At 45.8% G+C, this 288,358-nt stretch overlaps 1 protein-coding gene across 5 annotated transcripts; it reads right to left on the bottom strand.

Annotated features, from left to right (window-relative positions):
• Positions 1-36,629: 36,629 nt before the first annotated feature.
• On the bottom strand, positions 36,630-172,743 carry GALE (UDP-galactose-4-epimerase). Of its 5 annotated transcripts, none has more exons than XM_078680814.1 (12): positions 172,613-172,703; positions 169,522-169,617; positions 108,245-108,367; positions 107,770-107,885; positions 98,781-98,894; positions 73,692-73,868; positions 73,144-73,257; positions 71,974-72,040; positions 59,252-59,337; positions 58,992-59,069; positions 42,442-42,556; positions 36,630-40,134 (listed from the first exon to the last, which is right to left on the bottom strand). In XM_078680814.1, the coding sequence occupies exons 3-12, from the start codon at positions 108,363-108,365 to the stop codon at positions 40,070-40,072; spliced, it is 1,053 nt and encodes a 350-aa protein (XP_078536940.1). In that variant the 5' UTR covers positions 108,366-108,367; positions 169,522-169,617; positions 172,613-172,703; the 3' UTR covers positions 36,630-40,069. The 5 variants fall into 5 exon arrangements, with proteins under 5 accessions (XP_078536940.1, XP_078536941.1, XP_078536938.1 ...); XM_078680815.1 differs by having other exon boundaries at positions 172,557-172,680; XM_078680812.1 differs by lacking the exon at positions 169,522-169,617 and having other exon boundaries at positions 172,613-172,743.
• Positions 172,744-288,358: the final 115,615 nt, after the last annotated feature.

Genomic DNA, 288,358 nt, shown 5'->3' on the forward strand with positions numbered 1-288,358 from the left:
CAGACGGGGCCGTAAGCTGAGAGAGTAGTGTAAGAGTGGAGGGGACAGAAAGCGAAGAGGGCAGTGTGTGAAGATAATGGACAGTAACCAGAGAGAGCAGTGAGTGTTCACTGAACAGCTTCGGGGGTACAGGGGCCACGTGTGATCAGGAGGCAAAAAAGGGCAGGGTGCCTGCAGAGGGAAGCAGAGCAGAGAAATTTGGCTATGTGGTGAAAGGCCCTATTCAGTCTTAGATTGGATATATTTAACACGTAACTAAGCCTGCCGATATCCAGTACCAACTGCAGTTCTTCCTAAATTATATGCAGAATTGTGCTCTTGTAAGAGGAGATGAGTTGTTCGTATTTCAATTGCTTTGCACTCAGCCAAGTCATTTTCTAGCCATGGTTTGCAGTTCTTTTGTGCTTCATTAACTTCTCACACAGTCATAACAAGCATTTGGAATTGGGTTCAATGAGCCCCTGGAGGCGTCAAAGATGGCATTTTGAGCCAAGACCATAGCTAGGGCCACTTTAATGTTGGGATTCTGTGGCAACTGCTTTTTCCGCATAATTTCGAAATTCTGCATTTGCTACATAACCGATTATCTGAAGCATAATCAGCAGATTTTAATATAATTTTTCTAGGACTATTGGATAAAAAGTTACTAAAAACTATGCTGCAATGCAAACGTCTGCACAATCCTTGTTACAGATTGACTGGTCACCTTTCAGTTGCTTATTGGTGTATTTGGATGTGGAACTGATACTAATGAAGAGAAGATTTTGCCCAGACATTACTAGCGTGTACAAAATAAATGGATTAAAAAAAAATACAATTACAAAATAATCCGCATTAAACCACTTAATGTATTTCCTGATCACATAATTAGTCAGCCCTACCACATAATTTGGTCATCCCCTCCCGCATAATTCTAGTGGCCCAGCCCATAGGTGTTCATTGCCTGTGTAGTTGTACTGAGAAAGGCCAGTCTGAGCCAACTGTACTTTGGGGGCGAAGGAGTTGTTGCTTCAAACATATTGTAGGTAGGGTGAGAAAGCACTGTTATCCCCGCAAAGGGTGCCTCCCTGAACGTGGGTCACAGCATATCACTCTCCTGAACAATATTAATGAATTCGGACACTGTTTATGCTTGTGAAATATCTTTCTGCAAGATGTGATGTTCGTGATCACTCTGTGATTCAGAGAACACAATTGCCTGGCATTGATCTAATGCCATGATTGCAGCTGAATCCATAAAACTGTCACTAGCGATAAACAATTGGCACAGCCTAACAGAGAATTCTATTCTTTTTTTAAATTTTAATTTTAAACAGTTCTTTATTAAGGTATTTACAGTATTTGAGCCGGCCCGGCCCCCCTCCCCCACAAGGCATTTTCATACAGTATATACATATATTGCCAGGTGTAAACATATTGGAAGACATATGTAATATTAAATCAATCATATTAATAATACCAGTGCGTTCAGACATTTCTTAGTCATTTCTTTCTATCCACCGTTTAAGGGGATCCCAAATTTCTAGTCCTTTCTTTTTCTTAATCCTTCCATTCCTGCTATAGATAGCTATCTCTAAACTATATGTTGCTAGAAGTCGTGCCCGCCATTGCTGGAATGTTGGAGAGAGTGGGTCAAGCCAAACTGAGGCCAGGCAGATTCTAAACACTGCCATTGAAACAAACAAAAGTCCTTTCACTTTAGCCAGTCGAGTATCTCTGTCTACCCCCAATATAATTTCTGACGTCGAGATCTCTATTTTAGATGCAAAGATTTCTGAAAAATAGATAGAGATTGCCTGTCTAATAGGATTGAGTGTATTGCATGTCACAAATATGTGTATTAGGTCTGCTTCTGGCAGCGCACATCGTGGACATTGCGCCCCTTTACCCGTACTCCATTTGGCTATTCTCTTTGGGGTATAGTACAGTTGGAAATAGGTTTTATAGTACTGAGCTTGCAATTTGGTTGACATTAATAGAGATTGGGAGAGTTCGAACGCCCTCTGTATTGAGACTTCCGATATATCTAATTTGTTTTGCCATTTACGGATGTGTTTATGCATGTCATCAGGAAGGCAGGTAATTAAATTATTATATATTTCCCCAATTTTAACTCTAGTATTTCCAACAATTGAATCGATTGTCTGGGTTCTCTGAAATGCAACTCCGCTCCCCCTTTTTCATTATAAAATCTCTTATTTGTAGATATTTGAAGAAATCCCTAGATTCTAGACCAAATTTGTTTTTTAGCTCTTCAAATGAGCTAAAGCAAAGTGAATTATAAAAGGATCCAAATTGAGTAATGCCTGATCTGACCCAACGCATCATGCATGTGTCCGTAAAGATCTCTGGGAGGTTGTTGTTTCTATGCAGTGTTGTATAATAAGAAAACCTTCTGATCCCCAGGAGTTTTCATATATTATTCCATGCACTGTAGATTCCTTTTAGGGTTTTGAACCGAACTTTTTTAAAGTGGCAATCATATGTTAATCTCCAGAGATGTTCCCCTGTTTCATTACCTAGGATAAGTTCCTGTGGAGTTGGAACTCCCCTCTCGCGATCGGGCTCCCAGTTTGGAATTAGGAGTGCCCGGCTATATTTAAGTATTGTGGCCCACCAGTAAGCTTTAAAGTTAGGCAAGGCGAGACCTCCTCGTTCCTTCGGTAGGGTAATGTATCTATGGGCTCTTCGTGACCTACTATACCCCCAAAGGAAGCGAAAAAAAATATTATCAATTTCTTTGAAAATCTATACTTCAAAGTTTAAGCAAATTGTTCTAAAAAAATATACAAGTTTTGGAAAAAATAACATTTTGATTAAATTGCATCTGCCAATGATTGTTAGGTGTAAATTGTGCAGCCTACTTAGGCTCTTTTCTGTTTCTTTTATAAGTGGGTTTAAATTTAGTTTAACCAGGTCATTTAAGTTCGAAGTAATATTAACTCCTAAGTATAAAGCATTGTCTACTATCCGGGCGTCATTATATTGGCTTTGGTTGTCGGTTATTATTTGGGTTTTATTTTGATTCAGTTTGTAGCCAGAGATTTCCCCAAAACTACTTACTCCTTCTTCCATTGAGTTAACTGCTTCTTCTGGGTTGGGTGTGACTATTGCTATGTCATTCGCATATGCCAGGGTCTTAGTTTCTCCGTTTGGAGTCCTCATTGGCGCTATAGCTAAGTTTGTTTCTAGCCTACGGATGAACGGATCTATAAATATAGCAAATAGTAGAGGGGAACACGGGCAACCCTGTCTAGTCCCTCTGGTCACTTTTATATTGTTTGAGAGCCCCCATTGATCATAACCACAGCTTCCGGATTGACATACAACATGCGAACCACATTAATAAATTGTTCCCCAATTCCACTCCTTCACATAGCAGTCCATAAGTATTGCCAGGACACCCTATCAAACGCGTTTTCAGCATCTAGCAATACAAGCGCCATAGTGTATCCTGCCATCTCTGCTATGTCAAAGAGTGTTATCACCCTCTGGATATGATCAGTGGGCGATCTACCCGGTACGAATCCGTGTTGTCTGACTGAGATGATTTTATGGATCACTGGGGCTAGTCTGCTAGCTAGCAATTTTGAATAAATTTGAGAATCACTATTTATTAGTGTGATTGGGCGATAGGCCCCTACATCTGTGGGTCTTTGTTCTTTTTGGGGAATATAACGATCTTAGCGCGAGCCCAAGATTCTGGTGGGCGCCCACCTTGGTAAACATGAGTCATTAGTTTCGTTAAGATCACTTTCAACTGTTTGTGGTATCTACAATAAAATTCCGTAGGGGTCCCGTCTAGACCGGCCGCTTTTCCAGGTGACAGACTGTTTATTGAGAGAAGGGTTTCTTTATCGGTTTGCGGGAGCTGTATCCCCATAACTGAGTCCAGATATTCCTCCATTTTAGATTGGTTTTTGTGTGTCTCAGTATATAGTTGCTCATAGTAGCTATGGAATGCTTTCCTAATCTCTCGCGAGTCTTATGTCAGGCCATTAATGGGATCCCTGATCTCTTTAATCATATTTTCCGAGCTTTGCTGTCCTGTTCGGACTGCTAGCTGATGTCCTACCTGCTCGCTTAGTTCATAGATGTTCTCTTTATTCACGTTGGCTTTATGTACTGCTTTAACTGTAAAGATCTCTGTTATTTTATTCTTTGCGATGGCTACAGCTCTTACTGCACCCTCAATGTCTGTGCCCCCCTGAACTGCTCTTATAAGATATTCCTCCTTTGATACCAAATTCTCCTGTAGGTTTTTAAGGTTTTGTTTTGCCTCTCGGTTGCTTTTGATTGAGAATCTAAGAGTTTCCCCCCTGATTCATGCCTTGAGTGTGTCCCAAACTGTTGGTAATAGGTTTAATTTAACAATAATGCCCTTTTGAATGTCCAACTACTGCGATTGTGTTGTAACTTTCCTGTATCAATGCTTACAATTAGAGGATTATGATCTGATAGTACCCGGGGTAATCATTCTATTGAGCACTTAGTTATAATGGTGTAGGAGGCAAATATGTAATCTAGCCTGACAAATTTAGAGTGTGGGTAAGAAAAAAAGGTAAAGCCGGGATTATTTGGAAATTTCGACTGCCAACAGTCCGAGATCCCATGTGTCTCGCATAGTACCTCTAGGGCTCTGAATACTTTTGGTTTCCTACCTTGATAAACAAAATTGTGCCTCGCCGACCAGTCAGATGGTAGATTTAGGTTAAAATCTCCACATACGTTCATTGGGGCTGGCCAATGTATTAATTTATTAGACATAAATTCCAAGAGGTCTGGATCATCTGTAACACACCCATTTACTGAACAGATAGTTATTTTTTGTCCTGCTCCATATAGACACTCCGTAATTGCCCACCTTCCCAGTTTGTCGGCAGCTGATTGTTTAAATTGGAGACCCCCTCCTCCTGCCAAAATAGCTACCCCTCGTGTATTATTTGTCTGAGATGTTGCGGTGACCAATCTGTATCCCAGGGTTTTCAAAAGATGCATTTGGGATCCTTCCACATGTGTCTCTTGAAGACAAACAATATCTGCCCCAATTGATTTGAGTCCTATTGCAGTTCTCTGTCTTTTTTTTGGATAGTTGAGCCCACAGATATTTATCGTTAATATTTTTAATTTAGCCATTCGTGTAATTAGATTCTACCTTGCCTAATTTTGAAGTTTTGCCTCTTCTAGTTGACGTTCTATTTTTGCGAATCTTATCTGTTATGAGTTTAAATTCCAGGACATTGGTCTTAATATCCCTGACCATGATTACTGTTATAATTCCATGCCTGTAAGCCCTCCCCTTCTCCCCTCCCCTGCCCACCCCCTATGTAGCCCTAAACCCCCTCCCCAAAGCTCAACCCCCGCCCATTACCATCCATTGAGGCTTCCTGGATCTGGAGGAACCCAGGTGTGGGCGTCAGGATAGTCAGCACGCCTCAGCTCGCCCCGCGCCCTGATCCCTGTGTCCGCAGAGGAAGGAGATCTACTTTGATAGTAGTTCCCCAATACATTTGCAAATAACCATATATTAAGTCATATAATGATTGTTTTTCAGTCTTTGCTTCCCCCTCCTCTTCCATGCACGACCCCATCCTTTTCTTGTTCTTCTGATATTATCGCTGGTGGTTTATGATGTAGTAGTTATGTTTTCTTATTACTCTGAGTATTTTGAGTATTTTTATATTTGCCCTTTCCTGAGTCTGAGATTTCTTTTAGATATGCCTGTGCCTGAATTTCGCTAGTAAAGCTTTGTGTCGCTCAATTGAAGATTATCTTTAGTTGTGCCGGGTTCTGTAGAAAGACTGTAGCGCCGATTTGCTCGAAGGGAGTAAATAGTTGTCTCCACCTTCGTTCCAACGTGGCATGGGCATAATCTGGTCGAGTAAAAAACATGAAGCCTTTATGCTCCCTTTTACGAGTAGGCCGAGCAAGATCGAAAATAGCTTCGTGCAAGAGAAAGTTTCCAAAATATACCAGCATTGCCCTTGGATATTGTTGCTGGTGTGTGAGGTCGCTTTGGGAGGGTTAAGGGAAAACAGTGAGCGCGCTGTACTTCTCTGTCCATTTCCCAAGATTGCAGTTCTGGGAAAGCTTCTTTAAGCAGGGAAGTCATGAAGCCCCTTGGGTTATTCCCCTCTGCTCCTTCGGGAATTCCAAGAAAGCGTAGGTTTTTTCGCCTAGCTCTATTTTCTTGATCTTCGACCTTCAGCATCAGATCTTTTACAATTCCCTCCTGCTCTTTTCCCTGAGTTTGGAAGCGGAGACATCTTTCTCCAGGTTCTAGGTACGTAATTCCACCGAAGCCATTCGGTCTGAGATCTCCATACAGGTGTGACCCACTTTTTTAATCGCTCCTTGAAGTTTTTGGATGGCGACATGGTTCCTCTTGTTGTCCAGTTTAACGTCTTCATGAAAGTTCTTAATAGAGCTTAGTACATCACTCAGGGAGGGTTCTACTTACTTTCCAGTGCAACCGACATTGACATATTGCTTATGACCGATCCCTTTGGTATCTCCCGAAAGGCATAGATTATAGTCTGATTCGGTCATGAGATTTGAAGCCAGGTTCTTCCGAGTATAATTGATCTGATCTGTATTGCTCCCCTGATCTGTAGTATCTTCATACATTAGTTTATTTTGTCTTTTTTGTCTTCTTCTCTTTTTTTCCAGCTTCTTTCTTGGGGTGTTATCTTGCACAGACTCGTTCGTTTTCCTTACATTTTGATCTGGGGAGTCTAATGACTCAGCACTTGATTGCTCTAGTCTCTGTGCTTCACTTGCCTCACTTGAGGTAGAGATGCCTATTTCGTATATTTCTGAGTCTGATTCATCGGAAGTAACTTGGGGTTGAGATTGTGATCTCTTACCGAGAGAAAGCGTTTTTGTTGAGGGAGAGGAGTAGAGTTTGACTTGAGTACATGTGCTCCCCTGAACCTTGTGGTAGATTCATGTCTGAAGTTAACTCCAAAGTTATCTCTGCAGCTTCTGTTATTGTACCCCCCTTTTGTACCGCTTTGGCCGCCACAAGTGTGGCAAGGTATGCTCAGACGTGAGTCCCTTGCTCACTTTGCCACTGGATTCAAGCAAGCCGGGCTGAAGACGGCTGTAATGCCAGAAACCGGTCCTCGGAAGCTTGTTTCCGGTCCAGGGAAGGCATGGCTTGGCAGTTCGGGCTGGACTGTTCCCATGAGGCACAGGGTCAGACTGATTTGCATATAGCCATGTCTGAACTGGGGTGGCATAGTGGGCTAAAGAACGGTGATGGATCAAACCCAGATCTTTTGACTGGGTGTGAGTGTTTGATTGGTTCAGATGCTCCGTCCATCACCACCCCCTTTTGTACCGCCCTGGATCGTGTTCGGGGCCTAGATCATGACCTATAACTGTCTCAGTGAAGACTGCTATTGTATCCGCAATATTTTTTCCCTCACTGGGAGTTGAAATTAGGATTCCTGGGTCCACAGCCGGTCCTATCGCCAACTCCGATTCTGATGCTGGTGCTGTGAATTCAGTTGTTCCGCTGGCTTTAGTTATTTGGGTTGCCGAATTATCCAGCAGAGCCCTCCGTTTTTCGGATTTAGTAGAAATATTCATCCCTTCCCTAGACAGAGGCTGAAGATATTGGAAATCCTTGGTTGAGACTCTAATGTTTGCCCGCTAGTTTTGGCAGCCGACTTCAAGTTTTTAATTCAATTCTCATTGTTCAATAAGGAAGCCAATCAGATTAAAATATAACAGCAATCTCTTTGGTACTCTATCAGACAATCACTATGGTTTCTCTGTTATGGCCATCTTAAATGGTTTTTCAAATACTATTTTACCACCCTAATATAGAAGTGATTTGAATATGTGCCTTACTTCTCATTCCTATGACTGTCTGATAATGATAAAATAATGACAATAACAAAATGTGACTGACAAAAAGAAATATACATAAACTAAAACCACTCATCAAGTAACCAGTTCCTTTCATGTTGAAGAGCAGTCATAACCTCAGGAACACTGCTACTGCATAGAATAAAGGAGTCATGTGAGGATCCTGGAAACTTTGCATTGCAGTGTGTGATGATGAGGTCAGCAGTACAAGTCATTTGAACATTGATGGAATAGTACAGCTTTCGATTCCTGAACCTCTGTTCTTGAGCACGAGGTGGAACAATGCGAATGTGTGTACAATCAATGGCTCCAACAACGTTTGGGAACCCAGTAATACCATAGAATGCACTTTTTACTTTGGTTAGCGCACATGCAGTTTTAGGAAAGATGATAAAACACTGCATACTTTTCAACATAGCACTGAGTACTTGCTGCAATATCTTACTGAAGGTAGACTGAGAGAGTCCAGAAGCCATGGCAACAATTCCTTGAAAAGAACCAGTTGCACAGAAGTGCAACACTGACAACAATTGGTGGGACAGCAGTTCTAATATTACTATTGGGCTCTAGATCACACTTTATAAGGTCAAGTAGGAATAATAGTGTGTGAGAATCAAGTCTGTAATTCTGTAAAATGTGTTCATGGACATTGCAAAAAGATCAACTCTACATCTGTAGATGCGCTGCTTGTACCTTCTTCTAGTTTGTAGTGCATTATGGTATGCCACATCCTGTCGAGGGCCAACAGCAGACTGAAAAGGCACTTGTCTCTGCAAAAGATGTAAAACGTTTTTTCACAAAGCTTCTCCTACAGCTGCCATTTTGAGTAAAGTGTATTCAGTGATATAATACACAAATGATAAAGATATAACTAATTTCCAGATATGAAATTACCGCAAATCTTGTCAGTGAAGTAAAATGAAGTTGGTAACTCCAGCTTCTCCCTGGAGGAAAATACCTCAAAAAATAACACTAGAAAACTGTAGATAAGTGGGATCAAAATTAGCTGCATTATAACTCATTTGGGGTAAAATCCAACAGTAGTGGTAACCATGGAAGGGTCTCCAAAATGAAGTTTCTAACTCCAGCTTCTCCCTGGCGGAAAATACCTCCAAAAATAACACTAGAAACCTGTAGATAAATTGGATCAAAATTAGCTGCATTATAACTCATTTGGGGTAAAATCCAACAGTAGTGGTAACCATGGAAGGATCTCCAGATTTTTGGAAATAAACTGTCGGTGGAGGAAATGTAATTACCTCCAATATTTTTGGAGTAATCGGCAGGTTAAAGACACTTTTCTAAGGAACAAAATAGCATGCAAATAGAGATTCTGGAGGAAATACTTCATCCTCCAAAAATGGATTTTACTCCACATTAACACACACATCAAAATCAGCACCTAAGGCCCCGTGGCATAGCGGCTCCCCGACTGGAAGCCAGTAGAAGGGTAGGTGTGCGCGACGGACACCACGGGCGGTGGAGCGGGAGGCGAACTACGAGGCCTGCCCTCTCCACTCCTCAATTACTGCATAAGGCAGGGACAGCAACTGAAGCCAGCCATGGTTGAGGCAGCACCCAACTACCGTACACCAGGAGGGAATAGACCAGCTCTGAAGCTAGCAGTCTCGGAGGCGAAGAGCAGGTGAGTCAGACCCCCGGGAGGAAGAGCAGAGGAGGCGAGGGCCCAAACTTCTCCTTTGGGAGTGGAGGAGACCGCGAATCCCTGACTCTCCGGAGGGTGGGCCTGAAAATAAGCTGTGAGGGTGGCAGCCTCCCTATTGAGCTGCTGGGAGCCGAACATGGCTGCTGATAAGGCCGGTGGCTCCAAGAGGACCAGAGGAGTGGCTGGACCCCAGAGGTACCATACAGAGGTTGGGCCCTGCCAGATCGGAGGGTCCCCTGGGACCAATTAAGGAAATAGGACTCTGGCACCTGGGGTCAGAGACATGAGCGCCTCGCGGCGCTATAAAGAGCCACAGAGGATTCACACAGGAGGACTGGAGACCAATGGGAGCCTGATTGAGCACCCTATGAAGAGACCCCGGGCATAAAGAAGAGGGGTGCAGGAAAGTGAGAGAACACTGCAGAAGGCAGCCTGGCTTAAGGGGGTGGACCCCGAGCAGCGAGGATAGTTTCCATCTAGCTGCACACAGGAATAGAGAACAATGGCACACGGTGGGCAGTGTAGCACTGCGAGGAATAAGGCTGACCCTGAGCCAGAGAGAACAGAAGCAGAGGGGGGCAAGGATGGCCCAAGAGGGAACCCAACACCCAAGAGGAGAACAAGGAGTAGAAGATCACAACTAGACGGAGGGGGACAGAGGGCGGAGGACCTAATTAATCAAGGCCCAGAACCGAGACCCCAGGAGGGGGGACCAAATAGGACTGGGGGAGTGCTGCTCCCGAAGGAGAGAAGAGGGAAACCAGAAATGCTCCGGCCCTCTCTGACACAGGGGTGCCCCCTGGGGCACTCCGCACTGATAACAAATACCCCAGAGAGGCGACGCACGCTGCAGACACAGTGACCCTAGCCCCAACACCATCCTGGGCTGTGGGATGGGACGACAGGATGAGAAGAGGTAGCAGAATCAATCTGAGGGTACCACTCGCATGCAGCGCAGTCACCACGGGGAAGGTGCCCAAAACAAAATACCTGGATCAGCAGGAGCAGCTGATTGATGACCGCAGAGGCACCAAACAAAGAGCGGACAGTCGGGGAGTCACCCCAAATGGTCATACCCTCCAGGATATACTCCAGGCCATCGAGACCTCAAGGGTGGCGGTGAAGACGAAAATTGACACCCTTAGGGAAGACCTGGGACTGCTCAGAGCAGACCACAGGCGGCTGGCGGAACGTGTCACAACAACCAAAAGTGATATCCAGGAAATGAAACCTACGCTGGTAACATCGACAAAACGACTCTCGGATATGGAAAAAAGGATACACACGCTAGAACTCAGAGCGGAGGATTCCGAAAACAGGGCGAGACGCAACAACCTGCGAATCATTGGCCTACCTGACAAAATAAGGGGGGCCAACATGACCACATACCTGGAGGGCTGGCTACGCACTTGGTGGCGGAAGAATGACTCTCTCCCTACTTTGCCTTAGAGCAGGCACATAGAATGCTGGCGAGGGCCCCCCTCCTGGGGGACCCCCAAGACCTGTAGTGGCACGCCTGCTATTCTACAAGGACAGAGATCACGTGCTAGGCCAAGCTCAACTGAAGGTGGAGAATAACACAGTCCGAATATTCCCGGACTTCTCGCTGGATGTCCAGAAGCAGAGAGCATCATATGTGGCTTCTAAAAGGAAACAGCACCAGCTGGGCATGCAATACTCTATGATATTTCCAGCTGAACTGAGAGTGACAACGGTCAATGGGACAGAATTCTTAAACACACACCACAGGAGGTGTGGGACTGGAATGACCAACAGGCACCACAGGAACTTGGCACTCTCAGACAAGAGAAAAGGGAAAGGGGACAAGACCACCAAAAATAGAGAGGAACGAAGACAGGGGCCAACCCATCGGAAGCAGAGACACAACGGGAAGGTGGCGGCGATTGCGTCCCTCAGCACGTCTGGAAGACGAGAAACTGCCTCGCCATCAGGGGATGACTCCAGAGACTAGCAAACCCCGAATAGACAGTGGAACCTTCTTAGTGTTAGCACCTAACCTAAAATTACTCCATTAATAAATTCTCTACTATCACTTAGGGGTATGTGTGCACACCGGATAGCACCCACTATCACAGTGCTAGTTCCAACGGGAACTCAACAATTCAAACATTATCACAGGTGCACCGCAAAATACAAAAGATAAATTAAAAACAAGTCCAAATGATAACGAATGCAAGGCTCCTCAATTTTGAGCTCTTTATTCCTTTGTGTGGTAGAGAGAAACAGTACAGCCGACGCGTTTCGTCCCAGTATGGGACTTCTTCAGGGCAATATGTAAGTGATTCCTTGTGTCTCCATGAGTGGCAGAAACTAAACAGAACGTGCACCGTAACAGGACCTGGAATCGCCCATAAAGATATGTCAATGAAGATAAGGTGTCCTCTAATATCGGATCACAAATGATGGCACTCGTAGTAGTTGTCTAACTTCATAGAAGTTTGTTACAGCATAACTTCCTGTGAGATCTGTAGAGATATTGGTCCTAATATTTCAGAGCGAAAATGGATAGGCGTCCAATTTGGACTGCCAGATGGTTCCAGTAACTGTGTGACCGGAACCCCAAAATTATTAGAACATGGAGACCGCGTATAGTGATTGATTCAGATTCAAACTAAAACATTTTGCGCCTTAGACACCTTATCTCTAGAAGAGAGGGCCCCATCAGACAAGGTCAATAGGCTCGCAATATATTAGTCACGGCCGAGAAACGCGGCCACCACGGGCGCCACTGCTCCAGAAACTCTTCCAGCAACAGAGGTTGAACTGTTCCGTGAGTAAATAAAATATTCTCTCACCTTACCCGACAGGGGGTACATATCGCCCTACTTCAGGAAACCCACACCTTGGACCCAGAAAGGGCAGCGCTACACCGCAGGCGGAGAGGACAGGTACACTACACTTCATACTCGGCATTCACCAGAGGAGTACTGATTTGGATTAAGTCGGGAGTTCCATTTCACTACACGGGGCACAGGGCCAACCCGTAGGGGCGTTATGCAATACTCACGGGACGCCTGGATGTAACAATAATTAACATACATGGACCGAACTCCAAGCACATTGCCTTTCTGGACAAGATGTCTGGCATTCTGGTGCCCTATGTGATTGGCTCCATCATTAAGGGAGGCGATTGTAACTGTGTAGTGGACCCTGCCTTGGACTGCTCCCATCCTCTGCTCAGGGATTTCCCATCGCATAGAGCAGCAAAGGCCTTTAGAGAGTGGCAGACCCAATGGGGATTGGTGGATACTTGGAGGAGCACGACCCACTTGACAAAGACTACTCTCACTTCTCACACACCCACAAACTGCACCTACGCCTTGATACCTTCCTATGCTCTCCCGACATGCATGCTCTGACGCATGAGGTGGAATATCTAACACATACAATTTCAGACCCCAAGCCAGCCCTGATGAGGATACACTGGGGATTGAAACACCAGACCATACCTACCTGGCGTCTCAAACTTGAAGCACTGAAGGACCAGGTCTTCCTACAGGGAACTAGGGAACACGTAACTTCATACTTTAATGATAGTGCCGGGTCCAGATTGAAAAAGTAGGAAGCCTTTAAGGTCGTAATTAGGGGTAAGTGCATGGGGACATCTATTGGGGTCTGTAGGACACTACAGGCACTACAGAGTACTGAGGGACATTGAGACACGACGATTTGAACGCCCGGAGCTCCGCCAGGAGGTCCTGGACACAAAGGAGGCAGTGGCAGTTCAAGATAAACAACTGCAATGTTTTGACTACAAAACTTACATGGACCGCATCCATGCGGAGAGGAATGAGGCGGGTAGACTCCTGGCTTGGCTGGCCAACCCGGCCCATAGGGGAAACAACATAATGGAAATAGCCGACCAATTGGTACACTCTCTATATAGGCAGAGTGACATCAATGGCAGATTTCTTGAATTTTATAAGTGCCTGTACAAAAGCTCTGGGGATCGTGAGAGAGGTGGGATAAGGGAGTTCTTGGCTCCGCTCCCTCTCCCCACCCTGACCAACCATGACGCGGAACAGCTGGGGGCAGAAATCTCGGAGCCCAGGTTAGCGCAGCCATTAAGGACTGGCCAGGGAATTGATGGGCGACCCACAGATTTCTATGCCACATATGTAGAGGAACTGGCCCCCAAGCTTGTGGAGATGTATACAGCAGCCAGGGAGGAGGGCCTCCTTCCAAAGAGCACACGAGAATCACTAGTGAATCCCCAACTAAAGCCGGACAAACACCCCCCTGGAATGCGCAGCCTATAGGCCATTGTCGATGATCAATCTGGACTTCAAAATATTAAGCAAACTTCTACTGGAGGCGGGGGGCCACAAGGAACGGGGGGAGCGATCTTCGCCATAGATATGGAGAAGGCGTTCGACAGCCTGAAGTGGGGGTTCCTTCATGCTGTCCTAGAACGGATGGGAGTGGGGCAGGGCTTCATAAGGTGGGTTCACCTGCTATACTCGGAACCACTGGCCAGGATGTGCACAGGCCATACGATATTAGAACAATACACAGTGGAAAGGGGCACGTGCTAGAGATGCCTCCTCTCTCCTCTGCTATTTGCCCTGGACATGGAACCCCTGGCGTGCTTGGTCCGAATGGGCAATAGATACCAAGGCCTGTGTCTGGGAGGACAGGTGCAACATGTCACACTGTACGCCAATGATCTCCTATTATTCTTGAAGGATCCAGAGGGGGAACTGCGAGAGGACAGGGACATGCTGGTGGAATTTGGGGCCCTATCGGGACTCAAGGTCAACTGGCCGAAGGCGCACCTCTACCCAATGATAGCTGATGGACCCCCGCTAGAGGGATTGGGGGACCTACTGTGGTAGCCCCACTGCTTTAGATAGCTTGGGGTTAATATATACCACTCACAGCTAGACCTACAGCAAGGAAACATTGGGGGTGGGTGGGCACTGCGCTTCTACTCGCGCTTCTCTTCGCGTCTTACGCGCTTTGTTTACCTGGCTTTGCCACGTAGTTTGTCTTTGTGGCTCGTATTTAATTGCTGCTTTGTTTATTTAGCCACTTCTGCGTGCGTTTCTCCTCGGGAGCATGGGAGCACCTCCCTTTTGACCAGGTGCTTGTTGCCCGCGTCTTGTTGTGGAGTTGTGGAGTGGGAGACCGGGGTTTAGGAGGCTTGCGCGCTGGGTGCGCGAGCTCTTCTTCTTTAGTCCCGAGGCGGCTGATACCACGCATGCGCGGCGGCCATTTTCCGGCTTCGTTTGTGTGTTTACACAACGCCGGGAGCCCAGAAGGTCGTTTTACACATCAGTGCCCACTGCCTCAGGGAATTAACCCCATACTACGCCTTTTGCTGTGAGATTGGCATTGGGCTACATAACGAGCATAGGCTTTGCCTAGAGTGCATTTTTTGGTTGACAGCAAGCCCTCCCTCCACATTTTAATATTACTGTGTGCAGGTTTTTGCCTGTGCTGCTGGCTTGCTGTGGGGTTTTCGTCACTCCCCCTGCATTGTGCCTTTGGCCACGTTTAATTTCCGTCATCTAGTAGGCAATACTTTTACACGCTGTGTACACATGGAGGAATATTATGATGACGAGGACTATTATTATGAGTAGGATGCCTCTGGCTCTTTGGAGCATGATTTAGTGGAAGCTTTAGATCAGGGTGTGCAACACTCAGTGAATAAGGCACTTGTGCATGCCATTAACCCTTTGAAGCGCCATTTGACCCAGTATGCGCAGCAGCAAGGTCGGTTGCCTGCTTCACGTAAGTCCTCTAAGTCTCCTGTCAATCCTCACAAGTCTGACTTCCAAAAGTTAGCTAAAAGTTTGGCATCTGATCAATCCAAGTCTGCTGTTGGTGCGTCGTCGGCCGCTCCTCCTCCTACTGACACTGACGACACCAATTCTTCTACTTCTTCAGATCATGATGATCCTCCCCCTAGAAAGAAGGCGTGTAAAGAACATTTTGTGGATGCCCCCACGCATCCTCCTGTGTTAACATTTGATCCTTCGGATATTGTTCATCCTCACTCTACTTCCTGGCTTCCCTCCCCTGCTGTGGCAGAGTATGTCCAGCCGCACATACGCCAACCCTTTGAAAAGGATGTCAGGGCTCGGCTTTGGTCCGAATGCCCTCGACCGGATCTCGCTGACCACCTGGCGGAGACTCCAGAGGTTGACCCCACGATGGTCACCTACCTCAAGAAGTACGCCAAAGATCCGAAGAAGTGTCTGGACAGATCTTGGCGTTCTTGTCAGGACAAACTTCTTGATTTATTGGGTCCTCTCACCAAAATCCTGGATCTTGGATTTTTAGCCAAGGAGTCGTCGGCCCTTGTGGACCCGGATGAACTTATTTAATGGGCACAGCGGGCTCTTTGCCAGTTGGGTAATACCAACTGTGCAATTTCGTGTGAGAGACGCCGTTCCATTCTTCTAAAACTTGATCCAAAAATGGCTGAACTCTCCTCCTCAGAATCTGGTCCTGCGGCTCAAGGTCTTCTGTTTGGACAACCCTTCTTAAAAGAACTCACAAAATGTGTGGCCACCTTCAGTGGCTTGAATAAAGCTCAGGCTTTGCTGCGGCGAGCTTTTCGTCCGGTTTTTGCCCGGGCCGGACGACATAGGGGACGCTCGTTCGGCCGTGGCTCTCAACAACAATCCCAGAGGGGGTTCCAGTCCCAAAGAGGCGGTGGTCAAGATACTAGCTACAATACCCGATCCAATTTCTATCCCTCTCGCAAAGGGAGAGGGCACTATAAAAAAGGACGTTCCGGCGGAATCCAAGGTGGATATCAGGATTCCAACACTTCAGGTGAGCCTGATTCCTGCTTGCGGTGTGGTTCTGGTGGGCAGGATACGATTTTTTTCTAAACAATTGGCGTCTGATCTCCAACGATGCTTGGGTGCTGGAGACTGTTCAAGGTTACAGAATAGAGTTTTACCAACCCCAGCATCAGACCCACCCTCCCACTCCTCTGTGTTTTTCCCTTCAAGATCGGGAATTCATTTCTGCAGAAATAGACGCACTCCTCCACAAGGGGGCTATAATTCCGACTGTCCATCATCCCAGTGGGTTCGTGAGCACGGTGTTTCTAGTCAAGAAAAAAGGAGGCGGATCCCGCCTAGTTCTCAATCTGAAGGAATTCAACGGAGGGGTAGTTTACCGGCATTTCAAGATGGAGGGGATCCATCTGTTGCGAGATCTTCTGCGAGAAGGGGACTGGATGGTTCGCCTCGATCTCAAAGACGCGTACTTGTCAATCCCCATCTTCGGTCCTCATCGTCGGTTCCTTCAGTTCCATTGGCAGGGGACTTGGTTCGAGTACCAAGTTCTCCCGTTCGGCCTCTCGTCAGCACCTTGGTGCTTCACAAAACTTCTGAGGCCTGTCGTGGAAAGCTTACGCGCTCGGGGTGTTCAGCTTAATTATTTACTTGGACGACATTCTGATTATGGCAGACTGTCCGCTCACACTCCTGACTCATCTGGAGTGGTCCATCGACCTTTTACAATCTCTGGGGTTTCTGGTGAACGTTCAGAAATCAGTCTTGACTCCGACACAAGTGACAGAATTTCTGGGCTTCAAGGTCAATTCACTTTTGTGTCAACTTCTCTTACCCAATCAAAAGATTCGGTATATCAAGAGGGAATTGACTTCGGTTATTTCCAAACAGACTGTGTCATTGAGATCGTTAGCACGAGTTGTAGGTCTGTTGGCGTCCTCTATTCAAGTGATCTTCCCGGGTCCTCTGCATTACACGGCTCTTCAACGTTTGAAGATCCGTCATCTCCAGAAAGCCCTTCTATATTCAGATCTGATTCCTCTTTCGGAGGAAGCGAGGTGGGAGATGCAATGGTGGTTGGACCACATGGATGCTTGGAATGGACGAGCCCTGTTTGGTGCCTCGCTGGAACTAGTGATAGAGTCCGATGCCAGCCGGTGGGGTTGGGAAGTCCGGTGCGGTCCTGTCTCGACGGGGGGTCGGTGGTCCTCCCAGGAGTTGTCTCTCCACATCAATTGCCTAGAACTCCTAGCAGGGTCCTTCGCGATCCGATGTTTCACTCCCCTTCAGTCCAATTGCTGCATACTTCTCCACATGGACAACGTTTCGGCAGTCCTCTATGTCAACAAGTTGGGCGGAACGAAATCCAGGATATTGGCGGAGATAGCCAAGGATTTCTGGCATTTTTGTCTGCAGCAAAAGATCACTGTTATTGCAGAGTATCTTCCCGGCCGCAACAATCAGATTGCGGACTGGAATTCACGCCACCTGCGGGACTTCAGCGATTGGAAGCTTCATCCTCGCGTTTTCCGATCCCTTCTCAGGGTCTGGGTCCAGTGTCAGATCGACCTGTTTGCCTCTCGCCTCAACACTCAGCTCCCGCTGTTCTTCAGTTGGAGGCCGGATCCAGAATCCCTGGCCACGGATGCCTTTCTACAGACTTGGCCGTCGAGTCTGTGCTATGCCTTTCCCCAGTTCATGATGATTCCAAGAGTCTTGGCTTGCACGAAACGTTATCAGTCAGAGTTGATTCTGATTGCGCCTCTGTGGAGGGCTCAAGCGTGGTTCCCGGATCTCCTGGAAATGTGTTGTGCAGTGCCGCTCCTTCTTCCCCAGAAGTGGAATCTCTTGCTGGATCCTCTTGCCAATCCGCATACCCTGATTCTATCAGGCTATCTCCATCTGATGCCATTGCGAATTTCGGGGATCGCTGGTCGGTCCCAGGCCTTTCTCGAGACGCTTCCAGATTCATTAGTGAAGCCTGGTCACCCAACACTCACAAACGCTACAAGGGATCTTGGAAGCAATGGTGTGACTGGTGTGTTCAATGGGAGGTTGATCCCACTTCAGCGGATGTCTCTATGATCATTAATTTTTTGGCCTCTCTTGCTTCCTCCAGTTTGGCATATTGGACGGTAAACAATTTCCGCTCTGCCATTTCAGCGGGCCATATTCATATTGTTGGTAAACCTGCGGGTGAGCATCTCCCGATTGCCAAGTTGCTTAAAGGTATCCGTCTGGCGAAACCTCCATGTCCTAAGTACGTCTCTTTATGGGATGTTTCCATTGTTTTAAGGTTATTGGAGGCTTGGCCTCCCAATTCTTTATTATCCCGTAAACAGCTGTTGGCCAAATTGACTATGTTGTTATGCCTTGTTTCCTGTAAACGGGTATCTGATGTTCGGGCTTTGGACTTGGCAGGTCGCAGTTTTACACCTGAAGGTGTTCAATTTCTCCTTTCCAGGCGTACCAAAACGAATACTACTTCAATTACTTATCCTTCCTTTCCCCTTCATCCCAACCTGTGCGTTGTTCAATGTGTCAAGGATTATGAAGTAAGTACTGCTCCTTTACGTTCAGATATGCAAGGTCAATTATTAATTGCTTTGCAGAAGCCTTTTCGCCCCGTTACCCCAGCTACTTTAGCTCGCTGGGTACGATGGCTCATGTCAGAGGCTGGCATTGATGTTTCTGTGTTTGGTGCACATTCAGCACGAGGGGCGATGGCTTCTAAAGCATTCTCAATGGGTGTCACTCTGTTTGACTTTATAAAGGCCGCAGATTGGTCTTCCGATTCAATGTTCAAAACGTTTTATTTTAAACCTATTGAGCATATTGCTTCTGTAGTGGTGGATCAGCTTTAAACAAGCATAATCAGAGCCTCCTGTCCTGACATAGAATTCAAAATTTGCGAACATACGTGACAAGAATTTTCAATTCTATTAAGGACAAGGAGGCGAGGATTATCCCACCCTTTGGTATTGTTATTGTTTCTCTGCATATATTGCTACTGTGACCATGTTTAATATTTGCATATGCATTTCTGCAAATCCCTTGTTTTTTCTACCCCCCCTGATTTCTGCTTACAACATATGCACTGGCTGTGTATTACGGCTATATGTCTCTTTTCAGGTTCTGACCCGAAGTAGAGGTTTTCTGTTACACCTGGTTTCGCTTCCTTGTCATGGACTTCTGGTTCCGGTGTTCTTCAGTTGCCTGCATCCTTGTTCTGCTTGGACGTCTGCTGGGATCGTCGACTTCTTTCCCTGATGTTCTGCGTTTGGATTTCCTGTTTTGATTTGAACTGTTTTTTCCTCACCAAAGAAAGAGGAAGAGAGACTATCTACATGGCCTTTTATACTATAGTCTCTATGGTTGTTACCCTGGTGTTCATGGGTACTGTAGTTTTTTACTGTTTTATTGGCTGCTGAGCATTTCTAATAAAGAAATGAGAAAGCATAATCCTCGCCTCCTTGTCCTTAATAAAATTGAAAATTCTTGTCACGTATGTTCGCAAATTTTTTCTATTGTCTTCCCAGGTTTACCTGGAGCAGGGCAAGAGGGAAGTTTCCACAGAATCAGAGCAGAATGTGGAGTAAATATCTCAGATATGAATCTTTCACCCACCGAAATAGGAGTTTTGAACATAGGGCTTTGATTTATATTTACCTCAGCACATGAATTTTTCACCATCCAAGTAAATTTGTCAAAATAAAAGCACCTTTATTTTTTATAAAAAGAATTGAGACAATCTCCCAACCTCTGAAACTATGACTTGCGATGGTGATCTACAGAAGAAATTCATCTTCATGCTGCCTCCACACGTCATTTCACTAGAAGTTTATTAAAAACACAGTCATGGAAGTATCGGAGAGCATGGAGATGCACAACAGGAAATCCTTTAACTTTACCTCTATGTCCCGCGTTATGTTCAACTCTCTGAGACCAGAAACAAGAGGAATGCTTAAACATAACCCAACCCACCCTTGACTGAGTGTTATATTAAGCATATTATCCCCCAGATATTCCTATTTTGTTTCTTGTCTCGGGGGACAACGACAAGAGTGCTGAGGTGGTAGCCAAACGGTGACCTTCGTTGTATAGGTAGAGAGGCGCTAGCTACGCTGTTAGTATTGCCTGTCTCCTTAATGTTTTTAACATTGATGTTTCTTCTGCCACATCTTTAATGTCTATTCAATTTTGAAATAGCACTTGCGTATTGCACATATGATTTATTAGCAAACCATTTTAAAACTTACCTCGCGCTACATTTTCCAGCTGGTCACTGCCCCGTTCCATCATGGCCTGTGCCGTTTGTTGTGGAGGGCGTTGCTGACCAATAGCTGTAACTCCCCAGAGAGCTACGCACTTCCGGGGACGGCAGAGGCGGGTCTTACTTTGCAAGAGTACTTTAGGAAGGCTGGCTCGGACGCGAAGCGGACGTGCCGCTGGTGTGCCGAAGGCGCACCAGGGTCAAGGCCGTCTGCGCCTGGCCTGGGCCGAGGGCCCGAAACCCTGATTCTATGCTGATTAGCTGCATTCAAGACCTGCCTGTTACAGATAAACATGAAATCTATCCTGCTAGCAAGATGAAACCCCCTATACTCAGGTACAAACCGGAGCAGCTGCGAGCCCTGTATCTCCCTTCTTCCCCGAAGTGTGTCAAATTGCACATGGAGATTATGACCGCATCTTGTCCAAACTGTGGCCTTACATTTGTTCCAAACCCCGATTTTAATATGGAAAAAACAAAGGGGCATATTATCAAGGGGGTTTATCTCTGCTTTTTTGGCTTTAAAAGCCAAGAAAGCGTAGATAAAATTATCTCCCTATTACCTTAGCGACAGCTACTAGGAGATAGCGACCATCTTGGGCCCCGCTTTGCATGTCAGTGATATTTATCACTAATGACATGCAAAGTGGGCGTGCCAAGATGTTAGCGACTGTAAACAGTCGCTAACATCGCTATCTCCTATTACCAACTTTTGGAGATATTCGCGCTAAGCGCGAATATCTCCAAAAGCTAACACCTGCCCCATAGCAGTTTCTAGCCATGTTATCCAATGGTAGGTGGATAACATGGCTAAGAGCATTAGCTCGGTAATGCATGAATATCGCTGACTTTTCAGCGATATTCATGCATTTCGGCCGATTTTTATCGCTTAGGAGATATACCTTGATAATAGCAAGGTTCCTAAGCGATAAAAATCGCCGCAGCTCGGCGATGAAAATATCGCCGCTAAACCAACATAGCGATAATTATCGCTAGTTGTTGGTAATATGCCCCAAAAAGCTTTAATTCTCAGCCAAATAATGTACAGAATAAAACTTTCTCCTTTCTCAGTTTAAATTGCAGGTCTTTACCCAAGCATGCATTTGACGTTTTCATCATATTAATCAATAACAAACCCAACGCAATTTTTCTCACTGAAACCTGGCTCCATAAGAGCTCAGGTCCTGACATTGCGGTTGCTGTTCCTGACAACTACGCAATAGAAAGGATCGATCGCACAAATAAAATAGGAGGTGGTATCACCATCATTTTAAAAAAAGATTATAAGTGCGATTTCACTCACCTGCCACTCTCCAACTGTGAAGCAGCAACGTTTAAATTGTTTCTTACTCCTAATGTTACGTTTTCTGGAGTACTTGTTTGCCGCCCCCCTGGCCCTGTTTCATCTTGGGCATCTGTTTTTCCTATACTCATTAGCCCCTTGATCATGAAAGCAGCAAATTTCTCCCTCCTAGGGGATTTAAATATGCACCTAGCTTGTAAAACAATCTGAGTTTATTTCTGATTTTGCTGCTTTAAATGTAAATTTGCTTAACTCTGGATATACACATGAAGCGGGTCATTTACTTGATCCCATTTTTTCCAATCTTGATGAAATTACATGCTCACCTGCGCTGCCAATATGCTGGTCTGATCATTATTTGATTGGATTTGCCCTCCAAGTTGCAACATATGAGGTTAAATCCCCTTTTGATCAAGCTGCGCAATTTAGAAACTGGAAAAAACTTGATATTAATACCTTGAACAATTTTTTTAAATACTCACCTTCCTTGCTCAAAAAAATCAGTTCACTCACTATCCACTTCGGTACAAAAATGGCTCCTTACTGCAATAGATACTTGTCTACCACTTACTAACAAAAAAGTTAATAGTCATCGACCCCCAGCTCCCTGGTTCACAGAACCATTGAAAAAACAAAAATCAGAATGTAAAGCATCAGAGTGAAGATGGAGAAAAAACTATACATCTGAAGCTAAAAATGCTTACAAAATCAAGCAAAAAAATTACCATACCCTTTGTAGAAAGGCTTGAGCTGATTATGTGTCCTCCACTATCTTGGATGCGCTAAATTGTTCCAAAGCACTATTTAAGATGGTGAAGGAACTTGCGGGCTCCAAAACGACAGCCATGCCACCGGACCTAAATGAGCAGCAATGCGAAACATTGGCTACTTTCTTTACACATAAGGTAGATAAAATCTATCAAGATATTATTTTGGCTCAAGAAAAAGATCTCCCTGTTTCTATCGAATCCTCGAATTCTCTTATTGCCAATAATAAATGCCTTAATGGTACTGAGCTTACTGAGACCTCCAAGAGTTTTATTGATAGTTGGCCTAGATTGAACTCAGACACCTTAATAAATCTCCTTAACAAAATTAAATCTGGATCCCCTAAAGATCCTTTGCCTATCTCGGTACTCAAGCAGCTTGACTCTCAGTCACTGGATGTTATCACTGATCTCATTAACACTTCTTTACAGGAAGAAATTGTTCCATCTGATTGGAAGCATGCAATGATAAATCCACTCTTGAAAAAAAGCTGGTGCCGATCCTGATCAACCTTCAAACTATCGGCCCATCTCCTTACTACCAGTATTCTCAAACATTTTAGAAAAACATGTTCATTTGAATCTAGCCCAATTTGTAACCACTCAAAATCTACTACCTCCCAGTCAATCAGGCTTCACAGCGGGTTTCTCTACGGAAACCACCTTGTTAGGAGTTACTGAAAACATACGCTGCCAATTGGACAATGGAGATACAGTGGCACTTATCCTGCTGGATTTAAGTGCCGCCTTTGATACGGTATCCCACACTGTATTAATAAACACTCTAAACTCCCTGGGCATCCGTGGCTCAGCTCTAAACTGACTTATTTCGTTTTTGACTAAACGCACATTTCAAGTTTTCTCTCCAACAGCTTGCTCTGATACGCATGTTTTTGCCAATGGAGTACCACAGAGATCCGTACTCAGTCCCCTATTGTTTAATCTTTATATGAGTCCGTTAGCCAAAGTGGTTGAAAATTCAGGATTGTCGATGTATTCCTATGCTGACGATTCCCAACGTATCTTTTCTCTTTCTTCTGAGAATACAAATGCTTCCTCTCCAATTAAAGCTGGTTTAATTAATATAGCATCACGGATGCAGAAAAACTTTCTTAAATTAAATGGTGGAAAAACCAAAGTGGTTATATTTGGGAAAAATAAAAATCTATGGGGTCCCCAGCATTGGGCATGCGAAATGGGCTCTCTCCCTTTACCTTCCTCCCAGGCACGTAACCTGGGTATTATCATTGATGAATCCCGCAATATGCACCTGCAAGGAGTAAAAACCTCTGCCACGTGTTTCGTCATTCTTAAATGGCTAAAAAAGATCTGTTGGATGTTGCCTGACCCCACTAAGAAAACCGTAATCAATGCCTTGATTACCTCTAGGCTTGACTATGGGAACGTGCTTTATTTGGGTTCAAATAAAGCCACAACACGTAAACTGCAGGTGGTACAAAACTCGGTTCTAGGGATCTTACATAGTTACCTGGCAGCCACTTCAACTTCCAAATATCTTCGCGATTTACACTGGCTCAAGATTGAAAACCGAGTTAAATTTAAAACACTCTGCTTTATGCACAAAATAAAAGCTGGTCGGGCTCCGAAATATTTACAATCCCTTTCAGCCTCTATTCTCCTTCTCGTATTCTTCGTTCCTCCAAGTTAGAGAAATTTGTTGTCCCTAAAATCAAGCTTTCCTGCATGGGCGGAAGATCTTTTTCCTACCTTGGTCCCTCTCTGTGGAACTCACTGCCTTTTCCACTTCGAAACGAGACAGATTATATCACATTTCGTAAAGCCTTAAAAACATGGTTATTCAACATCTAGTTAGTGACATCTACTCATTCCTCTCTCCGCATGTCTGCAAACTGCGCCGGGAACCCCTTTTTGGGTAGCTGCTGCACATTATAAATGCAAATAAATGAATAAATAAAATAAAAATCACAGGAACACTATGCTTTATGCACAAAATAAAAGCTGGTCGGGCTCCGAAATATTTACAATCCCTTGTCAGCCTCTATTCTCCTTCTTGTATTCTTCGTTCCTCCAAGTTAGAGAAATTTGTTGTCCTAAAATCAAGCTTTCACGGATGGGCGGAAGATCTTTTTCCTACCTTGGTCCCTCTCTGTGGAACTCACTGCCTTTTCCACTTCGAAACGAGACAGATTATATCAAATTTTGTAAGGCCTTAAAAACATGGTAATTCAACATCTAGTTAGTGACATCTACTCATTCCTCTCTCCGCATGTCTGCAAACTGCGCCGGGAACCCCTTTTTGGGTAGCTGCTGCGCATTATAAATGCAAATAAATAAATAAATAAAATAAAAATCACAGGAAGATTATGGAATGGATTCCTAGCTCTCAATATGGATTAGTGTATGGTTGGTCATGCTCATCAGTGATCTGGTTGCCGAAATGTGTTTTTTTTTGTTTGTAGCTCTGCTTTGGTAGAACGCAGCTACCTGCATTCTGAGCAGGTGTGGGAAAGTAGTAAGTTGATCTTCCTTCATGAGTGTTTATTAAACAGGTTATTTCCCTTCTTCTTATTATTATTATTCTTATTATTCTGTTTATTAAACAGGTTATTTCATTCTTTCTGGTAGAGACTCCTGCTAACTGCCTATTTCCTCACCTTTTGAATACTTCCCCAGACTTCAGACATGATCTGGAAACTTTTGAGCATCATCTCTGCATAACGCCATGTGGGTGTTTCATTCTGGAAATCTTGTGCGGAGCCAAGATAGGTGCTGGATGCCACTGCCGCATGCTAACATTAGTTACTTTTGAGCCTGTTAGCCCACCTTGACACAGAGCCCCAGCAGCAAATTGGCATAACCAGTGTGCAGATTCGCAGACTTGTAATAGGCAAAGTCCAGTTCACAGAGCTGAAGGACAGGAGGGTCAGTGAGGTATCTGTGGTTAAGCATTACCAGAAAGAACATTACCAAAGTTAAGTAACTTGATCTTTTGACAGAGGGTTCTATCAGCAGATTTCTCACCTTTTAAATAAATACCAGATCAATAACTATTTGAATTCGGGTCTGTGAATTGGCTCAAACCAGAAAGTCCTGGTGGACCTAGCTGGTGAAATGCCCCTCTCTGCGAACCTGGCTGTCCAGACAGTAGTGCTTCGTGAATGTATGGAAGGACACCCACATAGACGCATGACAAATATCCAGGACAGAAATGTTCCCATGCAGTAGTTATAGACTTGCTCTGGTGGAATGAGACCTTCACTTTTCCAGGTCTGCTTCTTGGCCGATGCGTAGCAGAACTTGATACAGAGCACGATCCACTGAGAGATGGCTCTTTTCAGCACGCCTTTGCCCTTTTTCGCTCCCACAAACCCCATAAAAAGTTTATTGTCCACTCTGTATTCTCTGGTACGGTCGATATAAAAGCTCTGCGCTCTATTGAGGGCTAGGTAATGGGATCTCTCCTCCTTAGAGGGGTGATGCAAAGCATAAAACACCAGTATATTGATGGTTTGACTGATGTGGAATGGCGTTACAACTTTTACAGGAAAGGCTGCCCAAGTTCGCAGAACACGTTTGTCTGGGAAGAAGGAGGCATATAGCAGGTTGACACAAAAAGCTTGAAGCTCACTCATGCTCTATCCTAATGTTCTGGCAATGAGGAACACTGTCTTGAGGGAGAGAAGCAGCAAAGGACAGCTATGCAGCAGTTCAAAGAGAAGTGCACATTAATGATATACAGACAAGGTTAAGATCCCTCTGAGGCATAACAAAGAGAGAAAGAAGAAACAAATGCTGGAGTCCTTAACCCGTTGGCTGCTTCCGCGATTTCGCGGCAGTGCGTGCCATTTTAAAAAACGGGCGCGGCGGCGTCGGCCATTGGTCGACGGCAGCACCAGCGAGGTAGCGCTGCCGTCGGCTAATTGCCGACGGCAGCATGGAAGGGGTTAAAAAAACAACAAATTATTTAAATAATAAGGGCTGGTCTGGCATCTGTCAGAAGGCTCAACGAGGTAAAACAACCTTTAATCATCCCCAAAGCAAATCCTTGCAGGGCAAGAGAGAGAAAAAATAACAAAACATCAGATAACTTTGCCTGGAGGGGGAAATCAATGTGGTGTGTGCTGCAATTAACCACAAATTAATCCCGACGACAGGCACATACAGATTTCGTCAAGGGAGGCCTGGCTGCTAAGGTGACCAACCATCTCTGAAGGAAGATCAAAGGTGTTCATGTGTGCTCACTCTCCAACTATGAAGGGGGAGAGACTGTGGAGGCCTGTGTGTAACATCTTAGGCTCTTGCTTTGACAGCAGATCCTCCTGGAGGGGCAGCCTGATCAGAGGACAGATACTTGTGCTCAGGAGCTCTGGATACCACACTTCCCATGCCATATCTGGAGCCACTAGAATGACTTGGGTCCGGTCAGTCATGAGCTTCTTCAGAACTCTTGGCAGGAGAGGTATCAGTCAGAAGGCATACACAAGTCCAGAATTATACCGTAAGCAGAGCGGGTCTTCTAACAAGAGATGCCTTGGAAACTCCAACGCACAGAATTACTGACTTTGCAAGATCAGTGGAAAAAGATCGAGCCAAGTTTCTCCCCATTCAAGGAAGAGAGCTTGCACCACATGCCAGTGTAACTGGCATCGATGGCCGAGTTCCTCCACCCAAGCTTTCAAAGATCCTGCCAGGTGGTTCACTACCAGGAAAATTCGTCATGGGCAGTCATTTCCAAAGGGGTAGAGCCTTTGCCACATGGTCCACAACCCCACTCCGCCCTGCTTATTGGACTACCATGTGGTGGTTTTGTCCTTAAGCACCTGCACCAGCCTCTCCTTGATGGAAAGGATAGCTGAATGTGTCCAGAATGGCTCAGATGAAAGGGAGTGTCTACAAAGGAGTTTGATGTGACTTCAGCATGTTGATCGTAAACCCCAAGCATGTGAGGAGGTGCGCCTTAGTCTGGAGATGAGGAGTGCCTTGGCAAGCCCGCATTCAGCAGCCAATCATTGAGGTAAGGGAAGACTGCGACCCCTGACCTCTGAAGATGTGCTGCCACCATTTGCATCACTTTTATGAACACCTGAGGGGTGCTGATGAGACCAAAGGGGAGCCCAGCAAACTGAAAATGCTTCTGTCCCACCACAAGCCACAGGTAGCGCCGGTCGAACCACAGGATGGGAATATGGAAATATGCATCCTGCAGGTTCAACAGCACCATGCAGTCTCCAGGGTTGGAGGCAGAGAAGACCTGGGCCAGGGTGAGCATCTATAATGTATCCTTGTGGAGGAAATGTTTAAGATGGCACAGTTCTAAAATAGGATAGAGGCCTCCATCCTTCTTTGGCACCAGGAAGTAGCAGGAGTAACAGCCACAACCCACTTTTGATGCAGGCACCCACCCCATAGCCCCTCTGGCCATAAGGACTTTTGCTTCCGGCCATAAAATAGACAGATGGTCCTTTGTCAGTTGTTTGGCAGATGGTTGAAGGTATCGCACAGCAACCAGGATTTACAATCACTTATGGCAATCCATATCAATGGTTTGGAATAATCAGGGGCTAATAAACTCAACAGGGCATTCTCATCTCCTCAGAACATTGCTTTGTCCAAATTAAGATTCCAGAAGATTTGCAGGAGGTATGACACCTCCTTCATGGAGCCCTTTCCTCCAGAACCAACTCTCTTCTTTCAAGATTCTGCTTCAGTATCCAGAATAGGGAGCATGGGGCTAGATGATCTCCTTTTGAAATGTTCAATGAGGTTGTTGTATGCCACCCACCAGTTTCCTCTGATACAGAGATTACTGTTGAAAATTCAGGAAAAAGCAGTAGTGGTGGTACCCTTTTGGCCAAGGCTCATGGTTCTTACTTCTCAAGACAATGGATGTCCAACCTCCATGGTTACTTCCTTAATCTCCAGCTCCTCTAAAACCTGTCAACCTGTTTCTTCCTATCAAACTTTCCCTATCAGTAAGGAGTTGAAATGGCTATGTTTTTTGAAGAAAGGTCTTCCTCTTCACTTGACTTAAGCAATGCAGGTTTCAAAGAGATCTTTAATTAACTCAAATCATATGGGGGACATTGGCCTAACGTTTATTACTTGGTGTTTTTCTCATAGCACCTCCTGTTTCTTGTTCCATAGCATTTTTCAGTTTCAACTAGATGGGTTTCCCAATAATCTATTTCTTTCCACACACAAAAGCATAATTATTTGCAATCCAAGCATTTTTGATTCTGACAAATGTCTTCAGGGAGCAGATGATCTTCTGACAAGATAGTGCAAGAATTTTTCAATTTTAAGATCTCTTATTAAGATCTTCTGTTACTCCCTCCTTGTGATCTTTATCTTATTCTAAAATCTCTCCAATCTTTTCCTTTTGAACGTCTTCCATTCACTGGGCTACTGTGAAGATTTTGTCATTCAAGGTGACTTTTCTGATGGCAGACATATCAGCGTATATAACAGGGGAACTGCCTGCTCCTTTTTGCCATCCACAGATTTCTGGATGATGCAGTTTTTCTTAAACTCCACCCTTCTTTAGTACCCAAAGTTTGTTCCACGTGTCATTCCGTTCAAGAAGTCATTTGTCCATCTTTCTTTCATTCACCTTCTGAACAAGGAACGTAGTTGTATTTGCTGGATGTAAAATATGCATTGTCTGTTTATCGTAACAGATTCAATGAATATATGGCTTGGTTGGTTTACGGTAAAAAGGCATCTAAAATGACAAAGGTGGTGGATTAAGAGTGATTATTTTGTTGCATATTCAAATCAGCAACAATCTGTTTCAGGAAATTTTCAAGGATGATCAACTAGATGAGTTACAGTTTCAAGGCTGAACTACAGGGTGTGCCCTTAACAAGATTTGTAGTCCAGGAACTTGGCCCTCTCAGCACACCTTATTAGACATAATTATTTGCAGAGCATTCTTAATAGGGATGAGTGTACTGGTTCCGGAGTATTGAATACTGAACTAACTGATCTGATTGACTTTTTGACTGCTTTGCATTATTTTGATGTCTATTTTCGGTTTATTGGGTTCAATATTAAGCAATTAAATAAAGCGGGTATTGCACCATATATGTGTAAGTATTGTTGATGTTGCTTTGGTATATCTTGAAGTAAAAACTGGGACAAGGGACAAAGAGATAATGACCTTATTAGTTATTAGTAATCTTCATTACTATCATCCTTGTCTCATGCAATACAAATCCTACCATCCTAACTGGAACCAGGGCTATGACAGAGCCTAGAATCACATAAATTGCTGGGGAATACTATGCTTACTATACTGCTGGGAGTGGGAGGGTTATGTTTAAGAATTCCTATTTTGTTTTCTGTATCTGAGAGGTTGGATTAAACTCATGTAATGAGGAGGAGAGTTGGACTAAAATTAATGAAGTTTACAGGTAAATAGCTGACCCAATCTCACAGGGCTGGATAGCTGTACTGCCCCATAAGGAATATGCTACTTACCAGTATGCATCTGTTCTTGGCATGTAGGGCTGCTGATATTCATATCTTGTGCATAGATCGCCGCCTAGTGTTGGGTCCGGATGATTGCAAATTGTTGTCCTGGAAGAGTCTTCGAAGTATCACGAGATAGGTGGCTCCTCCCCCGGACTACAGTGCGCATGGGCATCCTCTCCATCCTCAGATTGTTTTTCGCCATTGTGGCGGGGATGGAGTATGATACAGTAAGTGATGTCCATGCTAGAGATTAATTCTGAGTGCTACAGCTGCGACAGGTACCGGGGAGGAGGGAGGGCGATATGAATATCAGCAGCCCTACATGCCAAGAACAGATGCATACTGGTAAGTAGCATATTCCGTTCGAGGCATGTGGGCTGCTGAATTCATATCTTGTGCATAGAATGTATAGCAGTCTCCCCCTAGCGGCGGTTGCCCGTGCCAGCTGCAGCAGTCTGAAAAAGAGTCTGGAGTACAGCCTGCCCTACAGCTGCTTGCTGTTTGGAGTGTACATCTACGCAGTAGTGTTTGGTAAATGTATGTATGGTAGTCCATGTGGCTGCCTTACATATGTCTTCTAGAGGAATGTTTCCTAGGAAAGCCATGGATGCCCCTAACTTGCGTGTTGAATGCGCTCTTGGGGGAACTGTTAATGTGCGTTTAGCTTTTTGATAACAAATTTGTATGCACTTAACAATTCATCTGGCTATACCTAATTTGGAAATGGGGTTGCCTTTGTGCTGTGGGGAAAAGGCAACAAACAGTTGCTTAGTTTTTCTGAAAAGTTTTGTTCTGTCTATATAGTACAGGAGAGCTCTTTTAACGTCTAGGGTATGTAGAGCTCTTTCTGCCACGGAATCTGGATTTGGGAAGAATACTGGCAGTTCTATAGCTTGATTGATGTGAAACTGGGATACCACCTTTGGCATAAATTTAGGGTTTGTTCGCAGCACTACCCTATTTGCGTGAATTTGTATGAATGGCTCCTGAATAGTTAGGGCTTGCAGCTCACTAACTCTTCTAAGTGATGTAATCGCCACTAGAAAAGCCACTTTCCACGTTAGGAATTGTATCTCACACGAGTGTAGAGGTTCAAAAGGTGGTCCCATTAGTCTGGTTAGAGCCACGTTTAGGTTCCAGACAGGTGAAGGTGGGTGTTTTGGAGGAATGATTTGTTTGAATCCCTCTAGGAAAGCTTTGATAGCAGGTACTCTGAAGAGAGAAAGGTGCTGCCTGTTCTGAAGATAAGCTGCCACCGCAGCTAAATGTATACGTATGGAAATGTAAGCCAGATTGCATCTGTGTAAATGTAACAGGTAACCTATGATGTTTTTAGTAGATGCATCTAGCGGATTTATGTCATTATTGTTACAATAGATGACAAATCGTTTCCACTTCGCCGCATAGCATGCTCTGGTTGTAGGTCTTCTTGCCTCTTTGATAATATTCATACAGTCAGGAGGCAAGTTCAGGTAACCAAACTCTATGACTTCAGGAGCCAGATCGCAAGGTTCAACTGTTGTGGATCTGGGTGCTGAATGTCGCCATGGCTCTGCGTTAAAAGACTGGGTGTTAATCGCAGCATTTGATGAGGAACCACGGAAAGTTCTAGGAACGGGGTGTACCATGGTTGCCGCGCCCACGTTGGAGCAACTAGGATGAGTGTCATTGAGTGTTGTCGCAGTTTGCGTGCCACTAGTGGTATGAGCGGGGCTGGGGGAAAAGCGTACGCAAACTTGCCTGACCAGTTCATCCATATCGCATTGCCCTGAGACTGCGGATGTGGAAACCTGGCGGCGAAGCTTTGGCATTTTGCGTTTTCCCTTGTGGCGAACAGGTCTATATCTGGGTGACCCCACTGCTGGAAGTACGGTTGCAGCACTGAGGGATGTATCTCCCACTTGTGCATTTGGTGGCTGTGCCTGCTGAGCAGATCCGCCATCTGGTTGTCCCTCCCTGGGAGGTGTTCCGCCATGAAGAAGATGTTTCTCTGAATGGCCCACTTCCACATGCTTTGCGCTAGATGGGACAACTGTGGAGAGTGTGTCCCTCCCTGCTTCTGTATGTAGTACATGGCAGTCATGTTGTCCGTCCAGATCAACACGACTTTGTTGCACAAATGTACTTTGAACGCCTTCATTGCCATAAAGATTGCCATCAGTTCCAGCAGGTTGATGTGCATCCCTTTTTGCTGTGTCGTCCCTAGACCCTGCACGGTGTAATGGAGGACATGCGCTCCCCATTGTAGGAGAGATGCGTCCGTCGTCAGCACTATTTGTGGTACAGGCTCTTGGAACGGTCGTCCCCTGCAAAGGTTTTGTGGGTTCCACCAATGCAGAGAGCTGTATGCGCGACCGGTCACCAACACTAGGTCCTTCAATTGTCCCTGAGCCTGGTTCCACTGCCGTGCTAAGCACTCCTGAAGCGGACGCATGTGTAGTCTCGCGTGAGGGACTATGAAGATGCAGGAGGCCATCATGCCTATCAACTGCATAAACACCCTTGCTGTGAGCAAGTGGTGGGGTCTGAATTTCTGAATCAGTAATAGAATGCTGTTGATTCTTGCTGAGTTTGGCTGCGCCTTTGCCGCCAGAGTGTCTATTGTTGCTCCCAGGTACTGTTGTACGTGGGCGGGCTGAAGATGAGACTTTGGGTAGTTTAATGAGAATCCTAGGCTGTGTAGGAGGTGAATAGTGCGGGACACGTGGCTGGCACATTGCTGGGCTGACTTTGCTTGGATGAGCCAGTCGTCCAGATAGGGGTAGACGTGAATATGGTGTCTCGGTAGGTGCGCCGCTACTGTCGCTAGGCACTTGGTAAATACCCTGGGGGCTGTTGTCACCCCGAAAGGAAGTACCTTGAACTGGTAGTGCTGATTTTGGATGGTAAACCTGAGATACTTCCTGTGTGCTGGATGTATTGGTATGTGGAAATACGCATCCTTTAGGTCTAGTGTTGCGAGGAAGTCTCCCTGACTGAGTAATGGTAGAACTTGCTGTAAAGTGAGCATGTGAAAGTTTTCTGACAAGATGTATTGGTTTAGGGGCCTGAGGTCCAGTATTGGCCTGAGAGACCTGTCCTTTTTGGGGATTAAGAAGTACAGCGAGTACACCCCTGTACCCTGTTGCTGTATAGGGACGAGTTCTATGGCCCCTTTTTGCAGCATGCTGATTACTTCTTGCTGCAATAAGTCTATGTGCTCTGCGGACATAGGAGTGTGTCTTGGGGGTATGTTGGGTGGAGTGGAGGTTAGCTCTAGACAATAGCCGTACTGAATAAGTTGTCTCACCCACCTGTCTGTGGTAATGCTTTCCCAGACTGGCAGGAACTGTTGTAATCTGCCCCCGACCGGTGTTACATGGTCCGGGGGCAGTGACCAGGCGTCACTGTTTAGTATTGGCGGAGGATCTGGTGTTGTTATTCCCTCGTCCTCTGCCTTTACTGCTGTTGCCACGGTATCCACCTCTGTTTGTTTTATTATAGGTGGTTTGCGTGCTCCCTTTATTGTATTGAGTCTGCTGGGATGCCTGGCCTCTTGTAGCTCCTCTTGTTACCGGAGCGACGAAAGGAGCCTCCTCTGAATTGTTGTGACTGCAAGGCACCCATAGATTTGGCTGTCTCTTTGTCTTTTTTAATCTTCTCTAAGATTGTGTCCACATCAGGACCAAATAAAAAATCAGGGTTCACAGGCTGATTTAATAATGTAGTTTGAATCTCAGGTTTGAACCCAGAGATGCGCAACCAAGCATGCCTTCTGAGCATGACACTTGTGTTGATGGCCCTGGCTGCGGTGTCTACTGTGTCCAGCGCACATTTAATGGATGCGTTGGATATCAGTTTCCCTTCTTGTATGAGTGTTTCAGCTCCCTCCTTGTAGGCATCAGGCAAATGTTGTAGCAGTTGCTCTAATGTGTCATAATGCGCCTCTATCGTATCTGGCTAATAGGGCCTATGTGTTGGAAATCCTCCAGATATTAGCCGCTTGAGCAGCTACCCTTTTCCCAGAAGCTTCTAATACTTTAGACTCCTTGTCTGGAGGAGGAGCATCACCAGTAGTTTGTGAGTTGGCACGTTTACGAGCATTTGATACCACCAAAGAGTCCAACGGCAGCTGTCCCTTTATGTATGTAGGGTCCACAGGCGCCGGTCTGTATTTTCTTTCAATTCTGGGGTTAACCACCCTTGCTCTTGTGGTTTCCTTGAAAATGTCTTTCGCGTGTTTGAGGACACCGTTTAACATTAGCAATGTTTTAACTGATTTCTCAGAAGTGGAGAAAGTGTCAAACAAGAAGTCCTCTTCAATTGGGTCAGCATGCATTTCCACATCATGATTTTGTGCTGCCCTTTCTATTAATGCGTTAAACGCAGCTGTATCTTCTGTTGGCGAAGTTTTGACAGGATAAGAAGGAGTATCAGGAATAGTTTGTGACTCCCCCGGGTCAATAGGGTCTGTCCAGACTTGAGTCTGGTCATCCTGAGCAGTGTCCGCAGGGTAAGAATATTGTTCATCATAGTCATACCCCATATCCTCATTAGAGCGTGTGGGTGAGTATGCAGAAGTGTCCTGGCCATGGTACCTCACAGTCACAAAAAGGACAGGCGATGTAGAAGAATCCTTTTTCTTTTTGATTGGAATTTTATATGATTCCAGAGGATTTTCCGACCTGATCTTTCTTTGATAAACAGTAAGTCTGCCCGATTCGGAGTCGATATGTAGCTTTGACTGATCATCATAGGAGGGCTCCTGGTACATAACGTCCTCTTCCAGAGGATGACTCCTTTTTCAAATTGACACTTTCTTGGGTGCTTCGACCCCGGCTTTCGGATCGAGCGCCTTAGGGCGTGCAGTTGGGGGCAGCCCGAATTTTATCAGTGGCATAGCGTCTTTAGACAGACTGATCTTTTTCGGGGCCGGTGTCGATATAGGTCCGACCGATTTCACCCTTTCGTCTATATGCTTTTGGCCTTGCGTAGACTTTGGTGCTTGTTGCATCGGAGGCGCGCTCTTTTGCCTCGATTCGACTTGGTCCTTCGAGGCGCCTTTGGGTTTTGGCTCGAGGGCTTTGACTAGCTGTGGTCTGTCGACTCGTTGCTTCGGATCGAGAACCTTCCGAGACTCGAGTCCCTTGTTTGTGTCGCTGTCCATCGACGTCGACCACGTCGGTTCGACGTGCTTGGCTTTAGTGATGGCCTTTAGCGCACCAATCTTCGGCTTGACACCCTTTAGTTTTGACCCCGCAGGGTCGTCCACACTTTATTCCTTCGTCGAATCCGATGTGTTCGAACTCTTCGATCCGAAGACTGTCTTCAGCAGTTTCGGTTTCGTTTTTGACTCGATGGCTTTCGGTTTCGCTTTCAGTAGTTCCACCGATGGCTCGTGTGATATATTCTTAGCCGGGCCGAGACGCGGGGCTATAGAATGTTTGTCATGATCTTGGCTAAGGCCTTTTGGCGATGCCGCGACCTGAGCCTTTGCGAGTCTGTCAGTGTCTTTTTTGGGCCCTGTACCCACTGCTGGGCCTGGTTCATCGCTCGAGTCGTCATCGACGGCTCCGATGGGGGATGCGTCGTCCCTTACCTCGTCGACGTTTTCATCATAGCCGTTTTCTTCATCGTCTTCATAATAGTTGGAGTCGTGCTCCGATCCTGGATCCGACGTCTGTTCTGGATCCTCAGTCTCGACGACCTCATCGTCGTCTTCATCGAAGATATTCACCGGGTCGGGTGCTGGCTTCGACATTGTCTGTCTCGCTGCACGTCGGAGCCTAAGCGTCTTCTTTGACCGGAATCGAGCACAAGCTAGACAGTTGTCCTCATTGTGGTCTGGTGATAAGCACTTGTTGCACACTGGGTGCACATCGATGTGCGGGTATTTAGAGTTACAAAGGGGGCATCGTTTGAACGGGCTCCGTTCCATCGACAATCGGGCCTCTGGTGCCAAAAAGGCCACGCGGCTCTCTTCGACGTCCTGCTCGAAAAGAACTGGAACAAGAACTCGGCACCGATCGAAATAACAATACCGACGACCCCGAAGGCCTTTTGGCCTTTTAGAAAAGTTTACGAACTTGAGTAAAGAAAAGTACATCCGAACCCAATGGCGGAAAAAAACAATCTGAGGATGGAGAGGATGCCCATGCGCACTGTAGTCCGGGGGAGGAGCCACCTATCTCGTGATACTTCGAAGACTCTTCCAGGACAACAATGTGCAATCATCCGGACCCAACACTTGGCGGCGATCTATGCACAAGATATGAATTCAGCAGCCCACATGCCTCGAACATTCAGTAACTGGTTAAAAATGCCCTGTGCAGAAAACTACTGCCACTTGGTCTTCTCGAATTCTTTTTTACATAAGTGGTTGAAAATCTGTTCCCATCCTGAAATACAATCTGATTTGGACACCCACTTGTTTGCATTACATATGCAATAATGAAAGATGTTCTAAAACGTACATTAACCACAAAGTGACACATTGTCCAACTGTTGGCACCCAACACAAAAAGCAAAAGAAACATTTAAATGCCAAAATAATTTATTGTTAAAAATGAAGCCCTAAGTTAATTCTTACTTTCGAGATGGAATTTCATCTACATAAAAATGTGTACAGAAGGAAGAAAAACTAGATATCTTTGCTAGCATCACGTGATGGTTTTACAAAAATGTCCTAGTATGTAAACATGTACATTTATTATGAAAGAACTTACAAATATTACATTCACCAAATACAAAACAAAGAAATCCATTTAATCATTCTATCTACCAAAGCATGAATTAAAGGCAACGGTGACGAGACCAGAGGAACAAACCTTTGCAGATAGCCTCATCACCCACCCGCCAAAAGAACGGGTTACTGCATAGATTATAATATGATAAAACATCCTGGGATGAACCTTGGGGGTAGGGAGTATTGTGCCCAGAAAGAAACAGAGTATTTTTTTTTGTCATTACTGTTAGAAAAAGGCAACAGGATAGCATTGAAAACTGAGGTCTTCATCACCCATCAAAAGCGGTAGTACAACATTCTTGTCTCCATCATGGGATCTAAATGGGCCCTCTATGAGGACAAATGGGTGGGGTCCAGTTTCAAAAACCCTCGCTAGCCATGCAGGAAAAATCACCACGTGGAAAAGATGTTTTACCATGGCCAATAGGAATAAACCTTGGTGTCCAGTATTTTGAGATGGGGAAGACGAATGGAGGTGATACAGCAATGTTACTGCACCATGTATGTTCAATCCCTCTGGAGTTTACAGACCCTCTATAAAGGGGTTAGGTAGTGGGCAGCAAAAGTATTATTTTTTTTATTGCCAGCAGAACTGAATTTAGATGCGGCCCAGCTGTAGTCGCACACGAAGTTTCTACTAACTTTGGTCATTATTTTTGGCTAAATTGATCGATTCCCTGCTCTTTAAACTGACCATCATCTCTTCTCTCACTCACATTTGTGTTAGTGCCATGAAACCTTCTGGTGTACGTGCACTCTATCAACAGAAATAGCAAAACAGGAATACAGGGAGGTGGTGGCAGTGAAGTCACGTGGTGGCACCAACATACCTGATTTGAAGGGAGATCGAGGTATGAGCGCCAGAAAGCTACTGTTCAAAGGTAATGGGTGAAGGGTTGCCTTAGCCCTACAGTAAGCAGAAAGGTTAGTAGGGAGAGCGTTGTCAATGGAATGACAGGGACATAGGGTTGAATAGAACTCTCAAAGTCAGCTGAGCTATCAGGGACTACATCCCAGTGTAAAACCTTCGACAGCAATGAAGCCTTGTGGCAGGATTACTTAGGTGCATGATTACCCCACCGGATTAATTTAAGTCCATTTCAAATATATTTAAGGGGGGGCAAACTTGAGATACCTTACTAGTCTAAGGCTCCAGCTATGTGGGTGTGAGGCATAAACTCCGCTATTGGGCTAGAACATGGAGTTGGGAGGTGGTGGGTAGCCCGAGTGGCATCCTGCCCGCATTCCAGTAGAAGCAAAATCATTAAGCTGACTGAATGGAGGGATCTGTCCGAGGACGGCGGAGCCAGACCGATGACGCCTGCAGAGGGAGATGTGGGGTGGTAAAGTGTTGCACTGGCATGGACAAGCAGGCTGGTGAGCTGCAAAAGGAACAATAACGAAAGTGGTACTGTTGAGGCGAGTAAAGCGGATTGAAGGTCAGCTTAATGCGCTACCAGTGAACAGGGAGTTGGACTGGTTAGCAGCCAGTAGAGTGGTTTGGACTGGTAACTGGTCAACAAAATAAATACTTCATAGACCTAAATATCCTTTTTATTGTGTTGACTAAGATGTCCCCCCGGGGTTTGTTATCTCCTCATCCATATGCACACATTAGACCAACATGTAAAGACAGGACTCGCTCCTCACTACGTACAATAAATAATTTCACCAGGTCGTAAACTGATACATATGAATAGTTAACCTGAATGTACACTTTAAACATATTCTAACAGTGTAGACTTAGTTACCAAAGGAATGCGGTTCATAAGGCAAAGTTGTCAAAACTAAATACGGTTGCTGGTGATTTAGGCTAACTGCATCGAGCTCATTTCATAATCTCTCGAATACAACAGGAGCTCCAATGGCTCAATCAAGCAAAGTGGCTTAACACCATTTAGTAATTATGGTGCAGGGCAATGCACCACTGGAACGTCGTAAAAAGTGAAGTTTCGGTAGCCCAATCCCCTAGTAAATATGCTCCAGAGTTCTTGTAAAAAAAGAGAATTTGTGAGCTGCACTCAGGATCCACCTATTCTTGCAACAGTGAGTAAATCTGTGAGAGTTGGGCTGAGTAAACAAGGACTCTCACTAAGTGAAGCAAATCTTTGAAAGCAACTCTAAGAAACCAATCATTCCCATGAAAGTGAGGGAGACTGCAAGGGCTGCACAGAAAAGAAGATGGACAAATGTATCAGCTGGTCTCAGCGAACCAGGGGAAGCAGCGATGACCCATGGAGTTCAGATGTGTAAGGTGGGGGCTGTAAAGAGAGGAGCTCTGAATTCCCAGGACCATGAGGTAGATTACTGAAATACTTTGCTAGAAACAAGGGGGTTAAAGTGGAACTAAAAGCCTGGTGGAATAGTTATTGTTATTTTGGATAAAAAGTATCCCCGTTTTGGAATCAATTATGGTTTCTTAAAAACAAAAAAGACGAAGGGAGTCTGACACCCCCAACCTCTATCCCCTATCCTGTATCTTGATCTCTGCCTCTCAAGAGAGCAACTACTACATTAAACAACCATTTTCGTGGCCATAATTTAACATGTTAAAAAGGTAGCAAACATTCATCTGAAATCTAGTCCTGGAACACGTGATGCCGAAGACATGAATCTGCAACAGTTGAGCCTGGGAGACTCATGTACAACATATATCCAGAGAAACATCCACAATATTTAATAAACAATGACAAGCAACCCTAAGACTGCTCGTACCTCAAGCCTTCTTAAAAACAAAACACTAATTACAAAGCATCACATAAGAGTGGCCTAGAAGAGCTGCCTGTGGTGATTTTCAACCCTCTAAAAGGGCCCCATAAGCGACATTCAGTCTTGAATCATTCCAACAAACCATGATTCTCAAATAGCTGCCACATTCTCTCGACAAATGGGCCGAGACCTTATTCAGTCTGTCATTCTCCTAAAATTTGATACGCATTGAAATGTATAAAGCAGGGGTCCAGGGTAATTATTTTTTTGTTGAAAAAAAGAAAATAGAGGAAATTATCAATTGCTTTTCCAATACAGCAACCCTGCACAAGTCCAGCATACTGAGAAACGGGCAATCATACGAAGGTAGAGTAGCGCAATCAGCAATGTCCATGACTGGGAATCTGTCAGGGATTCCGAAAAAAGGGAGCACAGTGTTCCAGAGTGAGCGAATGGAGAGTTTGCAAATAAGCGTAGGAAGGCTGACAAATTGGAACTTTGGAACTTGAATGTCTTGGATGCTATACATCTGCCCCTTTGCTGAATCCTGTGGGGTTCTGGGACTGCCATCGCCACAAATCTTCACCTGAAACAAAAAACATGCACCTTTTTACTTAGGCTTTTACACTAATTATTTAATATGCACCATTATGTTTTGAAAATGTTTAAAATCCATGATCACTAAAGTATGACAACTAATGTTACCCAGGAAATTCCAGGAAAATGCAATGGAGAACTCTAAAATGAGAGCAGATTTGCACCCTCCCACACTATGAAGTGAATCCATCCTGTCTCTGGGTCTGGGTATGGGGAATACATTAAACGCAGTAGTGCTGACACCGTGAAGTGGTTACTTCACATTACAAGAAAGAAATGTTCTAATACAGTCACTGGTTCACTGAGTCATCACTTGTCTACAAGTGCTGAAAGAGAAGACCAGTAAGATAGTTTGTATTTGTAGTAATGAGCTAACAAAATGTATGTGTAATGTGTTCACTGGTAGAAACATGGCACGGTACAACAATGGCCGCTTGGCTCTGCACTCAACTCTCCTTCACCAACCGTCAAAGAAACGCTTCACAGTAAGATTCTACATTGACCTCATAAAGTCCCCCCACGTCATGCTGCTTGCCATGTCCTGTGCAACTACATACATGTGCTCTAAATACATGAATATACTATCCAACACAACACAACACAATTTGTCGTATTTGTATAGCGCAATCCTAGCAGAAAGGTAGTGGAACACTGTACAAGGTCAAAGGCTAAGATACAGCCAAGGGGCAATTGAAAGGGCAGATAGGTTCTGGGAGCGGAAGTGGCAGTCAATGAGTTATGAATTGATGTAGTGCTCTTTAAAGAGGTGTGTATACTTTTCTAAAGTGGAGCAGGCTTCATATATATAGGGATGTTGTTCCCGATCCTGTGCATGCGAAAGTTAGAGTATGCAACGGCTCCAACAAAGGAACTATTTCGCACAAGGCCATGGAAGAGTGAAAGCGAAGAGATGGCCCACTGCTGCCTAGCTACAGAGTTTTTTTTGGGGGGGGTGGTCTTATTATTTTCAGATTTTCTCAAGGACAGTCTTATCAGAATTGCAATAATGGGAGTGAGTCGAGTGGAGAGCTTATGGAGAGCCTAACCAGGTCGGCTTTGTGGAACCGGCAAGGAAACTCTCGTACAATTAATATGCATTTGCCTGAGACTTTTGCCTACACGGAGGTTACATTTACGCCCCATATTTAATAATGCCAAAATAAAAACAGCTACAGAGGCTATAAGTTATTGTTTTAGGCTCAAAGGGGAAAGTGCAATCTGAAGAATGGTAGTTTTTAGAGCATGCTTATAAAATATTACTCGACTAGAAGTTTTTTATTGGATCTGTATATAGATGCAAACACAGGTATCACGACCTATGAATATCTTTTCTTTTACGATACTACGCATGGTAAATACGTGATTGTTTTATTCTACTTTTATGCCTGCTTATTTTCTATTTATTGTAATCAAATAATTAATGCAATAAAATATTTTTACAACTACCCAGATTCAGACAATGCATCATGAAGAGGACTCACCATTAAGAACAAAAGACAATCTGAGGAAATAGCTGGCCCCAGAATCAGACATTACAATACAAGCACCGGTTCTGAATCTAGAATCAAAGAATGCAGTTGTGGGGGATTAAATAAACTCTGCATTCTGAAGAGATTGCTACTGTTAATTAGCAACCTGTTACCATATATATTGATATTGGGTTGTTTTTATTGTTTAAGCGTTACGCTTCTTTTAAAATCCCTATGAACTTTCTTGTTATTAATATATTATAATTAACTGGTGTTGGATGAATGCTAATTTGTATATTCTCTCTGATTATTGTGTTTATGAGATGTGGAATGTTTTTATTCTTCACAGTTGTTATGGTTCTATTAGGAACCGAAATAAAAGTGACTTCACTAGCATTTGCATAGGGCCAAGTCTGCCTTTAGTACTGTATTGCAGCACATTTACCATCCTTTGGGTATATTGGATATGTTGAGTATTCTCCCTTCATTCCATGTGTGTGATGCTGCCTTGCCCTGCTGTACTTCGACCCATTTAGAGTTTATTGCCCCCAGCTTTGGACTGAATGCAGGCAAAGCTGTTTTCTAAACTGCAGAGAGAATCCATTCATACCCAGGTCCTTATGAGACATACACTCCTTCCTTACCCAGAAGAGACGTTTAGCCAATAGTCATATCTGGAAGAGATTGGTAGTCCTTGCTTGGAAGAGAGGAGATTCATAGTTAGAAAAGAGACAGTTGGTTGTACCCAACTGAGAGACAAGTCACTCCAAGCCCCGAAGAGATGGGCAACTGATTCTTGGCCAGAGAGATGCTCAGTTCCTACTTACACATTCTGTCCAGCCCAAATTCAGCCTTCCAGCCAAGTTCATTTGCTGCCAGAGCTGGGTCGGCATAGCAGGATGCAATGTCTCCTTCACGTCTCGGAGCAATTTTATACCGGATCTGCAATAAGAGCAGCACAAACAAGGACAGAGTTCAAAATACAATGTCTATCTGCGATAAGAACCTAGAAACAGTATGAAGAGGAACTCGGAACTATAAACGATTAAAGATCGTAAATTCATTAGAGATTAAAAAGACTTTAAAGAGGCGTGTTTTTGTGTTCTAAAAAATTGCTTGAACAAATAGAAGATCCCAGGGCATACCAACCAAATAAATAAATAACAGCATAATCAAGCATACAATAACCCTCAATTGGGATTCAGGGATTCATCAGAAAATGAGCACCACAAGATATTAGGATCGGCACAAGGTTTACTTCTGACAAAGAAGGTCATTGGCCTGCTGTCAGTGTTACTACCCTCACTACGATGTCTACTGCCCTCTTAAATTCAAGGCCATAGGCTGCTCAGCTGGCAAATTAAATCCTATGAGAGAAATGGAGTGTAACAATTGAATCTTCTAATGAAGATCAGTATGTGGACATACACCTCGAAAATCTGTTTGCTACGGCATCAAAGGCCGTACCAGCATGGTAAGCCCACACCACCTCCTGGTGGTCAGAACTGCAGTTCATTGAGGCTCCCAAAACCCCCAACAAATCAGTTGTCCAAAGCCTATGCACTCAGCCCACGTCACAAGACGGTGCACCCAACAAGATATGCAAACTGTCACAATGCATCTGCACTAGTATGACTGGTAGATGGTTGGGGCCGTGGACTACTTCCACACCTTGGTTTCACCCCTCCACTACAGAATAAATGGCGCTCAATGAAATTTGTACAGACTAAACTGCAAGTTACTTTCATAGATATTTTGCACAATTGTGTACCTCCAGAACCTACTACATTAGTTATCCGTACCCTGCAAATGTGTGCCTGCTGAATTGTGCTGCGCAATTCAGCAGGTAGCTGACTCTATGCCTGCTCTGTGTTACTCAATATTGATTTTAGGCGACTTTACACCTCCCTCACAGAATCCCCATTACCTCACATTTATAGGTACAATTTTATTTGTTTTTGTTTTTAACTGAACTGCAATACCACCAACCAGAAAGACATCTGTGCTTTGTACAATTTCCAACTGATGTGCTTCCCTCCACCTTCCAATAACATTTGAGTTTTCGTTCCTTGGACCATTGTTCAATTGTATCCTCTCCACACTGATATTTCATGTGATTATTACAGTGAGAGTTGTACCTTCTGAACAGTACTCGACATTCCTGAACAACCAGATGGCTCCGCCTTCTTACATTCTTGGCTGTTTCTAAGGATTAACAATCAGCACACTTCTCGACCACCATACAAAGCCTCCTCTGCTCATCCCTATCCAGGGTTACCAGCCTCCAAGGCCACTCCCAATTACCTACATCTCATCTTGTTATTCCAGATATTGGCATATTAGAAAACCTCACATCCACTAGGCCGATAGCCCTCCACAGATGCCCCAGTAAGCTACCTACCTCAAGCATCATCAACCCTCCCCGATCAAACACTCAGACACTTATTATCAATAACCTTGTACGCAATATTTTGTACTGCACATTGCACGCTTGATCTATAGTCAACAAGATTAACATCATCAGCAACTAATTTGGTTCTCACCCTCGCTCTTAGGCTTCACTTCCATGCTGAAAATGAAACTTGTATTAACACCCAAGACACTTCAAGCTGGTCCCACTCTCCACAGAGACCACCTGCACATACCCCAGCAATCGCCAACCAAAGTTGGGCTTGGTCCTTTCCCAAAATCCTGGACCCATGCCCCCAGTTCCCTGAACAACCCAACGATCACAGTCCATCCACCGTGTTCGCTATACATTGTTGTGTACACAGAAACTAGAGTATCCTCCTATGTATATTTAGATACAGTGCTGAACTCACTGCCCTCCCCCTTTCTGGTCCGCAGCTACCAATCTCACGGTGATGAAACTCAAACAAGGTATTTTCTCGGACCGCTAGAAGCTTCCTACTCCTCTGTTCTATCTGGAAGAGCCTACACTTTCTTCCTTTTGAATCGGAAAAAACATTTATTCAGTGCCCTGCGCTTCCTAGGTTGGATTATTGGATTACCTCGATTTGTGCTTCACCATCTCAGGATCATCCTAAATGCTGCTGATCTGTAGGTATTGGGACCGAACAAGAAATGTAAATCCCAACCCAACTGTGCTCCCCTCATTTGCTCCCTGTGAGACAGTTGAAAACCAGCACTGCCTCTGTGGGATAGTGGCCCTTTACTTTCAAGCTATACATTCTGCCCATGCTATTTTCAAACCTGCTTCTAGAATTACTGCACCCAGTCTCCTTCGCTCCTCGCGTTTTCAAGGAACTATTAGGCCAGGAAGAGTGGCAGAGCATTTGTTTACCCAATGGATGCAGAGTGGAATTCTTTGCCTTAACATATTTGTTCGTCTGACTCTTTATTAGTTATCTTTAGGCTTACTTTTGGCACCTAGCTGGCTAGCAATAGAGCACTATACAGGGGAAGGCTCCAGTGGGGATTCGTGTGGAGGGGCGGGAATGGCAGAAGGCAAAGGTAGAACTATTGAAATAGTGTGCACAGAAGATGTGAAGTTTCAGTTTCTTCAAGAATTGTAGGAGAGTCGGTTCTGTTCTCATTTGGGAAGGCATGTTGTTTTAGAACTTGGGGATGTTAGCTGAAAAGACTTGTTTTCTCCTTATTCCAGTGTTTGGCTCTAATCTGGTAATGCTGAAGCTGCTCGTCTAGCAGTGACCTTTCACCGTCAGATACTGTTTGTTTGTTAGCTCGGTAAAAAGGCGTCTTGGTGTAGATGGTCTTGTAAGTGATGCAACTAATCTGGAGGATCATCCTGGCTTGCAGGCAGAACCAGTGTAGATCCTTTAGTACATGGGTGAGCCATCAGATTTCTAAACCCCTTAACTGCTGGGCCCTCCAGACCCCCCCCCCCATGCCCCGCCCTGAGGTCCCCAAAAATCCCCAACATGTTTTGGAGCCCTCTGCTCCTTGGTCACAGTTTGAGCAGACTGGTCCTAAACGCGTTGGAGATTTTTGGTTGCTAGCGTTTTAATAAACACGCTTAACATACTGGAGCAGCGGTACTGTGGTTTTGTTTTGGCTGAAGGGTATTACGATTTTGCCGCACTTACAGATTTGGAAGGTTGTATGGGGCTTGCTACCTCACCGCAAACCTCACGGTGGAAGAGGCTTGGGCATGATGCATAACTGGATGGAATATATACATTATATATATATATATATATTTTTTTTTCCACCAAACACCCTTGCGCTCAAGTGGGCACACGAAGCTGTCCTCACCTTGCAGTAGTGTTTGCCTCATGCAGCTCGCTCTCCTTCAGTCCAAGACTGCTTCCATGCTCGACGCGTTTCGAGGCACCACGCCTCTTAGTCATGAGCTTGAATCACAAAGGCACAGACAACAACACCTGTTTGTTTCCTTGATTTATTTATTGGAACCGCCTTTAGTGGGCGTGCCGGATAATAGATGTCCTCTAGCATCCTAGTTGTCGTAGTTCATCAGGTGAGTATTAGTAATTACATATAGTAGGCTCCGTGCCTCTGTGACCGTTTTAAAAGCTTTAATGTCCTTTAGTAGGGAGGGACTTCTTTAGTGCGGGCTTATTGTTTCCATTAGGACAGCCTGCTTCACATAGAGGGAACATTCCCCTCCACAGCCTTTCCAAACTTCGGAAATTGTGCTCCTCTTTTTTCCGAGGCTCGGGCAGCCGCATTACAATGTTTTCCACCAAACACCCTTGCGCTCAAGTGGGCACACAAAGCTGTCCTCACCTTGCGGTAGTGTTTGCCTCATGCAGCTCGCTCTCCTTCAGTCCAAGACTGCTTCCATGCTCGACGCGTTTCGAGGCACCACAACTCTTAGTCATGAGGTTGAATCACAAAGGCACAGACAACAACACCGGTTTGTTTCCTTGATTTATTTAATGGAACCGCCTTTAGTGGGCGTGCCAGATAATAGATGTCCTCTAGCATCCTGGTTGTCGTAGTTCATCAGGTGAGTATAAGTAATTACCTATAGTAGGCTCCGTGCCTCTGTGACAGTTTTAAAAGCTTTAATGTCCTTTAGTAGGGAGGGACTTCTTTAGTACGGGCTTATTGTTTGCATATATATATATATATATATTATATTATATATATATATATATATATATATAATATAATATATATATATATATACACACTTACACTATGATTCTAACATTTACATAGATTTAATCAAATGAATTTGTATAGTGTATCCATTTCTCACCAACAAATGAATTTTTTGAAGATTTGATGAATATTATGGAATGTAATTTTGTGCCATAAAACAAAACGAACTATTCTTGATATTTAAATAATTCATGGCATGTCAGCATCACCAGTTACATTTGTGTATAGTTACCATTGTTAGGCAAAGTCTTTCTTCAGTGGTAATGGTTGTTACGACTCATGTGACCGGAAGTATCCAATGTTTTTAAAGCAAGGCTGTGAAACAAACGCTTGATGTGTGATCAAGGCAAGTAATGCTGAAACGTGTTACAGTGGAATAAAACCCAAGCGCAAAATCAAAAGGAGTGGTGTGGTGTCTTTCCTGGTGTGGATCTCTGATTCAGATGAGGAATTGGAACTGGCAGTATATATATATCAATAAACCGACATTTGAGCTGAGCAGATTTGGACTGTGGGGGGTATAGCTGTCCTGCAGAAAACTGTTGCTTCCAACAGCATATTGGTACTTCATCAAGGGTTCAAGCCCCCGTGTCGATTGGTGGACCAAATTCTTTACAGGAAAAAGAGGCAATCCAGGAAGTGTATAGTGAAAACGCTTTTATTTGCCACACGTTCTAGCTTGGCATGGATGGCACTGTGCTAATCTTATGCTTAAAAACTCGGTTAGAAAAATAGACATTTGAGGTGAGGAGACCCAGCGACTGGTCCTGGAGCAGAACACCTACCAAGAACACTGGTGGGTTCCAACCAAGAACACTGGTGGGCTGCCAGCACTTCACAAATTGCCAGCAATCTCTCTTGGAGTAGAGGAGATACCCCCCTGCAGTTCGCAGGCACCGCAATGAAAAGTCTGGTCTAACGAGTTGCCGCTCCCCGGCCAACCTGACATAGCACCACCCCAAGAAGAGGACTATGTGCTCCTAAATGTCAGATCTGTCCCCCCACCAAGTGAGAGGACACCAGGACCAACCGGAGCTGCACAGGACCAATGCCTGGGGCACAGGTCCCCTGGCAACAAGCAAAGACCGTGAGAGTCCAGTCAGGACTTCCACGACTCCAAGACAAAGCAGTCGTTGAGGGACATCAGCAGCGGAGGGACCCACTTCTGGAGTGACCGAGCAGTCCTGATTTTTGCCCCCTCAACCAGCAAGACCTAGGACTGCAAGAGGCTAGGATGCACAGACCCCAGTCGACCTTCCCGCTCTGCACCAGAACTTCCCAGCCTGGGTTCCCACAAACCAAATGTGCTCTCTTGTCCCTCGGACTATAGTGACCCGAGCCACCTGTTGGGAGCTCCTGGACTTGTCCTCAAGTCCCCCTCTGCAGCCTGTTTCTAGGTGCCCCCCCCTTCTCCTTACCAGCATAGCGCACACGCTATTAACACAACCAGCATCTCTACACCCGGACGCCCCAGGGCAGGTAATGAGAAACTGCTAGAAGTACTTTGGACATTGGCCTCCTACGATCCTAAGTCCCGACGGAGACCCCCTGAAACCAAACGCACATAACTGTATGCTATACGTGCCTTTTCTCCCATAGATGAATCTTCACGCATAATGCTTTCCTAAGTAAACATTTTACTTACCTGCTAAAATCAGTATTCTAAACAGTACTTGCCTACTACTGAGGTTCTTGTTATCAAGATGTATATCAAAATACGACTTATTTTTCTAAATTGGTCTTGGATTTATTCATGAGTGCCAGTCTCATTTATTGCCGGTGTGTGTGTGTCAACAAATGCATAGCACTACCCTTTGATACCCCTAACTGCTCTCCCATACTACCACAAAAGCGAGCATTTGGGATATAATTTGTGCCTCTGTCAACCAATCGAGGTTTGCTAGGACTCTTTACACAGTGTACCTGATTTTAGTCTATTATATAAAGAGCCAGCTTCCTACATTGGTGGTTCAGCGATGGCAAATAAGACTTTACATTTACCACTTGGTCAATGGGTGATTCTACTAAGTAAATCCACAATTGACATTAGTTAAAATAGATTTGTTTAGTTTTGTCGATTTTTTCAAAATCTTTAAAACGTGAACAGTTAGGGCCTTCGTTAAGTCCCCAGTCCATTTGTAGTAGATGTGTAAAAACTTGCATAGACAGTTAGGCCTTCCAAAAGTATAGTTTGCTAAATTTTGTCTAACTTTCTAAACAGGTCACAACTGATCTAATACCATGTCTGAGACAGAGAGTAATACCCAGGTGCTCAATCTAAGTCCATACAGAAAACTTAAGTTAGCTTAACTTAAGGGCCTCTGCACAGCATGGGACCTTGCCATGGGGACTAGACCTACAAAGAGCCATCTCCATTACCTACTTGCTGAGCATGATAGAGCCATGACAATGTAAGGAAATGTAAGGAAATACAAATGACACAGGATGCAGGGGCCAGTGATAACAAGTCTGTGGTCTCACCCTCTGACAGCACCTCTACTGGAAGTACTACTAGTAGTACCCCAGATGAAGTCGAGGATGAGGATCCTGAACTTCAGACACTGGCCAGGAGACTGGCTTTAGAAACCAAAATCTTAGCTATAGAAAAAGAGAGAGCTGATATGAGCCTAGGACCCATCTCTTGTAGCAGCACAATTATAACTAGGGAGAAAGACTAAGCTTTGGACCCTAAAATCAAATCCCCAGAGGAATTGTCTACAAATATGCAGAAGGTGATGATATCAGCAAATGGTCTACAGCCTTTGAGAGGGCTTGTCAAATGAAGAAACTCAGTCAGAAGTATTGGGGCGCTATACACTGGAAGCTGTTCTTGCGAATGTGTAGGGATAGACTCCCGACACAAAAAGAGGCAGATGCTGAGTCCTATGACCTCATGAAAGACATTGAGATTGAGAGCTTTAGACTCACCGCTGAAGAGTACAGGATCAGGTTCAGGGAAACTCGTAAAACCTGTAAATCAGATTTGGGTAGATTTTGTAGACTTCTCAGTCGAAACACTAGGTGGCTAGTTAAAAGGTAACAAGGTGCAAAACAATGTTGAGCTTGATAATCTTATTATGAAAGAACATCTATAAAGTAACTGTGATTCCAAAAAGTTGCCTCAGCACTTGGTGAACTTAGGCCCAGCCTCTCCCCAGGAATTAAGAAAGAAGTCGAGCCACTGGGACAAGACTAGGGTAACTGTGAGACGCTGGCTCACCATATACTATACCAAAAAGAGGTATGGTGTGTAGTGGGTCCAGTGGATCTCCAGTAGTTGTACAGAGGCTAAATAGATAACGCTAAAGCTCTTTTTTGTGGTAGTGTGGGCGAGCGGTAAGGGTTGTGTTAATGCATTTGTTGTATACACAGTGGCAATAAATGAGACACTCAATGAATAAATCTGAGATCAATTTATAAAAATAGTACTTTGGTACATTTATTTACGCAGACCACAAAAATATAAAATACATTTTTAAATAAAAATACTTTTAAGTTTCAAAAGTGGACACTTAGGGCAATTTTCAGTCTTTGCAATCTTAACATATGGAGGAAAACAATAATGAATATGCTACTTACCAGTATGCATCTGTTCTTGGCATGTAGGGCTGCTAACATTCATATCTAGTGCATAGATCGCCGCCTAGTGTTGGGTCCGGATGATTGCACATTGTTGTCCTGGAAGAGTCTTCGAAGTATCACGAGATAGGTGGCTCCTCCCCTGGACTACAGTGTGCATGGGCATCGGCTCCATCCCCAGATTGTTTTTAGCCATTGTGGCAGAGATGGAGTGAAATAGTGTAAAGGATGTCCATGCTAATGATGAATGCAAGATAGTGTCTGCAGCCGCTACGGGCACCGGGGAGGAGGGAGGGCGATATGAATGTTAGCAGCCCTACATGCCAAGAACAGATGCATACTGGTAAGTAGCATATTCAGTTCGAGGCATGTGGGCTGCTAAATTCATATCTAGTGCATAGAATACATAGCAGTCCCTCCATTAAGGGCGGTTGCCCGTGCCAGCTGCAGAAGCTTGAAAAAGTGTCTTGAGAACAGCCTGCCCTACAGCTGCTTGCTGCTTGGAATGCACGTCCACACAGTAATGTTTGGTAAATGTGTGCGGTGTGACCCATGTGGCTGCTCTGCAAATGTCCTCTAAAGGAATGTTCCCCAGGAAAGCCATGGACGCCCCCAACTTGCGTGTGGAGTGCGCCCTTGGGGGTATTGTTAAAGTGCGCTTAGCTTTTTGATAACAGATTTGGATGCACTTAACAATCCATCTGGCTATTCCCGCTTTGGAAATGGGGTTGCCTTTGTGCTGTGCTGAGAAGGCAACAAAAAGTTGTTGTGTTTTCCTGAAGTGTTGTGTTCTGTCAATGTAGTACATCAACGCCCTCCTAACGTCCAGTGTATGGAGCATTCGTTCAGCTACCGTTTGCGGGTTTTGAAAGAATGCGGGTAGGTCAATAGTTTGATTGATATGAAACTGTGACACCACCTTAGGAAGGAATTTGGGGTTAGTGCGTAGCACCACCCTGTTTGAATGTATTTGGATGAATGGCTCTTGGATTGTGAGCGCTTGCAGCTCGCTAACACGTCTGAGCGATGTGATAGCAATGAGGAAAGCCACTTTCCATGTTAGAAATTGAATTTCGCAGGAGTGCAGTGGCTCGAAGGGTGGACCCATCAGCCTCGTGAGGACCACATTGAGGTTCCACACTGGAGCTGGTGGTGTTCTCGGAGGAATGACTCGCTTCAGTCCCTCCAGGAAGGCTTTCATGGCAGGCACCCTGAAAACAGAGAGGTGCTGCCTATTTTGGAGATAAGCCGCTATGGCGGATAAATGTATCCGAATGGAAGCGTACGCCAGATTGCATTTGTAAAGATGTAACAAATAGCAGATGATGTTAGGAATGGATGCATCTAGCGGGTTGATATTGTTGTCAGTACAGTAGATGACAAACCGCTTCCATTTCGCCGCATAGCAAGCTCTGGTCGTGGGCTTTCTTGCCTCCCGAATGATGTCCATGCATTCTGGAGGCAGGTTGAGGTAGCCAAACTCTAAGACCTCAGGAGCCAGATCGCCAGATTGAGCTGTTGCGGATCTGGATGCTGAATGTCGCCATGGTTCTGCGTCAAGAGCCTGGATGTGAGATGTAGCCTTTGATGCGGTACCACGGAAAGTTCTAGAAACGTGGTGTACCATGGTTGGCGTGCCCATGTTGGAGCAACCAGGATGAGAGTCATCGAGTGTTGCTTTAGCTTTCTTGCCACCAGCGGAATGAGAGGCGCTGGGGGAAAAGCGTACGCAAATTTGCCTGACCAGTTCATCCATATCGCATTCCCTTGCGATTCCGGGTGAGGGAACCTGGCGGCAAAGCGTTTTCCCTTGTGGCAAACAGGTCTATCTCTGGATGACCCCACTGCTGGAAGTACGGGTGGAGTACTGATGGATGTATCTCCCACTCGTGCATTTGATGGCTGTACCTGCTGAGCAGATCCGCCATCTGATTGTCCTTGCCCGGGAGGTGTTCTGCCATGAGGAAGATGTTCCTTTGAATGGCCCACTTCCACATGCTCTGAGCCAGATGAGACAGCTGTGGCGAGTGAGTACCTCCCTGCTTTTGGATGTAGTACATGGCTGTCATGTTGTCCGTCCGGATCAACACAACCTTGTTGCACAAATGTACTTTGAAGGACTTGAGCGCCATGAAGATTGCCATCAATTCCAGGTAGTTGATGTGCAATCGTTGTTGCTGGGTTGACCACAGTCCCTGCACCGTGTAGTGGAGCACATGCGCTCCCCACCCCTGGAGAGATGCGTCCGTTGTTAGGACAATCTGTGGCACAGGCTCTTGGAACGGTCGTCCCTTGCAAAGGTTGTGTGGATTCCACCAATGCAGAGAGTTGTATGCTCGACCGGTCACCAACACTAGGTCTGTCAGTTGTCCCTGAGCTTGTGTCCATTGATTTGCCAGGCATTCTTGGAGGGGGCGCATGTGCAACCTTGCGTGCGGGACTATGAAGATGCAGGAGGCCCTCATGCCTATCAACTGCATGAACACTCTCGCTGGCAGGGAGTGTTGTGGTCTGAATCTTTGGATCATTGACTGAATGCTGTTGATTCTGACTGTGTTTGGCTGAGCCATAGCCGTCAGGGTGTTTATTGTCGCGCCCAGATACTGCCGCACATGGGCTGGTTGAAGGTGCGACTTTGGGTAATTCAGAGAGAACCCCAGACTGTGAAGGAGTTGAATAGTGTGGGACATGTGTGAGGCGCACTGTCTTTCCGACTTTGCTTGCATGAGCCAGTCGTCGAGGTACGGGTAGACATGTATGTTCTGTCTCCTGAGGTGCGCCGCCACCGCCGCCAGACACTTCGTAAACACTCTGGGGGCAGTAGTCACTCCGAAGGGTAGCACTTTGAACTGATAGTGCTTGTTGTGAATGGTAAACCTGAGGTATTTTCTGTGGGACGGGTGGAGTGGGATGTGGAAGTAGGCATCCTTGAGGTCTAAGGTTGCCAGGAAGTCCCCTTGGTTTAGAAGGGGAAGTATCTGTTGCAGTGTCAGCATGTGGAAATGTTCTGACAGTATATACATGTTGAGAGGGCGTAGATCCAGAATGGGTCTGAGGGATCCGTCCTTTTTTGGGATGAGGAAGTACAGGGAATAGACCCCTGTTCCTTCCTCCTCCACTGGCACGAGTTCGATTGCTCCTTTTTGCAGCATTACTAGCACTTCCTGCTGCAATAAGTGCAAGTGCTCTGCCGACATAGGACAGGTGTCTTGGGGGAATGTTGGGAGGAGTGGATGTTAACTCCAAACAATACCCGTACTGGATTAGTTTTCTCACCCACCTGTCCGTGGTGATGGACGACCAGACTGGTAGGAACTGCTGGAGTCTTCCCCCGACAGGTGTTGGATGGTCGGGGGGCAGTGACAGGGAGTCACTGTTTGTTTGCGGCAGAGGAACAGGAGTTGTTGTTCCCTCTGCCCCTGCCTTTGGCACTGTTACCTCGGTAACCCCCTCTACCTTGCTTGGGGTACGAGGATTGCGCACCACCTTTTGTGAATTGTGTTTGTTGTCCCATGTGTCCTCTGGTAACACTACGCGCTCCTGAGCGACGAAAAGTGTTGCTCCTGAACTGTTCTGATTGAAGTGCCCCCATGGACTTAGCAGTCTCGTTGTCCTTCTTAATCTTTTCAAGTGTGGTGTCTACATCTGGGCCAAACAGTCTGTCAGGATTGACGGGCTGGTTGAGGATTGTAGTTTGGATGTCAGGCTTAAATCCAGATATACGAAGCCAGGCTTGACGCCTTAGCATGACGCTAGTGTTAATTCCTCTCGCCGCTGTGTCCGCTACATCAAGTGCGCACTTTATTGCAGCGTTTGATATAAGCTTTCCCTCTTGTATGAGCATTTCGCCTGCTTCTTTATACTCATCAGGTAGATGTTGAAGGAGCTGTTCTAGGGTGTCGTAATGCGCCCTATCGTAACGCGCCAACAGTGCTTGTGTGTTTGCGATACGCCATACATTAGCAGCCTGCGCAGCCACCCTCTTGCCAGATGCCTCAAGCACCTTCGACTCCTTGTCTGGGGAGGAGCTTCACCAGTTGTTTGGGAGTTTGCCCTTTTGCGGGCATTTGCGACCACCAACGAATCCAGAGTCAACTGTCCCCGAATATAGGCAGGGTCCCCAGGTGCAGGTCTGTATTTTTTCTCTATACGTGGGTTTACCACTCTTGCCCTTGTAGGTTCTTTAAAGATCTCTGGCGCATGTGTAAGGACACCTTTCAACATAGGAAGTGTTTTGACTGTTCTTTCGGAGACAGAGAAAGTGTCAAACAGGAAATCCTCTTCCACCGGGTCAGCATGCATATCTACATTATGATTTGCAGCTGCCCTCTCAATTAAAGCATTGAAAGCTGCTGAATCCTCAGTTGGTGATGTACGTGCCCCAAAACCTTGTGGGTCCTGCACCACCTGATGACTTCCCTGGTCCCCAGCGTCGTCATATGGGTCCTGATTCACATCAGGGTCATTGCCAGTAGGGAAGTTGTATTGTTCATCTTGGTCATCATCCTCACCCCCTGATTGGTTGGGGGAAGGGGTTGGACTCCTCCTTGGGGGAGTTTGCAGAGGTTCAACAAGGGCAGGTATGTCCTGTGTTTGGCTTTTCTTTTTCAGTGGAATTACAAATGACTCCAGTGGCTGGGAAGTGATCTTTCTCTTATAAAGTGTAATTTTCCCTGTGTGGGCATCGATATAATGCTCACATTCGTCCTCAGATGCTGTTTGTCGAGGCAAAATAGCACTGGACGTGGAATGTTCCGAAGTCCCTGAGGTCTTTGGCACCGTTTGGGGTGCAAACGCCTTTGGTGGCACCTTTGGTGGTAGTGTGTAGATAAGTTTCGTCGACTTCTTGGCAGGCGGCTCCATCGGTTTCGGATCCGATGGCGCAGTCTTTGCCGACGGCAGTGTTTTCTCCCGAATCTTCTTGAGCGACTCGGTGACCTGTTTTGTAAATGAAGCCGAGGGTTTGACGACCGATGCTTCATGTTCGTCCGCCTGGGAGGACTTCGGCGTGGCAGAAGTAGGCATCGATGGATCCTTGACTCCAACGGTTCGCTGCCCTGCAGCTGTCTTAGGCGCCGACGCCGTCGATGCAGATCCGGTGTCTTTGTGCCGAGGAGTAGTGGCTCCGGCTTTCGGATCTTGGCCTTTAGTGGTCTTTGCCTCGACCGTCTGTTTGGAGGTCGACGCCGCAGCCGTCGAGACGTGATGGACTACCTTCTTCGAGGACGTGTCCTTGGCCACCACGTGTGGCGCCGGTGACTCAACGGCCTTCTTCGGCTTTGTAGGGCCTAAGGGCGACGGAGTCGAAGACAGAGCCGGCTTAGTAATTTTGGACGGGACGTCGGCCATTTTAGATGTCGTCGAAGCCGTTTGTTTCGGTTTCGATTTCGACGTGTCTTCGGCCATCTTAGATGTTGTCGAGGCCGTAGGTTTCGGTTTCGGTTTAGGCGTGACGTCGGCCATCTTAGATGTTGTCGACTGTACTGGTTGCGGTTTCAGTTTCGATACGCGCAACAACGGCTCCTCCGGTGTATCCGTGGCCGGGCCCGAAGGCGGGGCTGGGGATATCGGTGCAGGGTCGTGGGTAAGGCCGAGTGGCGATCCCGTGACCTGAGCCTGAGTCGAGTAACTTTCGGGGCATAGCTCTTCCTCTGAGCTATCTTCCGCGGCCCCATAGACTTCTTTGTCGTCCCCTACCTCATCGACGTATTCAAGGTCTTGGCTCTGTCCTTCGATGTATTCCTCCGGATCGGCCTCGACCTCCGTCGATGGTGGTGAAATTTGAAGATGATGGCTTAGGCCTTCTTCTGCGGGGTCGTCGAATATGTCGTCGGGTGCCGGTGCTGCGTGCAAGGCCTCGAGGCGCGCCGCGCGCCGATGCTTGAGTGTCTGCTTTGACCTGAATTTGGAGCAGGCCATGCAGTTGTCCTCGTCGTGATCCGGCGAGAGACATTTATTACAAACTGGATGCACGTCGATGTGTGGGTACTTAGACCCACACACGGGGCAGCGCTTGAACGGACTCCGTTCCATGATGATTCCGTCGGTGTCTTGCTGCGAGTACAGGGCCTCGATGTCCGAAGAGTAGCAACTCCCCAGAATTCCGACACGAAGAGTCGGACGATGCTCGGGACCGTTCGCAAACAATACCGACGCGAGTATCGAAGGCCTTTTGGCCTTAAGGAAGTAAGTTTTCGATTCCGACAAGGAGGCGTCGAAATCACATCCGAACCCAATGGCAGAAAAAAACAATCTGGGGATGGAGCCGATGCCCATGCGCACTGTAGTCCAGGGGAGGAGCCACCTATCTCGTGATACTTCGAAGACTCTTCCAGGACAACAATGTGCAATCATCCGGACCCAACACTAGGCGGCGATCTATGCACTAGATATGAATTTAGCAGCCCACATGCCTTGAACTGCATGTTACAGGTAAGTATGCAAATTAAAATTTCAGTCTTCGGGCTTCAGGGTCAGCAGAGGGCAAGGTTAAGGTAAGCACAAACACTGCACCACCAGCGGCACAGGGGCGGTCGTGTGCAGAGGTCAAATCTGGAGGTTGGGTGCAATGTAACCCAATGGAAACTGGGGTGCTTGCAGGTAAGTTAAGGGTCTGCAGGGCTCAAGCTTCTGAGGTTTAGGCAAGCACAGGGGGCCACAAGGGAGCACCAAACATATAGCACCAGAGGCACAGGGGTGGTCGGGTGCAGGGTGCAAACATGGGGTTATGCGCCCAACAAAACTGAATGGAGAAACTTGGTTTTGAAAACAGACTGCAGGTGTCTAACCGGAGGCTGCATGACGAACACCAGTGACAGCAGAGGTAAGCTGGGATGCTGTAGGTCACAGGGACACAGTCAAAGAACTCTCCAGGGGCTTCGAGTGCAGGGGTGTCCTTTGACGTCGGGTTACTCTTCTTGGAGCTGGTTGGGGGAGCCTTTGGATTGACACTGCAGGTGTCATCATGGAGTTCAGGATGGGTCAGTCACCACTGAACTTGGACTCAGGATTGCTGGGGAACCTTTTGTGGACTAGTGGGCCACGTGGACTCGGGCTGAAGGCGTCGGGTGCAGTGTGGTCAGGGATCACGGATCTGGAAGGCACCAGAGTCCTTTGTCTTCTTGGGGACAGGTCCCTTGGAGTTCTGGTCTTTGTCGAAGGAAGGCAGTCATCCCAGGGTTTTGGAGGTCACTGGCTGCAGGACAGGCGTTGTCTTCAGTCTTCTCTGCAAGGCGTCTTCTTTGTCCTTTCTTCTTAGGTCAGCAGGAACTAACTTCAGGTTCCGGGGAAGCCACCTAAATACTGGATTTAGTGGTGTTACGGGGGTAGCAGGTAGGGGCCAATGGGTTCCTTACCAGAGATGTCTACACCCACTATTATACCACCTTCTGTGGGAGGGGGCATAGCCCTAGCTCGGATTGGATAAGTCCCACCACCATCATCAAGATGGTGGGCACTGGAAAGCATGCTTTACTTTGCCTCTTCCACCTGTGGGGTGGAGTTGGTAAAGGAGGGTGCACCTCCTATGCTTACAAAGTTTTTCCATCGGTTCTCCCACCAAAAGTGGGGGTTTGAACTGGGGGCTGCCATTTGTTGCTAGCAGAAAAGGCTGGGGGTCGCATTACAAAGGCGGCAGGCCCCTGAAGTTTCCCTTTCGAGCACTGTGCCACCTCTGCCCAGTATGTGCTTTGTTTCTGCCCTCAGAGAGCGGGGGCTCTTGACCCAGAGGTCCAGAAACATGTCTGGTGGTGGCAGACTGCCTAAAGCTAGTCTGAGACCACACCAGGTTTGGTAGGTTTTCAGAGGGCACCTCTGAGGTGCACTCTGAATACATATTTCAATAAATCCCACACTGGCATCAGTGTGGGTTTATTGACAGGAGCACTTTGGTACCAAACACTCTTGTGTTGAGTGAAGCCATCATGGTGCTGTTGAACTCGATTTGCCGAGTTTCTAGCCCATGTACTCTCAATGGCTTCCCGGGCACTTCCAATATTAAGGAATAGACCTAAATATTGCTCATGCAGATAAGCCTACATCTTAGATATAGTGCACCCTGCCATGGGCTTGTAAGGCCTGTTAAAGGGGTGACTTACCTATACCTTAGGCAGTGCTGGCTGGCAAGATACACAGGCAGTGTACCATGTCGACTTTGTCGTTTTTGTCTGAAACAGGGCATGCATGCGGCAGTGGCAGTCTGCATGACCTAGGTGACCCTCTTCAGTCCCAATGCCCTAGGTACACAGGTACTAGTTAATAAGGACTTACAGGAGGCCTGAAGGGCCAATTGTTGAACGGTTTTAAGGAAGAAACACTGGCACAGGGAACCTGGTTGGCAGGGACCCAGCGCACTGCAGTCTAAACCATATAATTTTCCGGGCTAAAAAAGTGGGGTGCTAACCATGTCCACTAATAAAGAGCCAGCTTCCTACAGTGAGTCTGTGCACAGAAGTCGCAGATACCTGTATACATGATTTGAAACTGTACACAGAGGCAGCAGTGACAACAACAGTAAAAGCTAAACATGGAAGTTGCACATGCCCATCACACAGCATTCGGGTGATACTGTCGTAATTTACCAGCATAAAACACCTTCCTCATACAATTGACCACATCTGCAACACAGTACTCTTCTTAAAGCTCAATACTGAAAGTATATTTTCAATGCTAGCAACTTCTCATTCTTTACCTGTTTCCCAGAAGCTTTTTCCATAGCCTTTACCATCTGGAGCACAGAATAGCCAGTGCCTGTCCCCAAGTTGTAGATCTGCAATGATAGATCAGTGAAGTGAAGTGAGATTCAGTGCATGTCCTGGAACACTGTATCGGAGAGCACATGGTTCTGAGGGATCACTAGGGTGTCGGGGGAAGGGTCACGCACTTAAACTGAATTGATTTAATATAACAGGACAGAGAAGAACAATGAACCAAATCACAACCACAACTTACTTTGCAGCCGCAGTTTTCCTCCAGCTTCTTCAGAGTAGCAACATGACCTTTCGCCAGATCCACAATGTGTATGTAGTCACGGACACCTATGTAAAGAGGAAGCACAAGATGAGAGAGGTCTGGGAAAACTACATCATGCGCAATAGGTCCGTGGAGCAGTAGTAGGTAACACTTCACTGCCTCCCAAAAGCAGCACAGACATTGACATTACAAACATAGCATGATGGCCTGCAACAATGCCACTCATGAAGCAGCAGAGTTCATAGTGGTGGCAGCAGAAGTGCACAAACTATGTACTTTGACAACACTTTGTTTATGTTTAAAATGTTTTTTAAATGTGAACACTGCACTGTGCAAAAGAAACATCCAAATAAGAAAAGAATATTAATTTCAAGATATCATGAGTAATTTTTCTGGAATTTATAAGTAATATATGTCAAACCTCAGACATTTAGCCAAGAAGAATGCTCAGGAAGGGTCTAAAATGTGGCTGCCTCTCCCAATATTAAGAAACACAGGCTCATGAACTATCATGTCACAGCTGATAGCTGACCTGCTCACCCGTTTGGCTCCATGGGACAGGATATGCCATCCTATCCCAATCAACAAACAAACTGGCAACTGGCAGCACTAATCTTATACAACATCTCAAATAATATAGAAAGACAACTTTTCTGAAACATCCAATTTAAGAAAGTAATGTGAACCTGCACAGATCAGCAGGTGAATGTCCATGCTACACATCTTGTGTGGAGTTGCATGGGGTAAATTCCATGTCTGGGGCAACAAACCTACCACACTGTTCTGACTTGGAGTACTTGGATCTACTACTCAGTTCGATGCTCTTCATGTGTTAGACCAATCAGAGATGGATGAGAAGGTATCCGACTTTGTATTAGAAACATTTACTACACGGGGAATCAACCAAATGAGTGAAAATACTCTGTGCAAAATAAAATAATAATTTAAATAATTAAAATAATAATAATAAATTGGCAGGGGATAGCTGTTACAAAAACTAAGATGATCCAGTCCTAGTATGCATGCAACTTTGAAACAATATTTAGAAATGTCAACCAATGTAGTAGGTATTTCTCCACTGGCTACACTAGTGGTTTTAACCCTATGGACTTCAGCAGAGACAACTGAATGACAACCGGGAAGCCAGGGACCACAACACGAATTATACAATTTGTACTGCAACAATAATACACAAAAAATGCACAGGCACCCACTGAGATCAGCTTCTGCAGCTTTGCACACAATGGAGAATTTGGCCATTACTTGGGACTGAAAATCAATTGGTCCAAAACTAGGCTTTTCCCCTTTTGTTCCTCAGACAGATATAGGTCTTGGGTTGAGGTCGCTGGGATTCTGGTGAAAACATGAAGTATTAGATATGTTGGCATCCAACTTTCTCATGTAGAAGAGATAGCACAAACTGACAACATATCCCCTGTTGCTGGAGAACCATAAAATTGGATGTCTATGCCATTATCAATGTTCGGTAGAATTGCGCTACTGAAAATGGGAAGGGATCTTCAATGTATTTCAGGTGACACTAAAACAACAATTACACTGGAGCCCAAACCTTGCTTTACTAAACATACTAAAAGACTAGGGCTTCATGAACTGGAAGAAGCCAACACCCCAGAATTTGGTTAAATCGGGACGTGCCATAGGCAGATGCTGAATACTCAAGCTCCACATATATGAGGCCAGGTGCTCTCCCCATAAACATAACACTGGGTCAGATGTGAAGGATTGTGGACGGATGAAGTAGACGACCGATGTCACTCACATTAAAAATAATACAGGTTGGGATGATGCCATGACGAACGCTGATCCGTATAACCCCGATCTGCTTCAGGAGTGACGATGATGATATATGTGATGCATGCTAATTATGCTTTGAGAAATGTGTATGCCTGTGCAATTGGTGCCACACATTTAGGGTTGTGGTCATTGAAAAATATAAAACTTAAACTTAGATGTATTTAAACAATGTCACACTATATCTACTTTCTTCAGCAACTACATTTTTAAATATGAGAGCAACTACACAATAGTAAAAGACCTAGGCCATATTCACAATCAATAAGTAATCAAGTGAAATAAGAGCCATATTCACAATCAATAAGTAATCAAGTGAAATAAGAGCTCCCAGCAGAAGTGGTGGGCCAGACGTAGTAACTTATATTGGCACTAGCCTCAGACAGATAAATGGCAGTAATCGAGCTTAGTATGTTCAAAAGGTGATGAAGACAGTGTTTGCATAGAAGCTAGAAAACCATTGGAAGTACTTCAGCCATGTTCAAAAGTGCAAGCTGCCCATTTTCAATACAAGAAGTTTCGGTGCTTGGAGTCTGTAAGTATCTGCTCATGTATAGCTGTTGATGGGAGGATCAAGAAGGTCCGATTGGGCAGTCTGTCTGTGTATACATATGTTAGAACTGGCACTCCTGGTTGGCAGAGGTATGCACCCAGGCCAGGTAGGAATCACCTCTGTAGTCAGGGTAATCTAAGTACACACTAAGCCTGTGCTCACCCTCTGTAAGCTTGGCACAGAGCAGTCAGACTTATCTAACGAGGCAATGTGTAAAGTATTTTTGCAATACACACACATACACACAGTAACACAATGAATACACCACAAAAAGACTCCACACAAGTTTAGAAAAATAGATTATTATGTTCTGAACAAAACAAGACCAAAACAACAAAAAGTCGAAATATTTAATTTCAAAAGAAAAAGCCAAAAATAGCATTTAAAAGCAAATAGAGCTTTAGGGGTCACTTGAGGTCATGCTGGACTGGGGCAATGTCAAAGTTCAGGCCGGCAAGCTATTGGACCCACGCAGGTCCATGTGAACAAAGTAACTTTCCTGGCCGGAACAGCGAGATGTGTTGTGTGATGCATCATTGCGGCTTCCGCAAGTCGAGAATGCATCGAATTTTTCCACACATTAATGGTGATAGGTCGGTTCCGTAGATGGGTGCTGGAGTTGAGAGGCGTCGAGCAATGAGCCGGATTTCTCTAAGCAGTCAAGGGGATGCCTTGATCTCTTCAAGCTGCAGGAGTGGCAATACACTGTCTGATGCATCAATCTCAGAAGGAAAAGCGCGGGTTCAGATGCACTGCGCCACTTTTATTCCTGCATCCGGGTCGAAGCCCGGTTCTGCTACACGCAGACAGGAGATGTGTCAAAGTCCATGTTGCAAGTATCTGGGCTATTTCCAGTGAGCCAGGCACAGGAGCAGGAGTATAGGCTTTGAAATCCCAGAGTCTCAAGCACCAGAAGGCAAACCAAAGTACACTTGGAGTGAAGGCAGAGTCCAGCTCTCCATCAGCAAAGTTAGAGAGCAACAGGCAGAAGGGTAACCAGCAGAAAAGCAGGCCTTCCAGATCAGCAGTCCAGCAGTGTCCTTGAAGCTGCAAAGCAGTTCTTCTGGCAGAGCTTCAGTTACAAGCCCAGTACTGTCTGATTTTAGGGGGTCAGAGACCCAGTTTACTAAAAGTGCCTTTGATGTGGGCGGTAACTTCAAAGCAGCTCCTGGTAGTACACAGGTACTCCTTTCAATCCACCCTTGCCTGCCAGGCTTTCTATGGGGTGGGCTGTATATTAGCCCTTTGTGTGGGGACAGGACCTTACCTATTCAAAGAAGTGTTAGCATCTCCCTCCCATCCTGCCCAGGCAGGGTCATTAGAAAGCAGATGTATGAAGATGGGTACTCGGACACATCTATCCTTTCTGTGTTTGTTTCTATTTAGAGGCAATGCACAAAACTTAGCGTTCACCCACCCAAGACGTATATTGGAAACAGGCTGCAAGGCACACAGAGCAGTAAGTGCAGAGAAACGCCCGCTTCCTAAACATGGCATTTATAAAACAGTAATGTGAAATCCAGCTGCACCAGTAAGCAGGGTGTATCATTACCATTCCAAAGATATAAAACATGAAGTAGCTACTCCTTTGTGATTAGGAATTATACAAGTGTATAATGGAATTTCCAATGTTAACCTATGAGAGGAGTAGGCCTCACAGAAGTGAAAAACTAAAATTAGCTGTTTGTCACTACCATGACATGCCACACATAAAAGTACATGTCCTACCTTTTACTTACACAGCACCCTGCCCTTAGGGCTAACTAGGGCCTATCTTAGGTGTGGATTATGTGAAAGAAAAGGGGAGTTAAAGGCTTGGCAAGTAATTCTAAATGCAAAGTCGAAGTGGCAGTACACTGCAAACATAGGCACTGCAGTGGCAGACCTAAGACAGGCTTGAAAGGCTACTTCTGTGGGTGGCACCATCAATACTGCAAGCCCACTAATAGATTTTAATTTACGGGCCCTAGGTATGGCCCTGGGAATATGGTATACCACTTTAACAGGCACTCGTAGGTAAATTAAATATGCCAATCAGGTATACACCATTTACACACATGGTTAGGTAAGAAGCACATGCACGTTAGCACTGATCAGCAGTGGTAAAGTGCTCAGAGTCTTTTCTACACAACTGTTAATTGAAAAGCTACATTGAAAAAAAATATTTTGTCGGAAAATCAAGCTGTATCCATCAATGTTTGTTGATATTCTGTTATTTATGACATAAGCTTCACCAGTTAAGATAGTGATCAATCCCCCTTGCGTCCCTGGCTGTTCTGTGAGAATATTTCACTTTATCAACTCCGGACTATGGAACAGCTGCTAATGAATCTGGACGCATCCCCAAAACTGGCATGCCTGACATTTTGAGTGCCATAAAAAGGGATGTTCCTCTGCTGTTTTCTGCAATCTTTTCTGTTACACAATCGTCAGAATTATGTCCATAACTGTACTAAAATGTATGGAATAAACTTCCAGAAATGGTAAAGCAAATATTCAACAGACAATTCCATTACCTTCTAAACCACTAAATCTAGGCCACACATTAAGATGATAAGGGCTGTGACACCTGAGCATCTTCAAGGTGGTCAACATCTCAGATTTGTGACCTAGAAATGCTGAGGTGGCTGGTCTGTGAAAAGTGCCAATGAATGTTAGGAAGAGGCTTAGATAGTATGTCTCTGACACCATAAATAAGCTTGAGTACTGCCCACCATTTCAGTTTGCAGAGATGCGGTTTTATCAACAATGGTTTTTGCTCCGAGGAGCCAAGACGTTGTCCAAAATGGCTGCTTAGGAGCCCGGCTCTGCCGGTCGCCCTCTCCCTCCCTAGCATCCTGACACTAATCCTGCGTCTGAACCATACCCCCGCACAGCGAAGGTGAAGCGGTGCCCGACCGTGTAATCCCGAGTTTGTGATCACCTCGGATGACCGAGAAACGCCGTCGCGAAGTTTGTGGCCTGGTCCAGCGGTAATCCGGGACCTTGAGCCGAGAGGAGGCCGGAGTGGAGTTGAACAACAGCGGCCGCGACTGGGTAGAGAGGGCCGGTGGACCCCGACGGAAGTCACAGCTTGCGCGATTTTGCAGGCGGACACGAGCGGAGTACGCTGCAAATGCCCCGAGCCCCACAGCACGCATTTGGCTGAATTTCACAGCACTGGAGGACCCGGGACTGAACGACATATCGGTCTTCTTTGGTGGGCTGCCCGGGGCGACCCGGCCCTCAGTGTGGTCGTCCGCCGGCCGTGGCCAGTGTCAGGACTTCTCCCAGCCACGGTGTGTAGGGGATCGGTAACGCTGCACTACTGAGGGTTCTAAATGGCTTTGCACCAACCCCAACATAGACTACCAGGTATCAATGGGGCCCCGGATGCCTGATATGATGTCTATTCTCTTGCCTGGGGAGTCCTCAGAGATGAGGAGCATTGCAACCGCCGAGAGCAGAGGAAGGGAGTACACATTAAGAGACGTTCTTTTGGCCGTCGATGATTTTTACTCCTCCCTGAGCCGTGGATTGATGGCCCTCCATGTCTCCTTGGCGTCTATTATCCCTGAAGTGGTGCCTGGAGGCGCAGCCGGGTGTACGATGGGTTGGATGCCCGTCTATGCTCAGTCATTGGTCACCGAGGACTCCCTGGGACGCAGGGTACTGGATTTTTGGAACAGTGAGCTTACCGGTCGGATTTGCACGATTGACACTCATCTTAACCTTCAGACTTATGTATTCGCCATCAAACAGCAACGCCGGGCCCACACTCTATTTGAAAGTGACTATTGCCGAAGCGGTCTTCTCGCTGTTTCGCTGCCCCCGCTGAGCACTTGGGTGCCTCCTAAGCAGCGAGTTTGGTCGCCAGGCTCGTCGGCCTGTGGAACTGTTGGTTGGAAAGTTTGCTTACTCTTGCTCGAACTGGTCAAGGATGAGTTTTGCCTGACTGTCCTACTGTATGGGTGATTCCGGTGATGATGTGGGACCTGGCTCGTTATTGTGACTGTGTGGGGGGTGGAATGGACACATGATGATGGCAGCCTCCTTTTAGGGAGCTTACATTCTTTTCTGGGATGCAATGGGGTGGGGGTGGGGGGGTGGGGCAGGGGGCGGGTGTTGGGGCCCTCCTCCCTTCTTCTCGTAAATAGGGTTTCAGTTGTTGGGGCGACAGGCATGCCTATAGGGGGGGGTGGGCCGTAGCCTTCTGCTGGTATGCAGGGTGGGGGGTTGAGGGGTGGGGTTTGTTTTCGTTTTTCTTTGTTTCTATGGCCTCTTTTCTTTTTCTTTTTTTCTTTTATTTTCTCTTTATGTCTCTTATATACTTTCCCTAAGATGGGGGGGTCGAGTCCTGTTTCTTTTTGGGATAGAATCTTGCAATGTGCATTCATGTGTTTTTATATTATTTGTTGACCTTACCGGTAGGACACCGAGTTAGCGCGTAGTTATTGTATGCCGCATATTCTGATCTATACGCTTTTCCGGCAGCTTGCTAATCGCGCTTGTACTGACTACGAATATCCTGTTGCGCGACGTGCTTCGAGTAAGACTTTGCTTGATTGTATGTCATAGGATCCTTTTTCCCATATTATAAAATGGAATCCTCTTTCATCCTGTTATTTTGTGGACCAGCCTACGTATAAATCCTGCTCCTCTGATTTGCCATGACTCCGACTCGGAGACGCCGTGCTGACCTTATTTTTGCTTCTCGAGGTTTTGAAATTATCTAGCGGACGGCCCGAAGGGTTGTAGGCCCATGCCTGTGTTGAACTGTAATGTCGTATATGAGGTTTCCAAATAAAAATTATATATAAAAAAAAAAAACAATGGTTTTTGCATTCTGCAGTCAAAGTTCTCAAGCTGCTCCCTCTCTGTATATTTGTACACTGCGTATTTGAACAACCATGTGGTTACACACAGTGGAGCTAGTGGACTTGTAACTACAATCACTCACGTTTATTTTTTGAACACTTGTGCCAGTTTTCTAGCGATACCCCATCAAAGATTCACAGCTCTAATTAGCATCAGGTGGATTGTGTCTGGGGAATATCCTCTGTTCTCCTTTCAATGTGTTGGTAGTTGCAATGTCCCACCCAAGTCCAAATGGGGCTGCATGGGCTGTATCTGCAGTGAAGTTGGGTGTGAATTGGGCCCAGGTCTTAGCGGATTTGGGTCAGAGTCAGAAAGGATAATCAGTTCTCCCTCCGGCGTTTATGCACATGGAACTGGTGAGGATTTTGCAGCCGAGAAGGTGAGAAATCAGGATAGGCACTGGCCTCTGTCTCAGGGCGGGCCCATGAAGGAGGATCAAAAGGCACAGCTGAGGTCAGGGTGGATCCTATTGCGGTAATCCAACTGGAGGTCTTGTTAGGTTCTTGGGGCCTGTAGGCCTGCCAGAAGGAAGCCGTAGTGTGGCAAATATATGCAACGTGGCCTAATTAAAGACTCTGAACTTCTGCAGTGTCGCTGAAGGACCCAGGAATTTTCATTTGCTCATAATGAGCTGAAGGATCAGCTCTGCAGTGGGGGACCAGGTCCTAGATCCGGAGTCACCCTGGCGTTTGGGCAACTCCTCTTGAAAAGAGGGGCGGAAAGAAGGGGAATCACGTTTAGACTTCTTATATTTCTTCTTGGACTTCGACATACCTGATGACTTGGAGTGGGAAGAGGGCAACTCTCTAGAAGGAGAAAGAGTCTGCACCCTCGATTTGAGTGAGACCGGATACTACGCACGTTATGACAGGTGCTCAGCAACATAGAGCTTGGCCTCGCTGTCTTGTGTGGCCTTCAGGTTTATCCCGGCATAGTAGTTGCACTAATTTGAGTCATGTGGGGAACAGACACCAGAGATATACCAGGTCCTTCACCAACATTTGTTTAAGGCAGGCAGTCTTTGCAGAGTTTGAAGTCTAGTTGTATGGGGTGACATGTCCATTGCACACTGCAAAAAATTTGATAAAAATAAGTTTTGCCAAAAAGTTGTTTTTTTAAAAGAGGGAGTATGGTCTGAATCTGCTACTGGAGGCATGGAATTGAAGTAACTGACATTAGCACTGTGTCTCTATGTGGTTCCAGATACAGCTGCATGGCGGCTCTATGTGATTCCAACACCACCTACTGGCACGCGAGAGAATTGTTGAGAAAAATCTCCAGATCCAGTCTGGCACTTGGGGCTATTCACAAGTTAAGGAATTTGCAGTCAGAAGTATTCATCAGAAATTAGGTGCACCTAACACCCAGTAGGTACAACATATTTTGCTCCTGAGACCATATTCTGGCAAATTCATCTATACTTGTGACGGCATGCTTAGTACAGGGTGGAAAATTGCATGTCTGATGGTAATACTGTATTATTTACTTCAGCTCTTAGCTGTTATCTCATAGCTACATTTCCATTACATGATGTACTTTTTAGTCTGAATGCTGTTTTTAGCTTAGAGACTTAAGAGTGTGAATCTGGCTGCAGTGTGTTCAACGACATGGGAATGCTTGGTAAGGTCAGAAGAGATGACAACGTAGAGAGCACTGCTGTAGTCTAGTTTGCTTGTTATCAGGGCTTGGGTGACTGTTCTCCGGGTGGGACCCACTTGTAGGACTTCTTGAGGAGTTTGAGGTTGTGGAAGCAGGAGGACGCCATGTTATCTTTGTTGGTCATCATGAGTTTATCCACCATTATACTGATGGTACTGGCCTGGCTTGATCGGTGGAGTTGGGTGCTTTACCAAGTTCAGCTAACCACCAGGCTGAATTCCAGAGAGTGATGTCCTTTCCGAAGAGTAGAGCCTCTGTTTAGTCAAAGTTGCGCTTGAGAAAACTGACCTTCATCCAGTTGGCAACTTTGGACATTAAGATGGTTGAGGAACGGGACGTGTAGAAGAGGGAGAGGATGAGTAGGGTGTTTGTGCGTAAGAGATTATGGTGATACCATGGGAACTGATGATGCCAGCGAGAAGAGTCATGTGTATGTTGAAGAGGGTATGACTAATCCTAGATCTCTATGAGACTCCGCAAACCAGGTTGGTGGCCTTGAAGGTGTGAGGTGACAGGCTGATCGACTGTATGCGCCCAGTGAGGAAGAAGCAGATGCACTGGAGCACAGGTCCTCTATTTTCGGAGTAGCAGATGCGTTGAATGAGGATGTGATGTGAGTATGTGTCGAAAGCACCAGAGAGGTCGAACAGGCAAGTATCTTCTTTGGCAGCAATGAGGATTTTTAGCTGGGTAGGGAAGCATGGAGAAAGATTAGTAGTGAGCCTGTATCTTTGCGTCTGCCTATGGTTTCTTCAGGAAGGGATGAATGGTGGCGTGTTCTCAGGTTTCTGGGAAGGTGGCAGAGGTGAAGGGAGTGGAGGGTCAGGTCAGTGCAGTTCAGAGAGGGTTGAGTTCTCTGGTGAAGATTAAGGGCGGGCAGGGGTCCGAAGGGTCGCCAAAGTGCATGGATCACATGGCTACGCCTGCATCCATTGTGGAGATCACAGGCCAGCATGTCAGGCTGGTTCCAGGGTGAATACTCTCATCGGTTGTAGAGCAATGAGGGAGGATGGACCCAGTTGGCAGGTAAAGTTGTTGTATTTATTGCTGATTTTGTCGTTCACAAAGTAGTAGATCTAGTTGCAGAGGTCATATGAAGGGGTTATGGTGGTGAAATTTGGTGAAATTGGCAGCAGGGGAGGTGAAGTATTTTACAAATGTGATGCGATTCCATCTGGAAGCTGTGTGGTCAGAAGTGAGTTGGGAGAGAGACTGTGGAATTGTGGGGTTAACAGGTGGTTGTTAAATTTTGTTCTGTACATCATTGAAGGGTGTAGTGTATTTTCTTTGGCAGGCTATTTCAGGGATATGAGACTGCCATCAAGTACACAACGTGGACACTCACCTACTAAAAAACTGTAGATGTGTTCTTGGAAAGCCCTTAAATGTTTACGTTATCTCTTTTCAAGTTTCTTTGCTGCTCGTTGCAGTGGATTCTCAGGGAAGGTAATGAGAGTCTAAACTTCGTCCCGAGTCAATTGCTTGCATGGTACATCACCCTCAAATCTGCAGTACCATAAAACTTCTTTATCTGAACTACCTCTCACTCCCTCAGTTTTTTCCTTCTTACTTATACCAGAAGATCATTCATGGTAATCAGGCAATACATATATACCTTAAAATTACAAAGAACACAGTAGACTTCCCTTTAAACAGGAGACCGGTGCAGCACACTCCAATGCTGTTAATAAATTATATGATAGCCTGTTTTTGCTTGCAGTCACATTAAAATGAATTGCACAAGTCTTGAATCTTGCAACTGTCTCCCGTTGCTAAAACAGCTTTCTGTAGGTATATTTGTAAGCTCCAGAGTAAAGTGAAATAGCAACCTCTTCACAATGTGTTACACAGAATAGTTTATCTAGCTGGATTCCACTCAGAACCAACTAAAAATAATTAACTCTCCACACGTTTTAATTCCTATTCATGGAGGTGAAGTGGAGTGAGGCCTGTGAATGAGGATGTTTGTATTCACAGGCCTCTGGTGGGTGCAATCAAGTTCTCCAGTAGCAAATATGCTACTGTAATGGCCACATCACTCAGCGCCTCCAGAATCCAGGACCCTGCTCAGGAATCAATCCCTAGTTTAACAAGCTCTCTCGTCACTGGTGTCATACCCTGGCAACCGGTTTTGTGCTTTGTCTCCTATCTTGCGCTTCTAAATTTCTGTTGTTAGTTACAGAACCCACAGGAGCCCAGATAACTCATCAGGCAGGGTTTATGCCTACCCAAAAAACAAATTACTTTTACCGCTTTGTTCTGGGAGATGACACAGGGTGAAAAGAGTTTCTTTTCATTCCTTTCTATAATGCAAGAAGTCAAATACTGTCAAGTAAAGCGAGTCAACAAGCAGTGTCACAGTACACTTCCTAAAATGAATGTGTGTCAATGGACATATATCTAGAAGAGGTCGTATCGTTCTTATGCTACCCCCGCAGTCCGGTTTCCGAGCAAACCACAGCACCGAGACCGCCCTCATTGCAGCTACCGACGACATCAGGTCCCTGCTCGAAAACGGGGAAACAGCTGCCTCATCCTCCTGGACCTCTCAGCAGCCTTCGACACCGTTTGCCACCGCACCCTGATACAGCGCCTCAGCAACATCGGAATCCAAGGAAAGGCCTTGGAGTGGATCATCTCGTTCCTCGCCGGTAGAACCCAGAGTGTCCGCCTCCCCCCGTTCCGGTCCGCGGCCACCAAAGTCATCTGCGGCGTCTCACAAGGATCCTCTTCAATGTCTACATGAGCCCCCGCGCAGCCATCGCACACCAACACAACCTAAACATCATCTCCTACGCAGACGACACCCAGCTAATCCTTTCCCTCACCAACGACCCCGCCACCGCCAGAGCCAGCCTCCAGGAAGGTATAAAAGACGTCGTAGAATGGATGAAGCTCAGCCGGCTGAAACTGAACTCAGACAAGACGCAAGTCCTCATCCTGGGAACATCCCCCTCCACCTGGGACGACTCCTGGTGCCCCCCTGCCTTGGGCACCGCCGCCCAAGCCAACGGACCATGCACGCAACCTGGGCTTTATCCTGGACTCCTCCCTCACGATGATCAAGCAAGTCAACGCCGTCTCGCCATCCTGTTTCAACACCCTGCGCATGCTCCGAAAGATCTTCCGGTGGATCACCACCGACACCAGAAAGACGGTCACCCAGGCCCTCGTCACCAGCCGACTAGACTACGGGAACACCCTCTACGCTGGAACCACAGCCAACCTTCAGAAAAGACTCCAGCGCATACAGAACGCCTCTGCACGACTTATCCTGGACATCCCCTGCCACATCTCTCCCCAGCTGAGAGACCTGCACTGGCTCCCCTTCAGCAAGAGGATCACGTTCAGACTCTTCACCCACGCACACAAGGCTCTCCACAATATGGGACCCAAATACCTCAACAACCGTCTCACATTCTACACACCCACCCTCCAGCTCCGCTCCGCCAGCCTCGCCCTCGCCACCGTCCCACGCATTCGCAGAGCCACCGCCGGAGGAAGATCCTTCTCCTACCTGGCGGCCAAGACTTGGAACTCCCTCCCCACCTACCTACGACGGACCCAGGACCATCTCGCCTTCAGGAAACAGCTCAAGACATGGCTCTTCGAGCAGTAGCGGCTCCCCCCCCCCCTCCCAGCGCCTTGAGACCCTACGGGGGAGTAGCGCGCTTTACAAATTTCCAGATAGATAGATAGACATCACCCTTCAAATATACAAAGATGACATTTAAGTATGCACACACTAAGAAGCAGTGCCATAAAGTAAGTGTTTGCACAACAGGTTTTACCATAAAGAAGAACCTTGCACCATATTTACCTGTTCCATCACATGTGTTGTAATCATTGCCAAACACACTAAGGTACTCCCGGCGTCCAATGGCCACCTGCAGATCAAGAAACAAACACACGTGGTTAATAGTGGTAGTGGATGACCTACATCTACCAACCGTGGCATTTAACTGACCATAACACCAAAAAAAATGGTTAGAAAAACACAAAGAACCCAAAGGCTTGGCCACTCAGAATTGACCACATGGTGCTGTAAGCAGGAAGACTAAGATGGTATATATAGGTTGGCACAATCAGGTCATGTGAGTGACCAAACTTTGTTGCTTTCCAGAGCCAATATCTGCAGCCGCCATGTACCAGCCTCTATGGCAGCCCAAGGCAAGATTTGCAGCCACCAAGAGCCAACACTTGCAAGACCCCAAGGTGTATCTCAATTTAAGGAGGGCCTGGAAACAAGGTCAGGAATGTCACCTATACCACCGGAGTCTTCAAACTAACAACATCATTCCCAACTACTAGGTAACAGTAAATGCGGCACAAAACCACAGCCCAGCTTTACATCACAAAATAAACTACAAATAGAGGATTTAACACGGGGGATCCCATCCTTGATGAAAGCGATCATAGGGGAGAGACCTAAACACTGATGCAGTAGTATATTAAGATAATAAAAGAGACAAATCTCACGAAGTTAGATACAGAGAGGTTTCTTTGTTGCTGAAATGTCAATTGTACTGTTGAATATTTTGTAATACTAAATGTATTAGTACCACATATCTAGTTATTCGTGGAATATCTGCATTAAGTAACAACCAAAACAAATGATATTCTTTGGAAAACCTTTAAACACATAATTATAATAAATATTTTGCTGCATCCTTTGAATTGCTCCAGATTGTTTTTATTAGAATACTACTGAATTTCGAGTAGTACTTTTTGAAGCAGTGACATGCAAATCAACCGGAATAACGTAGAAAGCATTACTAAACATATTATACCTCACAAATTACAAAAGTGCATGTAAGAAATAAAAGTACACAATAGCATCACAAAAGCATCAGAGAATGTCTGCTGACATTTGGTTTGGGCCACGTGTAATATTTTTAGCACCAATAAGGATGTTGGATCTATTTCTAGATATAAACAAAATTCTCGATACAAACAACTGAAAGTATTTTAAAAAATTGATATAAGATACCTGAGCGACATACGGCATCAGATTGTTTGGGATTCCTTGAGGGTCTTCTCCAATCTTTCCAGAAATGTGAGCTCCAATCGGATTAAAATATCGTAAAAGGATTGCATTCCAGTCCTAAAAGTCCAATCAGTAAAACAAATCCACGGTTAATATAAGACAAAACCTGGTTTGGGCAACATAAAAACAAACATGCATCAATTTGAAACACTGAAAGATTAAGTGTACTTAAGTAAGTAAAAGATCAAACTGACTTCTAAGCCAAGGACAAAGGAAGGAAGGAAAGACAAGAAGAGAAACAGGAGAGAGACATTTAGAGGAAAACACACAATAATGACGCATATAAGGGACCTGAGTGGTTTTGCTAGCTATGCTTTGAAGCTAGACCAGGCTTACAATGAGTTATCTGTACACTTGTGGATGCAGGCCAGGCAACCTCTTGCTGGTACCTTGAGCAGCGCTTTCTTCATGGGTTTGTGAGCAGAGATCTCTTGCTTGGTGTTTCATGCAGACACAGAGCAATCTCGGGCTACATCTTTCTTCATGTTTACCTTTTCAGCCTTGCAGAGGTCCTGGATCATCTCCTCAATAAAGTACTTGGTTTTCCCATAAGGATTGGTACAGCCACCCACGGGGTGCTTCTCGTCGATGGGCAGATACGCAGGGTCCCCATAAACGGTGGCAGAGCTGCTGAACACAATGTTCTTCACTCCATGAGCACTCATTACCTAAAGGGGAGCAGGTTTAGAAGCAAGACAACAAACAGTGCTTGATGATAGAGAATGAATGGGTCGAAACATGACACAAAGCTCCACGGTCTGCAAATTTTTTTTATTTATTCACCCTGCATATACCCACGCACAACTACTATTACTTATGTGAAGTAGGACCCATGTCATCCTCGACAGTTTCAGCCAGTCTTGGCTTTTTAGTCAAAACTACTTTGCATTCTAGATATACTGTTTCTGAGACCCCATTGTAAGGTAGACAACGTTTACAACGAAACTTTTACCACGCACTACCATTACAACGCAGGTATTACAACGCATACCATTACAACGCATTGCGCTGGGGGGCGCTCTAGGATAGGGAATAAGTTTAATTTTCTATCCAACACCTTCCCTAGTGTCCACGGGGACTGGAGTTGGAATAGAAAATTATACTTACCACTATCCAGCACCTCTAAGCGCTATGCGTTGTAAAGGTTTGCGATGTAAAAACCACGTTGAAAAGGTATGCGTGGTAAAAGTATGCGTTGTAACGTCATACATCCCATTGTAAGCATGGCTAGGATTCTTTTATACTAAGCACTGTTTTCTAAACAGAAGAGTGACAGAAGATGTTTATCAAAAGGGGATCTAAGCAGCTACATGTTAAGAGGCAACGCCTGCTTTGCCTACTATCAGGCGCGTGTAGGTCTAGAATGCTGATGATTGTCACCTGAGACACCAGTCCACATCTACCTCTTTAGATCCTTGTTACAGTCAGACTAATATCAACTAGAAGCAATATCCCAAACTACTGTCATATCTTGTGCTCCTCGGTCCCCAAATACCATTTGACCATGCAGTCACAGTAGAGTGCTCGCCTCACACTAACAAGGGCTTCAGTAATCATAGCTACTGTTATGGTTTGGCGCTTGCGCTTGTTGCTCCCAGAAGTGATGGTGAACTCTTCCATACTCAGAGAGTTGGGGTGTAGGTCCATAGACCTCCCTGATGATAGTGAATGACAGCCTCACGCTCCATGTATGCTTGGAAAAAGAAGACCGCATCCCAACATTCCATTTATTCGGAGGGGTAAAGCCAATCGCTGACAACTCCTAAGTCCTACAGAGAAAAGATATGAATAGATTTCCTGGCAAATACTATGGAACCCGTTCCACTAGTATTTGAGGTGTTCTTTCATGATGCAGCAGGCATGGGTGGCTTCGCCTGCTATTTACACTTTGCAGGTGCTTCATCAATTTCTATTTGTCCCCAAATTGAGACATTTTTATTTATTCATTAGGAGTTGTCTATCATGGGTTTGATAGTAAGCATGACACAATCCCTCAGCAACTAAGATTACACCACAATCGTTCATGGACATGGCTGGGAGAGACTGAGCAGGATTTTGTCAGAACCTTAAGAAGAAAGGGCTCGAATTACTGTTCTCTCCCAGATTACAGTACGTGACTTGCTCCTAGTAATCAGGCGACAGTCGCCAGATCAGAGCTCACCAGCCTAGTAGCTCACAAACCACCATAAGGAAACATTCATTAGGTGAGGGTCGAATTTACAAATCCCCTTGCCCAAAGTTGAATGAAAGACAGAATCCAAATCTAAAGCCAGAAAAAAAGAATTCACAATACATCACGTTTCCCAGTCCTAACAGTTAGCAGTGTTGACCAATGCCACATCTATCTGTGTGAAGATGCATGCAAGTGGCAACCACCCTCTAATAAACAGTTTCAGTGAATATATAGCAAACTACAAATATATACGATAGCAGTGTTTCAGTACGATATCCCAGGCAGGCTACAAGTTCACAGGCGACTGACCAGGGACCCATGATGGGCATGTGGAGTTGACAAGTGTCACCGTAGAACAGAAAGTTTTAACCAAGGCATTTGTTGGTGTGCTTTGATCCCAAACAGATTATTATATGTTTGAGGAGTTTTTCTGAGGACCCGGTCACGTGTGGAAGTATTCATGTTAACAAAGCCAGTCTCCCCATCTACCTCCTCTCTGTAGAGTATCAGTCAGTTCTTTCAGAATAACTGGGCATCCACCTCCCCAAATCGACCTATTTCCTCATTTGTTCAGAACTTTCTTTTGCTGTTCATCGATCCTTTCGTAATATCGTTCCTGTTAAAACCTCTATCACCCAGTACCTTTCTCTTTATTTCCTGTCCTATCACCATTCTCCTTTCGTCACCAGACACCTACTTTTCCATCAGTTTTTGATGCTCGCAAGTCGAGCCCAACAGAGGTCCTATCATATTATGGTCTGTACGTGAACCAAGCGCAGTCCTCACTTATTATCTACACTACGTCCACAATGCAGTGTAACACCCAGTGCCCACTGCAGCTCTTTCAAGAAGGTGGGTCATGCACCAAAGCACCAAGATGCCCCATCCGAATAATACAGACAATAAATATAGCATAGCGTAATAATAATTTTTTTTATCATTATAAATTTAAATGTTTCAAACATTATGCTGGCATATGACTTTCTACGTGCTAGTTGACTTCATCTTCTCCAACTACAAAAGTTGGCCCTCAAGGATGAGGCTTATTTTTTTAAAATCTTTTTTATGTCCTTATTTTGCCGGATATCTTGCTGGGTTATACTCTAGTCACTCTAGGTCATACTATGGGGAACCGGACCGTAGACCATAGCAGAAGACCAAAAGAGGAGTTCCCACAAGTATACAACTGTTTCCAATTCCATCTCCTTTACTAACTGAGCCTGCCGGAGAATAGGACATAATATGGCCAACAGAGTAGGTGGCATAATCATGGGACTCACGTTTCCTTTTCTCTCCACTTTTATCAACGGAGCCCACACTTTCTCTCTGCTTTTTTGGTCACATGCCATATCGGATTCACTAACATATATAATACTCCTGAGGTACTCAGAGTAAAATCGGATGATTCCCAGAATTCCATAATTTACAAATCTATTGTCTTGCCAACAGAACTACATAAAACTAAAATTTGGATTTGACAGCAGTTATTTACGCTTCTTGATCCAAACTTAGACTGAAGAAAATTAAGCATATTGTTACTTTTAGTTGTAGCCCAATGGTCTCTCCCAAAAAACCACTTATTGAATCCCAAAAAGGGACAATTTTTTAACATGACAAACATATGTGTATCGTCCGCCGCTGCTTGCATACACCAGGGAACGGTATAAAAGTTACCTGTGACTTGAGTTTTAAGGGGGACCAACAAACTCTATACGTGGTGAACAGGTGATTCCGTTTAAGTGGTGCTGATTTTACTACTTTTCGTAGTGTAGTATATGAGTTGCTCCACATTTGCATCAAGTCTCGATTATCGAACTCTTCACCCCACAATTTAAAAATGTCATTCTCAATCTTTCCACCCGTCTCCACGAAGGCCCAATACCAAAACGATGTTTCCTTTCTCCACTGACCAGTTCTCATTACTTGGTCGATTTTAGAATCCTCGATCTCTACCCAGTCTTGCGTTGCCCACCAGGAACTCTGTTGATAGTATTTGAACCTTACAGTAAATACCAACAAGAGAGGAAGGGCATGAGTAGGCACTCCTGTACCCCAATCAATTATGAATTAACAACAGAGGAGTGACTGTGTGAAAAAAGGTGCTATCAAAATTAAATAATGAGATCTGATTTTATTTCGCTCTGTACTGCAAATGTGATCAATACTCACACACGTGCATGTACAAGGTGAATTCTCTATCCCTATGAATACCCAACAGGTTATCATCAAAGGACGAAACCTGACGGGTATCGTGATCACCCAATGTTAGAGGGAGGAAAACCTTACTTTTTGAAGGACCCTCACTCACCACTAATTGGTGTCATGCTTCATCATTGGGTCCCCGCTGGGGTGACCGAATGTCCCCCCAGCGTGCTACAACACCTGATTACAGCGGAGCAGGATGTGGTGAGTGTAACAGTGCCCAAATTAGAAGGGGACTATAAATGAGTGTATAAGTGTTTTAAAAAATGCAAAGGTTGTACCCGGAAGACAGCAGCCGAGAGAGCAGGTATACCGCGGGGAGCGGCGATGGTTGAAATAGACATCGCGTGAAGGGGACCCGCGCTGTCTTAACCGAAGGGGCGCGGTCATGCCTCTTGTGAAGTTTTTGACATATCCCTACAAATTGTAGCGGGTAAATACGGAAACTATCCGGTATTCTCACTTATGATATATATTTTTCACATTTTGAGCCTCTCGGGAGGGTACGCCTTAGCGCGCGCACACCACCTGAGGACTTTTGTGTAGGTCCTGACGAATGCTGAGCAAATTGCAATATAAGCAGCAGAAACATGTTGACCAACTTTCAATACTTTTTAGGACTCCGGTTCCTTAACCTAGAACCTTGGGTAGTCCGTCCACATTGCTTTTATCCAATGCAGGTTGGCCATTATTAAAGACTTTTGTAAAGGTACAACCTTTGCATTTTTTAACACACTTATACACTCATTTATAGTCACCTTCTAATTTGGGCACTGTTACACTCACCACATCCTGCTCCGCTGTAATCAGGCGTTGTAGCACGCTTGGGGGACATTCGGTCACCCCAGCGGGGACCCAATGATGAAGCATGTCACCAATTAGTGGTGAGTGAGGGTCCTTCAAAAAGTAAGGTTTTCCTCCCTCTAACATTGGGTGATCACGATACCCGTCAGGTTTCGTCCTTTGATGATAACCTGTTGGGTATTCATAGGGAGATAGAGAGAATTCACCTTGTACATGCACGTGTGTGAGTATTGATCACATTTGCAGTACAGAGCGAAATAAAATCAGTTCTCATTATTTAATTTTGATAGCACCTTTTTTCACACAGTCACTCCTCTGTTGTTAATTCAGTATTTGAACCTGGTCAGCAGACCATTGGTACAGTTTCTCAATGCTTCCCAACGCGTCAAATTTATACCGACCTTAAGGTCTGCCCAGTAGCAAATACCTCCTGTTTTCGAAGGCTGACTTAGTTGATCCCTCAAGCATTCCGGCGTACCTGTAGAGTACCCAATTGGAACCCATGATGAAAAATATGGGACTCTTAGAGTTTTTCGCACATACATCCACATATTCAGTGCTGTTTTTAAAATCTTAAGCCTCACCTTTAAAAAAAATTTAGGATCACCCTATTTGAAAAGAAATGTAATTTGACCTTGTGGTACATCTGTCAGTAATGCTGCAAAAAGTACACCTATCGTTGAATTGTCACCTTTGTTGGCCAATATGCGAACATTCTTAAACTGAAAAGCGTAACAGTATGCAAGTATGTCTGGTAATGCCAGTCCTCCAATTTCAGGCCGTCTATGTAGTTTTAAGGAATGAGACTTCTTGTGCAAGAGGCAGGATCTGCCAGTTAATCTACTACCAAAGTTCCTATGGCTTCCTCAGACTGATTAGAGCCCTGCCATAAAGGAGACGGTGATAAGGAACACGCCACCTGCAACACAGCTTTGCAGGGTGTGCGCTTAGTATAGAACAACAACAGTACACCGCACTCCAGCACTATACCATCCTTGAACAGCACTTTACCAACCTTGGCATCATATTCAGTGGCTCAGTAAGCTTTATGTCAGCCATCAGAACATACTATGCATAAAAACACAAAATGCTAAATAGTACCTCATGGAAGCCTTTAGTTAATGCTTTTCAACTGTGTCATTAAGTCAATTGTATTGTACTGCTGTAAAAGCTGAGGAACTGGAAAAGCTAGGACCAATGCAAGTGTGAGTCAACTCCTACAAAGAAGATGAACCGAAATGAGAGGCACAAATGCCTATGAGTTCATAACCACTGAGCCCCACAAGATGAAGGAAACATGCATCATATAGCAAATGTTGAAAACCCAGAAAATGATAGTTGTACATAAGTCATCAAGACAGGCATGCCTAAGGTGCTGCTAGCAATGCAGTACAAGATGATAGTTACAGGCTACTGAAGAGTGAGTACAGCTTTGTAGCATTAGTAACAGTAAAAAGACATTAAATAGAAAAAAAGAATTCATGAAATACTAAGTCCGCACACACATACAGGAAACAGAGAGGGATAGCGGACTGTGAAAGCCAGAGGAATTGTATTTATTTTTGCATTTTTATATAGTGCGAAAATTACCTGAAGATGCCAGCGCACTTTAAAGTAGATATAAGTCATTAAATGAATAGTTACAGAGGGTTAAATAATTACCAAATGTAGTTACACGAGCTCTAAAAGTTACAACATTCAGAAGGAAGCCATCTATACAGGTAGTAGCTATATACAGCAGTGACACAGTTGATATGCATGGCAGTGAAACATTTGTAAGCACTTGATCCAGTGGGTGTAGTATAGTTCTGTGCCAAGAGGCGAGTGAGCATGTTCTCAATGGAGGGGAATTTACTGCAATGTCTTAGCTAAAGTATAGTTGTAGGGGGAGGGCTTTCTATTTCATTTTGAAGGTAATCAGCGAGGTAGTAGTGCAAAGGTTTGGAAGTACTGAGTTCCAAATTCTGGTTGCGCAATCCGAGAAGGATTGTGCCAGGAATCATTCCATTTTAAAGGTTGGGGTTCTAGCACCAATGCAATTCATGAAGGTCTAGAATCTCCTGAAAGCTTGAGCTTCCACCAGGTAACGGGGAGTGGATGAGTCTAGATCCTTAGGGGTGAAAGCACTCTTGTATACGGCCCTGGCGTCAATGGGCAACCAACTGAGAGAGAGACCAGCCCAGGGGTCATGTGGTCGTGCCTTTTGGCCCCGTAGACAAAACGGCGTGCTACTGAGTGTAGAATCGATCTCAGGGAGGCGAGATGGGTTTTGGTGCGGCAGAGTGAGTTACAATAGTCGATTCGGGATGTATGAACAGGAGATTTCAGATCCTAATCTAGAATGTAGTGGCACATTCATCAGGAAAGATGCAGTTGTTAGCGTGTGTTTCTGTCTATGGTGCAGATTTGGGACTGCAAGTTGAGCTTCTTGCCTTGAAGGACTTCTAGGAATTGGCACTGTCAATGATGGTGGGTTTACAGTTGCGGATGTGGAATCCATCCAGGATTGTAATGGAAATGTTAATTTTGAAGGAGAGATGAGGAATAATTCAGTTTTGGAAGGGTTCAGTTTCAGGTGATGAGAAGTCATCCAGTTATGAACAGAGTTTAGAGCGATCTGCCCATGGGGAATGATTTAAACCATTTAAGGACCATACCATCAATGCCCAATTAATATTTTAGGGTGTCCTCGAGCGTGTGGTGGTTGACCATGTTGAAAGCTGATGTTAGGTTATCTAGCACCTGGTAAGCGGTAGATTGCGTCTAATCTGAGCATGGAGGTCCAAAGTGAGGGATTATTTTGGTTATCTCCTGCACTGCAGTGAGTCTCTGAAGATTGCTGCAAATCCCTCCTGACTCTGCTTACCTGGTCGTTCCTGATGATAGTGTTATGGTATGTGTCACTGAACCAGGTATCAGTATAATTAAAAGATAGAGGTTGTAGTGTGTAATGGTGTCTAAAATTTAGATCGGCAGTGTGGAGCAAGCAGCGTAAAGTGAACTGATTTGTGTGAGGGGTATCAGGGGTTTCAGGAATGATAGGAATAATGTTCCTGGTAGCTGGTGACTGCTTTGGGTGGGTAAGGTGCTTTGGACGAGTCAGGGATATGGTCTGAATTATGTGCTGAATGGAGGCGTTTACAGAGGTGGTGGCAGTGGGACTAGAGGTGGAGGAGGCTGGGGGTATCGAAGTGCTGTAACCTGCAAGTAGGTCGAAAATGTCAGCTTGAGAGAGAGTGGGTTTGAGTTTTTAGGGGCGAGGGACACTGCTACTCCTCAGTATTGGACGCCAGGGATAGAGAGGCTTTAGGAAGAGGTGTGGCGCCGCGGCTAGGGCGACTGACTCCGAAATCTGGGGATCACGGTTCGATCCCCGGGACCGGCGGCAGATTAGCCCAGCACCATGTGACTCTGGGCAGTAGCTTGCTTAATCTTCCCGACAGCCCCCAGCGCCTAGAGACCCTTATGGGTGATTGTGCGCTTTAAAAAACAAATAAAAAATAGCTAGGGCTGTAGAGAGTCTATGAGAGAAGATAAGTCTACAGCTTAGATGAGATACAGTGTCATCCAGCTGGGAGAATTTCCGGAAGAAGATATCTCATTTGCGTTCTAGGCAGATGGTTATGGAGATGAAGGGAAGGGGTGGAGTTCAAAGGGGGGGCGGGAAGAACTATGGTGTGTAGAAGTATGGTGTGTAGCATTGTTGTGTGATGAAGAGGACATTGTGCGGGGTGTGAGGTGCGAAGGAGTGTAAGGTGCGGTGCATTAGAGCAAAATGAGGTGATGTGTGACGGGTGTCCTTAGTGGGGCTGAGGACGAAGGCCTTTGTGGTGGTGGTTGGATGAAGTGGAGACGGCTAGCAGTTGCTGTGTGTCAGTGTCCTGAGGGGAGAAGGAGTAAACTGAGCGACAGACAAGGAATTGTAGGTTAGGTGAAAAAATGTGTGCATAGTCCGAGCAGGGTAGCTGTAGGCAAGATTAATCATTCAGGTGTGCGGGTGTCGGGGCGATGACGAGGGAGTATATACAAGTGGGGATTCAGTGAGAGTGGGGTCGTGGTGTACTAGATCAAGGGGGGGTGCAAGGTGGGGTAGGAAGGGGGGGTGCAAGGTGGGGTAGGAAGGGGCCATTACATAAGGTGGTGTGTAGTGAGAGATCAGAGGGAATGCTGCTGGGTGGGAGGGGCGGGGGTGGCGCTGGGAGGACTCATCAGGGGCAGGTTGGTGATGAGTGTAGGTGTTTGTATTGTGGAGGAAATATCCTCATCTACTTCAGGAACTGGAGGTAAAAAATGGGGAGACGCTGCGCTGTTTCTGCTGACACTCGCCATACCGGACCTGCGAGTAGCAAGGGACTCTAAGCCCCAGAGAGCTGTGGGCCGTCAGGAGACCGCCCGCCCATCCCACCAGCACCGGTGGTATTTTAGGAAACACTGACCTCCGCTGCGCCGTCGCGCGCCGGGTGAAGCCCGGGCCAAGGGAGGGCCCGTTTAAGCCCGTTAGAGCCCGGTAGAAGACGGGACGGGGCCTCCCTCTTACATCTGCAAAATTAAGGTCAGTGCATCTAAATATTACCCAGCATTTCGTTGGACTGGTAACCTTACTGGTAACCATCTAGAAAGTCACTTTCTCTCAAGACTCCGCTATGGCAAGTAATAAAGAATTGATGGGGAGAAAGTCTAATATTGGTGGCTCCCTCGTGGGCACCTTGGATCGTTTTATTACTAGGGCATCATCTGCGCTGTCTCGCGAAATAGGACTAACTGAAAAAAGACTGTCACTGGACCCAGCTTTTGATAAACGCTCATCTTTGGGGCCATTGTCGTATGTAGTGTCCCCAAGCCATCAACCTGGGACTGGTACTGGCCTAATAAGAGCGAGTAGTGAGGTGGGAAATCTACTACAAGGCAGTGAAGTTCTGGGCACCTCACTAGACAGCTTGAACATTGCACCAGCCAGTACAAGTACGCTTGACCTCAATTACGAAGAACCAGGTCCACCAAATTTAAGGCCAAAAACGAGATCTATACAGAATTCTAAAACTGAGGCCACAAAGGTGGTAGTAGATCCGGTGGTGAAAAGGAAGCGTGGTGGTGCCCCTCTAACAAATAAAAAAGTGAAGATTCCAAAAAGGAATAATAAGGGCGAGGGACCAAGTACAAGACCCTCAAACACCCCAGCCACAAGCCCACAGACTTCTCAATTAGCTATTGCTGCAACGAATTTCAGTGATGTGGACCGTGCAGAGCTGGAAACTGCATTTTGGGCGAAATTAGAACTTATCTTCACAAAGACCTGTCTTCCCATGTATGATAGACTCACCCTGATTGAAAATAGACTTTTGTATTTAGAGTCACGGCTTGATCCTGCCCAGGTACGGGCAGATCCACAAGCTATAGGGGGTGATGGTTCCTGTGACGGGGAGAAGCAATATGGAAACGGTGAAGGCAAATCCAACAATCCGCCCATTAGCAATAACATACTTGCTGCACCTCTTCAGGTGGTAAATTACAATCCTCCCCCTAATACTGTTTTACCACCATTAAGGGAAAGAAATGTAGAAAATAGTAACGCTTTACCTAGAATGGGGGCGTCTGGGGGGGTGACCATATGTGGTGGTGCTTGCAGGGGTTCCAGCGTTAAGCCAGGGGAAAAATGAGGAGTACACTGAACTCAAAAATAAATGTATACATTGGCTCAATCTTAACAGGCCTCTTCCCTCACAGGTCTCCAGTGAAATAATGTTTGCAAGACGAGTTGACTCGGTAGGGATAAGGCCAAAAACCATTGCAGGAAATTGTGTAATAATTAATTTCAGGAACATCTGTGCTGTGGAGTACATCTGTAATGGGGCCCCAGTTTGGTCTAAAACACAAATTCTACCCTTACATTTATCCTATTTTATCCTGCTTCTCAGTTGGGTCCTAAACGAAATAGAGGTGGGCAGTCCTGGGTGGCTCAGAACATGCCATTCCATAGAGATCAAGAGGGGGCAATAAACTGGAAGGTTCCTCAACCACCTACCGCTCTACTTTCATTTTTTCCCCAAAGTAACAGGTTTAGCATTTTAGACCAAGTGGACTGACGCCTAGAGAGTCAGCTGGCCCCACCCTTAACAGCCAGCGAATTAGGCCCCCACTTAGAGAGCGCGGGGAGTAATGATGATGCTAATACTCTCTATGCCCCAATTATTACCCAACAAGAGGGTGCGGGGGTAGGGTGGTAATAGGGATTAACGTGGGACAGATTATGGGGAGGGACCACGTTGCAGTAGATTGTGGTGTTCTATCTTCCGAGACACAGGTGGAGGCATGTGGCCCTATTGCTGAGCTGTTAATGGGTGAGGCAAAAGAAAGAAGGCAAGTGATTGAGAGGCCAATGTGTCCTAGTGGGGTAGAAACTTCTGAATATAGCCCAGTGAAAGATTTACGCCCTACTAGCACCGGGACAATTGATGGTAGTATTAAAGTCCTGTCCTGGAACCTGGCAGGGATGAGAAATAAATTATCCTTGCCTGAGTGGGGCCTTTTTATAGGAAAACATGATATCTGCTTGATGCAGGAGACGCGGGCGTTGGAAGAGACCGTGAGGGCTGGTTTCGCCACTTTTAATATCTTGGCCACAACTCGGGGTAGGGGGAGACCCTCGGGAGGCCTGTCGACATGGGTGGGTACGCACTTGGGTGCTAAAGCAGCACATATTCCAACCAACTCACCCGACGTTCAATGTGTTCTTATAACGCTCCCAGATTCCACTCAGGTTGCCTTACTTAACATCTATTCTAGGCCTATGCAGAATGGGCAAAAATCTGGTACTATCGACACATTAAGGCAGTTTATTCTATCCCTTGACCCAACAGTAGCCCTATTAGTTGGAGAAGATTTGAATTTCCAGTTTGAACCTCTTACCTGCTCAGATATGGGAGAATTAGATGATGAGGACCAGTATTTGCGCATCCCTGAGCCGCAGATACCCCCTGTCAGAGCATGGACTCCGCTGGTTCTACAAATCAAATCGTTTTCCCTTACAGCGTCTCTGCGGGCGTGTAATGGGAGGGTGGAACCGGATAGACCGGGCTCATCTACCTTCAATAGATTAGGGCATAATTCCATTATGATTATATAATGGTTGAAGCCAGACATTGGGATAGGGTTCTGGATTTTAGGGTGTATCCGAAGAACGATAGTGACCATAATGCCCTGGTCCTGACATTGAAACCCGGGAGCTTCGGGCTGTCCAATCCTGCCCGAGTCTAATGCTGCTCAACCGCCCCTCCTGCTATCTAACAACAGGCGGAGAATCAAATGATCTCATTTCCAGGGCTCCCCGACTAAACTTGCAGGAATATACCAGCTGGCATTACCGCAGCTGATAAAAATGGGGGAGACGGGAGAAAAGGATTTTGATCGAGACTCTCAGACCAGGACTTTGGAAATTCACAAGCAGTTGGTTGCCAAACTCTCTGATGTGTTTTACCCTCATGGTAGAAAGAAGGTTAGTCCAGCTCTAACCCATCCCTGGTATGATGCATCCTGTCGGAAAGCAATAAAAGATTTGCTAACCGCAATAAAAGAAAAGGATAGGACCAGCATTAAGCAGTGCCGGCTTACGTATAAACAGGTTATTATTAGGGAAAAGAAAGACTGGGAGAGAACAGATGGGAAGAGCTAAGATCAGCACTTTCACGCAAGGATTACAAGTCATTTTGGGCCATTGTTAGCTCTGGGATGCGTGGTGGTGGATTAGCACCCATATCGAATATAGCGCCTGTAGTTTGGGAAGCCCACTTTGGAGCACTCTATGCTAATCCTGCTGAAGAGACCTCTTTGCTCCCTACCCTCAGACCCCTCCAGGAGTATAGATTGGAGGGGCCGATTGATCCTGTGATGGGAGAGGTTGAAGAGATCCCCTTGCTCTTTACCCCAGGACCCCTTCATGAGCATCGATTGAAGGGGCCCTTGGATACTGAGTTGGGCTAGGTTGTAGTGGCCCCCCTGTGTGAGTATTGACCGGGTGGGCTTCTGGACATCACACTTACTGAGGTTGAGACCGCAATAGCTAAACTTCTACCTAACAAGGCCCCTGGCTTGGATAAGTTGCGTGGGGATCTATTCTGGTCTCAACCAAAAATATGCGCACCATATTTGGTTGTTCTATTTAATGCAATACTCAAGGGGAATTACCCGCCAGATACCTGGCTCGGAGCAAAGATTGTCCCAGTCCATAAACAAGCATTCACAATGCAATGGTTTCGCCTTTGGAAAAGTTAGAGCTATTGGCATTGTAAATGACAAACTTTGTATTTATGTGTTGGTTTTGTCATTTACATTGCCATTAGCTTAATCTCTCGCAATGTGAGACCTATTGTACCCTACGGACGAGCTCAGCAGACAGCAATTACTACCACACACACACACACCCCGAGCCACACACACACCCAGACACACACACACACCCAGAGACACACACACACCCAGACACACACACACCCAGAGACACACACACACCCACCCAGAGCCCCCCCGCACACACCCACCCAGAGCCACACACACACACACCCAGAGCCCCACACACACACACCCACCCAGAGCCCCACACACACACACCCACCCAGAGGCAGGGCAGCCCACATCTCACTTCTTGCTGTTTGAACAATATATTTGGGGACTAAGAGTGTATTGCTACGTTCTCCCTACCTCTTCACAGAAAAATCTAGGACTAACACAAAAACACACAAAATCTTTGACTCTGAGGAAAGGCAAGTAACCATATACATTGCTAATCCACGGTTTCTGAGGAAAAAGCAACGTCCAGCCACCCCGTTATTGTCATCTACCACGCACTGAAAAATACTTAGCCAACAATTGCTTTTCCATCAAAACCTGAACAGGAATGAGACTCATAGGCAAAGACACAGAAACTCGATCCATAAAGAATGGAAGAATACCTTGGCTGGCACCATTTTCTTGCAGGAAAATCAGTGATTACACAGAGAATACAAGGGTGTGGAAATGCAGGAAGCTTTGGGTGGTGTGACCTATTTACAATCAAGGATAAGGGGGAAGGTAAGCACATTGTAGATGGTCCCTAAAACCTCAATTTGATCTACAGACTGTGGGACAAATAGATGCTGCAATCCACATGCGAGGAAAAGACAGCCTGGTTTCTGACCTATCCACCAGACAACATTGCAGTTCACATTTTTTTTCTATCAAAGGGCAGCGCAAATTTACATTGTCTGCTAGCTGCAGTTACATCATGCTGCTGGCTTCACGACAGCTTAGCCCAACAAGAGGCGCAAGTTTGGCAAACTGTATTTAAAACTTTGTTCTAAATGTCATACACTGCTTACTGCAAGGCACCGCATTAGGGAAAGGGGTACTACTTTTTATTAGCCTATGCAGAGCATGTGCTCTACTTTTAAACATCTAGGGGTATACCCAAATCACCCTACAACACCTGGGCTTCGAACATTCAAAATACAAACATGCTATCCTGTCGGGATCAATCGCATAATAAACGTTAGCCACAGTGAAATATTCACTTTGACGCGGGGTTGATGGGGCTGCCGGGATTCAGCTCTCCGTGGTTCGCAGGGACGGTGGCCGCGGGGTGGGGGGGGGGGGGCTGGGGGTGGGGGGGCTGGGGGTGGGGGGCAGTGTCGCGGGCGGCACACCAACGGGGGGTGGGGGGGCGGGAACGAGCAAACGGACAGGAAGGGCCACATCACATGAGCAAACTGTGCACAGTGAAATGGTTCACAAATGAGAAAACGGTGAGGGTACAGAATTGGGCACCGACAAAAACCAAATTCATACAATTAGTGCTCGTCAATATATTTTCCAGATGATGTCAGCTCAATACCTCAAAAGGATCCACCGAAACGATCCAGTAAAGTCCAAACTTGAATTCAAAAGAGATTGAGGGAGCGACCACGTTCAAGTGAAATTACAAGGTTCACAAAAGTGAATTCCAACAAATGTTCTTTATTCAGTCTTTGTTCAACAGAGATGATAATGTTCAATCAATGATATATCTTCATTCAGTCACGAATCAATACATAGTCAGTACAGCCGACGCGTTTCGTCCAAAGGTGGACATCATCAGGGCTGTAATTATCAAGAAAATAACATGAAAAAGAATTAATAACTGGTACTTTTAGTACATAATCCTACAAATATTAACTCAACAAAAAAGTTGTCAACAATTTTACATTTTCAGGACACCTGCCTATTTGACAATCTACTCAGAATCAAAGAATATCAATGTTAAAAACATTTCTGTTATATTAACAAAACGTTATATACACACTCCCATCAACTCAATAACTAAAAGGATTTAACAATTAAAAGAGAAAGTGAGAGGCCTACCTCCTGTGAAAATGTACAAAAGATCTTGATTCTGAATTCCACAATTATGTTTCCCACTGTAGTAATATCCTAATGATAAAATAAATAGCATTTGAATACAACTCTAATCCTTGAGTTTTAATACATGAATATCCAAATTCACAAAATTCCTAATGTAACAGTCCATATTTAGACATCACTAAAAAGTAAAGTACACACCTATAATCTTCAAAATAATTCATATATGAATGGTACTTTTTCTAAAAAACTGCATGTATACCCCAACCAAGTATTCCCTGATAGGTCATTACAAAAATACCAAGGAAACATAAAGCACCAGAATCCAAATTTAATGAGAAACCTTATTATTGAAATGTTTATTCAGAAATGAGTTTCTTACCTTAAGAAAATTTATCTACTGGCCCAATCTTAGCCTGAAATTCCCCTTCTTTATCTTTCCCAGATAATAATGCTTAGTCTTTGTAGTCACTGTGAAATTAAGGGGAGGCATTTAAAAAAAGGGCTAATCAGTTAGTTGAAGAAAGCCTAACACTAAACTCATGAATACTAGGAGTTATTCTACTAGAGGATCAGCCACTGGGTATTATTGGAAGAGAAGGCTGAGCAGTCATCAAAATGGATATGCAAGACATCTATCCGTTTTTGTAAATAACAGCTCCAAAACCCTACTAAAACATATTAATACTGCACCTCACCTTATATCAAAGTATTCCACAAGTGCCGTCCCTAAACAGAGATAAACACAAAATATAAAAAAATAGTATTTAGAAGGTCATGTCTTGACTCTAGACTCTTAAACATTCAACTTTTAGACCCCCCATCTAATTCTACTAAGAGACCCTCGCCTCTACACCCTCCATTTTACCTGGTAACAATATCAGTAGTTCCGTAACATGGGGAGTCTCGGCAGGCAACGTCTGGCGTCTTCCATCAACAGCGTGCAAATGTTCCATTTCACCCGTAACCATTTAAACCGAATGTTAGCCAATCAAAGCAGCCCTCCTGTCTTTTTTCTTTATCGGAATTCCCGCTAGGCTGAGTCTCCTACCCGGTCCGCCCTGCACAATCTATTTAAGGCTCACAAGATAGTTCTCACTTACGTCCGCTACTCATAATGAGGGAAATGGATGCGATGCATATCTACATATCCGGTTGCATGGATCTCTACTGTATTATTTCCGTTTCCGGAATAGTCCTAACCAATCAGAATGAGTCTCAATATCCTTTCCGGTTTACCATTCTAAATCACTGAGAATTACTGATCTACGGAGTGGATGCCAACAAGCCATATTAACAAAACTAATTCAATCCATCGTAAACACATATCCGGTTACGTGGATATTAACTGTTTATTTCAGTTTACATAATGTTATCAGCCAATTAAAATACGTTAAATAATCCTGAAGGATTTCAGTGTTTCCACTGTTTATTTCCGTTTCCGGACCAGTCCTACCCAATCAAAATGAAGTCTCAATATCCTATTACGGTTGACCAATCCAAAACGCTAAGAATTACTAATCTACGGAGTTGATGCCTACAAGCCATATTAACAACAAATAATTATATCCATCGTAAGCGCATATCCGGTTACGTGGATCTTGACTGTTTATTTCCGTTTCCATAATGTTATCTGCCAATCAAAATACATTGAATTATCCAATAGGATTTCCATGTTTACTCAATACCTTTGCCCCAAATAGTAGCTCAACTCCTAGTACCAATCATTATTATGATATATATGCTGGGGGTCGCGTAACTAGTTAGCATGGAGGAGTCTCGTTCGTTATCGGAATTAACCAGACAAATCGCTCCACCAACTAAGAACGGCCATGCACCACCACCCACAGAATCGAGAAAGAGCTATCAATCTGTCAATCCTTTCCATGCTAACTAGTTACGCGACCCCCAGCATATATATCATAATAATGATTGGTACTAGGAGTTGAGCTACTATTTATTAAATATGGACATTTATTCAAGAATTATTAAGAATCAGGTAAGGTAATATGCCCGTTATAAAGGATTAGGATATTTGTCCATTCATAGCCCTCTGTTGTGAAACAGATATATAATGCAGGATGGTACACGGGTGTTTTTTCCGTAATCGTCGTTATGATTGGACAGAGTATGGGTTGTACTATAGTATTTTATATAATTTGGAGCAAAGGTATTGAGTAAACATGGAAATCCTATTGGATAATTCAATGTATTTTGATTGGCAGATAACATTATGGAAACGGAAATAAACAGTCAAGATCCACGTAACCGGATATGCGCTTACGATGGATATAATTATTTGTTGTTAATATGGCTTGTAGGCATCAACTCCGTAGATTAGTAATTCTTAGCGTTTTGGATTGGTCAACCGTAATAGGATATTGAGACTTCATTTTGATTGGGTAGGACTGGTCCGGAAACGGAAATAAACAGTGGAAACACTGAAATCCTTCAGGATTATTTAACGTATTTTAATTGGCTGATAACATTATGTAAACTGAAATAAACAGTTAATATCCACGTAACCGGATATGTGTTTACGATGGATTGAATTAGTTTTGTTAATATGGCTTGTTGGCATCCACTCCGTAGATCAGTAATTCTCAGTGATTTAGAATGGTAAACCGGAAAGGATATTGAGACTCATTCTGATTGGTTAGGACTATTCCGGAAACGGAAATAATACAGTAGAGATCCATGCAACCGGATATGTAGATATGCATCGCATCCATTTCCCTCATTATGAGTAGCGGACGTAAGTGAGAACTATCTTGTGAGCCTTAAATAGATTGTGCAGGGCGGACCGGGTAGGAGACTCAGCCTGGCGGGAATTCCGTTAAAGAAAAAAGACAGGAGGGCTGCTTTGATTGGCTAACATTCGGTTTAAATGGTTACGGGTGAAATGGAACATTTGCACGCTGTTGATGGAAGACGCCAGACGTTGCCTGCCGAGACTCCCCATGTTACGGAACTACTGATATTGTTACCAGGTAAAATGGAGGGTGTAGAGGCGAGGGTCTCTTGGTAGAATTAGATGGGGGGTCTAAAAGTTGAATGTTTAAGAGTCTAGAGTCAAGACATGACCTTCTAAATACTATTTTTTTATATTTTGTGTTTATCTCTGTTTAGGGACGGCACTTGTGGAATACTTTGATATAAGGTGAGGTGCAGTATTAATATGTTTTAGTAGGGTTTTGGAGCTGTTATTTACAAAAACGGATAGATGTCTTGCATATCCATTTTGATAACTGCTCAGCCTTCTCTTCCAATAATACCCAGTGGCTGATCCTCTAGTAGAATAACTCCTAGTATTCATAAGTTTAGTGTTAGGCTTTCTTCAACTAATTGATTAGCCCTTTTTTTAAATGCCTCCCCTTAATTTCACAGTGACTACAAAGACTAAGCATTATTATCTGGGAAAGATAAAGAAGGGGAATTTCAGGCTAAGATTGGGCCAGTAGATAAATTTTCTTAAGGTAAGAAACTCATTTCTGAATAAACATTTCAATAATAAGGTTTCTCATTAAATTTGGATTCTGGTGCTTTATGTTTCCTTGGTATTTTTGTAATGACCTATCAGGGAATACTTGGTTGGGGTATACATGCAGTTTTTTAGAAAAAGTACCATTCATATATGAATTATTTTGAAGATTATAGGTGTGTACTTTACTTTTTAGTGATAAATATGGACTGTTACATTAGGAATTTTGTGAATTTGGATATTCATGTATTAAAACTCAAGGATTAGAGTTGTATTCAAATGCTATTTATTTTATCATTAGGATATTACTACAGTGGGAAACATAATTGTGGAATTCAGAATCAAGATCTTTTGTACATTTTCACAGGAGGTAGGCCTCTCACTTTCTCTTTTAATTGTTAAATCCTTTTAGGTATTGAGTTGATGGGAGTGTGTATATAACGTTTTGTTAATATAACAGAAATGTTTTTAACATTGATATTCTTTGATTCTGAGTAGATTGTCAAATAGGCAGGTGTCCTGAAAATGTAAAATTGTTGACAACTTTTTTGTTGAGTTAATATTTGTAGGATTATGTACTAAAAGTACCAGTTATTAATTCTTTTTCATGTTATTTTCTTGATAATTACAGCCCTGATGATGTCCACCTTTGGACGAAACGCGTCGGCTGTACTGACTATGTATTGATTCGTGATTGAATGAAGATATATCATTGATTGAACATTATCATCTCTGTTGAACAAAGACTGAATAAAGAACATTTGTTGGAATTCACTTTTGTGAACCTTGTAATTTCACTTGAACGTGGTCGCTCCCTCAATCTCTTTTGAATTCAAGCACAGTGAAATGGTGCATGGGCAAACTGCTGATGGAAATGTGTGTGCTCTCTTTCATCCAAACACTTATATTGACTCCTGGTGACATTTCTTTTTGATTAAAAGAACAGGAAAGTGTTTTATTCGCATATAAGGTCTATTCCAATCTTCCTTGTGCGAGCTTCAGTGTTTCACGTGCGCTGAATCTTTGGCAGCGGAAATAGGTGCATGAAGCATGGCTGTAAGTTTAGGAAAGCACCTGACAGACCCAAGTAGGATATCGATTCTTTCCATAGAGTTAAGCGTGTATACACATCCATCAGAGGTTGTGCCCTAACGGCTAGAGCGGTCGACCTCAAAGCTAGGGGTTTGAAGCTCGGCAGGGACGCTCAACATCTTGTGATTCTGGGCAAATCACATAATCTCTCCGTGCCTAACAAAGAATGAATGTGTCACTCTGTAATGCAACTGGTGCTCATGTAAAGCGCTCTGATAACTTCCGGGCTAGTTTGCGCTACATAAAACTCCTCCAAAACATATATATTCCGCAAGATGTGAAGAGAAGAAAGAGCTTTGCTATCCCTCCCGCTTATTTTGTGTTATTTTGACGGAAGAGTCGTGGAAAGCAGCGGCGGAAGGCTCCCACTGACCCACCATTGAGGTTTACAGTGTTTACCATTGCACACGTAGATGTGTATACGTTTGTTGCCACTTCACGGACGGTGGGGTAAATTGTCCCTCAGCTGAGATGATTTCACCGTGTGACTCGTTCATCTGACAGAAAGCCACGGCTACTTGACCCCTACCCCGAGGTGAACGCCCTGCTCCCTTATGGGAGATGCTGGCTGCGACCACCTCGCATTATGATACAGCGCGTTGATAGTTACGTATTTGTATTTAATGTGCCTCCTAGGTTCCCAGCTGTAGAGTGCATCTACTGACGTTCTTCCGGTGGGCGTGATTGTCAGGCATCGCTATTGGAACTACAGAACGTGTCAGTGACGGCCTTGCACACAAAGTGCCTTGAGAGTTGCAACCGTACGAGAGCTTTACTTTCTTTCCCTATGCGGTGAAGAAGGGTCGTGTAAGCAATGCTGGTGGGCTGCCTCTATTAGGCCATATTACTATGGTATGAAAGAGTCGTTATTTTTTCTGCATTAAAGGAATGGACAACGGGAGGGGGGAGGGCGGGAAAGGAACGGCCAGCGGGAGGGGGGGCGGGAAAGGAACGGCCAGCGGGAGGGGGGGCGGGAAAGGAACGGCCAGCGGGAGGGGGGGCGGGAAAGGAACCGACAGCGGGAAGGGGGACAGGAAAGGAACCACTCACCTGGACTTCCTCGGCCGGCGGTCGGCCGCCAAATGGCCCAAACAAACCTCGACGAGCCAAAAAAAAAGCCCCGCCCACCGCTGCATTACGTGGCCAAAAGAGAAAAATTCTCGGGAACGCCCCCGAATCTGGTCCGGCCTTGACGGACAGATCCGGCTCCCAATGGCTAGCCTCCATTTATGGAGCTAGCCAATGGGAGCTGGGGGACATTCCTGAAGTCCTTATTAGAATCAAAGGTTTCGCCTGCGCCGAAAAGCTGCGCAGAGCGCAGCCTTCGGCAGGCGAAACCCAAAAAGGCTGTCCGCTAACCCCGTCTAATTATAGGCCCATCAGCTTGATAGATACTACACAAAAACTGATGGGCAGGATTATTCTAGACAGAATCCAGGGGTGGATAGAGGAAAAGGCGATTTCGACTACATTCCAGGCTGGGTTTAGGATGGGCATTTCTACTCTAGATCAAATATTTAGGCTCCAGGTACTATTTTGGAAAACGGTGAGAGTGGAGGGTGGCAGCCTCTACCTCATCTTTGTTGACCTGCGGGCCGCATTTGATTTAGTGTCGAGGGAGAAGTTGTGGAGAGTATTAACAGATTTGGGCCTGCCCACCTACCTATTGAATATCTTGAATAGACTCCACATGAACAACTACGCCCAAGACAGGTGTGGGAGGCATGGGGAATTGTCGACTCGCTTCCCTGTGAAGAAGGGGGTATACCAGGGGTGCGTCCTGGCCCCAACCTTATTTTGTCTCTATATAAATGGGCTAGTAGACTATCTGCTTAGAGTAAAAGATAACGATGCCCCAAGGCTGGCGACCGGGCGGGTGCCCGCTCTGATGTTCGTAGACGACACTTTGTTGTTGTCCAAAACATCAACGGGCATTCAGCGCACCCTGGACGGCTTTGCAGCTTTCTGCACATTGCGTGGGTTAGAGATAAACTTGGATAAGACTAAATTTATGATTTTTAATCCCCCTAAACAGACTCGTCCTAACCCCCTTTTGAATGGTACTCCTCTGGAAAGAGTTAAGACTTTTGAGTGCCTAGGTATTACCTTAACGGAAAACTATGACTGGGGCTCTCAGACAGCAAAGGCGGCCCTTAGGTTATCCCAAGTGGTGGGGGGAATTAGTAAAGTGCATAGAATCTCGGATTTTAAGCCAGCGGCCCCGGTCGTAGAAATTTATAGACTTCAGACCAGAACGGCTTCTATGTACAGAACAGAACTATGGGGACACCAACGAATAACCAGCCTCATGAGGGTAGAACATGCCTTCATGAGGAATCTACTGGGTCTACCAGCAAGTACACCGTTCATTCCCTTGCATATGGACTTGGGGTTAGAACCTATAGAGGAGGCAGCAGCAGCACGGCCGATGGTGTATTGGAAGAGACTTTGATCAGTGCCTGAATTAGCTTCCTATAAAGAAGAATTTATAGAGGTGTGGGCTTCTCTAAAAACCAAGAATATTCCGTGGCTCTTGGACATCAGGGCACTCAGTAATCGGATTGGTTTATTGAGCTGTGGGAGAAGCCCGAAGAAAGTTGCCCAGGGATAACCAAAGCAGAGCTGCTGCCTCATCTCAGGTATCAGAACTTAATATCGCTACAGAGATCTACGACTGTGGGAAGACTGACGGTAGAGTTCCTCCATGTAAAAACTGAATCTAGAATGGAGGATTTTTTGGATGTAATCTATCCTTCACTTGCAAGGTAACTCTACATACATGCAGCTTAGGATTGGAAGCCTCCCACTTAGGGCATTTACCTGTAAATGGGCTAACACAGAGAATATTGCGTGCCCGGCATGTAATTACAAGCAAGAAGATGTATGCCACGTCTTGTTTTTTTGCCCTGCCTACCAGGCAATAAGGAAATGTTGGTTGATCCCACTTTGACTAAAGCCTAAGCTCCTACAATGTGCCCAAGCCTGTAGGGTCCTAAGGTATGATACCCACCCCCTATTGTCTTCGCTGTATCACTGTTTCTATTTGGTATGTGGCGTAGACGGGAAAGCTTTTTATAACAACTGGGCACACTTATCTATTTTATAAGATCCATATTGATAACTATCAAGTTTAATCCAATTTTAGGTCTAAATTTTATTGGATATGTAATTTATTGTTTTATTATTCTGTTCTTGTATGTATGTATTTTATATGCACTTTTATGGTCTGTGGTGACCAAAATAAAGTTATCAATGATGATGATGAAAAATAGCAGAGGAAATAGCAGAGAAAGTGGAGGAAAAATAGAAATGGAGGCGCCACATTAGAGAATTGCCAACGAAAATTGCAGCCTTTCCAAATCTAAGCAATGAATAAAAGAGAAGAATCCTGCTGGGAGAAAGGCAGACGAGTAGGAGAAAGATTTGAAAAAATCGACATGTAGGCCCAGAGATAAACAGGAATGTGTTGCCCCCAACCATGTACCAGCTCAGAGAGCCGATGAACTAGGGTCAGACCAGATGTACGCTACCACGTGCATATGTGGCAATGCTACGTGTAAATCAGGTTTAGAACTACTGATCTGGACAATGAAGCCTTATGCCATCGCACCTTATTGCTTTGCATTATCCTGCCATCTAGTGGTAGATGAAAAGTTGGCCAAGCGTTCGGAAGCGGAACCTAGTAAATAAAGCACACTGACCAGAAGTCCACAATGCCCTCGATTCTTCTCAGTCCATGATTATAATAATTTGCAATGCACTTAGTTTACCCATTACCACCACGTCAGTACCAACTATCAAATGCGGCAGGACCACATCGCAAATAGTTTTAGAGAGAGAATGGGTTTGCGTTGAGAGAGCAGGAAGCAGTGGCGCTCTGAGCAGTGTGATCTTGTTGCTGAGATGGTTGTGCGGTAGGCACGCGGTGCAGAACAGGACAGGGGAACACAAACCCAATAGGAAAAACAACCCCTGAGATGGTGTAGGGAGGCCTAAACCAAAGGGAAGAAGAACAAATCCTGTCCATGTGAATAAAGTTTTTTATAAGTCAAGTGTTGGTCAGTACAGAAAATAGTAGCCAGCCGACACGTGTTTTGTCACACCGTGAAGGAGATGTGACTCATCAGGGCTAAGGAAAGGCACAAAAGGAAGGACAATAGGTGGGGGAAAAGAAATGAAAACAAAATTAAAATGACTTATTTTTTTAAAAGAAGGGGGTGTAAAAGCCATCCAAGTAAAGGAATGTTCATTTAAACACTGAATGGTGGCTAGGTGTAAGAGTGAAAATGCTAGGTGACTGTGGAGACCCTATGGTGCGTAAAAAACACAAGTTGTGAAATGACACCAGATAACGGAAATCCCAAAATGAAGTGCACAGTGATGCATTCAAAACACGGGCAAAGGCCATTAAAATCTGAGAAACGGGTGCTCAGATCTGTCTGTGTGTAGTGTCCTGGATGTGGACTCCTGAGTCATCGAAAAGAAGACAAAAAAGAAAAACAAACGTTGCAGCGCTTGTTCAGTCTGCGACGTTTGTTTTTGTTTTTTTTATTTTCTCGACTGACCAATACTTGACTTATAAAAAACTTTATTCACATGAACCTTTCTATCCGACGTTTTTTGAACTTTGAAGCAATAATTTTCTCTCAGCAGATTTACTAGTCCTCACACTAGGACTACAAACTACACTTGCGTGTGCACAGGATTTGTTCTTCTTCCACATCGCAAATAAGCCTGGTGGAACCCAGCGGAGAGGGCATGGCGCAGACAATTACTTTCTGTGCGGGGTCGTTAGATTGTTAGGGAGGCCCTGCTTTCCTGGACCGGGGGCGCAGAGTAGGCCGAGGACAGTACTCGAAGCCATTTACTGTTTGGCACTTGAAACGCCATGCTCCCCGTCCATGAAGGATTTCAAGTTACAGAGCAGAGCCACTGTGTCATATGTACCACCGAAGATACAGATCTTATGTCCTAACAAGTAAAGGTCTCCGTTTGGGGACAATAGAAATCAGTAATCGCAGGCGATACCGTCCGTGCCAGATGGCGGGGAACCAACAGCCTAGAGCCCATGAGAACGGGCTCCAAAGGTTCCCAATGGCTGACAGGAGCCATTCAAATACTTTGTGTAACTCTAACTCCACATCCCACCCCTCTCATCTACCATACACACACGCGCACACACACTATTCTACAGTCTTTTCAAGAACACTTTAATGGGTGAAGATCGCATGGTTTAGATATAACAATGAACAAGTTAAAATAAAAGTCGCACCTGCTCCGCTTGCGTCATCGGGACTTAAATGCCACTTACCAGCTCAAGCCCAGGTGTGCCGAAACCACTCAGCCGTATAACACTACAGGAATTAATGCATACAAGTACATGCACCAACCCCTCCCTTCATTCGTGCACACACTGCCCGGGGGTGACGCCCAGAGTGAACCCGCACAGCTGTCGCCACTCACCTCCAGGAGTCGCAGAGTCCCCGTCACATTCACCTTGTAGTATTCGAGGGGCTTTTCCACAGACTCCCCCACGGCCTTCAGCCCGGCAAAGTGCAGCACAGCCGAGAACTTGTGCTAAGGGCAAAGAAAGAGAGGCCCGGTGAGACGTGATCTACAATAAAGTGCAGTAATTCAAAGCGCTGCGCTGCCCATCAAGGACACCTGCAAAGTGCATGCTACCAGCTGAGACACTGCAGCTCACAGATCCAGTACTCTCACCCTCACTGGCACAGTGCAGCACCTTAGTCAAGTGTCCGCTCACTCAAACACTGAAACCCCTTGCTGTAATGCCAGATCGATGGACAGTAACGCTGCAGCGCCTGCTCCCCTGCACCCGCAATGCCCCGCACGCTCCTGCCATTCACCCAGAGACACTGGCGACTCCCTGCTCTAGTGTACATTCATTTAATGCCTGCTCACCCATAGTAATGCCCACTCACCCATAGTAATGCCCAGTCCAGTGACCGGCCTCCACACACACACAAATACAGCAGCGCCTTGAATCCAGTCAAATCCGCTCGAGCCGTGAACTGCAGCACCTGCGCCTGCTTGCTCGTCCACAGAGGAACCCGGCAGCATCCCGCGTCGATGCGCAATCTACCAAACCGGGCCCCTCTCATTCGCAGCTCTACTCCCCACACTAGTATCTCCACTGCCTGCTACCCAGATAGGAACACTGCTGCAACCTGTGCCAGGGCAAAGTCACTTAATCCGGAACACTGGAGCGCATGCTCTAGACTAGAGCCTTCCACCCGCACAAACCAAGCTCTAGGCGCACTCACCCTGAGGGGCGCAATGACGCACCATACTCTAGTGCCGTGGGCTTACGTCTGGCCCCATGCACGGAAATGCAGGCAGTTGGAATTCGAGACAAATGTTAATTGGGAGCCTATCATTCGGGTGGGAGGCCTAGAGTGGAGTGGACAGGCCTTTTATTCCACTGGGAATTCCCCCAGTGGTTTGGAGCCGGGTTTTGACAGCCCAGGGCCACTCCCGAGGCCTCTCTTTACTCCTGAGGCCTCTCTTACTTTCCCCAGCTCCCAGAGGTCAACAGCAGCAGGCAGGAGGAGGCTTCAGCAAATAGAGAGAAAGTAAGAGGAGGGGGAGGCAGGGAGGGGGAGGCAGAGAGGAGGTGGTCAGAGAGGAAGAAGAGAGAGGAGAGAGGGAGGATAGATGGATAGATAAAGGGAAAGAGAGAGACTGCTTGACGAGAGGAAGGGAATATGCGGTGTTTAGCATTTGTGCCAGGCAGGGCTCGAGTCGGGGGTCCACGCGGGTGGACGGCATCCCCCCACTCTTTTCACAGGGTGGACGCCGTCCACCCTGCCAAGTAGCTGGGCCCCACAGAAATATGCTGAATGTGTCCCGGTGAAAATTTCAGACACCGGGACACGTTTAGCACGTGACGTCACGAGGTCATTTGCATACTATCAGTCCCCCCACTTCTTTTTATAGGACTTGTGCCCTGGTGCCAGGGCTCCTTTTCGTGCCCCAGTCCAGCTCTGTTGGACGGTGTCAGATCTCTGACCTTCCTCAATCTTTCTGCAAAGATCACCATCAACATGCTATCGTACAGAGTGGACTCGTGACAAATTTACGGCTCGGCCCTACAGTGGATATGACCGACTGTTTTCAGGTTGTTTCTCTGTCCTCATCATTGCCATCTCATTCATTTCAATTGTGGGGTCCCAAAACACAAAACAATAAGCTGTGTCTCCGCCTTGTAGGTTTCTAGTAAACCGATGCACCCCTTGAAAATCCAATACTTTAAATATGCCAATGAAACGCAGCTTCCTTTCAGATTTCTTCCTTCCATGGTCAGAGAAAAAAAACATCTTAAATCGTTTACCGGCTGTTGATGCTCAGATAACACAAAACTGGTTGAAGATGAAACTTTCAAACCAGTTGAGGTGGTCTGGAGCCCCCCATTCCCAATCATCCTGGGTGTATTTAGCACATGTAAGTATGGCGTCCAGAACGGAGTCATCCATCAACCCAGTTGGCAATGTCAACAACTTGGGAGTAACCATGGATGCTCCCATTACAATGGCCCCCGCACACTTCAAGCATAGTCAATGCAAGGTTGTCCCTTCAGCAAATCATGAAAAGATCTTAAACTTTTTGAATATCCAGGGTACAAAACAGGTAGTGTTGACCTGGATTACGTCTCGTCTTAACTATGTGAACATGTCTTCTCTTGGCCTCATCCAATATCTGATTTAGAACGTGCAATGAAGTGACATGGATTCTATTCCACTGGAATACGAAGACCCACACATCTTACAAACCTAGTTGCAGATAAAGAATCAATTTAAAATAAAGCCTGTTGTGCAGCATTTGAACCAATTCATAAATGTGGTCTGCCTTTCTCATAAAAGTAAGTTCTGGCTCTACGCTGCTCTAAGAGCCTGACATTGTACTGCATGTAAGCCTCCCTCTCTCGTAGATTCAGCCAGAGATGGGCTAATTGTCAGTTCTATTCATTCCTACCAGTCGAATTCTAGAAAAACAAAATGGTTCAATTACCACAGTCAACTCTTGCCCTTTTTACCATGTAGTGAAGTGGTTGCTCATTCAATCCCGGGCGCAAAAGCGCCACCATAGTATTGACAGTTGCTTTATAAAGAAAAATCCAGAACACAGCACGCCCACTTGGTACAACGCGGAACCCACTGCTAGTATTAACTCCTCTCTACCGGTACATGTAGGCATTCTGCTCTAGCACAGTGTTCACCTGAACACTCCAAACCTTGCTGCTTAGTCCATTTACATCAAACACTCAGCATCCTGATCTAGCAGCCACAACAGTATTAGAACAAAGCAGCAGCATACTCTAGTACGCCTACAGCCTGCTCACCCACACAGTAGTGTGGTAGCACACCAGCCAAGAAATAGTTTGCAAACGCTGAAGCACAGCCAAATATTCTTTCTAGTGCACAGACACCCAGACTAAAATTATGCAACACTCTGCTCTAATCCTCACTTGATGCCTTCAGTAATACTACAGGACCTTGCTCTAATGCTCACTCTCCCACAGTGAAATACTGCAGCACCCTGCTCTAATCCTCTTTCACACACTGGAATACTGCAGCACCCTGCTCTATTCCTCATTCACACACTGGAATACTGCAGCACCCTGCTCTATTCCTCATTCACACACTGGAATACTGCAGCACCCTGCTCTATTCCTCATTCACACACTGGAATACTACAGCACCCTGCTCTATTCCTCATTCACACACTGGAATACTGCAGCATCCTGCTCTATTCCTCATTCACACACTGGAATACTGCAGCACCCTGCTCTATTCCTCATCCACACATTGGAATACTGCAGCACCCTGCTCTATTCCTCATTCACACACTGGAATACTGCAGCACCCTGCTCTAATCCTCTTTCACACACTGGAATACTGCAGCACCCTGCTCTATTCCTCATTCACACACTGGAATACTGCAGCACCCTGCTCTAATCCTCTTTCACACACTGGAATACTGCAGCACCCTGCTCTATTCCTCATCCACACATTGGAATACTGCAGCACCCTGCTCTATTCCTCATTCACACACTGAAATACTGCAGCACCCTGCTCTATTCCTCATTCACACACTAGAATACTGCAGCACCCTGCTCTATTCCTCATTCACACACTGGAATACTGCAGCACCCTGCTCTATTCCTCATTCACACACTGGAATACTGCAGCACCCTGCTCTATTCCTCATTCACACACTGGAATACTGCAGCACCCTGCTCTATTCCTCATTCACACACTGGAATACTGCAGCACCCTGCTCTATTCCTCATTCACACACTGGAATACTGCAGCACCCTGCTCTATTCCTCATTCACACACTGGAATGCTGCAGCACCCTGCTCTAATCCTCATTCACACACTGGAATACTGCAGCACCCTGCTCTAATCCTCATTCACACACTGGAATACTGCAGCATCCTGCTCTATTCCTCATTCACACACTGGAATACTGCAGCACCCTGCTCTATTCCTCATTCACACACTGGAATACTGCAGCACCCTGCTCTATTCCTCATTCACACACTGGAATACTGCAGCACCCTGCTCTATTCCTCATTCACACACTGGAATACTGCAGCACCCTGCTCTATTCCTCATTCACACACTGGAATACTGCAGCACCCTGCTCTAATCCTCATTCACACACTGGAATACTGCAGCACCCTGCTCTATTCCTCATCCACACACTGGAATACTGCAGCACCCTGCTCTATTCCTCATTCACACACTGGAATACTGCAGCACCCTTCTCTATTCCTCATTCACACACTGGAATACTGCAGCACCCTGCTCTATTCCTCTTTCACACACTGGAACACTGCATCACCCTGCTCTATTCCTCATTCACACACTGGAATACTGCAGCACCCTGCTCTATTCCTCATTCACACACTGGAATACTGCAGCACCCTGCACTATTCCTCATTCACACACTGGAATACTGCAGCACCCTGCTCTAATCCTCATTCACACACTGGAATACTGCAGCATCCTGCTCTATTCCTCATCCACACACTGGAATACTGTAGCACCCTGCTCTATTCCTCATCCACACACTGGAATACTGCAGCACCCTGCTCTATTCCTCATTCACACACTGGAATACTGCAGCACCCTGCTCTATTCCTCATTCAAACACTGGAATACTGCAGCACCCTGCTCTAATCCTCATTCACACACTGGAATACTGCAGCACCCTGCTCTATTCCTCATCCACTCACTGGAATACTGCAGCACCCTGCTCTATTCCTCATTCACACACTGGAATACTGCAGCACCCTGCTCTATTCCTCATTCACACACTGGAATACTGCAGCACCCTGCTCTATTCCTCATTCACACACTGGAATACTGCAGCACCCTGCTCTATTCCTCATTCACACACTGGAATACTGCAGCACCCTGCTCTAATCCTCATTCACACACTGGAATACTGCAGCACCCTGCTCTAATCCTCATTCACACACTGGAATACGGCAGCACCCTGCTCTATTCCTCATTCACACACTGGAATACCGCAGCACCCTGCTCTATTCCTCATTCACACACTGGAATACCGCAGCACCCTGCTCTAATCCTCATTCACACACTGGAATACCGCAGCATCCTGCTCTATTCCTCATCCACACACTGGAATACCGCAGCACCCTGCTCTATTCCTCATCCACACACTGGAATACTGCAGCACCCTGCTCTATTCCTCATCCACACACTGGAATACTGCAGCACCCTGCTCTATTCCTCATTCACACACTGGAATACTGCAGCACCCTGCTCTATTCCTCATTCACACACTGGAATACTGCAGCACCCTGCTCTATTCCTCATTCACACACTGGAATACTGCAGCACCCTGCTCTATTCCTCATTCACACACTGGAATACCGCAGCACCCTGCTCTAATCCTCATTCACACACTGGAATACTGCAGCACCCCGCTCTAATCCTCATTCACACACTGGAATACTGCAGCACCCCGCTCTATTCCTCATTCACACACTGGAATACTGCAGCACCCTGCTCTAATCCTCATTCACACACTGGAATACTGCAGCACCCTGCTCTAATCCTCATTCACACACTGGAATACGGCAGCACCCTGCTCTATTCCTCATTCACACACTGGAATACCGCAGCACCCTGCTCTATTCCTCATTCACACACTGGAATACCGCAGCACCCTGCTCTAATCCTCATTCACACACTGGAATACCGCAGCATCCTGCTCTATTCCTCATCCACACACTGGAATACCGCAGCACCCTGCTCTATTCCTCATTCACACACTGGAATACCGCAGCATCCTGCTCTATTCCTCATCCACGCACTGGAATACTGCAGCACCCTGCTCTATTCCTCATTCACACACCGGAATACTGCAGCACCCTGCTCTATTCCTCATCCACACACTGGAATACTGCAGCACCCTCCACACACTGGAATACTGCAGCACCCTGCTCTATTCCTTATTCACACACTGGAATACTGCAGCACCCTGCTCTATTCCTCATTCACACACTGGAATACTGCAGCATCCTGCTCTATTCCTCATTCACACATTGGAATACTGCAGCACCCTGCTCTATTCCTCATTCACACACTAGAATACTGCAGCACCCTGCTCTATTCCTCATTCACACACTGGAATACTGCAGCATCCTGCTCTATTCCTCATTCACACACTGGAATACTGCAGCACCCTGCTCTATTCCTCATTCACACACTGGAATACTGCAGCACCCTGCTCTATTCCTCATTCACACACTGGAATACTGCAGCACCCTGCTCTATTCCTCATCCACACATTGGAATACTGCAGCATCCTGCTCTATTCCTCATTCACACACTGGAATACTGCAGCACCCTGCTCTATTCCTCATTCACACACTGGAATACTGCAGCACCCTGCTCTATTCCTCATTCACACACTGGAATACTGCAGCACCCTGCTCTATTCCTCATTCACACACTGGAATACTACAGCACCCTGCTCTATTCCTCATTCACACACTGGAATACTGCAGCACCCTGCTCTATTTCTCATTCGCACACTGGAATACTACAGCACCCTGCTCTATTCCTCATTCACATACTGGAATTCTGCAGCACCCTGCTCTATTCCTCACTCACACACTGGAATACTGCAGCACCCTGCTCTATTCCTCACTCACACACTGGAATACTGCAGCACCCTGCTCTATTCCTCATCCACACATTGGAATACTGCAGCATCCTGCTCTATTCCTCATTCACACACTGGAATACTGCAGCACCCTGCTCTATTCCTCATTCACACACTGGAATACTGCAGCACCCTGCTCTATTCCTCATTCACACACTGGAATACTGCAGCACCCTGCTCTATTCCTCATTCACACACTGGAATACTACAGCACCCTGCTCTATTCCTCATTCACACACTGGAATACTGCAGCACCCTGCTCTATTCCTCACTCACACACTGGAATACTGCAGCACCCTGCTCTATTCCTCACTCACACACTGGAATACTGCAGCACCCTGCTCTATTCCTCATTCACACACTGGAATACTGCAGCATCCTGCTCTATTCCTCATTCACACACTGGAATACTACAGCACCCTGCTCTATTTCTCACTCACACACTGGAATACTGCAGCACCCTGCTCTATTCCTCACTCACACACTGGAATACTGCAGCACCCTGCTCTATTCCTCATTCACACACTGGAATACTGCAGCATCCTGCTCTATTCCTCATTCACACACTGGAATACTACAGCACCCTGCTCTATTTCTCATTCACACACTGGAATACTACAGCACCCTGCTCTATTCCTCATTCACACACTGGAATACTGCAGCACCCTGCTCTATTCCTCACTCACACACTGGAATACTGCAGCACCCTGCTCTATTCCTCACTCACACACTGGAATACTGCAGCACCCTGCTCTATTCCTCATTCACACACTGGAATACTGCAGCACCCTGCTCTATTCCTCACTCACACACTGGAATACTGCAGCACCCTGCTCTATTCCTCACTCACACACTGGAATACTGCAGCACCCTGCTCTATTCCTCATTCACACACACTGGAATTCATTAAGGCATAAATCAGCAGATTTTAGGATTGGTTTAATAAGAGATGCTGGTGTAATGTTGTCGTAGTAATTCATGTGTTTGATATTATTTGTAGTTGTTGATCCACATATTCATGTATTGTGTTGTGCTTATGAATATTGTCAATTATTGTAAATTGTTTTTTTTGTGTCACGCTTACACATATGAATGTCGTAAATGGATCATAGTATGTTGTAAATACTTGCGATCAAATTCCCGCATGCCTAGGAACAGATGGACTAGACATTGGAGTCTGCCTAAATAAATAGCAGCAACTAAAAGTGGAGACCAGGTAATTTTTTCTTGATAAATTGGTTATGTCCCACCTGGTCCCTTATGGAGAAGACCCCCCCCCCGTCTTTCATACCTCAGTAGTACTACAGCACCCTGCTCTAATACTCACTCTCCCACACTGAAATACTGCAGCACTCTGCTCCAATCCTCTCTCACACTGGAATAGTGCAGCAACCATGCTTATCCTGAATCACTCCCAGTGGAATACTGCAGCCCCTGCCATAATCCGCACTCATCAACAATAAACTCCTGCAGAACCCTGCCCTAATCCTCGTGCATAAACTGCACTCCTGCAGCACCTTGCTCAAGTGCTTATGAGTCCTCTCTCGATCTCCTCACTGGGGCAAACTGCAGCACTTTGTTGTAATCCGCTCTTATTCTAGAACACAGGACAATTCAGCTTGAATGCCCTCTGATAACAGAATACTGCACCGCCTAACTCTATTGCCCAAACACATTGGAATAATGGAACACCCACCCTCTGGACCCCACAGTGGAACACTACAACCTTCTGCTCTAGTGCTTACTCACCCAAACCTGAACAGCACAGTACAATGCTTGCTCGCCCTAACTTGAATGCTGGAACACCCTTCTCTAGTGGAGACACCTGAAAAAGGGAAAGCCATGACGTGAAGGGGCGTAGATAAGACAATTGGCCATACGAGGCAAGTTCCTCAGGATGGAGGGCTCCATGGTCAGACATAAGGAAAACTCACCTGATAGATACCAGTGGCAGTGAACACAAAGATACACCAAATGGCCTCAGACTCACAACGAAGGGATACCAAGTGCAGAGACAATAGGAAAGGCTGCCAGACTCAAAAAGAAAGTAAACAGATGCACTGGCATGAAGATGGCATGCCTAGAGCAGAGACGGTCTAAAAGGGACCCGAGGCAAAGTTTGCCTTTTTTGTGCCCAGTAAATATGTACTCTTCTCTGTGTTCTCGGCTTGCACAGAGCAGGAGTACACGCCCATCCATGGAGCACAATATTACCAGTGTCCTCAGTCACCTTGTGGAAGAGTCTGTCCAAGGCTGCAGCATCGAGGACATCCACCTGCTCAAAATCAATCTTCTTCCCCACAATCTCCTCCACTCGCCGTAGGCTCTCAGGAACCCCACCTTCTCCTGCAATAAGAACACAGGTTCAGATACAAAACAAGCGGGCCCACCACATAAAGGGCCAGACCCAACTACCCTTTCACAGGAGTCCTGTGCCAAACATCACATCCTATCCTGACTCTCCACGGGCTCTGCATTATTAGGTGCCTGAAGTGTCTTCTTCCAAAACAGAAAACTTTCCTCAACTCTCTGTGACTTTTTCCCCCTCTCCTCCCGAGTGTGCCAGGCTTTCCTCCCCAAAACTCTCAATCTCCCAGCCAAAACAAGATCCCACCCTCCAAGCCCGCTTCTCTTGGCCTTGGACCTTCACATGGCCAAGGAGCAGTAGATGGCACATTTTAGGATGGGGGACTACTTTTTCTTACCCTGAATGGCATTATGAAAGTTGTCGATGACCACTGGGTGGTAGCCAATCTGCAGCAATTCCAGGACACAATGGCTTCCAATGTATCCCGCTCCTCCGGCAACAAGAACCTTCTTTGCCATGTCTACACACACAAAAAAAAAGAGTAGCAAATTTAGACAGGCTGTGGGTCAAGGTCAACAGGAGAGTGATACAACGTGAGCAAGGAGGCGGTTTCCAATATTTAAGTTTTACAGTGCATTATACATTTGGGTAACAAGCGATGATAAAACCTGTGCTTGGCTTTTCATACAAGATGCTTACAGGTCAACAAACACGACACTCACATGTTCATATCAACACTCATATGTAACTGTGTGAGGAGCCTCCTGCATGTGCCCATCAACCAGGGGAAGGAAACATGAGGTGATGAAGAGTAGGTCCTCGTGTGCCAACAGTTTACCAAAACAAAATAAATTTCAGAAGGTAAGGGGAAACGGGTTAAAGATGTTGGTAGCCTCAATCAACCCTGAGTTTTCGGAAACTAGACTGTGTGAAACTGAAGGCCCTAAAGATGCACTACAGACGCCCTGAGGATGGGTACTACTAAGCCCACCCTGCCCTGTACAGATAGGCGATTGTGTTAGACTACTGACCACACAGCACAGGCTGAAATGAGTGGACAGTAAGCAGAGTGTGAATGGCACTACATATACTGCAGTGCGGAAAGTGAGAGCCGGTGGGCTGCAGAACACATGCTGCAGACGGTGTGAGACCACAGTCTGCCCAACGTATGCTGAAGACGAGGCGATACTGCAGCTATTGAGACTGTGGGACTATGAGACATGGAGCACATGCTGCAGTTATAGGGACTTATACATCTACTTTTTATAAACCCTGTCACAAAGAAACTGGCAACAAGGAGAAACGTGGCAGTAAATCAGCTCTGCTTAATTAGTTGCAATGTCTGTGTTTTAAAATATCTTATAGGGTTACGGAACCTGCTGCTGAGATCTTTGCGTGCCAGCTAAATCTCAGGGAATAATAATACTGGTAAAAAGCTCTGGAGGACGACTCTTTTCCATGATAGATCTGTGTTTTGTCTAGTCCTAGTTTGAATCAAAGTAGCATAGACGGTTAATATGTCTCCTGCAAACCACATTATGTAACATGCAGGTGAGAGATTTTAGATTTATGTAAATGGGTAAGTGGGGTACTGCTTTTAAGACAGAGATCCTTTTATTTGCAGGTCATAAATTGTAATCCTTCTAACATAGCACGGTGAGGTATGAAGGACATGTGACTCCTACACCTTGTAACCCTCACTGCATTATGCAACACATCCGTAATATTGATGTACACACATACGATTTATTGTCAATGTATAATCTGGATGTCTAATGTAAAGCGCTCGGACACCCTGCATTGGGATGACTAACGCTAAAGAGCTCTAACAGAAATAAAACGAAATAGTGGTATTTACATTTTTATTTCCTTAAAAACTTGGGGAGACCAACACATTTGACATTCTTAAAATGTTTATATATCTCTTACATACAAGGCCTGGACAAAGTCAAAAGCATTTCTCTCTTAAGCATCTGTGAAGTGATAACATGTGAGCCTTTGTTTCCCCTCCATTGCATATAGGTGTGAGCCCCACAACCCCACATAGCTCCCAGCCAGTATACACCAAGAGGCCTAATGACCCCTTCACTATGGCATTTGCTACGGACGATGTTGGAATCTAAAACCCCTTTCCCAGTCAGTACATTGATGTTCAGATCAAAGCAGACAACGTGCAGGCACTGCTGAAAGTGTCCTGGTGAGATTACACTGGGGCGAGTTAAGCATATTTCTGTGAATTCTGCGCTAAGTAGCAAAGGACGTGGCATTCTACTGAAAGTAGCCAGCTTTGGAGCAGGGTAGACGGCGTCTCTGAAAATAGTGGATCGATGGCGTCTACCCTCGACTCGAGCCCTGGACTGTGGACAGTACAAGCGGAAAGTGGGGTAAGACTTAGTCACACAACACAATGCAGACAGGGAGAGGCAGCAGGCAGCACACACTACAGCTGGCGCGAGACTGCGGGATGCACAGTACACGCTGCAGCAGGTGACACGAGCATTTGGAACGCAACGACTGAAGGTGGCATTAGACGTCAGCCCACACAGCACATGCACATGCTGCAGAGAATGCGACTGTGGACAGTTGAGGTTGCGCGCCATGGTTGCGCGGCGTAAGCCTGCGGCCAGTGCACGCTGTAGGCAGTGTGAAAAGGGGGGGCCCTCGGCCCCCCGCACGCATGGCGGCGCGGCGACCGTCGCCCCCCCTTTCCCCATTGTTGTCACTCGGCGGTGGGGGCGTGCCCTGGGGGGCGCGACTCACCGCCGATTGGCCGGCGGCCTCCCTGACCCGGATCCAAGGTAGAAGGTCCGGGTCAGGGGGGGCGGGCTATAGGAGGGGCCGCCTGGCCCCTCGGGAATAAAGAGGTGGGGAGCGCCCAGGAGACCCCCTTGTCCCTGGACGCTCCCTCGCTGAACGGTGTGCCCCGCGCTCGGGGCTTCTTTGTTTTAGTGATTTCTCTCGTTTATTTTTCAGGTGTGCGGTGAAGAGCGTGGAGCAGAGCGGGATTGTCGAGCACTGATCTCCAGAGCCGCCGCGTTGGGCCAGCCTCGTCATTCGGGCGGAGAACGTCTTTGTCGGTGTTTAATTATTTTCGCTTCTCTTTAGCGTGGTGGAGCGGGGGACGAGACGAGGAACATCGCTTCGCGGGTTGCTGAAGCGGGTTGCTGAAGCGGGTGAGGATCCACGCCGCAGGCGCCGGGAGCGGCCGAGGAAGCGTGGTGCGGCCCGTGGTAGAGGCCTGTAAGGTATCGTGTGGGGACGGGGGGTAGCAGGTATCGAGGCGCTGACTTCACAAGCGCGCCGGTTGGTAAAGGGGGATCGCGAGCGGGCAATTGCCGTCGCATTCTGTTGCCCTTCGTGTTGGAAAACCAGTATAACAAAGAACTTGCTTGCTTCCTTAATTATTTGGCGCGCATTCACGCGCATTCCCGCATTCTGTGGCATTACGTGTAGCGAGAGAAAGCTGTGTTTTATTTTGATTAGGCAATTGTTTGGGCGCGCAGTCTCGCGCATTCTCACTCGCGCCTAAACGAAGTAAAGCAGGGTCCACCAGGGTAGCACCTGGATGGGAGACCCTATGTGAATATTGCACAATTGTTAAGAAGATACGATCTCCACGGCTGCACGACATTTATTAATAAGTAATTGAGGTTCATGATTGGAAACAAAGTGTTTATTGTAGAAAAAATGGGGGATGTTAGTAACTGAGTGATTGGTTGTTCATATCATTACACAAAGTGTGCAGTACAGTGCAGTTGCAGGTGCAGTATTTGCCTGGTCTTGTTTAGGAGGGATATTGTGAATTGTGCTGATATAATTGCTGTGTGGTATGAATTATTAAGCGACTGGTTCAAATAGTGTCACAAAAGCGTAGGAGGCTGCGCAACACAGGAGAATAAGTGCAAGCCTTTGCGCAGAATTATACCGCCTATTCCACAAGTGTCATTTTCGAGGTCGCTGATATAAGGTTTTACTAGTGCCCCACAGCAACTGTGTGGTTAACAGAGAAGGCTCAACGGTCCCCTCTATTGAGGTCGGGTTTTCTAAAACGCTTTCCTGCTTTATTACACGTATTAATTCTTGTTTTTCAATTCCAGGCAACCTTAACTACATTATTGGCACATTTCACTCGCAGACAGGGCACACGACGTGGTGAGGGCCGTGACCGCAGATCATCACCACCGGCGAGTGCACGGGACCGGTCGGTAAGAGGGGTACGGGGGGCTAGCATTCATTGCTCCAGGTGGCCGCTGGGTGGGTCTACATTAGGTTTACTCACCCCCTTACATAAGCGGACAAGCCGCTAGTGTTGCGGTCGCCGTTGCATGGTGCTGAAAGCCCCCTGGTGACCCTCCATCAAAAAGGTACACATAGTTGACCTGTTGTGATATTAAGAGAGTAGGCTGCGGTTGTTTGGGGTGGTATCATGCCAGGTCCGGGGGTGGAAAAAGTGGGTCCAACATGGAGGCTATGATGCGGGCCATGATGCGTGAGATGAGTGAAATTAAGCAGCAGCTAGGGAAAGTAGATGAGCTGGAAGCACGGTTGAATGAGAGGCATGGTGATGCCCCGGGCCCATCGGGCAGGCCTATCCGCCGGAAGGTGGCACCAGTGCCAAGGGGGGAATTTGTCACCCCACCTAGGAAGTCTAAGTCCAAGAGACCCAAGTATGCTGCCCCCACCCCAGGGTCAGTAGAGCCGGTACCTGCTGTGCCGCCGGCGGTCGTCCCACCCCCGCATATACCTATGCCTACACCCCTTGCCCCCGTGGCGCCGGTGCCTGTAGGTCAACCAGTAGACGCTGGGTCTGCTCCCCCACCGGTGCCCACAATCCCGGGTACGGGCTCGCCACACCCGGCACCCGCCTTGCCTGCTGCGCCGGTACCACCGGGCATAACCCCAGTGGTACCTGTTGTCCCGGGTGGGAATTTAGATTCAATGCCACCTGAACTGTTGTCCCAGATAACGGCCTTGATGCCATGGCTCCAAAAAGGGGGAGCTTTCCCGAAATTCTGCAGACCATGCAGCAGAGGCGGCGAGGTTTGTAGAAAAAATCAAATCGGCAGCGGTCGCCGACAGTGTTGCATTGCCAGTATCTTCTCCCCTTGCAGGTCCAAGTCTTCCTCAACTGGACGGAGCTAATGGGCAGCCGCCCCCGGTGCCCGCACTTGGTAAGGAAGTGGCATTGCCACTCTTGGGGGACGGTGTTTTACCTTCCAGGAGTGAGAATTTGGCTCAGCATGTGTCGTTAGCTGTGAAGGAGATGATTTGGGCAGACAAATACGTTTATATCTATTCTTTGTTGTTGGATAATAGGGAAATGGAGCAGGCGAAAACACTGAAAGAGTGGATGCTCCCAAGCGAATGGAGGGTGCAGTGTGCTAGATTTAGGGTTGAGGAAACTCTCAACAACTGGATGAAAGCTTGGGCTGTATTCACTGCTATTAAAGCTGAGCGACCTCCAGATTTACAGGCACCATTGGCATGCTACTCGAGCAGGATTGTGGGATGGAGTGAACAGTATTCTGGGGAGGCATGGAAAGGGTATGATGTCAATTTCAGGAAGGCACTGGAATTTAATAGAACATTGGCATGGGACACGGTGGACTCCATGTCTTGGCATAAACAGTTCTCGGATACTGCACCCCCCCCTCAGTTCTCCGGTTCAGTCAAGGTGTTCTCTGCTAGACCTCAACAGCCCTTTCGGCCCCCCCAAACGAGTGAGGTGCCTGGGAAGTTTAGGACCAGTGGGCCAGACAAAAAAGAAGTGTGTTGGGATTTTAATAGGCGCACCTGCACAAGGGCCGCGTGTAAGTTTAGACATGCATGTTCCTCCTGTGGTCACCCCTCTCATCCAGAAACTGCCTGTAGGTCCAAGCAGGGTAACACAGGTCAGAGGGGTAGGGGAAAGCCACTATAAGACAAACAGGTTAGGCCCCCCCACTCCAGTGGATGTGGTGGCAATGATTCCATGGTTGAACAGATACCCGGACCACACATCGGCCACCCTACTCCAAGAAGGTTTTTCTAAAGGCTTTAGGATCCCGGCAGCGGGATACACAGGCAGCGCGCACTGTAGAAACCAATTGTCAGTCAAGCACAATCCGGCTGTGGTGGCCGCCAAAATTGACAAGGAGCTATCGTTAGGCAGGATAGCTGGCCCTTTTAATGAAGTGCCAGTACCCAATTTTGTGTGTTCCCCATTAGGAGTTGTCCCCAAAAAAGAGAAAGGGCAATTCAGATTGATCCACAACCTGTCAGCACCTAGGGGGACGTCACTGAATGATGCCATTGACGAGGGTATCTGTAGTGTTAAATACGCCTCTTTTGATCAGGCTGTTAACTTATTACAGGCCACGGGACCCGGGGCGTTGATGGCGAAATCAGACATAGAATCAGCCTTTCGCCTCCTCCCGGTCCATCCAGCGGATCAGCATCTCTTAGGCTTCACCTTTGGGGATATGTTCTACATGGACAAATGCATGCCCATGGGTTGTTCTATATCTTGCGCTTACTTCGAGATGTTTAGCTCTTTTCTTGAATGGGCCATGAGACAAGTGACGGGCCATCAGCGGGTCATGCATTATTTAGATGATTTCCTCTTCCTGGGTACAGCGGGATCTCGGGAGTGTGCACTAGCATTGCAGGAATTTTGCGTGCTCATGCGGGCTTTTGGTGTCCCGCTTGCGCCCGGGAAGACTGTGGGCCCGACTACCTGCTTAGAATTCCTCGGCATTGAGATTGATTCAGTGGAAGGATGTTTTAGATTGCCTAGGGATAAGGTGGACAAATTCAAAACGGCACTACGCTTATGCTTACGGAAGGATAAGGTCACCCTCCAGCAATTACAGGAGGTGGTAGGGCAATTGAACTTCGCACTGAGGATCATCCCCATGGCTCGCCCTTTCTCTCGCTCCATTTGCCAGGCAATGAAGGGGCTGAGGGAGAAGCACCACCGCACTCGGCTATCGGTTGAAATTCGCCAGGATATGCTCATATGGATGGCATTCCTGGAGGATTTTAACGGCAGGGTGGTCTGGCCCGGCCCGCTGACAACATCAGCAGAGTTGGGCCTGTGGACGGATGCGGCCGGGAGTGTGGGCTTTGGCGCCATCCTAGGGAACAGGTGGGTCGCTCAACAGTGGCCGGAGGTATGGCGAACATGGGGTCTGAACACCAATATTGGCTTCCTGGAACTCTTCCCAATATGGGTGGCACTGATGGTCTGGCCCGAACACCTATGTAATCAATCAGTGGTGTTTTGGTCAGACAACATGACGGTGGTGGAATGTATCAACCAGAAGGGGGCACGGTGTCCTTTCATACTTCGTCTGATCAAAGAAATTGTTTTGCAGTGCCTTAAATTGAATGTCATTTTTAAGGCCAAACATGTCCCAGGTGTTCTGAACAATGCAGCTGACTCCCTCTCTCGCTTCAAAATGCAGGTTTTCGGGGAGCATCTTCCTACAGCAGACCCCTCGCTAGCGCACTTCCCAGCAGTACTTTGGCAGATTGGTGCCCCAGATTACAGGACCTCGTGGTCGCTAGCCTAGCCCCCAGGACCAAGACGGCTTACGAAGGGGCGTTTTTGTCTTATTGTTCTTTTTTGGGGCAACAATGGGAAGTGCTTTGGGCACAGGAGGATGGCTTTGCAGCCTATTTAGAATGGATGCATAAGGAGGGGCGCTCGGTGGCAGCGGCAAACAGACATAGGGCAGCGGTGTCATTCTTCGCTCAAGCTAGGGGCTTCCGGGATCCCACTAATACCTTTATGATACGTAACGCTTTGAGGGGATGGCGCCGTATTCAGGGCCATCATAAGGATAAGAGAAAGCCCATAGGATTAGCCCGGCTGACAGCTTTACTGGGCACGCTGGACACTGTTTGTAGCTCGGAGTGGGAGGTGCTTCTTTTTAAGGCAGCATTCTCTTTGGCATTCTATGGGGCGCTGAGAATTAGCGAACTTGTGGCAGGTTCTAAGTCAGACCTACTGGGCGGCTTGCAAAGGGCTAGTGTGTCGATAAGGGAGGACACCATGTGGGTGACTATTCAGAAGTCAAAGACCGACCAGGAGTCTAGGGGCCACACCATAGTTCTCCAACGGGCCCCCGCCAACCCTTGCTGCCCAGTGAGGCACGTGGAATTATTGCACGGACTGCTGGTGGGCTCAGCGGGCAGGGCACTGCTCTGTCACGCCGATGGGAGCCCCTTGACCAGATATCAATTCAGGAAGGTATTGGAGATGGGGGTCAGGAAAGCAGGTCTTGACCCTAAAGAGTTTGGCTCTCATTCCTTTAGGATTGGGGCAGCAACTGAGGCGGTGGCGGGGGGCCTCCCAGTGAAGAGAGTGAAGACAATTGGGAGATGGTCCTCAGAATGCTACAAACGTTATGTACGAATTGACATGCTGTGATTACATGGCGCTCACGCTTGGTTTGTTTCCGCTCTCTTACAGTTTCTCAGACCTGTTACGCAGGGGAGGAATTGGTCGTCGGGCACCAGCAACATACATCAGCACGGAGCGGCAGCCAGGAAACAAGGAAGAACAGTGTTTGGATTGTGGGTCACTCCTATGTAAAACGAGCAGAATGTGTCTTTATGTCAGGTGACAGGGGGAAAAGGGCGGCACAACTAGGGTTGGACATCACGTTCTTTGGCAGAGGGGGGTTGTGTCTGCACGAGTTTAGGGGATTCTCCAGGGGCTTTTAGCGCGCCGGCGATCTCCACCGTCAGTGGTGATACTTCACCTTGGGGAGAATGATTTGGCAACACTGGGTAGGCGCATTCTGATCGAGGAGATTATCTCAACGGCGGGTTGGATGGCCAAGATCTGCCCGGGTTGCACACTAGTATGGTCACAACTCATACCCCGATTACAGTGGCGGGGGGGGACATTCGGTCAGGGCGTTGAATCACTCGGTAAAGAGGATCAACACACGGTTGGATAGGTTGTTTCGAGCCCCCTTGTTACAGTCAATACCTCATGGGTGCATCTGGGGCGACAAGTATTACTTGAGGGACGGAGTTCATTTAACTGAGGAGGGGAATGTCTTGTGGTCTGACAATATCTGGGCCTGGCTAGAGGGATTTGCAAGTAGGAGGGTTCCTTAGGTAGGGGCTAGAGGGGGGAGGCCAGATCGTCGGTTAACAATGCTGGCCTGTGGCGGTAAGGTCATTATCGGTGAGCACATATTTGAGGTCTGAGGGGGCGGGCATCATCCTATGGAGGTTCCCGCCCAGGGGGAGGGGCCTGCGGGCCACTCCTAGAACTCCAGGGGCAAGGTAATTCATGCTGCAAAGGAGCGCGGGTAGGAGTAGTTCACGCTTTCCTTAGGCTGGTAGCCACCCCGCGCGCGTATACTCATGACGTCACCGGCTGGCGCAGAGTAAGGGCCCTCCTTCAGTGGTTAAATGGAGTTCAGGGCGTAGACCGGGCAATTCCCGGGGTAACACTGCGCATGCGCACGTCTCAGGGGGAGGCGCAGCTTGTAGGACCTGACACCGGTAGTGACCCTGCCATATGGCCAGAAATGTACAAAAATCAAGATGAGGATGTTTAGTCTCGGTTAGGAAACAACATGTATTAGAGTTTTGTTAAGGTCAGGCTCTCAAACTTGTTGATAATAATTGTGTATCTAAATGTCCTGCTGATTTTTGTATAAATTGTTGATGATGCAATTAAAAAACCTTTTTTAATTTCATACTTTAATAAATACGGCCGGGCGACTAGCGCCCGCCTTCCAAAAAGTAAAGACGTCTCGTGTCCACGTTCCTGGGTGTTGGGTGCCGGATTGGGGGGGAGGCGGCAGCTAGTCGCTGACCATGTGAGAATGTAGGCCACACAGCACATCATGCTGCAGATGTGATGAAAGTCCAACTCACACTGCAAGCAGTGTGAGGCTATAGACGCTGAGAAAAGAGTGAACCCGAGTTGCACAACACATCACACGCCCACCGCTCAAATTAATTTCTTATCTCCCTATACTAATTCACCATAATTTACCATTAATCTTCTTTGCGTTCCGCAGTATCGTGCTACTCGCCGAAAAAGCGCTTCGACGCCTCGTGTGGGGTAATAAGTCAAGTGCTATATGAATACTATTACAATGTAGATCATGTGAGGCTGCGGCAGCACATTGCAAAGACTGCAGACGGATTTAGAGCCCAAACCACATCGCACATGCTGCAGGCACTGCGAAATCCAGACCACACAGCGGGTGACATGACGCTATACCAACACAGCACACACAGTAAACAATGAGAGACTCGGTGCGGTACTGCACACACTGCAGGCTGTCAGTCGGTGGATAACTCCACGACTATATATACACACTATTGTGGACTTTTGCTGGAAAAACTAGTCCAGGCGAACAAGCAACACAGCGAACCTCTCTTTGGGTGACGTTAAGCACGATTTCAACAAACCCTTCACTGTAAGGGTTGCTGAAAATATCTTTACACAAGGCAGGCAGTGTTGCTTGCTGGGCTTCAACCCAGCAGCAATGCTCCACGTGGCCAGGATCTAAAACCCAGCATCAGGGAAAGCCTCCATTTATTGTAAGATTCGTCAGAAAGGCCCCAGTCTCAGGAAACCAACAGGACTGATGACAGTCTAAAGACCTGCTATCGCCAGTATTCGTCACCTAATTGTTAACATTCAGCTAGAAAACTTAAGAAGCAGGACGATAAACCGGCTGGAAAAAGGTGTCATTGTCAGCTGTGCCATCTCGCCGCTTGATGTGCAGTAACTACAGAGCATTTTAAACACACCTTTGTTCAAACAGGCGTGGTCATAGAAAGGAGATGAACTTTCAACAGCCAGGGAAAGGCCAGTCGCCCACAAAGCCGCCCCCGCTCTTGCGTTATTCAGCGCACCTCTGTGCCTGCCCGCACGTCTGCTCCAAACCACGTCATCGCCCCGACGACCTCATGTCAAACAAGAACAATCCTGCTCCTGGCTTAGGCTCCGGAAGGCGGATTCTCCGGCTCTGCGATGCCTTGAAGGGCAAACCCTTCTGTTGTCAACCTCGCATCGGCAGAACACGTCACCGCTACACACGCATCAACTAGGGTCACCAGATTGTGAGGCCAGACAAAAAAAAGTGTTTAGTCTTAGTTCCCTCCCCTAGGGCTTTAAAAAAAAAATGTTTTAAATGGGAGAGGGGCAACGTGGCCAGCATCCTCCAAGCTATATGGCCCTAGGGACTCCCTGGATCCCATCCCCCATTGGCTGCTTTTTTTCTAATTGAAGGGGGGCCACGTGGCACCCTCTGCAAGCCTTATTAGGCCTCGAGGACCTCATCCACCTGGGCCATTACTAAAAATTAAGGGGAGGGGGGCCACACAGCACACCTCCCGAGCCGTTATCGGCCACAGGGAACCATCCCCCAGGGCCCTCATTATTTACAGGAGGGTGCCCACTCAGGGAACCCACCATTTACTCCTTGGGGGCCGCGGGGGAGCCCCAAGGCCCAAGCCGGCTGCCCGCATGAAGCAGGAGCTGGTATTGCACCTGCATTGATGGAACAGCTACTAATGCTGCTCCCTCCGGGCGGGGGCAATATTTTGATCTATATACCCTTCTCACATCAGTACAGGCAGGGAAACAGATCAAAAGTCTGCACTTAGTCGGCAGGAGATCCCGCCCGCTGGGAGCAGACTTTGGTGCTCATTTAAAAGCCCTATGAGCTGCAGGAACATCAGTTTTTCTGGTGTTCTGGTGGCGCACCGGACTTAGCCATATCTACAAGACCACGTAAAGCCACCCTGCATGGTTTTTCATGGACTTGCAGATAGGGAGTGGTGCAATGCAGCACAAGTTGCTGTGTTGCCTCACACTACAATGGGGCGGCGTGCTGTGGGCATTAGGGTTGGGTGTTTCCACGTAGCACTCATGACATTTGACACATTACCAGATTTGCCACGAGCTGTACTCCTGGGAATGCTTCAAAAGTCTATGCCTCCCCAGGGGTGGCGCAGGGGAGGGCAGCAAGGAGAAATAACATTATTTCTGCTCATTTTTTTCTCTTTCTATGTTGCTGCATTCTGAAGCAAACATACAAGGAGAAAATTGCCTCCAATGCTTGTTTTGTGCAGGAAGGGATACCTTCCTGCAAAAAAACAATCATATCTACAATGCAGACACCCCTGCACCATGACCTACAGCTCGGGCCTTTAATGCTGGAGTGGATCTTTAATGGCCGGTAGAGCAGGTTATGTCGGGCTCTAAGGCTATAATAGTCAAGTTCTGATGTCTTTCTTCATAATTGGCGACTGGGTGCATCACAAGTCGCCGATTATAAAGAAATTAGAAACCGGTGTTTATATATTTAGACACAGCCACATTTTTAAACGTCCACGTTTACTTACCTTTACCATCCTGAGCCTCTTGCCCACTCTATCTACCCTCCTCTAATGGGAGCATGCAGCTGACCTCATCCTGCACTGCCTGACAGATGCATATACATTATTTAAATTATTTCAAACTTAAGAGGTGCATGTGGAAAGGAGAACATACATTTCAACTCTGCTTTGCAGGATGACCAGAGCTTTGTTCTAAAAAATGGGAAATGTAATTAAAATTAAGAAGAGAGTTGGGAGGCCGGGAAAGTTCTCTGTAAACCAGGACTGGCTGGGGAAATCTGGGACATCTGTTCACCCTAGCATCAACCAAGCAGAGGTAGTAACACCTTCAACTCTGCTGAATGCACCGCCACGTCAGTCCTGTTTCTAAGTCCCAATGAACAAGCACAGCATGCAGGGTAGATAATACTAATCGGCAGATGACATCCTGTGTTTGTGTAATGATTGCATACAGGAAGCCCTGGAAACATCCTGCCCCAAGAGCTTGGCAGAATTAAACAGCAGAGCTGCAACCGAGGATCAAGAACTAAGGGGTTGAATAATGCAAGGCTAGAGTACTCTGCAAGCCCTCTCCCTATCAAGACCACACAGAAGCGACCGCTGCATTGGTGTGCAAGTGCTCCCTCATAAACTAACAATCACCCTACAACAAGAAGCCAGACCAGTTCTTGGTCTCCTGTTGTGCAATTCCCTGAGGCTTTGAAGACCTGCACCGGCTGCCAATCAAAGCAACATTAAAAATTAAAGCCTTAAGCATTTTATATCAAGCCTTGTGATCCAGAGAACGAAGATGCCTACAAAACCGGTAGGGGGAAGATACACTGAGATGTACCGAAGACCCTAAAGCACTAACCTACTGCTAGCACACCGATTAAACCAGCATACTTTAGGGGCTAGATGTATGATGAACGTCACATGTCTTTATCACGTATGCCTATACCAAGCATACCTTACCAACAAAAAGATGTAAGTATATATCAGGCAAGTGAGAATATATAAAGAAAAAAAAAGGTGAAAACTCTGGGTAGTTCTCAAATTTAGGTGGAGAGCAGCTCCAGTACGGCGCACCCTACAACACCAGCGACATTTAATTTGCTCATCTCAAATGTGTGCTTTTCTGTCAATGTTTTTTTGTTGTTATAAATATTATTTTTTTCAACACAGGTACAGCTTTTGCTTCGGACAGCCGCGGGTTCTATCAATGTTTTTAAGCATAGGATGAGCACAGTGCTAGCCACACTGAGATATAAAGGGACAAACGATTTTGCCATTTCCACAGCAAAGTCTTCAAGCATAGGATTAGAACATTGCCACCCACACTGAGCTGTAAAATGACATAAGCCTTTTACCACTCCAGGCACAGTATTACAGCTATGGCTTGGTAAAATACCATCCAAGGGCAAAACTGGAACAAATAAAAACAACCCTTAACACATGTTTTGCTATCATTGTAGCTCTTCAGAGAGGTTTAGCTTTGTTTAGACACAGGAGAGCATCCAGTATAAATCAAAACAATACCCTTTCAGGGGGAACATCCTTTTCAACACGGATGTTACCCCTCAGTGCTTTTACGACGCGTCCTTTACAACGCAAGTCGTAACCACGACTTGAGCTGGAGGGCACTAAAGGATAAAGAATAGTATATTTACTATTCCAACACCTTCCCTACTATCCACGGGTACTGGTGTTAGAATAGTAAATTATACTATTCACTATCCGCGCCCCCCCAACGCAAGTCGTGGTAACGATTTGCGTTGTTAAAGACACGTTGTTAAAGACGCGTTGTAAAAGCACGCATTGAAACGGTACGCGTTGTACCGTCATACATCCCCCTTTCAGGCATAAAGTGCAGCATAAATTATGCAAAAAAGAAGCAGACAACTCTGGGTAGTTAAGGTGGAGAGCAAATCCTGTACGGAGCACCCTAAAACACCAGCTATAATGATAGTGAAACACGTGTCAGGTGTTGCTTTCATTCATTCTAGGTTGGTTAGGATGGCATTTTACCTATCCAGAGCTGTAATACTGTGCCTGAAGTGCTAAAAAGCTTTTCCCATCTTACAGCTTAGCATGGATGGCACTGTGCTAATCCTATGCTTAAAAACTTTGCTAGAAAAGCAGACATTTGAGGTGAGAAAATTCAGAGTATTGCTGGTGTTGTAGGATGCTCCATACTGGAGCCGGTTTCCACTTAAACATGGTAACTACCTAGAGTTCTCTCCTGTTTTGCATAACATTATGCTGCACTCTATGCCTGAAAGGGTATTGTTTTGATATATCTATATTCACTGAAGAAAACAAAGGTTACTGGGATGTTATAGTTAGGCTCAGATTTCACTTACGCCCCTGCAATGCACTGCTTATGAGCTCACATATTACATCACTCCTGACATGGCCATGTTGGTAATCGGGAGGGGACATGGTGGGTGCCCAGGGTGGGTAGCCAAAACTGGCCCGGGGAGGGGGGCTGCACTCTCCCCTCTCCCTTTAATTATTAGCCGGCCCTGGGGATGGGGTCCAGGTGGACGAAAATGGCTTGTGGAGGGGGAGCTGCGTGCCACCCTTCCCTTTAATCATAAGCCAAGCCCCAGGATTCGAACAAGGAAGACCCAGAAAGGGTGGGAGGGACGTGGTGTTGGGTGGTAGAAAAAAGTGCGAGACACAGGAAACAGGGAGGAGTGGATGGGAGCCAGAAGGAGATAACATAACCAGCATTGGTAAATGCAATACGTTTTGCCTATGTAATTAATAATCTTTTTTGTAAGTTTTAGTTTGGAGAGCAGTTGTGCAATATGAGGTAAAGAAACTCTGTAAAAGTGTTATGACTTGTTTTTTGAGAAAGTACAAAAAATAAGTGTTATGACTTGTTTTTGTACTTTACGGTGATGTTGGCGCTATATAAAACTGACCCTAAAATAAAATTGTGAAAAGCAGGTTTACATGTGGAGACAATTAGTTACTTGTGCTCCTGTACCTCCGGGTGATGTTGGTACTATATAAAAGCGCCACAAAAATTAATTAAATAAAAAAACATGTTACGTAGCAGCACTGTAACATGTTTCTTTTAATTAATTTACATTTTTTATTAATGTTTTCTCACTTACTAAGGAAATGCAAAGGGTTGTGGTTTTGTTGTAGGTTACACCACAGCTTAATACTTTATATGGATAGTACTGATTGCTTTTCCAATTGTTTGTCCCATTAATATTTTTTGTGCCAGGAATAGTGGATGGTCTTCTCGATTTAGAATACTGAATGTGGTCGATTGTGTGTGAAAGCTAAATCAAAGTAATGTACTGGTTAATGTTTTCTTGAACTAAAAGAAAATGTAATAAACTGATTTTTTTGGTAATGTGTCTGTTTCGTATGTAGCTGTTCTCTCAGTATGAGGTAGGATGTTTTTTTGTGTGACTGCACATCTGTCTGCATGAACATAGCCAGCGAGATAAAGGGCGGCAAATAGTCACAACTGTACAGAGAACATACACCACGGTACATGTACACAAGAAATATAACAAGAAAGAACGCTGCACAGAATTAGTACAGTCCGTAGACTGTAGCATTTCTACTGCATGTTAGTGCCTGGTGGACATGGCAGACAGCAGTTGACCTGCTGCGCAACATGGCTTAAAGTTTTTTTAAAAAAGGTGCTATGACGCGTCTTGCTTTGACTGTGTCATAGCGTTATTTATTTACTCTAAATCATGTTTCACGGCAGTTGTACTGCTGTGCAACAATAAAAAACATATTGATAACGCTAAAAGATTTCGTATAGGCGAAACCTACTGGCTAAGGCAATACATGGGGTTGAGGGTGGGAGTATGTAATTCTTTTAGTATAGAGATATAAGTCGGCAGATGTTACTTGCCACCGATATAATATTGTAGACAACATTGTTGGACACAAATGTGTGATAATCATGCATGCTGTTTAAATTATGAACAGATGCCAGTTGGCAGCTCTCGTATCAGCAGTCATATTTTGTACTTTTGGTCAAATGTGAATACAATAGTGGACATTTGCATATTTGTTTGTGGACATACAAATACATAATATATGAATGACCTACAGTACGTAAAGAATATTAAAATATATCGCTATGCAATAAAAGGGTGCTGGTGGGGTTAAATCGGTGAAACCACACTTTGTGTGTTCTTAAGCGAAGGAGTGCAACTGGGTGCATAATTCCAGCCTGCTGCGGAATAGAACTATGGTACACAATGAAATACTATGGTTGCACGCACTGGGCACGAACCTGCACATCATAAAACAGAACAAATAGGCCTGTGACTAAAGCATTGAAAAATTCTGTGTCTGCTGCAAAGTTTACAATTTTTATGTGCCAGTAGGTCAGCAAGTCAAGGCTTCCTCATTTGCATTCTGTGACCTGCAGTCCTTGCAATCCTAAGGAAAAGTCGAACTGGGTGAGCTCCCACGCATGAACCTGAGACTATTGACAATGATGTATGCAATAAACGTGTGCATTCTGGAACTTGTGGTCTACGTGTTATTTTTTCGACAATTCTGCTAACAGTTTTTTTAAGGATTCCCCAGAACCGGAAATGGCGTCCAGAGGACATGACGCAATTTGACAACTCCATAAAATACATTCAAGAGCTGAATCATTTTTTTTACTGTATACAAATACTTTTCGAGAACAACCCCAGCTAGCTTTCGAAATTAAAACAAAAAGAAAGTGTCAAAATATAAAGTATTAAAGCATTAGAAGAGATGTGGAGGTTAGAACAGAGTTGAACAGTTACTTTTAAACGACGCACGTAAGCCAGATGGTAGTATATGTAGGACAAATAAAATCAATTTACTAACCCAACGAAAAAGCAGATGAAATTGAAAACAAACAACGTGGGTAGAAAGTCAATAAACGATCAAAAATGGAGACGTGCAACTAAATTACGAACTAACCAAACGACTAACAAATGCAACAACAGAAGGAAGAGGAGGAATAAGAAGATGACGAGTGCTTTAAAATGATCTGTGGTAAAAAAGCAGGCAGACATCCATCCGGCTTTTGCTCGCTTTATCATGGGATGCATGTGACCTGTGCAAGAAAGGAGGAAGTGGGAGAAAAAAACAGCAAACAAACAGAAGTCGTAGACTAAGGAGCAACGTTTATGGCTATGAGCTGTTTGTGGGAAAGGACGGGGGAGGGAGGGAAGTTTATAGCCAGGACTAAACCGGAGGAGGTGGAAGGACATGGGGTCGAGGGGTGGGAAGGAATAGAGAAGCCCTGAAAGCACACGGACTTCGGCAGGAGATGGCATACATTTTAACAAGCGGCTAGGTATGCAAACCCACCTCCCCTTAAGGAAAATGTACGAGTCCAGGGCTAGACCAGACACTAGGAAGGATTTATTGTGGACTCCATGAGAGCGAGAAAGCTGCGAGGGGAGCGAGGCAGCTGTCAAAATGTATTAATTTACGATAATATATTGTGCTACTGTCCGGCCAGCAGTGTCGTCTTAAGGATGTTTGTGGCCCTGGGCAAGACATATTGTGGGGCCTCCTGTTTATAACAACTTTGAATGTTATCACCCACATTTGTGCTAACTGTAGTACACAACAGTTCAAGAGCGTGTTTAGTTTATCTTGTGTACCTTTTGTAACTTACCCGGTTCGTTTGTAAAGCGTTCTGACACCTTTGGGTAAAGTTGCCGCTATATAAAACTGCATGAAATAAATACGTCTTTTCCAGGACCCCAAAAATCCTTAAGATGACGTGGACAAGGTGACGTGGCAGAGAGACCGAGGAGGGAGACAGAGGATGTAGGCTGAGAGAAAAAGAAAGGGTCAGTATAGAAATGGACAGAGGTGAGCTAGAGAGAGATTAAAGTTTACTTTTCTAGGGGACGTTTGGACTATGTGGACTGAGCAAAATCCCAATGTCTTAAAAAATCTCCGCCTGCCAGCTGTCTCCTCAGAGAAGGTTTGAAACAAGCGCAAGAGCTCATTGGACAGAAGGGTGATGGCCTCATTAGCATAATATATTCATCGCAGTATGCAGGCTGGGTAAAAACGTCTATTTCTAAGTGTTTAGTTAAAATGTTATACTCTTAACGTATTGTATAGGGCTTACTGGCACAGCACTGCAACTTCAAGGAGTTGTAAACACCATGGCCCTTGTTTACGGGCGGGCGATAAAGTTGCAATATGTGAAGTAACTACTATTTTATTGGATGCTAGGTGTTAGAACTCAACAGTATTCGTTTTCTCAGCAGATTAAGGGTGGAAGGTTGCAGGAGATGATTAAACCCTTCATGCAGTCCAGTGCTTAATTTGAGCAGGAGCTTTCAGGTGCTCAGCACCTGCACTTCTTTCACAGGGAAAAGGCTACAATTTCGGACCCTACAGATGGTGGTCTCAATATTGTTTGTTCAAATTCAAAATAAAAAGAATAACATACTTTGCAAGGTGTCTGGCTGGTAAATGTTCATAGACAGGCCAGCATACGCCTGTCCAGGCAGGCATAATTGTGTATCACCAAGTTAGTGATGATGTCATCTCGCCGATCACATATCCAAGAAGTCGTCGATAAACTATGTTTTGCATTCTATTCCCAGAGTCTGCTGCACCATGCCACCACCTGAGCCTAAGCCTCCCATTGGATAATTGTAGCTGGGGGCTGGCTCAAGACGGAGTTGAGGCAAGGAAGCTGCAAGAGCACATTTGGAACCTGGGAGTGAGGGCTCTTGAGGAAGAATAAACTGAAGTAAGTGTGGACTTTCCACTTGCCATGTAGCCAAAGTAGCATATCCAGCAGCCCTGCTTTGCTACTATCCTCTACGTGCTCAATGTGGCTGTGGCCCAACACAACTTTTGTGCGTCATGGCGTCACCTGTAGAATCTGTGCACCGCACCCCAGCATGGTAATTGCTGAGCGTGCGTGAGTCCAGTAGGCACCACAGCCATTCTTACAGGCATTGGCAGCATTAATGGCTGGGGACAATGCCTGTGCTGTAGCAGGCAGGGTCACAGCAAGCTGAGAAGCGGATGCCAATGCCGCGTCATCCCTGGACCTACTAATTGCAGGCAGCACTAGTAGTGACATCATCTGCTGTGCTCGAGCAGCTACCTGTTCTGCAAATAACCCAGTTATACTGCACTGATTAATATATGCAAAAAAAAGAATTTTCATTTGTTGAACATTTTGTTTTTCCACTCGGTGTAGGTAAGAAAGTAAAGCACGTCATCTTCCTCTTCTTTAGGAAAGACAACAGGAAAACAAAGAGTTAAAAAAACAGGGACATGTACAGGCTGACGACAGGGAGTTACAGGCAGCAGCAGTGTTATAGATAAGAGAGAGAGCAGGAGTAAAGAGGAGAAAGAAACAACAGGAGAGGAGAGGAATAAGACGAAGCTAAGTAGAAGAAAAGGAGAGCAAATCAGATACAAAGAGAAAGCAGCCATGATGTGAAGAAGAGAGCATTAGGAAGAGAGAAGATAGAATGAAAGGATGTGGAGGACAGGACAGAGGAAAAAAAGCAGACAAATGATAAAACGGAGACACAGCTAATCACTGCTAGAAGAGTGATCGTAAAGAGCCAAGATTGAGGGGAGAGAGAGCAGAGCATGGATAAAAGTGAAGAGGAAAAAGGGCAGGGGTAGAATGAATAGAGGGCAAATCAAAAATGCAGGGAATAAGGTAACACACCAGGTGTGACAAAGATGATAGAAAACAATTAGAGAGGTGAGAAGATAAAATCTTAGAGCAAAGACGTAGGGGACAGACAACAGATCAAGGTTAGAAGATAGAGACTGAGGCAGTGAGAGTGTTGAAAGTGGGGCTCACCGGAGGAAGAAGTGAGTTGTGGCCTCCTTGGCAAAATTTTCTGCACCTGCACTTCTTTTTTGTACAAATTAAGCACTGGTGCATTTTCAGTTATTTGGATTTCTATTGTGACTGTGCTTTACTGACTTGAATTGCTATGACCCAGTAATGTTCTTTAGTTGAGCTGTAGGTGTATTTTCTGTTATTCAGAGGGAAGTGTTGCAGCGATTAGTATCGAAGGGAGAGTTCCACACATACTTTTTTTTATGAGAGATCGCCTCTAATAAATGCAGAATCGAGCTATAAGTACTTTTACAAAATTGAAATAAAAACTGTTACGCTAGGAAAATGCACTGAAATCTCTGCAGCACGAGCAGAACCCGTTGAGCTCCCTTGACCGTTCGTACCTGCCGGTTATCGAGCATTTCCTTGGCTGGGAGGTTCCCTCTTCTAACATCTTCACACTTTAAATTGACTGGAAATGAACTTATTCCAACTTAAACTAGAAGCATGTGCTTCCTGCCAGAGCTGTTCTATCTTATGTTATGTGTTTCAAAGGAAACTGGGAATAGGAACACAGATCTACTGGGGGTTGTAGGAAATTAGTAATATGTCCCCATGACTGCTCTGTAAAGTCTGAGGTTTGGCATGGACTGCCGGCCAGAAAATTAAACTTCTGAGAGCCGAGCTTGTGGGGAGGAGGCTGCCGTTGGCAGCCAGGCATGAATTCAGAGCCTACTGGTATGTGCCCCTGTGGTTCGCGCTAGCACGACGGCAGGGCTTTAAGTGGGCCGGGTCTCATGTGTCTGAGTACCTGCAGTTTTTTAAAGGGTGCCTCGAAACGGGTCTATAGCGGGCTCAGTTTTGTGCCCTGGCACAGGTGGTCGCTTTTTTTCTGGACTGCAGTGACAGCAGGCACATCGATATGCACATGCTCAAACTACTCACTACTCACTAGTGGAGAAGTTATGACATGACGTCATGCCAGGTGAGGGTTGTAGGGGAAGGGAAATCCTTTAAACAGAGTCACTTTCTCTCTGGATTTCCCTTCTCTTTTTGAAACTCAGTAGCAGCAACATTTTTGTGGTATCACCAAGGCCTTAAGTAAAAGCTTTTTCAATATTATATCCAAGCCATAGTTGCTGCTTATTTATAATATGCAACTAACAACCATTGACAGAGCCAACAGTCCTGACTTGTTGTAGGTATGATGTTACTTGTTGTATCATATATCTAGATGCAATGACAGAAACAGCAAAGTACAAGTAGGGCGGCATACTATGCTAAGCACAGATTTTTAGCTTAAGTGTTTTTAAACCACAACCTTAATTACACTGGCCACGCCCCTTTGAGAGACCTTCCAGTTTTTTCATCCTGACAAGACGTATCAGTGTAAGAGAATTATCTGTGCGCAACCACTTCCCTCAGGAAAATACCGCTATCAGTTAGCTCAGTGGGCTAATGCAGACACTTTGTTGAGGATCAGAAACAAGAGGGTGGGAAACACATGGGTGGTGGGGAGACTGATACAGCGGAGGGTTGAGAGTTTGAAAAAAATGCCAGTGGGAGGAGGGCGGTCTAAAGGAGAAGGAATCAGAGGCGTGCACTCTGAGTGCGTGCTAAAAACGAAATAAACAAGTCCCAATGGTCATCTTTCTGCCATTCTAGAGCACAATGAGTAGTGTAATTCTATGTCAGGACCGGAGGCTCAGATTATGCTTCTCAATTTTCTTTACTGAAAATTCTCAGCAGCCAATCAGATTGTGAAACAAAAAATACATACTACAATACCCATGCACCCTAGAAGGTTTCACATGGTAACCATAGAGTAGACCACTATATAAGGAGTATAAGAGAATAGTACATCCTCTTTCTTTGCTGCTCCGCAGCCAGTTAAGTGCATTTCCTTTCCTTTACATATGCTTTCTTGATATTGATTGCCTAATCGCTTTCTGAACTGATATTGCACTCTTTGTTACCTGTGTATGCTCCTTTGTTTGCGCTGTTCGCGCTGCGGCTGCTTTAAATATTTCCATACTCCTGGTGTTTTAAGTTCTTGTCACGTCTTGCTGAAGCGTTCACTCGCGCTTTGTCACTGGCGTTGTGTTTTCTGACTTCGGACCGTCTTTCAACTGACGACACTCGTTTGGGTGCGAGCGCCGCCGGCTTCATTTCCTTTTGTCGGTCTCGTGCGTTGTGCGGCGGGCTGCACGCGCCGATTGGGAGCGCGGTTTGCCTCCCGATTCTCTGGCGCTTTGTGCCCGCGAAATCCTTTTGTGGAGCGGGAGACGGGGAGCGAGGTTGCGCGCACACTGCTCGCGCGGACCTCTATTCTGACGATGGTTTCGGCCGTTCCACGCATGCGCGGCAGCCATTTTTGCATACCGGTGTTTTTCAACAGCTGATTGCTGGTATTCTGGTGCGCAGGAGCAGCGCTTGTTGTGCTCAAAACCCACAACCCCGTCAAGCCTCCCAGCGACGTCCAGGTCCTGTTGTAGACTTTGGGCTGGATAATTGTGCATAGGCTCTGCCTAGAGTGGTGTTGCTGGGTAAGCCCTCCCTCCACATTTTAATATTAGTGCACACTTGGGTGTCTATATTCCAGTGTTGCTTGGCTTGCCTGGGGTCTCTGCCACTCCACCTTATTTATCACTGCCTTTAACTATATCTTTATTTGTGCCATTGGCAGTGCTTACTATCTCCTTTCCTCCTGTGGGTATAATCTGGCACTTACCAGTGCTTATCATGTCTACATATTACTATGATGACGCAGACTATTTTGAGGAGGAGCCCTCTGGGTCTTTGGAGAATGAGCTTGTTGAGGCTCTAGATGTGGGAGTTAAGCACTAAGTTAATAAGGCTATGGTCAGGGCTATTGAAACCTTAAAGCACCATCTATGCAATTATGCTGTACAGCAGGGCTGGGTCCCTGGCGCTAAGTCTTGTTCTTCTTCTTCTGGTGTTAAGGCATCTAAGAATCCACATTCTTCAGACTTTGCTAAACTCGTGCAGTCATTGTTCTCTGACCACTCTTATGTTTCCACTAGCAAAGATACTTCTTCCAAATCACAATGCAGGGATGATGATGATACCTCTTCCTCTGCTTCGACGTCTGACTCAGAGGCTTCTCCTCCCCCTGCCAAGAAACAGCGCAAAGAGCGGTACGTTGACGCTCCTTCCCATCCTACTTTGCTGATATTTGACCTCACTATCATTGTTCACCCTAATTCTTCCTCTTGGCTACCATCTACGGAGGTTGCAGATTACGTTCAGTCCCACTTGAGACAACCCTTTGACAAGGATGTCAGGGCGTGCTTGAGGTCCGAATGTCCACGTCCGGATTTGGCGGACAAGGTGGCGGATACTCCAGAAGTGGATCCTTCCATGCTTACGTATTTAAAAAAAGTATACCTAGGACCCTAAGAAGGGTATAGATCGTGCATGGAGGTCCTGCCAGGACAAATTGCTTTATTTGACCGGCCCCGTCACAAAAATCTTGGATTTAGGTTTCCAGGCGAAGGTTACAGGGCAGATAATTAATCCTGATGACTTTATTGGTGGGGCTCAACGTGCAGTTTGTCTATTGGGCAATGGCAACTGCGCAATGTCAAGTGAGAGCCGCCGCTCTATACTCCTGAAACTTGACCCAAAATTGGCGGAGTTGTCTTCCTCGAAGTCAGGTCCTTTGGGGCAGGGTCTTTAATTTGGCCAACCATTTCTGAAGGAATTGACAACATTTGTCTTCACCTTCAGTGGCCTAGATAATGCGCAAGGTTCCTTAAAGCGGGCTTTTCGTCCGTTTTTTGGAAGGGCCGAACGACATTGGGGGTGGTCGTTCGGCCGCTGTTACCAGCAAGGCACCCAGCAGATTTAACTCTCATAGAGGGAAATATCAGGACTGTACTTCCTCCGCAAATTTCTACCCCACACGTGGTTCCCACAACTATAATAAGAAAGGAGGCTATGGTGGTAACCAGGGAGGTCAACGCGATGCTGCTGCTTCAGGTGAGCCTAATTCCTTTTTCCGAGGTTCAGTTGGGGGGCAGACTACAGTTTTTTCTCCACAAATGGCAAGAGATCTCGCAAGATGCGTGGATCCTAGAATCGGTTAAGGGTAACAAAATCGAATTTCTTCACTCCCCATCTCAGTCTCTTCCCCCGCGTCCGATGGTCCTTTCCCATCAGGATCAGGTCTTCATTTCCTGCGAAATAGAGTCTCTTCTGCAGAAAGGGGCCATTGTGCAGACGGTTCGCCATCCTCAGGGCTTTGTCAGCAACGTCTTCCTCGTTCAGAAGAAGGGGGGGTGGATCCAGGCTTGTTTTAAATCTCAAGGAGTTCAATGGATGGGTTGTATATCTTCACTTCAAGATGGAGGGGATCCATCTTCTTCGCGATCTTCTTCAAGAAGGGGACTGGATGGTCCGTCTGGATCTGAAAGATGCTTATCTGTCAGTGCCCATTTACAAACCTCATCGTCGTTTTCTTCAGTTCCAATGGCAAGGGACGTGGTACGAGTTCAAAGTCCTTCCGTTCGGCCTCTCGTCAGCACCTTGGTGCTTCATGAAACTTCTGAGGCCTGTGGTAGAGTTTCTTCGTACCAGAGGCGTCCGCCTCATCATTTATCTGGACGACATTCTCATCTTGGGTCAGTGCCCTCGTCTGGTATCGCAACATCTTGCCTGGACCGTAGAACTCTTGCAGAATCTGGGATTTATAGTTAATCCTCAGAAATCGGTGTTGATTCCCTCTCAAACTGTGGAGTTTCCGGGCTTTATAGTCAATTCCATATCTTGTCAACTCCTCCTGCCCCATCAGAAGATCAGATCGATCAAGAGAGAGTTGAGGTTGATTTTGTCCAAGCAGAGTGTGTCCTTGAGGTCTGTAGCCCGGGTCGTCGGGTTGTTAGCTTCTTCTATACAAGCGATCTTCCCGGGTCCCTTTCATTACCAAGCACTTCAACGGCTCAAGATACGACATCTCCAGAAAGTGCTCCGGTATTCCGATCAGATTCCTCTCTCAGAGGAAGCGAGGTAGGAGATGTTGTGGTGGCTGGAGCATATGGAGTCGTGGAACGGTAGAGCCCTGTTTGGCCACACGCCGGAGGTAGTCATCGAATCTGATGCCAGTCGGTGGGGTTTGGGAGCCCGGTGCGGTCCACTGTCCACGGGAGGTCGTTGGTCTCCAGAGGAACTTTCTCTCCACATCAAATTGCCTGGAACTCCTAGCGGGTTCATATGCGATTTGATGCCTCTCACCCCGTCAGACGAATTGTTGCATCCTTCTCCGCATGGACAACGTGTCTGCGGTTCGTTATGTCAACAAGTTGGGCGGGACACAATCCCGACTTCTAGCGGAAATTGCGAAGGACTTCTGGCACTTTAGCCTTCAGAACAAATTGTTTGTAGTGGCGGAGTATCTTCCAGGATGCAGCAATCAGGTTGCTGATTGGCATTCCCGCCATCTTCGGGACTTCAGCGATTGGCGGCTTCACCCTAGAGTGTTCCGTTGGTTGACCAAGTTGTGGGGTCTTTGCCAGATCGACCTGTTTACCTACAGACTCAACAAACCGATTCCGGTATTCTTCTGCTGACGTCTGGATCCGGAGGCCTTAGACACGGATGCTTTCCTGCGGGTGTGGCCTCAGGCTCCGGCTCTTTGTTATGCGTTCACTCCGTTTGCGATTATTCCGAGGGTCCTGGCTCGGACCAAATGTTATCAGACGGAAATGATTCTGATCACTCCTCTTTTGAGGGCTCAAGCGTGGTTCCCGGTGCTTCTGGAAATGTTGTGTGCGGTTTCAGTCCTTCTTCCCCAATGGTGGAATCTGTTGTTAGACCCTCTCCAATCTCCACATCCGTTGATAACATCGGGTCAACTCATGCTGGTCGCTTGGCGAATTTCGGGGACCGCTGTAAAGTCCCAGGCCTTTCGAGAGACGCTACCAGATTTATCAACGAAGCTTGGTCGCCCAACACCCACAAACGTTATGCTACAGCATGGAAACGTTGGTGTGATTGGTGCTCTCAACGGGAAGTGGATCCCACTTCAGCAGTTGTCTCTTTAGAGGTGAACTTCCTAGCGTCCTTAGCCGCTGCCGGTCTTGCCTATGGCACTGTCAACAATTTCAGGTCTGCCATCTCAGCGGGTCACGTGCCCGTTGACAGCAAGCATCTGGGTGAACATCCATTGTTGTGTAAATTAATTAGCGGTATCCGGTTGGTTAAACCTCCCTGTTCTAAATATTCAGAGCTTTGGGAGGTCTCCCTTGTCTTATGTCTCTTGGATTCCTGGCCAGTTAATCAGTCTTTGTCTCGTAAGCAACTTTCTGCCAAACACGCTATGTTGCTTTGTCTTGTCTCCTGTAAACGCGTTTCTGATATTCGCGCTCTTGATCTTGGGGGATCGCAGATTTACCCCAGAAGGGGTTACTTTTTTTATCACAAAACGCACTATATGTAACACCTCTTCCGTTACTTACCCTGCATTTCCTGGCAACCCCAAACTGTGTGTGGTTCAATGTATCCGGGATTATGAGGTGAGTACTGCAGGTTTTCGTCAAGATTTGACAGGTCAATTGTTGATTGCTTTGCAGAAGCCTTTTCGCCCAGTGACCCCAGCTACACGAGCAAGATGGGTACGTTGGCTCATGGGCGAAGCAGGTATTGACGTTTCTAGATTTGGTGCTCATTCTGCTCGTGGTGCTATGGCATTTTTTATTTATTTTTAGATTTCTAAAGCGCGTAGCTACCCTGGGGCGTCCCAGCGCTGACATACAACCTATTATTCCAGAGGGGGAGGGGGAGAGCTAGATTTATGGAAAGAGCCAAGTTTTTAGTTGCCTGCGGAAAGTGAGTAAGTTGTGTTCTCTTCGAATGGACAGCGGAAGAGAGTTCCACAGTTTAGGGGCATTGTAGGAAAACAATCTTCCCCCTGATCGTGCTCGGTTTATTCTTGGAATGCAGGCAAGGGAGAGAGAGTCAGACCTGAGTTGTCTGTTAGGGTGGTAGGGTTTGATGAGGGATTTCAGGATTGGCGGGCCTTTGCCTTGCATTAGCTTATGTGTAATGCATAAGGCCTTGAAAGTGACCCTTTCTTTGATCGGGAGCCAGTGGAGACTTCTGAGAGCCGGTTTGGCCGAGCAGCTGGACTTGGTACCTGTAAGGATTCTGGCGGCTGCATTTTGGGCATATTGCATCCAATGTTTTTTCTCTGGGAGTCAGTTTAGTGGACACTATGAAAACTGCTGATTGGTCCTCTGACTCTTCTTTTAAAACGTTTTTATTACAAACCTATTGTGAATGTTGCATCTGTTGTGGTGGCTCAGCTTTGAACAAGCATAATCGGAGCCTCCGGTCCTGACATAGAATAAAAAATGTGAGAACATTTGTGACAAGAATTTTCAATTCTATTAAGGACATGGTTCGTTTGCGATTTGCAGCCTTGCTCCATAGAGGTCGGATTAGTGTATACTTCTTCGTATGGACAATATCTCAGCGGTTCGTTATGTGAACACGTTAGGCGGGACAAGATCCCGCCTTCAGGCAGAGATAGCCAACGATTTTTGGCATTTTTGTCTCCAACATAGGATTTTGGTTGTGGCAGAATATCTCCTGAGCCAAAGCAATACCGTGTGGACTGGCAGTACCGTCACCTTCAGGATTTCAGTGGCTGGAAACTCCATCCACGAGTGTTCCAAGCGCAGCATCACCTGTGGGTCTTTGGTTAGGGGATTTTTTCGCGTTTTGCCTCAATTGCCAGCTTCTGACTTTTTTCAGCTGGCAATCAGAACCGGAAGCCCAAGCCACGGATGCTTTTTTTCAGGTCTGGACTCCCGGTCTGTGCTATACTTTCCCCCCAATTCCCAATGATTCCCAGGGTTTTGACTCAAGTGCGACGCAAAAGAGCAGAGCTGGTTTTGGTGACTCCATTTTGGAGAGCGCAAGCATAGTTTACGGTCCTTCTGGAGATGTCCTGTACCGGTCAAATTCCATTCTGTTTAAATCTCCTTCTGGATTCAGGGAGCTCTCGTCATCCATTGATCCTGTCACAACACCTTTCCCTAGTTGCATGGGGAGTTTTGGGGCCAGATGGAGTGTCCCCAGACTTTTGCAGGAGACTAATGCTTTCACCGGTCAAGGGTGGTCCTCCGGCACTCACAAGCATTACTCCTCCGCTTGAAAACACTAAAGTGGCTAGTGCCATGAATAGGGTGCAGATCCCATTGGAGCGGATTGCAGTTTGGTCATAAATAATTTGTCCTATTTGGCTTCTGCTGGCATGGCGTTTAGGTCTGTTAACAATTTGAGGGCTGCCATTTTGGCAGGACATTTGCTTGTTGATGGTAAACCGGTGGGCAAACACCCGATAGTATGTATATTGTTGAGAGATATCCATATGATTAGGCCCCCTCTTCCTAAATATTTTGTTTTATGGGATGTTACCATAGTCCTGAGATGTTTGGATTCTTCGCCGGACAATAAATATCAAGAAAACAACTGTCAGTCTGTCACGGGGTCCAGTCCTGCCCCGTAACGGACTCTACATCTCGATTGCAGGAAGGGCGCGGGCCCTTTAACGACTGGGAGCCCTCCGAGGAGGAATTCCCTCCTCCGATGACGTGGAGGCCGTCCCGCCAATCAGAGAGCGGATCAGGGCCTGAAAGGGAAGAGCCGGAAGACGCCGAGGTGTGGATGGTGCGGAGCTCGTCGGCACCGAAGCCCCGCAGAGGAATCACCCACCAAGGGACCCGGACGACGGAAGGAGGTCGAGAGCGAGGAGCGGCGGAGGAGGAAGACGGCACAAGCACGAGCACTCGGCTTTCTGACCAGGCGGACGAGGACTTCGCGAGGACACCGGAGAAGCCAGGAGGCCACCGTTCCTACGCACCGGCCAGCCACGCGCAGGAAGACGCGTGGCTACCCCAGGTACGTGAACGTTTGCGTACCCTGTTTCCCTTTAAACGTGTCGGGAAGGGGCAGCAGCGGGAGGAGGGAGGTCGGAAGGGGCACGGAGACTCCTTAGCACGCACATACACACTTTGTGGTTGGTCTGCTTCCTTGGTGACGGTAGCCTGTTCTCCCCTCACGCGTGTTGCCCTCACTCCCCTCCCTGACGATATTTTTGTACAGTAAGCTGTGAGCTAACAGCCACCTGTCTTTCCTTTGTTTTGGGCCGGCGAGAGAAAGAAGAAGACGACGGAGCCACGCTGGGAAGACGTTCCTTCCGTTCCATCGACATCCCGCCTAGCTACTGTTGTTTACCTGTGCCTTATGATACACGCTGACTCTGTGTCTGCAATAAAAACCCATAGACCCTCACTTCCTTTTGGGCTCAGTTTCTTCTTGTACACCCCTAAGGTGACAAGTGGCGAGCCAGATAGGAGTATCCTTCTGATAAGATGGAGGCCTTAATAACCCAGATGAGAGAAGGGCAGTCCAAAATGGAGTGGGCTATTGGACAATCTACTGAGCAGGCAGACAGTGACCGTGCCACGTTTACAGCAGCTATTCAGCAACAGGCAGAACAGTTAACAAAGCTAGCGGAGGGTCAGACACAACTCATGGCCACGTTGGGCCAACACCGAACTGCTGCACCCCCCGGAGCAGTTGTTCCCCTGCAGAAATACGTGGCCGGTGACGACCCTATCTCGTTTTTTTTTAACTTTGAACGAGCTGCCCGTGCTAGCGCATGGCCCGGGGAAAGATGGCCGTTCTATTTGGCCCCCCTGCTAACAGGGGAAGCACAGGCTGCGTACCAACTAGCCAACAAAGATGGGACCGCTACATATGGACATGTCAAACAGATCGTCCTGGAAAGGCTTGGGGTTGATGATGAGAGCCATAGGATACGGTTCCGCCAAGAAAGGGGACAACCTACTGATGTCCCAAAAACCCTCTTTTACAAGATAAAAGATGCAGCCGATCGTTGGTTGAAACCTCAAGAGGGGAACTTAGCTGAGGTGATGAACAAGATCTATTTGGAACAATTTATAGAAGCCCTACCCTTTGGGACTCAAAGATGGCTCAGGCAGCATGCCGGGCTCACGTTGGAACATGCCGTCGAAATGGCCAATTCCTATGCACGTGCTCAAAACCGTCCTATGGTTCGAGAACCAGAAAAACCCAACAGCAGCAAACTACCCGTAAAAACAGACAGAAAACCAAACAAAAACCCAACAGAGCCCTTCATCAAAGCCCGGCCTGTGAGATTAGATACTCCCCTTCCGACTACTCCTCAGTGCTATGAATGCGGAGAGTGGGGGCATATCGCCCGGTACTGTCGCAAAAAGAAAGAAAAGGACGAGGAACCCATGGAGGTTGGATACATGCCACGTGCCATCATGTATGCACAGGAAACCGGCCCAGCCTTCTACGTAAGTGTTCAACTTGATCACAAGAGAATAAGAGCTTTATTGGACTCAGGGTGTCGTCATTCAGTGGTTAGAGCCGACTCCCTTTCTGACTCATCCACGATGCTAAATCGCTCAGTTAGGATCAAGTGTGTACACGGGGACATACGGACGTATCCTTTAGCTCGCGTGACCATCGTCACAGAAAAGGGCACTCAAGTACAGTGCGAAGTAGGAGTACTCCCGAAATTACCTGAAGCCCTCATTATAGGTACGGACAACAAATGGTTTACCACCCTTATGTCTGAAGTCCTAAGTAAGAGTACTACGGGTCCAGAAAGCAAAAGCGGTCTCTTAGTAGAAGAACCCTGGGCCACTGATAGGAACTTCCGTGCGGCCCAACTAAACGATGCCTCCTTGGCCTCAGCATGGAAAAACGCACAGGACAACCAGGGACGAGACCCGCTCCCCTATCCCTGTTTCCTAGAAAAGGAGGGACTCTTGTACCGAAAAGCAGACGCACAGGCCACTTCCCAGTTGATAGTGCCCACCTCATTTCGCGACCAAGTCATGTTTTTTGCCCATGCACATCTCCTTGCTGGTCACTCTGGGGCGGAGAAAACCACACAATCCATTACCCAACATTTCTATTGGCCAGGGATTTACGCCCAAGTAAAAAAATACTGCCAGGAATGCAATATTTGCCAAAAGCGCAATCCTTATGTGCCACCCAGGGTTCCTCTTGTCCCTCTTCCCATTATAGGAAAACCTTTAGAGCGAATAGGAGTAGACATCATAGGCCCTCTTCCTAAGTCCACTCGGGGATACCAGTATGTCATGGTTATCGTAGACTACGCCACCAGGTATCCTGAGGCCTTCCCTTTGCGGGCTGCTACGACAAAAGCCATATCCCAAAAACTTATCGAATTGTTTTCCCGAATGGGGTTCCCCAAAGACATCATAACCGATCAGGGGACCCCTTTTGTCTCTCGCCTCATGAAGCAGGTCTGTTCTTTGTTACACCTGAAACATCTTCGTACCTCAGTGTATCACCCCCAGACTGATGGGTTGGTCGAACGTTATAACGGCATGATCAAGACCACCCTAAGAAAGCTGTTAACAGGAGACGGGAAGCAATGGGACCAATTACTGCCCTTGGTCTTGTTCGTCCTACGGAGCCAGCATCAAAGCAGCATGGGGGCCTCACCCTTTGAACTTCTTTTCGGGCGCAAACCCCGCACTCTGTTAGAAATAACAAAAGAGAGCTGGGAAAAAGATGGTGCCCAGGATGCCCAAGACCTATTGGATTATGCACAACAGTTACGGACCAGGTTACACAAATTACGTACCCTGTCCTATGACACTCTGGAAAAAGCCCAAACCAAACAGAAGACCTTTTATGACAGGGGAAAGAAGTGGAGAGAACTGTCAGTTGGAGATTGGGCTCTTCTCCTCCCTACCTCCACCCACAAACTCCGGAAAGAATGGCAAGGGCCCTTTCTTGTCATCCGGAAGATAGGGAGAACCACATATGCCCTGAAGTTGTCCCCTAATCGAACCCAGATTTACCACATCAATCTCCTTAAGAAGTGGTTGGGGCCTCCCCCTCGGACACCCCCCTCGGTGTCCCTAGTCAGGACGGCCCCAAATACCTCTGATCAGCTGGTGATAAACCCCGAACTTACCAAGGTACAGAGACAGGAATTGACGGATGTCCTCTCTGGACACCAGACGATATTCTCTGACCAACCCGGGAGAACGACGTTAGCTACCCACCACATACCCACTCCAGAAGGAGTGGTGGTAAAACAAAAGCCCTACAGAGTGCCAGAGGCCCGACGGTTGCTCCTCAAGACCGAGGTAGAGAAAATGCTGGAAGCTGGCATCATAGTTCCTTCCACCAGCAACTGGACTTCCCCGGTGGTTTTAGTCCCTAAACCCGACGGCAGTACCCGTTTTTGCATTGACTTCCGGGCCGTCAATAAAGTGTCCAAACAAGACGGGTACCCCCTGCCTAGGGTTGACGAGTTAATTGAACGCCTTGGTGAGGCTCAATTCATAACAATGATCGACCTCACCAAAGGCTATTGGCAGGTCCCTCTCTCTCCACAAGATCAAGAAAAGACGGCATTCACCAAACCAGATGGGTTGTTCCACTTCACGGTGTTGCCGTTTGGGTTACACGGCGCCCCTGCGACGTTTCAACGTCTCATGGACACCGTCCTTGCCCCATATACCAAATTTGCGGCTGCTTATTTGGATGATATAGTGGTACATAGCCCTGATTGGGAGACACATCTGAAACACCTAGACCAGGTGCTGTCGGCCCTCGAGAAATCAGGCCTACACATAAATGCAAAGAAATCCCGCATAGCCTTTACCAGGGTCAAGTATCTTGGTTATGTCTTGGGTAACGGACAGCTGTACCCACAAGAGGAGAAGGTAAAGGCCATACAAGCACAACCGTTTCCTACTTCCCGAAGAGATCTACGGGCTTTTCTAGGCCTTGTCGGTTACTACCGACGGTTCATTCCTCACTTTGCCTCTATGTCAGCTCCTCTAACGGATTTACTGAAGAAGACCGCCAGTTCGGTACAGTTTAGGAGCCCTTCTCCCCAAGTTAGTGCAGCCTTCCAAGACCTGAAGAATGTCCTATCATCAGCCCCTGTCCTGACCACCCCAGATTTTGTCAAACCCTTCCTCTTACAGACGGATGCATCTGGAGTTGGTATCGGGGCTGTCCTGTCACAGTTGGATGAGGAAGGTCGGGAGAAACCCATCCTGTACCTAAGCAGGAAACTCTTCCCTCGTGAGTTAGCATACCCCACAATAGAGAAAGAGTGCCTTGCTGTTAAGTGGAGCATAGAGAAACTGAGGTACTACCTTGAGGGCCGTAGATTCACACTGGTCACGGACCACGCCCCTTTGACTTGGCTCCACCAGAATAAAGGCCGGAATGACCGCATTCTCAGATGGTTCCTTGCTCTCCAGCCCTTTGATTTCGAGGTCCTGCATAGGAAGGGGACCAAGCACACCAATGCGGACTTCCTATCCCGCTATCCACTTTCCCCCGAACGGGAAAAGTCTGGGGGGAGGATGTGTCACGGGGTCCAGTCCTGCCCCGTAACGGACTCTACATCTCGATTGCAGGAAGGGCGCGGGCCCTTTAACGACTGGGAGCCCTGCGAGGAGGAATTCCCTCCTCCGATGACGTGGAGGCCGTCCTGCCAATCAGAGAGCGGATTAGGGCCTGAAAGGGAAGAGCCGGAAGACGCCGAGGTGTGGATGGTGCGGAGCTCGTCGGCACCGAAGCCCCGCAGAGGAATCACCCACCAAGGGACCCGGACGACGGAAGGAGGTAGAGAGCGAGGAGCGGCGGAGGAGGAAGACGGCACAAGCACGAGCACTCGGCTTTCTGACCAGGCGGACGAGGACTTCGCGAGGACACCGGAGAAGCCAGGAGGCCACCGTTCCTACGCACCGCCCAGCCACGCGCAGGAAGACGTGTGGCTACCCCAGGTACGTGAACGTTTGCGTACCCTGTTTCCCTTTAAACGTGTCGGGAAGGGGCAGCAGCGGGAGGAGGGAGGTCGGAAGGGGCACGGAGACTCCTGAGCACGCACATACACACTTTGTGGTTGGTCGGCTTCCTTGGTGACGGTAGCCTGTTCTCCCCTCACGCGTGTTGCCCTCACTCCCCTCCCTGACGATATTTTTGTACAGTAAGCTGTGAGCTAACAGCCACCTGTCTTTCCTTTGTTTTGGGCCGGCGAGAGAAAGAAGAAGACGACGGAGCCACGCTGGGAAGACGTTCCTTCCGTTCCATCGACATCCCGCCTAGCTACTGTTGTTTACCTGTGCCTTATGATACACGCTGACTCTGTGTCTGCAATAAAAACCCATAGACCCTCACTTCCTTTTGGGCTCAGTTTCTTCTTGTACACCCCTAAGGTGACACAGTCAAATTGACTATGCTCTTATGTCTCATCTCTTGTAAACAGGTGTCTGATGTATGGGCTCTTGATATCGCTGGAAGGAATTTTTCTCCTGAAGGGGTTACTTTCGGGTTTCTGATCGCACTAAATGTAATTCCACATTGATTTCCTATCCAGCGTTTCCGGATAATCTTACACTTTGTATTGTACAATGTTTGAAGGCTTATGAGTTGAGTACAGCTGAGTTCCATACTGATGTGAGGGGACAGTAGTTGATTGCTTTGCAGAAGCCTTTTCCCCTAGTAGCCTCGACCACTCTTGCCAGATTGATGTAATGGCCTATGAGTGAGGGCTGTATTGACACCTCTCTGTTTGGGGCTCACTCTGCTCGAGAAGCCATGGCTTCCAAATCATATGCTTTATGTTCTAGTTTAGCTGACATTCTTAAGGTGGTCGATTGGTCAGCAGAATCTACATTTAAGTCCTTTTACTATAAACCTAACAATGTTGCTTCTGTGATGGTGTCTCAACTTTAAACCAGCATAATCAGAGCCTCCGGTCCGGACATAGAATTCAACATTTTCCAGCATTCGTGACAAGAATTTTCAATTTTACTAAGTACACGGAGGGAAGGATTATTCCACCCATTTCGTTGTATTTATTTGCATAAGTTAGTTGCATATTTCCCTATTTTAATGGATTCTGTATGTTTTCCATTTTTTCCCCTCCCTGTTGACATTGTAGTGGGTATGTTATGTCTTTGGTGAGGCATGTGTTTATGGCTTTGATGTTTTACTTCCTTACTAGGAACTGGAGACAAGTGATTGCCGGATCAACAACATTTCAAGGTTGTGGAGGTTCCCTGGTTGTTCTAGAGTCCGTTTCCGGTTGAGACACTCCTGAAGTTCAATCTAAAGGACGTTGGGTCTCATAGGACCGAGCTCTCCGAATCATGCTCTCATTAGGGCAGATGCAGAAGTTCACTGTTGGTTGACGTCCTCTTGTTACAGGGTGTCGAACTTTTGGTTGTGTGTCCTGGCAGTGCTGGGTCTTGGACTGTTTATCTATTTCCTTGAACTGGAGCAACGAAAGAGGAAGCGGAGTTGTTACAAGAGGGTTATGTAGGGCTGTGTCCCTATGGTTAATCGGGTGACTGTGATGGAGTTATGGAAAATGTAGTGTTTTGAAAGTTTTAATTTGATTGGCAGCTGTTTTTGAAGTGTAATGAAAGAAGCATAAAACTCGCCTCTGTGTCCTTAATAAAATTGAAAATTCTTGTCATGAATGGTGGAAATATTTGAATTGCATGGGGAACAACTTTCACTCACCAGCTTCCTTCCCACGATGGCCGCTATTTCTTCTTTTTTAGGACACATGCATGAGCTTTGTCATTTATTTGCATATTCATGAGACTTTCAGCCTGATTCATGTACATGCCGTTTTGCGTGGCCCTAATAGCGAATCATAGCGACTTAATAAAATAGCGATTCCTACATGTTCTTTATTTGCGAGTAGCAAATTGCTACTCGCAAAAACTCCCCAAGAGGCCCATAGGAATGAATGGGGAGTATCCCTTATTTGCGAGTAGCAATTTGCTACTCGCAAATAAGATAGCGATTTTAAGGGTGCCAGGGGTGTCCAAAGGACGCCCTGTAGCACCCCTAAAATGCACATTTGAACAGGTGTTGCGCACACACATGTCCAAAGGACATGTGTGTGTGCAACATGCAACTTAGAAAAATGCTTTTAAAAGCATTTTTCTGAGTTTTTGCTATTTACCGACAGGTCTGACCTCTCGGTAAATAGCGGCCCCAAAAGTGCAATATCGCAATTTCTTGATGTGTCATGAATAGCATTTGAGGAATCTCTATTAGAGATTCCTTAAATGCCATTCCTCGCAAATATGCGAATTCTTAAATAGCGATTTTTGCATTTGGGATTGTGAATACCAAATGCAAAAATCGCACTCGCAAAGGGCCAGATTCTCAGAATCTGGCCCTTTTGCGAGCGCTATTGCCTACATGAATCAGGCTGTTTGTGTTTTAGTGAACTACTAGGCTGCTATCTTTAAGTAAAGTTTATTTGCATGCTGTAATAGAGATGCAAAATGAACCTTTAGCACAAGACTATAATTTATTAATAAAATCTAACCCTAAATAACAAATGTTAACAGAATTTACCATTTATATAACAACTTCTTTATCTTTTTGGGTGACGATCCAATAAAATATGGGGGCGGACACACCTACAGTGTAACACAAGAAGGAAATACAACAGTTTTCGAAAGTTCGAAATACACCCGCGCGCACATAAAACAAGAATGTAAACAAGTGTCTGCCTCCCGGCAGAGTGAATGAAGAGGCTGGCCCGTACTGTTGAAGAAATATAGTGGCAGCATGTCACTTAATTCTGGTCACAACACATGCCGGCTTTCAGCCTGGCTGGTGTCCATAAACCCGGGTTCACATAACATGAAGACCATCCAGGAGAGCTAATCACTGATAAGGGAGAAACGCAGATGTTTACGCTTATCTCTTTTTCAGAACTGAAGAATTCACTGTCACAACTAGTGCAATCAGTTGCCCAATCTTGCCTAGACTACTGCAATGGTCTCCTGCTCGGCGCTAATAAAACAGTCACTGCAAGGCTCCAACGAGTACAGAATGCAGCAGCACATACTCTTTTTGCCTTACCTAGGCAGTGCCATACCTCCAATCTTCTTCATCATCTTCACTGGTTGACAATTAAACAGAGAGTTCAGTTTAAAACACTCTGCACCACTCATAAGATTCTGCACGGCCAGGGTCCCCAAATCTTGCAGGAACTTTGCACCTACTATGTCCCAACGCGAGTATTACGCTCTGCTGATCTTCGCCTGCTGTGCGTCCCACGGGTTCGCCACTGTAGAGCAGGGGGTCTCTCCTTCAAAGCTCAGGCTCCTGCACTAGCAATTGTATCCCACGGGCTGCCCATAGCGCTCACGACCACTGGAAACTGATTAAAACGTGGCTTTTCTCATCCATCTAGCGTCATTTCTTGTAAATGTAAATGTATTTGAGCTTGTAAAGCGCACTGCTACCCGTCCGTAGGTTTCCTGGCGCTGTATAACTGGGGAACCCGTCCTGGCTTTCCCTGTGGGATGGTCCCTGCTGGGAGTCCCCAAGGTGGAGCCAGGCATCCCCGGAATTGATGGGGCCGTTGTGGAGATTAGGCAAGCTAATGCCCAGAGTTGCCGAGTGGAACCCCTGATTAGAGTAAGCACCGAAGCGAGAATTATCTAGTCCGCTGACCCAAGTCCACGACCCTGCCGCGTCGGGAATTGAACCCTGCTCCCGGGTCTGCCGCCTCTAACCAGTGAGCCACACTACTCCACTCCTCTTCTGGCCACTCGTTCTGCTAGTGCTGGGATGCCCTGTCGCTGGGGCAGCCATGCACGGTATAAATAACCTTAACATAACATAACAACTCAAATACAAGGCTTCTCAGGCAAGAATGTAAACAATAAACGCTGTGTGTGCAGTAAGTAAATTAAAGTAGTTCCACCCATTAAAGACACAAGCGGGGATGAGAGGAGTAATTCAGCCACGGGAAACTGTTGAGAGACAGATGGAACAACAGGAAGTAGAACGCCTACAATCAATGAAAAGGAGGTAAAGTAAAGTGACAAGCACACCGACCAAAAAGAAACACATACAGGATGCAAGTCCCTTTTAAGACATATTAAATACAATAGACTTTGCAAGCACTGAGCAGGCAAAACTTAAAAAAGGAAAGTGTAAGGTGTTGTTACAGTCACAAGAAGCAGAGAGAGGCCTACAGCTGTAAAAGAGTCCTTTATGCTATTCAATACAAGCACTTGTTTTGGAGGCAGAAAGATATACACTACCAGTCAACATATCAAGTGAAAGAGAAATACTGCTGTGGACTGCACAAAATGTGATTGACAATCTCAAGCCAAAGGAGGAAAGAGGCAGGTTAAAAATCCCAAGGGTGGACCCAAGTCACACTCCAAATACATTAGAGACAGCACGTGTGTTTGAAAGTTCCACCAGTAAAAAAAAATGTAATGTGCTAAAGCATGCAGCACGCATATTAAAGACAGACAAAAAAATGAAAGCTTGCTTTTGCCTTTGATACACTCCTGTCTTTGTTTCTTTTCAATTTCAAAATACTTTATTGATTTTCACTAGGTATACAGAAAGCATATAGCAGGGTAAGCAAGGGTATCCAGGGCAAAATTTTACATGCTATTCAAACAAAAGGTAAGGCAGTAATGGTGCCTTCAGTATAGCCCTTCTTTAGTTTCTATGACATAAAGAAAGAAAAGACTATTATGAAGGATCTCTTGCCAACCAAACTTCGTTTGACATAGAATTAAGAAGAATAAAGGAGGGTACTGGAGGCAAGGGTGCTTTCAGTACAGCCTGTATTTCGTTTCTATGAAAAAATGCTTGGTCTTGGCGGCACATATGAGAAGCCACCAGAAAAGAAGGGCAGTTGAAAGGGCGGGGCATGAGGGAGATACAAGAGGGTCCTGGGCAAGGGATGGAAAAAATGAGCAGCACACAATGGAAAGAGAAAGGAAGTGAGAGAGAGATATGAGAAGATAGTATGCAGGGGAACATCTCATGATATGTAACCTGCATATGTCAGGTGGATGCAGAAATGTGCTCCTCCAATCTTCAGAGGCACTTAAGTCTTCCGTTGTGGGGGAGGTAAGCTCTGCACATGGAATAAGGGTATTGCATGGTGTGAGAGTTTACGACTGTGACATTCGCACTACGTGAAACATGCAACTGGAGAGAAGAAAAACAACATATCTTAGCGCGCTGCAGGACTCATGAGAATTGCAAAGGTGGCAGCCTTCATCGATCATTTGAGTACAAGCTCCTCATGGTTCAGAGCATTCTATAATATGCACAAATTATACTTATATATTGTAGTTATAGCCCTGTTGCCAGGAGACAAACTCCTTGAACTTTTATCAGGAGTTATCAGAGACTCGTTGGATTTACAGACTTATTTTCTACAATATTAGAGATCAAGGATTTTGATTTTGATTTGCACATTAGTTCTGCAGCCATCCTTCCAAAGACCAAGTACTGCATTACACTTGTTCCCAAGGGGAGTTAGAGGATTTCTCAACTTGCATACACTTTCTTTATATTAGGATTCATGTAAGGTATTAAAGTATTGCCAGGGCAAAAGTTTTTGCCAGTGGTGAGGAAGTGAATATATGCTGGCGTCCGGACTGAAACATTAGGAGTTCATTATGCTACAGCTGCTGAATTACATACATTGAGATTTATTCAGAACAGAGATGATTTACAGTTTATGAAAGGAAGTTATCTGTTTAAAAATGGGTCTAGAGATCATGTTATTTTGTTAATCTAATAGAAAGGTTTATTTTATATTATCTCCTGTAATTAATAGACTTTCCACTAGCCACAGACAGTGTGTTATACAGAGATTATCACAAGGTATATTTTATGTAAAAATAGAAATAATGAACTGTAATGCACATGATAAAATCCAAAACAAGGTACTTTTTGTTGTAATTATCAAAACCTCTGTGAATCTTTAGTTGTTAAATTTATTTTTTTATTACATTTTTAGACTTTACATTGCGGTAATCACATTTTGATTACCATTAGATCGCTGTGTTCTACTGTGAGTATACTTTACAAGGAGTATGTTTCTGACCTATATATATATATATATATATATATATATATATATATATATATATATATATATTCAATCAATCACACTCAAGTCCGCTCAATCCTGGGACAGTATGAGGCACGAACACGGATTGCGTGTTTAAAGAATTTTAATCAGCCGAGATAGCAGAAAGCATCAACAAACTCGACGCGTTTCGGGGCTCCTCCCCCTTGGTCACGAGTAGTAAACAGGGTAATAGGAAACTGATACATATACTCCCAGTCACATGGTCCGTGTAAAAATGAACATAAACAAAATACTGTGCGCTTAAGTCAGCGCTGTGATGAAATAATATTATTGCATTTGCAAATATTTCGAAATCAGGGTTAAGGGTAAATTTGCACAGAGTCAAAAGATGAAGACCCAATCCATTATTGGACAATAGGAAAAAGGGGATGATTATTGCTGGTTTGACAATAAAATGCCTGAGAGGGCTTTACATTATGTACCTATATTTCATATTGTTTCCCATTTTATAAAGCAAACTGAAGGTTGCATTCTGCCCCAGTGGGCTAATCAAATATAATGGAAAGCAAATCTAAAGAATACATGATTTGTCAAAGAAAAATGCCCATGTGGCCACCAAACATTATTGTATGTCGAGTTCCCAGTTCCAATGTCGTCTCATTGTAAATTTCTCAAAGGGTCGATAAGTTGCTCAACACAGTTTAACTCAATCAAACCCTGAAAAAATAAAAATAAAAAAGTGATCAGTGATAAAGAAAAAAGGGACCAGTGAATCAAAACAAATAAAACTAGTAAGCTGCCACAGTGAATCCTACCAAACTAGATTACAAAACAAAAAGAGGTTAAAAACAAACAAGGGCCTAAAATCTTGAACTATACGACATGTTTTCATACTGAATCTCCGATAGGAATACTACAGGTCAAACCTACAGAGCGCTCAATGAAGTCAGAATCATAATATAAAAACCAATTAACCCAAATGTACTTCCATCTCTTCATCACAGTTATGGCCATTAGGAACCAGTGTTTTGTATTGAATAATCATGCGTGATTCAAGTCTCCTTAATTTCTGTACGCGGTTCCCACCTCTCTCATCAAATTTAACTGTACATAAAACACAGAAACTCAATAGATTGGCATTTTGGTTATGATGAGTGAAAAAGTGGCGCGCTATTGGATAAGATTTATCCATGTTGTTGATTGCACGCATGTGCTCTAACACTCTCAATTTGGCAGGTTTAATCGTGCTCCCTATATAGGTTTTGTTACAGGGACAGAATAAGGCATAGACTGCATGATCGCTGGTGCATGAAGTGTGTTCCTGGATAATCAGAATTTTGGATGCAGGTGACAGTCTTACTTTTTTCAAGTTACGACTGTTCTTGCAGGCCTTGCAATTTCTGCAGGTGAAAAAGCCTCTCACTCCAGTAATCGTGGTTTTCTTAGGAATCACTGCTGTACACAATTGGTCCTTCAAGGACCTCCCTTTCCTGAACGAGATTTGTGGAACTTCGTGGACAAATTTGGCCACATCTGAGTCGTTTAGTAATACTGGCCAAAATTTATTCAGACTTTTCCTAAGTGTCCCTGCTTGGCTGCTATAAGTAGTTATAAACCGTGTGTTGTTCTCCTCTTTATCTACAGGTTCCCTAGGTTTCGGCTGTAAAAGTGATTCTCTAGATCGTTTTTCTACAGCTTTTGTTGCATCTGTAATGGCTTTGGTGGAATAACCACGTTCCGAAAATCTTTTAGCCATATTGCATTGTTCCACTAAAAATGCTTCTTCTGTACTGCAGTTGCGTTTAGCTCGTAACAGTTCCCCTACCGGGATACTTCTGATCAATGAATTGGGGTGACAGCTGCGTGCGTGGAGTATGCTGTTACCCGCTGTCATTTTTCTAAAGAGAACTGTTTGCAATTTGTCATTCTCAACTTTGACATTCAAATCCAGGAATTCAAGGCTTTCTTTAGACCAATTACTTGTGAATTTGAGATTGAAGTTGTTTAGGTTAAGTTCGTGCACAAAAGTATTAGCCTCCTCTTGGGTCCCCTTCCACACAATCAGTATATCATCTATGTACCGCAGCCACTTAATGACGTGGCTGCGGTACATGGGTGACTTGTATGCTACACTCTCCTCCCAAAACCCCATATGGAGACCCGCAAAGCTAGGAGCAAAGCAAGTCCCCATTGAGGTCCCAAGAGTCTGTCTAAAGATTTTGTTGTCAAACAAAAAATAATTTTGCTTGAGACAAAGTTCCATCATCATGATGAGCATTCTAGTGTGATGAAGATAAGACACGGATCTTGTGGAAAGAAAATGCATGCAGGCATCGAGTCCCAACTGATGAGGAATAGAAGTATACAAACTAGTCACATCTAATGAAAGAAGTGAAAATTCCTCTTCCCATACCACTGTTCTGATTTTGTTCAGGAAATCTCCTGAATCCCTGACATAAGATGGCAGTTTTTGAACAAGGGGCTGCAAAAAATAATCAACATATTGGGAGGTACATTCAAAACAACTACCATTAGAAGAAACAATAGGTCTGCCAGGGGGATGTGATAAACTTTTGTGAACCTTGGGGCCAAATTTGTCCACGAAGTTCCACAAATCTCGTTCAGGAAAGTGAGGTCCTTGAAGGACCAATTGTGTACAGCAGTGATTCCTAAGAAAACCACGATTACTGGAGTGAGAGGCTTTTTCACCTGCAGAAATTGCAAGGCCTGCAAGAACAGTCGTAACTTGAAAAAAGTAAGACTGTCACCTGCATCCAAAATTCTGATTATCCAGGAACACACTTCATGCACCAGCGATCATGCAGTCTATGCCTTATTCTGTCCCTGTAACAAAACCTATATAGGGAGCACGATTAAACCTGCCAAATTGAGAGTGCTAGAGCACATGCGTGCAATCAACAACATGGATAAATCTTATCCAATAGCGCGCCACTTTTTCACTCATCATAACCAAAATGCCAATCTATTGAGTTTCTGTGTTTTATGTACAGTTAAATTTGATGAGAGAGGTGGGAACCGCGTACAGAAATTAAGGAGACTTGAATCACGCATGATTATTCAATACAAAACACTGGTTCCTAATGGCCATAACTGTGATGAAGAGATGGAAGTACATTTGGGTTAATTGGTTTTTATATTATGATTCTGACTTCATTGAGCGCTCTGTAGGTTTGACCTGTAGTATTCCTATCGGAGATTCAGTATGAAAACATGTCGTATAGTTCAAGATTTTAGGCCCTTGTTTGTTTTTAACCTTGTTGGACTTTGGCCCTTAGGGCAGGTTCACCCCTAGACTTTTTGCGTGAAATGGTGACCTGGCAATGGTGATTTTTGGGATTCTGCGCACTTTCACTGTGTCCCAGTGGAAAGTGCGTGCGCACTCTGAGTGCATGTGCTGAGCTAGGCCTGCCCGCCCATAGGAATGCATGGGGAATGTATGTGTCCCTGGTAGTTCCTGATGCGTGGGGTGTACAGGCTTGAGTCTGGTATGTGTGAACTCGTGTGAGTGAATGCTGCGCAATGGTGTATGCAGCATGTATGTGTCTAGTAGCGAAGCGCCATTTCTAGACATGGCTGTACGTGTGCTGTGAGGGTGCTGGCGTGTGATTGGCTGGAGCTGGCTGGCATGCCAGGCTCCAGGAAGCCTGGATGGGTCTGCCCGGTGGTGAGGGGGAGATTAGCATGAGTGATGTGTGGGAGGAGTGTACCTGTGTCCTGGATGGGCTGGGTTTTCCCCACACAATGCTGGCTCCGCCCCCCTGTGGTGTGTCTAATGACCCAAGCCCTGCCAGTGAATAGAGAGGGTGGTTGAGGTAAACAGAGTACTCAAGAACCAGCTGCGACTGGTTCCGCCCCCACTCTGCACCCTCAGACAAAGGAATGCACTGTATAAAAATGGGGCTGTGTCCCCACTGAAGTTGTTCTCTTCCAGGATCCTGAGGGGGCTGTTGTTGCTGCTGGGCCAGAGGACCGCCACTTGGGGTGTCTCCCTGCCTGGAGACCCAGTGTGCTGGCTCTGGGCCCAGCCTTGCCCCCCCTGCCTTGCTGAAGGACGTTTTGTGGACCCTTATCTATAGCTAGCGCTGGTGAGCGCTTTCTGAGGTTCCTAGCGCCTGGGAGCGCTTTGTTTTCCTTCTAGCGCCTAACAGCGCTTTATTCTGCCTATAGCGCTTGGGAGCGCTTTGTCTACCCTAGCGAGTGCCACCTCGCTGATTTGTAGTTACTTTGTCGCCTGGCAGGTGCCCACCCTGCCAGGGACCTTGTTGCCCGTTTTCGTTCTTCCCTCGAGGGTGCCGACCCCTCGGTAAATTCGTCCCCCGCCTAGAAGTGCTGGAGACGGGCCGCCGCGCTGCCCGCGACGACCCGGAAGTGTTCCTGCCGGCCGGCCAATGAGGGAGTAGGCCGACCGGAAGTCCCGCCCCGCACCCGCGACCTGGAAGTCAGGCAGGCCGGGGGCAGGACAGAGAGGCAGGCGGAAGCTGCTGCCTGCAGGGCGAGCCCCGAGGGAGAGACAGAGCCTGGACGTGTGCCCCGGGCGGAGCACGGAGGAGGAGTTCCCCGCCCGCCAGGAGTCAGAGGCAGAAAGTGCTGCAGCCTGCAGAGACCGGTGAGTGCCCGGGAGGGGAGGGGGCGTCGGGGCGCATTTTCGGTGCCCGCCCCTCCCCCTAGTAAAAGGCTCGTGGGGGCCTTACCTGTTGCTGGAGCCGGCGAGGCTCAGGGCAGCAGTTGTTTTGAGAGCCCGAGAGGCTCGTGTGGGCATTACTTGGTTCACTGAGTCCCCAGGAGGGGGACTCCAACTACGCCCCCATTTTGTGTCCGGAGCCCGGAAAGGGGCTCCAGGCCTGGTGTGCAGAGCCCAGTGGGGCTCAGGGGGGCATTTGTTCTTCGAGGCGCAACGAGGCTCCATCTTTTTGGGTTTGAGCCCTGAGAGGCTCCTGAGTGCCCACATTGTGTTTCAGAGCCCAGAGAGGCTCAGTGGAGGCATGTGGTAGCGTGAAGAGCCCAGCGAGGCTCAAGGGGAAACAAGTGCTTTTTGCAGAGCCTGAGAGGCTCCAACGTTGTCCCCCCCCAGCATTGCTTCCCAGCTGCCCAGCACTTTGTGGGCAGCTGCCACGTTTAGGCCCTGACATTGGGACACAGGGACCGCCACAGGTGGTGGCTAATGTGGATTTTGCGCTATTGTGTCTCCTTTTCTTGCACCTCTGAATGTGTTTTTTATGCGTCATGTGCTTTGCTTTTACACCGCTGAATGTAGGTTCTGCATCATGTGTTTCCTTTTCCTGCACCTCTGAATGTGTTTTTATGCGTCATGTGCCGTTACACCTCTGAATGAATGTCATGCATTGCATCATGTGTATGTTCTTACACCCCTACAGGTATTGTGATACATAGGTGGTTGTTTTCTCCCTAGTACAGGTGGTGCTAGTGAGATCCTGGTTACCAGTAATTACTGGTTGTGCGCTCTATTGTTATATTGTGTGCTATTTTGTGCTAAGTGCTATTTCTGAAAGTGCTACTTCTGATTCCTGACAGTGGTCCAGGTGGCCCTGTCTTGTAAATATCCCCTTGTAAATTCTGCCCGTGCCTCTGGCACATTGTAAAGTGCGTGTTTTATCTAATGTGTTTTGGTGTAATACAAAGGCTATTTTTATATAACCTTGTGTGGAGTTTCCTTTGTGGTGGGCCTTTGGTTGTTGTTGCTGGGGTGCGTGCGCAAATACTTAACCTACATCGCCTCCAAGTTTAGCCTTGCTGCTCGCGCCACGTTACCTAGAGGGTGAGTAGGGGTTATCTTGGCGTGTAACTCCCTTGCCCTGACTTGGTAGTGGTGGTCTCTGACTGACTTTGGCGAGAGCCCTGGCCAGCCGGGGATCCCATTTCCAACAAACCTCTTTTTGTTTTGTAATCTAGTTTGGTAGGATTCACTGTGGCAGCTTACTAGTTTTATTTGTTTTGATTCACTGGTCCCTTTTTTCTTTATCACTGATCACTTTTTTATTTTTATTTTTTCAGGGTTTGATTGAGTTAAACTGTGTTGAGCAACTTATCGACCCTTTGAGAAATTTACAATGAGACGACATTGGAACTGGGAACTCGACATACAATAATGTTTGGTGGCCACATGGGCATTTTTCTTTGACAAATCATGTATTCTTTAGATTTGCTTTCCATTATATTTGATTAGCCCACTGGGGCAGAATGCAACCTTCAGTTTGCTTTATAAAATGGGAAACAATATGAAATATAGGTACATAATGTAAAGCCCTCTCAGGCATTTTATTGTCAAACCAGCAATAATCATCCCCTTTTTCCTATTGTCCAATAATGGATTGGGTCTTCATCTTTTGACTCTGTGCAAATTTACCCTTAACCCTGATTTCGAAATATTTGCAAATGCAATAATATTATTTCATCACAGCGCTGACTTAAGCGCACAGTATTTTGTTTATGTTCATTTTTACACGGACCATGTGACTGGGAGTATATGTATCAGTTTCCTATTACCCTGTTTACTACTCGTGACCAAGGGGGAGGAGCCCCGAAACGCGTCGAGTTTGTTGATGCTTTCTGCTATCTCGGCTGATTAAAATTCTTTAAACACGCAATCCGTGTTCGTGCCTCATACTGTCCCAGGATTGAGCGGACTTGAGTGTGATTGATTGAATTGTTGGGCTCGCTGCCCGGCACGAACCACTGTTGCTGCGGGAGGGTCCAAGCGGAGCACGGCGTCTTGCAGTGCAGTTTCTTGGTATATATATATATATATATATATATATATTACCTACTGGCGGTCGCCAGTAGGTATATATAGTTAGGATTTTTTCTCTATGGGTTTTTTGAAAATTCTATGTCTAATAACTTTGGCGTTTGTGGACGGAATTGGCTGAAATTTTCAGGAAAATGGCACATTTTGTTTCTGGGCATCCCTTGAAAATTTGGGGGGGGGTCGTCAAGGGGGGGCCGAGAAAAAAGGGGGGTCCCAAAACGTGTTTTTAACATTGAGTTTTCCATAGGGCGGTTGGCCTCACTTTTAGCCCGAACGGCTGAATGGATTTGCACGAAACTTGGCAAAATTGTAGGGACTGGTAGCCCGATGTGCCTTTTGTAGGTCTCAATATATGTGCTGCAGTGGATTTTGAGAAATTAACGTTTAAAAAAAGATATATATCTGTAACAGCGGACCGGGCAGCGCTCCAGTACGCGTACTTTTCGCGCAACGGAGCTTTGTGAAGCGAAGCTGATTGGTTCTCCGGCGTCTGTCAACATTCCAAACAGTCCGTAGCGGCCGCCATCTTGTCTCTCGGTAGGATCGAGAGACAAGAGGAGGCCAAAGCGAAGGGGCAAATGACCATAAGGGGGCATAGTACATTGTCGCTCACCCCCTAGGTTTGATGTGGAGGTTTTAAAAGGGCCCCGCGGGGCAAAAAAAAATAAAAATAATAATAATCGAACAGCTGAATGGATTTGCACGAAACTTGGCAAAATTGTAGGGACTGGTAGCCCGATGTGCCTTTGCTAGATCTCAATATATGTGCTCCAGTGGATTTTGAGAAATTAACGTTCAAAAAAAGATATATATCTGTAACAGCGCACCGCGTACTTTTCGCGTTACGGAGCTTTGCGAAGCGAAGCTGATTGGCTCTCCGGTGTCTGTAAACATTCCAAACAGTCAGTAGCGGCCGCCATCTTGTCTCTCGGTAGGATCGAACAGCTGAATGGATTTGCACGAAACTTGGCAAAATTGTAGGGACTGGTAGCCCGATGTGCCTTTGCTAGGTCTCAATATATGTGCTTCAGTGCATTTTGAGAAATTAACGTTCAGAAACAAGATAAAATTATATGTGTATTACCTAGCTGTTGCTAACACCAGTTAGCGACGGCTAGTAGAAGATAGCGACCATCTTGGGCCCCACTTTGCATGTGAGTGATATTTATCACTAATGACATGCAAAGTGGGCATGCCAAGATGTTAGCGACTGGAAACAGTCGCTAACATCGCTATCTCCTATTATCAACTTTTGGAAATATTCGAGATAAGCGCGAATATCTCCAAAAGCTACCACCTGCCCTGAGCAGTTCTTAGCCATGTTATCCAATGGGAGGTGGATAACATGGCTAAGAGCATTAGCTCGGTAATGCATGAATATCGCTGAGTTTTCAGCGATATTAATGCATTGCGGTCGTTTTTTATCGTATTTCCGATAAACCTTGATAATAGCAAGGTTTATCTGCGATAATTTCTGACGGTAAAAAAATCGTTGCTAAGCATCGTTAGGGATAAATATCGCTTAACTTTGGTAATATGCCCCAACGTCTGTTAACGTTCGATTCGAAGGAAATCAGGAAGTGTTGAAAAACATTGTCTGCGCCATCTTGTCTTTTTTCAAATGCCACACTTTTGTCGTGCACGGCAGCCATTTTAGATGCCTTGACCAGACCCACTCTGTGCACGCTGTCGATCCTTAGCATGGCTCCCCACCCTCGCAAGCATCTCCCCCAGGCAGTGGTCACCCCCGCTCTCTGTCTTATGCATGGGTAATAAACCTCCCCCATCTGCGCTGCTCTTCCCTGAGAATCACACCCTGTGCCCGCCCGACACCTCCCTTTCGCCCTATTCACTACCGCACCCTCTGATACTCCTTTTCCTCTGTGTCCGATTGTCCAGGCTGGTCCTAGGGTATCAGCTAGCCCTGCAGATGTAGTTTATGGCCACAGCTGTAAAGAATCACCCCTCTTCAAAGGAGTTATAGTAGATCAAGGCCCACACTCGATGAGATCCGTCACAGCAGAAGCGTTGCTATTATCTGAAAACCATCCTGTATTGTGATTGGGGAGGGGACCGAGCCTGAAGCGGAAGATTCCAGGGATGACTCTTTGTACATCAAAGTTTTTACAATTATGTGTCACATTAAAAATATATAGCACTCCGACAAAGTAGTAAGATTATAAAACTTTAATAATTTATAAATATATACAAGAAAACAAAAATAGTAATAACATATAAACATTTTTAGGGAAAAACAACGAAGTAGCGGTCGGCTGTGCGAATAGTCCCAACGCAGCACAACGTCCAGATTTCCGGCGTGGGGCGTCGCGGGGGGTGGGTCATCAGTAGCAAACTGTTGTGCGAATAGTTCCAAGGCAGCAGAACGCGCTGAAATCTAGATGACACTAAAGTGATGTCTAGTAAGTTGCCACCCAGCAAATAACGGCATGGGGCGTCGCGGGGGGTGGGTCATCAGTAGCAAACTGTTGTGCGAATAGTTCCAAGGCAGCAGAACGATGGCACCAAGGTGATGTCCAGTAAGTTGCCGCACTGGTTTTGGTATCCTACAATGCTGCTCCGAATAACGGCGCGGGGCGCCCCGGGGGAGGCGGTGAACGGGCCTGTCCAGGTGGAGTGTCATCTGTTGTAGTGGGGCGCCCCTTTACCGTTTCAGTTGCCATTCCGTCCGTTTTTGGTCCACTGTGTCAAAAGCCGCAATTCAGCTGAGTTGCGCCCACTCTTGCGGTGCAGCGATAGGCGGCTGTCACAGGACTCTCAAAATGGCGGCAGGCTGTTTCCTTTTTGGGCCTGGTCCACTGAAATGGCCCTGGGACACCTTGGAAATCGGACGCTTGTCTGCTAGGTCTTGGACTCCATTCTCGAAAGCGTCCCCTCCGCCTTGAGAATTCATCAAAAGTTTTGGGGGCTCCGACTCCTGCAGGCTTCTGGTGGGGAGCGGCTGCCATGATTGCTCGCGGAATGACCACGACTGAGCTACGAGATGGTGGTGCTTTCATGCTGACGCCAGCTTCAGTCTGAAACATCCAGAAACAAGGTGGGGCTTTCATCGTTTGGGGAAAAAAAAAAGTTTTCATCCTATGAAAAGTGTTGTTTTTAGGTCACATGATCATGCCTTCCATCATTAGGAAACCAAAAGTAAAATGAACCAATGAAAAGTTTTATAAACAAGTCACATGACCTGTTATGCGGCATAGGGTGTAAAATGCGGAGAAAATACGTTGGTACGTGAGGCGGCGTCAATGTGGAGGCTTTAAAAGGGCCCCGCGGGGCAAAAAAACAAAAATATTTTTTGTTTTTTTTGCGTGGGTAGCGCCCGGTACGCGTACCGGGAAGCGGTCGGAGGAGCGTACTATGAGGAGAAAAGAAAGACAGGGTATAAACATTTTGGCAATTTTGTTATAAATGGAAGGTAGTTCTGAAAAGAACTGTTTTTTTATTCTTTTTCTTTTTTTTTATTTTTTTTATGAATTTTCTGAACAATTTTTTGATTTTTTTTTGGATTTTTGAAAACTATTTTGTGTTTTTTTTGTGTTTTGTAAGGGGGAAATAACAAAAAAGCAGGGTTAGAACATGTCTCAACAGGAGCAAAAAAAAATAAAAAGGATTCATTGTTTTCTCATCTTGTAGCATTTATGATTTTCTCCAGCTCGGTTAATCAAAGTAATACTCTTCTCTCCATAAGCAATAGTTCCTCCACAATATATACAAACTATTTTGTAGTGTGCAAAAGGAGCTTGAATATTGGGGATTATTTCTCGGCCTTCTGGTCCGGCGAATGAGCTTTGACCCCTGTTGGTGCTGGGGATGACATCTGGGGGGTTGGCAGCAAGATCCCTTACTTGTGCTTGGGAAAGATTATTGGGATGCCATCGCTCCATGTGGCGAATCATTGTATGATTGCCAAAGCTGTATTTCTTGTTGGGGTTGCCACGAGAAAGTATATTTTTGCAAATCAAACAAGACACCTGGGGTGCATTGACCTTCTTTTGTCCAGGTGGAATTTTAAAGAATTGCCATATGTAGTGGTCTTTAATATGGCTCTGCCTTGGTGTTTCTGGCAGGAACTGCCTTACTTGCTCTTCCTCCTCCTCCTCCTCTTCGTCCTCATTATCTTCCTCTCTACCAAAGTCCAGTGTTGGTGGTGGTCCTTTTGGTGGTGGTGGTGGTGGTGGTGGTTGCTGAGAAGCACCAGCTGCAGCTATTACAGAAGCCATTGTGAAAAATAGGTCTTGCTCTCTGGAAATAGAAAGTAAGAATGAGGTAAAAAGAAGGAGGGGTTTTCATCATTTGAGAAAAAAAAATAGTTCTAAACCAATGAAAAGTGTTATTTTTAGGTCACATGACCAAGCCTAACAACATTATGAAACCAAAAGTGAAATGAACCAATGAAAAGTGTTATTAACAAGTCACATGACCTCTCACGCTTATGTTACGCGCTGCGGAACACGCCCCGGATAGCTTCCGGGTCGCTGCGCTTCGCGCCTTGGTCCGCGCCCCGGAGCACTTCCGGGTGCGCTAACGCGGTACGTCATAAGACGCATTACGCGGTAACGCGATACGTCGCGCTTACGCGACGCGCCGTGGATCGCTTCCGGGGAGCTGCGTTTCGCGCATCGGTCCGCGCCCAGGAGCACTTCCGGGTGCGCTAACGCGGCGCGTCATAAGACGCATTACACGACAACGTGATACGTCACGCTTCCGCGACGCGTCACGATAATGATTTCTAACGTGGCAGTTGCGCTAACGGAACGTTTACCGGTTCGCGGACCGGGTCGCGGCATCAAATTGAGCTAACGGGAAGCTTCTTACATCATTAGGAAACCAAAAGTGAAATGAACCAATGAAAAGTGTTATTACCAAGTCACATGACCTGCTGTGTTTACGTTACGCGCTTTGCAGGGCCTCCCGGTTTGCTTCCAGAAACCTGTGCTTTGCGACTCGGTAAGCGTACCAGTTCGCTAACGTAGCACGTCATATGACGTATCACACGACAACGCGAAACGTCATGCGGACGGGAGGCGTGATGATGTTGTTTTCTAACGCGGCAGTTGCGGTAAAGAAACGTTTATATGCTCGCGGTCTATTTCGCGGCATCAGGGTCAGCTAACGGGAAGCTTCCCGATTCGCGAAGCGGGAACGAAGAAAAAAAAAATATTAAAAAAAAAAGTTATTAATAAACATATAAAATATATTTTTGGATTTAAAGAAGAATACATTTTACAGGTATAGATATTAGCTTTTAAAAAACCAATGAAATTCACTGAAAAAACCATAGGTTATAGACCATATATAGTTAGGAATTAGCATTTACAAAACCTTGAAAATTCACTGAAAAAACCATAGGTTATAGACCATATATAGTTAGGAATTAGCATTTACAAAACCTTATTTTACTCACACAAAACCATTGAAATTCCATATATAGTTAGTTGCACTAACTATATATCGCGCACCCGCAATCCACTGCTGATGATGTCACATATTACATCATTCATGACATGGTCAGTGACATCACTGATGACATCTCAAATGACATCACTGATGACAATACTGATGACATCTCATTTGACATCAATGACCACATCACTGATGATATCATTCATGTGACAATACAATGCATCTCCTCACATTTTAATATAACCTCTGTTACACCCAGTGTTAAATACAGAGTATAATTTTTGAAACCATTGACACACCAATACTAGTTACTACATACACACTCACTGATTCCTATGTCTACACACACATTCACTCATTCACCCATACAATCATTCATACATACAATCACTCATCTTTACAACACTATCATATGCACTCATACACCTATACAGACACTCACACTCTGCCACTCATCCATGGAGTTACTCACACACCTAGTCAGTCCTGTAAAGAATCAATCACACTTCCATTTTCTAATCTATACAGTTAAACATAGAGCACCTTACATTTTCAAACATATACTAACACATACTTACTCTCTTATACAATCATTGATACAAGTACACATTGATCTGCACAGAGTCACACACCTCCCAGCCAGCCACACACACACTCAGTCTCCCATACAAATACTTGGACAATCAATCAATAACCCATATAGTTACTCATATAGCTACTGATCAACACATGCAGCAGTTTACAGAACAACAGACATAATGATGCACAAATTAAGACAGTTTAGTCACTAACCCATGCACTCAGTGAGACACATTTAATCACTCACTCATACATTCAGTCATGCACCTACTAAATCCTTCGTCCAGACACTTATACTTCCACTCATTCTTCAATATGTAAGACATATTTTAACTTTACAGAAACATACAGTCACTGGATGTTGTCATCAGTGATGTCATCAGTGATGTCATCAGTGATGTCACTGACCATGTCATGAATGATGTAATATGTGACATCATCAGCAGTGGATTGCGGGTGCGCGATATATAGTTAGTGCAACTAACTATATATGGAATTTCAATGGTTTTGTGTGAGTAAAATAAGGTTTTGTAAATGCTAATTCCTAACTATATATGGTCTATAACCTATGGTTTTTTCAGTGAATATATATATATATATATATATATATATATATATATATACACACACACACACAAACCCCCGCCCCCAACCCCCCCCCCCCCACCTACTGGCAGTCGCCAGTAGGTAGTTATAGTTAGTACATAGTTTCCATAAGAAACTTGTTTTTTGTTGTGCTACTGCTACTAACTTTGGTGCCCATAGGCAAATCTTCACAAAACGTTCAGAACTAGTTTGCCTCTCACTGTAGCTGCTGCCTAGAATGTTTCAGGGGTTTCATCTTGTAGGGGCGGAGAAAAAGGGTGGGCCCCAAAATGCCTTTTACCCATGCAATTTCCCATGGCGAGTTAACACCCAACTACAGCCCGTATCACTGGACTGAATTACACCAAATTTTGTGGAAAGCTAGATCTTGGTCAAGAAAGATCTTTTTGTAATCTGGTGTTAAACCATTCAGTAGTTTTGGAGTTATTAAAGAAAATACAGGGACCCCATCTGGAGATAAAATCTTTTTTTTTTTCATTTTGCCGTGGATATCGGCTAAATAAAAAAAACAAGTATGGTTTCCTGCACTAGATTTTATGCCTCTTGAGTTGGTCAGGTCCTCAGGGAAAGAGAGGAGGGGGGGGGGGGGGGCAATACATATATTTAGGGGGAGCGGAGGTGCATAAGGCCTCCCACCCCGACCAATTTTGGCCTCGTGGACCCCACCCCTTACAAATAATTGGGAGGGGGCTGCTTGGCCCCCCTCCTGGGACGATTTCTGCCCAGGGACCACATCCCAAGGGGACCAGTCAGAATTAGAATGTGGAGGGGGCGAGCAGCCCCACTCCTGGAGCCATGAATTGCCCTGGGGACCCATCTCCTATGGCCAACTCTGCTATGTCCTGGAGTGCCCACCCCCGGGACATAGCTGTTTTACTGCCCACACTGGTACGGGCAGGGAAACCTGTGTTTGCTCACCCTTGGCTGGAGCAATTTCAAAACTCCCCCCAAGCGAGAGCAGATATGACGTCTGCACCCAGCTGGCGAAAGCTTTAAAAATGCTCCAGCCAGGTGGGAGTGGACTTCAGATCTGTTGTGATATGGGCAGGGATACAGATCTAAATACTGCTCGGTCCTACCAGCATTTTTAAGCTGCGCCCTGCGGGCGGGAGCAATGATGGTTCCCACAGAAGGCTGGGAGCCGGTTGGGGCCACAGGGGCTACCACCGCAGCTCAAGGATGCAGTGGGTGCCCTTGATGGGCTTCGGGGCACCCACTGTTTCCTATCCAGGCCTCAGAGGATGGGGATCCTCGTCACCGAAATTGGCCCAGTGAGGGGGACCGCACAGCCCCGCTCCCCTTGAGTAATTGGCCAGGCCCTGGGGGAAGGGGTCCCACATTGGCCCGGGCAGGTGGACTGCGTGCCCTACTCCTCCTTTGAAAAATTGGCGGGCCCCAGCGGTTGGGGTCCCCTGGACAAAACTGACCATAGGAGGGGGGCTGCGTGCCCCTCCCCTTTACAATATGACCGGATGTTGGGAGATAGGGTCTCTGGGCCGAAATTGGCATGGGGAGGATGTGTGTGTGCAAGCGAAATGGCACAGAGTCAAAAAGAGAGAAAAACGGCACAACACAGGAAAGTCACAGAGAAATTGTGAAATGAGTGAGAGAAATGGCAAAAAGAGCAGGAGCCAGGGCAACAAGGGCCTCGATCGGTAAGAGAACTGGTCGCAAGTAAGTCCAGGGGAGATTGGGCCTCTGCACCTGCTTAATCCTGATAGAGGCTGGAGAAAGAATTTCACTGGGTAAAAGGGGTGGCGTCAAAGCCGAATCTGTGTATATTATAAATTTATAATTAATAAGTCTGTTTGACAGACGAGGCGTCAAAAAGCAGATTTAAAAAGCATTAAGAACCTAGGGTTAAGGCCAGGGGTGAATTTGCTTGGAACATGGTGGGACTCATGGCTGGTTGATGGTGATTTGAGGGGCGCTTAGCGGGTATGTCCTTGATTGCGTTATACGTGATTGCTGCTACCTGTACTTCTTCTACTAATACTGTTTATACGATTTTTGCACGCGGAGGTGGGAGGGGCCGGACAACCAGATCGAGGGCCCTTCTCCTGTATTTTTTCTCTTCTTTTTCTCTTTTTCTTCTCTGTATTTCGGGTCTCTTATTTAGGGCGACAGGCACGCTGCTGGGGGGGTAGGCCGTAGCCTTTTGCAGGGGTGCAGGGTTGAGGGATGGGTTTGTTATTTTGTTCTATCTTTGTTTTTATGGCCCTTTGCTCTTTTCCTTTTTCGATGTCGTCGTCTTCCATGTCTCCCATGTTGTGTTTCGCCTTGAGGGGTGGGGCTAGTTCGCCATGATTGCTTAGTGTTATTGCATCTATCCTGACTCGTATACCCCCTCCCCGGTCTTTTTCATTTATGTACATCACTGGCGTAAAATCTTTTGCTTTAGATAGCTGTATTAGGGGTGTGTGTGATTATGCGACATTGATTTTCATTTTATTTTTCGTTATTACAAAATGAACCGTCTCAGCTCCTTATTATCGCATGGTACTTTAATTATATGATATATCCTGGATGCTACTCAGCCTTTGAACTCCGGACCGCTGTATGTTTTTATATTACATTCCTTTTTAATCGATTTGAATAGCGGCCGGCCGGACTGGTTGTAGGCCCATGCTTGTATCTCCGTACTATAACAATAAAGGTTCTATTGTAAAGATGAGACACTCCAGAAGTAGTTTAGATGAGATTTATTAACCCAACAGGGAGGCAAGTCATCCACATCCAAGACCTAGTGAACAACTGACTGACCAAGTTACATTCTATAGTGACATGGATGCATTCTCAAGAAGGAATGCATATACTTAAAGTCATAGTTACAACACATCTCCCTTATTATAATTGAAATGATAAAAATTAAGGAAAATTGATCTTGAATTATAAACAAACTTGAAGTAATATGGAACTTATCCAAAAGGAAATTATTTACAATAATAATCTTGAAGATACACAGGAGATCTCTTATTTCTAGTGTTTGTTTCACGAGGTAAAACTGGCATATCGTGAGATGGTAAAGATGTACATTTTTCTGAAACATGTTTCCCCATACATTTTCCTGAAACATGTTTCTCTAACTCTCTATCAGCAACTGGAACTTTTGGAACAGGTTCTATAATGTCATTATCTCCCTCCTTACATTTTGACAAACGTGACATGCTCCAAACATCTCCCCCAGTAAGCATAACTACATTCTTCATAACTTTGACTATACGTCTTGGTCCAAAGAATTTGGATTTGCCTTTGGAAGACCACACACCCTTTCTGACAAAAACAAAATCTCCAACTTTCCAAAGAGGATCTTTCGCTCCTTTCAAAGCATCAAACCTGTGTTTGTATTTACTTTGGTAATTCTTCAATCTGGAATCATTGAGAATTGTGCCTCTATCTTTTACTGATAACCATAGGGGATTAAGTTTGGAACCTGCCATTCTACCTCTAAGTTTCTCAAAAGGTGAAACACCAGTAACGCTATTGGGGGTGTTCCTGTGTGCCCACAGTTTTTCTCTGAGAATGGGTTTCAAGGGAAGACCTCTTTCGCAAGCAGTCTGTGCACATGCTCTAATCAATCTATTCATACTCTCCACTAATCCATTCGCCTGTGGAGAATAAAGAGCTGTCTTATGATGTGTGATAGATAAATCTTTGAGAAAATCAGACATTTCTAGGGAGGTGAATTGAACACCATTATCAGAAATTAAGGTGTCAGGAATCCCTTCACAGGTGAAAGCATCTCTTAAAAATTCAATCACATTCTTACTTGACACAGTTCCCATACAAGAAGCAGACAACCACTTTGAAGTGTAATCTACTAGAACAACTACAAATCTCTCTGAAAGACTAAGATTCTCAAAAGGTCCAATAATATCAATCGCAACTTTAGACCAAGGACGTACGGGTATGGCAACAGGGGAAAGGGGTGCAGTGTTCAACTTCCTTGATTTGTCATTACCTGCGCATAAATGGCAATCTTTAACAACAGTTTCAACTTCACGGTCCAGCTCAGGCCACCAATAGGATTCTCTGACTCTAGCTTTTGTGAGGCTGCGACCTAAATGTCCCTCATGAGCTAGGTTAATTATCTTTTCTCTCATCCTGAGAGGGGGAATCAGCCTGCTGCCTCTAAACAACTCACCCTGAACTATGTTCAGTTCATCTCTTATATTCCAATACCCTTTGGCAGCATCTGGAACTTCTTTCAGGATAGGCCATCCATAGACTGTTGCCTCTAATATAAAATTCCTGGCTGGGTCATCAGAAAAACATTCTTTCCATTCTGTCTCATTCAAAGCAGATTCTCTTACCCATGAAACAGTGGCAAAATCTGGGTCATGCGTGACTAACTTGTCAACAGGCAACCTTGAAAGAAAATCAGCGGGAACATTCTTCGGACCCGGTAAGTACTCAACACAAAAATTGTACTCCATGAGTCCTTCGACCCATCTCTTAATTCTGGGAGTTGTACATTCAACATTCCTACAAGAGAATAGTTGTACTAAGGGTTTATGGTCAGATCTTACCACAAATGGTAAACCCCATAAATAAAATCTGAAATGTTTGATCCCCCAAAAACAAGCTAAAGCCTCACGCTCGATGACTGAATAACGTTCCTCTGTACCCTTCAAAGAACGGGATGCAAATCCAATTACTTTTTCTGAACCATCTACACTTTGTGCCAGAACAGCCCCTAAACCACGCAAACTTGCATCAGTAGACAAAAAGGTCTTTTTGTGAACATCAAAATGCCCCAAGGTTGGCATCTTTGCAATTCCAGACTTGACTGCGTTAAAAGCATCAGAACACTCCTTGTCCCAATTAAAAACTGTTCCCTTCTTTAGGAGAAGTCTTATAGGTTGCATGACACTGGCAAAATTTGGAATAAACTTAGAATAATATTCCGACAACCCATTAAATGACTTTACATGATCTTTGTTAGAAGGGGGCTGCGCTTGAAGAATGGCTTCTGCAAGGTCAATCTTGGGACTGATGCCTTCTCCGGATATATTGTGCCCTAAATATGATACAGATCTGACTCTGAACTTGCATTTCTCTTGTTTAAGGGTTAATCCTGTTTCTTTGAGCCTAGACAAAACAGCAAATAGGGTAATATCATGTTTGCTAATGTCAACACCGTGGACCAAAATATCATCTTGGAAAAACAGTACACAATCAATGCCTGAGAGGACGTTTTTCATAATTCTCTGAAAACAGGCAGCTGCACTGGCTAAACCGAAAGGCATCCTGATGAATCTGTATGCCCCAACAGGGGTGACAAAAGAAGTCAAATGTCTTGACTCTTCATGCAAAAGGACCTGGTGGTAAGCTGCTGACAGATCCATAACGCTAAACAAAGTAGCGCCACCCAATTTGGTAAGAATTTCATTGATATTGGGCAGTGGCTGCCTGTTAACCCAAATTGAACTGTTCAAACTCCTGAGGTCCACACACATTCTAATCTTGGTGCCCTTGTCTTTTGGTGCCAAAACAATTGGCGCAAGCCATTCTGAGGATTCTATCTCCTCAATAATGCCAAGTTTCAACAGTCTGTCAATCTCGATTTGCAGAGGCTTCATCATGAGATTGGGTACTTTCCGAACTTTATGTACTACAGGGTTGGCATTGCCTTTCAAAATTATTTTGTGTTTAAACCCTTTAAGTAAACCAAGATTCTCAGTAAACACCTCAGGAAATTTATCAATAATGTCTGTAAAAATTCCCATATTAGAAACTAACATAACTTGTTCGGTTGCATTGGGATTAAGAGTAATCCCAAGATTTCTCTGATGACGCCATCCTAGGAGATTATCACCTCTTTTTGCGATATAAACTTTACCCACTGTTTCTCTGCCTTTAAATGCAATGGTTTGGATGGAGTAACCTAAAATTTCAATACGTTGTTTGGCATATCCTACCGGATTGATATCAGGAGTCATAAGTTTAATCTTGTCTCCATCGAAATTTGCAAACCAAAATTTATCACTAATAAGGGTAAATAGAGAACCTGAATCAGCAAGTACAGGAACAATCTTGTTAGCAATTTGAATATCACAAGAGGGCATACGTATTTCATCATCATCAACTTGACTCACACCATTAACTGTATCATCTGTAATGCAGTGAATGGATTCTTGAGAATCGGCTTCATCATCATCTATGCAGTTAACTTTGTTACTCTTGCACATCCTAGCATAATGACCCTTCTTCCCACAATTTCTACAAACAGTGCTTCTTGCAAAACAATTTGGGTAATTAGGTCCATGCTTTTCACTACCACATCTGGGACATCTAAATTTGTTTTCTCTACTGAAATTATTGGCATTATAATTTTGTTTAGGTTTTTCTGATTTGAATGTGGTTTTTTCTTGTTTTGGTGGAATTTTATCAACGACAGCAACACTACATTCTGGTTGAGGAATTTGACGAAATTCATGGGTGACACTGGAAACAGGATCATTCTGTGAAGGGCCTTTCCTAATCTCCTTGACCCACGTAGAAGTATGTTCAACGCTTTCAACAATAAGTATGGCCTCTTTCAAATTGGGATTCTTTGATAACAATTTCTCTTGTATTTTGAGATCGTTTGTGCAACGGACGAGCTGGTCACGAATGAGGGAATCAGTCAAGAGTTCGAATTCACAAGTTTGTGCAAGGGATTTGAGCGCTGCTACATAGTTTCCAACTCTCTCACTTTTAGCCTGAACACGCATAAAAAATTTGTGTCTTTCCATGACAATGTTAATGCGTGTACCAAAATGATTTTTAAGGAGGAGTACGCTCATCTCATATACATCCGAAGGTTCACCTGCTCCCCTGCCAATGGGTATCGGGTCTAGACTATCATAAATATTTCTCCCTTCTATACCAAGATTGTTTAGTAGGACAGCCTGCTTCCTAACAGCAGAAAATTTCTCTCCACCAATCGCAAGTAAATATGAGTCAAAAATGGGCTTCCATTTTTTCCATGGCAATATGGGTTCGCCTTGTTCGCTTAAAAATTGAGGAGGTTGATTCATTCCGCTAGCAGTAGATGACATGCTGAAAGGAAACAACTAAACAAACTAAAACAATAAGTTAACCAAATAAGCTAACACAACTATCTAAAATAACAATTTAAAATAAATAGTTAAAATAATAACCATGAGGTTCACAGCCTCTTTTCTGGTGTCACTGCAGTTTCTCTGTGGTATTGCTCTGCTTCAGCTAAATATGTCTTATAATTCCAATACAGTATTCTACACTGTGTTCTGCGTGTCCTTGTTACTTCAGGAATCGCACGGAATTACCATCGGTTTTCCAGATGCTTCCAAACTGGTAACTATTCTCCAAAGGTTACTTTGCTTCAATCAAAAAAATGTTTAACAAATTTTTTTTTTTTTTTTTTTTAAATATATGACTTGCCTCAAATTTTAAGTCGATGTTGTGATATCCGTCAACTTGGATCACTAAGGTATGTGAAATCTGGTTCACAATGTACAAAACAAATGCGGCTTCGTATCTTCCTGAAAGACGGGATCGCTAACACGCTGTTGCCAAGTGACTGATTCGAGCGTCGCACGCTTGCCAGGACGCTTTGCAGATCACTAGGGTAACACGTAGCGCGTGGCGTGCGTCCGGGCTATGATGATGTACGTCGTTTGTGGAAGACGTCACAACAAACGGCAGGCTCGCTCCACAGAACCTGGGCACCTCGCGCTCAAGATTTAAAAGACGCCGAGTGACAAAGGTGGGGATATTTTGAAAATTAAACAATTTTCGGCCAAACAAAATTATAGTAGTACTTGCCGCTGTGTGCCGCTTGTGAAGTCCATCATGTTGAAATCGCGAATGAGATATAAAATCAACGAGGTTTTTCCGTTTTTCTTTTCCTTTTGAAAAAGTCTCATTCAGCATAACATTTTCGTCGCGTTGGGTTCATAGTCGCCTGCTGGGTCCCTCGTCGTCAGTATTGTAAAGATGAGACACTCCAGAAGTAGTTTAGATGAGATTTATTAATCCAACAGGGAGGCAAGTCATCCACATCCAAGACCTAGTGAACAACTGACTGACCAAGTTACATTCTATAGTGACATGGATGCATTCTCAAGAAGGAATGCATATACTTAAAGTCATAGTTACAACAGGTTCTTTAAAAAAAAAAAAAACTAGGGTTACCTAATCCTTTTGGAGAGGTTACTCTTCCTTTCAGTTAGATGTTTGGTGGTCCGAGATATTCATATGGTAGGCCCAAATTTCTGGAACTGGGGTTCACTGTTGAGAGAACATTTTCAGTAGCAAAGATCTGATCAACAATGTGCAACGTCATCGGTACCGCTCTCTAATGCCACAGCGCCCACTAAAACCACAGTCACAAGTTGTTCGTTCAAACACTCTGGGGGTGAAGGGGGTACAGAGATGTTGAGGGGCACACACGCAGGAAGTGGGTAAAGCCGGGGCTCTGAATCTTCAGACTGTTGCCTATAGGGCTGCGCTCCGAGTTAGTTTGAACCTTTCTACACGCTTAAGAGAACCCATCCCCCAGCAAGCACCGGTATAATTATCCTGCATATTCACTGTAATTGCAAGCAGACCATTACACTGTAATCAGATCTCTATGGCCAACTATACATCCCAAATAGGAGCAACAGTGTAAACCCAGGAAGAATGAAAGACATGCACCTCAAGAAGATGCCACCCCAGCACGTGCACCCCAGGATGGTGCCACACAGCAGACACAACCCAAGAAGGTGCAACGTCAGAAAAACACTGTAGAAACAACAATCACAACCTCAGGAACGTTCCAAGACACGCGTCGCAAGGTTTTACAACCCCGGTACTAACACCCCAGAAACGAGCCAGTGCGGTAAGTGCACTTCGGGGCAGTGCCAGTACAGCAGGCATACTTCAAGAACGTGCCATAACAGTACATGCACCACAGAATGGTGCCATGCAAGCAAGCATGCATGCAAGTAAGCACACTTCTGGAAGCTGCCACTGCACGCAGACCAAGGCAGTACCACTCTAGAAGGCGCAGCCCTGGAAGGTGTCACTACAGCAGGTGTACCCCAAGATGGTGCCTCCCCAGCCATGTACACCCCAGGATAGTGACATTGCAGCACACATACCCACACAGCAAGACAGTGCCTCCCCAAAGTACCTACAGCCTAGGTTGGTGCTACTGGAGCACATCACCTTACAAATTGACACCCAAAGAGGTAAACCACAAGTTGGTACCACTCGAGCACATACTCCCAAAGAAGGTTGCTCCACTGAAACTATCCCCAAGGAAATTGCTACCACAGCACAATGAATGGCAACGTAAAGTTAAATGATGAGAAGGATGCAAGAATGGTAACTGAGGGATGAAACACACACGCGAGAAAGGGAACACGAACTACACAAGAGAGACAGCTGGAAAACACACACACTCTCATAGACTGCTTAACCAAAAAGAGAGAAGCAGCACCTGAAAAAGGAACAGTGGAAGGACACTAGTAATGGGTTAATGTCCCAAGGAGGGTACATGTACTAGAAGGTGAAGAAAAGCCCATTGAAGAAGACAAATAGGAAGCAAGCAAATGAGAGTGACAATAAAGCCAACCAACGGTAAGCAATGGGCGGGCTCTAAACCAGCTGTAAGCTAAGAATATGTTTAGCAACAGACAGGGCATGTGCTCTCTTGTTGAGACCTAAAAAGGGATGAGGAATAGGGTTGAGAAAAGGGCAGGGATTGAAACAGATTTTATATTGCAGGTATTTACAATTATAGTGTAAAGGGATGTACAGTGATTTGAAACAGGAGCTACTATTGTCAATTTCCCACAGCACCTCCAGGGCCTGCAACCAGACCTGCCTCCCCAGTGCTTAGTTTAATTTGACCAATTATTGGTTAAGCCCTAATACATGTAAAATATGAGATTCTTATTTCAATTAATTAGTCACTAAAATCAATTTGAGAAACAAATGCCTGATACAAATTAAAAGTTCTAATCGACATGGCAATCTTGTAGTTAAAAACGTAATCTCTTATTATATGAACAGGCAGGTTTGCAAAGCCTAATCAACACATTTCAGGTCATTTTTTCCATTGACAGAACGTCAAATAAACTATTTACTCAACCCACAGGACACGCAATAAGAGTAAGCAACGATTAGCCTCCACCCACTAAATTGCCTTCTGACAGCTCTGTCATACCTACGTCACATTTTAGAAATTATAAAGACATTAAGGGTGGAACCTTCTGAGCAGAAAATAGAATGCAAGTTAGTCAACTAATCTCCCCGACAGGCATGCTAATGGTACATTGCATGGGCATCTCACCTCTGTGGCAACACATCCAGTTCTTAAAATAGAAATAAATAGAAGTGCAGATACTCTGAACCAGGGTACCTGCTTGTTTCTGAGAAGTGCCGGTACTCTCCAATTAAAAGTATTACGTCACTCTTGAAAAGTGCCAGTACTCTGCCTCTCAAAATACAAACGTGCCGGTTACGCAGTACCGGCCCATTTAAAGCACTGAACACATCCAAACTGTGCGCTGGTGACAGCTTCTAACATTGGCCACCAGACAACCCACTCAACTGCCCACCAACTAAGCTGCTGCTACCACACACTGCCAGATCCTTGCCACTATTCAGGAGGGTAACACTTGTGTGATGTAGGGTAGGAAAGACGACTCCAAGCCCATTCCACCCGGAGACAACCAGTGGTGACAAGGATCCACGAGTCGGTCACAGGACTAGAAGTGTCTAAGGTGAACTTGAGTTTCTTTAAGCAACTAAAAACTTGGATATTCGATAAGTAAAGCCCCCCCCCCCCCCGCCCCCTCTCCCCCCAAGCGCCTTGAGACCCTCTGGGTGAGTAGTGCGCTATACAAATTTTCTTACTTGAACTTTACTAACTTCCTCCCAGACCACTTCATGGTACCCAAAAATTCCTCCTCTTAATATACCATCCCTACTGCCAACAGCACCCGCCCCTTTTCAGCTCTGGTCCCCGTGGTGAAACACCTCTTACAGGTGAGTTATCGCACCCCGCCCTGGCCCCCTTTCTAAAACATCACTTATGGGCATGACGCGTATGGGCCCTTTTCTCCTGAGTATTAGCTTCATTCATTCACTCATCCATTCATTCATTTAATCAGTCACTAATTCCGCTATCCATCCATTCATTTAATTACTCTTCCATTCACTCACTCATTCGCTTCTACCTTGATCCCTTTTGCCTCCGCTCCTTTCCTGGCTTCCCTCGGTTCCCGCACCTCACCTGTCCGGTCCTCAGTGTCCCTTCCCAGCTTTCTGCTGCGAGCCGTGGTCCCTCTCCAGCTCAGTCCCGAAGGCAACGTCAGCTTTCGAATGCGGCCAACAGGGCAGAGGGGCGGGATATGCGGGTCAAGCCTCGCCCTCACCCGAAGTGGGAGGAGCTACGTTTCCAAGCTGAGCTTTCTAAGGGGAGTGGGCGGAGTAGTGTACGCCAGAACCGAGCCTTGTTTTTTTTTAGCACTACCTGCATGCCATATATTCCGTAATCCCGTCCTTGGGTAAATGGCACGGTCTCTGCTGCCCTCATGTGTATATACGTGAAACTTCAGTATGCAATACAAAGAGAATTGTTAGGGCTGGCCTTTGAGACAGCTTTCTTATTATAGCACTTATTATTATTTTCACCAAAATATCATACACAATCAGTGGTCAAAGTGGATACAAAAGTAAAGGAACTATGATGCTGCACGTGATGGAGGCGGGGTGAGTGAGTTTGGGGGTGGGGTCAAAGGCGAGGCTAAAAACAAAAACATTCTGTAAACTTTTTTTGGTCTTTTACCTTCCGATAACTACAATTAAAATAACGCACAGCTTAAATGACAAACACGTGCAAGTGGTGCTAATTAGTAAGAAATGCACTATCAGACATTATGCAAAATGTAATGCACCAGAGAGCCACATAATTGAATCCTGTTTGGTGTGATGGAGAATAGTGACTTGTGTATGTTTAGAGCTACAAGTTCCCAGTCTGTGACAGAAGGCACTGTGTACATGTAAGTTATTATTGTAAACTTAAATTTCTCTCCAGTATAAGATAGACTGCTACAAAATGGCCTAAAAGGTTAAAGATAAAAAGTGCTTCCAAAATATACATTTTAGTAATACCCAGTCTGTACATAGTGCATTTTTTATAACTGTTTTTTAAAAGCGCACACACATCATAGCTTAACTGGAAGCACATTTACATTTTTTTCAGGGAAGCAGGCACCCTGGCAAGAAGGCTTGTTTAGCTCTCTGCATCTCCCTCTGTTTCACAGCACTGTAGACCCCCTGCCTTACACTTGCTGAAGCATTTCATCTGTTGGAATTAACCGCCAGGGCGGCCATCTTTTCGCAACAAGTGCGGGACTGTTTTTTCTACAATTATAAAAATATGGGCATGTCATGCCCCTCAGACCCCCCTCCCCCTCTTCGACCTCTGTTCATAATATACATATTTAGAAGGACTTAACATCAGAAGGCTTCATGATGTGTTGATTTGTCATGTGTATTTTTTTCTGCCAGCCAATGCATATTGCTTGGGGCAATTGATCAGCTCTCTGTACACATTGGCTCTCCTCGCTTTGAGTAACTGCACAAAGCCTGTGCACGTTGTTCACATCTACTAGTAGGGGTTCCTCAATATAGGCTCTAGGGTCAGTGGTGGCTCCTAAACAGGGTTTCTATGATACAGCCATGCCACCTCATACTGCCCCTTGCCTCTTCCCACACTGCATATTATTTAGTTTAGCAGTGTTCTTGTAAACAACGTGTTTGTGTTTTCATGAACACTGCCTATGGGCAGGTCAGCCCTTATATCCTCTTCTGGCTTCTGATGACAGGAGGAGGAGGGACCAGAAGGGGCTGAAGAATGATCCATCTGTACAGCTGCCATGTATTCATGTTGCGTATGTGTGACATTTTCAAAGTTTCAATGTAGTAATGAGTGACATCCTGCTGTCAAATGTGTGACACTTCGAGTGACTTTTTCTCACAAGTAAAACCTAATACTCAGAACTAGGGTGGCTGTGTTACAAAACTGGAATGATAAGAGAATATTTCTTATTAATCATTTTATCAGTCCTGATCCTAATATCTGAAAAAAGCTGTCCTCATAGACCGTAGTTTAAACTATAATGCTGCCTGAAATATAAGTTTCCTTACTTTTTTTACTAAAACATCCTAGATTTAATTTCCTTGCAGTCACGGCTGGTGAAGTTTGGGAGTGGTGGAGCTGGGGTTGGTCTTGGGGTGGGGGGCACAGCATTATTTGGTAGGCCAGTTGGACTTTCCTGTGCAATTTATTTTTAAAATTGTAGATAAAATGATGCATTTCCAGCACAGTTTTTTAAAATAAGATCAATAATCCACATAAGATGGTGCCCCAAAATAAAGCAAGTTAATAGTCCAGACGTGATACAGCAGGCATCTAGATAATGGATTTCTAGCAGTTAGATAGAAGCAAATACAGAATTTTACAAAGAAGTGGATTATAAAAGAAGCAACTAGATGCCCCTCTTTGGATTTTAAAAGAGAGAGGGCAGTGTAAGCCCTGCAAAACTCTCTGGCCTGATGACAAAGTGACTGTTTAACTTTGCTTTATTTCAACTGTAGTCATGGGATTAAATGCTATTTTTGGAGTCTGAACAGCCTTCTCAGTTTACGTGAAATGGATGGAAGAATGTGTTTACAGACAGCGTGTAAAATTTAGAGCCCAATCTGTTCCTGCTGCTATGGATTCAAGGATGGCTTGCATTGGTGGCTGTTCCTTTAGCGTCGCGAGATTTCCAGCGAGAGTTCGGCCAACTTTCTTCTCCTGTAGATCTCCTGAAGTCTTACAGTCCTTAATAAGTTGATCCAGAAACCCTTTTGTATTGTTTACATGCGCTCATCAGCAGGGTACCAAAAAGGGATTTGTGCCTGAATAACATCTGGTGGATTAGACGCAGAGGTTTGTTGTCGGTCACGTAGGCAGGCCTGCAGTTACTGTGTGTGAACTCCTATTCATATTGCGCTGGTGCTAGGAGCTGTGATGCAAGGCTGATCAGATTGGGGCAAGCCTGATGCTAACTGGTACTGGAGTTAGACTGCAGAATAATGCTGCTCTTCTGGACAGGGGGTGGCTCAAAGAAGAGATCACCCTACCTATGTATGGAGGTGCATACTCTGAGACATGTTAATTGGGGCTCTCCTGTTTTCGGTTAAGATTCACAACTTCATTTTGTATTCCAAAACTGTGATAATTGCGGTGTGTGATAACTGTCTGTAGTATAATAAAATAACTAGGGGTCGTATTTCGCCACACACACATGGAAGCATGCAGTTCAACAATGGAAGCCTCACACTAGAAAAGAGAGCTTTGACAGTTACAGATACTGCCTGGGGGTGCACGTGGATATGAATAAGCATGACTTGAAGTCTATGCAAAAGATCAAAGGACATACTCGTTAAGCAGGTCAAATGACAGATCGCCAAAGAAGGTGCCGTGGTCTGGCATAGACGTAAAGTAAAAACCTCTCACCTGGTGGTCCACATGGTTGGGGCCTGCGAGTACTGTCTGCCATTAAACACATTGGGGCTTATTTACAGCCCCTTGCGCTGCTACTGCGCAACTTTTAATATGGGAAAAAGTAACATACCGGTACAAGGGTCTTGTAAATAAGCCTCATTGTTTATTGCACTTCTCCTCCATATTAATACATCCGCCATACAATAATAATAGAAATTCATCATCATAACAGTAAAAATCAGATAAAAGCAAAAACCTACGATTCCGTGACTGATGACCAGATTCTCAGTTCATGCTTAATTGTCACAGGAAAAACAGCGACTGCAACCCCTTTTAAGTAAATGTAAAGGAAACAATTTTGGGATGATATCTCACCTTGCTAGAGTGATTCCAAAGATGTCAGAGTCATTTAGCTGGATGGGAAGGTGGCAATGCTTTTATTGAAAGTGGTAGCTAAAAGGTATGTGTGGATTCCTTTCCCTGAGTCCAACCCCACAAATCCCCGTAAGGCAGTGGTTGCCCTCTGAGTGCTGGGGACCATTTGTCATGGCCATACAGTCACCTACAACGCAGGTTCAGGGCCGGACTCAAACCAGCTCTGGCAATTATGCCAGGCGAGCCCCCGGGGAGGGGGGTGGGCGTTTGCGCAAATGTGCATTGCTGCTTTTGTTACTGGGGGGATGATATTGCAACACGGCTGCAAAACCAATCCCCTGTAACAAAACCAGCCCCCACTGCTCCAAAACCATCCCTCATCCTTCCAGCCTCCCGGGGAAATGCCTGATGCCCGCTACGGCCAGTCCGGCCCCGCACAGGTTTCTGTCCACCACCCTGCCCAACCACGGACTCACCTTCAAATGAATGCCTGCTTGCAATCCTCCGTGCTGTCTGCCGTGCCAGAACTGTGCATTGTTTTTCTTTTCTTTTTTTGGTTTTATATAGCATGAATTCTACTCCAAGGTATTGGCGAGCTTTACATGACCACAAGTTATATACACAAGGGCACATTCATGTTTGTTATTAGCCATGGGACAATAAGTAATTTGCACAGAATCACAGGATGTTCAGTGACCCACGCCAACACTTGAACCTGGTTCCCCAGTCTTCTGCATGTGCTACCGAGTAACTCCTGGAGTCTCGGAAAGAAAAGACAACTAACATGGCTCCACTATCATGCAGATAGCAACCGTTTGACAGCCTCTGGCTCTCAACCACTCTGACTGAGCTCTCACCTGCCTTCCACCCACACAGCCCTTTGTAGCGTAATCGCAGCATTGGCTGGTACTTTGTGTAGTAGGACCGATGTGGGGGGAACTGAGTTCTTACTGTGAGGACAGCAAGAGGAGTTGTTTGTAATCTCCAAGCCGAGGCAGGTCAGTAGGAGAAAAAAAAGAGCAAAGCAGAGAGTGTGGGAAGGGAGAAAAGGAAATAAACTTTTGTTAAAAATAATACTAGCACCCATACCCTTACACCATCCCTGAAAAAGGAACAGCGAAAACTCTTCTGCAGATGAACGCACATTTTTCAAGGCCTATTCTGGATAAGTTGGCAGAGAAATATAACACCGGGTTGTGAACTGACCAATATGGTTAATATGTGCTTTTAAAAAAAATTGTTTCATTAACCGAAGCACCAGTCCTCTTACAAAAAAAAAGTATTGAAATCAAAAGTATGCATGCTGAATAACCTTTTAAAAAATGTATCTAAAAGCAAACAGTAGACACGCACTTGCAGCGGGCACCATCTTCGCTCCTTGCCGCCAGGTCCACTAGCCTGCTTCTGGCTGCCAGACAGTGACTCTGAAAGTCCAACACCCTTCACATCGGACATCTAATGGCCTCTCTCATAAAGTCCAGAGTGAGAAACTGACACCTTGAGCCTGCGCAGTGTGTCTTCTAGAGTCATGATGATAAACTGCACAGACTCGATTTCTCGGCTTCCTGCCTGCAGCGTCTACCCCATCCTTTCCCAACTCGTCACAGGGAGGCACCCACGGGCCCACCCTTGGGACCCACCCACTGTGTTGAGTTGGGAAAGGGTGGGGTGACCATGCTGTCCACTCCTTAATTGACATTACATCTCAGAATTACAGAGCTTCAGTCTAAAATGCCAGGGACTAATTTCACCCTCACATCATCAGGGGGTAGAGACTGGTCCTGAAGACTATGGGGGTCATTAGGATGGCGGGAGGACTTTGTTCGCCAACCATCCTTTCGGGGATTGGGACCGCCTGCCATAAGGGCGGGGGTCCCGTGTGGGCAATTAGGATGCGCCTGCCACAGTGGCGGGCGCATCCTGCATTCCTGGCATTGTTGCGGGTGGTACACTCAGCATGGTGCCTGCCATGTTGTGCATGAAACTGCTGGGGGGTACCATAGGTACCCCCCATGTGCCACCCCCATCATCCTGGGGGCACACAACGGGCCCCCAAACACAAACACTGCATGCCTTTCCGTGACTCATTGACTGGGCGGAAAAGCGGCGGACGGTCTTCCCGTCCGCCGCGGTCCCCCCGCCATTCTAATGTGGTGGGGTAAAAATTGGGGGCTAGGATGTAGGGCAATCGCCACTGCCCCATGCGGGCGGTGGCGATCCGCCCTACAAGATCTGCCCTACATCCTAATGGGCCCCTATGTCTTTGCTAGGCCTCAGGGCTGTGAGATCATCAGCCCGGCAAATACTGGAGACATGAGTCGGTGCAGGCCAGGGGCAGCAGGTTTAATGCATCACTCCATGTCAGCGTCACTACAGACTTCAGTGTCATCACACTGTGAGTGGCAATGTGTTCATCGGCCCCCAGCAATAAGAAAGATGAACGATGTGTATACCTGCAACATTTGATTAAAATAGCAAACACATCTAAACTTTGCTCTTTTTTTAGTAATGGGGGCAAAAGTAAAGGGGGCGGAGCCCCGACGCCCTTCACAAGAACCTGCCGGTGTTTCCTTGTAGCTCATGCATGACAGACTTTCTTGGTGAATAAACTCAGGTCGGATTTAATGTCATTACATTTGTCCAGCCTGGGCCAGCCTCACACTATGCATGTTGCCAGTGCCACTCTCTTCTCTTGATCAAGCCAGGGACTGGCTTCCTCTCAAGCCCAGTCACAGTGGCAGGATGAGGCAGGGATCTGCAACTGGCCTGTCTTGGAATGGACGCGGCAGATCATGATGCACTGAGCAACAACACTGACAAGCTGCACTCTCTACTCCTGAAACTGCCTGCAGCGCTGGGAGAAGGTATATTTACAACAAGGGGTGGTGATGGACAGAGTCTCTGAATTAAGCAGAATACTCTCACCCAGTCAAGAGATCAGGGCTAGATCCAACACCGTTTTTTAGCTCATTGCACCATCCCAGTTTCAGAACCTGGCTGTATGCAAATTAGTCTGTCCCTGGCCCAGTGCATCATGGGAACAGGGCAGACCAGACTACAAAAGCCAATTCTTACACTGGGAAGGAAACAAGCTTCCGGGGACCGGTTTCTGGCATTTCAGCCGTCTTCGGCCCGGCTTGCTTGAATCCTGATGGTGCAATGAGCAAGGGACTCACATCTGAGTATACCCTTCCACGCTTAGGGTGGACAAAAATATTTACAACAAGGGGTGGTGATGGACAGAGTCTCTGAATTGAGCAGAATACTCTCACCCAGTCAAGAGATCAGGGCTAGATCCAACACCGTTTTTTAGCTCATTGCACCATCCCAGTTTCAGAACCTGGCTGTATGCAAATTAGTCTGTCCCTGGCCCAGTGCATCATGGGAACAGGGCAGACCAGACTACAAAAGCCAATTCTTACACTGGGAAGGAAACAAGCTTCCAGGGACCGGTTTCTGGCATTTCAGCCGTCTTCGGCCCGGCTTGCTTGAATCCTGATGGTGCAATGAGCAAGGGACTCACATCTGAGTATACCCTTCCACGCTTAGGGTGGACAAAAATATTTACAACAAGGGGTGGTGATGGACAGAGTCTCTGAATTAAGCAGAATACTCTCACCCAGTCAAGAGATCAGGGCTAGATCCAACACCGTTTTTTAGCTCATTGCACCATCCCAGTTTCAGAACCTGGCTGTATGCAAATTAGTCTGTCCCTGGCCCAGTGCATCATGGGAACAGGGCAGACCAGACTACACAAGCCAATTCTTACACTGGGAAGGAACAAGCTTCCGGGGAACGGTTTCTGGCATTTCAGCCGTCTTCGGCCCGGCTTGCTTGAATCCTGATGGTGCAATGAGCAAGGGACTCACATCTGAGTATACCCTTCCACGCTTAGGGTGGACAAAAATATTTACAACAAGGGGTGGTGATGGACAGAGTCTCTGAATTAAGCAGAATACTCTCACCCAGTCAAGAGATCAGGGCTAGATCCAACACCGTTTTTTAGCTCATTGCACCATCCCAGTTTCAGAACCTGGCTGTATGCAAATTAGTCTGTCCCTGGCCCAGTGCATCATGGGAACAGGGCAGACCAGACTACAAAAGCCAATTCTTACACTGGGAAGGAAACAAGCTTCCGGGGACCGGTTTCTGGCATTTCAGCCGTCTTCGGCCCGGCTTGCTTGAATCCTGATGGTGCAATGAGCAAGGGACTCACATCTGAGTATACCCTTCCACGCTTAGGGTGGACAAAAATATTTACAACAAGGGGTGGTGATGGACAGAGTCTCTGAATTAAGCAGAATACTCTCACCCAGTCAAGAGATCAGGGCTAGATCCAACACCGTTTTTTAGCTCATTGCACCATCCCAGTTTCAGAACCTGGCTGTATGCAAATTAGTCTGTCCCTGGCCCAGTGCATCATGGGAACAGGGCAGACCAGACTACAAAAGCCAATTCTTACACTGGGAAGGAAACAAGCTTCCGGGGACCGGTTTCTGGCATTTCAGCCGTCTTCGGCCCGGCTTGCTTGAATCCTGATGGTGCAATGAGCAAGGGACTCACATCTGAGTATACCCTTCCACGCTTAGGGTGGACAAAAATATTTACAACAAGGGGTGGTGATGGACAGAGTCTCTGAATTAAGCAGAATACTCTCACCCAGTCAAGAGATCAGGGCTAGATCCAACACCGTTTTTTAGCTCATTGCACCATCCCAGTTTCAGAACCTGGCTGTATGCAAATTAGTCTGTCCAGACCAGACTACAAAAGCCAATTCTTACACTGGGAAGGAAACAAGCTTCCGGGGACCGGTTTCTGGCATTTCAGCCGTCTTCGGCCCGGCTTGCTTGAATCCTGATGGTGCAATGAGCAAGGGACTCACATCTGAGTATACCCTTCCACGCTTAGGGTGGACAAAAATATTTACAACAAGGGGTGGTGATGGACAGAGTCTCTGAATTAAGCAGAATACTCTCACCCAGTCAAGAGATCAGGGCTAGATCCAACACCGTTTTTTAGCTCATTGCACCATCCCAGTTTCAGAACCTGGCTGTATGCAAATTAGTCTGTCCCTGGCCCAGTGCATCATGGGAACAGGGCAGACCAGACTACAAAAGCCAATTCTTACACTGGGAAGGAAACAAGCTTCCGGGGACCGGTTTCTGGCATTTCAGCCGTCTTCGGCCCGGCTTGCTTGAATCCTGATGGTGCAATGAGCAAGGGACTCACATCTGAGTATACCCTTCCACGCTTAGGGTGGACAAAAATATTTACAACAAGGGGTGGTGATGGACAGAGTCTCTGAATTGAGCAGAATACTCTCACCCAGTCAAGAGATCAGGGCTAGATCCAACACCGTTTTTTAGCTCATTGCACCATCCCAGTTTCAGAACCTGGCTGTATGCAAATTAGTCTGTCCCTGGCCCAGTGCATCATGGGAACAGGGCAGACCAGACTACAAAAGCCAATTCTTACACTGGGAAGGAAACAAGCTTCCAGGGACCGGTTTCTGGCATTTCAGCCGTCTTCGGCCCGGCTTGCTTGAATCCTGATGGTGCAATGAGCAAGGGACTCACATCTGAGTATACCCTTCCACGCTTAGGGTGGACAAAAATATTTACAACAAGGGGTGGTGATGGACAGAGTCTCTGAATTAAGCAGAATACTCTCACCCAGTCAAGAGATCAGGGCTAGATCCAACACCGTTTTTTAGCTCATTGCACCATCCCAGTTTCAGAACCTGGCTGTATGCAAATTAGTCTGTCCCTGGCCCAGTGCATCATGGGAACAGGGCAGACCAGACTACACAAGCCAATTCTTACACTGGGAAGGAACAAGCTTCCGGGGAACGGTTTCTGGCATTTCAGCCGTCTTCGGCCCGGCTTGCTTGAATCCTGATGGTGCAATGAGCAAGGGACTCACATCTGAGTATACCCTTCCACGCTTAGGGTGGACAAAAATATTTACAACAAGGGGTGGTGATGGACAGAGTCTCTGAATTAAGCAGAATACTCTCACCCAGTCAAGAGATCAGGGCTAGATCCAACACCGTTTTTTAGCTCATTGCACCATCCCAGTTTCAGAACCTGGCTGTATGCAAATTAGTCTGTCCCTGGCCCAGTGCATCATGGGAACAGGGCAGACCAGACTACAAAAGCCAATTCTTACACTGGGAAGGAAACAAGCTTCCGGGGAACGGTTTCTGGCATTTCAGCCGTCTTCGGCCCGGCTTGCTTGAATCCTGATGGTGCAATGAGCAAGGGACTCACATCTGAGTATACCCTTCCACGCTTAGGGTGGACAAAAATATTTACAACAAGGGGTGGTGATGGACAGAGTCTCTGAATTAAGCAGAATACTCTCACCCAGTCAAGAGATCAGGGCTAGATCCAACACCGTTTTTTAGCTCATTGCACCATCCCAGTTTCAGAACCTGGCTGTATGCAAATTAGTCTGTCCCTGGCCCAGTGCATCATGGGAACAGGGCAGACCAGACTACAAAAGCCAATTCTTACACTGGGAAGGAAACAAGCTTCCGGGGACCGGTTTCTGGCATTTCAGCCGTCTTCGGCCCGGCTTGCTTGAATCCTGATGGTGCAATGAGCAAGGGACTCACATCTGAGTATACCCTTCCACGCTTAGGGTGGACAAAAATATTTACAACAAGGGGTGGTGATGGACAGAGTCTCTGAATTAAGCAGAATACTCTCACCCAGTCAAGAGATCAGGGCTAGATCCAACACTGTTTTTTAGCTCATTGCACCATCCCAGTTTCAGAACCTGGCTGTATGCAAATTAGTCTGTCCCTGGCCCAGTGCATCATGGGAACAGGGCAGACCTGACTACAAAAGCCAATTCTTACACTGGGAAGGAAACAAGCTTCCGGGGACCGGTTTCTGGCATTTCAGCCGTCTTCGGCCCGGCTTGCTTGAATCCTGATGGTGCAATGAGCAAGGGACTCACATCTGAGTATACCCTTCCACGCTTAGGGTGGACAAAAATATTTACAACAAGGGGTGGTGATGGACAGAGTCTCTGAATTAAGCAGAATACTCTCACCCAGTCAAGAGATCAGGGCTAGATCCAACACCGTTTTTTTTAGCTCATTGCACCATCCCAGTTTCAGAACCTGGCTGTATGCAAATTAGTCTGTCCCTGGCCCAGTGCATCATGGGAACAGGGCAGACCAGACTACAAAAGCCAATTCTTACACTTAGAAGGAAACAAGCTTCCGGGGACCGGTTTCTGGCATTTCAGCCGTCTTCGGCCCGGCTTGCTTGAATCCTGATGGTGCAATGAGCAAGGGACTCACATCTGAGTATACCCTTCCACGCTTAGGGTGGACAAAAATATTTACAACATGGGGTGGTGATGGACAGAGTCTCTGAATTAAGCAGAATACTCTCACCCAGTCAAGAGATCAGGGCTAGATCCAACACCGTTTTTTAGCTCATTGCACCATCCCAGTTTCAGAACCTGGCTGTATGCAAATTAGTCTGTCCCTGGCCCAGTGCATCATGGGAACAGGGCAGACCAGACTACAAAAGCCAATTCTTACACTGGGAAGGAAACAAGCTTCCGGGGACCGGTTTCTGGCATTTCAGCCGTCTTCGGCCCGGCTTGCTTGAATCCTGATGGTGCAATGAGCAAGGGACTCACATCTGAGTATACCCTTCCACGCTTAGGGTGGACAAAAATATTTACAACAAGGGGTGGTGATGGACAGAGTCTCTGAATTAAGCAGAATACTCTCACCCAGTCAAGAGATCAGGGCTAGATCCAACACCGTTTTTTAGCTCATTGCACCATCCCAGTTTCAGAACCTGGCTGTATGCAAATTAGTCTGTCCCTGGCCCAGTGCATCATGGGAACAGGGCAGACCAGACTACAAAAGCCAATTCTTACACTGGGAAGGAAACAAGCTTCCGGGGACCGGTTTCTGGCATTTCAGCCGTCTTCGGCCCGGCTTGCTTGAATCCTGATGGTGCAATGAGCAAGGGACTCACATCTGAGTATACCCTTCCACGCTTAGGGTGGACAAAAATATTTACAACAAGGGGTGGTGATGGACAGAGTCTCTGAATTAAGCAGAATACTCTCACCCAGTCAAGAGATCAGGGCTAGATCCAACACCGTTTTTTAGCTCATTGCACCATCCCAGTTTCAGAACCTGGCTGTATGCAAATTAGTCTGTCCCTGGCCCAGTGCATCATGGGAACAGGGCAGACCAGACTACAAAAGCCAATTCTTACACTGGGAAGGAAACAAGCTTCCGGGGACCGGTTTCTGGCATTTCAGCCGTCTTCGGCCCGGCTTGCTTGAATCCTGATGGTGCAATGAGCAAGGGACTCACATCTGAGTATACCCTTCCACGCTTAGGGTGGACAAAAATATTTACAACAAGGGGTGGTGATGGACAGAGTCTCTGAATTGAGCAGAATACTCTCACCCAGTCAAGAGATCAGGGCTAGATCCAACACCGTTTTTTAGCTCATTGCACCATCCCAGTTTCAGAACCTGGCTGTATGCAAATTAGTCTGTCCCTGGCCCAGTGCATCATGGGAACAGGGCAGACCAGACTACAAAAGCCAATTCTTACACTGGGAAGGAAACAAGCTTCCGGGGACCGGTTTCTGGCATTTCAGCCGTCTTCGGCCCGGCTTGCTTGAATCCTGATGGTGCAATGAGCAAGGGACTCACATCTGAGTATACCCTTCCACGCTTAGGGTGGACAAAAATATTTACAACAAGGGGTGGTGATGGACAGAGTCTCTGAATTAAGCAGAATACTCTCACCCAGTCAAGAGATCAGGGCTAGATCCAACACCGTTTTTTAGCTCATTGCACCATCCCAGTTTCAGAACCTGGCTGTATGCAAATTAGTCTGTCCCTGGCCCAGTGCATCATGGGAACAGGGCAGACCAGACTACAAAAGCCAATTCTTACACTGGGAAGGAAACAAGCTTCCGGGGACCGGTTTCTGGCATTTCAGCCGTCTTCGGCCCGGCTTGCTTGAATCCTGATGGTGCAATGAGCAAGGGACTCACATCTGAGTATACCCTTCCACGCTTAGGGTGGACAAAAATATTTACAACAAGGGGTGGTGATGGACAGAGTCTCTGAATTAAGCAGAATACTCTCACCCAGTCAAGAGATCAGGGCTAGATCCAACACCGTTTTTTAGCTCATTGCACCATCCCAGTTTCAGAACCTGGCTGTATGCAAATTAGTCTGTCCCTGGCCCAGTGCATCATGGGAACAGGGCAGACCAGACTACAAAAGCCAATTCTTACACTGGGAAGGAAACAAGCTTCCGGGGACCGGTTTCTGGCATTTCAGCCGTCTTCGGCCCGGCTTGCTTGAATCCTGATGGTGCATGAGCAAGGGACTCACATCTGAGTATACCCTTCCACGCTTAGGGTGGACAAAAATATTTACAACAAGGGGTGGTGATGGACAGAGTCTCTGAATTGAGCAGAATACTCTCACCCAGTCAAGAGATCAGGGCTAGATCCAACACCGTTTTTTAGCTCATTGCACCATCCCAGTTTCAGAACCTGGCTGTATGCAAATTAGTCTGTCCCTGGCCCAGTGCATCATGGGAACAGGGCAGACCAGACTACAAAAGCCAATTCTTACACTGGGAAGGAAACAAGCTTCCGGGGAGAAGGAGCACAAACAGCACTGGATGAAGGAACAACTAAAAACAATGTTACAATAACAAGTTCATTCAAGTAAACAAATGTGGGCCGAGGCAGAGAACTCCATAGCAACATACCTCTGCTTGACCTGCATTGGCTGCTGAGAAGCGGCCCAGCTCCTCTCAGACTCAATCGGCTGCAGTGCTTTGTTACACATAGGAGCTAGCTCTCTGATAATGCGTGACCTAGCATTTTATACGGTGATGCAAAAACCAGCACTAAAATGCGTTATTCTTTTTTTTTTTTTAAGAGATTTTTATTAAATTTTACACGAAATAGTACAATGGAATACAAGTACTAATTTGAGAATATAAAACAAAATACAAAATATAGGCAATGAGAAAAATTAGTACTGAAGGAGAGTCAAATGAATATTAAAATGATAATGTGGGAAAGGAAGAAAATAAATGGAAGAGAGAGAAAGAAGGGAAATAGAAGAGAGAGGGAGAGAGAAAGAGAAGAGGATAGAGGGAAGGGAGAAGGAAAAGAGAGGAGGGGACTAACAGCCTGATTCATCAAGCGAAATGCGCTCGCAAAAGGGCCAGATTCTGAGAATCTGGCCCTTTGCGAGTGCAATTTTTGCATTTGGGATTCATCATCCCAAATGCAAAAATCGCTAATAAAGAATTCGCTAAATTGCGAGGATTAGCATTTAAGGAATCTCTATTAGAGATTCCTTAAATGCTATTCATCAACCATTTTTAAATTGCTAATTCGCAATTTCGGGCCGCTATTTACCGAGAGGTCAGACCTCTCGGTAAATAGCAAAAACTTAGAAAAATGCTTTTAAAAGCATTTTTCTAAGTTGCATGTTGCACACACACATGTCCTTTGGACATGTGTGTGTGCAACACCAGTTTCAATTTGCATTTAAGGGGTGCTACAGGGTGTCCTTTGGACACCCCTGGCACCCTTTAAATCGCTATCTTATTTGCGAGTAGCAAATTGCTAATCGCAAATAAGGAATACTCCCCATTCATTCCTATGGGCCTTTTGGTGAATGGGGAGTGTGTAGGAATCGCTATTTATTTAGCAATTCCTACATGAATACTGTTTTGCGAGTCCTTAATAGCGATTCGCTATGAATCGCTATTAGGGGCTCGCAAAACGGCCCGTTGATGAATAAGGCTGTTAGACCATAGCTTGTCCCAGGTGGAAATGGAAAGGGAAATAGTTAAATCAGCTTCCCAGGCAAGCTCAATAGGGGATTTAGGATGCACAATAGTACTAAATAACAATAACTTATAAACATGAGCCGCCTTAGGTCTATGAGTAGGGAAGAGTGAGAATAACGGAGAGGAAGGAATAAGTGAAGGCGTATCTACAGGAAAGTCATGGGTGGCCAGGTGGGATTGTAAACCAGTGGAAATAATGGTATATTGAGCCAGGAAGGAATCAGGTAAATGATATGAAGTTTGAAGGGTAGGAAAAGGGATAACAGATCCATGATGTACCAATTGATGAACATAGAGAATACCCTTTTCCCTCCAGTATTTGAAATAGAAGGATTTACCCTTATATTTAAGGAATTTATTAAACCAGAGAGATGAATACAAAAAACATTGTAGCGGAGTGAAACCATTAGAAAAGGTGTTATATAACAGGTACTTCGAGTATTTCAATGTTGGAATAGCAGACAAAAAGGTACTGTTAGACATGAAAATTACATCCTGAAATGAAAAATCTTTAAGGAGGGAGCGTTCATAACTAACCCAGGTCGGAATAGGAATGTCCCCAAAGTCAAAGGCTAATGCAAAAGATTGCTTGAGCAAAAAAGCAGAATGATACAATTTGAAATTTGGAAATCGTACCCCACCTTCTCCCTTAGGACGAATAAGCTTGGCAATGGCAATACGTGGGTGTTTATTGTTCCACAAAAACTTTGAACAAACGGATTTGAGTTGGGAGAAGAAAGAGAGGGGAATTTTTACAGGAAGCATGGAGATTGTGTACAAAACATTGGGAGAGATCATAATTTTTAAGGTGTCCAGTCTGCCCCACCATGATAAAAACAAGGGGGACCAATTATTTAAGAGTGACTTAAGCTTGGAAAGAAGAGCAGCAGAAGTTAGCTTAAGCGTATCATGTATGGAGGGGGCGTACCAAATACCAAGGTATTTAATTTTGGAGGGACACCAAGCAAATTCAGTATCATCAAACATGAGGAAGGAGGAATTCAAGGGCAACACCTCAGTTTTGGACAAATTCAATTTATAACCAGATATAGTAGAGCCGGACTTCCTCCAGGAAGGGTGGAAGGGAAAGAACAGAATCAGACATGTAAATTAAAACGTCATCAGCATAAGCAGAGAGCTTTGTTGCATGGGAATTATGCTGAAAACCTTTAATTTGTGTATTAACATGGATACGTTCTAAAAAGGGTACAAGGCAGAGGATGAAAAGCAAAGGGGAGAGGGGGCAACCTTGTCTGGTGCCCCTCGATAAGGGAAAACATTTCGAAAAGTGATTATTAACAAAAATACTATCTCTGGGACACGAGTATAATAATTTAACAAAGGAGATAAGGGGGAGGAGCCAAGATGGCGGCGGAGACGGACGTGTAATCGCCCGGCTCCCCGAGCCTGTTCCGCTAATAATCTATCCTGACCACTATCCTGTGGCAAAGTAGCCGCGAAAGGACGAGGGAGGCGCGCTGTTGCTGGTGGCGTTTCTCCGGTGCTCTTACCTGCCCGATTACTGGTTGTAACGGCGGATTTTCTCGACGACCGGTGCCGAGCCCTGGACCAGTGCCCCGGGTCGATGTGCCCAGCTGGAGACGGCCGGAGCTCCTTGGATCCCGCCGATGGGTGGTGTGCCTGCGTCCCCCGCTACGATTCATCGCCTGTCAGGTGCCCGCACCGATCCCTCCGAAGGAAGTGTTACTCGACCGGCAGTGGGTTTTCATCGCTTTTTCCCCTCAGAGCGGTGTTGAGGTGAGCCGCGCTGTTTCGTACTTGATGAGGCGGAAATGGCCGCTGCGACTAGCCATTGCTCCACGCTGGGACGGGTCTCCATGACGGGACCTACATGATTCATTACACGCTAATAAGGGGAGCTCAGGATTTTGTATGAGATCGCACCCCAGCTGCCTATCGTGGGACCCACCCATACGAGCGGATACCCCTTTGTTGGTGCACAATATGGCGGTCGTCTCCTCTGCAGCACGAATGGGCTCCGTCTCTGCCCCTGAAGGTGTCGCCCTCCATGGCCTCAAGCGGCGGTCGGAATACTTTGCTGAACTCCACACTGCCGATTCACTAGATCGGCCGCCTAACATCACCCATGCCTCCATCCTCGCAGCGCTAGCCGATTTAAGGGCAGACTGGCATGATCGCTACTGTGCGCTCGGCGCGAAGTTGGAAGCAGCCGCTCTAGGGTCGGAGAGTGCCTCGCCAGCTGGCCCCCCTTGTGGTATCGACCGAGTCTCTCCTGAAATCGAAATGGGGACATTGTTGCCGCGTAACTATCAGCTGGAGCAACATTCTGAGACTGGATTCTCTGCAGGACTGCCGCCAGCCCATGTCGTTGAAGCTACATTGTTTCCTATCCTGCCTCAGCGCTCACTGTCGGCCAATGAACCCCTATCCTTGTTTGTGGCTCAGCTGGGGATGCAACTATGTTTCTACGCTGCTCAGACTGGAGATGCTGTGGGTTTAAGTCGCTGTTTTATGCTGCATTGGGTGGACTTGGGTGCCGCGCTATTCTGGATCATTGCCATGGTTGGTGACTGGGTGTGTACAATTTGTGCAGGGGGACCTTCTTCTTGTAGAGGGCGGCCATCTTACCCCTTTGTTCTATCTGGGGCGGTGTGTTATCCGGGATCATGTTTGGGTGGATGCTTGAAATCTGGCCAGGGTTAGGAGTGATCTTCTTCGTGTTAACTGTGCTTGAGGGACGGGTGGGGGCCCGGGACGGGACGCCTCCTCGACGCGTGCTGAAGCGATTTCTGATGTCTCTCCCTGCTTTCTTTATGTATGGACGCTCTGATTTTGTTGTTGTGGGTAGGGGAGAGATTTAATGGCCGGGGAGTTCGGGTGATTTAGAATTTGGCCCTCCTCCAGTATTAGGGGATTCTTTTTCTTTTTCTCCCTTTCTTTTCTCTATATTTCGGGTTCTTTAGTGGGCGACAGACACACTTCCGGGGGGGGGTAGGCCGTAGCCTCCGCATTGATGTAGGGTGGGGGGGGGGGGTTTAATTTCATACAGTTCATTTCGATGGGCCTTTTCTATTTTCTGCGCTTTTCTTCACCTATTTCTGTCCTGGGTCCGAGGGGCGGGTTAGTGGGAGTGGGTGGCGCTATGCGTGGCGTGTACTTGCCAGTTTACGCTCTTATTGTTCTGCCTTGATCCGCCATGTTGTCTTAGATGCCAGCTTATACGGTTGATTCCATACTATGCGGTTGCCTGCTCATGATGTGAAGTAATGATACGGACTCAGTACTCCTTGATTTCTATTCTTCACTGTTTATGTTTTACACTTGCAAAATTTTTTAAATTAACCTTTACTGCTCCTGTTTTCCTGGTGGCACGTAATCGTTTGCAGAGTTATTCCATGATTGTTGCTATTTATCCTGGTGCCGCTGGGAACTGTATTGTTCGCTCTTGTGCTAAAAGTATCGTGGCCGGCCTGACGGTTGTGGGCCCGTATTTGTTATTTTTATGCACAATAAAGGTTTATAAAAAAAAAAACAAAAAAAAACAAAGGAGATAAAAGAGGGTCCAAAACCAAACCACTGAAGAGTTGCAAACATGAATTGCCAATTGATGAGATCAAAGGCCTTCTCGGCATCTAAAGAGAGGGCGGCAAGGGGGGATTTATATTTTTTGGCAAAAGAAATAACATTAGTAAACATTCTGGCATTGTCACAAGCAAACCTACCCTTTACAAAACCTACTTGGTCAGTTTTAATTAACAGAGGGATTATATTTTCAAGGCGAGTGGCAAGAATTTTTGCAAAGATTTTACAATCATAATTTAATAAGGAGATGGGACGGTAATTTTTACAGTAGGAATGGTCTTTGTCTGGTTTAGGGATGATAATAATCAATGCATCCATAAAGGAACCAGAGGCCTTAGCGTCAGAGATAAAGGAATTAAATAGCGTAAGAAGACGTGGTACAAAAATGGAGGAAAAAGTGGTGTAAAACTCAGCGGTAAGGCCATCGGGCCCCGGAGCCTTGGACTTTTTTAGTGATTTTATTGCATTGAATATCTCGTGGGAAGAGATATCAGCTTCTAAAGCATTAAATTCATCAGGAAGGGAAGGTGGGGAGGGAAGGCCGGAAAAATAATTATGTAGGTTCTGGGTCGATGGGAAGGTATCATCCGAATAAAGAGATTGGTAATACTTATGAAAAACATCCGCAATATCTTCATCCAATGAAACCAGTTTATTAGAAGATTCATTCAGGATAGGGCCAATTGTTTTACATTCTGATTTGATCTTTAAATAGTTAGCTAACATACGACCAGCTTTGTTTTGACCACCATGGTACTTGGACTTTATTTTGAGAAGTACGTTGCAAGCATCAATCGTAGCTAGTTTATTGAGGTCTGATCTCGCTTTGATCAGCTGATGTAGGGCAAAGGATGATTTAGAAGAGAAATAAGTGTGCTCCAATTCCTTAATATGGCTAAGTTGGACCTCGTATTTGTGCCGTGCTGCCTTCCTTTTACGAGAAACGTAAGAGATGACAAAAGCACGGAGAGAAGCCTTGAAAGCATTCCAATTATTGGGAATATTAGTGTCAATGGGGTTATTGAAGGCAAAAAATTCATTAGTATGGGCAGTGGCCTCCTTGATAAAAACTGGGTCAGATAATAAAGAAGTGTTTAACTTCCATCGACTAAATTGAGAGGAGGTGAGGGTAAAATCAAAAACAGCATGGACAGAAATGAAAATAGAACCTATATCAGAGGCCTGGATGGACGGTAGCAAAGATTTACTAACAAGAATATAATCAATCCGAGACCTTGTGTGATGTACGTTGCAATAAAAGGTATATTCAAGCAAATCAGGGTTGCATGTTTTCCAGACATCATAAAAAGGTCGAGAGGTGATGGCAGACTGAAATGCTTTGTGAGTCTTGTCTGGGTTGAATTTAGATTTTGATAATCTGTCTGAAAAGGGGTCCAACCATTGATTAAAATCACCAGCAACAATCACATTGGGGAAATCAAGCGATGAAAGTAAAATTTTATTACTATTCCAAAATTGAGGGTCAGGTTTAACCGGGCCGTAAATATTCAATAAAACAAGGGTTTTATTTTGAAAAGCAATTTTTGCCATCACCCATCGACCATTATCATCAGCTTGAGTAGATAACATTTGCACAGACAAAGATTTATAAAATAATATGGCAACACCACCTTTTTTGTTGGAAGTAGAGGAATGAACAACCTGACAAACCCATTGTCTCTTCAGCTTAAGAGATTCTGAATCAGTGCAATGCGTTTCTTGAAGGAAAACAATACGAGAATTAATTTTGGATAAATGAGACAATACCTTTTGACGCTTGATCGGGTTTCCAATACCACGAACATTCCACGAAACAAGTTTACACATAATGGAGGGTAGGGGAGGAAGTATACGAAGGGATGTGATACACTTCGGGAAAACATCTGGAAAAAAAAACAAGGCACGTAAGGAGAGAAAAGGCAAAAAATGATACAACAAATACCAAAACTTCCAAATATTTTATAAAAGAACCAAGAAGGAAAGACAGTACAGACCAAGAACAAGTACACGTAAGACATGCCCAACCAGAAGAGGGATACACCAGAAGAGGATATACGCACAAAAAGAGAGTCGAAAAAGTAGAGGAGACAGAGATGAAGGGGAGAAAGATAGGAGAAAAAAGGAAGAAAGAGTAGAAGGAAAGGAAGATAAAAGTGAACAGATTAAGGCAATAGAGCCTGGTCTGAGGAGAGGAGAGAAATCGAAAAAGCAGGAGCATAGAGACGCCAAGGAGGAGGCGAACCCCCATGAGCAACACAGAAGGTATAAAGGAAATCAGAACCTCAAGAAATCGGAGAGTACAGAAGGGTAGAGGGATGTAGAGGAGAAATGAGGGACATAAAACACAAGACTGTCCAAACCAGAAAAGTGACAACAAGAAGAGAGAAATCAATCATTAGTGTCCATGCCAGAAGAAGATATGTTTTGCAAAAATGACTGAAGTTTCTGTGGATCATCAAATGAGCGAGTACGACCATTATGCGTGATTTTACAAAAACATGGATGAAGGATGCCATACTGAATGTTCAATTGTCTCATCTGAGGACGGAGATTCAGAAATTCTTTACGTCGAGCATTTGTTGCATTGGAGAGATTTTGAGAAATGAAGATATTATGGCCCGACCATATAAGACGTCTTTTAAGTTTAGCAGCCTTCAACAATGACATTAATTCAGTAAAGTCAAGAAAAAGCATAATAATACCACGGCGTTTAGAAGCATTAGGTTGAAGGCGGCCTCAACGATGGGCTCATTTGTTTTATCGCATATCGCCCTACTTTGTCACCTTCGATATTAGGCCGTACAGACTGGACGATATTCACTACACGGAGGTATACATCATGCATATCGATTTTCTTTTTCCAGTCTTTTGTTTACCTTCATTATTATTACTCCCCGGGTGTTTGTCAAGCCACGCCCACCAGATGTAACATTTAAAGGGATTGGTCAGCACCTTCCCATTGATTCCATTTTCGGTTGACGGCACGCCGCAACACATCAACTTCATAAGCTTTATCCGGCTACAAGTGTTTCTTTTTATCAGGTGAGATTCGCCACTTCTGAGATACGGGCTAGATATACGTAGCACTGTTTATTTCCATCCCCATCTAGTTTAGATGTCGGACAATAGTCGCCGAATGTGTTTTTCTATCATATACCGTTCGTTTTGATTAACGGTTACACTGATGGGTTCACTCTCCATACAGATTATCGTCTTGTTCGGAACACCATTACTACCCAAACATTTACTTTGAATATAAACTCTAAATGAGACTCCGCTTGGGACCTGTTTATCTTTGTTCAGGTTATGACAACCTCTGTCTGATTTATGTTTTCATTAATAGCAAGTTTCACATATAACTCACTCGGGCGTCTTTATATTTACAGCAATTCTACTCGTGGAACACTATAATATAACATTGATCATCCTTACGCCATTCATTTTTGGGAAACAGATCAACGGTAGTAGATGTCGACACTTGGCTCAGGTAAATGAGTCGGCGGTCATTATGTGCATCATACTTAGATGATGACACCAGATATCTGATATATATTCTTATTTTCTTTCTCCAGACAGATTGACATAAGCATATTATTGACGCTGAGAAATTTTAAACACTTACCTCTCGAACATTAAATATCAAGACTCGAGAAAGGCATATCATAGGTAATTAGTCCGTTATTATGGTCTCAACCTTGACCAGCTGTTACATCTTTATCATTATACCCCGTTATTCTAAATAGACCCGATCTGGGCATCTTTGTATTTTTCAGCTAATCGATAAGAAAAGGACACAGCGAATGAATATCCACGGGCTATGTTCCTAGGCCTTGCGCCACTCATCTTTAACAGGACCTTTTAACACCTTGGCTGCTAAGGGGTTTTCCCGTCCTGCGCCAACATTCTTAGAATACCATTGTTCATGACAAGGCCAGCTCGTCATAAGCACAGCTCAGCCGTGCCTCATGACGAGCTGGCCTTGTCATTAGCATCGAACAGGTTAATAAGTTTTCAACAAGGATACCACATACCAATTCCACAGGTATGAGTGATCTTGAATAGATGCTAGTTTACATTGAGCCCTTTGCATCTAACAAAAACTTTAACATTATTTAGAAACGAAAACATGTGGGTGTATGATATATATCTGCAGAGGCCTCCCAAATATCATCGACATTAACGAAAAATCATTGTGTGGTCCTCCACCTTGTTTTTGCATATGTACGACACCCTGTGCTCATTTGACTCTTAACTTACCTCGTATCAGTATTATCATTTTCTGATTATGATATATTTGTTTTTCTGTGTTTAGGTATATCGTCTGTCTGTCATCTATATAAAGATACCATCTATGTGTTTTTTCTATCTCCCCTTGTAAGTTGCCATCATTATATACATGGGGGCCTCCCCTTAATTTCTGAGAGTGCTATAATTATCATGTACATAGAGCTACGTTTTGACTTGGAATTTTGAAATTTGTAGCAAAAAGAGGTTTTTGAGTACTATACAATCATGTTTCAGTATATGTTTATCATATGACATGTTAGAAACAAAGTTATGAATTTGGACCCAATAGCTTTAGGTCATAGGTAATATGTAAAGTAATATATGTCATGTAATATTGTATTCTCTGTATGTAAAATGTTTTACTTTATATTCTTAACTCATGATTGTAAGCCACTAGAGAATGGTATTTTATTATTTCTCTTTTTCATGTAATTGCAGATTAGAAACTTGTGGCTCCTGAAGAAGGCGTTTTCGCCGAAACGCGCGTCGAGTACTTTATCTTTAGCTTGGTTGTGGATACTTTTGAGTATCCAATAGTGTCTCTTTATTTATTTAAAATGTTGTAATTTGTGCTACTATATGTATTAATTGCATATATTTTTATATTTGTATTGTCATATAGTCTGATTAATTTCAGTTGTCTATATGATTTTTATTATGTACATTAAAAACATGTTTGCTTTTTGCAAATGATTACTTTTTTCCCTATTTTACCTGTTCCTTCTGCATTTGGGTCCAGTTACTTGTTGTCTACTAATAGGACTGCCTAGGATTTTTTGCATATACAGAACAAGAACAAGTACACGTAAGACATGCCCAACCAGAAGAGGGATACACCAGAAGAGGATATACGCACAAAAAGAGAGTCGAAAAAGTAGAGGAGACAGAGATGAAGGGGAGAAAGAAAGGAGAAAAAAGGAAGAAAGAGTAGAAGGAAAGGAAGATAAAAGTGAACAGATTAAGGCAATAGAGCCTGGTCTGAGGAGAGGAGAGAAATCGAAAAAGCAGGAGCATAGAGACGCCAAGGAGGAGGCGAACCCCCATGAGCCACATAGAAGGTATAAAGGAAATCAGAACCTCAAGAAATCGGAGAGTACAGAAGGGTAGAGGGATGTAGAGGAGAAATGAGGGACATAAAACACAAGACTGTCCAAACCGGAAAAGTGACAACAAGAAGAGAGAAATCAATCATTAGTGTCCATGCCAGAAGAAGATATGTTTTGCAAAAATGACTAAAGTTTCTGTGGATCATCAAATGAGCGAGTACGACAATTATGCGTGATTTTACAAAAACATGGATGAAGGATGCCATACTGAATGTTCAATTGTCTCATCTGAGGACGGAGATTCAGAAATTCTTTTCGTCGAGCATTTGTTGCATTGGAGAGATTTTGAGAAATGAAGATATTATGGCCCGACCATATAAGACGTCTTTTAAGTTTAGCAGCCTTCAACAATGACATTAATTCAGTAAAGTCAAGAAAAAGCATAATAATACCACGGCGTTTAGAAGCATTAGGTTGAAGGCGGCCTCAACGATGGGCTCATTTGTTTTATCGCATATCGCCCTACTTTGTCACCTTCGATATTAGGCCGTACAGACTGGACGATATTCACTACACGGAGGTATACATCATGCATATCGATTTTCTTTTTCCAGTCTTTTGTTTACCTTCATTATTATTACTCCCCGGGTGTTTGTCAAGCCACGCCCACCAGATGTAACATTTAAAGGGATTGGTCAGCACCTTCCCATTGATTCCATTTTCGGTTGACGGCACGCCGCAACACATCAACTTCATAAGCTTTATCCGGCTACAAGTGTTTCTTTTTATCAGGTGAGATTCGCCACTTCTGAGATACGGGCTAGATATACGTAGCACTGTTTATTTCCATCCCCATCTAGTTTAGATGTCGGACAATAGTCGCCGAATGTGTTTTTCTATCATATACCGTTCGTTTTGATTAACGGTTACACTGATGGGTTCACTCTCCATACAGATTATCGTCTTGTTCGGAACACCATTACTACCCAAACATTTACTTTGAATATAAACTCTAAATGAGACTCCGCTTGGGACCTGTTTATCTTTGTTCAGGTTATGACAACCTCTGTCTGATTTATGTTTTCATTAATAGCAAGTTTCACATATAACTCACTCGGGCGTCTTTATATTTACAGCAATTCTACTCGTGGAACACTATAATATAACATTGATCATCCTTACGCCATTCATTTTTGGGAAACAGATCAACGGTAGTAGATGTCGACACTTGGCTCAGGTAAATGAGTCGGCGGTCATTATGTGCATCATACTTAGATGATGACACCAGATATCTGATATATATTCTTATTTTCTTTCTCCAGACAGATTGACATAAGCATATTATTGACGCTGAGAAATTTTAAACACTTACCTCTCGAACATTAAATATCAAGACGCGAGAAAGGCATATCATAGGTAATTAGTCCGTTATTATGGTCTCAACCTTGACCAGCTGTTACATCTTTATCATTATACCCCGTTATTCTAAATAGACCCGATCTGGGCATCTTTGTATTTTTCAGCTAATCGATAAGAAAAGGACACAGCGAATGAATATCCACGGGCTATGTTCCTAGGCCTTGCGCCACTCATCTTTAACAGGACCTTTTAACACCTTGGCTGCTAAGGGGTTTTCCCGTCCTGCGCCAACATTCTTAGAATACCATTGTTCATGACAAGGCCAGCTCGTCATAAGCACAGCTCAGCCGTGCCTCATGACGAGCTGGCCTTGTCATTAGCATCGAACAGGTTAATAAGTTTTCAACAAGGATACCACATACCAATTCCACAGGTATGAGTGATCTTGAATAGATGCTAGTTTACATTGAGCCCTTTGCATCTAACAAAAACGTTAACATTATTTAGAAACGAAAACATGTGGGTGTATGATATATATCTGCAGAGGCCTCCCAAATATCATCGACATTAACGAAAAATCATTGTGTGGTCCTCCACCTTGTTTTTGCATATGTACGACACCCTGTGCTCATTTGACTCTTAACTTACCTCGTATCAGTATTATCATTTTCTGATTATGATATATTTGTTTTTCTGTGTTTAGGTATATCGTCTGTCTGTCATCTATATAAAGATACCATCTATGTGTTTTTTCTATCTCCCCTTGTAAGTTGCCATCATTATATACATGGGGGCCTCCCCTTAATTTCTGAGAGTGCTATAATTATCATGTACATAGAGCTACGTTTTGACTTGGAATTTTGAAATTTGTAGCAAAAAGAGGTTTTTGAGTACTATACAATCATGTTTCAGTATATGTTTATCATATGACATGTTAGAAACAAAGTTATGAATTTGGACCCAATAGCTTTAGGTCATAGGTAATATGTAAAGTAATATATGTCATGTAATATTGTATTCTCTGTATGTAAAATGTTTTACTTTATATTCTTAACTCATGATTGTAAGCCACTAGAGAATGGTATTTTATTATTTCTCTTTTTCATGTAATTGCAGATTAGAAACTTGTGGCTCCTGAAGAAGGCGTTTTCGCCGAAACGCGCGTCGAGTACTTTATCTTTAGCTTGGTTGTGGATACTTTTGAGTATCCAATAGTGTCTCTTTATTTATTTAAAATGTTGTAATTTGTGCTACTATATGTATTAATTGCATATATTTTTATATTTGTATTGTCATATAGTCTGATTAATTTCAGTTGTCTATATGATTTTTATTATGTACATTAAAAACATGTTTGCTTTTTACAAATGATTACTTTTTTCCCTATTTTACCTGTTCCTTCTGCATTTGGGTCCAGTTACTTGTTGTCTACTAATAGGACTGCCTAGGATTTTTTGCATATACAGAACAAGAACAAGTACACGTAAGACATGCCCAACCAGAAGAGGGATACACCAGAAGAGGATATACGCACAAAAAGAGAGTCGAAAAAGTAGAGGAGACAGAGATGAAGGGGAGAAAGAAAGGAGAAAAAAGGAAGAAAGAGTAGAAGGAAAGGAAGATAAAAGTGAACAGATTAAGGCAATAGAGCCTGGTCTGAGGAGAGGAGAGAAATCGAAAAAGCAGGAGCATAGAGACGCCAAGGAGGAGGCGAACCCCCATGAGCCACATAGAAGGTATAAAGGAAATCAGAACCTCAAGAAATCGGAGAGTACAGAAGGGTAGAGGGATGTAGAGGAGAAATGAGGGACATAAAACACAAGACTGTCCAAACCGGAAAAGTGACAACAAGAAGAGAGAAATCAATCATTAGTGTCCATGCCAGAAGAAGATATGTTTTGCAAAAATGACTAAAGTTTCTGTGGATCATCAAATGAGCGAGTACGACAATTATGCGTGATTTTACAAAAACATGGATGAAGGATGCCATACTGAATGTTCAATTGTCTCATCTGAGGACGGAGATTCAGAAATTCTTTACGTCGAGCATTCGTTGCATTGGAGAGATTTTGAGAAATGAAGATATTATGGCCCGACCATATAAGACGTCTTTTAAGTTTAGCAGCCTTCAACAATGACATTAATTCAGTAAACTCAAGAAAAAGCATAATAATACCACGGGGTTTAGAAGCATTAGGTTGAAGGTGGCCTAAACGATGGGCTCTTTGGATATTGAGAGGATGCGCTGAAGGTTGGAGTTCAAGAAGGTCCATCAGGAATTTTTGTAAAAAGGACACCATGTCTGGCCCCTCTACATTTTCTGGAAGGCCATATAGGCGTAGGTTATTCCTCCGATTACGATTTTCAAGGTCCTCGTTGTGGATTTTCAATTTGTGAATTTCCTGTTCCAACGCAGGGATCTTGGAGGATACATCTTGGATGTCACTAACACGTTGCTCCAACTCCAGAACCTTACCATCCATAACAGCCAGTTGTGCCTCAATTTGAGAGAGTTTAACGTTGGTTGCAGACATAAATGGTTGAAGACCTCGCACTTCTTCTTGGATAGAATCCAGAACAGGATTAGACGAAGAAACGGGAGATGGTGGATCATTTTTTGGTCTCTTAACTTTAGCTCCAGTGGCAGAGTGCTTCGGAGTAGCAGACTCGAGAGACATGTTGAAAACTTCGATTAAGTGAATAAAGCACAGCTAGACTCGCTCAAAACAATGCAAGAAAAAGTTATATGCGTAAAAAAGAGTCATGCATAGATAAAAGGTAGAAGGCAAACAGAGAGCGGTAGCTGAGATACCATTTAGTGTAGTCCATCTGACAAATGAGCAGAATGGAAAGCAGTCATGGAGATAGAAATACCTTCCAGGGTGACATGTGGGAGTATGTAGGAATAAAAAGCAGTCAAAATATATAGATGGACATCTTGCACGTGAAATAGTAAAACAGGCAGTTCAATATGATGAAAAGAAGCATTTATGCTAGGGCGTGGATTAGTGACAAGTAGTAGTGAGCTTGGACTGCAAGGACTACCAGGAGTCAAGTGCTGTTAGCAGGTACGCAGAGACATCATGTAATACACCACAGTTCATGAGATGAGTGAGATGATGGGTTCACAAAATCCTTTGAAGACTAGGCACTGACAATGGCTATAATAACCACCAGCAAAATGAGCTTGGAGCCTGCCAGAGTAGGAAAAGCAGCTATGTAGATGCCATAAAATGAGGTAAAAAAAAAAACGCGGCTCATCAACATATAAAATGGCGGCTGTCAATACCACAGCACTATATGCAGGAACAGCAAAGAATCATTTTGCACACAAGACCCATGAAAAACGCTGTAAAAAACGGGTGAATAGCCACAAAAGTGCAGAAAAGAGTCAGCAGGAATGCAGAAATTCATTACCGAGGCGCTGCGAATTCCATCTCATGCAGCGACGTTGTGAGGAAACAGGACGCGGGCACGGCGGCACAAAATGGCGGCCGCCCGCGTCCCCAAGTGCAGAAAGATCCCGGGAGTAATGCGAGGCTACGGCGGTTCAGCCGGAGCTTGTCAGGAACATCCTCCGCTTCCTTGGATCTTCCGACGGCCACATGCGGCAGCAGGAGCCTCTACAAACCCTTACGAGGTTCGATAGTCAGGGCAAAGGTTCGCCACTTCACGGAGCTCAGTGGAGGTGCGCCATCACCCGTCGGCGTCGAAGCCACGCCCCCAAAAAATGCGTTATTCTAACCTGTGACGCTTAGTACTTGGCAGGGATGAATGTACAGAGTGCTGTTTAAAAACACAGCACTCTGTAGGTGGGTGTCTGGATTATGCATGCATAGCTACTAAATTTCCCAGTTCCATGCGTGACTAGTTTGGCCAGTCTAATTTTGATCTCAAATTCCGGGACTTTTAGTCTTATTTGACAGTATAAAAGCAGGTCTACAAGTCCCACAATTCTTAGTAAAAAATAGGACTGCTGTAACTAGTCACTCATAGACGCGGGGAAACTTAGCACCTATGTGCATGTTTGAGAGGCATAATTCAACTGTGATCGCCTCAGGCACCATCCATTTTATTTAGCAGACATTAGGCACAGACAGCACAGTATATCTGCTAAAATGGGGCAGTCAGGGCACAGATCTGTGCGCTCCTGGGGCCAATGAGGAGTGAAACAGAGCAGGTAGGGCTAAGCCTCAAGCACTGTTTCAGCTACTGATAAGGCTGTGTGAAATAAGGTAGGCAGTGTCCTTGTGGTATGAACTAATGAAGTTTATTTAAGAGTAGATGAACAACCTCAACCATCGCATAACTTGCTTTCTTCTCTCACCAACCCCAGTCAGACTGAATTGTAACATTCTCTCCTGTCTAAGTTACATCCCAAGTACACAGAATGTCACATAGTGATTACAGTCTTACAGTCCTATCAAGGAGCTGGAAGAGGGATTGAGGTGGGTCTTGTCTTTTTTAGGGCCAGCATACCAGACAGCACAGCTGTCCGGTTAACACATATTGTGGCTTCCTAACAGCTTACCTGGGCTTAATGCCCGCCCTTTGCTTAACATTAGCTGGCTTTATTGCCCCTTTCATTAGCTTGCTTGTGTTTTTGATGGCTGCTTGTTTAGTACCTAAACAAAAGTAAAGCGCCAAGAAACCTATCCGGTGAACGTTGCGCTTTATAAATATTTTTTAACATAACATTAACATAACAAAGTGTGCCTACTGTAGTGGCACTGTCCAGGAGTGCACTTACCGGACTGGCTCATTTCTGGGGTGTAGGTACTGGGGTGGTAAGCCTTGCGACGCGTGTCTTGGAACATTCCTGAGGTTGTGATTGTTGTTTCTCAGTAGTAGTGGGCCTGGCTCATGCCCCATAGCTTCCGGCTATTGCATGCCTACACTGCCGTTCAATATGACTTGACTGCTATCCTCTGAGATTCCAGAGGCAGTGCCCGGGGATTTCACCACCACCAGCCAGCAGAAACATCTTCACTCGGAGTGTACCACCGCCTCAGGTAGCAATGATACAAGGATCGCATGCGCGTATCTGGCAAGTCCGAACCCTAGTCGACAATAATAAAATAATGGCAAGACGAAAGTGTAAGTAAAGCACTTTTATTCTGGTCTTGTGACGCACCTCCACCTTCTGCTCCTCGCCGGATCTGTTCCCCCAATCCTCACTTTTTCACTCCTATCACGCCACATTCTACACATGCACCTCCTCCCACACAACACACATCCAAGTGACATGCTCCCCACTAACGAGAGACACACAAACTTCAAGATCTAACACATACTAACACACACAGGAAAGCTTAACACATATCCTCCTTACATACAGAATGTCACACAAATACCACATGCCTTAACAATACCGGTGGCTACATTTAAGAAAACATCACTAGTAAATAGCCACATCAGTTAAATAAGTATTTAGCATTGCAAGCATGTGGTGGACATATTTAGATGGCAATCTGTTTTCTTATTTTTACTTTTGTGGCATATGCATACAACAAAAATGTAAAAAAAAAAATGAACTTTGCACCAGCATGCTAAGGTAAAACCCATTGGCTTTGCCAATGCTTTTCAATATTATTGTAATTATGGTTGCCACCTGGCTGGTGTTTTATCGGCCTACCATGCCAGTAAAAATGTTTGGGAAAAGTAGTGAAATCCTGCAAATGATTTTCCCTTTTAAAATATAAACCTAAACATCACATACATGAAGAAATGTTTTATGAAGTGTTTGAGAGCTGTTTGGTTTACTTGTAAATGATTATTACAGAAAAGAGGTGTTAATTACCTTGTTACAAAAGATTACTGAGAACTGGAAACACACTCCTTTTCACCTACCTGCTTTTGAACCTTCGGAATAGCAAAAAGTAAGCCAATGGTTGGTACTTTTTTGTGAGAAAGTACATTATTGCATAGCTTTATGCATGCTTGCCAACATTCCGTGACCAAAAAGAGGTAAGATTTTCCGTTTTTAAAACTATTATTTAGCATAATAATAGTGTCAGTGGAACACGAGGCCAGGTTGAACCGATGATATTTCACAGGAAATTGTAATACTTGAAACATAAAGTAGAAGAAAGGGCTGTGTGGCTTTTGGACCAGACGGCATCATGAGAAGTAAATGCGATGGCCTAAATGAGGGACATTTGAGTGCTGTCACCTGCCTTAAGCTCACACCTCTGGTCATCAACAACCTAAGGCACTGTGTTGTGGGGCTACAATTTCAGGCAATCTAGTACTGCCAGATGGGCAGCTTAAAAGGATCAGTGTGTAAGCCATTTTTTTGTCTGTTTTTTGATCCATGGGCCGTGACAGGACCAAACACCATATTTTTTTAAGACTGGCATCATATATGCCATGCATACATGTTGGCATATATGATGCCAGTCTTAAAAAAATTCCAGTTCCATACATGTGCATTACATTTACAATACACACTTTCTCAAAATATAGTAGAGGAGGTTGAGCACAAGGAGAAAGAGGTCTGTGGGTGAGGAGAGGTGCCTTGATGTTGTGGTTAAGTTTACAGAATTTAAAACCAAGAGACTCAAGCATAAATCTTGGCTTCCCCATTTGAAATAATTGTGGGATCTTGTGCACATCATTCGATATCACCTTTAAGATCTCCACCTAGACTTACAAGGCCGTCCATAAAGGCGGACCAGCATACCTTAACAACCGCCTCTCTTTCCACGCACCCGAGAGACACCTCCGATCGGCTGACCTCTATCTGGCCACCAGCCCACGCATCTACAAGACCCAATCAGGAGGGAAGTCCTTCTCCTATCTTGCAGCCAAGGCCTGGAAACGACCTCCTCCTCTGGCAAAGCCCCACACTGCCCCAGTTCAGGAAAGACCGCAAGAGCTGGATCTTTGGATGACCCCACAAAGTTACGGAGTCGCCCCCCCCCCCATTGCACCGTGACACCCTCACAGGCTGAGTAGCTGTGCTTTATAAACCCTCTGATTGATTGATATGACTACGCCATCAGTCTCTTCATGGTACACAAGTTATGAGCCTTTAGAGGAGCCCAGTTCGCCCGTCTGTGCCACACAAGAGGCTCATGCAGAGAAGAAGTGCAGGAGAAGGGAGAGATCTTGGAGCAGGTTAGGGTGACAAGCCATTTGGGGTTGTGAGATCTAGGTACTGCAAGTAAGTACTTTCATCATGTCATTGCAGCTGACCCTTCCCTCTGCCGCCCTCAGCTGAAACAAAAGAACGCCATGAGAAGAGGAGGTAAGGGTTATGGGACTGTGTCATACACAGGAATCTCCGGATTGCACTGTTTTCTGTGGAAAGACCAATGAATAAGACCGATCAAGCGATCCCAGGTGGCCTGGTATTATCTTTCAACAAGCATTTGCAATGCAATAGGTCTCGCATTTGTGAGAGTTAGAGCTATTGATGTTCTAAATGGCAATGCCTTTTACCTATGTGTTTTGGTTTGGAATAGAGTGCATGTATCTGGTGTGGAGTGGAATTATGTGGGGTGGATTGGACTTGATAGTTGTTAGTTGTGGAAGTGTGTGTGATGGAATTGTCTGGTGTGGAACTGTGTATTAGAAATATGTGGCATGGGGTGCAGTGGAAACATGTGGATAGTAATTATGTGGTACTGAGTGTATTGGAATTACATGGAGTGGCATTGTGTGTTAGAGTGTAATTAGTTGGAATGGTGGTATGTGTATGCAATGAAGAGAGATTGCTATAGCGCAAACGTAGCTACAAAGTAAACACACCTGTTTGGCAGACAGGGCGTTCACTAGACTTAATACTGCCTCACAAGGGTAGATTTTAGTTTTTTTTCTATGTTAGGACCTTACAGTTAGAAAGCAGTGATTTACACAGAATCAATGTCCGATAGCTAGCACTGAATGTGAAATTCTCAACTTCTTTATTGCGCATCTTTTATTAAATTGTAGATTTATTTAAACCTCTAATTACTTATTAAAGAACAGTTCAGGAGAGAAATCGAGAGGAGGTCTTTGGGAATGTTCACCCTCGAAGCAATTAATAAACGGAAACATCGATTTGAAACACTATCCTGAGAAATGTAATGTGGCATTTATATGGATTTAAAAAAAATGTGTGTATAATGTAGCAGGGGCATCTTAAAGAACACAAGGAGCAGTATGTAGCACAGAAATGATGTGTAGGACCAGGTAAACCCCGATTACAGAAACTAGGATGTAAATGGGGGGGAGGATATGAACTGGGCTATACACCAAAAAGCACCGCTGGTTTACACCTTTTTACTGTTTCAAGCACATTGAGATGAAGTGATTTGCCCAGCATCTCACAATGTTCCTGGCTAAGTGGGAAAGGGGAGACCCAGGGAGAGCCGCGCGTGAGCCGGTCTCTCCCTGGGTAGATTAGCGCACGGGCTGGGGCAGAGGGCATAAATAGAGGCGGGGAGAGCGGGAAGGGAACTGTGCCGGCGGGAGGTGGGTAGTGTAGTTTGTTTTGCGGTGTCTGCCTGCTGCGCCCTGCAGGCAGCCTACGATGATGGAAATGCAGGCGAGTGAAGTGCGGGGGCATCGGACCCCCCCCCTGCGTTTCCAGGCGGCCCGGCGAAGTTTTCGTACGTCTCCTGTGAGAGCAGTGTGTGTATCTGGGGCGGCCGGTGGACGGCGGGGGAGGCCTTGGGGGCGGGCTGCGAGATCGTTGGGCCTACCTCAAGGTTGCCTCCACTCATGATCTCTCCATCCTAAGATCTACTCTTGACTCCATTCAAAACTGGATGTCAACTCATCAATTGATTCTGAATCCCTCCAAAACTGAATTCCTCCTTTTCTCCTCCTCACTCTCTCCTCCCCTGGTTCAATCATGGATGGATCAGATGAATCTACTAAACAATAAACCCATCATTGTCGACAGTGCAAAATCCCTTGGTGTCATTCTGGACAAAAAACTCAATCTAACTCCCCACATCAACTCTATTGCAAAATCTGCTCGCTTCCAACTGCGCCTTCTTTGGGGAATCCGTCGCTTCTTCCCGGAGCAGGACCTTATAACCCTGGTGCAATCGCTGGTCCTCTCTAGACTAGACTACTGCAATTCTCTACTTACTGGCCTCCCCAAATCTCACCTGTCCCCACTTAAGTCTGTCTTCCATTCAGCAGCTCGTTTCATTTATGGGGCCAAAAGAAGCGATCACATCACACCGATGTTATCCACCCTCCGCTGGCTTCCCTTCGAGGCTAGAGCTATCTGCAAGACTGCCTGCATTACCCACAAAGCCTTGCACTCCTCATCTCCCAGCTACCTGGAGAATAAACTGAAACTCTCTGGTGGCTCTAGACGGTCACGCAATGTGGAGAATCTACTGCTTGAACCTCCCACTTTCAAGAAGGAAAGAACAATGGCCCAATCCTTTTCAGGCAACGCAGTGAGAATCTGGAACTCCTTTCCACCTCAGCTCCGGACCACCGCCTCCTCCCAGGCCTTCAAAAGGGACCTCAAAGTTCTCCTCCTCCAGAGACACCTCTAAAAGTAATTCACATCCTCTTGCTATTTGTGAGGAAGACTTCCCACTACTGATAATTTCTACTTTCCATGACCATGGAAGTGCCCTCCCAGTGTATGCCTGGGATTGGAGGGTCTGTCTTTTTGCAGTATTTTCCATGTACTGGTGTTCGGTGCCCTTCTGTAACATGCACACACCACTATGCCCTTGCAACACATGTCTTTACCTTTGATACTTGCACAAGTGCCACCTTGCCCACGTAACGCTTGTTCCTGAGCCTGAGTGTCTAGCACTTATTGCAGGACTATACCTCTAATTATACTCTGTTTTCTCTTATAACTGCACACTTGTCACTTTTATTTCCTCTTGTGCACTTTAGACTACCTCATGTATTTTGGTTGCTCACAATTTTTACTCAAGTATTTTGTTTGCTCACGATTGTCACTATTACCTTTACTACCTCATGTATTTTGGTTGCTCACAATTTTTACTCAAGTATTTTGTTTGCTCACGATTGTCACTATTACCTTTACTACCTCATGTATTTTTGGTTGCTCACAGTTTTTACTACCTCATGTATTTTGTTTGCTCACAATTGTCACTTTTACCTTATGTAAGTAACGTATGTTTTTGCAATCTGTTCTTTTGTAATGTTTCTCATTATGTTTCATTTCTGTTCCTAATGTGAAGCGCTCTGACGCCTTCGGGTAAAGTCTGCGCTATATAAAAATGCATAAATAAAAATAAAAAAGAGCAGTGTGTGTATCTGGGGCGGCCGGTGGACGGCGGGGGAGGCCTTGGGGGCGGGCTGCGAGATCGTTGGGCGGGTCTCTGGGCAGTTCCTCTCTCGGCGTTGTTCCTGGTGGGTGGGGGAGGAGGGGTCGGAGTGCCAGAGTGCTTATTTATTTTTTGTTTATGCTTTTTTGTGTTGCGCGGGCTTCGCACGGGGGGGGTCGGAGCGCTTCGCAATGGGAACAGAATTGATACATGTAGAGAACATTACACATGAGCGGATTACACTGGCAGCCGTTAAGTTACATGAGGTACAGGTGATATTGTGAGCAAACGAAATACATGAGGTTGTAACAGTGCACAGGAGGAAACAGTGGCAAGTGTGCAGGTTACAAGAGAAATCATAGTACGCTTAGAGGTATAATACTACAATATATGCTAGACAGGCACAAGAACAAACGTTACATAGGCTATGGTGTCACTTGTGCAAGTATCAAAGGCAAACAAAATGTGAGAGGTAGCAAGCAGTGTGTTACAAGAGAAGAGAAGTGTGTGCATGTTACAAAAGAGTACCAAACACAGGTACAAGGATAATACTGCAATAAATGGCAAACACTCCAACCACAAGAACACAATGGTAGGCACTTCCATAGTCATAGAGCATAGAATTTTCAGTAATAGGTAGCCTTCCTTCAGATAATAGAGGGGCCGTGAATTACTTTTGGAGGTGTCTTTGGAGGAGGTGAACTTTGAGGTCCATTTTGTAGGCCTGGGAGGAGGCGGTGGTCCAGAGTGCCTCCAACCCCCCCTGTTGTGTAGTGGGGCTGGGCAGGACATGGCTCAACTCATTCAAATTAATGGCCAGACTTATGTATTTGTCCCTTCCCCTTGCCAGGTGCAGGGTGTGGTCACTGGGCAGGCTGTTTCCCAGGACGGCGTGGTGGTGGGACATGGGGGTGATTCGCTGCCTGTGTGCGCCTCTATCTTTGGGCGGCGCGGTGGCGGGGATCGAGCCCATGTTTTCTGCAGTGTCTCTCGCAGCTGTTACATTGCCACCCCCGCAACATTCCAGGTGCCTTTCCCGCCCTCCCCGAGTCACACTGCGGTATCCCCATGTGTGGTGGGGCTCGTATGGGGACACAGCTGTTACCCCCTCAGGCGCGCTTCTTTGGTCCTCCCGCGGCGTGTTTGGCGGTTGCTGGACAGAAGGCAGGCCATGTGCGATGGAGTGGACAATTAGTTTGGCTTGGGACAGGTGCGGTTTCGGCGGTTGGTTCCAATGGCACAGTGGGGGATTTTGGGTCTTCTGGTAAGGTGCAGTCTGGCTTGCGCGGCTACAAGGCCAAGGACATAACTACAGCGAGCCGGTCCTCGGCTGGCAAGAGGAAGTTGCGGGCTGACCACGCGGCGGTTCAGTGGGGGGGGTGCACAGGAGGGGGATCTGGAGCAGATTTCTCTTCTGCTACATGTGCAGTGAGCAGCGATGATATTCAATTGCATTTTTACGATGGTGGAGTTGGCGATGGCGAAATGCCGAGTGGCAGTGGGGTATATATTGAACATGGCTTTGACATACCTGTGGATATTGATGACGATGAGCTGGAAGAGGGTGGACTACGTGATGGGGATGTTGGAAATGTTACAGGGTAACATTAGAAGGGTGTTGAGGGGCAATCTAGTTGTCTCCATAGCAAAAGGGCGAGTCGCCTCGGCTATCGAGTCCAGGCAGGGGACCCTACTATGTTTCATCAAGGAGCGTCGCAGTTGCCAAGATAAGACAGGATGGTGGTCTGTTTGGCAACAGGGGGAGGGTGTTCCTGCTAAGCGGACCAGGTCTATTGGAGTTGGGGATGAGTTGATTGGGGAGCAAGTTGCTGCAAGAATGCTGCCGGTGCGGCAGGCTACTAAAAAAAAAAAAAAAACTGTTGAGGAAGTTCCTTCAGGGGAGGTTTCCACATCACATTTGGCGGAACTGGGGTCTGGAACGGATTTCTCTTCTGCTAATCGAGGCGCAGTGCGCAGTGATGGTATTCAATGGCAATTTTATGATGGGGGAGTTGGTGATGGGGAGTTGCCTGGTGGCAGTGGGGATGACTTTGGACATGGTGATGCAATATAATTGGATATTGATGGTGATGACCTGGAAGAAGGTGAACTACGTGATGGAGATGTTGGAAATGTTACAGTGAAACATACAATGGGTGTTTTGGGGCAATCCAGTTGTCTTAGTGTTTTGCAGGAGTCAGCTGCGGACCCAGCAAACATACGTGTCTCTTCGGCTACCAAGTCCCGGCAGGCGGACCCTGCTGCGTTTCAGCGGAGAATGTCACAGTTGCCACAAGTTAAGACAGGATGGTGGTCTGTTTGGCACCAGGGTGATGGTGTTCCTGATAAGCGGACCAGGTCTATTGGATTTGGGGATGAGTTGATTGTGGAGCAAGTTGCTGCAAGAACGCTGCCGGTGCGGCAGGCTACTAAAAACAAAAAACAAAAAACAAAAACACAAAAAAACAGTTGAGGAAGTTCCTTTCCTCATCACAGGAGCATGTGGTTGAGGATAAGAACATAAAAAAAATTGCCTTCCATGGGAATTGGCATGCCTTTGGGTTCACATTTGGTGGTAAAGATTAAGTAAAAAATTTGGAGCCATGAGTTTGTTGATGTTTTTTCAATTACTTCATCGGGATGTCCAGGCCAAGGAAGGGTCTAAGGAGAAGGAGTGGGAGTTAGCACGGCGTCCTAGGGTCCCGACGTCGATTGAGAATTGGACTTCTACCTTCCTTATATGTGCCAGTGTTTATTGCGAACGGCATCAGGATAAGGCAGTAGCGATGTTCAAGTACATGGACATTATTAGGAAGGCGCACAGTTATTTTGGGGGCTATGCCTGGCTCACTTATGATGAGGAATTCTGGGCTAGGGTGAGTCAGTTCCTGAGCGTTCTTGGGGTGGTGTGGATTCGTAGCTATGGTTGCAATGGATGGCTTCGGCCCAGCCGCCGGCTACTACACACACTGCGAGTGGGTTACCTGTGACGTATCGGCCCTTTCAATTTCGTCCCGCTCAGTTTGGGGCAGGGGTCACGGGTAGGGGGCAGGCAGCAGCATCTGGGGGCTGTTGACATTATAACAAAGGATTTTGCTCCCGACAGTATCGTAAATATAAACAAGAGTGTTCGCAATGTGGGGGTAGGCACCCTCTCACGCACTGTTTCCCAGGGCAGCGTTTTGGAGATCAAGGAAGGGGTCAAGGGGGCAGAGGCCAGTCTTCTCAGTTTGTTCCAAAGGGCTCCTACACCTATTAAAGTGGAGGTTTAAGCACAATGGTTGGCAGACTATCCGGACTCTGATGCAGCAAAACGTTTCTTTTGGGGTTTCAAAGTGGGATTCAAGACCGGGTATAGGGGCCCACGTCAGGGAAGGTGGTCGGACAACCTGAAGTCTGCAAAGGAATGTCCCCAAGTTGTGCAGCTGAAGCTGAGGGCTGAAGTTAAGGCGGGGTGGCTTGCTGGTCCTTTCGTGCACTGTCCACTGCCTGACTTGATTGTTTCTCCTCTGGGGGTGGTGCCTAAAAAGAAAGCTGGTGAGTTTCGCTTAATCCATCCTTTGTCTTGGCCCGAAGGGTTTTCTATAAATGACTTTATCGCCCCTGAAGATTCTAGTGTGTCTTGCGCTTTGGTGGATTATGCTCTAAAGCTGGTGAGATCTGTGGGGCACGGGGCCTGATTGATAAAGGTCTTTCACATACCACTATCTCGGGTAACCTTGCTGGTGTTTCTTTGTCTGGGCACCTGCGGTGGGGGAGGGATCCTGTGGGGGGGGGGGGTTGTTGAAACAGGCTGGTTCTAAGCGTCTGCGGCAGCCTTTGACTTTTGATTTACTTCAGCAGCTGTTGATTAGGTTGCCTTCTTGCGGCTATGATGCTTTTGAGTGTGTGAAATGTAGGTTGTGTTTTTTATGAATACTTTTTGGAGCATTCCGGGCTTCAGAGCTCTTGGGTTTGAGGAACAGGCCCGGCATGACTAGTAATGAGGTCCTTGTGGAGGGTGATAGGTTGCGACTTTGGTTTCAGGTTTCTAAGACGGACCAGTTGGGCAGGGGTAACTTGGGTTTTCTTGGACAGGAGTGGTTTGGATTCTTGTTGCACGGTTCGGGAATGGGAGGTTTTCAGGGACTCTTCTTTTTTCATGCTGGGTGTCTTATTTTGTCACACTGATGGGAGTCCAATTTCTATTGCCCAGTTGTTGGCTGTTTTACAGAAGGTTTTGTTGCTGTTGGGGCAGAATCCATTACACTTTGGGACGCATTCCTTTCGTATTGGGGCGGCGACTGAGGCTGCCAGATTGGGGTGGGACTGGTCTCAAATACGCAGAATTGGGAGATGGAGGTCGGGCTGCTGCGAGAAGTATGTTAGGAAATAGTCCCCCTTTTTCTTCATCTTCTGTTAATTCCTGTTTTTCTTCTAGGTACATTGCACAGGATTGTCACAGGTAAATGGACGATTTGGATTGTGGAACACTCCTCCGTTAAGTGGGCCGCGGTCTCCGCAGAGCAGCAACTTTGTGGGAGATTGCTAGGTCTCAACAGTGTTAATCATGAGGTTTTCTGGCATGGTAAAGGGGGAATGCGTTGGGGGGATTGTTTCCTTTGTTGTCTGCACTCTGCATGGGAGGGGGGGTCAGCCAGATCTGCTGGTACTCCACATTGGTGAGAACGATCTGGTGTCTTTATCTGGTCTGCCTTTGATGAAACTAATGAAGACAGATCTGGGGGTCATCAAGGACGCCTGGTTGAGCACCATGGTGATTTGGACGGAATTTGTGCCACGGCTGCAATGGAGAGGAGCATGAAATCACACAGCTATGGAAAGAGCGAGGAGAACACTGCATATAACTATGAGTCTTTTTTGTAAGGGGTTTAATGTTTACAGTTTGTCTCACCCTCATTTACAGATTACTGAACGGCACCTTTTCCGGGAGGGTGGGGTTCACCTATCTCAGACGGGGCAGTCTTTTATTTATTAGAATTGCGGGATTTGATTGCTAAGGTCCTGGATGTTCTGTTGGTGCTCTCAGGGTCAGGTTTGACTTCCTTTTCTGGGTGGGGCAGGAAAACTCTAGTCGGTTTTCCCTGTTGGCGGGTTTTATTGGGGGTGGGCAGCCTGGAGCGGGTTGGTCCATCCTCAAAGGGCAGTTAAAGGAAAGGAGGGGGGTATCTACAAGAGTCAGTTGCTTCTGGGTTTGTTTGAGTTATCTTGGTGGGGGGTTTACTCTTTAGTAAGGATGCTAAGTTAAGCTGAAGGAATTTTGGTTTATTAAATAAATAATTGAAATAGTTTTGATTCAGATTTTGTTTGCACCTGTCCTAATAAAGTGGCCTTTCTTGCTAACTAAGAAGTAGTGGACAGTGATTTCTTGCGCGAGCAGCAATTGGAAGGCCGATCTCCAGGTTCCCAACTCGGGTTTAAGACACTAGTCCACGTCTCCCATTTAAGGCAAACTTTCCCATTTTACAAAATTCAGGAGATCCATTGACTGCGACGAATTAGCAAGTTCTGTTCCAGTGTAAGAATTGGGTAAGTTTCAAGTTTTATCTCACTCACAAGACCCTATAAGGTGAGCACCTGGATGGTAATTGTGTATTGTGCGGCGGTTTTAATTTCTTTCTTCTGAACGATAAACTTTTATTGTATTTTATTTGTGTTTTAAGCTTTATGGGCTTTTACCCAAAATAAACTTGATTGGTAGACCTCAGGCAGATGAAATGCTGAGCCTAAGCTTTGTGCATGTAAAACAATGAAGCGTTTTGCTGAAATCAACCCAGGAAGTATCACGGAGCGGAACTGATGATAATGGCTTGTTTTGATAGCGCTCCATACACTGCTGCAATTTTGTTCATCGTGGCGCTTGAAATAAAATGTTAATGCTAACCCATCTTTGTGGAACTTATTTTATCAGCCTTGAAAGGGACGCAGCCGCTCTTGGAAGGCATTCATACTCTTTACCGGAAGGCTGGTGTTGGGTTTGAACCCACTGAGCGTCCATGCTCTCACAAAGAAAACCGGACTGGCCATAGCGGGCTCCGGGCAATCCCCAAGTGCGCCGCAGGCAAAATCTGCCCGGTACCAAAATTGGCCGAAAAGCGGCCCTGGCAAAGAGCTCGGCCATACCTCCAACCCCCCCCCCAATTCCCCGCCCCCCCCTGCCCCCCCTCCCCCCCAGTGGGGAGGGGGAAGGGGGGGCGGCCGAGCACTTTGCCAGGTCCAGTTGTTGTTCCCAGTCCGTATGCAGGAGTGGCTCTCTATATGTGTTGTGACTTATGTTTTTCCGCTCTTGCTTAAATGGTGTAAACTGATATTTTAAAGCAAAAAATAAAAGCTAAAATGAGGTAGGAAGTGAGCTCACAGAAAGGGCTGATGACTGCGGGGCCTACCTTCTCCAATAGCCAGTCCCGAGGTGGAGGCCTAGACTGGTGTGTTGAATTCTTTGATCGAAGTGAACTCGGAATCTGATCTTACCACTTGTACATTATATGATCCTAGGCAAATCAAGTTTTCTCTGCTGTCCTATATTATATTACCTGCCACAAGTCAAGTCAAGTCAAGGAAAGCTTTATTCGGCTGCTTTTTTAAAACAGGAATAAAAGCACATAGATATTAAATACATTTTCATTCATAATATATACACAACAATATAACAATAAAAGAAAGCTCAATTGATATAATACAAGATACTCCTACTACAGCTCAGTAATTGTACAACATTTCCTGTATTGAAGCACCTTCTTTAAAAACATAGCTGTTCTCCACGCTACATGCTCATTTTTCGTAGCTGGAGTAAATACATAGCGGCCGACACTGCCTAAGCCTGGTTTAAAAAAAAAAGGAATAATCCAGACTTTCCTTGGCTCAGCGTAAAATTTACAAAACAGGACTAAGTGGATGGTAGATTGTTCTGAGGTATTATCACAAGGACAGGGTAACAGATCATGGGACCAATCGTTCATTTTCGGTATAGACACTAATCTGTGTACAATCCCCAGTCTGAAACTGGTTAAAAGAAACCTGTCAAACGTCCCGGGTACAAAAGATAGGCAGGGCTCCAACCCCAAAGTTGTTCGTAACGATTGATGTTCTCTTACACTAACTTTAAAAACAAAATTCTGCCATTCTGATCGAATCCAATAGATGGAGGCCCTCTTTAAAAAAATCTTTCTAGGGATCTCCAACATGGAGATCGGATTTGAAAAATATTCAGGATGGCCCAGGTCGTTTATGAAATCATGAACAAAGCGAATCCAAGGGATTGTTAGAGACCCCTCCAATCTCAAGGTATCTTTCAGGATCTCTCTGTTTAACTTGGTCTGATCTTTACACCAAGCTCTATGCCACAAGAGTATTGGTTCCAATTTTATAATATCAACAAAATAATGGAAGCCCAACTCCTCGTGGCAAACATACGACGAGGTACTCGGGGAAACAGAAAGAATGTACCTAAGAAATTAGTTTTCAACCGTTTGTAGTGGGATAGCATTTATGAACCCCCAGACCCCTGCCCCATAAGTTGCCATTGTAACGCATTTGGCCTTATATATTTGCAGGAGTTCTGTGGGAGGTTTCCTACCTAGCTTTTTTGCAAAGTTCGTCAAAGCTGCTATTGATCTAAAGAGAGCCATTTTTTTTGGGGAAACATTTTTTGCTCATAGATCACACTGATTAAATAATACTCCCAAGTAGGAAAAATTTCCCGCGTCCGGTGGCTCCCTTGACTACATCTCGTGACAAACGTCTGTAGATGTTAGTATTCAAACCTAAGTCCTTCATTAAATCACAGGACCATTACCTGCCACATCTTGAAGCACTTACAAACAGGCGAACCCAGGGTATTCACAAAATGTGCAGGAATTTATGTTTACAAAAGAACACAAGCATTTTCAGTGCAATAGGTCTCGCATTTACGAAACTCGAAAATGTGAGACGTATTGCATTGCAAATGGTTGTTTGCAAAAGCGCCCCATGCCACACTTTCAGTTTAATGGTGGTCGTCCCCCTTTCCTAGTTGGTTTTGTGATGTCATACCTGACCGCTTTTCTACCAGCACCATTGGCAGGCGGGCAACTAGAGGCAAATTTCGGGGGGGGGGGCTGAAAAAGATTTGGGGGGGCTAATACTTCCAGCCATAACCCGAGCGGCTGTAAAAAAGGATGAAAACACAACAAAAGCCTCATTTACAAGTACAGGGTATTTTAAAGACCTGTGAAGTACTTGGGTGCGGCTGCAATTAGACGTCGTCAGCCCGCGAAGCTGTCTCAGTTCGGGCTGACACAAACGCCGGGGGGGGGGGGGGGGGGGGGGGGGAAGCTGAAGCCCGGTGAGCCCAATGGGTGTTGCGCGCCTGACCATTGGTATTTTTATGTCATGGTTGGTACAAAAATAGGCAAAATCACCTACAGACGGAATTTTCATCCCTTATCTGTGCCTACTTGAAACAGCAAATATAAAGAAAGCTCTTTTAAATGTGTTCTAGAGCCATGATAGTGATCCCTGACTAATAATTAAAGTAAACAAAGGCAGAAAAGTAATGTTATAAAATAATACATGGAATTTTGTTTAAAATCCTATTTAGTGTCAGGTTGGGACCTTTGCAAACTCTTAAAACAACAACAAATGGCCAATATTTTTCTCTTGCAAAGGTGGCAATTCTGTAACCAGCTTGTCACATGTTTGCACGACCAGTCTACACATGCACAGAATGGACCAAACACTGGTGGCAAGACAGGTCTCCTACTTTTGTGCCTCCAGCCTGTGCCTTTCATGCCTTGCAAGAGAGCACTGCTTCTTTGATTCCGGTCTGCTCTGCCTTTGACCTGACACAGTGACAATCTCATACTGTCATTGGCCTGCCAACTGCTAATCTGCTTTGCTCTGCACCTGCCTGACCCTTGCAAGGTTGCAGGCTAAGTACCCTTCTAATGTCGCACTGAGGTTTCCCCATCACTGCAGTGGGCAGGGTATTACGTAGCCTGGGGCCTGGTAGTAAATAAAAATGTACTTTTAAACTGGAACCTATCGGCCCTATATTCATGTCCTTAACTCTACTGGTAAAAACACGGATCGATTTCGGAAACAATGAATGTAAAACACGTTGAGGTAGTCCACGTCAACAATTTAGTTCATGTTTATATTACACATTAGACTTAATCTTGTACTCCTTAAGAGTGTTGGCTATTTTCAGATGTTGTGAGTCTTTCTTTTTTTCGTGTAGCTTATTAGTCTTGTAGAGTGAATTCTGTCAGTACCGGAAGCTCCCATTATGCTTCTCTTTCTTTACTACTCCAAAAACAGCAGCCAATGAAAAAACATCTTGCATATAACACGAACTACATGTCCCATAAAACTCTGTCAATTAACCATCTATTATGCCCAGCAGACCATATAAGTACAGTCAACACCATCTTGGAAGCCTCTTTCTTTGCAGATCTGCAGTGAGATAAGTGCCTCTGTGTTTATTGCGATTAATATATAATTTCCATATACTGTATGAATTTATAGATATGGCATGTTGTGTTTCTTATACATTTATAAGGGTGTCTGTATATAACTTTATGTTTTTACCCATCATGTTTTCACCAGCACACTTCATGACAGGGCAGGCTAGCGTGGCGGACCGTTCTTGACCCTCCCGACCAGGAGAGGGTACACCGACTCTTGTGACTGGTAGGTAGCTCGTTTTCATTTTTCCCTAGCCAAAAAGAGCCCACTCTGAGTCTCGCATTGGCCATTGCACTTGCTGTTTCTCCTCAGTACCTTCCTTGACTGGGTCCTAGCTTGGAGGTAGGGTGACCAACTGGCATTGGTGCAAATTCAGGACGGTGAGTGTAAAAATTCAGGACAAAGGGTCAAAATTCAGGACACAAATTCAGGACAGGAGGTCAAAATTCAGGACAAAACTTCAGGACAATAGGTACGTTTTACAGACACATCAGAGGTCGCGCAATAGTATATAAGTAATCCCAGCCATTTCCAAACATATTCAACCATTTGCAAACCTATCCATCATGTATCCTTCCATCTATCATTTCACTCATCCATCCCTTCATCCATCCCCTCATCCATCCTTTCACTCTCCATTATCCATGCATCCATCCATCAACCCTTTCACCCTATCCATCTGTACACTTATCCATCCACTCTTCATCCCATCCATCCATTCACTCATCCATTCAGCCATTTACCCTTTCACCAATCCAGCCATCCTTTCACTTACTAATCCTTCCACCCATCCACTCTTTTAGTCATCCATCCATCCTCCCTTTCTCTCTCCATCGACCCTTTCACTTAGCCATCCTTCCTTCCATCCATCCATCCATCCATCCACCCACCCATCCATCCACTCATTCACTCATGAATCCATCCATTGACCCTATCACTCATCCATCTATCATTTCACTCCTTCACATATCTATTCATCCTTTTGTCCATCTACCCTCCCTTTCACTCACTCATCCATCCTTACATCCACCCTTTCACTCATACGTCCATTCATTCACCCTTGAACTTATCAATCCATCAATCCATCCATCATTTCACTCATCCACCCACCCATCATCCACCCAACCATCCACCCACCATCCACTCACCCACTCATCCATCCTTTCACCCACACACCATCCAATCCACTGATCCATCCTTTCACCCACCCACCATCCACCCACCCACTCATCCATCCATCCATCCTTTCACCCACCAACTCATCATCCATCCATCCTTTCACCCACCCATCATCCATCCATCCATCCGTCCCCTCATTATCCATCCATCCATCCCCTTATCATCCATCCATCCTTTTCCCTCATCATACATCCATCCTTTTCCCTCATCATCCATCCATCCTTCTACCCACCCACTCATCATCCATCATCCTTCCCCTCATCATCCATCCATCCTTTCACCCACCCCCTCATCATCCATCCATTCCCTCATCATCCATCCATCCATCCATCCTTTCACCCAGCCCCTCATCATCCATCCATCCACCCTTCCCCTCATCATCCATCCATTCACCCTTCCCCTCATCATCCATCCTTTCCCTCATCATCCATCCATCCATCCATCCTTTCACCCACCCCCTCATCATCCATCCATCCACCCTTCCCCTCATCATCCATCCATCCACCCTTCCCCTCATCATCCATCCTTTCACCCACCCCCCTCATCATCCATCCATCCATCCATCTTTCCCCTCATCATCCATCCATCCTTCCCCTCATCATCCATCCTTCCCCTCATCGTTCATCCTTTCACCCACCCATCCATCCTTCCCCTCCATCCATCCCCTCATCCATCCATCCATTCCCTCATCCATCCATCCTTCCTTCCCCTCATCCATCCATCCTTCCCCTCATCCATCCATCCTTCCCCTCATCCATCCATCCTTCCCCTCATCCATCCTTCCTATCATCCATCATCCATCCTTCCCCTCAACCATCCATCCATCCCATCCACGTATCCTTCCCCTCATCCATCCATCCTTCCCCTCCATCCATCCATCCATCCTTCCCCTCCATCCATCCCCTCATCCATCCATCCCCTCATTCATCCATCCTTCCCCTCATCCATCCATCCTTCCCCTCATCCATCCATCCTCCCCTCATCCATCCATCCTTCCCCTCATCCATCCTTCCTTTCATCCATCATCCATCCTTCCCCTCACCCATCCATCCATCCCATCCATGTATCCTTCCCCTCATCCATCCATCCTTCCCCTCCATCCATCCATCCATCCATCCATCCTTCCCCTCCATCCATCCCCTCATCCATCCATCCCCTCATTTATCCATCCTTCCCCTCATCCATCCATCCTTCCCCTCATCCATCCATCCTGCCTTCCCCTCATCCATCCATCCTTCCCTTCATCCATCCATCCTTCCCCTCATCCATCCATCCTTCCCCTCATCCATCCTTCCCCTCATCCATCATCCATCCTTCCCCTCACCCATCCATCCATCCCATCCATGTATCCTTCCCCTCATCCATCCATCCTTCCCCTCCATCCATCCATCTATCCATCCATCCTTCTCCTCATCCATCATCCTTCCCCTCATCCATCATCCAGCTTCCCTTCCACCCATACATCCAGCTATTTACATTTTCTCTCCATCCTTCCCCTCACTCATCAATCCATCCATCCTCTCTCATTATCCATTTATTCAATCTTTCATTCATCCATTCACCCTTTCGCTAATTCATCCAGCCATTCACCCATCCCTTCACTTACTTACTCGCCCACCTTTCCATATTAATTTTGAGCTGAGCCCTTTTGAGGAGAGGCCCATCAAGAACTTCACCCTCGCTGCAGGGGCCGTTCCTGGACTGGGACAGAAGCCACCCAGGGCGGAGACAGGATCCACCACAGGGGGGGGACAAGAGCCATCACAGGCGGGGGTGGACTGGAGCCACAACATGGGGGGACAGGAGCCATCACAGGCGGGGGGTGGGCTGGAGCCACCACATGGCGGGGACAGGAGCCATCACTGAGGGGAGGGGAGGGCAGGAGCCATCCCAGGAGAGGGAACAGGATCCACCAGGGTTGGCACAGGGGTGGGCATGCAGTATTCTAGTATCATCTTGGGCTCCTCGCCCCTTCCTGCACAAGACAACGAGAAGACAGGCTCTCTGTCCAAAATGCCATCTCCCACTGCGATGTACAGTACTTACAGGAGATACTCTAAGAGAACAAATTGAACTGATTGTCCTCCATACTTTGTTAATCAGAGTGGGTGTGATTGTGCCATTTCTTTATTGTATTACATTATAGACTGCATGTTTGAAGAACCGAGGTTTGCTTACAATTTAGTGACAGTAATTGAGCTCGGTGAAGAGAAGCACATGCTGCCTCGGTGTAATCAGAGGTGTAATCTGGCCGAGTCTAGGATGTTTGGGGCCCTGGGTAGAAATGGAATGTGTGAGCCCCCCTCTAAATAGCAGAGACATGATGCATTCAGGGCTGTTTGCATGTGAATAGATGTCACTGCTCCTGAACCTGCAGCCCCTCCCTCTCAGTCGCCTTCGATCACCTCTTAACGGGTCATCAAGGGCTGGAGGTGTGAGGGTTGCCATCCCGCTGCGCCTGTCCAATGCTGCGGAGTATCTGAGGAGCTTTGGTGCAGTATCAGAGTCAAGAAGGGAGGTGAGTGGAAGCTGTGCCGGCTTTAGGGTGGGGCAACCGGTGCCCTGTTAAAATGACGGACAAATGGCGTCCGTTAAAGAATCCTTCACGGACAACGGACAGACGGCCGAAATTACAGACTGTCCGTGAAATTTACGGACGGTTGGTCACCCTACTTGGAGGCTGGGACCCGTGCGTAACCCAATTGTGCAACTTTAGGGCTCTATTTGCGCTACGCACAGTCCTTTTTCTACACCTCGCAGGCGCGTTCTTTTAACAATCGGTACTGCGCATATTTTAAAATCTTCACTGTGCAAACTGAACACCTGCTCGGGCTGCAAGAGTTTTGCCCTTACTAGGAGTCGAGTGCGCACTCTTTTTACTTCGATTATTCAGGCTCTCCCTGACGCCCGCGATCGTTCTCCCCACGTGGGCTGCAATAATTCTGTGTGCAGAAAATGCTAAGGAGCAAGATTATACTTATTTAACCTTGCACATTGGGTTGGCTTCTCCCTTATTATCTGTTTGGATAGACTTGGCTATATATAATCAATCACTCCCCCTTTTTAGGTCTCTACTGAGCTAGAGCATACGCTGCACTGGCGAGACATTTATTAAGCGGGTTTTCGAAGTGATCCCCACAGGCTTTTATCAGCCACCAGCTTGCTGTTAAGCGCACAAGCGCGCGCACCTCACTCCGCCTCTCCAATGCTGCGCGTGCATCCCTCACGTGCTTAGGACAGAGCGCGTCATCGCGATCACTTTCGCTTTCACGGTCGCGCTGCGTTACTTTTACAGCCATGCGGCCAATGCTTGTTCAGATTTCCACGCATGCTTCGTTCTAAAAATTCACTTACTCTTCCCACAAAGTATTTCTCTGTTAGTTATGAGCCTCTGATGTGGCTACATACTTCTGGCATCACAGATGTGTGTACTGCTAATTAAAGAACCTGAAGCAGACCTTCTTCCTCCATGCTCTCAGGATCTGGAACATTCCCTTCAATATCCAAACAGGCCCCGAAATTCTGCAATTCAGAGAATACTGCATTGGCACACTGCTGAATCCACCACCTCCAAACACCCTGCCTCATGGGAAATGATCCTCTGTCTTGACTCTGGGCCCCCAGCCTTGTTCATCGCTTCGTTAAGTTCTAGCGAGGTGTGTGATTTACAAATACCTAGACATACGTGCTTGCCAATTCAAATGTCTTTCTTTGCATGTTCTCCCTTTCTGCCATTCCACACACCCCCTTTACGTTATGTCCCAAGCTATTTTTTTCTCAACACCCTGTGCTTTTCCTGCTTCTGCCAGTCTTTCTTCCTCGTGTCCTTCCTAATCACGTCCCTCCTCCCTCCGTGGAATCCGGAAGGCCTTGTTTATCTTTGCGTCTCGTTGCACTGCGTTCCTGTTTTTAGTCAGAGTCGGACATTACTGCAGATTGCAGGGCGGATATTCTTAGAACAAGCCTGGAATTAGTGCACTATCGGGGCGTGCCCGCCCTGTGGAAAGGTTCAGGGAGTGGTGCCTTCCGACACTTTAGCTGTGCAGTGCGCTTGCCTTGGTGGGCTGGGAAGGACGCTCGTAGAACTGGCTTAGTCCAGTGCTGCTAAATCTGGCCAGTCACTCGTCTGACGTGAGTTTGTCATACAAAGGAACAGAAAATGCTCTGATTGCACAGCACTAATGCGCATGTGTTCAGCAGCCAGTTGTCGGTCAGCATCCAGTGCGTTCGCACCAGTCGCTCTGCCCCAAAGCCGGCCCTGCCTGGAAATATCCCTTCATAGCAGGACTTAGTCGGCTGTAGTTGTCTACCTTTTGTATGGCATTGCTTAGCCCACCGGTGACTTTCCAGGCGATTCCACGGTGTCCGACATAGGCCGCAGTCTGATTTGTTTTGTTTAGAAATGACGTGATGAGTGGTGCTCGTGATGCATCACTGTGGGAATTCTTAAGGGATTGAGAGGTGGATGGGTGTGGACAGAGCACTGTGCCATATTGTTTATAACATAGCACAGATATTCCATAGCCATGCACACACATGCACTAAATTACTGAATAAGTGCATGCAAAGGAAAAGTCCACACATAAATGACTGATATCACAGTAGTTTTGTTTGGAGAAAATTATATTGCAGGATTATTTGGTACAGTAATACTTTAATTTCCAGGCAATCCAGGGTCAGTCAGTGATAATGTGACCTAAGCTGGTTGCCACCTGATTAGCCAATGAGAACCAGGAGTATACACATCTGGTGCTAAACCTTTGGGGGTTAATCCCACATCTGGACCTCGTAGTCCAGGAAAAAAAAGCATTGGCATTGCCAATAGGTCTCGCCTTTGGGACATTATAAGTGTTGAGCCATCCAACAGTTGTTGTTGTTGCACCAAGGATATTGTGCTGCATAACGGTGAACAGCCTTTACAAACGAAACTTTTACAACGCACTACCTTTACAACGCAACTTTTACAATGCAAACTATTACAACGCATTGCTCTGGGGGGCGCTCTAGGATAGGGAATAAGTTAATTTACTATCCAATAACCTTCCCTAGTGTCCACGGGGACTGGAGTTGGAATAGTAAATTAAACTATTCACTATCCAGCACCCCAAAGCACTATGCGGTGTAATGAACTGCGTTGTAATACTTACGTTGTAAAGGCATGCCATGTAAATGCATGCGTTGTAATGTCATACATCCTGCATAACTAAATACTTATAAGGTCCCAAAAGCGAGACCTATTGGCTATGCCAATGCTTGTTTCATTATGACTGAGTGTGTGCCATTTAAGGAGGAGTACTATGAGCCCTACTATGAAGAGGGACAAGGGCGCCATTTAGAAGATGATCAAGTTGACGCATTTGACGCTTCAGTACAGCTGTACGTCAACAGGGCGATTGAAAATGCAGTCCCTCATACTGTTTATCAGGCCATGACAGCGACCTTGAAGCCCATTACGGCCCAGCTGAAGTTTTTTGCTAAATGACAAGGATATGATCAACAGCTTGCCCTGAAACCTGCAGAAGATAATTCTGATCTGCTTTGCAAGGTAAAAGCCAAGTTATCTGATTGGACTCATGCTAAACCTTTGTCCGCCCTCTCTCAAAGTTCTCTTTGGGATGACCTATATTGTTCGGCCCCTTCCACTTCCAAAGGGCCTCATTCCAAGCGTAAGGCATACAGTGACACAGATTCTATGCATATGGACTCTTCTCATTTTGCCCACAATGTCCCCCTGAGGTGTAAGAAGCACAGAATATTCGCCCCTTTTAGGCCTCTAACCTCTTCCTGTTCCCCTTCCAATTCCTTCAGTGTCAACCTGGAGGACATGCCCAGACCTGGCCCCTTGCTCACTTTGCCACTGGCACAGCTGTGTCTGAACTGGGGTGGCAAACTGAGCTAAAGAATGATGATCGATTCAACCCAGAGCTGTGACTGGGGGTGAATGTCTGAAAAGTTTCAGCGTTCCGTCCATCATCTCTTTGTGTTTGCTCTGTTTGCTCTAAGTTGGCAGGTATGCCCAGACGTGGGTCCCTTGCTCACTTTGTCACTGGATTCAAGCTAGCCTGGCTGATGAGGGGTGTTACCCCGAAACCGGTCCCAGGATGCTTGTTTCTGGTCGAGGGAATTGTCGTGTATTTCTATAGGTTCTGAATCGATCCCCCTATTCCTGACCCTATTCTGGTTAAACTAACTATCTAGTTAACTAACAGTCAGCCCATGAGGCAAGAAATCCCCCATGATGCAGATACCGTTATCTGACGCAGTCACACTCCGGCACAGGAACGTGTTATCTGATTAGGTCATAACGCTTGAGATCTAATTAGACAAGCGACATTCCTCCAGCCCCTGATAAGGCATACGACGTTCTCATAACAAATCAAACCTATGACAACCTGGATAATCCGTGCGGCCATTGTTTTGATTTCACAGAGAACTTTAGTAAAGAATGTGCTAACGAGCAAGTCGTATGACATCTTTATTGACGTACCTATGTCCATCCTTACGTCAATCCCGGCACCTTTAAGGTATAAATATTGCCGACCTTGCCCTATGCAAACACACGCGTGGTGACAAGACGGAGCAGCCATACTTGCCGAAGCCGAGAGCAGAAGCAGACCCCGCTGGCAGCAGCCCCGCCTTCCTGACGCGCTGAGAGACGCGCTGCTATCTCAAGCCGAGAGACCCAGCACCGGCGCTTCCGGGTAGCCCTCGCAGGCAGCCTGGAATATCGAGAGCAGAGAAAGAGATACCATTCCTCATCCATCCTAAATTCCAGGTACAGAACTGAATAACCCCTCACAGAGAATTCTTTAGTTATTCACTTGGCAAAAACAAACTTAACTTAAACTGTAACTTTCTATTCCCGCCCACGCATTAGACTTAGGTCAGGTACACGGGGTAGGCGTATTTAGAAACACCAGTTGAGTACGTTTAGTCAAATGTATATGTGTATGTAAATATATTTTAATCATTTTAAAACATCATATGGCTCAGAAACCATATCAATGTTTTTACAGTATTATTTTATACTATTGCTTTTAATGTATGCACTTTACTTAACTATAAGTATTGCAATAATATCGATCCATTTCTCTTGTACGAGAAAAGAGACTGATCAATAAATAACACCTTTTTATTGAACACGCCCGTCTCTTCCTTTTCTCTACATTCTGATGAGACTAAGAATGCACGTACTGACTGAGTAAAATAATTGCCTTGTGCTCACACGACTCTTGAGATTGACTCTTGATTAGGGGAGAGCAAAGTTGTCATGTTCTATGGTTGTCAGAAACTAAATCCCTTCTTGTCTAATCAGGGGAGTTAATCCTTCCTTGAACATTCGAGAAAGTTTCTAGCGAACTCTGAGCTTAGCTGGCAAACCCAAAAATTAAGTCTAGTATCGACAGTAGTAGACCTAGTTAACGTCTGGTCTAGGCCTTTACTGCTGTAGGTACTATTCCAATGCGCAGAGCCTATTGGGAAAATAGGAGCTACACTACATGGCGCCCAACGCGTTTGGAAAGGGCGATAAAACTAACGTAAGACATTTAGAGTAACTCAGTCGTGCTTTCTCACTCAGACCCCTTTTCCCAAATACTCCAAATACGTCTGGAGTGGGTGAAAGGTTATATCCTCCAAAACCTCGCAGGAGGGAACTCCTATGTATGGTTCTTGGTCAAGTCAACGTTGAAGGATAAAACAGTTCCAGAATATTGTGCATCTAATCTCTGTCTCCATAAGAAACCTGATCTGCAAACAAACATAATACCATCCTGTCTGTAAAATGGCAGAGAGTGATGATGAAAGAGAGGCAATTAGATTAGCTACTGAAATAGCAGATGCTGATGCTACCATGCAAACAGCAGACCCGGATATAATACTCATCCAGGTCGCCAAAAGGAGATCTATAACCTTAAAACTTATAGAAAATCGACTGACACCTAGAGGTGGCACAGTCATATTCGTAATTGAGGCACACGAATGTCGGCAGACAGAGGTATACTATACATGGATACATTTTCCAGCAGCAAATGCTGTAACAAAGTACTTCCACTATTACAAAGTAGAGGAACCTCCTGAAACGTACACTCCTTTCGAGGAGGTGGAAGTACCACTCAAATTCCAAGAGCATTTGCTCTTATTTGATGGCGCCCTAAAACACAATAATCACATTACAAGGCTCGGTCCTTTAGGAAGACCAGGAGCAACGTGGCCGGTCCTAGCCGGATACACACCACATCCAGACATCGATAGGATGCCTGCAGCTGAATTATTAACACAGCTGAAACAATTACTAAAAATTCATAGACAATTAGTTCAGTATGTAATGCGGACTTCAACAATTCAGCCAGCGATTAAACTACCACAGCTGACCCCACACCAGGGGAACACAAATAAAATTACACCACAGAACATCCAATCCTGCCTAGGTAAAGTTCCAGCTAAACGGGAACAGATACCATTCTGGTTGGCACAGAAAATTACCCAAATAGAGGCGGTGTTTCCTGACACCACCCCGCTGGAAAAACACAGGATTCTGACTATATGTCTCCCAATGGGAATCGCACCACACATTGAGGACTGGGACACTTGGGGTACAGTCTTTGCTTCCATCTACACAAAAACGCACGGTGTTCCATCCATTTCGGTAATACCAGATGTGCTTAAACAAATTCAAGATGAATACGGTCCAGAACCTGCTTTAACTCTTGGTATGAAATTACTGAAAGACTTCAAGCAGGTCTCGGCTATATTACTAGCCAACATAAAGGGTGAAGCAGCAAACGTGGCGATCCGCCAGAGGTTAAAAGAGACAGATATAGCAGACCAACCAGCTGAAATTGCCAGAATCATAGAAAAATCCTATGAAGAACTAGGCAGAGATAGTCTAGGTGGAATACCAGTAAAACCGCAACTGACTACAAGTCCAGAAAAAATATTTTTTAATAATAATTCACCAAAAAAGAACTGGGATGGAAATAAACAATCCAATCCTAAAGAAAAGAAATTCCAGCCCAGAGGAAGGTCGCCTAGGCGAAGAGAGAAATCTCCAAACCCAAGACAAAGGTCACCCCAGAGTGACCCCTCTGGGAATAGATATAACCTTAGAAATAGGGATAATATTAAAAAACCTGATAGATATCAAGACATTGATACACGTCCCTCTCAATCTTTTCAGAATTCCTCGCAGAAATCGGAAAGAAGAGGACGATCAGAAGAGCACGCCAAGTCCAAAGACAAGGAACCTGCTCAACTGAAAAAGAAATTACAATTTCCAAAAAACAAGGTAGCCAGTATCAAGGTAGTTAACAATGCCGAGAATACTGAGGACACAACTGAAAAACGGAGAGTGGGCTCAGACAATGCTAGACAGCGCAGCAGAGGTGAGCATAGCTCGCAAAGTCCTTATGAATCATCTGGAGACAGTGGACACGAATGAATACCTTCAAGTGGAAACTGCAGATACCAGAGTTAGCAAGCCCCACAAGATATACGAGATAACATTACGTATAGAGGGAGATAAGACTAGGAAAATAAGGGGACTATTTTGGGATAACCTATCCAAGGGCTATGACATCCTTCTAGCTGAAAAAGACTGGCCACCAGAATTTGTCAGGGAGTGCCCTCATGGCGAAGAGGTAATTATGCCTGCCTTCTCGAATCAAATACCGATTCATAAAAAATACACACTTGCTAGAAAGTGGGTAGTGGCCTTAGCACCTGCTTTATATAAAAATCATGTAGGATGGGATGAGGATTCTCCTCCTCACAAAATCCAGTTAAAATCACAACCAACTGCACAAAGGCAGTACCCAATTAAGCAAGAAGCTAAAAAACAGGTAAATGAAATACTAGACCAGCTAGAATACCAGGGGGTGATTGAAACTTGCACCTCACAAATGAACAATCCTTTGTTTCCGGTCTCCAAACCAGACAATTCGTACCGTCTAGTTTTGGATTACCGACACCTTAACACATGTTGCACTAATGAATAACATAGTGCGCAAAAAATACAAAACAACCTTGGACATCTCCAATGGATTCTTTTGTCAAAACATAGCACCAGAGAGCAGATCTTTAACTGCATTCTCAGTAAATGGCACTCAAAAACAATTCTGTCGGTTAGCCCAGGGGTACAAGAACAGCCCAGGGGTATTCTCAGCGAGAGTAACAGAATTACTACAACTATATGATGATGAAGCATTATCTTATGTCGATGACATTTACTTAACAGATGATGACTTGGAGACTCACTTGAAAAGGGTGAACACCATAATACTTGGGTTCGCTGCAGAGGGTTACAAATTCAACTTCAAAAAGTCCAGAATTGCCCATCTGACGGTCCTATTCTTAGGATATGAGTTATCAAGTGAAGGTAAAAGCCTGGCAGACAATTTCCTAGAGAAATGTGCCGTAATCCAAGCTCCTAAAACACAAAAAAACCTACAGTCAATTCTAGGCTTCCTAAATTTCGGAAGAACATACATTGCAAATTACGCAGAAAGAGTCAAACCCCTTTACGATCTAATTAAACCAGACTTTAAAAGATCCAGTTGGACTCAAACACACACAGAAATTTTGAGATCCTTACAAACAGACATGCTAATTAAAACAAAATTAGAAACACGTGATAACACACGCAATCTTGTGATTCGAGTCATCCCAGGGAGATGCGGATTCACATACCTGACCTCTAATGAGGGAGAAAAGGTACCAATTGCATTCAAATCACACTTGTACACAAAAGCTGAACAGAGATTCAGCAACAAAGGAAAAATTGTTCAAGCAGTTCAAACCGCAATAGCTAGAGAAAAAGACATAGCTGACGGTAGACATATCACAGTCAGAACAGCTGAATCAGCCTTTGAGGCATTAACAACACCGTGTAATTTACCATCAACAACATTGGATCCAGAATGGATACAATGGGTGAATTCAATCACAACGGACAAAGTATACTACTACTTTGATCCAGAACTAGAAGAATTAAAAAATCTAAAATATGAAAAGACGTATCCTCTGCCAATCGACATTCTGCCTCTACGACATTACGCCTGTGTAATCTATACAGACGGACATGCTCAACCCTCCGTTTGGGGAGAACAAGCATACAACCCCACATGTGAGATTACAAAAGAAGTGTGGCGCGGAGGTAAATTAAAACCTCTATTAACAAAATCACACTCAGTAGAAACTAATTCAGAACTACAAACTGAAATAATAGCTTTGAAAATGGCGCTAGATAATGCGGATCGCGAATTCCCGACACTTATAGTGTCAGATTCATATTACTGCGTCAAAGCATATAACAAGGATTTGCAGACATGGATTCAGAACGGTTACAAAGATGACACAGATGCACCAATAAAGCAGAGACTGCTCTGGGAACAAGTAGCTCTTTTGAAAAAAGAACTACCAAAGACTCACGTGACACACTCACTGAGTCATCAACGTGATGGCGTTCACGTTGTAGGGAATTCATTGGCTGAAACAGCCGCAACGGCAGCCACTAAATCGGCTCCCGTAGATCGAAAAAAGCGTACATTAAAATACATTGACGGTGAAACATTGCTGGCGGTGAAAACGTCATCAAAAGGCGACTGCTCAGCGTTACCGATCAACTATCCACTCAATTATACATACATAATCGATGCAAACTCCGTCCCTTTTGCTCGAATCCCTGGAATGGGGGATAGAGTGATTCCAAACATGGACAGGAGAAACTTGTTAATCGCAGACGCACACATGGGCGAGGGTCTCAGACACCTTAAATTAAAAGATTCTCTGGAAGAATTACAATCACGGTACTGGTGGCCAGGCATGAGCCTGCACTACACCATGTTTGTAAAAAACTGCCCAAACTGCAACAGAGATCGCAGAGGGGAGAGAAGCAGTTTAATACCTCGTCGAATCAAGGCAGATAATATTACTAGCAAAAAGAATGGCTTGCGATTAACATATACAGGCTAGTTCCCACTTATAATGTAGATCCACGGCACTCGGCTGACGTCCGGACTGTTATACAAGATTTGCGAGTCTAAATGGCATATACGCTAAGAGCATGCTACGTTCGACCGTTGTTTTCACTCAGGCAAACCAGCCTGGGGGGGAAACATGGCCAAATGAGCACAGCCCAGCGGGAATCTTCTCACTTCCTTCCTGAGGGTATGGGATGGTGTAAAGAAAAAACCAAGGCAGAAAGCAATCTATAATAGAAAGGATATTAGGTTCGGGAGCTGGGTGGGTCAAACATCTAATAAGTGTCCAACGTAGTCTAAATAACTTGCCAAGAAATTCTCTGAAGGGATTCAGTCCGTACGAATTATTATTCGGTACTAGGATGTTGATCTCTGACCTTGATAGTCAGACTTCAGTGGTAATAGAAAAAACCTTTGATGTCAAAGACCGTTTGGCTATTTTACAGGACTTAAACAAAACAAGAAAAGACCTGAGCAACATACAGTTGAAACAACAGCCAACAACCACTGAAGAATCACCACCTGTCCCAGCAAGACCTGTCTGGATTCCAAAAGTCGGGGATCTAGTCAGGGAGAAGATCGCGGTAAAGAAGGAATTTGGGCCTTCTTACAGAAAAGCAGTTCCTGTCTTGTCTGTCAACGGGACAAGATCAGTTGTACTACCGCCACTTGCTGGAAAAAAGGAGAACCGAGTTGTATCCATCGACCTGGTAAAACCACAACATGTGGCCAATAACAAACAGTAGGCCAAGTGGACTCCCAATAAGTAGCAGAACACCAAGGTTTGCTACCAGTACAGAGGTCCTATCAAAGAGGCTCATCACATTCGAAACGCCTACAGAAGAACAACAAGGACTATGCAACAATGCAATAGAACTAAGACCTCTGAAAACCCAAATAAAAACATTTAGCAGAGACACACCAATCTACAATGAAGTTCCAAGTGAAAATGCAAGAAACAGAAATCCTGAACCAATTGGAACAATTGACAGAACTGCATCTGGTTACTTCATCAACTTCGATGATTCCTCTGAAGGCTTCAGTGAACCAAAGACACAGCCATCATCAAAATCCTTTAAAGACAAAGCTAAGGAACTTTTGAAACAACTGAAAGAAACATATCTGGTTTCTCCATGGATTGAATTTTGGGTGGGTTTTGGTGCATTTATCCTCATACTTTGGCTCATCATGGTATTTACTTTGGGACGCTTCATTGAGGGAAAATATGCTAAAATGGACACAGCAAGTCAGAACATCAACTTGGTCCTCAAACCACACACATCTTCACACGTCGAGAAAAGAGAACTTTCTTCAGAACTTTCTTCAGCCAACTTCACAGCAATTCCAATACCTGGTGGGGTAGCCTGGGACAACACTGACTATGAAATTTATGGTCCGGTCGAGATCCTGAAATATCCACACCAAATCAAGATCTCCTTGAGTGACTTTGCAAAACCAAACTCATTTGCTGATGATTGGGACTTTGAAAGTATAAACAATATGATGTCTGACTTAGTAATGTCTGCTAAATTTACAAAACATGATTATTTGCAAGGTTCTACAAATTATGATAGTATGTATTGCTATAACCATTATGGTAACCATTTCTTGCATAAATCTGCACAACCTAGAAATGTTTTAAATTATAATCAATGGGAACATTGTGCTACACCTCCAAAAGGGAGCTCTAGAACCGTTTATGACAAATATTCATACTTTCAAGGTTTTAACACTAGTAATGCTGAAACATTTTATTATAAATTGTCAAACAAGACAGGGATGAAAACCATGATAACCAACACAAAATTGATATATTCAGACATATTCTTTGAAAAGATGAATACTTTTGGATTTGATTATTGGGACAAAAATGTTGATTTGAAAAGTGTTTGGGGTACAAAAGAATGGCAAGTACAGGGTTTAGAAGCTTTGTTCAGAGCCTGCATGATCCCAGAACAAATGATATTTTTAAATGACACTGTTCAACAAACCACCTGTCTTGGCTTAGCCAAAATCAAAGATTTAAATAACCCGTCTATTCCAAAGCCAACAATGTTTAGCAATAGCTCCGATACAGATGAAGAAATAGACGTAAACCATATACTTAACCAAAACAGAACACATCCTGATTGGAAACAATGGTTGATCTGGCCCACAGATACAAATAACTGTCAAGATAGATTCCTGAATAAAACACAGGGTTTCAAAATGACCAGGCCAGACCCTAGATATCCTCAAAGACATCACCCAGGGATAATAACAACCTACAGTGTGGGCAAATTATGCCTTCAATGGCTACAAACTTCCACACTGCCTGAAATTAAGCAACACCTAACTTTACTTACTGATGGTGCTGACTTGCGTGATTTCATACTGGGACCACGCAAACAGCGTCATAAGCGTTTCATAGCAGCCTCTGTATATGCAGCATACAATGAGGCCTGGAAGGTTACTCAAATTGAAACAGCAGAAAGAATACGGGAAATTGACCGTATTAATTTGGAAAAATCACTTTCTGTAGTGGACAATGGGTTAATGACTCTGTCCTCCAGAATATTTTCATTGGACAGCATTGTGTCTTCAGCAATCGATATACTATCGCAAGACTTACTGTTATTACAACATGGACAGTCACAATTGCGTTCCATTGTACAGCTTGGCTGGACGTTACAAAATCTGCGTTCAGGCTATGTGCCTTGGCGTTTAATCAACACAACGTCACTATTCCAAATCTTTAACCTTACTGATAGACAAATCGGTATGGCACAGAAGGGTGCTGATTATACAATCTTGAGCATTGAAAAACTAGAAAGATTACCGTTGACAATGTCAGAACGACCTGTCAGTGAATGGATAATCCACGGAATAATAAATATTCCAATCTCAACCTTCAGGTTTCAATACTGCCAAAAATATATACAGGCTGGCATGTACGAGAAATTGGGAAAGGGGTACCTTAAAACAACTTGGAACCTGCCCTATTCACATGCATGTGTCAGTAATAAAGGACAGAAAGTGTTTCTTAGTGGCAACAATTGTGCTATGTCACTAAGCGGCACACTTCTGTGTAACGGTATTAGTTTGCACGGAGCCTGTGAAGGGAATTCATACAACCTTTCATGTCACCAGCAAGGCGCACCTGCAACTGAAATAGAACCATTCTTTCAAAGACTCTATAATGGGAGTTACATTCTTATTGTGGACCGCAGATGTTGCAGTCTTATGCCCGGGACTCCTTATCTAGTAACAACAACGGCGAAGGTCAAGTGCTGTGGACGTTCTTTATTCCCCAGCTCCTTTCCAGACAGGGAGGCAAGGGCATGGCCCAGTTTGAAAATTACTTCTATTCGAATAGACACTTTAAGCAGAATGAAAACAGTGCTTCTTCAGACGCCTACAAGGCTCACGTCATCAAAAGAAACGTATGATCTACAAGTCGCAAGGACGACTGCAGAGATACATACATTATTATCAACCAATTCCCCCGTACATTTCGCGGAAATCCTGAGCGAAATCTTAAATATTTCTGATACCACTGGGGTCTCAAAGGTATTTAAGACAGTATTTTCGATGGCATTAACACCATTCAAAGCCATACTGGGTATTTTTCCAGATTTCGTCCATTCGATTTTTGGCGGACTTCCCCTGATCCTGGGACTAATTGCAGGAATCCTATTCCTAGTCCTTATTTTTCGTTATGGCAACCCATGTCACAGATCAAACTCTCGCGACAATGGAAGATACGATCCTAGCCATTGGATACCGGGACCGGATATCAAAAATCCTGGGACTCTCCCGGCTTAGAGACCTAAACATGACTTGGTTTCTATCATTTCGACCAATGTGGCAAAGGTGTGTTTTACCTGTACTAAGGTGTCTGCTATGCGGAGAAGAATGCGTGTTAGACACCTGTCTGACGCTACAATCGGATGCGCCGGTGGATGCAGATACACTGTTGGTTCCTACCAAGGTTCACGCTTTGTGCTGCCCTCAAAGGCTGCCAATCCTGATGACGGCATTCCTGGAATCTTCACCACTGCGATTGAAGAGTAGTGAAGTTCAAGATGAAAGCAGCATCGAACAGGTACGACCTTCTGTCAGCAATGCAAATCAGAATGTCAATGCAGACAATCATGCGCATGAATGCATGGTTACACCTATTTCCGACTTAGTGGAACTTTCCCATGAAGCTGTTGACAGTTTTTTCGAAAGCCTGAATGATATGATGTTCTCTCCGGAACAGAAATAGAGACTTTTGAGTAAACTCGCACACGGCGTTCCCTGAATTCGGCCTTCAACTTTAAAAATAAAGTCACATGAACAATTTCACTCCAGCTCACGGACAGCGATTTTTTCAGCAAGCCCCTAAAATATTTTTCTACATATTTTTTCCCGGGACACTGATCTTCTGCTTAAAGTAAGAAACTATTCCTAGAGAACTAAGATTTCTATTTTTAGATACTTTATATAGACTTTAGCTGCCCGCTGGTAGGTTCACAAATATTTTATTATGTGATGAAATGGTCTCGAACTTCCTTTCTGTATAGCCATATTAAGAGCCATTTCATGTGTATTTCTCATATACCAAAAAGCAATAATGCATAACAATGCGTGTTTTACTTTTGCATTTAATTCATAGCTTAAGTGCATACAATATATATGACTGCAATTTTTCAGTATATTTGAAAATTTCGAAATGCATTTATGTATTTTGGGGTGGTAAGGTATACACTATACTCTATAGTATGTTGTACTATGTTATACTATGCATAGATTAGTAGATATGACCATAGTTAGCGTGGAGTGGGTGTCGTGTATTTCTATAGGTTCTGAATCGATCCCCCTATTCCTGACCCTATTCTGGTTAAACTAACTATCTAGTTAACTAACAGTCAGCCCATGAGGCAAGAAATCCCCCATGATGCAGATACCGTTATCTGACGCAGTCACACTCCGGCACAGGAACGTGTTATCTGATTAGGTCATAACGCTTGAGATCTAATTAGACAAGCGACATTCCTCCAGCCCCTGATAAGGCATACGACGTTCTCATAACAAATCAAACCTATGACAACCTGGATAATCCGTGCGGCCATTGTTTTGATTTCACAGAGAACTTTAGTAAAGAATGTGCTAACGAGCAAGTCGTATGACATCTTTATTGACGTACCTATGTCCATCCTTACGTCAATCCCGGCACCTTTAAGGTATAAATATTGCCGACCTTGCCCTATGCAAACACACGCGTGGTGACAAGACGGAGCAGCCATACTTGCCGAAGCCGAGAGCAGAAGCAGACCCCGCTGGCAGCAGCCCCGCCTTCCTGACGCGCTGAGAGACGCGCTGCTATCTCAAGCCGAGAGACCCAGCACCGGCGCTTCCGGGTAGCCCTCGCAGGCAGCCTGGAATATCGAGAGCAGAGAAAGAGATACCATTCCTCATCCATCCTAAATTCCAGGTACAGAACTGAATAACCCCTCACAGAGAATTCTTTAGTTATTCACTTGGCAAAAACAAACTTAACTTAAACTGTAACTTTCTATTCCCGCCCACGCATTAGACTTAGGTCAGGTACACGGGGTAGGCGTATTTAGAAACACCAGTTGAGTACGTTTAGTCAAATGTATATGTGTATGTAAATATATTTTAATCATTTTAAAACATCATATGGCTCAGAAACCATATCAATGTTTTTACAGTATTAATTTATACTATTGCTTTTAATGTATGCACTTTACTTAACTATAAGTATTGCAATAATATCGATCCATTTCTCTTGTACGAGAAAAGAGACTGATCAATAAATAACACCTTTTTATTGAACACGCCCGTCTCTTCCTTTTCTCTACATTCTGATGAGACTAAGAATGCACGTACTGACTGAGTAAAATAATTGCCTTGTGCTCACACGACTCTTGAGATTGACTCTTGATTAGGGGAGAGCAAAGTTGTCATGTTCTATGGTTGTCAGAAACTAAATCCCTTCTTGTCTAATCAGGGGAGTTAATCCTTCCTTGAACATTCGAGAAAGTTTCTAGCGAACTCTGAGCTTAGCTGGCAAACCCAAAAATTAAGTCTAGTATCGACAGTAGTAGACCTAGTTAACGTCTGGTCTAGGCCTTTACTGCTGTAGGTACTATTCCAATGCGCAGAGCCTATTGGGAAAATAGGAGCTACACTACAGAATACATGGCTTGGCAGTTCGGTCTGGACTGTTCCCATGAGGCACAGGGTTAAGACTGATTTGCATATAGCTGTGTCTGAACTGGTGTGGCTGTTGGACTTGGCCCATTTTCCCAACAATTATTCACTTTTCACCCCCCTATTTTAGGATGTCTCCCCCATGGTAGAAAGTTGTATAGGCCATGTGTGGTGTGAGACGCCCTAGGAAATGTACTGCAATGGTGGGCGCACTTGTTAACCCCCATTGTAAAAATGCACCCTGGTGAAATGTCACCCTTAAAATGGATGCCATGGCTGTGTGTTGTTTACAACAAGGGGTGGTGATGGACAGAGTCTCTGAATTAAGCAGAGTACTCTCACCCAGTCAAGAGATCAGGGCTAGATCCAACACCGTTTTTTAGCTCATTGCACCATCCCAGTTTCAGAACCTGGCTGTATGCAAATTAGTCTGTCCCTGGCCCAGTGCATCATGGGAACAGGGCAGACCAGACTACAAAAGCCAATTCTTACACTGGGAAGGAAACAAGCTTCCGGGGACCGGTTTCTGGCATTACAGCCGTCTTCGGCCCGGCTTGCTTGAATCCTGATGGTGCAATGAGCAAGGGACTCACATCTGAGTATACCCTTCCACGCTTAGGGTGGACAAAATTATTTACAACAAGGGGTGGTGATGGACAGAGTCTCTGAATTAAGCAGAGTACTCTCACCCAGTCAAGAGATCAGGGCTAGATCCAACACCGTTTTTTAGCTCATTGCACCATCCCAGTTTCAGAACCTGGCTGTATGCAAATTAGTCTGTCCCTGGCCCAGTGCATCATGGGAACAGGGCAGACCAGACTACAAAAGCCAATTCTTACACTGGGAAGGAAACAAGCTTCCGGGGACCGGTTTCTGGCATTACAGCCGTCTTCGGCCCGGCTTGCTTGAATCCTGATGGTGCAATGAGCAAGGGACTCACATCTGAGTATACCCTTCCACGCTTAGGGTGGACAAAATTATTTACAACAAGGGGTGGTGATGGACAGAGTCTCTGAATTAAGCAGAGTACTCTCACCCAGTCAAGAGATCAGGCTAGATCCAACACCGTTTTTTAGCTCATTGCACCATCCCAGTTTCAGAACCTGGCTGTATGCAAATTAGTCTGTCCCTGGCCCAGTGCATCATGGGAACAGGGCAGGCCAGACTACAAAAGCCAATTCTTACACTGGGAAGGAAACAAGCTTCCGGGGACTGGTTTCTGGCATTACAGCCGTCTTCGGCCCGGCTTGCTTGAATCCTGATGGTGCAATGAGCAAGGGACTCACATCTGAGTATACCCTTCCACGCTTAGGGTGGACAAAATTATTTACAACAAGGGGTGGTGATGGACAGAGTCTCTGAATTAAGCAGAGTACTCTCACCCAGTCAAGAGATCAGGGCTAGATCCAACACCGTTTTTTAGCTCATTGCACCATCCCAGTTTCAGAACCTGGCTGTATGCAAATTAGTCTGTCCCTGGCCCAGTGCATCATGGGAACAGGGCAGACCAGACTACAAAAGCCAATTCTTACACTGGGAAGGAAACAAGCTTCCGGGGACCGGTTTCTGGCATTACAGCCGTCTTCGGCCCGGCTTGCTTGAATCCTGATGGTGCAATGAGCAAGGGACTCACATCTGAGTATACCCTTCCACGCTTAGGGTGGACAAAATTATTTACAACAAGGGGTGGTGATGGACAGAGTCTCTGAATTAAGCAGAGTACTCTCACCCAGTCAAGAGATCAGGGCTAGATCCAACACCGTTTTTTAGGTCATTGCACCATCCCAGTTTCAGAACCTGGCTGTATGCAAATTAGTCTGTCCCTGGCCCAGTGCATCATGGGAACAGGGCAGACCAGACTACAAAAGCCAATTCTTACACTGGGAAGGAAACAAGCTTCCGGGGACCGATTTCTGGCATTACAGCCGTCTTCGGCCCGGCTTGCTTGAATCCTGATGGTGCAATGAGCAAGGGACTCACATCTGAGTATACCCTTCCACGCTTAGGGTGGACAAAATTATTTACAACAAGGGGTGGTGATGGACAGAGTCTCTGAATTAAGCAGAGTACTCTCACCCAGTCAAGAGATCAGGGCTAGATCCAACACCGTTTTTTAGCCAGACAGAGCAGGGACATGAATGTGAGGGGACATGCTGCCAGGGGGTACCGACATTTGGGCCTGTGTGCTGGACCCTACACCCAACTAAAACCCCTCTGCTGTCCACAGAGCTATTGGAAGCCCCACTGCAGGAGTACAGGCTGCTGTTCAGGAGGAGTGCCAAGCTACAGTGGAGGATGGTTTTTAAAGCCTACCGCCCTGTCTTGATGAGTGCCCACTGACTGCTGACCTTGCCCAGTAGTGCCTGCTGCTCTGCTCCCTGGCCCCTGAAGGAGTAAGGAGCGCCATCTTAGGTCCCTGAGGCTGCTGGTGGGACTGTGTGCCACGCGAGCGCTGCACCTGGAAGCGCCTGGAAGAGAAGAGCGCTTTAACTGATTGCCCAGGAGCACCTGTGACTGCACCCAGAACAAGGTGAGGAGCGCTTCCACCCCAATCTGCGACGCTGTGCCGGGCAGCCCGGGAGGAGTGCTGCATTTGATGTGCCAGGGGAAGAGGAGCTGAGGTCTAAGCACTGCTTGCCCAGTACAGGAAACAGTTGCTGCCGGATCTGCTCACTTTGCCACCTGGATTCAAGCAAGCCTGGCTGAAGACGGCTGAAATGCCAGAAACCGGTCCTAGGAAGCTTGTTTCCGGTCCAGGGAAGGCATGGCTTGGCAGTTTGGGCTGCACTGTTCCCATGAGGCACAGGATCAGACTGATTTGCATATGGCCATGTCTGAACTGGGGTTGCAAAGTGGGCTAAAGAACAGTGATGGATTAAACCCAGATCTGTTGACTGGGTGTGAGTGTTTGATTGGTTTGGATGCTCCGTCCATCACCACCCCCTTTTGTGCCGCTTTGTTTGCCATAAGTTGGCAGGGTATGCTCAAACATGAGTCCCTTGCTCACTTTGCCACTGGATTCAAGCAAGCCTGGCTGAAGACGGCTGAAATGCCAGAAACCGGTTCTAGGAAGCTTGTTTCTGGTCCAGGGAAGGTATGGCTTGGCAGTTCGGGCTGGACTGTTCCCATGAGGCACAGGGTCAGACTGATTTGCATATGGCCATGTCTGAACTGGGGTGGCAGCGTGGGCTAAAGAACGGTGATGGATTAAACCCAGATCTGTGGACTGGGTGTGAGTGTTTCATTGGTTCGGATGCTCCGTCCATCACCACCCCCTTTTGTACCGCTTTGTTCGCCATAAGTTGGCAGGGTATGCTCAGACCTGAGTCCCTTGCTCACTTTGCCACTGGATTCAAGCAAGCCTGGCTGAAGACGGCTGAAATGCCAGAAACCAGTCCTAGCAAGCTTGTTTACGGTCCAGGGAAGGTATGGCTTGGCAGTTCGGGCTGGACTGTTCCCATGAGGCACAGGGTCAGACTGATTTGCATATGGCCATGTCTGAACTGGGGTGGCAGAGTGGGCTAAAGAATGGTGATGGATTAAATCCAGATCTGTTGACTGGGTGTGAGTGTTTGATTGGTTCGGATGCTCCGTCCATCACCACCCCCTTTTGTACCACCGGATCTGTGCCTGGAAGACCTGTCTGTCCACCTGAGGTGCTAAACCCCCTTCACGCTATTGGGTCCAGGACTGCTGCCTCCTGAGCGCTGCATTTACAAACTGCGCTGTGCCTTCTAAGCGCTACAGCTCTAGATTCTGCCACTCTGGTACCAATTTAAATAAAAGCGGGTGCCTACCCCACGTGAGGACGCGCTGCTGTTTGCCAATGTAAGCGGCTGCCTACCCCGCGTTTGGGGACTGCCCGGAATCACTGCCGCAGCCCAGGAGCAAGAAGGAGGAGAGTGCCGCATTTTAATGCCCCCTTTTGTGGGTGCCTACCCTGCTTCATGAATAATTGATAAGCGGGGGCCTACCCCGCGTGTGTGCTGCGACGTGTTGCTTGGCTAACTCCGCGGGTGCCCACCCCGCACTAGCGCCAAAAGAAGATCACTGCCACGACCCAGGGAGTAGCTGGGGCCACTGCTCTGCCTGAAGACCTGCAAGCCGCCTGAAGGTGGGCAGGGCCCGCACGACGGAAGCCGCTGCTGGGAGGCAGAAGGAAGCAGCCGACTTAAGCCCCGGGTCCCAGGAGTGAGCCCGAGTGAAGCCTGGAGACGTGATGCCTTCAGCGGGGCTCTCGTAGCGCGAGGGAGAGCCCCACGTGTCTATCAGGAAGTCAAGCAAAGCCCCTGATGCGGGTCCGCTCGAGGCACAGGATCGGTGCCTGAGGGCCCGCCGGGTGAACACTGAGGAGGCGGCTGAGGAAATCCTGAGGAGCGGAGAGAAGCCCCGGTGAGTGAGGACTTGAGTGGGGCACTGTTGTTTGAGGGGGATGGTTGCAGGGCACAGTGTCGGTGCCCGCCCCCTGGTGGTCCATCTCAGGGGACACGGAGAGTGTCCGGACCAGCCTTATTCTTTCAGCTGTCCCGACTGGCAGCGGGCAGCTGCGACGTGCAGCTTTAATTATTGTAGCCTCCGTGGGGCCCCACCACGGTCAGGGCCACAGTGCCCCGGGGGCTACACAGTGACGCCGCAGTTGCAGGTCGCTGCAATGTGAGGCATTTTTCTTCCAGCCTCGGGTCCCAGGAGGGGACCCCCAATGGGCCAGAACTTTGTGGGCCCCCTAATTTTTGCTTGGAGAGTCCTAGAGGGAGAGTGGCTCTCACTGAGTCCGTGATTTGGGCCCCCCCTTCATTGTTACAACTTTGGGCCTTGAATCTAGGTAATACAATGTGGGCCCCCCAGAGGTCAGGTGTGCTGTCCTATTGTCGATGTTCTTTACGCCCAAAGATATTGCTCCAGTTTAGGCCGGCTCCGCCCTATGCAAAGGTAACTTAGGCCGGGGCTATGACGAATATGCCTCAATACTTTACGCCCCTGGGCTAGGTTTGATGTCTGCATGCCTACGAAGATGCTCCATGGGTTTATGTTAATGGAAGTGGTGCCCATGTTAGAATGCATGATGTTTAGGCTTTGATGCCCACAGGTAACACCTTGACGCCGCCTTCCTGTTCATCTGCCTTACACCCATGAGGTATAGTGAGGTATATGCCTCAGGTATTTTGCATGCTTTGATTTATGCAGTTGGTGAGTTCATGCCTAATGCATTAGGGCCTAATGGGATGCCCCAGGTGCTTATGTTGATGCCCCACATGAATATGGTTGACATTTCATGCGCAGTTGTTCAATGCCCCATGTTAAATGCGTTGATGACCATGGGGGAGATGCCTATGTTCCCAGGTGTTACATAGATAGGGGTCCCAGACTACGTGCTTCTTGGTATATACCGAGATACTAGAAACGTATGTATATATTACTAATAACACGGTTTTAATGAGAGATGTTATTTATTCACAACCTCATTCACATACATGTTATGTATATACATAGTCAGTATAAATAAACATTTGTGCCCGAAGTGAGCGAAGTGAGCTAAAGAATGATGACGGATTCAACCCAGATCTGTGACTAGGGGTGAGTGTCTGAAAAGTTTCAGCGCTCCGTCCATCATCTCTTTGTGTTTGCTATATATATAATGGTGCCTTATTTCTTTCTGCAGGCTCTGATCAGAAGATGAACTGAAAACAGTGGGATATCGTTCCCAAAGTTAGCACTCATTTGCTGACTAAGCTGTTGCTCGCAGATTGGTGACCTTCCATGGAGTTGTCCCTTCAGCTTCAGTTTATTTTCATTGGTCTTCAAAGGTCTTATGGACTACACCAAGCAACGAAAGAGGCTCTCAAGATGGGGTTAACTGTATTCATATGGTCTAATGGGCCATGATTGGTGGTTAATGGACATAGCATCATTGGATATGTAGTTTGTTTTATATGTACGATGTTTTTTCATTGGCTGTTGTTTTTTGAGTAGTAAAGAAAGCGAAGCATAATCCTCGTCCACATGTCCTTAATAGAACTGAAAATTCCTGGCGTGAATGCTAGCAAAGTTTTCATTCTTTAAACTGAGCCGCCGCCAGACGTTTAATGGGCTGATATTGAGTGTTCAGAAGTTGAGTCTGAAGGCAGTGCAAGCTTGAGCGGTGTACCCTGCACATAGCGGGGAGCCCCATTAGTCACCCCACGGGCAGGAGCTTACTAGGGGGTCAGTCTCCAATGGCTTCTCTTCTAGCGAGGGCTGGGACGTCATCCTAGGAAGCCGAGGCAGCCAGGCCTTCAAGAAGTCAGTGGGCCCAAAGTGCTCTCTCTTTTGTCCCACGACCACACGGCATACAACATCTCCAGAGGCTCCGGACAGGCATCGGGAGCCGCATCGTGGCACACAAGGCAAGATGAGTCTGGAGATGTTGTAGAGGGTGGTTGAGGGGCCTCCTCGACGTAGCAGGATCGTAGCAAAGACAAGAACATTCTAGATCGCAGAAACCAGTCGTTTTTATACCAGTCCTGCTTCTTGTTTGTGCTGGTTTGGTTTGCTGATTTGGTTTCCCGATTGGAGTCTTCGCTTCATGAGATTTCGTGTTTATACTTAATTTTCTTTTTTGTATGCTGTTTCAAATTAGCCTTTTCTGTTCCTCTCCATTTTAACCGCACATTTTAATCTCGACCCTATTATGGGCATTCTTGCCTGTACGAAACTGTGTATTAAAGTATGCAATTCTTGCTATAATTTTGCAACTCAAATGACATCTAGAGGGGCAGTTTATTTCCTTGCACTAGGGTCCATGACACCTGGCTGTGTCGCTGTATTATAGTGGCTTATTTTTAATTAAAGGTTAGTTTATTTAGTTTGGACATTATGCAAGAGGCGGCACTCTTAATTGTTTGGCAGTACTGCGTAGCGCATTGTGGCTTGAGTGGATCAGGGGGCCTTGATGTTTTTTGAAAGCATCGCAATCCAGACAGCACATGTGCAGGTATACTTAATAAGCAAAGAGGCAAAATATGTAGCTCTAATAAATAAACGTCGGTGGTGTAACGCAAATAACCACATTGGCTACTGTTTTTCTTGTTTCTGCAATGGTACACGGAGCCGCAGGTCATGAGGATGGATTGAAATGTCTGGTAGACACATATAGACTGTCTCTCGAGATACACTAACTCAATTCCCGCAGGTGAGAACAGTGGGGGAAAATACAATGAGCAGCATTGTCGGCAACCATGCCTGAATGTGCCGGAGTCAACTAGTGAGTCCGTAGATCACAGTACAGGAATCTGCAGGAATCCGGTTTCTCAAATGCATGTAGTGCTTGCAGGAATGCATGTTGCTTGGAGGAAGACACTGATGGAGCAAGGAATCGCACAAAAGGCGACTTGCTTGTATTCAAGAACCTCGAATAACAGTATTAATAAGTAACCAACATGTTTGTCTTACTAATTTTATATTTTCCCATATATACTGGGTGTCCGAGAGAAGCTTGCCTATGTGTCTACTAATACTGATGCACTTGCATCTAAAATTGCCGCTGCTACGCAGGAATTTGGACTGCGCATGCGTCGGTCATACCCATGTGATGCAACATATTCGTTGTCTTGGTGGGAAACTGTTTGCATGTGCGCACTAGAATTAAGATGGCTGCTTTATGTTCTCACATGCAAGAAGCTTGCACTGCTGCTTTTGCCAAGCTGTTTGTTTTGCCTAAAATTGTAATGCAATAGATAAAAATAAGGTAATGGGTATAGAGTAGAAGTTCATGGTATACAGTGAAATTATTTATTCTGTGTTCTAAAACTGTTTCCTTTTACTTTTCATGTATCGTAATCTTTGGGCCTGAGGGACAGGAATACTCCATTTTGAAAATCCTTCTGCACACGGCACTCTACAAGAGGAGGGCTGAAGTCATTTGACATTGAAACCCAGCCAAGATAGTCACAGCCAAGATGCGCCTGAGAAGCTGAACTTTGCCCTTTCTCGCAGAAGCCAGAGTGTACCTGTTGAATTACAATGCATTTATTAATAAAGCGACCATTGTTATGTGAATTACCGAAGTAATGTGAACCAGAAATTGATGGGCGGGAACGTAAAAATTAATATTCAATGCTTTAGTATCAAATATTTGGGTGGTATGTCGACCTCTCCTCCTCTCTTGTCCAATCGAAAGTGGGGATCCTTACACTTGCAACATTGGGGGGTGGTACACTGACCTGGAAAATAGTATAACTAGCCTAGGTTTAGCTAGAGAAGTTGTCCGACTTGTCCGAATAGCTGACCTGTCACTGACCCAACGCACTCAATAGCTGATCGAAAACAGAGGTGCTGCGAAGCACTCTGTCAGAAGACTCGCTGACCCAATCGGGGTTCTGGGACCTAAAGTGCTGACGAAGCACTTTGCTGGGAAATTCGATAACCCAATAGGGGTTCTGACTGATAGCTGCAGAGAGGGAGTAGCGCAGGCATTGCAACTGAACTGCGGGTGCCGGTCTCAACTTTCGGTGGTCCGGTTCTGATCCAAATCTGGCTCTCCTGTCCTGATTCTGACCTGCACTTGCTGGCCTACTGGTGTTTGCAACTTTTGGGGTTTCTGTCCTTAACTGACCCATGGCCAGGGTTGGTCTTCACTCCATCTAGGTAAATATAAATCTGTGTGGGTAACACATAGTATCACTTGTGTCCTTTTCTTACCCTCCCTGAATTTTGTTAAAATTCTGATTGCACATGTTCCTTTTTCTTACCCTTCCTTTGTGACAATTATTAAAATCATAAATCTTGCCGATATTAGCATGTCCCATTTTTCCTCTTCCTTATAGTTGATTATTAATTGCTATCCATGAATGTATAGAGGCGTCCTTTCTTTACCGACCCTTTAAGAAGCTGAAGTGATTATTCTGTAATATTAGCGTGTTCCATTTTCTTACCTTCCCCATAGCTACATGGTTAATTCAGTTTCGTCATAACAATTTGTGTTCCCTCTTTTTACCCACCATTTTGAAAACGATTAAACTGTGACCTCTAATATGTCCCTTATTTTTCCCGTCCTTTAGAAAAAATCATTCCAAGTCTGATTTTCTATCAGTTTATTGTCAGTATGTTCCTTGTTCTTACCTTCCCTTTAGATTCTAAATGGTTGGCATAATATATATTTTGCATAGTTATACGCTGTTTGTGATTCTGATTATCGATAGCTTGCTTGCTGTAAATCTTTGGCTTATGACTTTTGATGAAGATTAGATAAAGGTTTTCAAAACTTCTCGAGTCTGTGGTTATTATATGAGTGCAATTGTTGTCTTGCTACCATACTTATTATGCTAGACTCCCTGATCCCATAGGTTCACAGATACCGGTGACCAGGAGTGTAAGTCAAGAGTATAGGACCTAGGAAGTACAAATATCTGATAGTAGTGCCCAGGTTACCTAATCTAAGTAATTGTGGTTAATTTGAATATGGGCCTAGGTGAGTATTTGGTAAATTTATAGTCGGGTGACCTGCGCGCTCTATCAGTATATTTACTTGGTAGCAGAGGCATGGTTAGGGATTAGTTAAGATAGGTAGGTAGGTAATTTGCTGCTAAAAGGAAAAATTAAATTGCTGCTAAATGAAAGTATTGATCGATCAAATGTAAAAAAGTTTATTCAAATATGAAATGTTCTGAAATATTCTGAAAAGTTTACTGATTTTATGCCATGTTGATTTATGTATTAACCAAACCCGTTTGTGACTGTTATATGTTTGTCTGGAATCCCCGGGGGCAGAATAGCGGGTGGTAAAGGGAAGCCACATCGCAGTAAGGTCAGTGGCTCGAGGAAGTTAGTGCATGGTTAGGCAGAACCGGAAGCACTATTTAGGGTTTTCTGTATGAATGTATAATAGCAAAGAGTTCGCTGGCAAAACTTCTATTGTGATATCACCTATAAAGGGTCACACAGAAGGAGTAGCAGGTTCGTCTGAGCTTAATTGGTAGCAAAGGGGTTCACTGGTGAAACTTTGGCCTTAGTATATATCCCCGAGTGGATGAGTCCAAAGGAGTAGCCGGTTCTCTAATGCTTGTGTGAAGGGTAGGCAGAAGAGATCTATCCGCAGTATATGAAAAGTAAACGGAAGGGATTTACTTGCAGTGAAATAAATCTTTCCTTTCTAGTCACTCGAGTACAGTGGCAAATGTTTCATGTTGTAGATTAAAACAAAGCACTTGCACTTTAAATTAAAGATTGAGTTTCATTACCTTGTGAAGGAGGGAGTCAGTTGCGGAGCTGCGCTGACGTCACTCAGAGCCGCGCTGGTATTGGTTGAGACAGCGGGCGTCTAGCTGAGATAGCATTGTAAAGGAGGGGTAAGCACAGGAGTGTGGGAACTCGTCTCAAGAGAAAGACCGTGCACTCATTGGTTGAAATTATTTGAAACCGCATTGTTGATTGGTTGCAGGAAAATAGAAGACACGCTAGTATTGGAAGTGATTTGTAAACAAAGTCAAGTGATCTTGAATTTTGTGAAAATATATGTGGCAATTATATAGTCCCGAAACTCGACCTGATCCAAGATATTTAGGGTTTGCCAGGGAGCAGATGATAAGAGGCAGACCAAACAATATGCACGGAAGTAAAAGAAAATTGTCACTCGTAGACAGAGTTAAGAATTACTTTAAAAAAGACAAGCCCGTTAAAACTAGAGAAGGAGTCATCATTCCACCACCAAACACTCCCGAATCATTTATGAATTTTGATAGAGGCTACCACTCTTGTGTATGGTTGGAGAACTCGGTGGAATATACTAAAGATGATGGAATGTTAGCATTTCCCTTCGAAGGTACATTTAATGGAAGAATTTTGTTCATCTTGAGGACTCGAATGAATGATTTACATCCCAGACCTAGATTAACGCAATATGAGGCATTGGAGGAATGGGAAATAGAGGCTTTTGAGCGAGACAGGCCCAGAATTGACAAAGGGTTGAGTAAATTCTATCCAAAGGTACAGAACGAAACCAGAGATAAAAAAATGAAACAATCGAGACAGAACATGTTAGTTGAAGGATTATATCCTGTATTAACCCTAGAAGAATCTACTGGAGGTAAAAGGACTGAAAAAACAAAAAATGTTATGAACAGTGGTGATTCAGACGATGATTACTTGGAGGATTTATTAATGAAGAATCCACCACCTTATAATGAGGAATCCAGAGTAGTAAATCCGAATAACCCATTTTTTAAACCTTCTTATAATGAGGGAACAAGTACAGTAAATCCAAGTGCCCCGTTTTTTAAGCCACCTTTAATGCCACAAGTGATGCACGAGACCTCAATCGAGAGGGTATTGCAGGAAAAGGAAAGAGAAGCCTTAAATAAACAAAGAAGTGAGCTGATTCAGAAGATTTCCCAATTAAACACAAGTCCTGAGGCTTTGACAATCCCAGTAACTATTGGCCCAGTAGTTCCTTTGTATGGGGATAAGCAAGCTAGTCCAAAAGCTCCAGTTATAACTACATCAGTAGTACAGCCAAGAAAAGAGCCCCTGATAATAGACGACCAGGCAAGTGAATGTGAGTCTGTGATCTCCTTGATGGACTTACCAATGAGGGAACCAGAAAGTAGTTCGATTAGAAGAGCGACTCCATTAAATTCAAGAGAAGTACAGATGGAGACATCCTCAGGTACGAGAAGTGCAACTGCCGAAACCATTAGACATTTACAAATTAAGAATCGAATTAGAGGAACTAATGGCTGGGAATGTGGGATTGGACAGGCTAAATACTCTTAGTGAGGATGAATTGTTATTCATTTGCAAAAGCATTACCCGGAACACAAAGGTGTTTCATAAAAAATTAATGGACACTGCAAACAGCATTGGAATTGACATTGGTAAATCTAAAGTATTGCAAAAGCCATACCGAGCAGAATTCTCTGACAAAGATTTAGAAAACATGAACGTGTCAGGAAGAAAAGTGCAGATAAGAGAATTACTAAACCTGTTACAAAAGTGCGGAGACTTAGAAAAGTGGAAAGCCAGGTGGGCAAAGAAAAAAGAAGAGGTTCGATCAAGACAGATGACTTCAGAATATGTTTTAAAAGAAGCAGAAAAGCTGGAAAAATGATGTCCTACGCGAGAAGTACCAGGTGGAGGTTATGTACATGTGCCATGGTCCCGACAGGATATTGTATCCTTTACAAATGATTTCCCAAAACTGCGCGAAAAACCTGTAGAGTGGTACAGGCAGGTCGAAAGATTCCTGAAAGTTTCAAAATGTCTTCTGAAAGATCTAGACAGATTTTTACATTGTAGTTCCCGTAGATTTGTGGACAGAATGTAAAATTGCTGTCGATTGGCCCACTGAAGAATACCCCAGAGACCCAAAGACAGGGGCACCTTCCGAGGATGTAATGAAAAAATATAATCAGGTGATGCTGTACCTGAAAGGAAAGGTGCCTACAAAGGAGACTGGCTGGACTAGGATAGATAGAACCACTCAGAACCGAGATGAAACTGTACATGCATACTATGAACGTCTGTTACAGGTGTTCAAGCAGTACAGTGGACTGGATAATATCGAAATGAAAGACATGACCCATTTCATTTATCGATTTGTGTTAGGGTTAAGGCCTGAGATTTCACAGTGGATCAAAGACAATAAAATTTGTTGGCAGGCTAAACCAATTGACGAAGTCCTTAAATATGCTAAGTACTGTGAAGATGAGTTAGAAAATAAACGAAAAGAGTTGAAAGAAAAGGTCATGTGGGCACAGGTAAAATTAGTAGAGCACCAAGAACAACAGTTAAACAAATTAACGAGTAACCAGAGTCAGGGAACCGGGAATGGGGGAAAGCCGAGGGGAAAAATGAGTAGAGAAGAGGCAAAGAAGAAGTTCCCCTGCCACTGGTGCGGAAAGTTGGGACACTGGAAGGACAAGTGTAAGACTGTGCAGAGTGGTAATGTGCAAATTAATGATTTAAATCCACATGTCGTATTAAGTTTCAATGAGCCTACGTATGCCGCAAGTAACCCTTATTGTCTCAGAATAGAAGTTGGCACGGAAACTGGAATACAAAAGATATGTTTATTAAGACCCCATGTGGTGGTGGTACATTCAAACAGCACCCTCCGGTAATGCAAGAAGTATCACACCGAATAGAAGACACACGGTTCTTTTATACTCTTCCACAGGTTTGAGAAGTAGGCGGCACACACACAAGACGAGTCTATGTACATATAAGGACATTTCTGGAACACATCCAAGCGTGGTAGGAGTCCAACAATTTGACCAGTTTGGGAAAAACATCTTTCAATGGTGATCGATTAATAACAGATGTGGTTCATCTGCGCATGTGCAGACCTTGACCATAGACTAAATATAGCCTGTTGCTGGGCAAACCATGTGGTCAACTAACGGGGGGAGGTAAGACAAGGGCATGATGAGCACGAGGTAGTGCAGATACTCATAATGGCGGCCGGGAATACAAAATGGCTTCCAAAACCCGATCAACACAACATTGAAATCTCGTGTAGCTTCAGCGAATGCTAACCCAATAGTCGCTGATTTACAACAGACGATCCTTTTAGCATTTAGCTGACGCTACCCCCATATCTTGAATAGTCATGGTATACATCATTGATGCCGATGAGCATTATGCTAGCTATTTCTTGGTTCATCATTTGCGGCTGAGCCTTTATCTTAGTTATATGTTTTCTAGAAGGGATGCAGGCAGTAATACAAACGGAACATAGTGTGGGACCACACTGCAGACATAGACAGAGGATAAAGAATATAGCAATTATTGCGCATAGAATAGTCAATAACCTCCATCCCCAAGTAGTAAGCAGTGTCCATATCCAACCCGAAAAAGTCCATGTACCGTTCCCAGGATGAATTTCAGCAGCAATTTTGTGCAGTTTAGAAATTGCTCCATATACTGAGGTCGAATTGTCAGGTACGAACACACAACAGCTACTTCCAATAATGCAACACACGCCTCCTTGATCAGCCAATATGACATCTAGAACCATTTGGTTCTGGAGCGCTACAATCCGAGTAATTTGGAGCTCCTCTGTAATATTCCCTAATGCCATAGCGGTTTGATTGGCAACAGCTTCCACAATACATGTTAATCATCTTATTTTCCTGCAATTCAAAGCGGCGCCCGCAAAAGGAAAAATGCCTAAATTAATATCAACATACTGCTGTAGTGAGGTGTCTGTCTGGTCCCCATCATCTATACTTATAGTCCTCTTAACTCTATTTACAACCACTTCATGAAATAATACAACGTTTTTATGATACATTTCAGGTGCTATAAACACAGGGGGCAGTAAAAACGACACATAACATATTCCTGACTATCCCATTGATAGCCGATGGTAGCCTCTATTCCCGCAGATAAAGATTATATTATGCGACATCACAAATGTAACAATATTCCTTCCGTCAAAGGCCAGAACAGTAGTGCATTCACTTTCCCCAACTGGATAGGTTCCCACAATGTTTAATACATAGATCCGCATTAGCCTTAGAGAGAGAAATCACTAATAAATCAGTCGTATTTGTTGCTCTTGTCTTGGTAAAGATGTGTGGCGAGGAGGCATTGTCCGGTCTGTACTCTTCCCACTCCAATCTAATCCCTTCTGCTTGTGGGTACCCCTTTTCATCTTGATGACAAACTTGGTTGAGGCGGAAAAGGAGCCCACCCTTTGATGGCCATCTTAGGGTGAACAACAGTGCATACCAGGCATAGCAGGAACCATTATGGGAAAAGGGGAGAGGAATAAGAGGCGTCCCTCCTTCCTTTTGATGACCTGGTAACATTCCGCACACCCAACAGTTCGTAGTGTTAGTAGTATTGTGTGTAGAGTGTAGCATCTGGATGAAAGTGTTATTTAAATAGATCTGTCTATGCGTCTGTTCAAGATATGGAAGAGTAAAATGAACGTGCTCAGGAGGAGCGGGAGTAGTGGCAAACAAATATTCTCGTGCTGGGGCCACTCTTTCTGCAAACCACGCTGTTGTTGCTATGACCATCATAGTAGCAGCAAAACCTAAGACACAAATTATCTTCTTGTCCTTCATGTTGATAGCAACATGCATAACTTTGTCTTGCAAGAACTTAGCAAATGAGCGCTGAGCCCAAGGGCAGCCGTTGATTTCTTCACCGAAGGTCAAGACGGGTATTACTACACTAAGCAAGGCTATCCCCCCCCTTGCCATTTCGGCATTCCATTTCACTAACCCCGGGCGGTAGCTCAACCAGTCTTCTTTGCAACATATTATTTTCTTGGTCTCAGATGGTATCTCGATGTTCCAGGAGTAGTGTGGTCCGGGAAGGCTTCCTCAGATTCGTTGATCATGATGGCGGGGCTCTTCTCCGTGTCCAAGAGGTTTCGGTAGTCGGTCAACACGGCAGGTTTCACCAGGTCGGGGGAAACACGGCGGCAGTGGGTGGTATGTATCCACCTCTTCCGGTTGGTCACTCGCACCTCTGTTCTTGTTGCCAGGAGGACCTGTTCCGGTCCACGCCACCTCAGCTCTAGACTACTGGACCTTTCAAATGACCGGATCATCACGTGGTCGCCAGGTCGAAGATCATGAGCCTCACCCGTAGATCTGTCTGGAAGACCTTCTCAAACCTGCTGATGAATACAAAGCCAATTATCTGTTAAGCGTGCCAGATAGTTAGTCATCAATATACAAGGTACGTCGTGTATGGAGCGTGGCTTAGGAACTCCCCAAATATTCATAGGCCTCCCGAACACCACCTCATAGGGCGTAAGACCAGATCGCGAATGGGGTATCGATCTTATAGACAATAACGCCAGATGCAGTGCATCCGGCCATTTTAAGGACGTCGAGGCCACAATTTTCGCAAGTTTAAGCTTCAGAGTAGCATTGTATCGTTCCACCAGTCCTGCTGACTGCGGGTGGAACACAGCATGACTTTTTTGTTTTATTCCTAATCCTTTCAGGACATACTCCACAATTTTCCCCACAAAATGAGGTCCATTGTCGCTCCACAAAAACTTACAAACACGGTACCTCGGGAAGTGCTCCTTCAGTAACACCTTGGCTGTAGTCAATGCTGTATTATCTTTCGTAGGGTAGGCTTCTATCCATTTACTGAAAGCACATACCACTACTAGAACGTATTTCAAATTGTAACAGCGCTTAAGTTGAATGTAATCCATTTGTAGTACTTCAAATGGTGCAGTTGGTGGAGCGAATCCACCTGCAGGGGTTGGGGTCCCTTTTCCAGGATTATGCTACAAGCATATCAAGCAGGACTGTACTACTCTCTTAGCTGTACTGGCAATCTCAGGATGCTCCCAAACTCATGTAAGCAATTTAGTAATTGCGAGAGCTCCAACATGTGCCAGTCCATGTGCCATCAGAACCATTGGTTGTAAATAGGCCGCAGGCAATTTCCATTTTTTCATATCCTTGCTGCGCCAGTACCCCGTCTTTAGACCACTGCTCAAGTTCTGCTTCAGAAGCAGATTTCTGTATGTCTAACACTTCCTCTCTCGCATCATGCCATCGCTCAGCTTGAGATTTTACTACATACATGGAGGTAACAATTTGTTGCCTCGCGGTTTCACGAGCTGTTTGGTCAGCCAGAGCATTACCTTGTCCTATTTTATCGGTCACCTTTTTATGTGCACTGCATTTCACAATTGCTATCTTCTTTGGATATGTTAACGCAGTTAAAAGGTTGTACACCAACTCTCCGTGCATTATTTGTATCCCATGTGATGTTAAAAACCCCCTCTCCCTCCAGAGCAGGCCGAAATCGTGCACCACTCCGAAGGCATATCGGCTATCTGTATAAATGTTTACACACAACCCAGCGCTAAGTTGGCATGCTCTTGTCAGTGCTATTAGCTCAGCTGCCTAAGCTGACCTCTGTGGTATGCGAGCTGCTTCTACCACTGTCTCAAGTGTCGTGATTGCATAGGCTGCGGAAGTTGTACCATTTGGCAGCTTCAAACATGAGCCATCAACCCACAGTTCCCCATCTACATCTGGAAGGGGCGTATCTTGCAAGTCAATGCGAACCTTTGTTTGTTCCTCAGTAAGAAAAATACAATCATGTGATTCTTTTGACCGAGTTTCAGATGCCGGATATGGCAGTAAGGTAGCTGGATTTAAAGTTGCACACCTCTTCAAAGAAATATGAGGGGCCAGCAACGTTAACTCATATCCTGTTAGACGGGCACTAGTTAAATGCTGCGTGTTAGTTTGATTCAGCAAAGCATCTACCGCATGGGGTACTAGCACCAACAATTTGTGTGACAAGACGATTCCTTCACTCTGTCGTACGGATCTGCTGAGAAGTATGCGCAAGGACGTGTGTCTGCACTAAACTGACAATGCGCACCCATCTTTCTCATGGACATAAAGTGTAAAGGCCTTCGTATAATCTGGTGTGCCTAACACTGATGCAGAACAAAGAGCTTGTCTCAACTGACAGAAAGCATTCTGACATTCGTCTGTCCATGATAGGGGGTTTGGGGTGTCTTTTGCTAAGAGTGCTAACAAGGGTTTTACAATATGTGAAAATCCTAATATCCATTTTCTACAAAATGAAGTCAGACCAATGAAAGCACGAACATCCTTCTGAGTGGAAGGCGCTGGTGTATCTAATATTGCTTGAATACGGTCTGGTGTCAGTGCACGCCCCTCCTTAGACAGAAGATGACCTAGGTAGGTCACCTTCGGTCTACAATATTGCAATTTCTTCTGTGACACTTTATGGTGGTGCGTGGCAAGGAAGGAGAGCAAAGCTAAAGTACTCTCCTCACATTGTTCAGGCGTATTGGCTGCCAATAATATGTCATCAACATATTTAATGAGAGCCACTCCTGTCGGTAACTCGAAAGAGTCCAGCTGCCTTTTCAATGCCTGGCTATAAATACTTGGGCTCTCCGTATAACCTTGAGGAACTCTACAAAACCTATACGATCGATTATTCAAAGTGAAACCGAATAGATATCGGCTATCAGGATGAATAGGGATCGAAAAGAAAGCGTTCTTCAGATCTATAACAGAAAACGTGGTTGCTGTGAGTGGAACCAAGGTGAGCAGTGTAGTTATATCAGAAACCACAGGATATTGGTGTACCACAATTTTATTTACCTCTCTTAAATCAATGATAAAGCGGTACGTCCTAGCATCAGTGCCTTTCTTTAAAACAGGAAGAATGGGGCTATTACATACATTGTAGGGAACTTCTTCTACGACTCCAACCTCAATCAAATCTCTAATAATGTGTGTTAATGCTTCTTCTCCTTCTCGTGAAATCTTATATTGTGGCACCGTGGGCAACAAAGTACCCTCCTTGACACTAATATGCACCGGGGAATAACCATCTGCCCTACATCAGTGTCAGAAGTGGCCCATAAAACACTTGGGAGTGAAGCTAATGCAGCATCTTCTTTGACAAGACACGATCTCTCAGCCTTAGGATGATTCTCATTCAAAATAACGTGCACCCCTTCAGGAGAGCAGCGTATTGTAGTCCTAAAGTGCTTTAGCATATCAAGGCCCACAATGTTGCCTGGTGTATTTGGGGACAACACAAATGGACAGGGAGCTGTAAATTTGTCAATGTGGAATGGAAGTGGTTGTGACAATGGGCTAAGGGAAGGTGTTCCATCGAACCCTATTGATGTAATCGTTGTGCCAGACAGGGGAGCCCTTGGAACCAATTGTTTAGACAAGGCGCTACGTGTAGCTCCTGTATCAACCAGAAACCGATCAGTAGAACCCAAAGCATGCGCTGTAATATATGGACCTTTCTGATCTACTGGAACTTCAACCGATTCCATACCCCATCCTAGGCAATCCTATGCATAAGCTGCATCTTGAAGCTCAGGAGGCACACAATCTGCTATTTGATACTGGTCCCGCCTATCAAAGGTATTATACCCATCTTGCCTACGTCCACTGGACTCAAACCTAGCACGATCATGCGTACTCCCTCTAGGGCCTGAATATCCCATTCTATTTCTAGACTGGCCTCGGCCACGTTGGTTTTGCTGGGCACGTAACACAGGACAATCTGAGATCCAATGGCCAAATTGTTTACAATACGCACACTGATCTGCGGATAACCCAGGACGAGAATAAGGTGGGCCATTAGACCCACGTCGGCCTCTGTTAGTCCCTCTAGCAGGTGGGGCATAAACCTGGGCCATCATACCCTTTGTCTTTAGATCTTTGGTCTTTTTATCTTCGTTTTCTTTAGCCTCTAGCTCCTGCCGCTAATAATACTGAGCCATAGTTATTAGGGAAGCGGGAGACGTGGTTGTCCACGAACTTTCACTAGCTTTCAAGCGTTTAGCAATTTCCGGTAGAAGGTTTGCTACATATTTATCAACAAACAAATGTCTACCCGTATCATCCGTTAATAACTGTCCACTAAAGTCATGAAAAGCTTCCTCGAAGCGTGTGAAGAAATCCGACACTGATTCATCTGCCTTCTGCTTACACGAAGCTAACATAGTCCAATCAATCTTTTTGGGCGGGATGAGTAATTTTAGTTTAGTCAAAATAGCTGCTGGAAGATCTAGAATTAATTTACATGGTTTACATGCAGGCTCCCTATCCCTATCCGCTTGTTCCAGATCATTCCAATCTCCCCCCAAATTTACTCGATCATCAATTTTACTAATAGTCCGCCACATATCAAGTGGTAATATTAGCCCAAAAAATAAATCGATGTCAGTTAATATAATGACACAAGAACTAATGGCACCCTCTACTTCTTCATAAAACGCAGCCGGGTTTTTCCGCGGGTCAGGCAAAGCATTCTTAAGGGCCATGACATCCGCTCTATTCCATGGAGTATAAACCCAATTATAAATAAAATAACCCTTTGCATTGGCAGACAATTTATTATCATCTGTCCCATTTGCCTTTAGGAGGAATATACAAAGGTGCGGCTTCCCGCATTGGTTTTGCGTGTATTACGTGACTCTAATCTGATCCGAAAATAGAAGCTTCCACTTCTTCTGTTGTCGACTGAAGTGCAGCTGGATCCGCCACCTTCTTTTCTTCTCGCAGTCGCATTGCGGAGTCCCGTACCTTAACCAGACGACGGGCAAAGTCAGGGGCCTCTGAGAGAACAAAAACAGCATTACGCAATCTCTGATAATCATCTGCCACATCTTTAGATTCCAACACAAGCGAGTATTTCCTAAATCGGTTAATGACCTCATCAGCCAAATGTTCTATAAAATACAACTGCTCCTTTTCCGACCACCCCTTCATACCCATTAAAACATCAGGGGCAGAAGCAGTATTAAGGCTAATTTTATGAACGATGGATCGTAACTCAGAAGCACGGGAGGCAGAAAGCATGGAACGAGTGTCCCGCGCCTTGTCCCGATCTTCAGTGGATTCTCCGGCATCTGCGTCCGGGGCCGAAGGCATCGCATACGGTGGTGCAGAACGATCTAATAATGAAAAATCATCGGGTAGATTATTAAGGACAGGGTAAAGAGGTTGTCGAACTGGGAACTGACCATTAACCTGCAAATTATGCTCCCTTTTCTCCCTTTCTTGTTGTTCACTTCTCTCTCTCTTCTGTAGCTGTAAAGCTTTGACATGGGCAGCCTTCCGCTGTTCTTTATCAGCTAAGGCCTGCTTACGCTTCATTCGCTCACGCACCGCTTTCTCCCACATACGCACACAATCAAACATATCTTGTCTAGACCGATGTTCAAACAAACACTGCTCCACATACGGAACCTTTCGTAAATCAAATGACCCATGCATTGGCCAACGTAACTCAGGATCCTTTTTTGGTGTAACGGTGCCATAACGTGCTATATATTATGGGAGGAAGTCCGAATTTGACGTACATTTCCCTATTAGGTGTCCCCTCTGGGGGAGCCGGCTGTGATTCATTTAGTCGCAAACTCGTACCACTACAAACGCAACACATCTTTCGAAGTGTGCTGAGGACAGGCATGCCGGAAATATTGCAAAATATGCAATAAATACACAAAGTAGCACTTAAAGTATTTTGCATACGTTGTGCCGTTCAGATAAACATAAGATCGGAGAAATATCTCCACATTACCTGCCTATGTGAGGTGCACTCCACATATAATACAAAACATAGAACCAAATGTTAGCTAACGCATACAGATTCAAAAAGCCAAAGTAAGGGGTCAATTAGGATCGCGGACGGAAACGTGTACCGTCCGCCGCGGAAGGTGGCAAGATACTCCGGACCTGTCCGCGTAAAATCCGCAACAGCAATTAGGATAAAACATGCAAAAAACGCCGACCGCGGCGTACGGAGCACACCAATCCCCGTCCGCGGCGGTCGGAGTACACCTGAGTCCGCGGCAGGCGGACGGAACAGAAAGAACACCGACCGCCGCGTACGCACATGACCGTGAATACATCCAATACCCCCGCGATACCTGCGCAATGTCCGTGTCCGCAATTAGGATAACTCCGCAAGTACCCCGGTAGTCACCGCCATCCACGTCCGCAGCGGTACCAATGCACCGAGAATCCGTGCTCCACAGCGGAACGACAACACAAACAACATCCCTACTGTCAAACCAATGCCATACATTGCGACGGAAGTTATCACCAAACACACGAAAAAGAACGACCACCCACCGAAAACATCCAAACCAATCACAACACACAATGATCCACCGCCAAGCACCACACAATGCACACCTGGCAACACTCCCACCTAGCACCTGACTGCCAATAACCATTCAGACACGGCCAAGACACACACCATAAAATAACTCCCACCCACTCCACAAATCCTCTGCATCACTGCATAGCTGCTAGCAGGATACACTACTGAACTGACAGCAAAGACATATATCATTCACACAACCCACACCCAAACACACCCACCACACAAAGACCCACCACACCATTCCTACACACCACACACCTGCACCTCCCCATTCACGCAAACCCACACCCCGAGCACCACACACCATGGCACCAAAAAAAAACCCCAAATTCACTGACACCGAGTTAAAGGTTATGGTAGATGAGATAATCCGTGTCGAACCCCACTTATTCGGGGCCCTAGTGCAGCAGACCAGCATAGCCAGGTGAAACAGCATGTGGGACCGGATAGTCACCAGGGTGAATGCCTCCGGGAGCGTCCCGAGGACGAAGCAGGATATACAGAGGCGGTGGCATGATCTCAAGACCCGAGTGAAATCCATTCGAGCCAAGAACTATCTCCGGGCAAATCACACAGGCGGTGGAACCCCCCCGGAGCCCTTACCCTACACCGAGTGGGAGGACAAGGTGATGACCATCATCCACCCTGAGAGCCTTGATGGACTTGCTGAGGGAGAAGAGGCTGGTAAGTACAAACCAAGCACCACGAGCACAACTACATGGTGCGCCTCACACAACTGTGAAGACACATCTCCCAGACCCCAACCCATGCATGCAGTCCACATACTCACCAACGTCGAAATCACTCCAACAGGCCCCCATGTCCATAGGGATGGTGGTGGGTGGTGGTGGGTGTGAGGGGACGGAACTACAACTCCCAACAGGCCCCCATGTCCATAGGGATGGCGGTGGTGGTGGTGGGTGGTGGTGGGTGTGAGGGGACGGAACTACAACTCCCAACAGGCCCCCATGTCCATAGGGATGGCGGTGGTGGTGGTGGGTGGGGTGAGTACCAGTGCAGACAGAATCGGCAACAAAATGAAAACAACCTGTCAAGTCCACATTACTTATCCTCACATTTCCGTTTTGCAGGTCATCCTAATCTGACAGCTGGAAGCAACACCCGCCCTCCAGACTCGCCACTCACAGAAGTCTCAGGGGACGATTGGGCAGCCACCTCCGGGGCAGAGGATGATCCCGGCACAAGCAGGCAGCCAGGGCCATCTGGCTCCCAGGTCACACCTGCACCAACGACTACGGCCTCTGCCATTGTCACAACACCGGCCACTGTGACCTGCACAGCCACCACCAGCACCACCTCCACCACCACCACTACTACCACCACTTCTGCCCCTGCCACCCTGCCCAACCCACCGGCCAACGCCGTGCCAGCACCATCCCAGCCACGCAGGGAGAGTGTGAGGCAAGGCAGAGATGCAAGGCCAGATCCGGCAGGCAGGAGCATACGCCAAAGACGACATGAGGATACCAACACACACAATCCTGTGCAACAGTCATTGGAAGCACTGGGCAGGGTGGAGGTAAGCTATCAACGTGGTCGGGCACAGGCAGACCGGGCCCACCAGGACTTTGTTGACAACACTGCTATGTTGGGGGCCATTGAGAGGCGGCTTGGCCAACTAGTGGACATTTTTACCATGACAACCAACATGCGGATGCCATGTACATCCGCCAACACCACCCTCCCCACAACCCCACAAACAACGCCACCGCCACCGCCACCTGCGGCGGATGTGGTACCTGATGCCCCAGCGCAACCAGCTGACTCCGTACCGTCACAAAGACGGAGGGGCCGTCCGAGGCTGGAAGTGGGCGAGAGCAGTGTGGAAGCAGCTGGCACACGCTCCAAGAGGAACCGAAAATGACTATAACAGTACCTGAGCATGCCATTCACCCTGCCAACTATCCGGTCCCACCTGCCACAGGCCTGCTGTACTAGGCAGACACCACCCTATGTGGTGTCAGCACGGACATTTCATCTGCCATAACCTTCTACTCTCACTCCCCCACCCCTTCACTCATTTGTAAATATGCACCTACACCCATGCACAATTTGTAAATAAATGCCACTTACTCACTCAATCATGTGTTGCCTCCATGTTTATTCACATGAATGCATCAGAAACAGATGTTACTAGGTACAGGTATCCAACTGGTACAGAATCATGGCGCTGCGGGAGTGACCTAGGGAAAATAGAAACCGCAAAGACATGTCAGGAAACATGATCACACTCATCAGAACACACTGCAGTGCAACATTGAACAACCCACACGCATCACAACAGTAATGGATGAGACGACACACATCATGGAGACGTGCATTGGCCAAAAATTAACACACACACACATGCATGCATCACATAGCAGAACACAGAGATGAAGCACACCACAATGCCACAACACCAGCACACATTCACAGGGCATACCCAAGCAGCACAAGAGGAGCACACTCACAATCAAGGGAAGTAGCGATCAATGATCTGGCGCCTCTGGTCCACACCTTCCTCCTCACCACTATCCTCATCAGTTGACATGGGTGGGTCGGGAGGGCGAGGAACTTGCAGTTCATCAGGGTCCAAGAGCAGTTCAATATTATAGCGCACAGCCAGGTTGTGGAGCATGCAGCACGCTATCACGATCTTGCATACTTTGCCAGGGGGGTAAGGCAGGGCCCCTCCAGTCTTATCCAGGCACCGAAACCTAGACTTGAGCAGGCCAAATGTTCGTTCTACCACTCGACGTGTCCTACCATGGGCATCATTGTATCTCATTTCTCTAGCTGTAGTGGGATTGCGTATGGGACTGAGCAGCCAAGGCCTGTTTGGGTAAGCCGAGTCGCCTGTGTTGGTGGGAGAGAGAGAGAAACATCACAACCTGCATTGTGGGGCACACCATGCCACACAGATATCACTCCTGTCACCACAGCATACTCACCAACAAGCCACGCTTGTGCCGGACGCAGATTAGCCATCAGTTGGGGGACCATGCTGCTCCGCATGATGTGGGCGTCATGTGCAGAGCCAGGGAATCTTGCACACACATGTGAGATGATGTTGTCGGCCTGGCACACCACCTGCACGTTGAGGGAATGGAAGTGTTTCCGATTCCTATACACCTGCTCACGTGCCCGTGGTGCAATGATAGCGATATGCGTGCCATCAATGGAACCCACAACGTGTGGTATACGACCCAGGGCATAGAAGTCAGCTTTGACCGCTGCCAACTCCGCCGCCTGAGGGAAATGTATATAGTCATGCTTGTACAGCATCATGGCTGTCAGTACATCCCGGAGTACCGTGCTGAACATGGCCTGTGACATTCCCCCGGCATCTCCAACTGTGTACTGGAATGTGCCTGTTGCAAAGAAATGGAGTGCCGCCATCACCTTTTGCGTGGGTGTCATGGAACCTGGATAGGTTCTTCGCAGCTGCAGGTGAGGAGACAATAGGGTCACAAGCTCCAACAATCGACGGCGATCCAGCCTGAATTTCCGGATCACCTCCTCGTCCACCATATCCTCCAGCACAGTGTATGGGCGATGGACATTTGGAGCCCTCCTGTGTGGGAGTAGATGGAATGGAAGTCAATTCACATACAACGCATGTGTGTGCAACTCAATCACATGTCAACGCCCTCTACCAACATGTAGTATCCAGTGTATGAATGTCATATGTGTGACTCCTCTGATTGTCAGGACAACATGGATTGACGTAGCAACAATGTGCATCCACTAGCAACATGATGTTTAGCAACATGTGCAATGCACAGTGTCTCACCTCAACATTACTGCCAACCAGACATGTGACATGACCCACATGTGTAGGCCCAACATCACATGCACACATGCAAGTACAGCACACATACTAAATTAAACACCCCCCCACCCCCCATTTCATGATGCACCAATGGCAACACCAGTAATGGTGGGCATACGGACATCACATGCATGGGGACACAATAGGCAACACACATGTACAGTACACAACAGAACCCCCACCATAGTCATCATCTGACACATACCACTCACTGACAACTGATTCACAGGTGCCCATACATACGGGATCTACTGTGTACATGTGAGGTACGACAAACTTGTGTAGGGTACTACCCGATGTGGACATGCACACGTGATGGACACTTGTGGCTCACCGATGGACATGGTATGGACACACATGGGATGGAGCATGACATGTGTAGCCACGCAATCACGCACACAACCGTGAGCAGGCAGCTGCAGACAATGGTACAAGGTGCATCATCAGCTAAGATGCAAACATTGACCACGCCATGGCGGTGCACTGCATCCGCTGTTTACGTCTGGGCATACGCGGCCCGCCTTCGACATTCACATTGTCTGCACGTGCACAGACCGTCACGCTCACACACCGGCAAGTGCATGTGCAAGGTTCCGGGACGGATGGTCGATTTGCAACAATGTTGTATCACTGGCGCCAACATGGCGGGGCACGTGTTCGGCGGGGGACGTGCAGGCCAACACATCCATTAGCTGATGTCAATGCACATGGCAGGTCATGCCCCCCCTTACAGTGCCATTGCATCATCCAGCCTTCACCGGCCGGCCGGCCGGCCCTGCCCTGCCCAGGACCGCCGTGCCGGCCATGGCAACCACCGCCATTGCACGGCCCTTCCACTACCGCCGTGCCAGGCCCTGCCCAGGACCGCCGTGCCGGCCATGGCAACCACCGCCATTGCCCGGCCCTTCCACTACCGCCGTGCCAGGCCCTGCCCAGGACCGCCGTGCCGGCCATGGCTACCACCGCCATTGCACGGCCCTTCCACTACCGCCGTGCCAGGCCCTGCCCAGGACCGCCGTGCCGGCCATGGCAACCACCGCCATTGCCCGGCCCTTCCACTACCGCCGTGCCAGGCCCTGCCCAGGACCGCCGTGCCGGCCATGGCAACCACCGCCATTGCACGGCCCTTCCACTACCGCCGTGCCAGGCCCTGCCCAGGACCGCCGTGCCGGCCATGGCAACCACCGCCATTGCCCGGCCCTTCCACTACCGCCGTGCCAGGCCCTGCCCAGGACCGCCGTGCCGGCCATGGCAACCACCGCCATTGCACGGCCCTTCCACTACCGCCGTGCCAGGCCCTGCCCAGGACCGCCGTGCCGGCCATGGCAACCACCGCCATGGCCCGGCCCTTCCACTACCGCCGTGCCAGGCCCTGCCCAGGACCGCCGTGCCGGCCATGGCAACCACCGCCATTGCACGGCCCTTCCACTACCGCCGTGCCAGGCCCTGCCCAGGACCGCCCTGCCGGCCATGGCAACCACCGCCATTGCCCGGCCCTTCCACTACCGCCGTGCCAGGCCCTGCCCAGGACCGCCGTGCCGGCCATGGCAACCACCGCCATTGCACGGCCCTTCCACTACCGCCGTGCCAGGCCCTGCCCAGGACCGCCCTGCCGGCCATGGCAACCACCGCCGTTGCACGGACCGCCAGGGAACGCCGGTAGTGGAAGGGCCGTGCAACGGCCGTGGTTGCCATGGCCGGCACGGCGGTCCTGGGCAGGGCCTGGCACGGCGGTAGTGGAAGGGCCGGGCAATGGCGGTGGTTGCCATGGCCGGCACGGCGGTCCTGGGCAGGGCCTGGCACAGCGGTAGTGGAAGGGCCGTGCAATGGCGGTGGTTGCCATGGCCGGCAAGGCGGTCCTGGGCAGGGCCTGGCACGGCGGTAGTGGAAGGGCCGTGCAATGGCGGTGGTTGCCATGGCCGGCACGGCGGTCCTGGGCAGGGCCTGGCACGGCGGTAGTGGAAGGGCTGGGCAATGGCGGTGGTTGCCATGGCCGGCACGGCGGTCCTGGGCAGGGCAGGGCCGGCCGGCCGGCCGGCCGGTGAAGGCTGGATGATGCAATGGCACTGTAAGGGGGGGCATGACCTGCCATGTGCATTGACATCAGCTAATGGATGTGTTGGCCTGCACGTCCCCCGCCGAACACGTGCCCCGCCATGTTGGCGCCAGTGATACAACATTGTTGCAAATCGACCATCCGTCCCGGAACCTTGCACATGCACTTGCCGGTGTGTGAGCGTGACGGTCTGTGCACGTGCAGACAATGTGAGGTGCGAACAAGGGCGGCGTGTGCCCAATAGAATGTACCGTATGCTGTGCAGCGCAACACCAGGGCCAGTCATTGGCCCATTTCCAAACACGCTTCTAGGGCTGCCCAATGGCTGTCGCCGTATGCCACTGACATGGCCACAGGGCCCTATAAATGTGTCATGTGCAATACCACACATTCCACGATCACCACCGACTGCTGCCTGTGACCATCACCTCCAACTGCTGCTGCGGAGCTGACCACCGACTGCTGCCTGTGACCATCACCTCCAACTGCTGCTGCGGAGCTGACCACCGACTGCTGCCTGTGACCATCGCCTCCAACTGCTGCTGCGGAGCTGACCACCGACTGCTGCCTGTGACCATCACCTCCAACTGCTGCTGCGGAGCTGACCACCGACTGCTGCCTGTGACCATCACCTCCAACTGCTGCTGCGGAGCTGACCACCGACTGCCGCTCTAGTGCCCTACTCCGTGACCTTGCCATGTCGAGAGGCAAAGAGATCCGGTCTCGTCCCTTCACCGCCGCGGAGCTGGATGTCCTCGTGGACGGTGTGCTCCGCAACTACGGACGCCTGTACGGCGCACCCGGACAGGTGGTAAGTGCAGTGGGGGACAAGTTGGTGTGCATGATGTGTACCATCACACCTGGGCTCTGGGATCTTGGCGGTGTGATGTGGGACCAACGCATGAACCGCAATGTGCATGGCTGCTTGAGAGTAACTTGTTGCCCCAATCTGTGTGACTGGCCAACTGTCCACTAACTTGCACCCTTTTGTCTCCCATCATGGTAGGTCAAGCTGCACCTTCGCAAGAACGTGTGGAGGAGCATTGCACGTGATGTACGAGCAGTGGGGGTGTCCAATAGACGACATACACACTGCCACAAACGCTGGGACGACATTTCCAGGCTGAGCAGGAACGTAGCGGAAGTGACACTAGGGATGATTCCAAGAACGGCACGACTGGCCCGACGCTCAATGACCCCTCTCATGCACCGTATCATAGCTGTGACGCATCCTGCCCTGTCCGAGCGGTTGCGTGTGGATGACCAGCAACGTGGCGGTAAGCATACTGTCAGTGAATGTTGCTTGTGAGTGCAATGCATGTTATGTTGGCCAGACACATTAGTGACTTCCGTGAATCGTGCGTCTCGTTGCAATGCCATGTTGGTGACATTGGCGCAGTTAAAAGTCACTTTCCGGTGCGGCATATTGAGACGGCACTCGCTAAGCAGTTGAGTGTTGGTGCACATGCTGTAGTGCTCCGTCACCCCATGGCAAGACTGGTGTGCAGATGTAGTTGCTCATGCCCTGTCCGCATGCTGTACATGTCACACGGACAACGCCACTTATTTCGTGTGAGGATGACTGGTAGGGGTGGCCCGTGTGTAGGTTGGGGGATCGAAGTACATCGTCAGCAATGGCAATAGGGTTTCCGTACCAGTACTGTACGTGAGTGTGGCCGTGACTTACACCTCTTTTCTGTGAATTTCAGCTTTGGCAGTGGACACTCAGCCACAGACCGAGGAGATGTTTGAAGCCAATGCATCCGGATCAGACGTCGGGCACACGCAGACTGACACAGAAGGGGGCAGTGCCGGAGAGGGGGACAGGACCGTCCCGGAGGACTCGCATGTGGAGACAACATCGTCAACATCTTCCGACAGTGTTGGTGAGTCAGCACTGTTGTCACAGACTGGGAGTGGGCAATCAACACCTTTGGTCGGGACACAGCACACAGGGCCCACCCTGCCGCCAACTGCACCATGTACTGTTCGTGCACGCAGGAGTAGGGGGAGCAGAGTACCGTTCGGTGCCGGAACCGCTGCCCCGGCCTCCGTGAGCCAAAATGCTCTTTGTGCTGAGGCTGTTGATCTGCTGCGACAGCTGTGTGTGGGGCAGACCAATATGATTAATGCTTTCCAAGACCACGATAGGAAGTTGGGGCAGGTGGTAGCTTTCATGGAAGGTATGCATGGCGATCTGGCTGCTCTACACAGGACAGTGCAGTCATTGGGGAACAGTGTGTCGTCTGCCATTGTACAGTCGCAGGGACTGGGAGCAACTTCTGTTCCACCATCTACAACACTGGATGTCTCAGGGGGGAGTGAATTGTCTGACCAGGACTCGAACACAGGTCATTGCACTAGAAGCAGCGTCAGCCAGCACGTCAAGTCTCGGAGGGCTCAGACACCATCCCCTAGGTCAGCTAAATCTGTTCACAGAGACACCGTCAGAGACATTGGAGTACAGACACGTGATCCAATAGAGGGTTTGGGTTCAATGGCAACACATGCTGCACAGGCATCCCACACACAAGGTACTCCCAAGGCAAACCTTACTCCCAGTTCCATTGACACTACCTTGGACATGGACAGTGAGAAGAGGAAGGCACCTCATGAGAGCAGGGACACTCCCAGGGGCAGGGAGACTAGGAAGGAAGGAGCCACTCCAAGGGCAGGGAGACTAGGAAGGAAGGAGACACTCCCAAGGGCAGGGAGACTAGGAAGGAAGGAGCCACTCCCAAGGGCAGGGAGACTAGGAAGGAAGGAGACACTCCCAAGGGCAGGGAGACTAGGAAGGAAGGAGACACTCCCAAGGGCAGGGAGACTAGGAAGGAAGGAGCCACTCCCAAGGGCAGGGAGATAGGAAGGAAGGAGCCACTCCCAAGGGCAGGGAGACTAGGAAGGAAGGAGCCACTCCCAAGGGCAGGGAGACTAGGAAGGAAGGAGCCACTCCCAAGGGCAGGGAGACTAGGAAGGAAGGAGACACTCCCAAGGGCAGGGAGACTAGGAAGGAAGGAGCCACTCCCAAGGGCAGGGAGACTAGGAAGGAAGGAGACACTCCCAAGGGCAGGGAGACTAGGAAGGAAGGAGCCACTCCCAAGGGCAGGGAGACTAGGAAGGAAGGAGACACTCCCAAGGGCATGGACAAGGACAGTCACAAGACATACGCACCTAAGAAGAGCACGGACACTCCCAGGGGCAGGGACACACACAGGGAGAAGGTGTGTCCTGGGGATGTGTACACCAAAGACAAGTCTGCTGCCTGGGACAGGGCACCATCCAGGGAACAGGGAAGATCCACAGACATCATTCCTCCTACGGAAATTGGACATCCAAGGGCAAAGGCATCTCCCATGGACAGTGGTGCTGTCAAGGACAGGCATACATCACCCCTTGATGCACTGCGGTTGCTGTTTTCTGGGAAACGGAATACAGATGTCTCCGCAGTGGAGTCACCCCTTACCTCCACTCCCATCAGGGCCCGTCACGAGCGGATGGAGGTTGACCCTGTAGTAGCATCCCCCATGCCACATGTTGCAGAGGCCAGAAGGCAGCCACACAGCAAACGACAAGCTGGCTCAAGCACGTCCCCAGAGAGCATTCCCCCGCCAGCAGATGCACCTCCCATGGTGGGTGATATTTCTACCCAGTCAGGCCCACTTGCCAGTCCTGTCCTGTCCAGGGTGCAGTCACATGTCACCAAGAAACGGAAACACACACCATTGACACATGCCCAACCCGATGTCGGCCAATTGCAACTATCCCCCGCTCCCAGAGCCACCCTGCCTCCTGGCCCATACAGCCCTGTGGCTCATCATTTCAGTGGTCCCAGTGGCGCCGCTGCAGTTGACTCGCATGTGTCAGGTAGTGGCACTGTGTCTGTTGTTTGCTGTCATGCATCATGTAGTGGCACTGTATCAGTTGTGCCTCATCCTGTTTCAGGTGCTGGCAGTCTGTCTGGGTCTGTGGCCCATGTGTCGGTCACTCGGGCTGTGGCTGTGTCTCACACTCCTGTTTCAGGTGCTGGCAGTCTGTCTGGGTCTGTGGCCCATGTGTCGGTCACTCGGGCTGTGGCTGTGTCTCACACTCCTGTTTCAGGTGCTGGCAGTCTGTCTGGGTCTGTGGCCCATGTGTCGGTCACTCGGGCTGTGGCTGTGTCTCACACTCCTGTTTCAGGTGCTGGTGTGGTGTTGGGTTCAAATCAGGCCTACATACTCTGCTAAACTTTCATACACCTTAGTATAGAAGTTGGCACGGACACTGGAAAAGGCAAAAGACAAGTTTATTAAGACCCCATGGGGTGGTGATACATTCCTACAGCACCCTTCGGCAATGTAAGAAGTAGCACACCGAACATCGGTGCGCAACCTCTTTTATACAGTTTAATAGCAATAAAAAGATAGGTGGTTACAAGTTACATATTTTAGGTACATATAAGGTCATTTTTGGAACACAGCCAGCATGTGGGAGGAGTTCAATAGCACTGGTCAGTTAGTGTTTAACATTCCTAAAGAATGACCAGTTGATGCATAGTCCGCATGTGCGCTTGAGCAGTACTAAAAATAGCCTGTTACCGAGCAGAATAGGTGACCATGGGTATCGAGAAAGGACGAAAGGGCACACTGACCACGAGGCAGCATGTTCATAGAAAATGGAAGCCAGAAGGATTCAAAATGGCCCCCGTTCGTTTTGGTCAAGTTAACGAAAAGACCGTGTAGCTGTGCTAAACGCTAACTCAGGAGCTGCCAAAACACGACAGACGGCCCTTTTAGCGTTTAGCAAAAGCTACCTCATAATGGACGTAATCAGAATGTTCATCATCAATGTTAATAGCCATTATTTTCAATACTTCATCATTGATCAGTTTCTCTTGCTTAACAATAGCTCGTTTAGACGGAATACAGGCTGTGATACATACAGAACATAATGTAGGGCCACATTGAATACATAAACAAAGGGAAAATAGTACTCCAATAAAAATGCATAGAATCGTTAATAATTTCCAACCCCAAGTACTAAAGAGGGTCCAGAACCAACCAGAAAAGGTCCATGCTCCATTTTCTGGGTGGATCTCAGCAGCTATCTTATGTAATTTCGTAATAGAATCATACACGGAAGGTGAGTTATCTGGCACGTACACGCAACAACTACTTCCGATGACGCGGCATGCTCCGCCCCTGTCAGCTAGTATCACATCTAGAACAATTCGGTTCTGGAGCGCTACAATTCTGGTAATTTGCAATTCCTCAGTAATATTCCCTAAAGCAGAGGCAGTTTCATTAGCGACAGCTTCCACCACACGTGTAAGCCGCCTTATCTTCCTGCTATTCAGTGCAGCTCCTACAAATGAAAATAAACCCAAGTTGAAATCTACATATTGTTGTAAAGTGGTATCAGTTTGGTCGATTTCATCAAGATCTAATGTTCGTTTAACTCTGTTCAGTACGAAATCATGGTACAGCACGTAATCATTGTGGTACATAGGAGGAGCAATAAATACAGGTGGTAATACAAAAGCTATGTAACACGTTCCTAACCATCCCAATGGTAGACGATGGTATCCCTTATTTCCACAAATGAAATATGTGTTACGTGAAGCTACGAATGCAATTCCAGTTGGCGTATCAAAGGTAAATGTAATATTACATTCACTGCGGCCTACAGGGATTGTACCTTTATTTCTAATACACAGATCTGCTTTTGTATCAATAACTGTTATCATATGCAAGCTCGTCACATTTGTAAGTCTTTGATTCGTATATACACGAGGTGCAGAGACATTGTCCGGACGATACTCTTCCCATTCAAATTTAGTTCCTTCAGCATGTGGATAACCATCTTTGTCGTTATAGCATATTTTGTTCAATCGAAAAAGTAATCCACCTTTCGTTGGCCATTGCAGAGTGAAAAGAAGAGTATACCAAGCATGGCAAGAACCATTATGAGAAAACGGGAGAGGAATGAGTGGAGTTCCTCCCCTCTTCTGATGTCCGGGCAACATTCCACATACCCAACAATTGGACGTGTTGGTCATGTTATGAGTATGATGCAAAATCTGAATAAAGCTGTTATTCAAATAAGTCTGCCTATGTCTTTCTTCGTGAAAAGGCAAAGTAAAATGAAAATGTTCAGATGGGCTTGGAGTGGTGGGCAGCAAATGTTCTCGTGCAGGAAACAATTGTTCTATAGTCCAAGCTAATACTGCGATCACCACTATGGTCAAGACAAACAAACCAGCACCAAGAATTCTCCCTTTTCGTGTCGAAGGAGATGCCATAGTTCACAAAACAATACTCTTCAAAAACAACAATAAACGAAAAAATAAAAACGATGGTTCTGGACCGAGGCTGCCGTTGATTTGTTCTCCGGGATTCAAGACGGGTGTCGCTACACTGGGCAGAACTGATCCCCCCCCCTTGATATTCCCGGCTTCCGTTTCACAAACCTCAGAGCGGTTACCAACCAGTTCAAAAATGCAAAAAGGAATCTTATTTCCTGGGACGTAGATTGTACTTCACTTTATCAGAAACAGTGTGGTCCGGGAAGGCTCCCTCCAATTCATCAGGCGTGACAGCTGGGCTCTTTTCTGCATCCAAAATCTTTCTGTAGTCGGATAGCACCACAGGGCTCACCAGATCCGGAGAGACACGTCGGCAGTGCGTTGAATGTATCCACCGCTTCCTATTGGTGACTCTCACAGCAGTCCGAGTCGCCAGCAGCACTTGCTCAGGGCCATGCCATCTCGGTTCCAAACTGCTGGAACGCTCGAACACTCGGATCATGACATAGTCGCCAGGACGAAGATCGTGAGCCTCACCAGTGGAGTTATCAGGGAGCGCTTCTCGAACCTGTTGATGAATAGAAAGCAAATCATTTGTTAATCGTGCCAAATAATCGTTCATCATTATACAAGGCACATCATGTATCAAACAAGGCTTAGGAACTCCCCAAATATTCATCGGCCTTCCAAACACCACTTCATAGGGTGTGAGGCCAGATCGAGAATGTGGCACTGATCGAATAGACAGCAATGCCAGAGGCAAAGCATCCGGCCATTTCAGAGATGTGGATGCCACAATCTTTGCTAGCTTTAGCTTCAAAGTCGCATTGTATCTTTCTACCAAACCTGCTGATTGCGGATGAAAGACAGCGTGGAATCGTTGCTTGATTCCCAATCCTTTCAGGACGTACTCTACTACTTTCCCAATAAAATGAGGACCATTATCACTCCACATAAACTTACAAACACCATAGCGCGGGAAGTACTCTTTGAGTAACACCTTAGCTGTTGTCAATGCTGTATTGTCTTTCATAGGGTAAGCCTCAATCCATTTTTGCTGAAGGCACACACCACCACTAGGACATACTTGAGATTATTACAGCGTTCCAGCTGGATGTAATCCATCTGTAGTACTTCGAATGGTGCAGTAGGTGGAACAAACCCTCCTTTAGGAGTATGAGTCCCTTGTCCAGGATTGTGCTGTAAACATATCAGACAGGTCTGCACTACTCTCTTAGCCGTGCTAGCAATTTCAGGATTCTCCCAAACTCGTGTAAGCAATTTAGTAATTGCGAAAGCTCCAATGTGTGCCAGCCCATGTGTCATTTGCACCATTGTTTGTAAATAGGCCATGGGTAGTTTCCATCTCTCCATATCTTTACTGCGCCAGCAACCCTCATCATCCAATACTCCTTCAGTGGCCCATTTCGTAAGTTCTGCCTCAGATGCTGATTTCTCTATATCTAGTATTTCTTCTCTAGCATCATGCCACCGCTCGGCTTGTGATTTTACCACATACATGGGGGAATTATTTTGTAGCATAGCGGTCTCTCTCGCAATGCGATCTGCGAAAGCATTGCCTTGTCCTATTTTGTCCGTCACCTTTTTATGTGCACTGCATTTGACTATTGCTACTTTCTTTGGACATAATAGTGCATTCAGGAGATCGCGTACCAATTCTCCATGCATGATGTGTACTCCGTGTGAAGTCAAGAATCCTCGTTCCTTCCAGAGTAGGCCAAAATCATGCACTACTCCAAAAGCGTAACGACTATCCGTGTAAATGTTCACACATAGTCCAGCACTTAACTCACATGCTTTCTTCAAGGCTATCAATTCAGCTGCTTGAGCCGATTTCTGAGGTATTCGTGCTGCTTCTACCACTGTCTTAAGTGTCGTGATCGCATAAGCTGCGGAAGTCGTACCATCTGGTAACCTCACGCACGATCCATCAACCCACAGTTCCCCATCTACATCTGGAAAGGGTGTATCCTGTAAATCGATACGACCCTTTGTCTGTTCCTCAGTCAGAAAAACACAATCATGTTGTTTTTCCTTCTGAGTTTCAGCAACAGGATCCGGCAGTAAAGTAGCAGGGTTCAGTGTCGCACATCGTTTTAGTGTGATGTGCGGCGCCAACAACGTTAACTCATATCCTGTCAGACGGGCACTGGTTAGATGCTGTGTTTTCGTTTGATTCAATAACGCATCTACCGCATGGGGAACTAACACCAACAATTTGTGTGACAAAACTATTCCCTCACTTTGTCGTATCGCTACTGCTGTTGCTGCAACTGCTCGAAAACATCCAGGCAATCCTCGAGCCACAGGGTCGAGTACCGCCGAGAAGTATGCACAAGGCCTCTGTTTGTCTCCGTGTGTCTGTACTAAAACTGACAACGCGCACCCATCCTTCTCGTGTACATATAATATGAAAATCTTCGTGTAATCAGGTGTACCTAACACTGGTGCAGAACAAAGAGCTTGTCTCAATTGTTCAAAAGCATTCTGACATTCATCCGTCCATTCAATGGGGATCGGTGTATCTTTAGACAACAATGCCAACAACGGTTTAACAATGTGTGAAAAACCCAATATCCATTGCCTACAAAAAGACGTCAAACCTATAAAGGTACGAACATCTTTCTGAGTGCGAGGGACTGGTGTATCTAAAACTGCTTGAATTCGATCTGGTGTCAATGCGCGGCCCTCCTTAGACAAAAGATGACCGAGGTAGGTCACCTTGGGTCTACAATATTGCAGCTTTTTCTTTGAAACCTTATGATTATTTTTGGCTAGGAAGGAAAGCAAGGAAAAGGTACTTTTCTCACATTGTTCTTGTGTGTCTGCAGCCAGTAAAATGTCATCCACATACTGAATAAGAACCACTCCATCTTGTAATTCAAAGGAATCAAGCTGTCTTTTCAAAGCCTGACTATAGATGCTAGGACTTTCTGTATAACCTTGAGGAATTCGACAAAATCTGGATGATTTATTATTCAATGTAAAGCCGAATAGATATCGACTATCAGGATGTACAGGAATCGAAAAGAAGGCATTCTTCAAATCGATGACTGTAAAAGTAGTTGCTGTCGATGGAACCAACGTAAGCAACGTGGTGATGTCAGACACCAACGGGTACTGAGGCACTACTATCTTGTTGATTTCCCTCAAATCAATAATAAAACGGTAAACCTTAGCATCTGTATCTCTTTTAAGGATCGGTAAAATTGGGCTGTTGCAAACATTGTAGGGGACTTCCTCAACGACTCCCGCCAAAATCAAATCGTTCACAATGTGTATCAAAGCAATTTCACCTTCTCTCGAAATCTTATATTGTGGGACACGTGGTAGAGATACTCCCTCCTTTACAGTAATACGTACTGGAGGAATTATCATTTGCCCTACATCCGTATCAGAAGTGGCCCACAACGTTTTTGGTAAGGAGGCTAATACTTCAGATTCATGGAGAAAACACACTCGCTCAATTTCTGGGTAATTCTCATTCAACACAACTCGTACTCCTTCTGGGGCACAGCGAATAGTAGCTCGAAAGTGTTTTAACATATCGAGTCCCATAATATTATCTGGTGTATTTGGAGACAACAAAAAGGGACAAGGGGCAGCGAATTTATCAACATAAAATGCAACGGGTTGAGACAGTGGGCTAGAAGTAGGTGTTCCATCGAACCCTATCGCTGTAATTACCTCGCCAGACAGGGGAGCCCTTGGAACCAAGTATTTGGACAAAGCGCTACGAGTAGCTCCTGTATCGACCAGAAATTGATCAGTAGAACCCAAAACATGTGCTTCTATATATGGACCCCTTTGATCAACTGGTACCTCAACCGATTCCACACCCCATCCTACGCAATCCTATGCATAGTGCTCATCACGTGGCTCAGCAGAGCCACCCTCATTTATCTGATATTGATTGCGATTATCAAATGTATTATAATCTGTCTGACCACGACCCCTTGCTCCATATCCTCCACGACCATTTGCTCCATATCCTCCACGATCATTTGCTCCATATCCTCCACGATCATTTGCTCCATATCCTCGCGGCCCCCCATAATTATTCCTAGACCTTCCACTTCCTCGTCCCCTCAAATTACACTGTTCTCGAAACACCGGACAGTCTGCAATCCAATGCCCAAACTGTTTGCAGTATGCACATTGATTCACAGAAATATCAGAACGAGGGGGAGGAGCGTTATTGTACAATCCTCGTCCCCCTCTATTGTTTCCTCTCGTAGCCTGAACCTGAGCTAACATTACCTTCGTCTTCAAATCCTTCGCTTTCTTCTCACTACTTTCCTTTGCCTCCAATTCCTGTCGTTCATAATATTGAGCCATAGTCAAGAGAGAAGCAGGGGTTGCCGTGGTCCACGAACTTTCACTCGTTTTTAATCGTTTTGCAATCTCCGGTAGGAGATTAGCCACATACTTATCAACGAATAAATGCCTGCCTGTATCTTCTGTTAATGATTGCCCACTGTAATCATGGAATGCTGCCTCAAAGCGAGAGAAAAAGTCAGAAACCGATTCATCCGTCTTCTGCTTACACGAGGCTAATATAGTCCAATCAATCTTTTTAGCGGGAGCAAGAGTCTTTAATTTTGTTAGTATGGCCCCTGGAAGGTCTAATATTAATTGACAAGGCTTACATGCTGGTTCCCTATCTAAATCAGCTTGAGCAAGATCTTTCCAAGTGGCCCCAAGAGTCGTGTGGTCATCAAACTTACGAATCGTTCTCCACATATCAGGTGGCAATATCAACCCGAAAAACAAATCAATATCAACTAACGTCATAATACACGATGAAATTGCACTTTCAACACTTTCATAGAAAGCCGCAGGATTTTTACGGGGATCAGGCAAAGCATTCTTAAGCGCCATAACATCTGCTCTATTCCAAGGCGTATAAACCCAGTTATATACAAAATACCCTTTCGCGTCTTTAGAGCGTTTATCATCATCTGTGCCATCCCCTTTGTGGGGGACATATAAAGGCGCAGCTTCTCGCATAGGTCTAACATTAATCGCAGCGATCTTATCTGTTCCAAAGATAGGGCATTCTTTGGATATTTCCGTCGCTCCGGACGCAGGCGGACCCTTCGATTTTTCCGACTCCCGTAGCCGTGTCGCCTCATTCCGTAGTTGAACCAACCGTTTGAAAAATTCATCCGCATCTGAAAGAACAAAAAGACCTTTACGAAAGTTCTCACGACCCTTAGATATATCCTTGGGTTCTAATTCTGAAGAGTATTTTCTGAACCGTTCAACAACCTCATCTCCAAAATGATCTAAGAAATACAGTCGCTCTTGATCAGACCATTGTTCCATTTGCTTACTAATTTCAGAAACAGTAACAGTATTAATATTTAGCTTTCGTGCAAACGAACGCAATTCCGCAGTTCGTTCCGCATGTAACCTTGTACGCTGCGTACGATCATTACCCTCATCTGATTCCTCGTTCGGAGCCGTAGGTGCAACGTACGGAGGCGGACAGCGATCTAGTAATGAAAAATCATCTGTTTCATTAGTAAGGACCGGATAAAGAGGAAGCCTGATAGGGAACTGACCATTAACCTGTAAATTATGTTCTCGCGTCTCCCTCTCTTTCTTTTCCTGTAACTCCTTCTCCTGTAGCTGTAAAGCTTTATCATGTGCAGCCTTCCGCTGCACCTTCTCCGCCAAGGCTTCCTCACGCTTCACTCGTTCACGCGCCTCTTTCTCCCACATACGCACGCAATCAAACATATATTGTCTAGACCTTCGCTGAAACAAACACTGCTCCACATACTGAACCTTTCGAAGACTAAATGACCCATGTAGTGGCCACTGTAATTCACGATCAGTTTTAGTATACTTATGCCATAACGTACTATACATTATTGGTGGAATACCGAATTTAACATACATCTCACGATTTGGAGTCCCCTCTGGGGGAGCCGGATGTGATTCATTTAATCGATAATTGGTACCATTTTCAAAACAGCACAACCTTCGGAGCGTACTAAAAACAGGCATGTTCAAAAAGTACCACGAAAACGCGATACTACACAAAAATGGCACTTAATGTGCTTCATACACGGTGTGCAGTTCAAATCAAATAAATCAGAGAAATATCCCTACATGCCTGCCTATGTGAGGTGCACTTCACATATTCAAATTCAAAGTCAAAAGATTCAAACGTTAGCTAACTTCAAACAAATTCAAATTCAAATTCAAAATTCAAAAAGCCACAGCAAGTGTCAGTAGACTACCTCACCAGTCAAAAAGCTTACCAAGTATCTTCAAAACGTCCAAGGTCCAACTGCCAAGTTCTGTGGTCGAATCAGCCAAAACGGCACATCACGACAATCCAAGATCAGAATCTCAGTCGAAGACCGGCGCCACCTGGAAGGTCAGATCGGAAGGAAGGAAAAACACACCGTGGGTGCCAAGACTCGGGTCACTCAATGGCAGCGATCGCGTCCATGGCGAGTTTCCTGACCTTCGTCACGACCTCTAATTCGGGCATCCGAGTCGCCAATGAGTCCCTTCGTGGTCGCCAATTGTGGTGTTGGGTTCAAATCAGGCCTACATACTCTGCTAAACTTTCATACACCTTAGTATAGAAGTTGGCACGGACACTGGAAAAGGCAAAAGACAAGTTTATTAAGACCCCATGGGGTGGTGATACATTCCTACAGCACCCTTCGGCAATGTAAGAAGTAGCACACCGAACATCGGTGCGCGACCTCTTTTATACAGTTTAATAGCAATAAAAAGATAGGCGGTTACAAGTTACATATTTTAGGTACATATAAGGTCATTTTTGGAACACAGCCAGCATGTGGGAGGAGTTCAATAGCACTGGTCAGTTAGTGTTTAACATTCCTAAAGAATGACCAGTTGATGCATAGTGCGCATGTGCGCTTGACCAGTACTAAAAATAGCCTGTTACCGAGCAGAATAGGTGACCATGGGTATCGAGAAAGGACGAAAGGGCACACTGACCACGAGGCAGCATGTTCATAGAAAATGGAAGCCAGAAGGATTCAAAATGGCCCCCCGTTCGTTTTGGTCAAGTTAACGAAAAGACCGTGTAGCTGTGCTAAACGCTAACTCAGGAGCTGCCAAAACACGACACTGGCAGTCTGTCTGGGTCTGTGGCCCATGTGTCGGTCACTCGGGCTGTGGCTGTGTCTCACACTCCTGTTTCAGGTGCTGGCAGTCTGTCTGGGTCTGTGGCTCACGTGTCAGTCACTACATCTGTGGCTGTGTGTCACACTACGGTTTCTGGTGCTGCCAGTCTGTCCGATGCGGGAACTTCACGCAATCCACCTGATAGTGTGATGTAAGGTGCTGTTGTCTTCACTCACATGTAATTGGACATGGTGTGTGAATTGTCCATTGTACACAGTCTTCCACTGCTGTGGACCTTGTTACGGGTTGTTGGTGATTCGTACTTGTGGTGCCTCAGATACTGCTGTATGCCCTGTGATGTACTGCCTCTGATGTACCTGCTCTGGTGTCCACACTGCCCTGTTGCTGTTCTCATGCTGCTGTATGCCCTGTGATGTACTGCCTCTGATGTACCTGCTCTGGTGTCCACACTGCCCTGTTGCTGTTCTCATGCTGCTGTATGCCCTGTGATGTACTGCCTCTGATGTACCTGCTCTGGTGTCCACACTGCCCTGTTGCTGTTCTCATGCTGATCTATGCCCTGTGATGTACTGCCTCTGATGTACCTGCTCTGGTGTCCATACTGCCCTGTTGCTGTTCACATGCTGCTGTATGCCCTCTCATGTGCTGCCTATGATGGACCTGTGCCTTGCCATGGACTGTTGGTGCACTTAGCCCCTCTCACGTGCTGCCTCTGATGGACATGTTCTGTGCAATGGACTGTTGATGCACTTTGCCCCTCTCACGTGCTGCCTCTGATGGACATGTTATGTGCAATGGACTGTTGATGCACTTTGCCCCTCTCACGTGCTGCCTCTGATGGACATGTTCTGTGCAATGGACTGTTGATGCACTTTGCCCCTCTCACGTGCTGCCTCTGATGGACATGTTCTGTGCAATGGACTGTTGATGCACTTAGCCCCTCTCACGTGCTGCCTCTGATGGACCTGCTCCGTACTCCACAATGCCCTGTTGATGCTCTGATACTGCATTCTGCCCTCTCGTTTACTGCCAATGATGTACCTGCTCTGTACTGCACAATGCCCTGTTGATGCTCTGATACTGCATTCTGCCCTCTCGTTAACTGCCAATGATGTACCTGCTCTGTACTCCACAATGCCCTGTTGATGCTCTGATACTGCATTCTGCCCTCTCGATAACTGCCAATGATGTACCTGCTCTGTACTCCACAATGCCCTGTTGATGCTCTGATACTGCATTCTGCCCTCTCGTTTACTGCCTATGATGTACCTGCTCTGTACTCCACAATGCCCTGTTGATGCTCTGATACTGCATTCTGCCCTCTCGTTAACTGCCAATGATGTAGCTGCTCTGGTGCCCACTTTGCCCATGCTCACGCATACACTGTGATTATACCCCTATTTTGTACAATAAAGGTAGTCTATCAAGTCTCGTGGTCTGTCGTTGTCATTCCTGCTTGCGTACTACAAATGTGTATTTGTATTTGCTTCTCATCAGTGGTTTCGGTAACATGACACTCCCCCTCCCTACGTCACGTCCCTTGCTGGTATTCCCCTCCAGGCAGCCAATGGTTTGTGCCTTACCTGCGTCGTCGTCCATAGTGGGCCATGACTAGGACGTGGTGGATCGCGAAGAGCATCGGGAAAGCGTGTAGCGCTGGGTCCATGGTGGTGGTCAGCTTGCGGTGGGTATCTCTGCTATGTCACCTATATTCGCTGTGGGGATTCCGCCGTGTTCAGACAGGTTGTTTTTCCGCTGCGGTTTTATGTGTATTTTCCGCCATCTTGATTTGGGGGACGGTCTTAGACGTCAGTACGTACGGCGGGGCCTCCGGATGTGTTCCGTCCGCCACGTGGTCGTGTGTAGTTCGGCGGCGGTGCGTGCTTTTCCGTCGCGGACGGAAATTTGACACGTTTTCCTATCCTGATATGGCGGACGGAGTATCCGCGGCAGGCGGACACGGAAAAGGCTTTTTCCGCCTACTCCAGGGCCGCGGTGGCTCTTCCGTCCGCCATCCTAATGAGCCCCTAAGTGTCAATAGACTACCTTACCAATCAAAAGCTTAGCGATCATTTCAACCATCCAGATTCCATCTGCCAAGTTCCCGAATCGACCAAACGGTCACTGCACGGCAACCCAACGCTCAGGATCTCAGTTGGGGACTGGCGCCGCCTGGAAGGCCAGATCGGAAAGAAGGGGAAAACGCCGTAGATGCCAAGACTCGGGTCTCTTCTAGCAGCGATCGCGTCCAGGGCGAGTTTCCAATCCTTCGTCTCGGCCAGTCCATCGGGCATCCGAGTCGCCGATGAGCCCTACGTTGGGCGCCAATTTGTCGTATTAAGTTTCAATGAGCCTACGTATGCCGCAAGTAACCCTTATTGTCTCAGAATAGAAGTTGGCATGGAAACTGGAATACAAAAGATATGTTTATTAAGACCCCATGGGGTGGTGGTACATTCAAACAGCACCCTCCGGTAATGCAAGAAGTATCACACCGAATAGAAGACATACGGTTCTTTTATACTCTTACACGGGTTGGAGATGTAGGCGGCACACACACAAGACGAGTCTATGTACATATAAGGACATTTCTGGAACACATCCAAGTGTGGGAGGAGTCCAACAACTTGACCAGTTTGGGAAAAACATCTTTCAATGGTGATCGATTGATAACAGATGTGGTTCATCTGCATATGTGCGGACCTTGACCATAGACTAAATATAGACTGTTGCTGGGCAGACCATGTGGTCGACTAACGGGGGAGGTAAGACAAGGGCATGATGAGCACGAGGTAGTGCAGAGCAGGGCTCGACAAATCCACTCGCCCGCTCGCATTTGCGAGGGAGAATGGATGAGGACGAGCTATTTTTAGGTCCTACTTGCCCTTTCTGGCGAGTAGGAAATCAAACTAACTTTTGTCTTCTGTCTTTAAAAACAGAGCAAAAGTGACAAGATAACACGATTTAAAGGCATTTTTATTGCTCAGAAAGGAAATGAGCAATAAACATGCCTTTAAATCTTGTTATATTGTCACTTTTGCTCCGTTTTCAGAGACGGAGGTCAAGTGGGTTGGAGTCAGGTCGAGGGGATTTTCCATGGTACTAGACCTGCAGGACTAGTACCATTTTTCGGATTTGTCGAGCCCTGCAGATACTCATAATGGAGGCCGGGAATACAAAATGGCTTCCAAAACCCAGTCAACATAACATTGAAATCTTGTGTAGCTTCAGCGAATGCTAACCCAATAGTCGCTGATTTATAACACACAGACCCAGAATGAGGTGCCACGGAAGACCCAGCAGCAGGTAAAGCAGAATCAGTTGCCTCATGCACCTATGCCAAATTATAGGAGCAAAGCACATCAGAGTGTAGATACCACAAATTGAGAAGGAAGGGAGAGAAGAGATACAGCAACTTCACAATTTCTGTTAAACGACACATTCCTCTGAGACGAACCTTACTGACGGTGCCTGAGGGGGAAGGACGAGGAGTGCATGCTTGGTGCCTCCTTGCCGGTGGACCAGTCAGGGCCATACATTGAAGGAAAGGTTGAAGGAAATGATGTCACCTTTCTGTTGGACACTGGTGCTAACCGTTCTACTGTGAGAACAGTGGACGTTCCAAACCTACCCCTCTCGGGAGAAGCAATCCAAGTAGTGGGTGTTTCTAATAAACAGATTACTGCCCCAGTTACAGAACTCATGGAAGTCAGAATAGGTAATTTTAAAGAAATGCATAGATTTGTTGTCTGTGATTCAAGTCCTGTGAACTTATTAGGACGAGATTTGTTGTGCAAAATGAATTGCACCATCTTTTGCACTCCAAATGGCGTTGAAATTCAAACCCCAGACGAAGACGGAATGTATAAATTAATGTTAGCACAACAGGAGACAGAAATTAAAAGGCTGACAATACAAGACTTACCAGAAGAACTCCAACAGACAGTAAAACCGGAGGTATGGGACTTAACTGGAAAAGATGTAGGACTAATGGCAAATGTTGACCCAATTAAAATAGCAATAAAAGAAGATGCAGTTTACCCAAATACTCGACAGTATAAACTGAGTGCAGAAGTAAAAGCAGGGGTTGCTATCGAAATAAAACGTTTGCTGGAAGCAGGCATTTTGCAGGAAGTATTGAGCAGTCCTTGTAACTCTCCCATAATTGGCATAAAGAAACCGAGTGGTAAGTACAGGGTTGTACAAGACCTCCGCAAGGTTAATAAAATTGTTGTTCCTTGCTGCCCAGTTGTGCCAAATCTTGCAGTGATTTTATATCAAATACCGTGGAATGCTGGATGGTTTACTGTCATTGACCTGTGTCATGCATTCTGTTCGATTCCATTACATCCAGACAGCAAAATTATTTTTCATGTGAATTCGGCAGTCATGTCTACATCTGGAATCGTGTTCCTCAGAGGTACACAGAGAGTACCTCGATTTTCAATCAAATTCTCAAAAAAATGTCTTGAATCTTTGATATTGCCCGGAAAATCAGTCCTGGTGCAATACATAGATGACCTCTTGGTGGCGTCTAAAAGCCGGAAAGACTGTGTTATTGACACCATTGCATTACTGAACCATTTAGGTGAAGGCGGACATAAAGTGTCACCAGAGAAATTACAGTTCTGTACCTCATCAGTAAAATATTTGGGGCACCAGAAAGAAAGGGGTGTCAGGAAAGTTACCACAGAGAGAATTAGAATAATTCAAAATATGGAGCTGCCCAACACCCAGAAAGAAATCAGAATGTTTCTTGGAGTTGTAGGATACTGCAGGCAGTGTATTGTGGGATTTGTAGTCCTAGCAAGACCATTGATAAAGATGACAAAGAAAGGAGCTAAGGATCCAGTGGAGTGGGATTACGAAAGCATGACTGCTTTTGTAAAATTACGAGAATGTTTGTGTACAGCTCCTGCATTGGGAATGCCTGATTATTCAAAGGAGTTTGCACTGTTTTGTGACACACGGGACAATTGTGCACTCTCAGTCCTGACCCAAATTCATGGCTTAACAAGACGTCCAGTGGCATATTTTTCTTCCACATTGGACCCAGTGGCAGCTGCATTACATGGATGCCTGAAAGCAGTAGCTGCAACATGTATGAGTCTTGAGCAGAGTGAATCCATTATTATGGGACATCCTGTAACTGTGTATGTTCCACACGCAGTTGTAATTTTGCTGACAAGAACGAAAACCCAGTATCTCACACCTAGTCGGCTGACTAAGTATGAGAGGATCCTTGTAGGTGCAGGAAAAGTAACAATCGCCAGATGTAATATTTTTAATCCAGCTACACTACTACCAAATTCACTCTCAGCAGAAGTAAAGGGAGAAGTTGAACATGATTGCATTGATCTGACCGAATATAGTACAAAACCACGACCAGACATACGAGAAGAGCCCCTAACTAATGCAGAATATGAGCTGTTTGTAGATGGCTCTTGTATGAGACATGAAGAAGAAGGCCTAAGCGCTGCTTACTCGGTGTGTACTTTGGGAGGTCCAGTTGAAACATCCTATTTACCTGGAGTCAAGTCTGCACAGGTAGCTGAATTGGTTGCATTGCCAAGAGCCTGTAAATTTGGAAAGAACTGGAAAGTAACCATATATACTGACAGCCAGTATGGTTAAGGGGTTGTGCATGATTTTGGCCAATTGTGAATGCAAAGGGAGTTTCTGACTTCTTCGGGTACTCCTATCAGAAATGGAAAATATGTACAAGATTTACTGGAAGCAATCCAATTACCGAAAGAATTGGCTGTGGTCAAGTGCGCTGCTCACAAATCTGGCAATGACAAAGTGACAGCAGGTAATTGATATGCTGACCAGTTAGCCCAACATTGTGCGAGGTACAAAATGGCTGTTAATAAAAAGGTTGAGGTGAACGGAAATAGCTGCCAACTTATGATGCTAGAAGGAATAAACACATGGGAAGAAGTGAGAGATTTACAGGACACAGCAGAGCCAAAAGAGAAGGAAAATTGGCGGAAATTTGGTTGTCAGAGAAGGGTTGAAGATGGTGTCATTGTTTACCTTGATGGTATGCCTGTGTTACCAGACTGTCTGCTTGCTCCTATGGCTAGGTTGATACATGGAGACACACATTTGGGAAGAGATGCTATGATAAGCATATTTAGACAGGCATGGTTTAACTCGAAGTTCAGAAACATAGCAGAGGCACTCTGCCAGAGGTGTTTGGTTTGTCAACAATTTAACCCAGGAAAGAAAACAGTAGTGTTACCTGGGAAAATTGGAAAGGCAGAGGGCCCATTTATATGATTACAACTTGATTTCATCCAGTTACCCCCTTGTCGAGGCATGAAGTGCATACTTGCCATTGTCTGCCTGTTTTCAAAATGGGTGGAAGCCTACCCCACACGCAGGAATGATAGCATCACTGTAGCTAAATTGTTACTTAGAGAACTTATACCTCGGTACGGTTTTCCAGTTACAATTGAATCAGACAGAGGAAAGCATTTCCAGAGGGAAATAATAAATCAAATTTGCGAAGCTTTCAAAATTACGCAAAAACTGCACTGTGCATATCGCCCAGAGGCTTCTGGAGTGGTGGAACAATTGATTGGCACTATCAAATCAAGATTGGAGAAAATGTGTGAATCAACTCAGATGGAATGGCCAGATGCTTTGCCCCTTGTTTTGATGGGACTTAGAAGTATTCCAGACCGGAACACAGGCTTGAGTCCCCATGAGATACTGATGGGAAGAGCAATGCGGCAAGCATGGGTGCCAGGATACAAACTGGAAAGCATATCTGATGATTTGGTACTGGAATACTGCAAGGAACTGGCTGACCAAGTGCGTTCTATCTCTCACCAGGTTGGGGAAGACGCTGTCGCCAGACCAGCAACTCCAGCACATGACCTGAACTCAGGTGATTGGGTAGTGATAAAGAAACATACTCGGAAAACTTGCCTTGCACCAAGGTGGGGAAAACCACGACAAGTAATCCTGGTTACCACCACAGCTGTGAAATGTGCAGGAATGCCACATTGGATCCATGCCAGTCACACGAAGAAAGCGACTGAACCAGAGGAAACTGAGGCTGAAGGTTGTGCAGCTGAAGGGTCTCGAGAACTTGATCCAGAAGTAGCTGAAGAGGAATAACCGAGCTCCAGTCAAGATGATTGGGTCCCAGTAATTGACCTGACTGTAGACCCTGTGAGAACCAGAAGACAAACCTATTTAGATAGACAGTGGGAAAGTGAGGACGAGACAGGTGTAGAGGGAGATACTCAGATCATTGAAATCCAAATCAAAACTGATACTGAGGAGGACCAGATAGATAAAGAGCAGGTGATCGACACTCCTCCGAGAACTCCTGAGCCTAAAGAGGGACAGGTAGAGATTAGGGCAGAGGTTCAAGCGGAAGAAAATCAAAAGTTCGAAGAGCTTGAACAGGACCAGATAGGAATAGACAATTGTGTTCAGGAAGAAGAAGATAAAAAAAAACAAAGCCAAATCCAACATATACCTGAACAAGGCCAGTTTAGCGACCAGGCGGAAGAAACAGAAGTAAGACCTGGACCTAGTCAGTTAGCGAGAAACACAGAAGACGATCTTGAAAGAAATGTGCCACAACTAAATGAAAATAAAAGAGCATTTGAAGAAGGCCAAGACACAGTGCCAGTTAAAAGACTCAGAAAAGGAGACAAGTTGCCTAGATTTGTCAAAAGACTGAGACTGCGACTAAAGACAATCAACGAAGAACCTGAGCAGGTGAAAGAAGTCTCAAATCAAGCTGACCCGTCTGTGATACAAACCAGAAGAAGGAGTCCCCGAATAAAAAGACTGAATAATAAATATCGAAGCCCTGAATGGACTTATCTTGTATTGGAAGACTTTGAAAACCTGGAAATAAGTGACGAAAGTGATGAATTGATTACTGACCGGACTGACGAAGAAGTGAGACCAACCTGAAATCCACACAGGGTAAAAAGGCTGTGTAAAGTTACAAAGAGGGGTTGAATCTCCTAAAAAATGGCTGATCCTTCTGTTAATGGAAAACCGAAACGAGGTTGTTTAAAAACATGTTGTAGAATATGTTTATGTAGTGTAGCAATAGTACTTATACTTTGGATTGGACTAATAATAGGTATTCCTTACATGATGAGTAAAGACACAAACCTGTACCCTACTAGTCAATTGCCAAAAGACACCAAAGAGCTACAAACTAGAAATACACCACAAAGAGTAGATACATCAGAGAGAGCACTTAGCCTTAGATAAACAAAAATAGACTTAGAAGCACCAGATGAGGAAGGACTGCACTACAATAGAATTAAAAACAGAACTCATTTAAATGTATTTGCAAACCTGTTAGTACATTATGTAGAAGCAATTGAAATAGAAGACTGCTATGTCTGTATGAAGCTGCCTACCTCGGTAGCTGAGGGGGTGACGTACCACCATCTGCCACTGACCTATGGAATTTCCTGTAGTGTTTTAACCAGTTTATTTTACAGAAGAGGACCTTTACAGCATTACTATTCTAACCTAGATGTGATATTTTCTGAACTTCCTGTATGAAGAAACCTTAACCCTTTACATACAACTAGAGATGTAGCACGTTACATGAGTGAATATTTTCTAACTGTAGGTAAAATAAACATAGACGACGCACACAAGAATAACTTGACATGCTTATTACAAGACAAAGAGAAAATATTTCTGAACATGGTAGAGAAAAGAAGAGAGAGTTGCCAAAAGAAAGCAAATGACAAGAATCAAAAAATCCCTAAATCGGCTGAAAGCATAGGGAGCACCTCAAATGGTGGGGCTAATGCTGCTATGTTGCTGGATTTCGAAAAGAAGGGGAAACTTTGTCTTCACAGAGAAAGAACCAGTTACTATAACAATATATTCATTGGTTCCAGTGAATGCGAACACAATTACAAGGTAATTGAAGGTTGGGGTTTTAAAGATGGGTCATAACCTGTGTTTCCTGGAATTTATTATATATGTGGGAACAAGGCTTATTTCAAATTGCCGGACGATTGGTATGGGAGCTGTTATTTTGGTATTTTCTTCCCAAAGATGTACCATGTGGGTAAAATCACTGGAAGCAATGAAAGAACTAATGAGTTGATGCGTAGTAAAAGAGAAAGTGTTGGTGAAATAGTAGGTGATATTTTTAGTGCATTGATACCTACAGTGGGAGTGGCTCTGAATACACACAGAATCTGCAAATTGTCAACAGTAGTGGATCGGTTATCAACTGACACTGCTGGAGGTTTCCTGATGGTCAATACCGAATTGGTTGCGATCAGATCAATGGTTTTACAAAATCGACTTGCTCTTGACACGTTATTGGCAAAAGAGGGCGGAGTCTGCAGAATGTTAAAAGCGCAACATTGTTCCACTTACATACCAGACAAAAGCTTTGAAATTAAAGGGTATGTGAGAAATATTACAAATCTGGAAAAAGAGCTTAAGCCACTGGAGGTTGACAGTGCGTGGAAGCGGCTTACTGATGGTCTCTCTGCTGTAGGTAGTTGGTTTTCTAATTTAGGTAAAAGTCTTGTGAGCAAAATACTGATGCCAATAGCGGGAATAAGCTTATTAGTATTCAGAATAATAATTTGCTGCAAATGTCGAAAACACAAAAAGAAATATTCTGTGAATAGGCGAGGAGTGAAAAGGAATATTGAAGAGCTCGAATTGGAAGACCTGAATAACCAAATCTATAAGAAGATGAAAAATTCTCATAATAATGCTGAGAAAAAGCAGAATAGAAAGTTAGAAGAGATTGAAATGGGTGAAATGTGAGAAGTTGGCATCTGGTTCCATTAATTGTGATGATATAAAATATCATCAAAGAGGGGATTGATGGAGCAATGATTCGCACAAAAGGCGACTTGCTTGTATTCAAGAACCTCGAATAACAGTATTAATAAGTAACCAACATGTTTGTCTTACTAATTATACATTTTCTCGTATATACTGGGGGCCTCATTTATGAGAAGTGACGCATTGCTGCGTGAAAGCAGCGATGTGTCACTTTTCACTGCGCCCTCCTTGCGAGACCAATGATGCGTCATATTTACAGTATGACGCATCATGGCGCAAGGAGTTACAGATACTTCAGTATTTCTGACATATCTGTATGGCGCAAAATTGACGCATTGCTGGAGTGTGTCACAAAAGTGACGCAACTCCAGCAATGTTTCCTTTCACATGGGGCAAGCCCCATGTGAAAGGACCTGCGTCAGTCTTACGCCTGCTGTGAGGCAGACGTAAGAAATTGACGCATTTGTGTCCTAGAAGTGGCGCAGTGAAATCTTATAGATTTCACTGTGTCACTTCTATGACCCTGTCTTGCGTCAGAACGCCCCCCCTGCATACATTATACCTGGCGTAGGTATAATGTAGCGCAGGGGTTTACAAAGTGACGTATCTACGTCACTTTGTAAATATGGTGCAACAAGGCACATTTTTTACGCCGCTGGTGCGTCACAAAAAGTGACGCACCGGCGACGTAAAAGTGATGCACTGCCTCATAAATGAGGCCCTGGGTATCCGAGAGAAGCTTGCCTATGTGTCTACTAATACTAATGCGCTTGCATCTAAAATGGCCGCCGCTACGCGGGAACTTGGACTTTGCATGCGTCGGTCATACCCATGTGACACGATGTATTCGTTGTCTTGGTGGGAAACTGTTCGCATATGCGTACTAGAATTAAGATGGCTGCTTTATGTTCTCACATGCAAGAAGCTTGCACTGCTGCTTTTGCCAAGCTGTTCGTTTAGCCTAAAATTGTAATGCAATAGATAAAAATAAGGTAATGGGTATAGAGTAGAAGTTCATGGTATACAGTGAAATCATTTATTCTGTGTTCTAAAACTGTTTCCTTTTACTTTTCATGTATCGTAATCTTTGGGCCTGAGGTACGGGAATACTCCATTTTGAAAATCCTTCTGCACAC

Source organism: Lissotriton helveticus, chromosome 3_1 (assembly GCF_964261635.1).
Source record: "Lissotriton helveticus chromosome 3_1, aLisHel1.1, whole genome shotgun sequence".
In the NCBI taxonomy this organism is placed as follows: Eukaryota; Metazoa; Chordata; class Amphibia; order Caudata; family Salamandridae; genus Lissotriton; species Lissotriton helveticus.

Coding starts and splice junctions, on each gene's coding strand:
- GALE (XM_078680812.1), bottom strand. CDS start 108,365: ATGGCAAAGAAGGTTCTTGTTGCCGGAGGAGCGGGATACATTGGAAGC. Junction 72,041..73,143: donor TGATGCCGTATGTCGCTCAG/GTATCTTATATC, acceptor CTTGATCTGCAG/GTGGCCATTGGACGCCGGGA. Junction 59,338..71,973: donor CAACACATGTGATGGAACAG/GTAAATATGGTG, acceptor CTCTTTACATAG/GTGTCCGTGACTACATACAC.